Source organism: Eptesicus fuscus, chromosome 6 (genome assembly GCF_027574615.1).
Source record: "Eptesicus fuscus isolate TK198812 chromosome 6, DD_ASM_mEF_20220401, whole genome shotgun sequence".
Classification (NCBI taxonomy): Eukaryota; Metazoa; Chordata; class Mammalia; order Chiroptera; family Vespertilionidae; genus Eptesicus; species Eptesicus fuscus.
The window spans coordinates 16,523,587-16,796,045 of NC_072478.1; the positions used below are offsets into that span (position 1 = coordinate 16,523,587).

Here is a 272,459-nt window from a genome sequence, read left to right on the forward strand (position 1 = left end):
AGGTGGGGCTTGGGAAACGTCCCCGAGCTCTGAAAACCACCCACCCCTTCCCAGAGTCACTCCCTCTCCAAGACCTCCCTCTAACACGGGAACTCTCACCCTGTGCCCAGGTGTCGAACTTCCAGCCCATGTTTGAGCCAATAGGGACTCCTCCGTAAAGCTCCCAGAGCTTTTGAGGGCACCTCTACTCCCACCCCTTGGAAAGCCTAGAAACTTCGCCCTGGCAGGGTTCAGACTCTCAGGATCCTCTCTCCATCCTTAAGCCCATTTATTCTTTCACTCTCTGAGTCGAAAAACCATCTTTTGTGCAGCGAGCAAGACCCAGGGGTCCAGATGGGGCTTAGAGCCCTCCCTGCAGTCAGCGCTCAGAGAAGAGGGTGGACATGGACTGGAGACTCCAGAGGAGAAAGCAAGGGGCCCCTTGAGTAGATTGAACCTACTGTAGGTAGAACCAGACCCAACTAATCCATGTTCAACAGAGGGTCAAGTATATAATAGGTGTTCAATCGATCGTTTGTGTAAAATGCTCAGGAATTGACACTTCAAGTTGACAGATACCAGGTGCTGAAGGGCCCTGCTGACCTCTCCAGCACACAATAAGTGCTTAATCAATGTTGAATGTGTGCGTGCATGAGCAACGTGCATTCCCAGCAAGCTCTGCACACACACACACACACACTCTCCTGCCTGTGGTCGGCGGCCACTCAAGCCTTTGTTCCAGATGAACCACATGCAGGCATCAAACCCTGCTCAGCTGAGACCTACAGCTCACACACCCGCCAAACATACGGCTGCAGTCAATGGCATCCATATGCACACACACTTCATAAACACCCAGATTCAACCCACATGTCAGACAGACAGCCCAAGATCACTGGGCCCCTGGCTGTGTGCACATGCATAGCATGCTGCAGACGCACAGTGCTGTGGTCACACTAGGTACTCCAAGAGTGCGTGTCACAGGACAGCCAGTACAAAGAACCTGAGGCAGGGTGTACCTGGAGTGTTGCCTGGCAGGGGAAAGTGAAGGGGAGGGGTGCTGTAGGTCATGGAGAGCACGTGGATCACTGTGGAGGTGTTTTCCTACATAAAATGAGGAGAGGGGCTTGTCAGCAGAGGGGATGTAACCAACATAACAGTAGGGGGCAATATCTTGAATAAGGGACAATACTTAGGAGTGTTCTAGGACAAATTATAGGGCTTGTCCCTGGGTAATGGCAGAGAAGGGCTGGAAGGTGGTCCCAGCCAGGAGGTACTTTGCAGATGGTGCCAATAGGAGATGCAACAGATGGGATGTGGGGTGAGGCAGAGACCAGGGTTCTTGGCCTAGCCCGACTGCTTGTCACACCTGAGATGGGGCACAGGCAGGTAGGGAACCTGGAGAGACACCAAAGGTTACTGCACAGCCTCGTCCAATAATGATGACCTGTGATCTGGCAGACCCCACAAGCGGGGACACAGCAGACAGTATCCTGAGGCCTAGTCACCATCTGGCCCACAGCTGACATGGCTCGCTCAGAGGCAGGGACCTTGCCATCTGCTCCCCTGCTCTGGATCAGCTGTGGGACTCACGGCCCCAGGTCAGAGCTCAGAAGCCTTCTAGTAACCCTTAGGTGTTACAGAGGAGGAAACTGAGGTTTGGGGGGTAGGGGATGCCTTATTTCCTACAACCTCATGCTGGGGCCTCCTCCACCTATCTGCCCTTCACCACTGAGTGGCCTTGGAGCGAGCTATAAACGCTCCCAGTGCTTAGTTTTGCTTCTCTATAAACTAGACAGGTCATCCTGGCTGGTGTTATTCAGTGGTTAGAGCATAGGGTCCTAGGTTCAATTCCCAGTCAAGGGCATATACCTGGGTTGCAGGTTCATACCCACCCCGGTCAGTCTGGGCTTGTGCAGGAGGCAACCAAGCAATTGATGTTTCTCTCCCTCTCTCTCTCTCTCTCTCTCTCTCTCTCTATCTCTCTCCCTCCCTCCCTCCCTCCCTTCCACTCTCTCTAGAAATCAATGGAAAATATACCCTCCGGTGAGGATTAACCAAAATGCAAAAAATAATAAATAAATAAACTAGACAGGTCAACATCTGATGAATACTCACTATTATCACCCTGAGTTCTGCATCCACTTCTTATGAGCCATGAGGCTTGGACAGGTTGCTCTAGCTATTTTTTTAACTTTTTAAAAAATATATTTTTATTGATTTCAGAGAGAGGGAGAGAGAGAAACATCAATGATGAGAGAGAATGATCAATCTGCTGCCTCCTGCATGACCCTTATTGGGGATCGAGCCCGCAACACAGGTATGAAATCGAACCCTGACATCCTGGTTCATGGGTCGACATTCAACCACTTAGCTGTACCACCCAGGACAGTTTTCCCACCTTTAAAATGACCCTGAAGGGCAGAGCACAGAGACCAGGCTGAAATAAACAACATTCTGTGCTCAAAGCAGCTCAGTTAGTAGCCCTAAGTCCATGCCAGCTGATGGCACTTCCCCTCTCCCACACTCACTCTCCACCTCCCAGCACTACTTGACTTTTCTATCTAACAAAGTCTGTATTTTAGTTTTCCTTTTTTTAAATTGAGATATAATTCTCATACCATAAAATTTACCATTTTAGCCCTGGCTGGTTTTGCTCAGTGGTTAGAGCATCGGCCTGCGGACTGAAGGGTTCTGGGTTCGATTCCGGCCGGGGGCACATGCCCAGGTTGTGGGCTTGGTTCCCAGTGCAGGGCATGTGAGTGGCAGCCATTCGGGTGATTCTCTCTCATCATTGATGTTTCTATATCTCTATCCCTCTTCCTTCTTCTCTGAAATCAGTAAAGAAATATATTTTTTAAAAATTTACCATTTTAAAGTGTACAATTCAATGGCACTTATTGCATTTGTGATGTCATGCAACCATCACTTCTCTCTAGTTCTAAAACACTTCTATCATCCCCAAAGGAGATCCTGTCCCCAGTAGCTCTCACTCTCCATTTCTACTCCCCCAGTCCCTAGTAACTAGTAATCCGTTTCCTGTCCCTATGGGCTTACCAATTCTGGCTTATTTTATTCAGCATAATTATTTATGAGGTTCATTCACATTGTAGCGTGTGTCAGTGCTTCACTCCTTTTCATAACTAATATTCCATTTTGTTTATTCATTCACCCATTGATGGACACTTGGATTGGCCCCAGTCTGAGTGGGATGGCTATTGTGAATAGTGTGCTGTGAACATGTGTGCACATCTATTTGTTTAAACACACAATTTCAATTCTCTGGGGGTATGTGTCAATTTTATAGATGAGGAAACTGAGGCTGGGAGGGTGTGATTCAGCATTCAAGAATGTGAATCTGGTCTGCGGCTGGCCTCTGCCAGATACGTGTGGCCTTGGGCCTGGGGGGCTACCAGGACCCCTGGCTCAGAGGAAGAGACCCTGGAGGCCCTAAAGGCCCTCTTGCAGCACTTGGTCCATATCAGCCATTACGTTATTAATAGTGTAGCAGTGGGGGCTGCTGAGACTCCTCCCCTCACTCAAAGCCCACTCTCCCTAATAAGCGTAATAAGTCAATGGGACCTGCTTTGCCCACCTTGCACGAGGTCCTCCCAGGTTTGGCTCATCTCCAGGCAATAATCCTGACTGTCTGGCTGTGGACTGTCATCTTCCCCCAACACCCCAACTGAGGTGGGGGTCCCCAAGAGCGGCCTCTGATGCAGCCTCCCATACAGTCCACTCCCTAAGGGCCCAGAGCCCAAAGCCCTTGCTGTGTGGCTGCAGGAACCCTTCACCCTCTGCATTTGACCTTCTTCACCATCCAGGAAGGAATGCAGAACAGGCGATTCTTTTCTCAGAGCCAATTAGCGGCCCACAGTGCACATGCTGTGGACATTTGAGTATCTGGCTCAGAGCCTTTTTGGAGGAAGGGAGACTAATTCTTCCTGAGGGAAGGATTAAGTTCATTCCCATTTCAGAGGCGTGGAAACTGAGACCCAGAGAATCTAAGAGTCAAGAGTCACAATGGCCGAAACCGGTTTGGCTCAATGGATAGAGCGTCGGTCTGTGGACTGAAAGGTCCCAGGTTCGATTCCGGTCAAGGGCATGTACATTGGCTGTGAGCACATCCCCAGTAGGGGGTGTGCAGGAGGCAGCTGGTCGATGATTCTCTCTCATCGATGTTTCTAGCTCTCTATCCCTCTCCCTTCCTCTCTGTAAAAAATCAATAAAATATATATTTAAAAAAAAAAAAAGAGTCACAATCATTCATTTCTGCGCTATGTATTTACATAATGTGCCAGGTGCTGTCCAGGGCTCTGAACCAGGAAGAAGACAAATCCCTGCCCCTTGGGAAGTTGGCATTCCAGGGGAGGTCAGATGATAAGCAGGAAAAGGAAATGGATGACAGTTCCTCCAAAAGTTCCTTATGGAGCTACCCTGTGACCCAGCCATTTCACTCCGAGGTATGTGCCCAAAGACAAGTGAAAGGAGCTGCAAAGACCCTATTTCTGTTTTTTAAAATATTTTCTTATTGATTTCAGAGAGGAAGGAAGAGGGAGAGAGAAATAGAAACATCAATGATGAGACAATCATTGATTGGCTGCCTCCTGCACACCCCTTACTGGGGATGGAGCCCGCAACCCAGGCATCAAACCTGGGACCTTTCAGTCTGCAGGCCGACGCTCTACCCACTGAGCCAAACCAGCTAGGGCCAAAGACCCTATTTCCAAATAAGGTCACATTCTGAGGTTTTAGGTGGATATAAAATGAAGAGGGTAGGGACACCACTCAACCTACTACAGGTCTTTAAGGAAAATGGTTTCACCAAAGATGTGAACAGAAATGGTCATAACAGCCCTAGACTGGAAACATCCTAAGGGTCCACCAACAGGTCTGTGGATAAACAAACAGTGACATAGTCACATAATGGAATACTACGCAGCAAGGAAAAAGAACAAACCAGTGCTACATGCATCCCACAGGGGGATCTTGCTGATATTAAGTGAAAGAAGCAGGTGTAAAGAGAACACACTGTATGAATCCATTTATGTGAAGTTCACAGACAGACCACACTAACCTATAGGCCAGGGACCACTTGGTGTGGATCATCAGGGAGGGAAGGCACTAACCACAAAGGGGCATGAGGCCGTGAAGTGATGGAAATGTTCTATTTCTTGATTATGTAGCAACAGGAAAGGGGGGTTATATCTGTCAAAACTCATTGAGTGCTTAAAGTGGTTGCATTATTGAATGTAAATTTTGCTTCATTAAAGCCAGTTTATTTTTTACAAAAGCGAAAATAAAAGAGGCCAGATGGAGCCAAGGTGATAGGGGTAAGACCTGGGGCTGCCTCTGGGGGCTGACCAACTGGAGTGGGTCAAGAGGGACCCACAGGGACTTGGGGTGCTCTGTACTTGGGTCACAGGAGTGTAAACATTCATGGCTCTATACGGTAAAAATGGGTGTATATTGCTGTTTGTGAATTATACTTCTATTACAAAAAAAGACCTAGAGATTCAGAGTTAGAGGCTCAGAGTAAGTAATTTGCCCAAGGCCCCATCAGGAGGACGTCAGAGCCATCCTACCCTGGAGCTCACCACCATCTCCTGGTCTCGTGCTGCCTCCCTCCAGCAGCCAGGTGCTGGGCTGTAAGCATGTCAGGCAAGATCCCTGCCCTTATGTTCCAGAATATTCTGGAATGTATATTCTTTTTTATTCATTTTGTTTTGTTAATCCTCACCCAAGGATATTTTTTCCATTGATTTTTAGAGAGAGTGGAAGGGAGAGAGTGAGGGAGCTGGGGGTGGGGGAGAGCGAGAAACATTGATGTGAGAAAGACACATCAATTGATTGCCTCCGGTATGCGCCCTGACCAGGGCCAGGATGGAAGCAACCCAGGTATGTGCCCTTGACTTGGAATCAAACTCATGACTCTATGGTGCGTGGGCCAACATTCTAACCACCGAGCACATTCACCAGGACTGAGTCACAAACAGCAATATACACCCATTTTTACTGTATTCTAATGGGAAAGACAATCTGAGACACATAAACTGATCAATGACCAAGGCCTTTCCTGATGGTGATAACAGCCATGAAGTCAATGGGCTGAGAGCCACCAAGCGAAGAGGGACTACTTTAGCCATAGGTGAGGGACAGCTTCTTTAAGGATATGATGTCCAGCTTTAATAAAAGCAGGGAACAGAATATTCTAGGATGTTCCAGAACATTCCAAAACATTTTTTTTTGTAGAAGGGCCCAGAATGTTTCAGGTGGAAGTAATATGTAGGCCCCAAACCTGATGCCAGAAAGAGCCTAAGAGATAGAGACAAGAAACCACATTGGCTGGAGTGACATGGGCAAAGCTTGGAGCAAGGAGGGAGAGTGTCGACAAAGATGTATTGAGAGCAGCCTCCTGGAGTGTGGGACACAGCTGTGACTGAGACTGCTCGCGCATCACATCTGGCAGAGGGAACATTTATTAAACCAATCATCACACAAGCAAAGAAGCAATAATATAATTGTCAACATGATAGAGGCTTGAGTTGGGGCATAGTTACTTAGGGGGGCCAGGCTAGGCCAGGAGGGCAGGGAGGGACATTCAGGCTGAAGACGTGGCCAGGAAGAAAGCAGGGCCTTCCAGGAAGAGGGAATGGCCTGTTTGGGGACCTTGAGGAGGGAGGGTGCCAGGAGCCGTGTAGAGTCTGGTAGGACTGGGTGTGAAGTGGGTGATGGGCAGAGTCACATGATACAGGACCCCTGGAGGCCTCAGCTTCCCTGTTGGGTTGATGCCTGGCCCTGAGCAGGAACTTGTGTAGCCCCCAGGGGGGCTTAGCCTGCACCTCCCACACATACACAGGAGGTAAAGATATGAGTCCCCATGCTGGGGGAGTATTACAGGGATACCTCATTGCCTCCCTCCCTTCCTCAGCAGATTACCTCCCAGGGCCCAGAACTCAGGCCTGTCTCCAGAAAAACAGGACAGCTGGTTGCCATGACAACCCTGTGTTATGAGGACACATGAGCACTACTGCCATGATGCCAGCCACCACCCACCACCCACCATCCATCAGGTCTGCATTGGGTGCAGCAGGAAGGTGGAGGAAGGGCCAAGATGCCTGGAAGAACTGGGAGAACAGAAAAGAACCCTGAGGCTGAGAGAGCTGTGGTGAGTCAGGGCTCCTCACACGGTCACCTCTGCTGGCCCCACCCCTGAAAGGAGCCCCAGATGGAAGCAAAGGCCCTCTCTCTCCTGTAACCCCAAAAGGGGCCCAAAGCCCTTTGCGTGGCACTCGGGCCCCCTCTCCCAGTGAAGCCCTCAGAAGGGCAGGTGATGTGAGCAGGTATTACTTTTCTTGGAACACACCCACACCTCCAACACACACTCATGCACCTGGGACAACCTCCCTTCTCCCCATTTGCTATCCATCCTCAAAGCCCAAATTAGCTGCCACCTCTTCCAGGCAGCCACCACTTATCACCTTCCTCAAAGGGAGTCGTCTCCCCTTTCCACACATCCACAGCACTCATGGTTTCTACCCTCACTGCCTAACGTTATTAATTTCACATCTACGAGGCATTCACTCTTGGACCAGCCCTGGGCTGGTCACCAGAGCTTTCAGATTTAATACACTAGAGCCCTGGCCTGTGTGGTTCAGTGGTTAGAGCATCAGCTGGCACACCAAAGGGTCATGGGTTCAATTCCTGGTCAAGGGCCCATACCTGGGTTGCAGGTCCGATCCTCCATCGGGGTGCATATGGGAGGTAACCGATTGATGTCTCTCTCTCTTTCTCCTTTCCTCTCTCTAAAAATCAATAAACATATCCTCAGATGAGGTTTTAAAACTTTTTAAAAAGAAGAATGAATACACTAGACACACAGCAGCAAACAAAACACAATCTCAAGAGAGAGAAGGGAGAAAAAAGATTCAGAGATCAGTCACAACTTTTGAGTTCCAAGAAGCTCAATGCAAACTGACATAAACCAAAAATCAAGAGGCAGTGTGGGCTTCAGGCACAGCTTGAACCAGGACTTCCAGCAATGTCATGAAGACAGTCTCTCTGTCTGGAAGGCTCTGTCATTTGGTGACATATGACCCTTGGTAGCTCCAGACATATCCACCCAGCTCAGCAACCCCAGTTAACAGGGCATGTCACTCTCCCAAGAAATCCCACCAATACCAGAGGAGGCTTGGCTCATGCTGCTCAACTTCCCCTGAGCCACATAGGTTTGGTCAAAGCAAACCGGAGTTCTATTAGGAGGGAAGAAGAGGGTGACAGGTACCAGGTAGATTCCTACCAAGCCCATGATAGCATTCTCAATGGAAGGAGCAGCTGCTGTAACAAAGGCCCAGAGGCTGGACCATTGATGTTACTGCAAGAAACAATGAGGACGGAGCCCATTTTGTTGGTAGACTAAAAGGTGGGAAGGGACACAACAGGAGAGGTGCCTGGCAGGTTGGCAAGTATTAAAAGCCCTTAAGAGGGAATTAGGTGATGTCTGGGAGCAAGAGGAAGTCATGGGAGTCAGTAGGGAAGGGACATGGTCTGACCCCACATAAGGGATGGACTTGACGGGGTGAGGCTGCTTCTGGGTCTGAGATGGAAACAAGGAGAAACCCAAGCACACATACTGATCCCCTGCTCCATGCGCCATCGTCTAGGAGACCCATGGAAGATGTCTTCATGGAGCTTATAAAGTGATGTTATAGCAATGATGAAATAAGTAATTACTAATTATTTAATAATTGCTAATTGTTTAACAATTACTATGTTAAGCACAGGGAGAGTGACAGGGAACTAAACATGGGTATAACAGGGAATGCTAGCCCAGTCTGGGACGGCTGGGATGTCTTCTGCTGAGGAGCATATTTAGTTAAGAATTTGGGCAGAGCCAGGCTGCAAGGGTATTCCTGGAAGAAGGAAATGCATGTGCAAAGGCCTTGGGGTTGGAAGGAACGTAGTAGGCTGGAGCATAGTGAGTGAGAGGCAGGCAGAGTCTCTGTAGAAGTGGTTAATGTGTTTTATTTAATGTATTTATTGATTTGAGAGAGAAGAAGGAGAAGCAGAAGGAGGAGGAGGAGAAAGAAGAGGAGAAAGGAGGAGGGGGAGGAGGAGGAGGGAGAGGAGGAGGAGGAGGAGGAGAAAGAAGAGGAGAAAGGAGGAGGGGGAGGAGGAGGAGGGAGAGGAGGAGGAGAAGAAGAAGAAAAAAGAAGAGGGAGGAGGAGGAGGGGGAAGACATCCATTTGTTGTCCCACTTATTTATGCATTCATTGGTTGCTTCTTGTCTGTGCCCTGATGGGAGATCGAATATGCAACCTTGGTGTATCGGGACAACACTCTAACTGAGCTACCAGGCCAGGGCCAGAAATGGTTAAAGTTAATGGAGCCAGATTGTGTGTGTGTGGGGTGGGGGGGGGGGGTGGTCATGTTGGTACATGTTTGGGCTCCTCATGGCAGCAGTAAACCCAGAAAAGAGGTGATGTCTGGGTTTGGATTTGTATAATACTGACAGCTCCCCAGCTGCTGCATGGAGCTGGACGGTGGCTGGAGGGGAAGCAGGGAGCTCAGAGAGGAGGCGGTAGCTTGGACCTCTGGTGGTTTCCACGGTGATAGAGAAGCATGTGGGCTGGAAGCCAAGGGGACAGGTCCTGCTGATGGGATAAGGTGGAGTGAGGATAGGTCAGAATCAGGGGCCACCAGGTGTCTGGAGCCATTGGGATGAAGAGGACAGGGTGGAGATGTAGGGGAAAGGACCACTAGGGGCCCTCCCAGCTGGGCTAAGCAGTTCTGGTAGCCATTTCAATTGACAGTAGGGATGTTTGCACAACACTGTCGGTGAGTCTAATCCCACTGATTTGTATGCTTCAATACTGGTTAAAATTCTATGTGAGTTATATATTTTACCATCACAAAAAAATAGAGGAAAAACCTTAAATATATATCAACACAAACTGAAGGAAATGAACAATACAGTTCTTCAGTCACCTAGCTATACTGCAAGGGCTCTGTAACACCATGTGGCTGGTTGGGGGGGGGGGGGGTGCAGGCAGAACGTTTCTGTCATCACAGAAAGTTCTACTGGGCAGGGCTGGCCTGCTTCCACTTCTCATCTCTGTCCAGGTCTCATTTCCTGGCAACGTTCCCAGGGGCGGCCCTGAAACCACAAATCGGGCCCAGAATGACACCTGGGGGCCTAACTGCCTTTATGTTGAATCCTGATGCTCAGGGCATCAGGCAGGGTCCTAGCAGCAGCAGGAGACACTGAGAATGGAAGACCCAGGAGCGCTGTAATGAAGGGGTTCTTTGCAAAGGCGTGGGCAAGGTTGGGTACTGACACAGGTGGTGCAGTGTGCAGGACAAGCAGCAGTGGGGAGCTGTTACCACGCCCAGGCTGAAGGCTCACTTGATGGAGGTGGGTAAAGGGAGGGACATGTGGAAAGGAACACCAACTTCTCACTCCTCCTTCTTCCCAGCTCCTGTTGGTCCTAACATCCCACCACCACCATGGCTGACTCTAGCAGAAGGCAGAAAGCCCAAGTGAATCAACCTCTAGGGCACACGAGCCAAAGGGAGTTCCCAGGGCTTCCCCCATCTCAGAAAGGGCCTGATGGGCAGAGGTCACGGCCATGCTCAGGCCACTCTTCCAAGACAAACAAGCAAGCTTGGTTCAAGACATATTTTATGTACACGGTTTATTCCTCCTGACCCCCATGCTGCAACTCCAACCTTAGTCACCCACCCTCCCAGCACGGAGCTGTCCACAGTCCTCCGGAGAGGGTCTCCTCCCATGGGGCTGGATCTCCAGAGGTGAGGTGGGGAAAAGGGGGGGAGCCCTAGCACAAGACGATTGGTTCCTCTGAGGCTTCAGAAATGCACCCTCTCCAGGGGAGAGAGGAGGAAGGCGACACAGAACTTGGGTTCAATACTCATGAAGCTACACAATAGAAAACAAAAAGTAGCAGGCACCAGGGAAAGGAGGCCCAGAGAGGAACAAACGCCAGATCCCACCCTCCCCCCCCAAGTGGCAGCATGGCAATCCCAGGATCCAGTGGGGTGAGGGATGGGACCAGGGAGAGAGGATTTGGGGGTGCAGGAGCCCAAGGATGGTCCCACCCTGGCCTGGAGCCCTGGGCACAGGGCAGTGAGGATGGAGCTTCCCCTGCCCCTGGCTGTACGTGGTTCAAGGGTGGCCTACAGCTTGGTCGGGTCCAGCTTCAGCTTGTAGGGTGGAGGGCTGTCCCCATAGGCGTGCGACGGGGGAGGATACAGAGGCCAGTCTGGCTCTACCATGTAGCCCTTGTGTTGTTCCAGGGTCAGGGGCTGTGAGGGAAGAGGAGGAAGGGAAGGCTAATGAGCCCCACTCTGCAAGGCTCTTCCCACCCCTGATCTCAGGTCACTCTGACTAAGGACAGGGGGCGTTTTCCCTCCATTTAACAAGGGAGTGACATCACACAGCAAGTCAAGAGTCCTGCCTCCATGCAGAGGGGGTAGCCCCATCCTGAACTATGGAGCAACTCTCCCCTACCCCTCCTCCAGGCCCACCCACTGGCCCCACCCACCTGGAACTTGAGGTGCTGGCCAGGAGCAGTCACCAGAGTGGAACAACTGAGCCACAGCATCACCAGCACAGAGAGGAAGAGGCAACAGGCCAAGATCCAGCGAGGAAGCCCCGAGCGCCTGCGCAACGCGGCAGGTATACTCAGTGACCCTAGTGGGGTCTGGGAACCCTCCCCTCCTGCCCCAATCCCACCCTCAGGGTCCTGCCACCCACCGGGACATGCAGCTGAGGAAGTCATTGTCCTGCAGCTCATCAGACTCCACCTTGACCTTGCTGCTGGTCCTGACTCGGATCTTGGCCTTCCTTACCTTGTCCAAGGGGCCTAAAGGGTCTGAGAGACAGGTTGTTCCTCAGTGGCTGCCAGGCCTTCCCTTAGAGGCCACAGCAGCCACTGAGAGGAGAAAGGAGGTCAGGACCTGGAGGTCATGGAATCCTGGAACAGATCAGAACCGTGGGAGATGGACCATGAAACTCTGGGAGATGGACCATGAAATCCTAGGAAACAGACCAGGAAACCCTGGGAGATGTATTATGGAACCCTGATAAGCAGACCATGAAAACCCGGGAGGTGAGACAGAAATCCCAGTTCTAGAGGGTTGATTTGCCAGGAGGACTCCTTAAGGCAGTGGAGCTACCCATGGAAGGAACACTGGTCTAGGCTCAGACCTTACCTACATGTACCTCCAAGGCCTCCGGATGAGATCCTCTCCAGGTCACCTCCACTCGCTGCAGACGGGCCCCCTCATGCCCTAGGTTCTCTACCATGGGCTGGGTCTGGACCAAGAATAAGACAGCACAGAGAAGGTCTTTCCAAAGGCACCCCCTCAGTTCTGGGAAGCACCTCCCTGTGTCCCACATGTGCCCTACATTGTCCCATGCCCAGCTGGGCACCTAGTCCCACTGGGAGTAGGAAGGACAGTCTTCTGTGGGGCTATGATGTCAGGGATGTTGTACCCTGCTATGGTGAGCCCCTCAATTTGTCTTGAATCTAGACAGCTCCTGAAGAACAAGATCCAGGCCAAGCCAACTGAATCACAGGGTTTGGCTGAGAGGTGGTACATGACCCAGCCAGGGTCAATCCATGTAAAACCCTGCTTAGTTAAAACTCCAGAGAAGTTGTAATTTAGAGCCTTAAGTATCCATCCTGCTATCAGGAGTAAACTGCTTGCCTGGGAATAAAGCCACCACAAGAAGAAGCAAGTGGTAAAGTGAGACACTGAACTCCTGGATCCAGCTGTGCCTGAAGCATCAGCTGTAGACTTTGTATCTCATGAGCCAAGAATGATAGTATCCCACCTTCTTACCCTGATCTGGTGTGGCCCCTGCCAGACTCCTCACCTGGAACACCACCACCTTCCCATTGTCAGTCTGCAGGTAGTATGTCCAGGTGGAGGAGACGAAGCCCTGGGCTGAGTTGACAAGGTCATTGCAGAGGGTAGAAAACAAGTCCAGGAGCGAAAGAGCCCTGCTCGGAGCTTCCAGGACCTTTCTCTGCCGAGGAGAAGAGCAGGGAATAGAATGTGACTAAGGTAGGGCACTGACCAACGGGAAGGGAGATGGGTGAGTCCACTGTGACTGGAATTCACTAAATGGTTTGGGGCAACAGGGCTTCATAGGGGAAACACAGATCTCTGCTGCCTTTCATTGGCTGGGTGCCCTGGGGAAAATAGATTGCTCTCTCTGAGCCCTAGAATGGGAATGATTCTCTTCCCTCATGTGGTCGCTACAAGATTTTAACTAGACCCGTGGTCGGCAAACTGCGGCTCTCGAGCCACATGCAGCTCTTTGGCCCCTTGAGTGTGGCTCTTCCACAAAATACCACGGCCTGGGCGAGTCTATTTTGAAGAAGTGGCGTTAGAAGAAGTTCAAGTTTAAAAAATTTGGCTCTCAAAAGAAATTCCAATCGTTGTACTGTTGATATTTGGCTCTGTTGACTAATGAGTTTGCCGACCACTGAACTAGACAATGGCACAGCACAAGTGCCTACTATATAATAGCTGCTATTATTGAAAATTTTGCCACCATCATTATTCTTTTGGTGGCATCAAGAGAGAACTCAGAATAGAAAGGAATGATAGTGCTCTGTCTTTTATGAACAGTGAAAGGCTGGAGTGGGTGGAGGAAAATGGGGGAAGAAGGGCTTTCTGTGGAATCCCATCCCATGGGTCTGGCTATAATGAATTGTTTCCTGTGCCTTGGTTTCCTCTGATGCTGCAGTGCCTAGATTCATTCATGACTATGAGGGAGCAGTTATTAATAAGCGAGCAGTTATTATTTCTCCCCAGGGTGGCGAGGAAGGGAGGGCAGTGTGTGTGTGTGTGTGTGTGTGTGTGTGTGTGTGTGTGCGCGCGCGCTTGGAAGGTTGCTTCTCCCTGAACCTCAGTTCTGAGCCCCCCCCACCCAGATGACAGTGGGCACCTGTTCACCATGAGAAAAGTGCTTAGATCAGCACCTGGCATGCAGTGGGTGCTCGATAAAGTGAGCTCTGGTGGCACGGAAGATGACTTAGTTGAGGGAATAATTATTCGCCCTGGTGGCAGTGGCTTTAGATGCCACCTCTGCACAGCTCGGTGTGACCTTGGACTCCTTGGGCATGGCATTGTCCCTGGTACCTCCAGGCAGCACGAGGAATTTGGGACAGGCTGAGGTCAGATCTGGACCAAGATACATGCTTGATAAATGGTGGCTATTTTCTATTATTTACTTCTTGCAATGAGGTGGAGGGGGGACACAGATGACAACTGAGGCTTGAGACATGATATGCTTGATCGAGGATACCCAGTAGGCCCCGCATGGATCAGAGAGCCGGGAGACTCTGGACATGAGTGTGGATTTGGGTAGAAAGAAGGGGGTATAAGTACAGGGTGGCAGGTGGGAGGGTGCCCACCTTCTGCATGGTCTCTGGCTCAGGCTCCAGCTCAGGGTTCTGGCTCCAGCAGCCCTCGATACAGGCCTGCTGCTCCATCTCCTTCACGTAGGCCTCCACACAGGCTGCAGGAGAAGGAGGGGGTGACTGGGAGCAATCTTCCCAGGCCATCTCTCCCCACCCTGGCCCACCCAGCCAGCCCTCACCTGCTTCACACTCAGCTTGGGTGGCATTGGGTTTGGAGCTCCTGGCCACAAACCGGCAGATGGAGAAGAGGCGGCAGCCTCGCTCACAAGCACTGATGGAGACGGCCCTGTCATATTCATTCTGGGACTTGGAGGGGTCCTCCTGCTCCAGCTTCTCCTGGGAAGGGGAACACAGGGCTCAGGCCAGAGGGGGACATAGCGGGAGGTGGGCACTGGAAGCACTCAGAGGAGGAGGTGTAAGATTTGGTTTTCCGCCCTGACTGGTTTGGCTCAATGGATAGAGCGTAGGCCTGCGGACTGAGAGGCTCCAGGTTCAATTCCGGTCAAGGGCATGTACCTTGGTTGCAGGCATATCCCCAGCAGGAAGTGTGCAGGAGGCAGCTGGTCGATGTTTCTCTCTCATCGATGTTTCTGACTCTCTATCCCTCTCCCTTCCTCTCTGCAAAAAATCAATAAAATATATATTTTTTAAAAAAGATTTGGTTTTCCTTCCTCAAATCTAGGGACATTAGGATGAGGCTAAAAATATTAGTGGGGGCTCTTAGCGCTGAGGAGCACAAAAAGGAAACTGGGCTTCAGGAGGAAGATGGACAATGGAGGACACTGGTTTCGGGAAAGGTTAGAAAACGAGGGAAGATGGAGGGAAATGGGCCCTTAAAGGCTCCAGGGAGGAGAGGGGAGATTGAGGAGGATTCTCAGTCCTGAGAAAGGGGAGGGGGTGCTCAGAAAAGGCTCTGTCACCCTTCAGACCTGGGAAAATTGGGATCCAGCTTTGCGGGGGTGGGGGGGTAGGGGGGAGGAGGTACAAGTGGGGGCTGGTTGCTCTGAGTGGGTTTAGGGAGGAGTCTACGAAAGCTGCTTGGGTGGGCGAGTAGGAGGAGCCCTGTCTGGCCTGAGGGAGGTGCAGGTTGGACACCCCAGGGTCCTTGCGCAGCAGAGTGTAACCAGAGCCGCCAGGTGGCATTAGGATCCTCAGTCCTCGCTCTACCCCTCCCCCGCTTGAAGGGACTACTCCACCCCCACCCGCAACCCCGCATTCATCTGAGGGATCGGATCTCAATACCCTCTCCCATCGCAGGGACCCCCCCTCCCCAGGCCATCCCCCAAAGCAGGAACATCTCCATCCCTTCGGGGGACCCGGGTGCCTGCGCTTGCTCCCATTCAGGAGACCCAGCCCCTCCCCCAACAGAGGGACCTAACCCCGTGGGAGAGACAACCCCCATTTCTGACCGCCCAACCCTCCTAGGAGCCCATCTCGTGCCCCCAACCGAGAGACCCGCATCCCCAACCGCTCCTGCGTCGGGAGATCGCGGGTCCTCAGGCTGGCGCCGCATGCGCGTCACCTGCGAGGGCTGCAGACTAGGGTAGCGATCGTGGCATCGCAGCTGGCAGCTCTGCGTGTCCCCGAGCTGCGGGGCGAAGGGGTCGCGGGCGAGCGGCGCGGGCGTGGCGGACGGAGGCTGCAGCAACAGCAGCAGGAGTGGCAGCTGCGCCACCGGAGCCATGGTTGCGCCAGGCTCTAGGGGTGCAGGATGTCGGCTCCCGCAGGCGCGGAGGTTGCGGCGGCTGCGGGGTCCCAGTCGCTGACGTCACCCGAGTGAGGCAGCCTGGGAAGTGTGGGGCGGGGGAGGGGAGCGGAGGATGCGGAGAACGGGCGGGGCCACGGCGCTGCTGCACCTCAGGGATGCGGGCAGGTGGATCGCGGCCCCTGTCATCTGGTCTATCGCGTACCCACTGGAGAGAGGATCTCAGCCTGAGCCAGGGACCAAAGGGAAACAAATAGGGTGATGAGATAGAGGAGTCTATTTGCCAGAATATCAGGGAGGGCCTCCCGGAAGAGGCTACGTTTTGGGCTGGCCAAAACAGGCAACTGAGTCAGAAGGACTGCGAGGAACCCGAAATAGGGAGGGGCTTGTTAGGATAAGACGGAGGCGGGGCTTAAGCCTAGAGAATGGAAATGAAGCGTCGGGAGCGTTGCAAGGCTTTGGGAAGGTCCCCGGCATTATCTCCTTTGACACCCAAGTCCGGGGGGCGGTAACTTGTGAGCAGTTTGCCTCCCTTGAAAAGCCCTCTCAGCCCGCCCAGGGCTCCCCCAGCCTCATCTTCTTCTGGCCCAGCCCTGACCCACAGATCTGAGGGATCTGGCCCCTGCTCCCCCAGACTGAGGGCCTCTCGGCCCGCACTGAGTGGGATGGGGCATAGAGGTGCTGATAGGGAAGTGGGGAGTGCTGTTAAACTTTCTAATCGTCTTGGGAAAACTTGGGACAAACGGACACTTCTGGTTTCCATAAAAGCCGTTACCCCCAAGGTGAGGAATGGTAGCCCCGTGAATCTAGCGTTAGGTAACCCTAGCTTCCTCTCTGTCAGGCATGGGAATGGGGGTGCCCCTCTAAATCTGGGTCTCCTGTAAAAATGACCCCTTCTCCCCAGTGTGTCCCCCCACAGGTGCCTGCCAAGGCCTAGAGGCCTCCCGCGCCTCTTCTACGCTCCGCCCCCGCAGACGGGGCGGCAGCCCCGCGGGGTCGATGGGTCAAAGGGCGCCTCAGGTTCCGGCCCAGGAGGAAGGAACAGAGGTTGGGGGGGGGGGGGACCGGGGGGCGGATATTTGGAATGGCGCACGCTTTCTCCCCGGCCGGCCGCCCCGCTTTCATGTCCGCGGCCTCGGCCGGCCCCCACGTGGCTTAATCAGGCGCGGCTGTGCTTGGTGAACCCCGAACATCTGGATCCTGGCGCGCCCCTCCCCCTCCCCTCCCGGCTAGGCCGCGGCGACCCTGCGGCGGGGCCTTCAGCTGCGGTTTGCGAGTGTGGGGAAACCCGCGTCTAACCTACCGCGCGCCGGCCCCGCGCCTCGGGCAACGTCCCGTTTCCCTGGTGGGAAGCCTAGGCCCCAGGACCCTCCGGCAGAGCTAGGACTCAAGCCCACACATGTCAGCTCCAGAGCCGCAAGCGCTTACGCCTTCCACAATTACCGCCCTGCATTTATCGCAAACAAAACCTTTCCCAGGCATTTTCTTGTAATAAATCTGTAAGGAGGTACTAGCAGCATTTCCCAATTTGCAGACGAGGAAACTGAGGCGCAGGGTGGCCAAGGGTGCCGGTCCAGGTGACAAGAGCAGCAAAAGACGGCAAGATTGGGGGTGGACGCGCGTCGGGGATACGAGGCGTCGCCTAGAGCGAAGGAAAAAAAAGAAGTACACCCGAGTCCTGCGGAGGGGGAAACTGAGGCAGGAGGGGTTGAACCGCTGGCCCAGGTCTCCCGAGAGGAGGGAAAAGGTTTGATTGCCGTCGCCCCTCTTTCTGCTCCACGAGGCTGCTGGGGGCCGAAGCGGAAGGAGGAATTGACCTCGGCCCCCCAGGTGAGCCCACTCGCCCCTCCTGTCGTTCCCGAGGGAGCAGGTCCAGGTGAGGGGCGGGAGGGCCGGCGGGCGGCCAGGGTCGGATTTCAGGAAATCCGCCGACATTCCTTCGGGGCTTAAGAGGGAAAGTTGACTCGGCGCCGCCCCTCGGCCCCCCCCCCCACTTCCTACCCCCTGGGGCGGCCCGGTGGGGGCTGCAGGCGGGAGGGGGGGCGCGCTGCGGCCGGCCTGGGTGTGAATCAGCAGAGCCCGGCGTCCGGGAAGCAGCGGCAGCGGTCAGAGCGGGCATCGGACAAGCGCCCTTTGTCCCTTGCCGCCCTCACCACGACCCCGCTGACCCCCACCCCCAAGTTGGGTACGGGCTGGGGAGAAGGCATGGCCTCTTGGCGCCAGCGATTGCTGACAGCGGGGAGGCAGGGGAAAGGGGCACAATGTCTCCCTCCAACTGTCAGTGCCTCCTGGACCCCAGACAGCCGAAGTTCTCCAGAGTGCAAGAGGGGTGGGGAGCTCAGGCTCAGTGCACTGGCCCTGACCTGGACCTAGGCAACCCTGGGACTCCCACCTCCAATGCCTGTAACCCAGGCATCCCAGTTCCCCAGACTCAGCCTCCTGGGTGGATATGATAAAGCACCACGGTCTTATGCATACAGGTCCTGAACCTTATTCTGCTGCTCCCCACCCCCACCCCCAGTCCAGATCCAGAACCTCACTATCACACTTCCTGGGAACACTGGCCTGAACCAAAAGGCAGCTAATCTCATGCTGAGCCCTAAGCAGGGGATGGGGGTGAGGATGGTGTCTCAAGGGAGAGACAGCTCTGTGCCCTCCTCATTCCCACTGGCTCTGGGTCTCTATGGGACCCTAAAGGTGCTGTAACCATGGCCTCCTCCCAGTGGCGCCTCAGAGCCCTGGAATGATGCAGGGAGCTGGGGCTGGAGGGTCTCGCCCAACCTAATCCTTAGGTGCAGAGACTGAAAGACTAAGGAGGAACCCCTCCCCTAGCCCATGTGGGGCCCTCCCTTCATCTGCCCCCCTCAGTACATTCCCAGCCACCTTCAAGGACTTGGGTCAATATTTGCTAGAAGTTCTGTCAATGCTGGTTCCTTTTCCTGTACAAAGCGGTGGTGCAACTGGGGAAGAAGGGGTTAAGTCACAGGGACACCAAGGTTAAGGAAGGGTGCACCCAGAGGTCAACTCTTTCCTTAAAGTAAAAGGTATGGGGTCAAGATCACGCAGAGGGCAGAGGGCACACTTCAGGACAGGGTTGGACAGGATTGAGAAATCCAAAGGATCCATACCTTTCTATAGGTAAGGACCAGAGAGGGGTGGCTACTGGCTTGCGTCACACAGCACTTCAGGGGCATAGGCCTGGCTAGGACCCTAGGCAACAGGATACACTTGGACTGAGCTTTCTGGCTGCTTGGAGGGACTGAGAATTCTCTATCTTTTTATTTTGCAAATGTTCGCTGAGCTCTTCTCCTGTCCTGGACCCAACATGAGGGTCCTAATGGCTCTCAAGGTGCTCACAGTCTAAAGGAAATAAGTCACCAGAGAAAGCTGATGTTTGAAGAGCTGAGTTACAAAGACCATTTAAAAGGGGGAAAGGGATAGAGAGTGCTTGGGAAGGGTGGGAGGTCTTTCTGAGAAGACAACACTTGACCTGTGACCTGGTGGAAGAGAAGGCACTAACTGGGGGAAGATTTGGGGGAACTGCACTCCTGCAGAGGGAACAGCAAACGTACAAATACCCTGCCTGATGCGTTTGGGGAAATGGGGCTGCAGTGGCTGGAGCGTAGTGAGGGAGAGGAAGGGGAAAAGGAAGGTGGAGAAGAGGAAGGGAGGGGAGGGAAGGAATGTGGCAGGGCAGAGGAGACCTGCTTCACTTCTTTTAGAAGCTCCCTCCCTCTGCCTGCAATGCAGATGGGGACAGAAGATTATGGGGAAGGTATGGGGTCAAGGTCACCCCAGAGGAAGCCAGCGACACCCCAGAGGGAGATGGTGGGGCGTAGACCCAAATGTGGTAGGAAGAAGGGGGTCAGGATCTCAGGATGGGGATGCATTTTGGAATCAGAGCCAACAGTATTTGTTGATGGATGGGACGTGGGGGATGCACTAAGGAGAGAGTTGTCACGCACGCCTCCAGGTCTCTGGCCTGAGCACCTGGGTGGATGGGGGAGCTTTTCCCTAAGACCCAGGGATGACTTGGGGAGGAGTAGAGATTGAGGGGAAATATCAAGATTTTCCTCCAGAAGCCTGAAGTGTTCCAAAGAGGGAGTCAAACTTTGAGGGGGGGGGCACATATCCTGAACACAATTCCATACAAGAACTACCACCTCCACTTCACCCTCTGGACCACCCAGTGGCAGGTGGGGTTACGGCCCCATTTTTCAGAGGTGACAAACTGAGGCCTGGGGACCACCTCTGCTCTAAAATCACATGTCCTCAGTGCTCAGTGCTCTGCTAAACACTTAGATTGTGGGGCCCTCTGCTGCACTGCATCTTTCCACAGAAACCCTGAGGCTGCCGAGGAGTCACCCACTGTGCCAAGGGGGAAACTGAGGCAGAGGCGTGGGTGGTTCCAGTAAAAGCCCAAGCCCATCTAAAGTCCAGATTGGGGGGGGGCAGTTGCGTAGAGCCCCCAGGACTCCAACCCCCAATTCCATTATCTGACAGTCTGGGTTCTAAGTTGAAGACCCAAGTAGCAGGGGTGGATGGAGGACATCCTTGAGCAAACAAGGAGGAGGTTCCTGAGCCCCTTTCAGACACTTTACCCCCTTCACTGGTTAGGGACGTGCGTGAAGGTCCAGGCCTCAGGGAACCCAGTGAACGGAGAGTTAGAGACCTCCTCTCAGGCAAGCGGCGGGGGCGGGGCTTCGACCCAAATCGCCGCCCGGCAGGAACTCTCATTTCTGGCCTTGGGTTCAGGAACCCTTTCATCCTGGGCGTACTGGTCGGCCAGGGGCGGAGAGGAGGGGGATGAGGCGTCCGGGCTGGAAGGGGGTCCCGAAACCCAAGCTATAGCCAAAAATAATAACACAGAGGATTCCTGCGCAAAAATAGTAAGGCAGACTAGCATCGCTCCCGGCAGCCTGCGTTACCTGGAGTCAGCGGGCGGCGGCCGCCGGAGCGATTACTCACTGCGTGGCGCACCCCACCCGCGGGGCCGCTGAGCGGATTTTTCCGTGGGGGGTGTCAATGAGTCTGGGGGGCCTCCTCGCCGCTCTCCTCCTGGGCATCGTTTCTGCCAGCGGGCAGGACCCGCACAGGGCCGCGTCCCCGCTCCCGCAGGGGCCCATTTCCCCTGTCTGCCCACGCAGGAGCTCCCTCCTGAGGCCCCCAAACCCGCTGAGGAACCTCAGCCCCATCCCGCTCGAGGGGGGACTACAGAGCCAGAATGAGTGCCAGGGACTCCGTGCTTCCAGCTTTTTCTGCGTTTTCCCTCCAGCAAAGCCTGGGCCGGAGGTTGGCGTGAGGACGGAGGAGAGGCAGGATGCAGTGAGAGGGGGTCCGCTGGGCCCAGGCGGATAGAACCCGTCGCCGCCGGTGGCGTGGGGGCGAGTAGGGAGCGACTTTCAGGCCCCTGGGGAGGAAGGGGGACTGGAGGTGGAAGCGGGCGGGGCTCAGGGACCACTCAGTGGGGTGACGGGACCAAAGCTGTGGTGCAGCCTGAAACAGACGATTGCGGGGACAGGAGCGGTCAGGGCTGAGGGCCACAGGGGACATTGAAGGGGCACAAGGCTGAGAGCAGGGTGCAGAGAAGTGTGCGGGAATATGGAAACGGAGTGGGGGCGCCAGGTCCTACACTGGGGGTAGGGTGGGGAACCTAGAACTGGCTGGGTTCGAATGGAAGGTCCCAGGCTGGTAGGGGTTGGGCGGGAGGGGGGTTCTGGGCCGCGGGACAGAGAGCGCGCGGTGTGCGGCAGGGCGGAGGCCGGACGGGTGGGGCGCGCGGTGCCCGCGGGCAGGCGGGCGGCGGAGAAGCCGGTGCGGGGCCGCCACTCCCCCCCACCCCGGGCCGGGGGCGGGGCCGGGCGGGGCCAGCGGCGCATTAGCGCCTTGTCAATTCGGCTGCTCAGACTTGCTCTGGCCTCCGCGCCCGCGCCCAGAGACGTGCGGGCTGCCCAGTCCTCGCCCTCCCGTGCCCCGCGCCGCCGCTGCCCGCCGCGCGCCCCCGGCAGCGCCGGCCCCATGCCCGCCGGCCGCCTGGGCCCCGCCGCCCAATCCGCGCGGCGGCCGCCGCCGCTGCTGCCCCTACTGCTTCTCTGCGTCCTCGGGGCTCCGCGAGACGGATCAGGAGCCCGTGAGTACCCAGCGCCCTGCTCCCCCCTTCCCGCCTGGGCGGAGAGCGTGCGCCCTGGGGGGAGCCGCGGGGGGGCGGGAGGGAAGGGAGCGCAGGCGCCACCTGGACGGCCCGGGAACAAAGGAAGGCGCCCCCGGCACGGCCCTCGGGGCGCCCTCACCTGCGGGGCGCACAGCGCAGCAGTCCACTGGCCCGAGGGTCCAGCTTTCGCGCCCGAGGCCTTACCTGGGCCGCCGGGCCGAGGACGTCCGGCCCGGCCCCAGACGCCCGGCCTGGCCCCCCGGAGTTTGGGGGGCCCGCGTACTGGGACCCTCTGCATGCTGGGACTCGGCGGGCGCACGCAACAGCGTCCGCAGACTCCGAGCCGCGGAGACCGCGGGGCACGGATCCTGGGCGGGGGCGCACGCGGAAAATGCGCTGGGTGCCGGCCCCGAGCACCCCCCTCCCGCCCCCGGTGGAGGGATGAGCCCCGCGAGGAAGGCGGGGCGGGAGGGGGCGGCTCTGGCCGCCTGGCGCGCGGCCCGGGGTCCCCGGGGACGCGCCTCTCCGCGGGCCGGCGCCGCCGCCCTCCCCCAGCGGGACATTGCTCGCGGGGGTCCACGGAGTTTCAGCCACCGGGTCCGCTCAGAACCGTTCCCGGCTCGGCTTCGCCAGGCTGGTAGCCTCCAGCGAGAGAAATCTTTGTGAGCCAGTGGGGTGAGAGGGAGAGGAATCGGGAGCCAGTGAGTCCGGGCACCGCGGGCTCAGCCTTGGGTGGGCCCCCCTCTCCCTCCCCGCAAACCCACAGCCTGGCAGGCCAAGACCCCCGCCCCCGACGGGAGCTCTTGGCCTGCCGAAAGCACTCTCTGTCCTCCACAACATGCATACCCCCTCCAGGACACAGTCTCTATATCCAGACCCATTCTAGGACACACCCAGAGACACACAAAGACACACTGGCTTGTGGCCCATCACCCTCGCCCTCAGACGCACACACTGCATCCCAGATGCACATTCGCACACCATCGGGGCGCACACACATTCCATCCCTGGCACACACACTTTCATGGTCACACACTTATCCCTTAAGGAATATAACACAGGAACGCATACACAGGCACAGCTGTCCTGGACACGCATAGTCACTCCACACACCCATCCACACACACAGGTTGTCCCAGGTGGACACACACTGCTGCTAGGTCGCCCCACACTGCAAAGAGCTATCTGCAGGCTCACTGCAGTGCTCCTCCAGAGAGGGCAGGGTCTGGGCACCCTCTAGGGGAATTTGCTGAAAACCCCGCAGTCCAGATTGCCTGGGCAGGTGAGCGGCTGCCCCAGGCCCTCCCCAGGTCCCTGATACCTTGAGTGCCAGTGTTCATGGCAGGCTTTGTTTCCCAGCCTGTAGAGCAGCAGGGAAAGTGGTGGTGGTGGTGGGGTGGGGGGTGTGTGTGTGTTGTGCGTGAGTTTTTTCTTTAAGGGGAAGAAATTAAATAAAAGATTCTCACACCTTGGCAATATGTTTCTACTTACGGTGTATCTTAGCACCTGACCAGACCAGCAGGCGGGTGGGTTGTAAAGTGTCAGCAGGTACCAGTGGGATGGGAGATGGGGACCCCTGTAGGGACCCCAGGATGGAGGCCACCCTCCTGTATTGCTTGCAGAGAATCTCACACTTTTCCCTTTTAAAACACATGGTGTTCCTTTTTAATAACAGCAGTGGCTCCAGATTGGGAAGTGGGGAAGGAAAAAACTTTTAAAGGCCTCAGCTCTGCGGGAACGGCATGGAGATCGGGATGGAGGGTGGGAAGGCTGTCCAAAAGACTAGCCCAGGGATCTGCTTTGGGGAGCCTTCTAGGAGGCCCCCAAATCAGGCCAAGGGCCCCCAAACCTCATGGGCTATTCCTCGAGGAATGTGTGCACCCCGGTCCTGAGTGCCTTGGCCCATTATTTGGGGAGTGCGGAGCCAGCCTGGACCCCAGAGTTGGGAGGGGCTTTAATCCTAATAGTTCCTAGGCACTTTGGACCTCTTGATCTCATCTCATTAATCTCCCAGCAGGTAGAATATATTTTCCTCCCATTTTATGGAAGAGGAAACTGAGAACTGGAGAGGGAAAAACAATTGCCCAGGTGCTCCAGCTGGAATTGGCACCCACGTCCCAGGAGGAGAAGGCCTCCCTCTGACCTTTCCTACTGGAGCTGCGGGGGGGCGGGGGGTTGGCCTGTCCAGGCCCGCCTGGCCTTGCCCTCTCGCCCCGTCCCCCGCCCAGCCCTTGGAGGGCAGCTGCAGCTGCTGGCAGGCGGGCAACACTAGTTCAGGCCAGGCGGGTGTGGCAGAGGGGCAATGCCCCCTGGCCAGGACCCCCCAGAAAGCCCTTTCCTGACCAGGCTGTGAATATGGGCGGGGGGGGGGGGGGGGAGATGCAGGAGGGATGTAACCCATTCCCCGAGGAGTGGGTCTGGGTCTGGGCAGGCCTGGCCTGTCCCTGCCTCCCACCCTGCTGGGGGTGGGGGCAGGCAGGAAGTGGTGGGTGGGCCGGGGCAGAGATGCTGGCACGCCCGAGTTCATGCCGGAGGAATTCCGAATTAGCTAGCGGCTGGCTGCCTGGGACCTCCGGGGCGGGCGGCCCCCTGCCCCCCCCCAACCCCGCCTCCTCGTCTCTGGCCCGCTCAGCCGGCTCCTTCGCACGGATGCTGAGACCTCCGGAGAGCCCTGGGCCAAGCCTCAAACGCAACTGTGATTCTAGGCTCTAGCAAGACATGGCCTTCAAGCCAAGTTTGCCCCAGAAAATTGTCAGAGCTGGCCCCTGGAACCATGTCCACCCCACCTCTCCCATCTGGGGCAGTGAAGGCCAACACAAGGCAGCCGCTGGCTTTGAGGGGGGGAGGGGGCATCCCAGGGGGCCAGATCATCCTGTCCTTGGCTGCCATCTCAAGGAAGCTGGGCTGCTCTCCCCTCTACCCCTCTGTCCCTCTGCCCCCCTGCAATCCCTCTTACAGTTGCTTGGGGATCTTTTAAAAATGTTAATCACTCCCCTCCCCCCACTCCACTCCCTTCAGAACCCAGGAATATTCCCTGCCAGTCAGTCCCCTGCTGACCTCCCAGACCTAATTTCCTACTATTTTTGCCCCAGGACTTTTGTACTTGCTGCTCCCCTGCCTGGATACTCTCTCCCACATATTTTCCTGGCTACTTCTTTCACTTTATTCAGGTCTCAGCTCAAACGCCACCTCCCTAGACAGGCCTCCTGGGCCATTGAGCTGCACTAATGACTGGTGCTTTACTTTCTCCCTATTTCTTCTCTTAGATATTTATTTGTGTTTTCTGTTTTTCCTGCTGCTCTCTTGGATTCAAGGCCCACCAGGGCCGGAGTCTTGGGTATCTTGGTCACCATGGTGCCCCCAGCTCCTGGCACACTCACTGTAGGTGATCAATAAAGGAAGGATTGAACGAGTGAGTGAATGAGTCCCCACAACTAACTGCTCTCGGTGGCGAGAGAGAGAGGCTCCTTCCCAGAGACTCAGAGATGTGAAGTGCCTGGACCGAATTTCCACAGCGAGCTGAGGGCATTCGAACCCAGGTCAGCCTGGCTTAAAGGTCCCACAGGGCTGACCTGACCACAGTATTTTCACTCCTTTCAAACAACTGCATGTATTTGATACTTTGATGCCTACTTCCCAGGTAGAGAGACTGAGACTCCGGCAGGGGTTTCAGGGGCTTGGACTGTAAGTACCCACCCGCTTCTCTGGCTCTTGGTTTCCCTGTGGGTAAAACAATCTCCTCTTAGGTTCTGATTTCCAGAAAAGGGAGCCCTGGGCTACCCCCAATGGCCAGCAGGAGAGGCATCAATCACTTCATCCCTGAGGCCCAGCGCTCAGCACCCAGCTCACAGAACCCAGTTTGGGAAGTCATTTCCCAGAATCTAACCATCATAATGGACCTGGGGACCAGGAACTTTCTTGTTCCCATTTTTCAGATTCGGAAAAATGAGTCAAAGGACAGATTGAGTTAAGGGGCTGAGTCAAGTCCCTTTGAATGGTGGTTGGGGGTCTAGAACTTGCCCAGCCACCTTCCATTCCAACACAGAGTAGGACTTTGGAGACAGACAAATGTGAGTTTGAATAGTATGCCCTTCTTTCAGTCAGTGACTTTAGGCAGGGGGGGCTTAATCTCTCAGAGTCTTGTTTTTATTTTTTTTTTTTAATCTATAAAAGAGCAGGATTTTCATAGGGAATTCCCCCTACTATGTGGGAGACCCTCAGGCCTAAAATAAACATTTTTTAAAAGCAAAGTGTAGGGTTTTCCAGAACTATATGCAGAGCAAGAATGACTTGAATGTGAGTGGGCATTTCCGTCTGAGGTTTGTAACCACTCAGAACCTTGAGTTGGTCAGTGATGAAGTGGCTTGAATGAATTATCACTGAACCTCAGTTTCCTTATCTGTAAAAGGGGAGCAATAGGAAAGAGCTCCTTTGCAGGCTTGTCATGAATCCTGGAGGTCCTTAGCATGGTGGTCTCAGGGCAGCTCTATCCCAGGCCTGATAGGCCCTCTTCTCTGACCCCAGACACGGCTGTGATCAGTCCCCAGGACCCCACACTCCTCATCGGCTCCTCCCTGCAGGCCACGTGCTCAGTGCACGGGGACCCGCAGGGCCCTACTGCAGAGGGCCTCTACTGGACCCTAAATGGGCGCCGCCTGCCCCCCGAGCTCTCCCGCATACTCAACGCCTCCACCCTGGCCCTCGCCTTGGCCAACCTCAACGGATCCAGGCAGCAGTCGGGGGACAACCTCGTGTGCCACGCTCAAGACGGCAGCATCCTAGCGGGCTCCTGCCTCTATGTTGGCCGTAAGTGGCCCCCAGGACGCTCAGGGGTAGCTTTTGGGAGCAGCATCTCCCCCTAAAGGGGCATGGATCATGGGCCCTCTGGCCCAGGGCTGGATGGTGGGCATGCACACTTGAGAGGTATGGGCTTTTGGGTGGGAATGAAAACCTGGAGACCCTCCCCCCATGGTCCCCAAGAGAACTCACGCAAGGGGTCATGCCAACATCCACCGTCCGCCCTCCTTCCACTCTGAGGTGGGGCTGGCTGGCGACCAGCAGCTCCTCTGCCTATCCACAGCCAGTCCAGACCCTCAGCCCCTGCACCCTCTCCTCAGTGCCCCCAGAGAAACCCTTCAACATCAGTTGCTGGTCCAAGAACATGAAGGACCTGACATGCCGCTGGACACCGGGGGCCCATGGGGAGACCTTCCTCCACACGAACTACTCCCTGAAGTACAAGCTGAGGTTGGTGATGGCCCTTGGTGACATGTATCTCAGCCTGGCTGTGAGGCATTTGCCAAGCCTGGCTGCCCTCTGAGCTCAGTGTTCTGTCTGTACTCTGGGACTGCCCTAGTGAGGCCGAGGCCCCTAAGGGACCTTCATGTATCCTCACCCCTCCTGCCCCCACAGGTGGTATGGGCAGGACAACACATGTGAGGAGTACCACACGGTGGGACCCCACTCCTGCCACATCCCCAAGGACCTGGCCCTCTTTACCCCCTACGAGATCTGGGTGGAAGCCACCAACAGGCTGGGCTCGGCCCGCTCAGATGTGCTCACACTGGACATCCTGGATGTGGGTGAGGCACCTCCCAGGGGGGATCCCCCTCCCCCCCCCGCCGCCCCCCCACCCCCCCCCCACCCCCACCCCCGCCGCAAGCCCAGTCATGGCTGCATCTCTGGTCCAAACTTGCTGATTGGGACAGGGAGTACCCATCAGTCTCTAGCCCCCTGAATCAGCCAGGATAGTTCCACTCCGCTGAGAACACCTGGCCTGGCCCCCTCCTCCTCGAAGCCCAGGTGTGCCAGAGGGACCTCACTCCCCACCTGGGAGGGGCTGTCCAGGTCTGAGGCACCCCAGGAAGCCACAGTCTGGAGCTGGGGTGGGGTGGGGGGGCAGGCAGGAGGCAGGAAATGGATGATCTGCAGCAGAATTGGGCTTAATCTAATTAGGGTGTTTCTCAGCCCTGAGCAGGCCTGTGTCTTAACCCATTCGGCCCCTCACCAAGGCCTCAGGGAGAGAGCCAGCTCTCCCTGCTTCCCACAGGGCCCCCAGAAGGATCCCAGATCCATCCTGGCTTGGAGCCACCCCCACCCCAGCCTTCCCGCTTCGCTTCCTTAAGTCTTGAAGCTGCGGTGGGCATGTTCTCAGCTTCAGTTGTCCCTCTGCACCCAGCATACTGAGGACCTTTGTAAGGTGGGAAGGTGCTGGAGGTGTGTGGTGATGGTCCCCTGGCCTCCTGGGAATAATAATAATAATATCATCAGCCAGGCAGTGTCTGCTTTTACAGAACTCCCTGAAGATAGGATTATGTTTCTCCTGTCACAGATAATAATGGTGATAACAGCTAACATTAATTGAGTGCTTCTAGGCGCTGAGTGTTTCCTGAATATTGTCTAATGTAATCCACCATCCTGGGGGGGGGGAGGGGGGGGAGAACGGAAGCAGGTGCCACCTAAGCCACATGCTCTGGGATTTGAACCCAGAGGGGGGCCAGCCAGGTCCCAGGGGCACATGACTAAGCCCTGTTCCACCCCGCCTGGCAGTGACCACCGATCCCCCGCCCGATGTGCACGTGAGCCGAGTTGGGGGCCTGGAGGACCAGCTGAGCGTGCGCTGGGTTTCCCCGCCCGCCCTCAAGGACTTCCTCTTCCAAGCCAAGTACCAGATCCGCTACCGAGTGGAGGATAGTGTGGATTGGAAGGTGTCCACCCCGCCCGCCCTGGCCCTGGCCCCGCCCCCGCCCTGGCCCCCTGCCCTGGCCTCTGACCCTGCCCTTGCCGCCCAGGTGGTGGACGACGTGAGCAATCAGACTTCGTGCCGCCTGGCGGGCCTGAAGCCAGGCACGGTCTACTTCGTGCAAGTGCGTTGCAACCCCTTTGGCATCTACGGCTCCAAGAAGGCAGGGATCTGGAGCGAGTGGAGCCACCCTACGGCTGCCTCCACCCCCCGCAGTGGTGAGCACCCCAACATGGTTGGGTGGTTATGGGACCAGCCCTGAACCCGCCTGGGCTTGGGCTTCTGTTTTCTTGTTTTGTTTTTCCAGGAAAGTAGAGGTCCCAAACTGGTGGCCCCAGGGCTGAATTTGGCCCCTGGATCTATTTTCTTTCACCTGTTATTTGAAAAACAAACAAAACACACACACACACAAATACCCAAAGATTTTTTTTTTATCTACTTGCAGACATTTAAAAACAGGATGTTTTAACAACAAAAAAAAATCCTATATTCCCTAGAAAAATTGTCTAGAAAATGTAACAGGACACAGCCAGCATTGCTCCACAGCCCCTATTAGCAAAGGCTTGCCCCTTCATGCCGGGTCCTGTCTTTCAAGTTGCCTCATCCCCAACCGGCCCATTTCACCAACCTGTACCCCCTCCCCAGCCCCTAAGGGCAAGTGAGTTTGAGACCCTTGCTTCCAAGGCTGATGGGTTGCCAACTCTCCCTCTGATGGGCCTCAGCTTCCCCTTCTGACTCAGGTAGGGGGCTGGGAGTGATCAGGGTCCTGGGTCTGGCTCCTCTGGCCATCTGGGGTTCCTCTGAGCCCACGGACCTCCTTTCTCTCCTTTGTGAAATGATATGAAATCTGTTACTTGAAATGTCTGGCTTCAGCTTACCCATCTGGAAAATGGGGATGATAATGACTCCCATCTCAGACTATTGTACAGACGATTGAGATATGATAACCCATGAAAAGTGCCCTCATTGTGAGCACTACCAAAGGCCCCCTTCCCCTGTCCCCCCCCCCCCCACATGGTTTCACCCCAAGGTAGGCCTCCTTTTCTCAGATGAGGACATGTTGGCCTCAGTAAGTTTAGCCAGCCCCCAAGATCATATAGGGATCTAAACTCATTTTGCTGCAAAATCAGGCCCATGGTCACTCCTGGGATGATGGGGAAACCGAGGTCCAGAGAGGGTCTCAGAACCAGGGAGGGGCAGAGCCTAGCTCCAGCCAGCTCCCCAGCCCCCAATGTGGGGCCCTCCAGGTTCTGGGATGGGCGGGAGCTAGCATGACTGGGAGGGGCTGAGCCTTGGCCCCTGCTCGTGCCCAGCACCTGCGATTCTTGCACGGGAGCCAGCAGGCGGCTGCGTCTGCAGAGGAGGCTGGGGAGGCTGGGGGAGGCCAGCAGGGGCCTGGGCTGTGCCAGGGCCTGTCAGCGGGTCCCCTGTGTTATTTATGACGTGAGGCCGATGTCCTTATCCGCCGGCCTGTTCAGGGCTGGCGGAGTCCAGCAGCTGGACTCGCAGGCGGTCCTCCCACCTGGCCCTCCCACCCGCTCCCGGTCCCATTGGCTCATACTCCCAGGGGCTGTCTCCTTAGGATTGTCTGTCACTCTCTTCCCCTCTGTCTGTCTTTCTTGTCTTTTTGTTTCCCTGTTCCCCCACTTTCTTCACACGCCCCCCCCCCTCTGAATCTCCTTGGCTGACCCCCATGGCTTTGGTCCTCCCTGCATCTCCTGTCTCTCCTTGTCCCCATCTCTCAGTCTCTGCCTCTGTATCTCTCTCCCTTTCTCTGCCCCCTGCTCTGTCTCATCCCTCCGGCCTTGGCCTCTCACCTTCTCCCCCAGCCCCTTCCACTCACACCTGGCTCAGACCACAGGAATCGGGTTCCTGGAGGAGATGTGGAGGAGGAGCCCCTTCCTTTCCCTACCCCCCACCTCCTCAGGGGCGCAGCTGGGCTGGGCGGTGGGGAGGACGCGGTCTCGGGGAAATGGGGGGAGGTGCCCGAGGGGAACGCGGTCCACCGCGCAGGGACCCTCCCTCCACTGTCCGCGCGCGCCCTCTGTCGGGCGCGCCCTCACGCTGCCGCTTCACCCCCAACAGAGCGTCCGGGCCCGGGCGGCGGGGCGTGCGAACCGCGGGGTGGAGAGCCGAGCTCGGGGCCCGTACGGCGCGAGCTCAAGCAGTTCCTGGGCTGGCTCAAGAAGCACGCGTACTGCTCGAACCTCAGCTTCCGCCTCTACGACCAGTGGAGAGCCTGGATGCAGAAGTCGCACAAGACCCGAAACCAGGTAGGAAGGAGGGACCCGTGGGCAAGGGATGAGGGGTGGGGTGGGGAGGTGGGTGCGCAGCCCCCGACACCACCTCCTTCCTTACAAGCACAGGACGAGGGGATCCTGCCCTCGGGCAGACGCAGCTCGGCGAGAGGTAAGGGGGCCCAGGTGGGTGGGCTATAGGAAGACTTGGGCCTTCCGGGTGGCCAAGAGGCTGTGAACTCCCCCTTTCATTCTTGTTTTATTTATCAGCATTTACTTAGCATCAAATGTGCCTGGCCCTGTGGCTTTTAACCTAGTAAGCACCCAACTCCTTGAAAATGTCCAAAGTGGAACGTCATCCTCAGGAATGAACATACTGGTCCAAGTTAGCATGTTTGAGCGCCTACTGCATGCTGGGCCTTTGCCAAGGGCTTTATCTACAGAACACCCCCCTGGGATAGATATTCTTACTTTTTAAACGGGGAACCAAGGCCCAGGGAGAGGCAGTACCCTGCCCAAAGTCATCCAGCTGAAAGTGGAAGGGCCAGCCAGGACCTGAATGGCAGGGGGGTTGCGGGGGGGTAAAGGGGACTCCTAAATTGCTCTGCAGTGCTGACACCTGGTAGCATCCCCTGCTTAGTCTGGCTTTACCTCTGCCTGCAGGTCCTGCCAGATAAGCTCTAGGGGCTGGAGGCTGCCCTCCCTGCTTCGTGGAGACCCAGGACTGCAACCAGACTGGGCCACCTCTATACCCTCACCTCACGGTGCCCAGGCACCCTTGGCAGAAGCTGGAGTGGGCACTTTGAGCTTCAAGGATCACATCTCTGGCCTCCATGCGAGGCCACCCTTGGGTGCACCCAGTGGGGTGTGTGTATGTGTGAAGGTTGGCAAAGCTGCCCAGGATCCCTACCAGGGCTGAGGGTGAAGAGGAGTTATTAATTCCCTCACCAGAATCCTTCCAAAGAATCTTTTTAAATAAACGAGCTATTTAGGTTCCCTGATTGTGAAGGTGAGTTTGGGGCTACAGAGGTCTGGGATGGGGACTGTAGGGGAGCATGAGGACTTCTAATGATCCTTTGCAATTGAAATTTTCCCAGAATTTCAGATTCTCTCTCTCCAGGATTGGAACTATCTGGTTCTAAACTCCTTGGAGAATGTGATTGAAAACACCAGAGTTTCATCAGTCTTGGGGGAGGGAGTCTTTCACCCTCCATTCCTGCCCTTGTGGGCCCCCTCAACAGGTATACACACCCCAGCACTCCAAGATGCAGAGACAGTAGAGCAGTTGCAGATGAAGGTTTCTTTATTGGGGAGGTGAGGTGACCTCACGGAGGGGGAAGGTCAACAGCCCGGTGAGGTTCCACCTTATCCAGCCTAGCAGTCAGAGCTGGGCGCCACCTGACTCATTTCCCATCTCCTTCAGCGGGTCCCTGGGGAGTCACCATCACTCAGCAGATTCTGCATCAAACCTGAGGTCCTGGAGAACCTCGCTGATGGCTTCCATGGTTTTAGTTACCCTATAAAAGTGGATGGGAACTATAAATAAAACGCAGATGGGGCAAATTGGCCTCCACTGCGCAGCTCTGAGGGGGCTGTGGCAAGCCCTGGGCCCTCCTGCCCACCATCAAGCTTCTAGGTAGCATTAGGAGCCAGGAGGGCCATTTGGGTGCCTGGGAGCAGGGGTAGGCCTATAGGTCACAGTGGGCAGAGAGAAAAGGCCATCTTGGGTGGGTGTGTGCCATCAGGAGGGTGTATAATGTGACTGTGGCACATTTCGACGGGGTGTGTTTGGGGGGTGAGGGCAGGAATGTGCAGGTTTGTCCTTGGTGGGGTCTGGGTGACCGTGTCCAAGCTGTAAGTCCAGCCACATGAGTGGGATGGGTGTGTCTGAGATGTGCAGCTGTCCCAGAAATGAATAGTGAGTCTGGTATGGAAATGGGAGGGTGTGTGCACTAGGGGAATGTGCTGTGCGTCTGGGAGCCACCAGGTGGGAACTCCAGTGTGCACACCCGCAGGGTCTGACAGTGCCAGCCCTAGGGCATACTTGGTTGGGAGTGTGCACCTGGACCATGTGCAGATCTAGTATGGCCAGCCCACTGGGAAGAGGCACTCACTTCATCTTCAGCTGGTGCAACTGTAGGGTGTCTTCCTGCCCTGTGAGCTCTTGTGCCCCCATCAGTTGCAGCAGGGCCACCTGGTGCAGGGTGAGGGGAGGCAGCAGGGAGGATATCACTGCAGGCAGAGGCCACCCCTGCCCTCCCACACACACATCAGGAAAAGACAACCAGAAAAGCAGCAAAGGGGTAGGGCCAGGGCGGTGCTTTGCTCAGGAGGAGCCTGGGATTCAGTTTAGAGACCTGGGCAGGCCGCACCTTGGCATGGGGTGGGACTAGCAGTCAGCCAGGTATTGGTTGCAGGGGCACAGGAGGTGGGGCCTCATGGTCTTGGGGGTCTGCGGATGCTATAATCCCAGGGTAGAAGTAGGCCAGAAACCTATACTAGGACTGGGATGTTCAAAGCAAGTGTGGGTGATCTGGAAATCCCTGTGTAGAACGTGATATGCGTGTGGCTTTGACTGGACTTAGCCTGGGAATAGTGTATCTCGGTAGGATTGGCTATAGAGGCAGAGTACCCAGGCCTTGGAACCCTAGGGAAGGAGTCGGTCCAGAACCTAGGCTAGGGTCTATGGTTACTTGGGGAGGGGGCGGGGCAGGGAGCTGAAAAACCCACATTGCCCCATATGCAGGGAGTTGAGGACTGGACCTGAAGCATTAAGAATAGCCAGAGGGGAGGAGCGTTGTGGGGGCGGGTGCAGGTCATCCAGGACAGCATTACTCTGGGAGCAGGGACTGGGATGGATGGACATGTTCTGGAACTAAAATCCTGGAATGAAACCCTGCGGACAGGTGGAGACCAGGAGGTCGGAGAATCTCAAATGAAGCCTTAGTGGAAGATTGAGGTGGGGTGGGTCTGGGACTCCAGGAACAGGGACTGGAATCATCTGGCCTTTCGACCACGTGGCCCAGAGTGGACCCAGCAAGCCACCGAGGGAGAGATTCCGTTTAGAGCAGGGGGCAGGGCCTCACCGTAGCCAGGCGTGTCTGCTCCAGCTGCTGTAGGCTTCGCACATGGCCCGCGAGCAGCGGCTGCGCTCTAGGGCCGGCCAGCTCGGCCTCCACCGCCAGCACCTCCCTGGAGGCAGCGGCGAAGGCCTGGGTCACCTCGTGCACTGTGATCCGGTAGCTCGGGAAGTCGTATGGCGGGCCGCTGTGCAGGTACTGGTGGTGGCCTCTGCGGCAGGGTGGGTACTGAGGCTACGCCTCCAGGCTCACAGGCCCTGCACCCGCATGGGCCACCTGAAAGCCCTACCCCCCACAAAGTGTCCCTGGACCCGTGTGTGGAGGACGATGATTCCTGCAGAGGAACCCAAGACACTCTCCGCTGCGCTTGGGGAAGGGAGACACCCCCCGCTCGGTGGGGATCTGGGGAAGTGGAGATACACCCTGAGTCATCTCGCAAACCCCACCCCGCCTGGGCCCCAGCAAGCTGCACGGGGACGCAGCTCTGGCCCCGGGCACGCCTACCTCCGGAGCAGGAAGGGGACTGAACCCTGCGACCCCGGCGCTGCCACTTACTCCTCCAGGCGGCGGAAGGCCTGCGCACGCTCAGCCTGCAACTGGTGGATGCGCTGCACCAGCGCCCGGATCGGGGCATCTTTCTACGGAGCAGGGGGCATGGCTGGGCATAAAGCCGGCGCTCCCGAACCTGTACCACCCGCCCCGCACCCGTTCCTGCTCGGGCCCCGGGCTCACCCAAGGCCACGTCGGTTCCTCGAGCTCTGGGTCTCCTCTGACTGCCCCAGTTTCGGGCACCGTGGGGACCGCTGATTCAGCCTCGGCCTTGGCGGTTATCATGACTGCTCAGCCCTGGCCACGCCTGGGTGGCTGCTCTGCTGCGATAAGCGCCCTCTGTAGGCCCGGAGGCCTCTGGATCTCAGCCAGTGGCTGGCCAAACGGGAAACCCCCGGAGCAGGGAGACTGAAGACCGGGGACTTCTCAGGCCAGACACCTTACCCCCACCCCACCCTTGTTCTGCTTTCTTTCATTTGCTCTTGAATGTATAGCATAGCAAGGCTATCTCTGGATTTGTAGGCATTTCATTATGCTATGTCAACACCAATTACCTTTCATCCACATACCGACCTCACACAAAACTGGTATCTCATAGTCCCACAAGGCTGTGACAAGAGTGGGATTTCACACAACGCAGAGTACTAACCACTATACGATCACGGCCAAGAGTGGGATTTCAACACAGCTTGACATTATAAGACGACTTTTTTCGACTGTGATAAGACCTCATAATCTGAAGGGAGGAGTATTGGGGTAGGGGTGAGGCCAATAGGGCCTCATATTAAGCACTTAGGTGGCCTCCAAGCTTTCTGCTGGATTCACCAGTTTGAGCTGAGACACTTCCTTCTCCAGGGGTGGAAATGGGAAGATCATGAAGATGGTGGTGACCTGGCGCAGAGAGGGGAGGGGGTAGTTTGAGGGATGAAACTGACTGAGATATGGAGTGACTAAGATTCCAGCATTAGTTAGCACTGCAGGTCTCAGCTATTCTTAGACATTTTCCAGGCCTGGGTTGTCACATACACTAAGCCCCAATTGTCCCAAGAAAGCATGGCCTTCTCAGGGCATCTAGCCCTCACCTGATTTGCAGAAGCATCATACAAAGTTGTGAAAAACTACAAAGGCTTACCCCTCCAAAATCATTAAATGGGGCCCACGTGCTTCTAAGATTCAAAACTGAGAACAGGTGTTTTCCACTAGGTGGGGTGTTCCTAACTTTCTGGAACCCATCCACACCTGAACACGCAAGGAGTCACAAAGCAGAGTCCCTAAGAGCGATACCCACACCTGGCCACCTTTCCCACTGGACAGACCAGCCACATGGACACCAGTTACTGCTCCAGTCAACAAAAGAGAAACTTTATTGAGGCCCCAGCATCACAGGGTTCAGGTAGAAGGCTGCCCTGTGGACCCAAGGAGTTGGTGGAGGGGCCTTATTTAACCTTCTTCTTGGGGCGCAGGTTGTTGGTGTGGCCACACTTCTTCTTGCGGCAGTTGACAGCACGGGGGTGCAGGCGGGCGTAACACCTGAGGAGAGAAAGGAAGGACTGGTCAGGGCACCTGACCCCTCTCCACCAGGCCCCACCCCCAAGCATGCTTACTTGCGGCAGATCATCTTGTCGCAGTTGTACTTTTGCGCGAGCTGGCGGAGGGAGGGTTCGATGATGCCACCCCTCAGACGAAGCACCAAGTGCAGGGTGGACTCTATAGGAAATGAGGATTGGGGAGAAGCAGTGACTCACCCTGGGCCCAGCACCTGGCCCGCAGATGCAGGATAGAGCCTTTGTGTGATGGCCACACCAGCGCTCGGAGAGTCTGAGGCTAATAAATGCCAATATAGCTTTGCGCAGTGGCAGTATCTAGCCAATGAGGTTTATCCGAGGCGCGATTATTGCTAATTAAAAAAATAATGAAAAAGCCAACAATGCTGTCCAGCTGGATTCCCAACAGGTAATTTCTAAGTGGTGTGAGGCTGACCTTTTATTTTTGCTTGGCAGAACAGTTAAAGCTTGTTGCTGTCAAGAGTGACACTGATTTCCTTTATAGTAGTTACATTTAAACAAAACAAAACAAAACACGTTTTAAAAAAGAAAAGGTGGCCCTGGCCGGTCTGCTCAGTAGATAGAGCCAATCAGCTCTTGGACTGCAAGCGTGATCACCAGCCCCGGTCGAGGTTAAGTGCAGGAGGCAACTGCATCCATGTGTCTCACATCTATGTCTATGTCTCTCTCCCCTTCTTTCCACTCTAAAAATCAATGAGAACTATATCCTCGGGTGAAGATTAACAAGAGAGAAAGATAAGGTGAATAAGAACATGGGAAACTACTGCCATTTGGAAACACAGGTGTCAATCATGAGACGTTTTCCAGGGAACAGTACCTTATAAAAGCAAGTCTCCCCACCTCCTCTGATCCTCACCTTAAGGATCACACCCCTCTGCCCTGGCCACTGTGGCTCAGTTGGTTGGAGCTTCATCCCCTACACCAAAAGGCTGTAGGTTTGATTCCTGGTCAGGGCACATAATTAAGTTTCGGGTGTGTATGGCAAGGCAACGGATCGACAGCCTCCCATCCCTCTTCTTCCACTCTAAAAGTCAATGGGAAAAATACCCCAGGGTGAGGATTAACAAACAAACAGAAAACAAACCAAACAAGCATGTCTTCAGGTGAAGCTTAAAAAAACAAAACAGCCCTGGCCAGTGTTGCTCAATGGTAAGAGCATCAGCCAAGCACTGGAGGGTCTCGGGTTATATTCCCAGTCTGGGGCACATACCTGGTTTTCTGGTTCCTTCCCTGCCCCCGACTGGGGTGGGTGTGGGAGGCAACCAATCAAAGTTTCTCTCTTCCCCCTCCCTTCCCCTCTCTAAAAACCAAGGGGAAAACTATTCTCGGTGAGAATAAACAAAAAGACAAAACCAAAAAAAACCACCGACATCAACGTTCCACCTGGGCCCCAGGTTTTATGGGGCCCTGTTCAGCCAACACACACTCAATACCTTTCTGAATGTTGTAGTCTGAGAGAGTGCGACCATCCTCAAGCTGTTTGCCCGCAAAAATCAGACGCTGCTGGTCAGGCGGGATGCCTGGGGATTGAGAGAAACTCGGTTACTGAGGCTCTGGCAAGCATTATTGGCAGCTCCTAGTCCCCCTCCGCCCCCGCCTTCTCCACCATTAACCCCAATCTGTCAGAAGGGAAACCCAGATAAGAGATAAAATGCCCTCCTGAAATTATGCAGAAACAGCATTGGCAAGGCCTCAGCACCCATAGCTACCCAAACTTACCCTCCTTGTCTTGGATTTTAGCTTTGACATTCTCAATGGTGTCACTGGGCTCAACCTCAAGGGTGATAGTCTTGCCAGTCAGGGTCTTCACAAAGATCTGCATTTCTGCGTCTGTTGGGGAGGCTGGAACAAAGTAGGGAGTGCTGTCAGGCCCGAGCATCTTGTGCTGGGGGGCTGGCCTGCTTAAGCCCTGACTGCAGTGCTGTCCCTTCATGGAGCCCAACTGTAGGCCCACCCCAGTGCCTGTAACCTTCCATCCCTCCAAGTCTGCAGATGCAACGAGAAGTACCTGGCTAGGGCACCATTTTGCCTTACACATTTTCCCCAAGCATGATCTGGAGGTTCCATCAATCCATCCTCCCTCCCCCTGCCCCCTTCATTAACCCCTAACCACATCTCTACAAAGTACCCTTCCTGCAGTTTGGGTGGGAATCCCATCTTAATAGTCATTCCCCTCCGGGTCCTCTCCTCTCCAACTATAGCTCATACTCACTCTGGCTTCCTTCTCAGCTACCCCAAACTTCCTAGACCACACCTCTTGCTTTGCTCCAACCTATCTGCCAACCAGGTGCCACATACTTGTTTAAACAGGCATTTGTTTTCATTTTCAAAAAAACACACCTACAAGATGGACACTACCGGATTCTTCTTTACAAATGTAGAAAAGGAGATAGGTGGGAACCCTACTTAGGGGGTGGGGATTAAGGTTTTAATATTTTTAAAGTACATAGGAAAAGCTACATGCTTAATATCCCACCCATTAACTTGGATCTGCACAAGGCGACCAAACCCCCACCCCAAGGCCCCGTCAGATAGCTTAAGCCGGCGGCGCGGGCAAGCCATTCTCCCAAAGGCCGGTTCGCCTCCTGGGGACCAGAACGCTGGCCCAATACGCGCTACGTAGCTGACCCGCGGAGCCTGGCCCGCACGAACGGATTCGGACCGTCCCCAGCGCTGCCTCGGCCCCGTACCTCCCGCTCGACCCCGACACGACGCGGACCCGCACGGACACTACCACCAACCTGCTCCGCCGCCTCGTTGACGAGAAAGAGGACGGCGGAACCGGAAACCGTCGAATCGCCTCCGAGAGCGCCTGCGCACTGAGTACGCTACGCGCGTGCGTCACAATTCGCGCCGCGCGTCGTGCCCCGCCCCGCCGCCGAGTTGTGTGCTGGAGAACGAAGCCGGGAGTGTCGCTCACCTGCTTCCGGGTGTGCACTTCCGCCGCAGGTCACCTGAGAAGTCTGCCACACTTTACCAGGTGTTTTTACCAGGTGTTCCTACCCTGCTGTTTCAGGGTCGGCTGAAGACCCGACGATGTGGGAACTCGAGTACTTATTGGGTGGAGTAGACTTTTGTGCTAAATCGAGGCATTAAGCAGAGGGTCTGCGGGTATAGGAAGCGGGGGTGTAGCAGGAAAGGTAGGAGAAGGCCTGGGACCCTTGGGAGCCACGTAGGTACCTAACACCCGGAGCCAGTTATTCTAAAACTTCCTGGCGGCTGTGCGCTGATGGATTTGAGGGCGGCGCGCCTGGGAGCAGGGAGAACAGGTAGGATTGGTGCATCGGCTCAAGAAAATGGGGTGGGGTCCTGGCCGGTGTGGCTCACTTGGTTGAGCGATATGCTGTGCGCAGAAGGTTCACTGGTTGGATTTCGGGTCAGGGCACATGCCCAGGTTGTGGGTTCCATCCCGCGTCTAAGAAGCAACAAATCAATGTTTCTCTCTCACATGGATGTTTCTCTCCCTGTCTCTCTAAAATCAATTTAAAAATATTATTCTTAGCTCTAGCTGGCTTGGCTCAGTGGATAGAGCGTCAGCCTGTGGACTGAAGGGTCCCAGGTTCGATTCCGGCCAAGGGCACATGCCTGGGTTGCAGGCTCATCCCCAGTAGGGGGCGTGCAGGAGGCAGCCAATCAATGATTCTCTCTCCTCCCTTCCTCTCTGAAATCAATAAAAATATATTAAATTTAAAAATATTATACTTGCCGAAACCGGTTTGGCTCAGGGGATAGAGCGTCGGTCTGCGGACTGAAAGGTCCCAGGTTCGATTCCGGTCAAGGGCATGTACATTGGTTGCGGGCACATCCCCAGTAGGGGGTGTGCAGGAGGCAGCTGGTCGATGTTTCTCTCTCATCGATGTTTCTAGCTCTCTATCCCTCTCCCTTCCTCTCTGTAAAAATCAAAAAAAAAAAAAAATATTATACTTAAAAAAAAGAAAATGGGGTGAGACCTAGCGGACTCCCGGATGGCTAAAAAAGTGGCCGGCGTATGAAAGAGGTGAGGACCTAGAAGTTACTTGTGGGTTTGGCAGCGTACCTCTTCATTTCTTTGAACTCTTCCCAGCGCCCCTCTGGGTCAGGCAAAAGCAAGTGCTTCAAAGATTCAAGGACTGAGTTTCTAATGGGGAAGGGGACCATCTCAGTTCCCTGAGGAGCCTACCCTGCAAGTGAAAGCTGGAGGAGTTATTCAAGGAGGTAAACTATGTAGTGATTTTCAACCGTGTGCCACAAGAATTTTTAAAACATTTTTTCTCATATTGGCAAAAATATACTTTATGTTGTGCCACAGAATTTTAGTATTAGTTTATGTGTGCCATGAGATGAAAAAGGCTGGAAACCGCTGAGGTAAAGGAATAGTGTTGGAGCAATGGTTATAGGAACCTGGGTTGTTATGGCTGCACCCCCTCCTGTCCCACTTCCAGCACTTGTCCCCCTTCTGAGCTGATGGACACAAGGATGGAAGGAAGCCACTGCTGCGTACACCCTTCTCTTTTTAGTCTTTTTATTGATAACTTCCCAACAGCATCTGTAAACATCGGATACAAAAATATTCTGTTAAATTCTGTTTTCCAAGGTGGCTTGGCTTCATGGAGGCCCTGGGAGAGATCTGCAGGGCCCTCAGGGCTCACACCTTTGGTCAGACAAATGTGGGCTTTTATCACACTTGGGGCTGAGTGGATGGTCTTGAGCTTTCTACAGCTGTTTCAGAAACCTCGAGATACTGATTGGAGAAAGTATTTAATACTTTCCTTGGAGGAAGGGACAGGGAGACCAGAATTAGTAGGTGTGGGAGTGAACTGAGACATGCTAGTGTCTGTCCACTAGTTGGTGGTGAGACAGGGGACATCTGGCTTTTGTCTTTGGGAACCTTTAAGTGTTGTTCAGAGCAGACCTCAGGCCTGGCTCTGGAAAAGATTCCTGGTGCCCAGCCCAACAACTCCAGGTGGCTGCTCATCCCCTGGCCTGGCAGAGGGTCTGCAGGAGAAAAATAGCCTCAGTGAAGGAGAAGTGACAATGACAGATTCCCCAGAATTCCACAATGCTGGGAGGGAGCCTTATCCCCCAGGGTGCCCTGGATGACAGAATAGGGTGGCAAAGCTGACTGGTTCCAGGCAGGGTTATCTGCCACCTCAGACACCTGGAGAGGCCTGGAACCCCTTGGAGTGCCTGGGAACAGAGCTACTGGCCCGGCATCTGCTTATCATCCATCTGGCTGTGGTCATTGAAGGCAGGGGAGTTGGGCTGGATTTGGGACAGGTCCTCGAATCCAGGGCTGAGGGAGGGTGAGATGGTATCTGGGCTCGTGTCACAGGAACCTGTGCTCTGTTCGGAGGTGGCAATGGTGGTCGTGGTGCTGGGCGGGATGGGGTCTTCATCATCATCCTCCAGGAGGGATGCCTCTGGGACGTCTGGGAGAAGGTGGCCCAGGAGTTGGCTTAGTCACCACGATGAGGGATTAACTGGACCTGTGACCCCCCCACCCCCCACAGCAACACCCACCCACCCTGCCATGGGGCATGACTTCATCCATTTTACAAAAGAGGGAACTGAGGCCCAGGCAGGTGAGAGGCCTCCAAAGGGAGGTAAGGACTCAGGTTCTCTGGATCAGGCTGATATGGGTCCTGGGGTCAAGCCTGAGCCTGGCTCTGCCCTCAACTGTGTCACCTGCGTCAGGCCCCTCACCTGCCCTGGCCTTAGCTCCCTCCTCGGTAAAGTGGGGCTGATGGCAATGGCATTGCCTCTACCTCTGGTTTTCTGTGGGGTGGGAGCTGTTGGCCCATTCAGCACCTGGGGTAAACTGAGGCTCAGTGTAAGGGAACACTGTGTTTCCTCTGACAAGCAGGTGCCCCTCTGGCCCTCAGTTTTGCCATGTGAAATGGGGATACGGTCCCCACCTCACAGCTGGTGATGGGTAACAGCCTATTTGTAAGGGTATGTAGCACTCACTGGGGCAAGGATTGCTATTGTTCTTGTCCCTGCCACCTCCCCCCAGAGAGGGGACCCTGGTCCCAGCACCGGCTCCACAGGTTGCCTTGAAGGCCAGGCTAGCACCCCCACCCCTGCCCCCTGTGCCAGGACTCTTTGGACCCATTACCCACCAGCCCCTGAGGTGACCTTCCAAAAGTCAGCCCTGGGCTGAAGAAGGTGGCATCCAAGGGTTGCAAAGATGAGACATGGGGCACAGGAGCCCTGGGTGACACTTACGGCTGAAGGCCTCTGGGTACTGCCTGGCCAGCTTCCCTTTCAGCGTCCTGCAGGGCAAGAGAAGGCACATAGGCTGAACCCCTTGAGCAGATAGGCTGGGCCACATTCAGGCTAGCAACCCTTGCTGTCAGCTCTGGGTGAGTGGGTGGTGGGAACTTCCCCCTCATTGCCTGTCCCATGTGCTCCTGGACTGGAGAGAGGCCCAGGCACTCAGCCCTGCAAAACTCCCACCCTCGGTGTGGGCACCCTCGGTGAGGGTGTCTGTGTTAGGGCCAGGCTGAGGCCCAATGAGCAGGTCGGTGGAGGTGAGAAATGCTGGCTCCCCATACCCTAAAACCCAGCAATCTGATATGTTTCTTGAGAGAAAATCTGGGTAGAGCGATAGCAGGGCAGGAGGCTGGCTTTTCACTGTTTGCTCTTTGCCTGCCTTTTTTGCATCATGTGTCTGGTGCTATGTTGCATTTTTTCAAAAGATAAATAAAATTCAGAAACTTTGTGATTTTTATGCCAGAGTTCATATCTTGGATGCTAAGTGCAAGATGAAGCCTTGAAACACAGCGAGTTGGATCTCCCCGTTACTCTGTTATGTGGAGGGCCCTATTGAAGACGGGAGGACCTGAGGCTCAGAGGGGGAGGCAGAGGCCAGTGGGGCCAAGTACTTACCTGATCCTGCGGAAGATGCTGTCCAGGTCCCGCTTCATCTCCATCAGGGTCCTTGTGTGGTGCAGGAAGCGCTCGCTCATCTGCTGCAGGCGGGCGTTTGATAGGTTGTTGAAGTTCACCAACATCTCGTTGGTTTTCTCAAAGCGGTCCAGCCTGGTAGCAGAGGCCACCAATGCTTCTGGTCAGTCTCCAGGCCTCTGCCAACTGAGTTTGCTAAGCCCTTTTCCTGTTCTATGTGCCATTCCCTTGTCCTACAAAGCTCTACTTGATTGAGCCACATAGCAAACTACTATTCAGACTTCAAAACCCTATTCAAGTGTGCCTTTCTCATGTAGCTTTCACTTTCCCTCTCAGACTCCTCTGATTCCCTTAACCTCAGGTAGTCTCTCTGGCCTAACCCTGATACCATGGTGCCAGGAAGGTTTGTGTCTGGTTTTGTCTCCCCTCACGACAGTAATTCTCCAGGGCCAGGTCTGAATCTGACATAAAGAACTAGGAGAAAAAGAAAAAAAAAAAGAACTAGGAGAGCCCAGCCAGCATGGCTCAGTGGTTGAGCATTGACCTGTGGACTAGGAGGTCACAGTTCGATTCCCAGTTGGGGCACATGCCAGGTTGTGGGCTCGATCCCCACTGGGGGATATGCAGAAGGCACCCGATCAATGATTCTCTCTCATCATTGATGTTTCTGTCTCTCTCCCTTCCTGTCTGAAATCAATAATAAAATATTTTTTAAAAAAGAACTAGGAGAAAGAGGAGTATTGCTGATACCCAGACATACCCAGCAACCCTGTCACAGAGCAAGAGGATAAGAGTATCAGGTTCATGCTGTGTCAAATGGAGGGAAGAACCTTCGTCTTAAAGATACAAATTGCTCTTGCCAGTTTTGCTCAGTGATTAGAGCGTCGGCCCATGGACTGAAGGGTCTCAGGTTCAATTCCCAGTCAAGAGCGTGTACCTAAGTTGCAGGTTCGAGTCCAAGCCCCAGTTGGGGCCCGTGTGGGAGGCAACTAATCAATGTATCTCTCTCTCCCCTCTTCCCTCTCTCACTCTCTAAAAATCAATGGAAAAAATATTCTCGGGTGAGGATTAAAAAAAAAAAAAAAAGATACAAAAGTGAAATCCCAAGATTGTGTTAGCCCTTCCTCCCCAAAGATCAGGCCAGATCAGAATGGGGCTGCAGTAGCCATGGTGCCAAGCCCAGGGAGAGCAAAAGGGCGTTCATGGTCCCTCCAAGAGACCCCAGGTGCTCTGCAGACAGTCTAGGCTCTGAGACACCAGGCTCCCAACAGGAAGGCAGCCCACCAGCTACCTTATATCCCCATCCTATCCTCCCAACTTTCTACCCTAGCCTTGGGACAGGAGCTGCTGCGGTCTTTGCCAAGCCACCCACAGCTGCAAAACCATCCTAAAGCCCTGTTTCCTGTGCCACGGCCTCACCTCGGGCCATGAAAAAATTTAGTTTGGAGTCAGCCAGCAGCTTTGCTCATTTCATTTTACCACCAGTGTGGGGCCTGGGTAGGGGTGGGCAGGGCAAGAATGCTGGCCAGCAAAATGGATTCCTTCCCACACCTGGGCCCAGGGCTCTTGGCCACCACTCACATGTTCTTCTGGGCCAGGATGATGGCGTTGACATCATCCACATTCACCATGCTCAGGATGCGGCTGCAGAAGACCCTCGAGGCCGGGGCCGGGGGATCCATCTCTTCCTCCTCCACTGCCTGAAACAGGCAGGAAGAAAGTCTTCGGTCTGCATCAGGCACTGGGGAAGATGGGATAGAGAGAAGGGGCTGGGAACCCCACAGGCTGCTAAAGTGAGTCAGTCTTGCCACCTGAGCCTCAGTGTTGACATCTTGGGAATGCAGGGTTTTTGAGAACTCCAGGAGGTCATATTTATAACTTGTACCTAAGTACATCAGAATCCCATCTCTCCTCTCCACACCCACTCTCAATGTGCCCAAGGCCACTGGCACCTTCCACCTGCACTGATCTGCCTGCCTCCTCCCACCAGCCCCCTCCCCTGCCTTTGCCCATTCCCACTTTAGGGCCTTTGCACCTGCTGCCCCCTCAGATCATCACCACCTCCAGGGTCTTCTCTCCCAGAAGTCCTTGATGACTACCCCTACTCTGGTCACTCTCATCACTCCACCTTGTTTTGTTTCACTGGCTCATTTCTGTCTGAAATTATCATAGTTGACCTGTTTGCCTGTCATCCCACAGCGATATCGGCTCCAAGAGAGTCAAGGCCTGTGTCTCTTGCTTGTTTGCTGTCTTCAGAGCCCAGCCCAGAACCTGGCGCACATCAAGGGATCACCAGAACTTCATTTGGCAGAGGCAAACGAGACCTTTCAAACTGCTCTGACGCTAGAATTTTAACACCAACTTAAAGCCAAGAATTTTAGGCACTTGCAGCCAGGCTGTGGGCCCCAGCAACCCAGATGGCTCTGCGGCTCTCAGCTTCCCTGGCACACATAACCATTGCAGTGGGTGGAGGCTTTCTGGATCAGGCCAGGGCAGAAAAGGCCAGTGTTAGCACTGACCCTCCTGGTGGGGAGGCTTCAGGAAAAACCCAGAATTGTGACATAGCTTGGTTCTGGGCCCACACATTTAATGGCCAATAGAAAGGCCCATTTGCCATTGGCAAAGATTTACACAGGGATCAGAAAGGGCTTTCAGATTCCACTTACTCCACCCTCTACTGAGCACCAACTTTAAGCTAAACAAGGTACAACTTTATACATGGGAATTGTTACCCTTATTAATATGCGAGAAAACTGAAGCTCAGAGACTAAGCCACTGGGCCACTGTCACACAGACAATGAACCTGAGTCACAACTCAAATGCCCATAGTACACAGGATCTACAAAGGCATGAATCTGCACAGGTGTTCAGTGTCTACCCATGACAGCACAGCAGCTTCTTTAAGCAATTGCTTCCTAACGGACTTCTGATTTTTTTCCAGGAACAAAATGGAAATAGAGATTATTTTTTTCTTCTGTGAAATTGTCTAATTTACAAATGTTAGCAAATAAACATCATGGAGGCCAAGAGTATTTGTGCCCTGAATCTGGCTAGCAGGTTGCAGCTCCCACCTGCCTCTGGAAATGAGCTGCCACACCTGATGAAATTCTACCCCCTGCCAGTATCCGTTTGTTGAGCTCTCACCATGTGCCAGGTACAGGCATCCAGTCTCTACACTTCAAGCATGATCATGTATAAACAGGATACTTGGGCTCAAAGGTCAGAGCCTGTGTGTGTGTGGTGGGGGGAACCATAGCTAAAGTCTGGCAGTCACAGGATTTGGACCTGCAGGAAATGGTTCTGCTTCAAAGTAGGGCTCTTTCCTGTATCTGGCTTCCAGATGTGAGGGATTCAAGGCACATCCCTCCACTCCCAGCTGCCTCTCTCAGGAAGGCTTCCCTGACTAACAGTCTGGATCGCAAAAGGGTGGAAATGACCCCAAAAAGGACCTGGGCCCTGCTCCAAATATATTTATGAGGGAAACACGCAGAGAGGGAAGCTGTGTGACCTCGGGAGAGTCACCTCAATCAGTTTTTCCATCCAGAAAATGGTAATAAAAAGTCAGAATCTCACAGTGCTGATCCCTTTTAGTTACATCTTTTTAGACTACATTCTGTGACGGTTCCAACAGTGATAAAAAGTTGAACTATAGAGCAGGCTGTTTCTCCAAGGGGAGTGTAAAGAAGTCCTAGGACGGACATGGGAATTAGGGTTTTGAGGAGGCCTCCCCGGTACTTCCAAGAATATGAGTAAATTTAATTCCCAATTACCCCTACAAGACAGACACTATCATTCCTCTCCAAGAGCAACTAAAGCTCACATTGGTGGGCTCCGTCGCCCAAGGTCAAATGGCAAGGAGTCAAGGAGCCATGATTCCACCCAGGTCATTTAACAAAATAATTTGGCCACCCAAGCTTAGCAAAACCCCGGAGTGGGGCGGGACTCGCATATACCCTCACGGCCCACCCCTGCAAAGCGGGAAACAGGCCTAAGCAGGGCAATACCCGATTCTGGGTGACACTGCCCAGTCTGAACACAGGCGGCCCCAGCTCTTGCACCCCGGACCCGGATCCACTGAACATACAGGGAAACTGAGGCCTGTGTACAGAAGAGGGGCCCAGAAGTGTCCAGTGGCACGCCCCACCCCGCGACAGCCCGGGGGCCGCGCCCGACCTGGCCTGGCTCCCCAGCGGTCCCGGCGGCCCCGGCCCCACCCCGAACTCGGGCCCCGGCGTCGGTGGCAGCGGCACCTGCACATCTGGCGGCCTTGCTCGCGCTTCCGGGATGGCGCCCGCGTCGCCGTGACGTCACCACGCACCATGCGTACGAACTAGCAAGGAGGCTACAAGCCCGGAACCTACTTGGGTACGTGGAGGCGCGGCAGGAAGGGGTGGGGCTCAGACGCAGCTCCGGTTCGCGTGTGCGTCACAACGCGGAGCCAGTCCAGCAGTCCCTACCGCGCCTGCGTAGTTTCCAAAGCCGGAGCTTCTAGGCAGAGCGGAAGGGGGTGGACGAGGCTGAAAGACACCCGATTTTATAGCTGGTAAGACAGGTCTGAGAGCGGCAGGCAGTTCCCCAATGTCATACAAGGCTCGAGTGGCCTGTGGTTGACCCAGACTCAAGTGTCCTGCTTTCCAGGCTTGAAATCGGACTCATCTGGGTTCAAAAATCCCTGCTCTGCTTTTTGCTGACTTTTTTTTCTGGTGCAGGATCCCATTTAGTTACGTCTTTTTAGACTCCACTCTGTGACAGTTCCTCAGTCTTTCTTAATCTTTTATGACCTTGACACTTTTGGAGACTACTGCTTTTGTAGAATACTTACCAATATGGGTTTATCCAGTGTTTCCTCAGGATTAGACTGAAATTAAGGAGTTTAGGCAGGAATCTCATAGAAGCGATGTTGTGTCCTCAATGCATCATATTAGGAGGCACGCGATGTTGACTGATGGATGACTTGCTTTTGGCAGTGTCTTGCCAGTTTCTCAATCAAGTTACTATTTTAGCCTTTGCAATTAATAAGTATCTTATGGGGAGAGACCATGCGAAGACCATAGGTTTTTAAATATATTTTTTATTGATTTCAGAGAGGAAGGGAAAGAGAAAGATAGAAACACCAATAATGTGAGAGAATCATTGATCGGCTGCTTCCTGCACGCCCCCTGCTGGGGATCGAGCCCGCAACCCGCAACCCGGGCTTGTGCCCTTGACGGAAATCTAACCGGGACCCTTCAGTCCCTAGACTGACGCTCTATCCACTGAGCCAAACCAGCTAGGGTGACCCTAGGTTTTCTGTGTGTGTGTGTGTGTGTGTGTGTGTGTTTTGACATTAAAAAAAAAAAACATTTTTCACCCACTAGTTTTAGCGTCTATCCATGGCTCTTTCCATCAACAATTATTACTGTGATATTTGTGTAATGGTGATTGTGTGTATATGTTTTTAATTGTAATTCTATTTAAACAAGAGCTGTCCATTCTCCAATTATGTGTTTAGTCACATATTTATACCACTATGAACTAATGAATACTTTTTATTCTGTATGTTATAATTAATTTCTATATTATTTATTTTGCTGCTCCTTTAAGTTAGCTCCTATGTCCTTTTAATATATCTCCATCTTTCTCTGAGCATTTTCTGACTTTTCCCTTGCTTGTTTTGGAATATCGTTGGAATCAGCCATTTCTCCAAGGAGCCTGGTTAATTTTTTTTAATAGACTGGTATTTAAAAACCAAGCTCTGAGTACTGGGTGTGCTCACTGCTTAGAGACTCTCTCAGCTGTCAGAATTAGATTTGTATGTCTACTAATCCATGCATACACACATCTACATTTACTACTATATTTGTCCCTTTGTGTATACTAGTATACTGAAAATCATGAGCAAAATGGGGCAAATAGTAATTGCTCAATAAATGCTAACAATTCATTATCATTAGTTGAGGTCTTACGATATGTGCATGCTACATTATAATGTTTCTGGTTCTCAGTTTGTTAACTGGGAGCCTGGATGATCACAGCATCTGTTTCTGAAGGTTGTTGAAAGCTTGGGAGGTACACACATACCCTTGGGCACATAGAAGACTCTTTTTTATATATACATTTTATTGATTTTAGATAAGAAGGAAGAGGAAGAGATAGAAACATCAATGAAGAGAATCATTGATTGACTGCCTTCTGCACGCCCCCTACTGGGGACCGAGCCTGCAACCCAGGCATGTGCCCTTGGCCGAGAAGACTCTTTAAGAGCCCTGCAATTGGACATATCTGAGTCTAATTTCCAATTCTGTCATATCCTAGTTGGATGGCCTTGTGCAAGTGGCTTAACTTTATGAAATCATGCATGTAAGTTCCTTACAACAGGCTTGGCCCACTGTAAGCCCTTGGTAAACTGTATTATTACCCCCCCACACACACACACACACACTGCTGCCTCTATTCACTGAAAAGTTAATGAGGACAAAGATTCTTACATATTTAGTTTAACAAACAGTTTTAAACCCTCTAACCACCCCCTCTCGATGTGGCCCATATTCTGGGGATCCAGAGAATACTTCATCCAGTCCCTGCCTAGCCCTGGAGGGCAAAGGGAGACAGAGTCTGACACAAACATTCCCAGCCCCAGATGCCACAGTCCTGGGCTAGAGGAAGGAGAGACTCAAAGCTGGAGGAACCTGAAGAGTGGGGTGCATTTTTGGGTACAAGGGAGCAAGTATATCTGGATGGGATTTTGAGGTAGGATTAGGAGTTTTCTAGTTGCTGACATTCATTCAGGACTGAGGGAATCACAGGAGTAAAGGTAGCATAGTGGGAAAGCACACAGGACTTGATCTTTGTAAAAACTGTGGAGCTCAGTGATGCAGACAGCAGCCAGTGCTGGGAGGAGTCCAGGTTGGGGGCTGCTGGGAAAAGTGAAACCATGGCTCTGTGTGCAGGCTGCAGCAGAAGAGACCCAGGCTGGATAAATCAAGCTTTTCAATGGGTCTCTTGGGCTCTGTTAAAGGCCAGGAAACATTTATGAGGGTCCTGGAAGGGAGTGGGGCTGTACATTGACACCAAAAGGGACTTGGCCAGTCCCAAATGTTTTGTGCTCAGTGGAGTGGATACAAGAAAAATATTTTTCTCCTTTGTGTGTTTGAGGGAGAAGATGGGAAGGGAACGAAACACTCAGCCATCTCAGTGATGGGGACATTGGTGATGGGAAGGTCTAAGTCTGAGGACTAGAAGCCTTTCTCTGCCACATTTTTTCAGTTTTCTATGTAGCACTCATCACAGCTGAAATTAGATACTTATCTACATTATTGCTTGTGCAGTATCTAGCTCCCTGGCTGGAATAGAAGGTCAGTGGAGGAAGAGACCTGGCCCATTGTGCCCTTCATTAGTAACCTTGAAAAGGGTAATTACCTTCTCTGTGCCTTGGTTTGCCCATCTGTAGAATGAGGATAATAAGAGTCTTTCCAAGCTACAAGCATCCAATTCTAAAGAAGGCAAGAGAGAAAAGGAGCATAAAGAAAGTATGCCAGAGCCCTGACCGGTTCGGCTCAGTGGAAAGACCGTCGGCCTGCGGATTGAAGGGTCCCAGGTTCGATTCCAGTCAAGGGCATGTACTTTGGTTGTGGGCACATCCCCAGTGTAGGGGGTGTGCAGGAGGCAGATGATTGATATTTCTCTCATCGATGTTTCTAACTCTCTGTCTTCCTCTCTGTAAAAAATCAATAAAATATATTTTTTTAAAAAAGAAGGTATGCCAGAGAAGAAACACATTAGAAGGCAGATTAAGTCCAAATATGTCTATCACTGTTAAATTTAAAGAGATCAGCCCTAACCGATTTATTTGGCTCAGTGGATAGAGCGTTGGCCTGCAGACTGAAGGGTTCCAGGTTCGATTCTGGTCAAGGGCATGTACCTTGGTTTCGGGCACATCCCCAGTAGGGAGTGTGCAGGAGGCAGCTGATTGATGTTTCTCTCTCATCCATGTTTCTAACTCTCTATCCCTCTCCCTTCCTCTGTAAAAAATCAATAAAAATATTTTTAAAAAATTTAAAGAGATCAGATGCCCCAGTTAAAAGACAAAGGTGGGCAGAATGGATCAAAAAACAAAAACTCGCCCTAACTGGTTTGGCTCAGTGGATAGAGCGTCGGCCTGTGGACTGAAAGGTCCCAGGTTTGATTCCGGTCATGGGCATGTACCTTGCTTGCGGGCACATCCCCAGTAGGAGGTGTGTAAGAGGCAGCTGATCCATGTTTCTCTCTCATCGATGTTTCTAACTCTCTATGCCTCTCCCTTCCTCTCTGTAAAAAATCAATAAAATATATATTAAAAAAACACACAACAAAAAAACAAAAACTGGTTCTATACTGCTTTCAAGAGAGACATGTACAACATAAGGATACAAAAAGATGGAAGATAAGGGGTAGAAAAGGATGGAGCCTTTAAAACATTAACCAAGAAGGAACAGGTGTGCACTATTAATATCAGAAAAAATCCACTCTTAAGGCAAGGAGCATGGAGTTAACAAGGGCACATCACAACAATCACAAGTTCCTTTCACCAGGAAGATACGAAGATTGCAACTCTGCAGCCAATGACGTGGATTCCAAATATCAGAGTACCAGTATTTCTCTCATAAGGCTAATACGAGGATTAAATACATGTAGAATGTTTGCCTATACCTGTGATACCTGAGTGTCAGCCATTATTATTGTTATAATAGTTGGTGTTATTAGGTTATATTTGTTTATTTTAGTTATTCATGTATTAGTATTATTTACTACAGTTCCACCAGTCCCTGTGACAGAGGTGGGGCTGGAAGGATGATTCTGCTTTACAGATAAAAACACTGAGGCACAGAAATGGACAGGGCTGGGACTGGCCCTGTGTTTATTTGATAGTCTTTCCAGACAGTTTCTCACATATCCCTGCTACCCTCCCACTTCTGGCTGGCCAGCCTGCTTCCTTCCTCCCACAATTATTTTCCCCACCTTTTGTGTCATGCACAGTATAGGCCTCAGGGCTAAGATAATGAGAAACTACAGGTCCTTTCCAGACTTTGGGGGTCTTCCAGTTTAGTGGGTGAAGCAGAAGGAAGGCCAAGTGATGGCACAGACAGAAGTCAGTTATGAAGTGGAGGTTCAGCATGCTAGAACAGCCAATCCGGGCACCTGGCCTTGCTTTGGGGAAATCTGGTAGGGTTTTCTGTATGAGGTGACTTCCAAGCTCTGATCTAACATGTTAGTTACCACCCAAAGCCAGTTACCTCCTCCAGTGTCACCTACTTCCAAAGCCAGTGTCTCACTCATTTATTTGTTAACGGGGCTAGGCATCATTAAAGGAGATGGGACAAAAGAAGCAAAATTCCTCCTAGGAAGGAGCAAATATGGGTGAGGGGGTCAAAAGCAAAAGAACAAGCTGGGAAGGAAAGAAAATAGAGCGAGGCGGAGTAAGTGCCTCCCCCTTTCAAAACAAGATCCATAAAAACCCATCTAATCGAGGCAGCCACCTTCGCGCTGAGAAGTGGACACCTTTATCACTAAATGGCAGAGGGTGCAGAGAGGAGGGACTACCCCCAGCGGCTGTGCTCACTCAGTCGCTCACCTAGACATAACTCTGGTATGCACCGGGCAACCTTTTGGGGATTAACCAGACCACGCAGGGTAGCGGGGGTTGTGTGTACCCTTAGGCACGTCTTTCCCCGTCAGGGCCTCGGGTCTACATCCATAACTAGGACTTAAGGGTGTGTTTTTGCAGAACTCTTTAAAGGAAATATTATTTATCCTCCCAACAGCCCCCAAGGTGAGAGTGCATAGATTGGGGTATTTAACCCCATTTCGCAGAAGGACAGTACGAAGCTTAGACCGGAGCGGAGAATCGCGCAGGTTGCAAAGCGCTGAATCGCAAAGGGACTGGTTCAGAGCCCGGAGCCTCCGCCCCGCCCTCTCCGGTCTCACGGCGGCCTCTGCCCCTTTAAGAACGTCTCGCGGAAACAAGCAGGAAGGGGGAGGTGCCTGCGTACAAGATGGACGTGCGCATAGGCCAATGGGCGCTGTAGTGGCGGCGGTGGTGGCCAATGGGCGCTGTGTGGGCGGGGCCGGGCGTCTGAGCCTAGTTCCCGAGGCGCGGCGGCCGCGGCTGGGGGCGGGGAGGGGGGCGCAGGACCCCAAGAGGGGGTCCCGGAACCGGAGGCACGTGTCCCGGGGCGCTGGCAGGGCCGCGCCGGCCGGGAGCGCTGACCGGGCCCTAGGCCAGTCGGGGACCGGCGCGGCGGGGGCTGCAGCCGAGGGGCGGGGCGAAGGGCCGCGGGGGAGGCGAACCGGGGTGTGCGGGGGGTCGGAGTGACCGTGGGGGCGCGGCCAGGCGGGGGCAGCGGGGGTCGGGGCCCAGGAGATCCGAGGAGTGTTAGGGGGGCTTTGCTGGCAGAGACGTGCAGAGCCAGGGGCGCTTGAGGGGTTCGGGGGGGTCGAGGACTCAGCCTGGTGGCGTCAAACAAGCCTGGGGCGTTGGGGGCCTGGGTGAGGGGCTGACGGTGGGCCAGGCCCGGGCGGGGGTCGTTTGGAAGGCGTAGGGTGTTATGGGATCTGGAGCTGGGGGCGTCTGGGAACATAGGCATGTTTGCGGGGCGATAGGATGGCTGTGGGGTTAGCTGGCCCAGACTGGGAGCGGTGGTTGGGTGGGGGGGAGGGTGATTTGTGCGGGTATAGGGGATTGTGGGGGTAGGAGCTGGGAGGGTCTCAGAAAAGGGGCCCAAGCCCGGAAGGAGCAGGCAGGTGAGGGTTGGGGAGGGATAGAAGATGCGGTGGGTTAGAATGACCAGGCTGTACCACCTCCGAGCTTAGGGCTTGGGGGAGGGAGACAGTCCTTGATGGCCCAAAGAAGAGGGTGTAGAATGCGGTGAGGATCATCACTCCTTTTTAATAAAGGCCACTTTGGGAGGGTAGTCAGGAGGCCTGAGAAGAGAAACAGCTCCCAGGAAGAGTTTGGGCCGAGGTTCAGGTTCAGAGTATGGAAGGAAAAGGCTTGGGTTTCTGGGTGGTGGGAAGTTAGCAGGAGCTCCCTCTAAGAGAAGGGGCAGCTGGAGATGGGGAGCCCTGGTAAAGATTCAGTTCTCCTGCACTTGGGGTCTAAAAATAGTCTCCCCAAGACCTCAGGGATTGCTCATCTGAAAACCACCCAGCATCTTTGGGCATTTAATCAGATAAAACCCCAGGTTCAAATCCTACTCCTGCAGTTGGCTTGCTCTGTGACCTTGGGCAAATAGCTTTGCTCCTTTGAGCCTCAATTTCCTTTTCTGCAAAATGTGGGGGTATGTTTCCTACTTCCTGGGGTGTTTATAAATATTAAATATTATTTAGCTCTAATAATAGTTAACTGTGTTTGAGCCTGATGCCCATGCTTGATGCTTGGGTCCTTAAATCCTCTGGACAAGCCAGGGTTGTTGCTCTACCCACTGTGAAGATGAGGAAACTGAGGCCTGGAGCCCCTGAGTCACATAGCAAATGACTCAGTGTGGAGAATGGATGTACAGGAGGATTTGAGTGGCTGGGTGGGATTCTTATTCCCATCCATTCCCCCCACCAGGGCCAGTTCCCATCCCCCCAGCAGCATGGCATCCTGTGCTGAGCCCTCTGCCATGGGCCCTGAGCCTGCTGCCCCACCACCTGCTGGGGTTCCACCGCTTGAGGACTTCGAAGTGCTAGATGGGGTGGAAGATACAGAGGGCGAGGAGGAAGAAGAGGAGAACCTGAGTGAGCTGCGACCACTAGAGGACATGGGACAGCCCCCACTGGAGGAGACTGAACAGCCAGGGGCCCTGGCCCGAGAGTTCCTGGCTGCCATGGAGCCTGAGCCCGAGCCTGCTCCAGCCCCGGACGAGTGGCTGGACATCCTGGGTAAGGTGCAGGGGTGGCTTGGGTTGACCCACAGGGCCCAGTCAGCAGCAGTTCAGGAGTAACCTTGACCTAAACCTTCTACCCTGAGCCTCATTTCCCCACCTCTGCCATGAAGTAGGTTGGAAGTAAAATGTGGTAACCACGGTGATTGCCAGACACAGGCAGCTGCATGAGATGCTTCATGTCTATGAAGCCCTTTTATTCCTCTCTCTCTCTCTTTCACACACACACACACACACACACACACACCAGCTCAGAGAGGCTGAGTCACCTGTCCAGGGTCACACAGCCAGCACAGCACACCAGGCGCCAGCAGCTCCCAACCTCCACAGCTTCTTTTCTTGGTATTTGTCTGATAGGTACCTGTCCCCTGGAAAATGTGTCCTGAGATCACATAGGCCTGGGGAACATCCCAATTTGTTTTTCATTTCTTTGTCTGGTTCTCGATATTCATTAGCATTCTAATTGCTCAGAGAAGTCTTTCAAGAGAGGACTTGGGGAATCCACACAAATGTCCCCACCATGGACCCCATTGCAGCAACATTTCTCTGGAAGCTAGAGAAATGTATTGCTACTAGTACTGATATTTAACATGTTAAATAATGTTAGCACCACACAAATAGTAGTAAAACGTCATTGTTACTACTACCATTTATACTGACACCAAAGCAATAGTATAAAATGATACTAATATTGATTAAACAGCATTGTTACTAATGTCACCCCACTGCTGATAAAAATGTTACTACTACTAAAAATAACGCCAGGTAATATTGACTGTCCACTGGTTCTGTGCCAGGCCTGTGCAGCATTTTACTTGATCCTCACAACAGCCCTGTCATTTAATTCCTACCATTCCCATGTTTTACAGATGGGGAAACAGGGTCAGATAGGTGAGGGCGCTTGCCCAAGGTTACACAGCTTTCTTGGCTATGTTAGAGTCTGGGCAGCTTCTCTCTACTGATAGTAGGAGCTGCCTTGCTCCTCTTCACAATCAGCTGCGTGCTGAGGTCAGAATTCAGGCTTCTAGACAAGGAAACCGAGGCCTTGAGAGGGGCTGTGATTGGCCCAAAGTTCCCTCTATGAGAGGCAGTGCTTGATTGTGACCTTGTCAGCACATCCACCATTAATACCCCCAAACCTCAAGATACAGGCTTCCCCAGGATCCACTAGATCAGTGGTTCTTAGGCTGGATGCTGGGGCATGTACAAGTTGGGGAGCAGCACACAAATTTGGAACAGCATAGAATAATCCAGAATATGAATGGCTATCTCCCTATCCCTAGCTTTTAGACTAGGATTCACTCAGATTTACGGTATATTCCTGACCAGTCGTATATTATAAACCACTGGGACACTGAAGCCCAGAGGTGTGGGGTCACCTGCCTGGTAAGTGGCAGGGCAGTCTTTCGAAGCTCAGCTTAGGCCCTGGTGTGGGGCCACCCTGGGGATGGGTGGAGTTAGTGGGGGTTGGGGAGGAAGGGGCGTGGAGAGCAGGTGCCCATCTGAGCCACCCAGTGACAGGCTGCTTGTCCTCGGTCCCTGGCAGGGAATGGGCTGCTGAGGAAGAAGACGCTGGTCCCAGGCCCACCCGGCTCAAGTCGCCCGGCCAAGGGCCAGGTGGTCACAGTGCAACTGCAGACGTCACTGGAGAACGGCACACGGGTGCAGGAGGAGCCAGAGCTGGTGTTCACCCTGGGTGACTGTGACGTCATCCAGGTGGGAGTGGGATGGGGTCTGGGCAGGGTGGGGAAGGTTAGAGGTGGAATGGAGGGAGTAATGAAGGTCGAGGTATTGATGGCTAGGTGGGGGGGCTCAGGCTGCACCTGGACCCACCTGACCCTCATAACCTTTGCACACCCAGGCCCTGGATCTCAGTGTCCCACTCATGGATGTGGGGGAGACTGCTATGGTCACTGCTGATTCCAAGTACTGCTATGGCCCCCAGGGCAGGTGAGAACCTGCTGCTGCAGGGGTCCCTATTGGGGTAGGGAGGAGGTAGGTGTGTGACTCACCAAGTCATAGCTCAAGGGTGGAAAGAGTTACTTTCCTTAAGTTTTAATGAGTAGGGCCAGCTCTAGGACTTGAGTCCTTTTCTGCTCTCAAGCTTGCCCAGTGTGTCTGGGGTGCCGTCATGGTGGCTGCCAGGTCTGAGTGCTCCCCGTGCCCCATCCCCCAGCAGGAGCCCATACATCCCCCCTCATGCGGCCCTGTGCCTGGAGGTGACCCTGAAGACAGCTGTGGATGGACCTGATCTGGAGATGCTCACAGGGCAGGAACGTGTGGCACTGGCCAACCGGAAGCGGGAGTGCGGCAATGCTCACTACCAGCGGGCTGACTTTGTGCTGGCTGCCAACTCCTATGACCTCGCCATCAAGGCCATTACTTCCAGCGCCAAAGGTGACCCCCCGCCACCTCCCCTGAAAAGGTGTCTGCTAGTGCCAGGAACCTCAAGCCACAGAGGACCTGAGACTCAGAGTGTTGTAGAATATTCCAGAATATGGATAGATTCTCAACTTTCCCTAACCTCTTTAGGCTAGGGTCCACTCCAGCCATGTGGTAGATCCCAGATCAGTGGGATGTCACAGGATGCAGATATACTGGTACATGGGGGCATGGATGACTGCAGATGATGTCCCTCCACATGCCCGTGGTTAAGCCTCTGCTTCACTTAGGCTCCGTTTTATAGACTCCTTGGCACTGCCCTGAGGGTAGAGCAGTCCTGGCCTGTGTCAGAGATGGGGAGACTGAAGCCAGGGAGGCTTCAGATCCCTCAGGAGCAACTTCGCATGACTGGGACCCCTAACTAGTCTCCTCTTCCACCAGGTGCAGAGGGGTGCGCCTTGTCCCAGGTCATGCAGTGGGCAGGTGGTTGTGAGGGGCTGGTGGTGTGGTAATGGCTGCCAGGGTTGAGCACTGTCCCCCCACAGTGGACATGACCTTTGAGGAGGAGGAGCAGCTTCTGCAGCTGAAGGTGAAGTGTCTGAACAACCTGGCAGCCTCGCAGCTGAAGCTAGACCACTACCGGGCCGCACTGCGTTCCTGTAGCCTCGTGCTTGAGCACCAGCCTGACAACATCAAGGCGCTCTTCCGCAAGGGCAAGGTGGGCCATGGGTGGTGGGCCACAGGCCACAGGTGCGGGTGGCAGGCTGGCTCCCCGAACCCAGACCAGCGGGACTGGTTCTGAATCCAGGATTTGAAAAGGGCAGATAGAGAAACTAAGGCCCAGACAGGTGCAGAGGTATGACTTGAGTCACAGCAATCCATTGACTGAGGCCAGACGTGAACCCAAGCCTTAGGCTCCCACACATTTCCCTGTGGCCCAGTGGTGACTGCTCATTGCATACAATCCTCCATGGCTACCTTCTCCTTCAGAACAAAAGTTGAGTTGTTGTTTTTTTTTTAAAAATATATATTGTTATTGATTTCAGAGAGGGAGAGAGAGATAGAAACATCAATGATGAGAGAGAATCACTGATCGGCTGCCTCCTGCACACCCCCTACTGGGGGGTTGAGCCCGAAACCCAGGCATATGCCCTTGACTGGAATCGAACCTGGGACCCTTCAGTCCACAGGCCGGCGCTCTACCCACGGAGCCAAACTGGCTAGGGCAAAAAGCTGAGTTCTTATTGCAGCCCTTGGGGCTTTGAGCCATCTGATCTTCCTTCTGCTGGTACCTTCCACCTCACCTCTTGCTTCTCTCCATCCAGTTCAGCCTCATTACCCCAGTGCCTTTGCACAGGTAATTCCCTCTGCCTGAGACATTCCTACTGCAGGTACCCCCATGGCTCTTCCCTTGCCCTCTTAAAGTCTTTGATGTCACCTCTTTGGGAAGCTCTCCCTGCTCCTCCCCATCCCTCCCTCCCCACACACACCTCCCTGTCTTCTTCATGTTTCTCATGTTGCCATCAGCACATGGAGGTGTCAAACCTCTTGTCTGTCTCCTCTGCTAGGAGGCGGGGATTTCATCTGTCTCACTCACTGCTAAATCTCTAACCCTGCAAAGAGGGCGAGGCACACAGTAGGTGCTGGTGGAACATAGGAGAGAATTTGGCCTGCAGGGACTTTACTGTAATTGCTTTTGTCTCCATCTGTTCATTCTCACAGCAACTTTGGATGGGGAAGAACAGAGATTTTTTAGCACCTTTTAGCAGTAAGCTGAGAAAACTGAGGTGCAAGCAAGCACTGGGTCACCTAGCATGTTTGTGAGAGACCTGAGCAGGGCCTCCCTCCAGGTGGCATTTTTTTATTTATTATTTTTTAAAAATATATTTTATTGATTTTTTACAGAGAGGAAGAGAGAGGGATAGAGAGTTAGAAACATCGATCAGCTGCCTCTTGCACACCCCCTACTGGGGATGTGCCCGCAACCAAGGTACATGCCCTTGACCGGAATCGAACCTGGGACCCTTGAGTCCGCAGGCCGACGCTCTAGCCACTGAGCCAAACCGGTTTCGGCCAGGTGGCATTTTTTTTTAAAGCACTTGCTATGTGTAGAGTTTTGCATAGAAATGTGGAGATGATGTTCTAATTTTTCAGGGGTTTATAATCCTCTTGGTGGCCATGGATTATAAATGTAGCTCACACATTTGGATTTGCTGGTTGGAGGTGACAGAAACTCACTCAAACAGATTTGAGCAAAAGGAGGACTTGATTTATGACACATTCAAGTCCCATGTGGCTGGGTTCAGGCAGGGTTGGATCCAGGCATTAGCAATATTGTGGGAATACTGTGTCTGCTGTGGGTTTCCCTCTCAGGCAGGCTCCTCTCTTGGGAGCAACCAAGATGCTCCCTCTTGCCCCCCAAAAGCTGCAGGCTTGCATCCTTGCCACTTAACAACCAGCTTCCCAGTGGCATTAACATATTTCAGGCTGGATTTCATTGGCTGGTTTGAGTTACATGCTGGCTCTGAATCATTCACTTTGGAAATGTCCAGTCAAGGTGGTGAGGGAGGAGTAGATGAAGAGGGTGACCGGGTCTCCTGTACAGACCAAGACAGACACTCAGGAAAGGAGAAGGTTAGGGGGACAACACTGAATTCAGTGGGGTGCTCTTAGAGTCTCAGGGTTCAGGAGCGTAGCATGGGGAAAGTGGTCCCCTGGGGATAGATTTGGGACTTGTCACGGTGGTCAGGAGCCTGGCAGGGTTGGGTTTCATGAAAGAAAGCATGGCCTAGTATGGGTCCAGAGTGATGCTTCTCTCACAGGTACTGGCCCAGCAAGGGGAGTACAGCGAGGCCATACCCATCCTGAGGGCGGCCCTGAAGCTGGAACCTTCCAACAAGGTGAGAAGAACAGAGGTGCTTTGGGAACTTGCCCTATAGCTTGTCTGGGAAGTCCCTCCTGTCATCTGCCCTTAGTCCTTTTTTAAAAAAAATATTTTTTGTTGATTTTTAGAGAGAGAGGAAGGGTAGAGATAGATAGAAACATCAATGAGAGAGAAACATCACTGATGAGCTGCCTCTTGCACACCCCCTACTGGGGATCAAGCACGCAATCTGAGCATGTGCCCGGACGAAGAATCAAACCGGTGGGTGACCTCTTGGTCCACACCAGCCGGGCCATTTATCATTGTTGCTGTGGCTTTTCCTGCTGTGTTTCTACCTGGGAAGGGGCAGGTGGCTAAAGGGCCCCAGCCAGCTTGCTGAGATCCTCATGACCCCTAATAGGCTCATCCTGAACATGGGGGTCCCAGGAGCCAAGGGTGCTGCCAGCTTGGCCAGTGCCAGCGTCCCCATCTTTTCTCCCAGAACCTTGTGCTCTGCTCTGTCCACGGGCTCCCTAGAGGCATGGAGATGGCAGCCCCACTTTGCTGACGCCCAGAGAGGGGTAGATGGAGCCCCTGTGTTTCAGTGGTCCCAATCCCAGAGTGACCCAGGGCACCAGAAGGGCACAGGAGGCCACATTGGCTGCTGCTGCCACATGCTCTTAGCCCAACCACCACTCACTTTTCCTAGACAATCCACGCGGAGCTCTCGAAGCTAGTGAAAAAGCACGCGGCCCAGCGGAGCACAGAGACCGCCCTGTACCGGAAAATGCTGGGCAACCCCAGCCGGCTGCCTGCTAAGTGTCCTGGCAAGGGTGCCTGGGTGAGCTGGGGTCGGTGGCAGGGAGGCTTCTTGTGGAAGGGCAGAGTAGACTGTGTAAAGAGAGTGTCTTCATCTTGCAAACATTGATGTCCTTGTCACCTGGGCTGTGCTGGACCATATTGGGGACACAGGCCCTAGTCCCATGTGACCCGGGTCAAAGCAGAAGGTGGAACACAACATGTAGGATTTGGGGTGGGGAGTGATGGCTCTTCCAGAGGGGAAGGGGAAGTTTCCCAGAGGAGGTGAAATTTAGCTTGAGTTTTGATGCACATGTAGGAGTTTTCCGGGACGCAGGAAATGCATGCTTAGGCAGTGGAAGGCTTGTGTGGGTTGTTTTGGTACCTGAGGCCCAAGATACCAGTCTTGACTGCCCTCCAGCCACCTCCTCCCTCCCCTTTATCTACAGTCCATCCCATGGAAGTGGCTGTTTGGAGCAACTGCTGTTGCCCTTGGGGGCGTGGCTCTCTCTGTGGTCATCGCTGCCAGGAACTGACTGCCAGGTGGCCGCTACCCCTTCTGAGCACCGTGGACCCCACCCCGCACTCCCTAACTCTCCCAGGCTCCCTGTCCACTACCCTTTCTGGCCTAGCCCCCCTCCTCTGGGGCAGGGACAGTGAGGTTTGAGGGTTGCATGGCCCAGTGAGCAGGAGGGACTGAGGCCCTACAGGAGGAAATGAGGCAGGGCCCAGGCCCCATGTCCAGCCGGGAAGGAGGGGGCCCTTATTCCTCCAGACCCAATTCCTACCCTCCCACTCCCCCCTGGGTTAGGTCTCAACAGGGGCCTGCCTCAGTTTCTCCTTCCCAAGGCCTCAGGGCAGCCCTTCCCCCATCCAGTTCCTGTACAATTGCCAGCCTCTCCTGCCTAGCCTGCTGCCCTCTGTCCAGGCTCCCCCACCGCCCCAAGTGAAATAAAGCCTCCCATCCTGCATTCCGCCTGCTTTCACTGCCACTTAGGGCTGGGCCAGAGCCGTGGGAGTGGGGAGGATCGGGTCTCCTCTTGGGCCACAGCAGACCTGTGTTACCCGGGTGATGTGATGTGCCTAGAGTGCCCAGGAGTTCACACTCCTTATGCCTGTTACCCAATCCTGTCTTGTTTCTGTTAACTAAAAACAGGGACCCAGATGGGACCTAATTGGGTGCTTCTTTGAGACCAATAATGGAGGGGTCTGTAGTACAGTGAGCTGACAGCCCTATGTCTGGGCAGCAGCAGCATAGTCAATATTATCGCTAGAGATTCTACAGTGAGCTTGCTAGGTAGAGGATGTGTCAAGGGGCTACTCCAAAGAGATGTACTGGCTTTCAATTTCTTGGGTGACCTAGTTCTTAGAGACTTTTGGAGAATATACCAATGCTTGGTGATTCCTCTGTTGCCCCTAGGGTCCTGTTGGGAGGCTCTGGGGTAGTGAGTATAAAGTGGAGAAATGCTTGTTACCAAGCAGTGCAGCCCATGGTTGCAGTGTTGCTAATTCTTTTAACTTCTCCAAGCCTCAGTTTCCTCTCTAGCTGATGGGTGCAAACCACTGTATCCATCCCCAAAGGCAAGCATGGATGCCAAGCATTGAGCACAGATTCTCAGCAGTTCATGGTCAGGGGAATAAATGAATGGTAGTGCTGGCCTAGAACTAACAAGATCACTTGGGCAGGGACATACAGAAGGTCCCTGAACTTCACCTTCTTCTCTTACCTCAAAATCTTCATCCTATGACTACCATCTGTAATTAAAGGGAGAAAGAAAACTACTCCAGAGCGCTCCACAGGTCAGGAGCCCAGGAGGAGCTTTCCTGGGCAAGCTAGCACTTGTCTTCAGCCTCGTTTACCCATCTGTGCAATGAGAGCTTGATAAAATGGCACAGTGTCTATGGAATACAGTCTGGCAGTTCTTTGAAAAGTTAAACAGAGAATTGCCAAATAACCTAGCAATTTCACTCCTAGGTATGGACCCAAGAGAAGGGAAAACATCCATCCATACAAAAACTTCTACATGAATGTTCATAGCAGCTCTATTCATAGTAGTGAAAAAGTGGAAACAACCCAAATGTTATTAACAGATAATAGATAAACAAAATGGTCAATCCACACAATGGATTATTACTTGGCCATAAAGAGGAATGAAGCACTGATACAGGCTACAACATGGATGAAGGTCAAAAACAATGCTGAGAGAAGCCTGACACATATGATTCTATGGATAGGAAATACAGTAGGTCCTCGGGTTACATCGGAGATCCGTTCCTACCGCGCGTAAGTCAGAACCCACCTACATAAGCACCTACGTCACTCACATGGAGCACATACACAGCAGTAATGAAGTGAAACAGTAAAAAAAATTTAAAAGAAAGATAACAATTCCTGACCTTTACTTGTGGTAAATAAATAATAAAAAACATAAAGCACATATGTACATACGTTGAAATGACGGAACTTTTTTTTTTTATAAATAAATGGGAGATGGCAACGTAACCATGAAACGACCTACGTGGAGTCCAACATAACTTGAGGACTGCCTGTACCAGAATTAGCAAATCCATAGGTACAGAAAGTAGATTACTGGTTGCCAGGGTCTGGGGAGGGGGCAGTGGGGAGTGACTTGGTATGGAGTTTACTTTTTGGGTGATTAAAGTGTTCTGGAACTCGATAGTTGTAGTGGCTGCACAGAATTGTAAATATACTAAATGTCACTGAATTTTACACTTTAAATGGATTAATTTTGTAACATGTAAAACGTTTAAAAATGGGGAAGCTGGTCAACCATCTGTCAGGGCCCAAGGGGATGTAAGATTTTATCCCTTAAAAGATTTTATCTCTTTTTCAAGAGCAAAATCCCCTAAAAGCCCTAAGAGTAAGGGGTGGGAGGTCTAATCCTACTCCCCCACCTTACACCCTACCGTCCCAACCCAGCGTTCAACGCGCGCTGGTTTGCATGGCCACGCCCACCCACCCAACCAGCTGTTGGATCCGCCCTCCACGTGTTTTGCACCGGCCCCGCCCCCTCCACTCATTAAGACTCTCATCAGAAGCCAAACAGACCTCATAAATAATACCTCACATCAGTGGCTGGTGGGGCGGGACTTCGACGCGCCTCGTTGAGTCAAACTTACGAATAATATATTTATGAGCGGGGTCTGGACTTATGCGCGTGTCGGGGCGGAGTCTAGGAGCGGAAGTGCGCCCCTGAGGTGGGCCACCCAGGCTTCATGAATATGCAGAAGTCGGGGCGGTGGCTTATGGGCTTCTGAAGCCTGCAGGGGGCGTGGCCAACCGCGTCTCATGAATAATGCAGCACGTCGGCGGGCTGTGTGGCGTCGTCGGTAAACTTCGCTGGATCCGAAGAGGGCGTGGGCAGCGCTTCATGAATAATGCAGTACGTCAGCAGGCGGCGGGGCGTGGCGTGGCCGGCGCGCCCGCTCTGGAGCCGGGAAGGGGGGCCGGGTAGCAATGGTCGCAAGATGGCGGCACTGAAGGAGGATCGGAGCTACGGGCTGTCGTGCGGGCGGGTGAGCGACGGCAGCAAGGTGTCCGTGTTTCACGTGAAGCTCACCGACAGTGCCCTGAGAGCCTTTGAGACCTACCGCGCCAGCCAGGTGAGCGGTGTGGCCGTCGGGGACGTCGGGGTGCAGGCCGGCCTCGCGTGCCCCTCGCCCGGCGTCCGGGCCTCGGGGCGCGGGGTCTGGCGTTCGGGGTGTTGTTTGTGGATCCATTGGCCCGCAGGGTGCGAGAATCACGTTCCTCCTTGGTCCCGGGAGGCGACACTGGCGATAGGCCCAGGCCGGCGGTGGGGCCGGAACTCGCGCGCCTGATCCAGGGGGGCGTTTGTGTGGCACCTGGAGGCGTCCGGGATCCTTCCCTGTCCACCCGGAACTTATCTGTTCACCTGGCCGGGGGAGAGCTGTGGGGGTGGGGTTGAGGCTTCTCCGTCAGAGTCCTTAGTAGGATGGGTCAGAGAGGCACCTGTGGGGTCCTGTTCCGTTTGTGTGGGGGTGCCGTCTTTGAGTCTTTCCAGTGAGGCCGCTGGAGTTGGGATCACTCTTGGTTCTTGGGAAGCGGAATTTGGGCAGATATTGATAGTTTGTCTGAAACTACCCCCACTGCGCTCCCCCTCCCCCAGGTGACCCTGTTTCATTAGACCTCCTTCAGAGAGTGGAAGTGTTTTGTGGGGAAGAAGCTGCGTTTGTGGGCTGGGAGCCGGTGGTGGGCACCTGGGAGGGGGCTCTGGCCACTGCACCTGGCTGCTGACTCTGAACTTCTCAGGGGTCCATTTGGGCCCATCTGGGGAAGTTCAAAATGTTTCAGTTCTGCCACCTGGCCTGGGGCAGGGGGTGGGGAAGAGGCTGCTGTGCACCCTCTTTCAGGCCTGACTTTGGGGCCCATCTGGGACTGTGGTCAGACCTGCTTCTTCCCATTTCTGTTTGTGTCATGGCACTCTCAGTCTGTGTTAGGACAGAAGTTGCAGGTGCCCAGTGATCGGGTTCTGCGGGGAAGTGGTTTAGGAGCTCTTTTCCTCCTGCCTGGAAAGGGGGGGCTTTATAGTCAGAGGTGGCTGAGGAGGCCCCAGTCCGTGTGTGTGTGTGTGTGTGTGTGTGTGTGTGTGTTTGTGTATACCAGGAATGAGGGGGCCTTGGGCGGGTGTGGAGAGAGACTAACTAGGAAGGAATGTGGCTTTCTTCCTGCCCCGGACTTGTTCAGCACCATTAGCTAAACGGGGAATTTCTTCCCCTGTTTCTTTCCCAGGTGCCCACCCTTCCCGTGCCTTTTCCCACCTCTTTGGGCAATTTTCTTCCTGTTCTGATGTCTCAGTTTCCTCTTAATAGATGGGGGAACCATATCTTTTTTTGTAAGAACGAATTCTCATCTTGTGAGAAGGGTTCCTCAAGGTGAGGCCGAGGCACTCCTGTAGGGGAGGAGGAGGAGGAGGAGGTAGGGGCACAGTGGTTGGCTTGAGCCTCCCTTCCCTGCGGAATTCCATCCTGAGTGACTTGTCCTGCAGGAAGGCAGACTTCCTAGAGGCAGCTGTGGGAGAGCTCATGAGTCATGTAAATAAGGTGAACTTGGTACCTGGTCACTTTGGGTGAGGAGCCCCGCCTTCCCTGTCATGCTGCCCTTGCTGGATCCATTGGTCCTCCGGAAGGCCTGCCTGTGCATTCACCTCATGCTGTCACACAGCTATTTTTAATTTAGGGTGTTGCTTACATCCCCTAACTAAAGCTAGATCTTCCTCTCGTGAGGGTGAAGGTAACTGCAGACTCAGGCAGGTTCCACATGGAGCCCAGCTGTGTAAGTTAGAGTCAGTCGCTAGGAGGGACTCCCTCAAAGAGCGTCTTCAAGCCATCCTGGCCAACTTGGCTTGCTGGGCTAAAATTTGGGGGACCCAAACTTGTGTTTTTCTCAGAAGCTGTCTGGAAATTTAAGTGACTTGGCAATTTTTGTATTGAATCATACCCATTGGGCAATGTGCTAGACTGGGCTAAAATGAGAGCGACTCAGGTGCTCCTGGTGCTTTTGGGTGCTGGACATGGGGAAGGCGACTTGAAGAACTTGTTTGTGTGACCAGAACAGTGTCTTGGTTATTAACAAAACCTCAGGTGCACAGCTTCGTTAATAGTGTCTCGAGTTTCCTGTTCTCTTGTGCTGTGGTTAAATGGTTTGCCAATGGCAATTTGTGGAGAGGATTTTTGTTTTTACTTTTTAATTGTGAAGAGGCTTGTACAAATTCAGAAGTGGCAGGGGACTGACAGGAACTTCCTGTAATCCTAGCTGTTGGAGCAGCTCCCGTAGACGTCCCTAAGATTTCTCTCTCCAGCGGGATCTGAAGTCTGAGCTGCCTTTGTGCAGACCTAGTGGCCTGCCTGGAATTTGGTGGAGGGTGAAGATGTGGTAATACACACAGTCACCAGCCATCCAGACTTGGGGCTTCATGCAGTTTCTCCTTGAATATAAAAATGCAAGTGAGTCCTGAAGGAGCTACTCCCGTGGATCTCCTTTTTTGCTGTGATGGGTTACTTCTGGGAGAGAAGACCGAGGAAGTGTGGACACAGTCCCTTCTTCCAAGATAGCCTCATGTGCCTCTCAGAGACATGTCCCCTGACCATTTCCTGGAGCACATGCCTCGGCCACCTGGGCATGTTATTGTTGGATTTGGTGGGCTGTGTTGCTGGGTCACCTTTTCCTCTCCTGGGTGGAGAGGAGCATGCTGTTGTTCAAAAAAATTGAGGGCCCAGAGAGGGGCCTAAGAAGCCTGGAGATTGGAGCCTTTTTAGGTTTGAATCTCACCTCTACCTGTGTGAGGTCTTGGAGCAGTGCCTGACCCTTGCCAGTCCAGATCCTTCTCCTCACAACTCTGAGGATCCCAGCACCTGGCCCTCTCTGAGCTCCAAATCCTCCTCCTCTTGGCTGCGGGGATCCTTTGGCATATGTGTGCCCCTCAGCATATCCCTGACCCCTCGTGTACACTTGGTGCCTCTACCCAGAGCCAGTCCCTGCCTGGAGGTTAGAGCAGAGCCCTGGAGACAGAGGGCCTGGGCTCTTACATCCACCTGAATCTGACTGAGCCCTGGTCTGTGTAGGGCCTGCCTGGAATTTGGTGGAGGGTGAAGATGTGGTAATACACACAGCCACCAGCCATCCAGATTTGGGGCTTCGTGCAGTTTCTCCTTGAATATAAAAATTCAAGTGAGTCCTGAAGGAGCTACTCCCGTGGATCTCCTTTTTTGCTGTGATGGGTTACTTCTGGGAGAGAAGACTGAGGAAGTGTGGACACAGTCCACTGCTGAGGAGTTGGACATTCACAAGTGCCCAAGACAGGCCCCTAGTGCCAGGAGCTGACATTCTAGAGGCAAGAGACATAATGAACAGGGCAGCACAGAAATCAACACGAAGGACTTGTTAGTGGTCACTGTCAGGAAGGAAGTAAAATGGGGCAACATGATGGCATGGGGACAGGTGATGTGAAAGGGTGCTGATTGAGAGTGGTGCTTCTGGGAGATGCCACAGCTGAGGTCTGCTGGGTGAGGGGTCCAGGAAAGCTGGGTGCACGGGGCTGGGGAGGCCATAGGCGGAGGGGGGGGGGGGCTGGGGAGGGTGGCCCAGTAAGCTGTAGAGGGTGGCTGCAGGTCTTTGTCCTCGGGAAGGGGGAAGTACAGGAGGTCTGCAGTGAATACTCCTGGACTGTTCTGGAGCTGTGCTGGGTGCAGCTCGCTGCTGCTCAGGGAGCGGCTGCGTGGATGTCAGCCTGGCACCGGTGGCAGGAGGAGCCTTAATTTAGCTTCTGTTCCCCTCCCACAGTAAGGCCCTGGGAGGCAGGCTCGGCTCCCCTTCCTGGGGGGTGCCCCACTTGGCCCTATCAGGGGAGCTTCTTGCCAGCCTTGTCTGCTTTACAGATAGCCCACCTTTAGGACTAGGTGGCACTGCCCCTCCTGGCTGTGGGCCAGGCCCCTGTAAACCCTTCGTTTTTGACAACACTGGCAGGAGGGTAGCTTATTGTTCCCACTGTGCTTTGGGGGCAGTTGGGCTCTGAGGAGCATTGTGGTGTGCCCGAGGTCACTTAGACTGTCCTCACTGGCCCAGGCTCCCCCTCAAGTTGGAGAGATCTTGAGCCACTGGACACAGCTATGAAAGGGAGTCACATGGTGGTCTGGAGTCCTAGTTAAAATGCCAGTCTTTCAGGCTCCTGTGAGTGTTGGTAACCTGAGTGGCCCTGCAAATGCCTGAGGTTGCTGTCTGGGTCTGTATTGTGCCCGCTGCCCTAAGAAAGCCTAAAGATGAAAGTAACCTGTCCCAAGCTGTACACGTTACTTCCTCTGGCCCCCTGTCAGCCCTGTGGTGGAGTGGTGAAGAAATGGGTGGAGACTGGGAGGTGGAGTCACCGGAAGGAATCTCCCAAAGGCGGAATCAGAATACCCTCTCTGAAGGGTTGTGCTGGGCCCTGTGGGCGGGAGCCATAAGGGTTCAGTTTGCTTGTGTGTTTCAAGGTGAGCACTGTTTTGGGTGGAGTGAGTCTCTTTCAGAATGTTCATATCTCATAGATGCTGAAGAGGGGGAGCACTCCGGGTACTGGGTGAGTGCTGGTGGTTTCTGCAGGAGGCTGTAAGGCTCTGCGAGGAGCCAGCCTGCCTACCATCACAACCCTTGACTAGCCTTCCAGCTGCATGCAGATCTCCAAGGGGATTGTGTGTAAATAGCAGGCTGCTCTCTGAAACCCACCCTCTGTTGACTCATCTTCAAGGCCAGAGTTCATAACCCTTGAGGCAGTTTTGACATCACTCCAGGATTGTGACATCCCTGATGAATCCTTGAAAAACAAGGCCACTTCTCTCTGTATACGTGGCTCTGGGCTGGAGCAGACCCTGTTTTGGGAATCCGCTTCTCTGTGGCAGGAGCCGTGTCCCTTGGCCTGGCAAGGCCCAGCTGGCAATCCATGCTGTGCCTTCGGGCTTTGGCCTCCCCTGTCCTTGGTTTTTTAGGGCCTCATTCCCCACTCTCTCTGCCTTTATCACTTTCTCCTTGGTCTGAGCTGCACAGCCAGAAGATCTCATCTCCAGTGATACGTGGCTGCTCTGCGGTCACCCCAGAGCACAAAGGAACACTTTTTAAAAATATATATACTTTTTTTTTTATTGATTTCAGAGAGAAAAGGAGAGGGAGAGATAGATAGAAACATCAATGATGAGAGAGAATCATTGATCGGTTGCCTCCTGCACAATCCCCACAGTAGGGTGTGAGTCCACAACTGGACATGTGTCCTGATCTAGAATCTGGGAATTGAACCATGACCTCCTGGTTCATAGGTCGACATTCGGCCCCTGAGCCACACCAGCTGAGCACAAAGGAACGCTTTTGAGAATAACCCTCCTCCCCCCCAAACAAGTGAGTGATATGGACAATCATGTCTTGTGGTTGTTTTGTCACTTTACATTTTTTTAAAATAAATCTTTATTGTTCAGATTATTACAGTTGTTGCTCTTCCGCCCCCCCCCCCCATAGCTCCCCTCCACCCGGTTCCCACCCCCCCATGCCCTTACCCCACCACTGTCCTCATCCATAAGTGTATGATTTTTGTCCACTCTCTTCCCGCACCATCCACACCCCTTTCCCCCCCGAGGATTGTCAGTCCACTCCCTTTCTATGCCCCTGATTCTATTCTATTTACCAGTTTATTTTGTTCATCAGATTTTTTTATTCAATTGATTTTAGATTCACTTGTTGATAGATATGTATTTGTTGTTCATAATTTTTATCTTTATGTTTTTCTTCTTCTTAAAGAATACCTTTCAGCATTTCAAATAATACTGGTTTGGTGGTGATGAACTCCTTTAGCTTTTTCTTATCTGTGAAGCTCTTTATCTGACCTTCAATTCTGAATGATAGCTTTGCTGGGTAGAGTAGTCTTGGCTGTAGGTTCTTGCTATTCATCACTTTGAATATTTCTTGCCACTCCCGTCTGGCCTGCATAGTTTCTATTGAGAAATCAGCTGACAATCCTATGGGTACTCCCTTGTAGGTAACTAACTGTTTTTCTCTTGCTGCTTTTAATATTCTCTCTTTGTCTTTTGCTCTTGGCATTTTAATTATGATGTGTCTTGGTGTGGTCCTCTTTGGATTCCTTTTGTTTGGGGTTCTCTGTGCTTCCTGGACTTGTAAGTCTATTTCTTTCACCAGGTGGGGGAAGTTTTCTGTCATTATTTCTTCAAATAGGTTTTCAGTATCTTGCTCTCTCTCTTCTTCTGGCACCCCCAAAATTCGGATGTTGGTACGCTGAAGTTGTCCCAGAGGCTCCTTACACTATCTTCATATTTTTGGATTCTTTTTTCTTTTTGCTTTTCCGGTTGGGTGTTTTTTGCTTCTTTGTATTTCAAATCTTTGACTTGATTCTTGCTATCCTCTAGTCTGCTGTTGGATCTCTGTATATTATTTTTTATTTCAGTCATTGTATGCTTAATTTCTAGTTGGTCCTTTTTCATATCCTTGAGGGTCTCACTAAATTTATCGGCAGTTTCTAGAAAATTCTTGAAAAACCTTATAACTGTGGTTTTGAACTCTATGTCCTCCATCTCTTTCATTTGTGACCTGTTTCTTTGTCTCCGCATTTTGGCTGTTTCCCTGTGTTGACAGAGTGGCTTTTTGTGCTAGGTGTCCTATAGGGCCCAGTGGCTCAGCCTCCCCAGTTACCTGAGGTGGACACTCTTGGTGCACCCCTTTGTGGGCTGTGTGTACAGTCTTGTTTTAGTTAAGCCTTGATTGTTGTTGGTATCACTGGGAGGAATTGACCTCCAGGCCAATTGGCTGTGAGGATCAGCTGTGTCTACGATGGGAGAACTTCTGTGCTCGAGACACCCTTATGAGGCAAGACTTTCTTCAGTGGGGCTTTGGTGCTCACTGAGTCTGCCCCCTGAGTGTGTCCCTTATGGATCTGAGGAGTTGTAATCTGGATGGTCCCACTCTGACCACTGGGTACACTGGCTCTTGGATCTCCAAGGAGGTGCTAATTTAGCCTCTGCCTGAGGCCACCCAGCAGGAGCTACGGAGAGATCTGCAGATTCCTCTTCTTTGTTTGGGTTTTGGAGGTGCCCAGATGAGGCCCAGCTGTGAAGCAATGCAAGCTGCTGTGGGGCCTTGGGCCTTCTTTTGGATGTTCTGGATCTCTCCGACTCAGCTGCAGTTTGTTAGGTAATTTTAGATTTCAAAGGACCAGGCCATTCATATGCAAAAGCCTCTGCGCACAGGTTGGGTGGGGTGGGGTCTCAGGGTGGAGCAAACAGCAATGGCTTCCCGTCAACCCTGCCCTAAGAGGCCCCCAGGTCTCAGTGTCCCTTGGTAATCCGGTAATCGCTGCAAGCACCTCTGAGAGAAAGCCGCCCTCGAGTTCCGTCCGCTGCCAGACAGTCCAGTTTCTCCCCCGTATGAGTCTGGGTCCCCACAGTCTCACCCGGAACTGGAGTTCAGAGCAGTCGGGAGCTTGTGTCTCTCTCCTGATTGAGAAAGACAACCGAGTCCTCAGTTTCCAGCCCTTTCTGCACGCGCGAGCCTCCATACCTCTGCACTTTACTTCCGCAGCTCCTCTGAGTCTCAGTGTGCTTTCCTCTTCCCTTCTAGTTGTAGAATTTCCACTCAGCCAGCCTTCCTGAGGTTCTGGATGATGTCCGTTTTGTCTTTTAGTTGTAGTTTTGAAGTGGTTGTGCGAGGCAGCAAGTTCAGGTGTTTATCTATGCTGCCATCTTGGTTTCTCTCCTTGTCACTTTACATTTTAATAAAGAAGCTGGTGTCCACATTAACTGTCCAGAGGGGAGCTCTCCTGTCCCCACACCAAGTGGCTGCATGGAGTCTGATGCTAATTATATTCTTGGGTCTGGTCCCTCCAGGCCATGGCTGAGTCACCTGGTCAGGGGGCATGTTTGTGACTTGCCACAGCCCCTCTGGAAAGGGAGTCCCACATGTTTGTAAAGTTCACGGGTTCACCAAACCCCTGTTTAAAAGTGACACATGTAGAAAGTTGATATTTTTCTTAATAAATTGATTTGAGAGAGAGAGAGAGAGAGGAAGCGGGGAGGGAGAGGAAAGGAGAAAGACAGGGAGGGGAGTGGAGGAGAGAGAGACCAATATGTTGTTCCAGTTATTTATGTACTAGTATTCATTGTTTGATTCTAGTATGTGCCCTGACTGGGGATTGAACCTGTAACTTTGGCGTATTGGGACAACACTCTAACCAACTGAGTTACTCTGTCAGGGATTTATTTCTTGTTACTATAAAAGCAGTATAGCTTAGCGTAGAAAACTGGCAAAATAACTAAATACCCTATTCCATGGCTACTGTTGGCCCTTGGCACCTTGCTATGTCTTGTGTCCAGGCACTGTGTTACCACACTGGTGTCCTTGTATAATTTATAATGATAAAAGCATAACATGCTAATTAGACCAGACGACCTTCCAGGCGAAGCTGGGGCTGCTCGCGAAGCCCAGGTCCTGGGTGCTTTCAGTGGCCGGAGGGAAGCCCGGGTCCCAGGTGAGGGAAGGTGGTGCTGGCACCTGGGGGAAGGAAGGCCTATTGCACAAATCTTTGTGCAATGGGCCTTTAGTGTGTGTGTGTGTGTGTGTGTGTGTGTGTGTGTGTGTGTGTATGTACTAGAGGCCCGGTGCACGAAATTTGTGCACGGGGGCGGGAGGGAAGTTGTCCTTCAGCCCAGCCTGCACCCTTTCCAATCTGGGACATCCCTCTCACAATCCAGGATTGCTGGCTCCCAACAGCTTGCCTGCCTGCCTGCCTGATTGCCCCTAACCACTTATGCCTGCCAGCTTGATCACCCCCTAACCACACCCTTGCCAGCCTGATCGACGCCTAACTGCTCCCCTGCCAGCCCGATTGCCCCTAACTGCCCTCCCCTGCTGGCCTAGTCACCCCTAACTGCCCTCCTCTGCCAGCCTGGTCGCCCCTAACTGCCCTCCCCTGCCGTCCTGGTTGCCCTTAACTGCCCTCCCCTGCCGGCCTGGTCACCCCCAACTGCCCTCCCCTGCCGGCCTGGTCACCCCCAACTGCCCTCCCCTGCAGGCTTGGTCCCCCGCAACTGCCCTCCCCTGCAGGCCTGGTCCTCCCTAACTGCCCTCTCCTGCAGGGCTGGTCCCCCCAAACTGCTCGCCCCTGCTGGCCTGATTACCTACAACTGCCCACCCCTGCTGGCCATCTTGTGGTGGCCATCTTGTGTCCACATGGGGGCGGCCATCTTTGACCACATGGGGGTGGCCATCTTGTGTGTTGGAGTGATGATCAATTTGCATATTACCTCTTCATTATATAGGATGTTGTCACAGTGGTGACAACCACAGGTGAGGATACTGGGAGAAACATTAATCATGAGAGAGAATCACTGATCATCTGCTTCCTGTAGGCCCCCTACTGGGAACCAAGCCTGCAATCTGGATATGTGCTCTAACTGAAACCAAACTGTGACCCCCCTGGCTCATACGTCAACACTCAACCACTGAGCCACACTGGCCAGGCTGGTTGATTCTTTTATGTGCCCTGACCGGGGATCAAACCCAAAACCTTGTATTGGGATAATGCTCTAACCAACTGAACTACCTGGCTAGGGCTTTCCTCAGTTCCTTTAGCAGCTTTCCTGCTGAAGCCCACCCACTGTATTGGAGAGAGCTGGGCCCTCCTGTGCATCCCCCTTCTCCATCCCTCCAGCAGTCTTGGGGGCAGTGATGATGAAGTGGGCAGCGGACAGGGTTTTGAAGTGCTGGCCAAGTTTCTGGAGACATGTCCTGTCGGGTCTGGGGTGACTGCTGAGTCCACTGGGCTGGTGGCCATTGCTGAGGGAATGTGAAGAATCAAGCCTGGAGTCTAGGGTGAAGTGGCTCCTCTCTGCCGTCAGGTTATGCTCCAGCATGTGAATATTAGGGAATCACAGGGCAGCCTGGAAGAGCCAGACCCCTCCACTTAAGAATGCTCTTCCTCGGGATTTGAGGTGGGGGTTCTGTCTCCCCCATCATCCAGCCTGGGCCAGTGGGGCCTAGGCAAAGGAATCATGGGAATGACGGGCCTAAGGAGTCCTGGTCCACTTTTTCCCTCACCTGGATACATACACATGGCCCCCATGTCCTGGTTATCAGACTAACTTGGCACTTACTGGTGGGCAGGCTGGTCAGACCTCACTCTGCAGTCCCCATGCCCCTGAGAGGGAGGTCAACCGAGGGCACAGTGGTGACAACCAACAGGGGATGACATCGGAAGGAAGAAACTCAGCTTCCTGAGGGCAGGAGGTGCTTTTAGGAAACAGGTCAAACCAGGAAGTAGCCAAGATTGGTGATGTCTGCCTGAGATCTGAGAGTGGCACTGGAGGTAGGCCCAGTGGTGGGGCAGCCAGAGAACATGAAGGTAACGGGTGCCAGGGCAGGAAGTTGAGGTTAATTCTTGCAAAGAAGCCCGACTTAGTAGCAGTGGCTGCTCTGATTTGTGCAGTGTAGATGGCTCCAGCCCCTTCCTAGGTTCACTTTCGGGGGCTCGACTCCACCTCGATGTCAATCCACTGGGGGCTCCATTCTATGACTGGCAAAGATCAGGGAAGCCTTGGGAGTGCTAAGACTAATCAGTGGGATCTCTCAGAGCATTAAAAAAAAATTTATTTTTTCATTGTAATAAACTACATATAACAAAATTTGTTATCTTAATTATTTTAAAATGTATAATTCAGTGGCATTAAATACATTCACATCATCCATCTTCAGAACTTGTTCGCCTTCCCAAACTGAAACTCTGTTCTCATTAAACACTAACTCCTATCCCCCTTCCCTAGCCCCTGGCACCCACCATTCTGCTTCTCTATTCCATGAATCTGACTACTCTAGGGACCTCATGTAAGTAGAATCATACAGTATTGCCCTTTTATGACTGGCTTATTTCACTCAAAATGTTCTTAAGGTTCACCCATGTTGTAGCAGGTGTCAGAATTTCCTTCCTGCCCTAGCTGGTTTGGCTTAGTGGATAGAGCGTCGGCCTGAAAGGCTCCAGATTCAATTCCAGTCAAGGGCACATGCCGGGGTTGCAGGCTCGATCCACAGTAGGGGGTGTCCAGGAGGCAGCCAGTCAATGATTCTCTCTCATCATTGATGTTTCTGTCTCTCTCTCCCTCTCCCTTTCTCTCTGAAATCAATAAAAATATATTTTAAAAAAAGAATTGCCTTCCTTTTTGTGGTTGAATAATCCATTATATGGATGGACCACATTTTGTTTATCTACTTATTTTGTCAGTGGACACTTGGGTTGCTTTCACCTTTTGGCTGCTGTAAATAATCCTGCTGTGAAAATAGATGTACAAACATCTCTTTGAGACAGTGCTTTCAGTTCTTCTGGGTATATAGAGTGTTGTATATATTCCTGAAGTGGAATGGCTGGATCATATGATCATTCTATGTTTAACTTTTCTGAGGAACTGCCAGACTGTTTTCCATAGTAACTGCACCATTTTACATTCCCACCAGCAATGCATAAGGGTTCTAACTACTCCACATCCTTGACAACACTAGTTCTTTCCTGTTTTTATTATGGTAGTCATTCTGATTGGTGTGAACTTTTTCTTAGAGCCTTTAAAATACACTAAGGTGAATGTGACTGTTCAGGAGAGTTAAGGTCTGCAGGGCCTCTAACACCTGTTGGATCATCAGTGGGCTCAGGATTCCTCTGGTTGCAGGTGACCCCAGTTGAATGGGGGCATGGTGGCTCCCACACTCAAGGTGGACTTGGGCTGGCTTCAGATCCTGCCTGAGGGAAGATTACAAACAGGTCACCTGGGAGCAGATAACAGGAAGGGCAGGAACAGCCGACTTGCCCTGCTCTGGATGAGTGGAGCTGGCAGTGAGGTACAGGAGCCCAGCCCTAGTCAGGTCTGTGGTCTGTAAGATGGGAGTAAGTACCCCGGGTGACCTAGAGCAGCGGTCGCCAACCTTTCGGACCTCACGGACCAGCGGTTGGTGACTGCTGGCCTAGAGCACCTGTGGGGGGAGCAAGCAGTGGGGGCTGAGAGCTGGGGAAGCAGGGGTGACATGGGTTTTGCCCTGGGTGGCTCATTATCCCCAGCCATTATCACCTTCTTACCCTTCCAGTAGCAGGACTTCTGTGTCCCCCCCCCCCACACACACACAACAAGACAACAACAACAACAGTCCAGAGGGCGATGGAAAGGGCTGGGCTCCGTCCTGCAGGCACCTGAGGCTAATGCTCAAGAGCTCAGATGGGGCAGAATCTGTACTTTAGGTTTAGCTTTCTGTGTCCCCTGTGGATTACAAGGTGACTGGTGTAGAAAATGGGCTTTCTTCCAGGTGGGAATGGCCTGGAAGCCCTGCAGGTCAAGAACTGCCCTTTGGGGGTTACTGGGTAGGCAGGAGCTGTGCCATTGTCCTGGAATTTTCTCTGGCCCTATGGGCAGATGTAGCCCACTTGGCTCCCTCAGCAAGGGAGGGTGTGCCCTGCTCCTGTCCTCCTGCCCCTCCCGCTCCTGCACAGGTCTCATGCCTGTCCAGGCTGTAGTCCAAAGTATGCTGATTTAAGGGTGGTCGCCCCCTCATGCCATTCTTTCTAGTGGGGGCAGTGCTGCCAGGACCCACAGGGTTCTGGGTGGCTTCCCCTTCTACCGCTTTGAGGAGGGCAAGTGGGTTGGGAGGTTCCTTTTTCCTTTTTTTTTTTTAAATATATTTTTATTGATTTCAGAGAGGAAGGGAGAGGGAGAGATTGAAACATCAATGATGAGAGGGAATCATTGATTGGCTGCCTCCTGTACACCTCCTACTGGTGATTGAGCCCGCAACCCAGGCATGTGCCCTTGACTGGAATCGAACCCGGGACCCTTCAGTCTGCAGGCTGATGCTCTATCCACTGAGCCAAACCAGCTAGGGGCCTTTTTCCTTTTTTAAAAGTGATTTTTTTGGGAAATTCATCTTCCTGTTGTAGACCTTGTGGTTCTACCCATCTGGAGGGGTGGTTTAAGGGTTCCAGCCCAGCATTACAACAAGGAGAATGACCACTGCATCAGGACAGCCTGGCTTGCAGAGGCAAGAGCTGGTGAGCTCAGTGTGACTTCCTTCTCGATGGGGACTTCTTGCCTGTCGCCTCTGTGTCGTGTTGCTCTCCAGGTCCTGACAGAGATCCCATGCCTAGTCCCCCTCCTGGCTGCTCTCTTTCCCTATGGGATTAGTGGTAGATCTCACGGGCCTCTTTTTGTCCCCAAGGGAGCTGAGTCTGCTGTGCTCAGTGTTGCTGCCATAGTTGTGGGCCCCCAAAACCAAGGCTTTCAGCATGTTCATTGTAGTGTTAGAAGGACAGAATTGGATCAGGACTCTGATGAAATGGACTGTATGAAGCATTCTTTTTTAAGTTGTCAACCTTAGAGTCTAAAATGAATCGGTCAACCATGGCTGGAGGGGCAAATCTGGTCCACTGCCTGTGTTTGTAAAAAGAGTTCTATTGGGATATCTGTGGCTGCATTTGAGGCCCGTAGGGAGTCTTTGCAACTGACTGGCTCTCAAAGCCTGAGATACTGACTCTCTGGCCCTTTACAGAAATAGCTTGCAGTCTGCTGGTCTGGAGTGTTGGGATGAGTGTGTGACATGAGGACTCAGTGTGTTACTGGAATGGGCTGTTCTAGGAACCCCTGGCCCTCATGCAGAGGTGTGTGGCCCCAGGAGCCCTGGCAGCCAACTTGCCATCACATTGCAGGGTGGGACCGAGGCATTTCGCTGGTGGGATGCCTTGAGGATGGTGGCTGACCCAGGTCATGTGGTCGGCATAGATTCAATTGAACCTCATATCTGAGGGCACCTACTCTGAGGCTGGCTGTCTCCCTCTGATTTCATGCAGATGTGAATGCTTCCCACCCTGTTCAATCCCCTGGGTTTCCCGGAAGCATTTCTCGGCACTGCGTCAAGACTGGCACAGCTTTCAGTAGGCCTGCCTTTCTCTTTGTGACCTGCTGCTGAACTCTGGAAACAGGGCCAGCGTGTAAGTCTCTGCTGAAGCTGGGCGGGCAAACATCTGCCTCTGATTCCAGTCAAGCTGTGGCCGATGTCTCCTAGCCCCTGGCCTCAGCTCCATGGCATACTGCGGGGTCAGGGTCACCTTTCGAGGTTGGATTGTGCCCAGTAAGGATTGGTGGTTCTCACGGTGTCTTCGAACATGCACTTCATGGCATGAGGAATAATAGATGACAGTAGCTTCAGTGGGTCTCTTATAATGACAACAGTGTGCAGCCGGCGTCTCCTGCTGCCCAGGAGTGAGCTAGGAGGCTTCACTGAAAAAGCTTCTGGAGCTTTCTCAGCTTGGGATGAGTGCCATTTGTAGATAGATTCTGAATTAGATACCAGTGGCCTGGAAGACGTGGGGAAGGGCTTTTCAGGCAGGCCTCCCTGCCAAGGGGCTGTGGTTTATGGGTTCTGACTGAAGAAATAGCATGATTTTGCTCTTTTTAATCTTTTGATGTTGTCTCTCCCTTTTCAGAATCGGTGGGACTGGTGAACTGCTATAGGCTGGGCAGGCAGATGGGGCGGAGCAGGGGCGAGGGGGGGATGCGGTGTGTCTCAGGGCTGAGGTTGGGGAACTGTAGGGAGATGTCTGATGCAGGAGCAGGACTCAGGAGAGTGTGTTTCTCCCCTGGTTGCACTATTTTTGGTGTTGGATGCTTGTAGATGTCTGCTTGTTCCAGAGAAATACGGTCTGCTCACCGTGGATCTGGCAAGTGGGATGAGGACAGCCAGCACTGGGTGCCCGTGTCCAGCTTGTTTCCAATCTACTCTGGGGTTGGGACCAGGCTGTGCTGGCTCCCTTACCTGTGCGCAGGGTCCCACTGGTTGAGGGGCTTGAGAGTAGAGCCACTAACCCAGTGATCTGGGCTAGCAAGTAGAGCTGCGTTAAGAACTATTTTGAAGTGGCTTCTGGCCTAGAGTATAGGACTGATATGAGGCCCTCCCTTCTCTTAGCCCTGACATCTAGCATCTCTTTGGGAAAGCTTCCTCCTTGGCTCTGAGCAGGCGAGGTTGATGGTCCCTTTGGGTGAGCCTGCGTGAGAATGGGGCCAATGAACCGGTCTGCCAGTGCCTGGGTGTGCAGGCTCACAGGCCGGCACAGAAGTTCAGCTGATACTGTGCTAGGAAGGCATGAAGCTTTGAACCCCTTCTCCCTGGGTTGAAGGGTGCCCCAGAGCTGTGGTCTGATACACTTCATCCAGGCATCTTCACATGGCTCCTGCTGCTGCCTCTCCTCTTCCTGGTCTTGGTCTCTTGCCTGTGAACTCACTGAGGCCTGGGTGCTTTCAGGTGACAGGAATTGCCAAGTGTGATCTGCTGGGAACAGTTCAGCCTTGATGAGTGACCAATCTGAGTGGATGTGACACCTACCTCCATGCCCTCTTCTCAGGGCTCCCAGTGCTATTTCTGGGGCTCAGCATCAGGAGTAAGCACACCACTTGCTGTAGACATGGGCATCCCTCTGCTATTGTGTGGCTCCGGGGCGCTAGTGAGTTTGGAGATGCTGTGAGCAGGTCACTAGAGGGAGCAGGGTCCAGGTCTCAAGGTGGCCAAGCTGGAGCTAGTTCTGAGCCAGCCTGAAGACCTGAGAAGGCTGTCCACTGTCTTGCATTCATGTGGCACCCAGGGCTGAGGGTAGTAGGCCTTATTGATTCTAAACTCTCACTGGTGTTGATTGCATGTGGGCTGAGCAGCTGCAAAGTGAGGGTAGTGAGACTAGGGGACTGACTGAACAGTGGCGCCATCCTCTGGATCTCAGTTTTCCCCTGTGCTGTGTGAGGGTCATTGTTATGTTGTGGGCTCTGTGCCTTCCTTCTTTGTGCACCCTCAGCTGTCCAGGAATATAGTCAAGGCCTGAGGTAGGAGTTTGCTCCTCTGTTGGAGCCTTGGGCCAAGGTTCTCCTAGGTATAGGCATCACAGACCCCAGACCAGCTGGCTTTTTGAGAGCTCAAGGCTACAGGGTCTATGGGGGCCCTCAGGGCCTGTCAACTGGTGTAGGGACTTGGTGGTGTGCAGGGTTCCCAGAGTGGATGGGTTCCCACATAAGTAGCATTTCTCATGATAGCCATCAGGACATGCTAGAGGTGGGGAGTGGGGACACAGCACACACAGACACCACTGGGCCTTAGCCACGATGTTGCCTGGAGTGATGTAGCCTGGATAGCTCCATTTGTTTAAAGTTGAGCCTTGAAAACAACAATAACAAAACAACATAAAAGAAAATGATAGAAGAAAAAAATAAAGTTGGGTCTTATGTTTTTCGTTGTTTCTTATTCATCCATTGATTAACCCTGTGGGTGGTGCTGGGGCGACAGGCCTGACAGGCGGGGTCAGAAGGCTGAGTCTGAGCTCTGTAGGTTGGCCAATTCTGGAGGGATGAAGGTAGCTGCTTTGAAAATCCGTTCCAAGTCCTGAGAATTTTGCAGTCTGTAGCTGCTTCTCCTTCCGCCCCATCACAGATGAATGTGAGAAAAAAACACGTACACAGCAGTTTTATACAGGAGTCCACGAGGAATCCTGAAGTTTGCAGAAAATTTAGGGGAAATTCAGAAGAGTGAGCCTCATGTCATTGTTTTCACTCAGGATGTGCCTTCAGAGTTTGTTACCCAGAGAGTCATAAGATTGCATTTAGAAAAACAGAACAGAGTCACATCAGTCAGCCCACACAGGCAGATCCATCCAGAGAGCCTCCCACCTTCCTCAGCCCTCCACTGCCTGGCCCATCTGCACAGTGCTGGGCTCCCATCAGCCAGGGACTGAAATGCAGCGCTCTGTGCCCACTGTTTGCTGGTGCCTCCACCTGAGCAAGGGTCACAGTTGATACAGGCCTGTCCCTCTCCCTCCCCAGGTGCCTTGTCCTCAACCTGGAGTGCCCTCTGTCCCCTCCTGACTCACTCCTGTCACACCCACAACCCACAGAAAGCGCTTTGTCAGCATAGATGGCTCTGCTTGTGGTCACGGTTCCCGGAAGCCTCTCTGCACCCACAGCCACGGAGCCTGCCCTGTGTTCTTATGGCCATCACCCCAATGTGGCTATGTTTGTTCACTGGGTTCCCTGCTGTCCTGGAGACTTCATTTGTCTCTGAGTGTGTGGGTCCTTAATGGGAGGGATTGAGCCTCAGTGACAGGCCACTCTTAGGACCTTCCTGTCCCACAGAGCTCTGAGGTATTTGGTGGCCTAACACGGGGATTCTTCCACCTGTTACAAACCCCTTGTCTGGGCCAGCCAGATGGCGGTGCCACTGGGCTATGCTTATTGGCTGTGATATATGATTCCTAATTCCTGATCTTGCATCTCCCAGGCTCAAACCACCCTCATGGGATACCGGGGGACCCCATTACTCAGGTTCCGGTGACCTCTCAACTGCTAAGGGCCTTTCTTTGGAAGTCTCCTGTCCAGTGTCAGAGTCCTCACTGCCTCCCCCACCTCCTGTTCACCAAACAGTGCACTCCCCAAGGACAGAGGTTTCAGGGGAGGGCCTGGTGCGTGCCAGGCCTTAATTGTGAGTTGTGAGTTGTGAATTTGACTGGCCTTCCTTTTCTGGATCAGTGCTTTCCGATTTTGTTTTGCTTTTACACGGTACAGCCAGCCTTTGGACACCAGCCAGGTGTGTCAGACAGATCAGCAGGAAGTGCCTGGGATTGCGCTCCCTGTGCACATCCTGCCGAAGTCCATGGGTCCTGCCCGTGACTCCTGTCTATCTCGCCAGCTCCCCTGCGCAGCTGGCCCCTGGCCCAGAATGCTTGCCTAGCCCAGTGGTCGGCAGACTCATTAGTCAACAGAGCCAAATATCAACAGTACGACGATTGAAATTTCTTTTGAGAGCCAAATTTTTTAAACTTAAACTTCTTCTAACGCCACTTCTTCAAAATAGACTTCCCCAGGCCGTGGTATTTTGTGGAAGAGCCACACTCAAGGGGCCAAAGAGCCGCAATTTGCCGACCACGGGCCTAGCCCAACCACACATAGCTGAGGGAGGGCCCAGCTCTGAGGTGCTACCCATGAATCCTGCCTTATTCTCCTCCTCCCCCAACAGTGGCTGACAGTTCCTGCTCTCTCTGCCGAATCTCTGCACCTTTCCCATTTTATTTCACACTCTGGATTAAGTGCTTCTTCCTAACTTCATGGTAGTATTGGTCAAAAACCATGTCTCACTCTCATATGTGTTTTCCTGGTGGCTTCTTTTGTGTTTTAGCCAAGTGACTCTTGTGTGCTCTATCTTTTATCTGTGTGGTATTGTCACCTTTTTCTGTTGGATTGTCTGTCTTTTCATGGGGCTCACTTTAGCATGGGTTGACCCTTGGGCGCTCTCACTGCCTCCTGAGTGCTGTCTGCTGGTGGAGCGTGTGAGGTTGTTTCTTCTCCCAGGCCTGACCCACTGCGCTCCTAACCAAACAAGATCACCTCTCCCACTGGGAAGTTTTGGCCCGAGTTGGCCTCTGGAAATTGTCCTGGTGTCCCCATAAGCTCTGCTCTGGGGAATTGAATATGCAGAGTTGGCACCGAGCTGGCCATTTGTCATTTTCTTGAGCATGACTGTGGACCCAGTTGGCCAGTGGCTTTGAAGCTCTTGGGCTGTGTTGCCAGGCTGGTTTCCAAGGTCTTGGGTTTGCTTTAGTTACCTTGTGACACATTAGTGAAAACAAACGTGCTGTGCTGTGAATTGGAAAGTACTGCGTTCTATGTGGCCCCTGACAGTTCCCAAAGTCAGTTCACATATATTTTGTGTTCGAGCCCATGGCTGCAACTCTTCGAGCAGGGCAGTCAGGCCGCAGCCTCCTGTTGTGCCCAGTGTCCCTGGCCCCTGTGTTTTGTTTGTGACCCTGGTGGGAGAGCAGACACAGTGATGTTCCGGGGCCATGGTTACCCCCGTAACACCCCTTAGGCTTTAGGGTTGAGTATATAACCTTGCGGGGTTGGAGTCATTCCCATTTCACAAATGTGAAAACCGACCTGCCCAGGCATTGTGAACGTCACTAGTACAGGCCATATTGCCACTGTAGGGTGGTTTTCCTGAACCTGGTGGTCTTGCCTCCTGGCACATGTCAGGGATTTTTGTTTTTTGAAGAATGTGGGAATGCTGTATTTTCCAGTGTTCTGAAACATAGAGGCCAGAGCTGGAGGCCACCTGAGTGGCAGAGCTGGTTTATACTTTTTGTACCTTGTTTCAGAGGTAAATGAGTAGGTCACCAGCCCCAAGTGACTAAAGCCAGAGAAGTTAAGTGTCTGAGTCAGGTCACACAGCTTTTAAATGGCAGATCCTAAAGCAGAAGTGAATCTTGTGATCGCAGCTTCAGAAGTTTTGCTCTCAGTTCCTAGCAGCTGCCAGTGGCCCCAGTGCATCATTCTTGCTCTTTAACCCCTGGTTCCCATCCCTGCTGGGACCAGCTGTTTGATGTGGAAGCCAGGCAGGTGTGCCCAATCTCCTGTAAGGAGAGGAGGGGACACCAGATGCTGCCTCAGCTTTCAAGCAAGGCCTGACCTTCCCAGGTTTGGGTTGGGGTTGAGTGGCCTGGGCTGGTGTGGAGGAAGGACCCCTGGACCTAGGGGTCTTAGCGCCTGCATGGGGCAGCCACAGGCCATGATGAGAACCATACAGGTCCCCCAGAGTTAACCCGACCTCTTACTCTGGGTGGTTCTAGGTTCCTGGCCCAGAAGTCTAGAAAGGATTTGGATTGGACTGGACATTCTTGCTGCCGATCCATGCGGCTGTCCAGTGCCAGTCTGTTTTCTTTTTTGTTAATCCTCACCTGAAGATATTTTCCCCATTGATTTTAGAAAGAGTAGAAGGGAGGGAAAGAGACAGAGAGGGAGACACCCACCTCGATTGATAAGGCAGTCTGTTTTCCATTCCTGAATTTAACTCTGGTCCTCTGACTGAGCAGCTGGCCTGGAGTCCTGCCAGGTTCCACTTCCGTGATGGCTCAGATCAGAAGCTGCTCCTGAAACAAAATTTCAGGCCTGAAGTAAAATGGTTTTGATGATCTGGGTTGATGAGTAGGAGACTTGATCTTGCCTCCTGGATGTTTCATGTTTCTGAAGTGACGTGTGCTCACTGGGAAGACTTGGAGTCAGGGCTACCATGAGAGGCCTCCTCCTGTCACTAGGGCTTCCTTCCTCTGTCCCCCTACACAGACTATACCTTTTGAGTAATGTTTTAAAAAGTTGTTTCTCATGCCTGGCCGGTGTGGCTCAGTGGTTGAGTGTCGACCTATGAACCAGGAGGTCATAGTTCAATTCCTGGTCAGGGCACATGCCCTTGTTGTGGGCTCCAGTGGGGACCGTGCAGGAGGCATTCAGTCAATGTCTCTCTTTGATCATTGATATTTCTATCTCTTTTTCTCGTGCCCTTCCTGTCTCTGAAACCAATAAAAACATTTTTTTAAAAAGTTGTTTCTCACATCTGACCTAGTTTTTTCCCCTCAAGCCCAGGAAGACTGGCTGTCACCTGGATGTGGCCTCATTGTCTCAGGTTACCCCTCAGGATGTGTTGGGTCTTCGGGACAACCCCACTAGAGGGCACCTGTGTGCTGGGACCAGAGCAAAGAGCTGTGAAGAGTGGGCAGTGACCCAGCAGACCTTTCCCAGGCTGCAGGGTGAAAAGAGGCATTTCTCAGGGACGAGGTAGCCAGTGCGTCTCTTCCTCTGTCTGTGGGGCCATGGATCCATCCAGCTGTGGCCATCCTGCTTACCTTGCCCATTGGGTCAAACTGGATAGGTTAGAGATAGAAAAATATGCCTTAGCTGTAGCTGGGAAGGGTCAGGCCTTGCTTGAAAGCTGAGGCAGCATCTGGTGTCCCCTCCTCTCCTTACAGGAGATTGGGCGCACCTGCCTGGCTTAAGTGGATAGAGTGTTGGCCTGCGGACTGAAGGGTTCCAGGTTTGATTCCCCGCAAGGACACATGCCTGGGTTGTGGGCTTGATCCCCAGTAGGGGGCGTGTAGGAGGTAGGCAATCAATGATTCTCTTTCATCGTTGATGTTTCTGTCTTTCCCTCTCCCTTTCTCTCTGAAATCAATAAAAATATATATTTTTTAAAAAAAGAAAAATATGCCATATTCTTATCATTCCATCCTCTTGAGTGGCCGCTGTACTCCCATTTAATGGTCTTTGTTTTCTGGCCAAGCTGAAGTGCCACGCCTGCATTTGGGAAGCCAGGCCCTCTCTGCTCTGGCCAGCAGCCTTGGCCTGGGAGAGACAGAGGTGTCATTATGCTGCCAAAATCCAGAGTGAGCTCCACAGACCCCAGTGCAGAGAGGGTCTTTTCTAGAAGGTGCCAGACAGAGCTTCCCAGCACAGTCTGGTGGCCACTCTGGTGACAGTGGCTCCTGCTTATCACCCTGGTCTCTGAGCTGCCGCTTTCCTTTCTGATTTCTCAGATAAATCCCTGGACTTGTAGAAATTGTTTGTCCTAACTAGCAAAAGCACCCCCTTCTTTCTTGGTTACTCTCAAGTTCTGGTCTCCATGTGGAGGACTAAGGCAGCCTCAGTTCAACCCTCTCGGCTTTACAGACTCCATTTGGTCAGGAGTAGCATGGCCAGGTCACTGTGTGGTCGCCCTGTGCTCTAAGGTGCTCAGAGCCATCTTTTCATTCTGGGGATGACAGGGGCTCTTAGGAGGGTCATGGGAGCTGGGGGCATGTACTTGTCCTAGCCTCTCTTGCTATCATCTCAGCCTGTCTGATGGAGGTGTTCCCTGTCAGGGTATTGGGAGATGGGACAGGAGTGACAGCTGTTCCAGGGAGCACAGCATGTGCCTGGAATGTGCAGGGGTTGAGGGAGGCCACCGGATGCTGGGGAAGGGTGTCCAGAGTGGGAAGGGGAGGCTCAAGAGGCCAGGTGGGATTCAGGTGGGGGTTGTAGACATGCCTGGGGGAGGGGGCATTCATGTCCAAGTGTTCTCTCAGTGTTGTGATGTCTTCTGTGCCCACATCCACCATAATAATGGCATTTTAAATAACTGGAACCAAGTACTCCATAATTTGCCTGCATGGAGATCCCCTACCCCACCCCTTTGGGCACTAGGAAGCATTGGGCACATCAGTCCCAGCAGTACTTGGGGGTTGGGGTGCTGATGTTCCATAACTGAGCTAGCACTTCACGTGGCTTTTCTGATGAGTCCTCACCCCTACTTTCTGAGGCCAAGAGTAAAGATTGGTTCAGAAACAGTGGATTTATGGGGGCTAATTTTTTTATTTTATTTTTTAACTCCAGCGACTTATAAGCACTTTTCCAGTCTGGCCACTCATGGCCAAACTCCATTTGAGGTAGCTCTCAGTAAGTCGGTGAGTTCTAGACGGGGACCATGGCCCTTTCTGGGCATGGATCTCCTCTTTGATACCTAAAATTTATATAACTAGAGGCCCAATGCATGAAATTTGTGCATGGGTAGGGTCCCTAGGCTTGGCCAGTGATCAGGGCTAATCGGGGTCTTCCGGCTGCCAGCCAGGGCCTCCCTTTCCCGGCTGCCATCTGCTGTCCAGGGCCTCCCTTCGTTCTGCGCCTCCCCCTGGTGGTCAGCACATGTCATAGCGAACGATCGAACTCCGGGTCGAACTCCTGAGGGGACAATTTGCATATTAGGCGCATATATATATCTATATCTCCAAGGAAATGCACTACACAGAGAGTGAGTGAAATAGTAAAATGAAATGTGTGGCCTTGTAACAAATTTACCATTGACCAGCCGGTATGGTTCAGTGGTTGGGCATCGTCCCATGCACCAAGAGATTGCTGGTTTGATTCCTGGTCAGGGCACATGCCCAGGTTGCAGGCTCGGTCCCCAGTAGGGGAGTGTGCAGGAGGCAGCTAATCAATGATTCTCTCTCATCGTTGATGTTTCTATCTCTCTCCCTCTCCCTTCCTCTCTGAAATAAATTAAAAAAAATATTTTTAAAATTACCATATTAATGTATTAAATGATGAGATTTAGCAGCAAATCTAGTTTCTGTAATTTTGAAATAGTGTTGAGCAAAAGCTCTACTAGCCTTTTATGTGCTAAAGCATACTAGAGTTGATGCCACTCACACTGCTGTAGTTTGTTGCCTGTATTTGTAACTAAGGAAATGCTAAGTTTCAGTTGGTGGAAATAGATGTGTTTTTTTCTTCCTACCCAAATTCAAGGACAGCTCAAGTTTGAGGCGTGTCCTGTGGACTTCCTCCAATGCAGGGGGCCCTTAGGAGCTGTCCTGAGCAGGGGGCCTCTGTAAGCTGCTATGACAGATGAGGACACTTCTGAGTCTCAGTCTTGAAACAGGGTTCCTCTGAGAGGCAGGTGACGCTATGGCTGTGGCTGGAGCAGGCCAAGTGGAACCTGGAGCCTCTTGTGGTGCCAGAATTTCAGAGTGTTCAGAGAAGGGCAGGGTTGGGTCGGGAGCCAGTGTCAAGAGCCCTGGCACTATAATTAAGAACTGTAATGCATTTGAGACCATTGCAAAAGGTAGTTTCTGAGTCTGTCTGAATTAGGCTTCTCCAGAGAAACAGAAACAATTTGAGGAGGGGAGACTTATTTTAAGGAATTGACTCAAGCGATCATGGGTGTTGAGAAGTCAGAAATCTGTAGGGCAGACTGGCAGGCTGGAGATAGGCTGATGTATCTATAGTCCAAAGGTGGGCTGGAGGCAGAATTTCTTTCTCCAGGGCACCTTGATCTTTTTCTCTCAAGGCCTTTTACTGATTGGATGAAATCCACCCACGTGGAGAGTAATCTGCTTTACTCAGAGTATGTCGGTTTAAATGTTAATCTCATCTAAGAAACTCTTTCACCCAACATCTAGACTATTAGACCAAAGAACTGGGTTCCATGTTTGAGTTGACACAATTTACCACCACACTGCCGATGTTAGACATGTAAATAAGTGTAGTAGGAGAAGGTAGGACTCCTGCTTACACTGGGTGCCGAGGCCAGCAGAGAGAGGAACTGCATTTTCTGGCCACCACTGTGAAGCTGTGGACAGCAAGGCTGAGCCTGGGCTACACGTGGGGAATGGGCATCTGCTGTCAGCTGCGTGAGGAGAAGGCAGGCTGAATAGAGTAGCCCTGTCCAGGTGGTGAGTTAACAGCCCACTGTGGGCGGACAGACCCCAAGGGCTTCTGCCTGGAGTGCTTCTGGGGCTACAGTTGTCACCTCGAGGCATATAGCTGGAACACCGTCTGTTCCTCTCCCTTCTCTGAAATCAAGAAAAATATATTTAAATCAATAAATAAAATGTCAGTGTCCTAAAATGACAAAGAACAGCTGAGGAACTTCCAGATTAAAGGTAGCTGACAAGACAGGCGGTTCTGCTGTGTACCAGTCTCCACACAGGAGGGAGAGCAATGCAAGGACATTGCTAAGCCGTGTGACAATGTGGAAAGTAGACAGTGGCAGTGTCCTGTCAGTAATGAATATAGTGAAGCTGGTGGCCGCCATGTGCTTACAAATGAGAATACCTTCACTCCTTTGCTCAGCAGAGCTCCAGCTGCCTCCTGGTTTCTTGTGGGGGCGGAGGGAGAGGAGGGGTCAGCTTTTAGGCAAATACCTGAAGCTTATTTTGTCAATTTGAGCCAAGACCAGTTACTGTGTGTGTGTGTGTGTGTGTGTGTGTGTGTGTGTGTGTGTGTTAATCCGCACTGAGGATATTTTATTTATTTATTTATTTATGAGAGTGGAGGAAGGGAGGAAGGGAGAGAGACAGAGAGAGAGAGAGAGAAAGAGAAACATTGATGTGAGAGAGAGACATCTATTGGTTGCCTCCCCCATGCTCCCTGACCAGGGCCGGGGATGGAACCTGCAACCCAGGTACCTACTCTTTTTTTTTTTTCTTTAATTATTCATTTTTAATATAGTTTTATTGATTTCAGAGAGAAAAGGAGAGGGAGAGAGAGATAAAAACATCAGTGATGAGAGAGAATCACTGATTGGCTGCCTCCTGCATGGCCCCCACACTGGGGATAGAGTTTGCAATCGGGCATGTGCCCTGACCTCCTGGTTCATAGGTCGATGCTCTACCACTAAGCCACACTGGCTGGGCCCAGGTATCTACTCTTGACCGGGAATCAAACCCGGGACCCTTGAGTCCACAGGCTGATGCTCTATCCACTGAGCCGAACCGGCTAGGGCATCATTGATATTTCTATCTTTTTCTCCCTCTCCTCTCCTCTATGAAATCAATAAAAATATATATATTTTTAAAAAGAGTATCTGAAGCAATGTGACCCCATTGATGTGGAAGGAAAGGCAGTCAGGGGAAAGATACATCCCAAAGTGGCAGAGGGTCTGTGCTTCCTTAACTGAGGAGGGTCCTGGGGCCCCTTTGTACTCCCTGCACACTACCGTCCCCTGTACTCTGATCTGCTCAGTGCCTGTCTGTAGACTCACTACTTTGGGCCCCTGGGGTGGTCATCATGTGGACCTACATGAAGGACACAGGGGACTGACGGGGGCGAGGGAGAGAGGTGTCTTCTTCCCTTGTGGCCCAGGCCTTACTTATTGGCCAAATGTATGTGTGGACCTCAGGGCAGCACATACTGTAGCTCACCATGAGGGGTGGGTGTTGGGAGTCGAGGACCCCACTACCCCACCCCACAGGGGTCATCACACTGAAACCAGACTATGCCTGCAAACCTTGCACAGGGAGGTTGGCATCCAGGGAGTGCAGACATGGGAATCTGAGAGACCCTTCAGTGGGGCAGGGGTGGAGGAGGTAGGCACTGGATGGAGTCAGAACTCCCTGGAGCTTCTTTTTGAGAGAGGAGAGTGAAGTTGGTAAGAATTAGAAGATTTTAATAGAACAATTTAAAGAAAAAGTGTGGGGAGGGATAGCTATGACACCATAAAAGAAAAATTGATAAATCCCACTTCATCAGAATTAAGAACTTCTGTTTTTTTGAAGAATGCCATGTCAGAGAATGAAAGACAAACCATGAACTGGGAGAGAATCTGCAAAACTCACCTGAAATAGCTCTAGAATATATAAAGAACTCTTCAGCCTGGCCAGTGTGGCTCAGTGGTTGAGTGTCAACCTGCGTCAACCTGTGAACCAGGAGGTCATGGTTCAATTCCTGGTCAGGGCCCATGCCCGGGTTGCGGGCTCGATCTCTAGTGGGGGGTGTGCAGGAGGTGGCTGATCGATGATTCTCTCACATCATTGATGTTTCTATCTCTCTCCCTCTCCCCTTCTCTCTGAAATAGATAAAAATATATTAAAAACAACAACAACAAACATCTCTCCAAAACTCTCCAAATGTGATGATAGGAAAATGACCCAGTTTTTAAAACATGTTAGAGATTTGTGCAGTTTCATCAAAGAATATATAAGATTGGCATATTAGTCCATGTAAAGATTGTCCATGTCATTTAGTCATTAAGGAAATGCAAATTAAAGCTATAATGAGCCCTGGTCGGTAGTTCAGTGGTTAGAGCGTCAGCCTGCACATCAAAGGGTCATGGGTTTGATTCCTGGTTAAGGGCACATACCTGGGTTGCAGATTCCAATCCCAGCCCCAGTAGGGGTGCATGTGGCAAGCAACCAATCTATATGTTTCTCCCTTCCTCCTTCCCTTCCATTTCTCTAAAAATCAATGGCAAAAATATCCTCAGATGAGGATTAAAAACACAAACTACAAGGAGATATTACTTCATATCTATCAGAATGGCTCAAATAAAAAACCTGACAACACTAAATACTGACATGGATGGGGAGCAGCTGGAGCTCTCCTTCATTGCTGGTGGGAATGCAAATGGTGCAGCCACTCTGGAAGATAGTTCGGCACTTTCTCATGAAGTCACACATACATTTACCATAGGACCTAGCAGTCACAATCCTGGGTGCTCACCAAGTGAAACGAAAACTCACGTCCATACAGAAACCTGTACATGAATGTTTATGGCAGCTTTACTCATTAGTCCCCCAAACTGGAAATGACCCAGTGTCCTCAGTCGGCAAATAGATGAGCACACTGGTATAATACAGTGGTTAGTACTCAAGCAGTAATAGGAATGGACTTCAGTGATAGCAACATGGACTCATCTCAAAGGCATTATGCAAAGTGTGTGTGTGGTCACTTGGATAAGGGCCCCCCGGTAAATGTCCAGGTCTTAACCCTTGGAGCCTATGAATGTGACCTCACATGGAAAAAGGATTTTGCAGATGTGATTAAGTTAAGGACCTTTATATTGGGAGGCTAAATGTAATCCCAAGTGACCTTATAAGAGAGAGGCAGAGAGAGTTGACACAGACAAGAAGAGAAGATGTGACCACAGAGGCAGAGATTGGGGTGATTCTGCCTCAACCAAAGATACCTGGAGTCCCAAAACTTGGAAGAGGCAGGGAAGATTCTCCCCTGAGCCTCTGAAAGGAGTGCAGCCATGTAGGATTTTGGCCCACAGACTGATTTCAGATTTCTGGCCTCCTGGACTGTAAGAGACTAAATTTGTTGTTTTAAACCACCAAGTTTGTGGTAGTTTGTTACAATAGCCACAGAAAAGAAATGTAGTATGATTCCATTTACATGACCTTCTGGAGAAGGTGCGGCCATAGGGACAGGAAACAGTGGAGATGGGGGTGGGGAGGGGATGGAGTACCAGTGGGCATGCTGAATTCCAGCAGAAAGCAAGATGGCCCAGTACAGCATGCTGACTGTGTTTACTTGCTAACCCAAGAAGAAAACAAATATTGGGAGGGTGGCAGGACCACAGTTTCAGGTGGATTTGCACTTGTTTTTCTAATGCTTAAGGTTTCTTAAAAACCTTTCCCTCGGCTTCCTACGCACCTTCATGTGCTGTGCTGGCCCGTGGGTCGGTCCTGATTGACACCTGGCTTGTAGCTGCTTGGAGTCCTTTTTCTTGCTTGTATGTGTCTGTCTGTCCATAATGATGAATGTGCCGCCACGGGGAGGGACTGCCTTGGGCCCCTGTTCAGGCCCTGTTCAGGCTTCCCAGCTCAGCCCTGAGCCGGCCACATCCAGTAGACTGACCTACTGGGTACATGTCCCACACCTTCTTCTTGTCTGTGGTTCATGGAAATGGCCCCTCATGGTCGCAGACACCATCTGACTCTCCATGTCCTCAGTGTCCCACTCAGAACCTGCCAGGAAGTGTTAGGGAGGGTTCCTGAAAGGCATTTCCTAATCCTCTGTACTTTACTGGAAAGGAGGGGACAGTTGCCAGGAGGTCCGCAGCCAGGCCTTTTCTCCAGACTTCACCTCCCCCTTTCCTGGCCACACTCCACTCAGGAAGGTTAGGGCCCAGCCCTGCAGAATCACACAGGCTCTCTTTAAAGAGGAACAGATGCCTTTCCTTCTATTACTTTCCATGGACACCTTTGGGTTACGAGGGTGGCGGGGTGGGTCAGGCCAGGTATACAGCAGGGAATGCACTGCCTGGGCGGTATCGACACTGTGTCTACTGGGCATTTCAGGACTTGGGTGCTGCTTCCCATGCACAGCCTGTCGGGTGTCCCAGGGCTGCATCCAGATTGGGCCAGTCCTTGCTAGATCTGTTTTGTGCACCATGGGGTCTTTCCTGTGTGCACTTTTATTTTAAACCTTTCACATGGGTATGTTCACAGGCAGACAGAACAGAGACTAATGACATTCCCTGGCCATCACCCAGCCTTACCCTCTGTGAGCATCTCACCGAGCATTAAAAAAAAAAAATGTTTTGATTGATTTTTTTGAGAGGGAGAGGGAGAGAAACATTGATGTGAAAGAGAAACATTGGTTGGCTGCCTCTTGCACGCACCCCAACTAGGGATTGAGCCTGCAGCCTGGGCATGTGCCCTGACTGGGAATTGAACTGTCAACTTTTTGGTGCACAGGATGATTCTCAATCAGCCACACCAGCCAGGACTGAAGAGCATTTTTAAAAACAATCCCACATATCTATTCATTTCACCCATGTCCTTTTAATGACAATATTGAATATCAACAGATATGGACTGGTTTTTGTAGATACATCCTCAGTGCAGCTCCATGAGAGCTCTGAGGCTCAGCCCCTGGCACCCTGCCAGCTGTCTCCATGGGGTCTTCAACTGTGTCTGGGTCAAGCCAGGGCCATGTAGAGCCACTCGTGATGTACATGCCAAGTGTGTGGTACTCTGTAGCATTCCATCATTCTTCCCCTTGTGCCATCCACCTATTGAAGAAACCAGCAGGTTGGTCCTATGGAATTTTCCGTGTTCTGCTCTGATGATCATTCTCCCCTTGCTTTCCTCATGGCATTGATGTAGCCTGCTGACTCCTGGGGCAGGCTCATTCTTTACTGTGGGGGCCATCCTGTGCACTCTGGGTGTTGGGCAGTGTTTCTCCTCCACCCACCAGGTGCCAGAAATATCTTCCTTCCTAATCAAGTCATGACAACCAAAAGTGTCCTTTGGGGCAGAATCACCCACCATCATGAATGTAACTCTGTGCCTTACCCACTGGCTTCCTGTGAACCTGTAGCTGGACCTGGACATGGATTTCATAAGTCACTTCCTATTGCCTCACCCTCCAAGACTCTTCTCCATGGGTAGAGATAAGGGGATTTTGACCATCTTGAGTTCCTCCTCATCCTTGACCCATCTTATGGGAGAGGGTTCTTAGGCAGACATTTGTGCCTCCTCCCATGGGGGCACCCAGCTCCCTAGCCATCACCTATCCTGTACGCTCCCCATTTTCTCCCACACGCATGGCCATCTTTCCTACATGGCTTCTTCATTCAGGTGATCCCCCTCCCTCCCCCGCCCCAGACAGGGAGCTGCCAGGGGGCCAAATGCTTGCAGGGCACAAATGTCCCTGCCTCATTGCATTGAGGCCTCCTTACTACCTGCTCCACTAGGCCTCCCTGCTTATTCCCTGGCTTGGCTAATGTGCGGCACCAGCAGTGATGCTTGTTCTGAGCAACTCCCAACTTCATCCCCATTTGAGACTAGTGGGAGATGGTACATTGCCATGCGGGGACCTGACAGGTGCAGTGTGTGGGGGCTAGGCTTCCTGGGCTTGCCTGCTGCTCAGGAGACACTGCATTGGGTGGCTCAAAAGTGGGTATGTGTAACCTTTGAGCCTGCATTGGGAATGACATAACTCTCCCCCTCCCCCGAGGGTCTGAGGAGACTTGGGGCATTGTTGTGATACCTGAAGTGCAGCCTATTCAGGTACCGAGTGTGACAGGTGTGGAGGCAGCAGTGCAGTGCATAGGGGTATCCAGGGCAGTTACATTACTGGGGCCTTGATAATTTTGGTCCGAGGGCCGACCCAGAAGCTGCTGAGGCAACAGGGAAATGAGTACGGGCAATGTCCAGGCCAGTGCATCAGATCCTGTTGGTCCTAGGATGCTGCCTTCTGTCCTGCTGCATAGATAAGGTAACAGGGCAACACTCCCCCTCTCCCCCGCAACCTCATGAGCTGTCGGCCCCTGCAGGGAGCAGCCAGCCAGGTCATGATGGCCATGTTGCCATGGGAAGCCCCTGAACCTCTGTGATGGAGTGATGCTGTTCCTGCCATGAAGGAACCTCTGATTTGGGCTCTGGCTGCTCGCTCAGAAGACACTGTTGGTGCCACACCCACCTTCTGGGGGCCCACAAGTTTGGGGTAATCCTTGTGCCCCAGACACCATCACTGCCTTCCGTTTGCACCATGCCTTCTCACATTTAGTTGTGTGTGTCCAAATCTTGCACTTTGTTATTATCTGTGCCTCAGACTGTCAATGATCTTCTACAGAAATGTAACTTAGTCTTTCATATTCATAGAGGGGTTCACCATGCCCAGTGCTCTTCATTGTCTGTGAGATCCTCGTGTCCATTTGAGGTCACTCCCTCCTCTTGAAGAACTTCCAGAACCTTCTTTGTAGTGCAGATTTGCTGTAAACATACTCTCGGCTTTTGTCTCTCTGGACAAGTCTCTATTTCACTTTCTCTTTTCACTGGATATAGAATTCTAGGTTGGCAGTTTTCTGCCCTCAGCACTTTAAAGATGTACCTGTTATTGTTAATGGCTAGACAGGAAGCCTGTGGGGAGTCACCCAAGTGCATGTGTGAGAGTGGGAGTGAAATACTCTGTTGTTGAGAGGAACTTGGTCCTGCTGGAGGACAGAGACACCAGACAAGGCCATGTGGTCAGGAGCCTGGCTCTATAATGACAGCCAGGCTGCGTGGGGACATGCACTTGAGGCCAGCCCTCCCAGCATTACAGAGAAAGTGGGGGCTTTTAGGCCTCTTGCCTGACTTCTCCAATGTCAAATGTGTCCTTCTCAGTGTCCTTGGGGAATGAGTGACTTTGAAAGAAAAGTCTTTCAGAGAAGTTACTTGACAGCTATGAAGCCAGTTAAATGCTTCACTCACTGGATGGCCCACAGGGAGTGTGTGGTCGGAGGAGGGTGGACCAGCATGTGTGAGTACTAGGGCTGTCCTGGTGCAGTTCCTTCATAGGAGATACACCCTGCCTTGTTCCTCTTCCTCCTTACCCTAAATCCGGCCTCACGTAACCATGGCCTCTGGAGCTCAAAGACTTTGCTGTGTGTGTATGGCACACACAGTGCTTGAGTTAGCCCCTGCTAATCCCTGCACGGAAATCTGGGCTGAGAGATCTGAGGGCGAAAGAGCCAAGACCCAGGTGCCCTCTACCACTGTAATGTCCCAAATTTCTGCTCCGGCTTTGCGCTTGCTGTTCCTTTTGCCAGAAACTATCTTCCTTCCTGGTTTTGATGATCAGATGTTGGCATAGAGCTTATAATAATGACAGGCAGGCTACTTTGCATTACCTGTGCTGCGGTGTTCTCATGTCTTCTGTTTCCCTTCTACTACCCACATATATCACTCTTGTGTTAAACATGGCTGACAGACAGGAATCTCTCCCTGCCTGTTGCTCAAAGCCCCTGAGTCTTCAGTAAAGGTCCTCTGTGGGCCTGATCTGCTGATCTGGCACATACTGATCTGCTTTCTGTCTCTTTAGCTTTGCCTTTTCTGGAAACATATCTAAATGGACTGATAAAATGCGTGGTATCATATGTTGCTGCCTCTCACTTAGCCAGTGGTTTCTAGGTTCATCCATATTGTGCCCATCAGGAGTTTATTTCTTTTTATTTTGGGAAGGTATTCTCTTGTTTTTCTGTCTGCCATCTGATGGACATTTAGGTTGTTGCCACTTTTCAGATACTAAGAATAATTCTGCTGTGCACATCCTATATAATAAAAGCCTAATATGCTAAGTGTCTGGTCATCCGGTCAGCCACTCAACCAAAGCGTAATATGCAAATGATACGCTAAGGCCGCTCAACTGCTCGCTATGACGTGCAAGGACCATCAGGGGGCAGACAGTCGACTAGTCGACCAGTCGCTATGATGTGCATTGACCACCAGGGGCTGATGCTCTGACTGGTAGGTTAGCTTGCTGCCGGGGTCCGGCTGAATGGGACTGAGCGAGATGGGCTGGACATGCCCTGGATCCCTCCCGCGGTCCCTCCCTGGCTGGCCAACCTCCTGCATCCCTCCCCAGCCCCAATCGTGCACTGGTGGGGTCCCTTGGCCTGGCCTGTGCCCTCTCGCAATCCAGGCTGAGGGACGCTCCCCTCACCCCCCGCCGCCGAGTGCACAAATTTCGTGCACCAGACCTCTAGTTTTTGTTTAAGTTCTCATATGGACATATCTTTAATTTCTCTTGGCTAATTCCTAGGAGTGGAATTGCTGGGTCATGGAGTAACTCTGTGTTTAACATTTTAAGAAAGTGTCAGACTGTTTTCCACAGCAGCCACACAATGTACGTTTCCACCAGCCATGCACCAAGGGTTCTAGAGTATCATTTGTCTTTTCTGTTCTAGCTGTTCTGATAGGTGCACAGTTTGCATTTCACCAATGGGTAACAGCACTGAGCACCTTCTCACCTCAGTGGCCATCTTTCCATGTCTTCTTTTCATCTCTTTAACCTTATTCCAAGCAAAGGCCACTTACATGTTGTATCTCCAAGGGCCCTGCCAGGACAAGATCCCTACGGGTGCTGTGCTTCTCATTCTCTGACTGGCAGCCTAGGCAGGGGTTAGGTCATGGTTGTGGGTCGGGTCAGCTGGTCCTGAGTCTACTTTGAAAGGAGCCTGACCCTTGTCTCAACAGCACCATGGCCTCTGGATGTCCCTTTCTGACAGCCTAGCAGTGTGGGGCGATGTGTTTAGAAGATTGGGGTGGTTTCTGGGGCATCAGATCCCATGGAGTGACCCTTCAGGTCTGCTTCAGGCAGCAGAGTCCTTTAAGATTCTCAGCAAAAGAGGAGGCTCCTGGTAAACAAAGGGGTTGCATGTGTGGCCCTCATGTCCAAGCCAGCTGAGCTGTCTCCCTCACATGCCCATAGCCGTCAGCCCAGTGGCCGATGGACCCATGGGTTCCGACAGGTCAGCCACCTATTAAATAAACCCGGCCTTGCCTGTTGGTTGTTTCTCCCCATGAGGTGGAGCCATTCCACTACTCAGAGCTACTTCACCTCCCCAGGGCGTGCTACGGGCCTGACATTCTGGGTGGGGAGCTGACAGGCAGCAGCCACCCAGGGAGGTACTGGGGCGGTGAGGAAGTATCCCTTACTCTAAGTGAGGCCAGGGTGGAGGCCAGAGTGGTGGGCTCAGTGATGGAGGTTTGAAGAGCCCAGTACCCCACTGCTGTGTGGAAGAGGCAGGGTCCTTTGGGTTTAGGGGACGAGGGAGGGGGTCATGGTGACAAGCCAGGGCCACACTACTACTGCGGTGTCTACGATTCAGAAGGTGGGTGCTCTGGGCCCAAGGTTAGAAGAGGGGGTGCAGCCCTCTATCTGTATTCACATTCTTTCTAAAATTCCACCACAAGGCTGATGTCTGAATACTTGAAGCTTAAAGTATTTATTTTGAGTTTTTACTATTTATCTTTTTATGACATTTGGAAATTCTGCCACCCCTAGCACAGTGACAAACTGCTCTAAAACTGTGACATGGGAGCGAGGCCGGTTTGGGGCTTCATTCTGCCAATGGTGGGTGGCCAGAGTCACCTCATCTGCCTGCCTCCTGGCCAGTGATGCTCACCCACCCTGATTTCCATTTGGAGGTGGTGTTTGTGAGGCAGGGTGGCCTGGGCTGGTGATGGGTTTGGGAGACCAGGGAGGGGCTGCCCACTGCCTGTGTCTCCACTCTTGGCCACTCAGTTACTCTCAGCCCCAGTCCCCATGCCAGTCAGGGAACTCGTATTGATCCTTCAAAACCCTACTTCAGTGACCTTTCCTGTAGTTTTCAGATGTTGTGTTTGCTCTCACCTTTCCTGAGCACACAGTCTTTACCCTGCTCCTTAGATAACCGGATGTGAGGCTCTGGATTTATAGGTATCTTTTGTGTGTGTTTTTTTGCAGGATTCTGTTTCACTGAGACCATCAATTCGATTTCAAGGAAGCCAAGGGGTGAGTCGTTTCTGTGTTACTTATATTTGGAATTGTGGGACTGGTACAGTCTGAGGCCTGTCATGACTTGCTAGGCACAGCAGTATTTGGTCCCATCCACCTCCATTCCAGTCCCCATGCCAGGCTAAGCTCCACCTCTAGATGTGCCCAGGCTGGTCCTGGGGCCCACAAATGGTCATCTGTCTATGAGCAGAAGAAAGGTATCCTGTCTAGCACCCCCTAGGGCAGTGGTCGGCAAACTCATTAGTCAACAGAGCCAAATATCAACAGTACAACGATTGAAATTCCTTTTGAGAGCCGAAAACAGACTTCTGCGCATGGGCCACGAAGTTTCAATAGCACTGTATGTGCGCGCCCGCACATGGTATTTTGTGGAAGAGCCACACTCAAGGGGCCAAAGAGCCGCATGTGGATCGCGAGCTGCAGTTTGCCGACCACTGCCCTAGGGTCCTTCCCTTCCTTCCTATAGCAGATTCATACTTGGCTCCCAGGCCCCAATCCACATTCTGACTCAGTCTCTGAGCTAATTCAAAGCTGTGGCCCCAGAGCCCAAGCATGTCCCTCTATGGACCCAGGACCATGGGTGTTTGTCTCATTTTGGTACTGAGTTGGGGAGTTATAGAAACTCAGTACCCCCATTTTATTATGAAATGTACTTTATTCTAAATGAACGTGTTAATAGAAAAATTAGGGAATGAAAGAAAGGGCAAGTTGTTCACAATCCTTAGGATCACCCATCAGTACCTCCCACCCACCAAACACTCCTTAAAACACTAGTTCTTCTTCTAGTCTTTATTAAAAGTCTTTTGTTTTTTATCTGAAGAGTTGCCACATATGTCTAAGTCAGTTTCCACCTGAGAGATCTGTGGGTTTCACTGAGCCAGGATACTCCATAGAGCAGTGGTTCTCAACCTTTCTAATGCCACGACCCTTTAATACAGTTCCTCATGTTGTGGTGACCCCCAACCATAAAATTATTTTCGTTGCATGTGCAGATACAGAGATAGCAAGATATGCCTATGGGCAGGCAGGAGCCAGTGCCACGATGCAGCGGGCCTTCTTCCTTCTCAGGGAGACTCAGTTTCCCTCTTAAGACCTTCAGCTGATTGGGAGAGGCCCACCCAGACCATTGAGGGTCCTCTCCTTTATTTAGAGTCGGCTGTCATGGATATCTACGGAACACCTCCACACACACCCAGATTAGCTCTTATGGGGTCACTGGGGCTGCGGCCTGGCCAGGGACACACAAACTGACCAACACATTGATACCAGTGAGAAGGTTGGCAAGGCACCCAAAGACCCAGACAATCCCCACCCCCCTGTGCCTTCTTGAGGACATCTGTGCATTCATTGGCCCCATCAGAGTCTTGTGGTTACCCTTTTGCCACCTCCCTTTATTCTTCTGGAGACATTTCTCCAGGGGTGTCGGTGGGGTGCCCTGGTCCCTCAGCCCCTATGGGAAGATGAGGCCAGTGCACAGAAGGGGCCACTGTGGTCAGTGTTCACTTTCCACCACTCACAGATGCTCCGTGAGTTTCTCCTGGGCCATGCCCTTTGTCCCCTGAATTCCTGTGGAAAGCCTGAGAGCCACATTCATTCTAGATGTGGGGTCTCACCACCTTAATTTTAGAATCATGTTTTGTCCACCTTTTCTTCCTCCTTGGCTTTCTTTTTTTTTTTTAAATATATTTTATTGATTTTTTACAGAGAGGAAGGGAGAGGGATAGAGAGCTAGAAACATCGATGAGAGAGAAACATCGATCAGCTGCCCCCTGCACACCCCCCATGGGGGATGTGCCCGCAACCAAGATACATGCCCCCGACCGGAATCGAACCTGGGACCCTTCAGTTCACAGGCCGATGCTCTATCCACTGAGCCAAACCGGTTTTGGCCCTCCTTGGCTTTCTTTTGCTTAACAGAGTATCTAGAGGATTTCAGCATGGAGGTGCTGTGTTGCAGCTCCAGGCAGTCCAGGCCATGATTTTTCACCAGAAGGCTCTTCCCTGTGGGAGCCTACGTGAGGGCTGGATGGGCTGTGTGACAGGGAGGGGGTGTGTTGTTTTTCCCCCAGCTTGCTACAGAGTCAGGCACTGGGTCTGCCCCCGCGACATCTGTACCTCCTCCTCCTCCTGGGCATTGATGGGACATGTCCCCCTCCCTCCAGCCAGGTGTGAAAGGCTTGGCCTGGTGCCAGGCTGCATGTGCACAATCACCCAGACTGACAGGGAGGAGGGAGGATGCCTTGGCTCTCTCCTCCCACTTCTCCTGGTCACTCCATTGCATGCGCACAGCTGGGCCAACATGTTCCTGAGAAGTAAGGAGGGGGTTTTGCTCTGTGCACAACACCTGCAAGGTTAGAAATGGAGCAGGATGTGGGGTGTGCATGGAGGAGCAGGAGGCCAGCGGAGCTGGATGGAACAGGCTCTTTAGGGTCATGGGCTGCTTCAGTGTTCAGGGACCCACTCCCCAGAGGTCCATGAAGCTAACAGACTGAAGATTGAGACCCTATCTGTAGGCTCCTTAGCTTGGGGACCTTGGCCAATTTTCCCCTCTGTCCCTCAGCCTCTACCAGATAGGGATCTTGTTCACCTAGAGCCGTGGTCGGCAAACTGCAGCTTGCGAGCCACATGCAGCTCTTTGGCCCCTTGAGTGTGGCTCTTTCACAAAATACCACGGCCTGGGCGAGTCTATTTTGAAGAAGTGGCGTTAGAAGAAGTTTAAGTTTAAAAAATTTGGCTCTCAGCCAAAACCGGTTTAGCTCAGTGGATAGAGCGTCGGCCTGCGGACTGAAAGGTCCCAGGTTCGATTCCGGTCAAGGGCATGTACCTTGGTTGCGGGCACATCCCCAGTGGGGGGTGTGCAGGAGGCAGCTGATCGATGTTTCTCTCTCATCGATATTTCTAACTCTCTATCCCTCTCTCTTCCTCTCTGTAAAAAATCAATAAAATATATAAAAAAATAAAAAATAAATAAAAAATAAAAAATTTGGCTCTCAAAAGAAATTTCAATCGTTGTACTGCTGATATTTGGCTCTGTTGACTCATGAGTTTGCCGACCACTGGCCTAGAGCAAGCATGTCAAACTTGCAGCAGGCTGCGAGTTTGACATGCTTGACCTAGAGGGTCATGTGTAAATTAACGTGGCTTTAGGAGAACCAATGTATTCCCTGTGGCACAGGATGAGCTCACTCTTGGCTCCCAGTGCTCTTCCCCCTCAGACATGAATGTGGTTCAGTTGGCATAGGGTCACAGCATCAACCTACCTCCTGGGTGGGTGTTGGGCCCATCCCCACCACCTCCCATCTTAGGCTGGGGCTTGCTCCCAGACTGGCCCTATGGCACCCTCTGGTGGCCACGGTCACCCTGTGCACTCTGCGGCATTCACCACATTCCCTGGAGAGCTAGGCCCCACCTGAATGTGTTTGGCCTCCAGGACTGTGTCTTCTAGAGCAAAATAATCACCTGTCCATTTTTGGGGTACGTTTTCACATCTGTGTTCTCTGCGCTCTCAGGGGCACTGAGCTAGCTGACTGGTCCTCTGCTGTCAAAGGGTCACTTCTGAGTTGTTAACCCCTGACAGCTGGTAAAGCACCCCCACCTGGCCAGCCCCACTCCAAACTCTCCAGTTGAATGAAGAAGGAGAGGTAGGGTTTTGTCCTTGGCGTTTCCCTGGGCTGTGGTGGGAACATGAGCTGCAATTTCTAGAACAAGGTCTGATAGGGCTGGTCACAGACCTTTGGCCGATGTGTGTGTGGGAACCATGTCTATTAGTATGTGCTTAAGATTGAGCCATAAGGTGCTTGTTGCTGTGTTATTGGTACCAGGGATAGTTTGGAAATATCTTAAAAATATCTCTAGAATAGGGTTTATGAGCTAGAGACATCGTACACCAAAGTTAAGCAGTTGAGACCTTGGGAGCCTGGGGGAAGGGGGCAGGTGAAGGCGGAGCATTGCTCTTCTGAGCCCCATGGAGAAGGAAGAGAAGAAGGTGCTTTGAAAGGGCCCTGGGTATCTGCCAGGCCAGCAAAAGGGGCTGCTTTGCTCCTAGAAGGCATGCTTAGCCGCAGTAGTAACTCCCCAGAATGGTTCCCTGGGAATGAAAATGATGAAGATACAGACAATGGGGTGGAGAGGGCCTGGGGTGGGGGGTAGGGGCAGGCTAGAGGGGACCAATGGGGGGTAAAAAGAGGACATGTATAATACTTTCAACAATAAATAGTTATTTTTTTTAAATATAAGAAAATGATGAAGAAAACTGATGATTCCTGGTAATCCTTCTGGCAAGAGAGGACCTGGTCAGTGGTGTTTGGCTCCCATATCCACCTGTTTTCCTCTTTTTGCCTGAAGGAATATCCAGTGCTGTCCCCCACCATGTTGCTCCCACCTCCACTAGGGACTTGATTTGCCTCCGGAACTCTCACCTGCACTGCATACAGTGACCTGGGGGAGTGCAGTGGCTGACTTGGGACAGATTTCAAAGGGTGGAGGTGAAAGGCTTCTGACCAGGACCCCACTAACTGCCACAGGGGAGCCAGCACCCCCTGCAGGCCTCAGGCCTCAGAGGCACTCAGGGCATCTGGGATGGGACAAGCATGTTTATTGTTTATTTCTCGTTTTTCTGTCACACAAACACTTGTCCCCCATAACCTGGTCAGTGCTGCCATCAGACATATCTAAACCCACTACATATACTCAGACCAACTGGTAGCTCTGAGACAGTCCAGAGGGCACGTTCATGGCTGCTGCATTTCAGGCCATGTCCTGGAACACATGCCAAGCTCCCTGGCGCAGAGACAGCTGCGTTCCTGGGCCATTTGTGCCCAGCTGGATGGTTTCCTTGCTGGTTCCCAGAGATTGGTAATTATTAACCAGCAACAAACGATTAACCAGAAGATGCCATAGCAGTGGTACCACTCCCAGCACACCTCCCTCCCACCCCCCAGCTGTCCCGAGGACACTGGCCACAAGCACCCTCTGTGTGTGTCTTCCCCTGTCACTAGCCAGGACCAGGCTCTCCTGAGCATTATTTCAAGCCCTGTGTCACCCACTGTCCTGCACAGACTGGCCTCTGGGCTCAGTGCTGGGCCCTCTCCTACTCCGGGACAAATTTTGGAAGTGGGCATATGTGCCTAGGGGAAAAGGCCCACACAGGGTGGAAGGGTTACAGTGAAGTGCCCAGGGGAACACGGTAGCTGCTCCCTGCTCAAGCTCGGGTAGGGCGTCTGCAGCGTGGTGAGTGGGCCTCTGCACATGTCCTGGTCCCACCGTCAGCTCTCTGCTGGTTACAGGGAGCATCCTGAAGCTGTGATGAGTGGTTTCCTACACCCATGTCCTTGGGCAGATGTCTCCCCTGTCTTGATCCATTGTGGGCTGTGCCTGTTATGGCTGTGGCTGCATAGTTGCAGAGTTCAGTTTTGCAGCTAGAGGTGGTGTCTATCCTTCCCACCTGCCTATATGAGTGGGGTTGAGTCTGCCTCATGGCTGCATGAGCTGGGGGTGGGGTAGGTAGGGTGGAAGCTACCCAGGGCCACCAGCACCTTAGAATTCAGGCCGGATTCCTCTCCCCTCCTCTCAGGGGTGACAGTTCAATGGGGACTGACACCCTCTGCAGCCACTGCCCCCTGAGCAGATATGGGCAAGGAGGAGCCACCCACATCCAGCTCAGTTTCCCCGGAAACTGCTTTTTATTTTGCTGACTGGTGTACAGGCTTCCTGCCATGAGGTGGAGAGGAGGTCCCTAAGCAGAGCAAGGGTCAAAGCATCTTGGCTGCCCAGCGTGCCCTGCTGACTGCTGACACCATCTTGTCTTATCCCCCCCACTCCCCCCTTGTTTTTTTGTTAATCCTCACCTGAGGATATTTTTTCCATTGATACTTAGAGTGGAAGGGAGGGGGAGAGACAGAGAGAAACATCCATGTGAGACACATCCATTGATTGCCTCCCGCACATGCCTTGTCTGGGGCCGGGGATTGAGTGCAATCAAGGTACATGCCCTTGACCAACATAGAACCTGTGGCCCTGCAGTCTGTGGCCAATGCTCTAACCACTGAGAAACCCAGCTAGGGCTCATTTTACCTTTGAAGGATGTCCTTGGCCAGATCTGCCCTTTTTGGTGGGTGAGGAAACTAAACCATGGCCCAGATCTGGGTTTGGTCCCTGCCTCCAGGTGTATGTGACCCGCTCTGTACTTCTCAGACTATGATGCCATCACCCTTCCCTCTTACATGGGAAAGAGGACCCTGAACATTACTGGGTACAGGTGATGGGGACCAGCCGAGTCCTGTCACTGCCAGGAAAGCAGAGGTGTTTTGAATTAAAGTGCTAGCAGTGGACAGTGGACAGTTGGGATCCAGCAGCTGGTCTGTGCCACGATCCCCTCCGTGCTTTGGACTCTCAGTGACGCCCCCTTGTCTCCGTGCAGCACATCTCCATCCCCCAGCCGGACTACCCCTCAGAGGCTCGGATCTTCTCCTTCTACCTCTCCAACATTGGCCGTGACAGCCCCCAGGGCAGTTTCGACTGCATCCAGCAGTACTTCTCCAGGTGAGGCCAAGAGGGAAAGCCCTGCCTCTTCAGCCTCCCCCCCGACCCCCACCCTCCTGTGCAAGTGTTTGCCCACCGCTTTTGGCCCAGTGCCTCCTTCTGCCCCCATACCTCGATTGAGCCCCTCTGGCTGCTTTCATTGTGTCCAGGGTGTAGGTACTTGCATTGTGTCTCTGACCCAGGGGCCTTGGTCCCCTTGTTTCTTCTGGGTAAAGATGTGCCCTGTGGAAACCATATGTCTACATTAGTGCTGAGCCCTGTTTTCTGGTGGCGGGGCAGGAGAGGGGGTGGTGTCTCGGGCCCAAGACCATATCTCCGTCTCCCAGGTGTTCATCTTGGCTCCTGGCCCCTTGTCTTACAGCCATGGGGATATACACCTGGACTGCTTGGGTAGCATCCAGGACAAAATCACAGTGTGTGCCACCGATGACTCCTACCAGAAGGCACGGCAGAGCATGGCACAAGCCGAGGAGGAGACACGGAGTCGGGGTGCCATTGTCATCAAGCCCGGAGGCCGCTACCTGGGTGAGGATGGGGACCAGGGACTTCAACTGTGGGGGCTCCACTTGGGCGGGAGTGGATTATGCCTGACAGGCAGCTGTTGGGGGAGTAGGAGGCATTCAGAGCCTGTCCAGGCCAGGAGCAGAGGTGTGGTCCAGCCCCTGAGCAGGACCGGCCAGGTCCATGTCTGGTCAGGAAGAAGTTCCTGCCAGTCAACGGGGGGCTATGCCATCTGCTGCCTCCCAAACCCCCAGGTGGACTCAGGACCTAAAATAGAGAATTTGAGTCCTTGGCCTCTCTCTCAGGCTACAAGTCTTGGGGACCTTTACTGGCCAGAGACACAGACATGCTTCATGAACACAGGGTTGCTATATTTCCTCTGGCCACCAGCCCTTGTTCTCACATGCCCAGCTGACTCCTCACCGAGTCTGAGATGCCTAGCATGATACAGACCACCAGATGCACCCCACGGTGGCCTGCTGCTGTGTTGGGGCCAGCCAGTGACTGTCGGATTGAGACCTGGAAGGAAAAGCATTGGTCTTTGCTTGCCTGGAAGGCTCCAGCAACTCAGCATTTGTTCAGAAATAATTTTGATGAAAACATTAAAAATGGGATAAAAAGTACAGTTTATTCAGAAAGCTCATCATTCCGCTGCAGCCTTCTCACCTCCTAGACCCAGACGGAGTTGAAATGTTATCCGAAGTTATTCCCAGGAAAAAAGGAGCATTAGGCAGAAGAGGCATGAACCAGCTTACAGCAGACGAGGACCTCGATGGCTTTATGGGGTTTTTCTTTTTTAAGAAATGGTGGGAGGTTTCACATACCCACAAAGAAAGCCTAGTTTCCTTTCCTTGGCAATGGGGTTGGCTCTGAATGAAATTCCAGATGTGTGTGCAGGAGTTTGTCCTGCTGGTCAGTGTTGAGCCCCAGTAGAAATGGCTGCCCGCCGCTGGGATCAGAATCCAAAAAAAGCTTCATCTACTTGCTTTCACCTCAAGATGCAAACATAGACATTCATAGACATCTTAGTGAATTTCTGGGTCTTTCAGCCAAAAACTTGGCCAAGATTTGTCTTATGTGGACCATTTTGTATATGATGAGAATTTTTGCAACAGTTTACGTTTTAGTGGAAACACTCATCTCGCCTCTTAGGATGCTGTCCGGCTGTACTTGGTCTCTCCCCATCTCATGTCAGCCTGTCAGCTGGATCCTCTAGGGACAGAGTCAGGCCCTACCCGAAAGCCTGAAGATTCACTGACCCTACTGGAAGGCCTGCAGATTCACAAAGCACTTCTTCCTTTGTTAAACTGACAAATCAGATTAGAGTGATGAGAGCAAAAAGAAGTCATCATGGAGAAGTTTTTGGCCCAAGGATTTAGGGCATGTGCTGACCTCACTCAGCCATCCACATTCCCTTGGTGTCAGGTGTAGCATCCAGGACAGAATTAATGACTTCCTCCCTCGAGAGCAGTGTCTGCTGGCTCAATGGAGGGGCAGCCATGCTGGACCCCATTGTCTATACCAGGAGAATGTCAGAGCGGCCTGCTGCCCCCAGGGCTCTAGGCACAACCATGTCTGCCTGAAGAGCAAGCACTTGGAGCCAGAGCTGGGGAGCTGCTAACACCCTGGGTTCTCCAGAGCAGCTGCCCAAGCGGCCCTGACATCTCTGTTCCCTACTTTTCCATAAAAGAGAATGGCGAATCCCATGGGACCAGCACAGGGCTCCGAAGTGTAGTCTCAGGGGACGCCTACCTTGGCAGGTCAGGGATCCCCCTCCATTTAACATCAAAAGGACTAATAGACCAGCCCCTTCTCCCTATGGTGGTCAGCGTTTTTGGTCCCCAGGATTTAGATTGCCCAGGATGAAGTCAGTTATTGCTATAAACATGCCTGTACTTCCTGCTGCTCCCGTTTCTGAGCTTGCAAGTGCCCAGTGAGCTGTGTGTGGTCAGCAGGTGGCGCTCTCAGCCACCCTGGATCTCCAACTAGCAGGCTGGGCTGGACACGCTGGCTTGGCAGGAGTGTGATGCTGTTGGCCATTGCTTTCCACACTCAGGAACTCAACATCAGCCCCAGGCAGTGGGACACCATGGCCACTCTCTCACACCCTCCAATTCTTAACTTATCTATCACCCTGGTTCTCGTTGCAGGCAAGAAGGTTCAGTTTAGGAAACCAGCCCCAGGGGCGACGGATACTGTGCCCTCCCGGAAGCGGGCGACCCCCATCAACCTGGCAAATGCCATCAAGAAAAGTGGTGTTAGCGGGGGTGGTGGGGTATCTCAGAGGCCTTTCCGTGACCGGGTGCTCCATCTTCTGGCACTGAGGCCCTACCGGAAGGCTGAACTGTTGCTGCGGCTACAGAAGGATGGCCTGGCGCAGGCAGACAAGGACACGCTGGACAGCCTCCTCCAGCAGGTGCATGCTTACCCAGGGCTGGCTGGGGTGGGGTGGGATGGGATTCAGCCAGCCTATGAGCAGCCTCTACAGACGGTCTGGACGCACAGTGGACTGGGAGTATGGCATTTACTGTCTGGTGTCTTGAGGTCAGCTTAAAGCCAGGCCAGCAGCACCCTGTTCCTTAACATCTGTTAGCACATAGGCAGCGGGCACTGCACAGGAGATCCAAGACTTCATTTGCACAAGCTTTTTAGAATTGAGTGAAACCAGGGAATGCACACGTTAGTGAGAGCCCTCACCAGCTATGATCCCAGGCAGGAGGCTTCACCTCTGGACCTCTGGATTCCATCTGTGGCTGGGGCACGGCTGCAGCACCTCTTGTGGTGCCTAGGGCTTACCTGGTGGGAACATGGTGCTGGCAGGTGAGCCTGCTACTAAGAAACAGCCTGGACTTTGGAGCAAGTGAGGTGAGCCCAGCCACCTTCCTGAGGCCCTGCCCTGGTTCCCAGGATTCCGGGAGGTAGCTGGAGGACCTCTAGGAAGTGAGTGGTTTGCTCTGACTTCACCACATCAGCCAGGTCATGCTGATGCCGCTTCATTGTGTTGCTGTGAGGACAGTCATGCCAGCACCCGAGGTGGAGGTGTGGTCGAGCCTCTCTGGTTCCCCTCTACCAGCTCACCTGTTCTTCCTACTTTCTGCCTCCAACACTCTGGGCATTTGGCCCGTACCTCTTCTGGCAGAAAGCCCATGCCGAGATGGTAGCTGTACCTGAGGATGAATTTTCATGTTTGCCAAGTTCTTCAGCGGGCCTCTCAACTATTCATTTTCCCCTTCCTCATGCAACCCGAGGCTCTTGTGAACCATGCAGCGTGTTTGGTAGGAGAATGTGAGCACCATGCTCCAGCTGGGGTCCCTCATTACCCCTAGCCCCAGAGTCCACGGTAAAGGGTAGGGGTGGGGAAAAGAGGCCTCTAGATCTTCCCCCGTGGAAAAGTTGGAGCTTCATTTCATGCATGGTTGTAGATCTGGGTTGGGCCCAGGCCCACCCATTATCTCTGGGGCACCCATTGTCTTTGTCTAGGAAGACACTCCTGTATTACCAGGGCCTTGGGAATTGTTGACACTTCACATCACCAGTATATCGGGGGCTCCCATGTCCACTTACTTGGCACCCATGTGTGGATTTGGCCTCCTGAGGCACCAACCCCAGCTCATAGTTTGTGCTGAGAAGGACTAATCAGTGACTTTTCTCCATGGGAGTTCAGGAGTTGGCTCAGGGGCTTGCCAAAGCTCTAGGAAGCTGCAGAACCAGCAACAGCCTTACCAGGGGGCTCAGTTCCTTGGAAGGTCAAACATGTCGGTCTTGTCCTCACAAATTAAAGGGAAGCACATGGAAGGCCCTTCCCCTGGGCTGGGTGCCCCCAGAACCTTTCTCTGTAGCACGGGGAGACCAAGGTAGGGCTGAGGGGAGTTTGATGGAGCTGTCAGGTGTGAGTCAGGACTGAAGATACAGGTGGGACCCATGTCCGTCCCTGGATGTGCCTGCAGCCCTCACTGCTGTCAGGCTAGGCCCTCAGCCTCTGGTGTGGCGTTCTTAAGAATGCCCTCTCTCCCGCCCTCCCCTCTTGCCTTGCTTATGCCTGAAATGAAGAAGAAACACGAGAGACCCTCAAACCCAGAATGTGAAACTTAGCTGACAGAGCACACAGATATACACCTGAGGTTTACCCTCAGAGAGGCCCTTAGACACGGCAGGACACCACACTCCATTTTCTGGAGACGGATCTGGGGGTGCTTATATGGACCAGCCTGGAGCAACTGCTCTGTTTCTTACCCCCGGACGCTCTCGTTGCTCCAGGCCCTTCTGGAACTAGAGAGGCACCGTGATGGGCTATGGCTCCTCCACTCAGCTTGGGTTGTTGGCAGCCTCCTGGAGGTAGCCCAGCCAGCATCTACAGGCAGAGCGTCCTCCTTGTGCCTGCTCTGATTTCTCCTGAACGGCCCCATCTGCCTTGTGCTTCTGTGTTCACTGCCCAGGTAGTTCTCCCCAGTGATTGTGGGGGGCAGCAGGGCCCTGTCAACCTGGGGAAGGGGAAGGTCTTCAGGAATCCTGTGGGCTGCATCTTGCCTAGGCTGGTCAGCCTCCCACATGACCAGGTGTCTGGGGAGCAGCACTGACAAAATTGCGTTCCTCAAAGGAACCTCTCTTCCTTCTGTGGAAACATTGAAGGCATCTGTCTCCAGGGCTGGCTGGGCTTCAGAGAAACCCATAGGCTCCTCCTCATGGGTGGGAGTGTTGACAGGTTGGACATGCTTCTAGAGAGTATTTGAGCAAAATGTATCAAAAGCCATAAAAGGCATTCAGAGCCTTTGACCCATTAATCCCATTTCTGGGAAGTTGGCGAAAGAAAGAACCGTTGCCTGCATGGGAAAGCCGGCACACGGTGACGTCTGTTTATGCTACAGAGAAACTGGAAACACATCCGCATCCAACAAAGGAGAAATGTTTGAGTAAATCATAGTGTGGCCATTCGGTGGAATATTACTCAACTGTTAAAAATGCTCCTTGTGGCCCTGGCTGGGGTAGTTTGGTTGGTTGGAGCGTTGTTCCATACATCAAAAGGTTGCAGGTTCAATTCTCGGTCAGGGCACATACCTGGGTTGCAGGTTCGATCCCTGGTTGGCGTATGAACATGAGGCAGTCAATCAATGTTTCTCTCTCCCTGTCCCTCCCTCCCTTCTCTCTAAAAAATAAAATACATCCTCTGGTGAGGATTAAAATAAAAATTCTTACCAGATAGTTTCAACATCTGAGTAATCTTAGTGTTGGCACCAGATGATTGTCTTTAAAAAAAATGCTCCTTGTGGAAATCACTGTGACATGAAGTCCTCTTAGAACCCAGTAATAGGGAGAAACAGCAACACGCAGCTACACATGTATGTGTAGAAGACCAGGGCGCCCTTCAAAACTTCAAGCACCCTTAAGGCAGATGTTTAAAACCCATCTTCAAAAACCATCTTAGAGACCAACTCAGCTTTCATTAACGAATGGGAGCAGAGCTGGCTGGTGCATGGGAGGTGGGCTCAGTCTGGCCCCTAGAGGCGCCTCTTGCCCAGCACCCCCAGCCTCTGCCTACTCTGCCTCAGGAGCTGCAAATCCTAGAGGGGTGTCTTCATCCATTCAGGCTGCTATTGCAGTCCCATGGACCTGGACGGCTCAAACAACAGACAGTTACTTCTCAGAGTTCAGGAGACTGGACTTGCAAGATCAAGGTGGTGGCAAATTAGGTAGCTTTGAAGGCCCCCATGGTGATTCATCTTCACACCGTGTCTTTACATGGCAGAAGGGCAAGGGAACCTCTTATATAAGGAGACTAATCCCAATCGTGAGGGCTCCGCTGTCATGATCTAAACACCTCCCAAAGGCCTCACCTCCAAATACTACCACATACCATAATGTGAATTTTGGGGACACACACGTTCAATCCATAGCAGAGGGAGGCTGATGATGGGTTTATAAATGGTAGCCCCCCTTTCTAGAGCCAGTCTGGCCCCTAGCAGCTGTGAGAAGTGTGCATCTGGACTTAGTGCAGAGGAGCTGGGGGAGGGGTGCTGCCCTCTTTCCTTCCAGGACTGTCTGCCTGCCTCCATGCTCCCTTCCCTCCAGGCTTCCCACAAAGTGACGCTGGCTCTGTGTTGCAGGTGGCCAACATGAATACCAAGGATGGCACTTGCACACTGAAGGACTGTGTGTACAAGGATGTGCAAAAGGACTGGCCTGGCTACTCAGAGGGGGACCAGCAGCTGCTAAAGCGCATGCTTGTCAGGTAAGGCCACCTCTCCTGGGCCTCAGGTAGATCTCAGGGTGCTGGGGTGGCCTTGTCTAGTTCCAAAGGCTTCAGGGCTGAGAGCTGGGTAGAAAGGCCCGTGGGAACTCTGGCCATCTTCTCATGCCTGGACAGCCCACCTTGGCCTCCTGCTGGGGGAAAGGCCAGTCCCCGCTGTGTGGGCTCGAGAGCATACATCACTCTCCAAGGGCTTCTGCTTAGGAGGCTGTGCCTTCTTCTTAGAACCATTTAAGAATGTGAAGCAGACAAAACAAAGCTCCCCACAGGCATGACTAAGCAGGTTAAATGCACCCTCTAGGGTTAGGGACCAGAGGTCAGGAGTGGCCTTGGGATTCTGGGAGGAGTGGGTAAGCGGCCTGGTCAGCCAGTGATTGATTCCTTCTCTACTGATGCCAGGTGAACACTAATTAGTTCTTAAGTGATTTCTCAGGACCTGGAGCTCTTTATGGAGGTTTTATTTTTTTCCCCTTCTCTTTTAAGTTCAGCTCTTTAAAGCAGTAATTGCATCTGGAAAACAAAGCTGAGTTGGGGCCACTCTAGGTGAACCCCAAGTTCCTCCTGAGCCCTGCAGGGCACTCATCCCCAAGCGACCAGGCCCGAGGTCCCTGCTCTGGCTGTCCAAGGTTTCTGGGTGCTGGAGAGCTGAAAGGAGACACTCTCTGTAGAAGAGACACGCTCCCCATGTCCCCTCTCTGGCGATCTGTTGCCCCAGCTAAACATGTTAGGTTGCCACTGTCCCCTCCTGCAGGTGTTTTCATTCATCACATAATTTTTGGTAAAAAAGGTCCAGTGTTGAAATGGCTGATTATGCCTACCCCAGGTACTTTGAGGTGGCGAGGGGCACTTGAGGGGCACAGCGAGGTTTCTCCTATCCGTCCTTCTTTTAGAGCTTCTCACCAGGTGCCTAAGTTCCCAGACCTCAGGGCCTTGTCCTCACTGAATTTCCAGGAAGGGACATGGCTGAGAGTTAGTAGCCCTTGTGCATGTTTGCATACAAGTGTGTGTGCACTTGTGTGTGTATGGTCAGTAGGAAACAGCACTCAGAGGTTCCCCACCCAGCCCTGTGCACACATCCACATGGACAGCCTTGCAGGTGATCTGGAGCAGGGGGGCAACGTGGCCCCCATGGTCTGGAAACTTACCTTGTCCTTCCTGTTCTTGTGTGATTGGGAAAAGGTCTCACTAGCCTTCCTCCTGCTTCCTCTAATTCTGCCACTGGGGCATTATGCTCCTAGACTCTTCCCATCGTCTTCCCTATTATCTTTTCTCTCTTTTTTCTTTTAGGAGGTTTCTTTGGCTTCTCCCAACCTGTCCTTTTGGCCATCATTTCTAGTTCCCAAGAGTCCTCCTTATTCTCTTTTTGTAGCATCATGTTCTTTTATTTATATTTAAAACAAATATGTTTTTATTGATTTCAGAGAAAGGAAAAAAAGAGGAAGAGAGAGAGAGAAACATCGATTGGCTGCCTCTTGCACGCCCTCTAATGGGATTTGAGCCCACAACTTGGGCATGTGCCCTGACCGGGAATTGAACAGGCAACCTCCTGGTGCATGGGACAATGCTCATCCAACTGAGCCACACCAGCCGGGCGTATCATGTTCTTATCCATGGGAGTGATGCCGTTTTTAATTTACTCTTAAGGAAATTAAAAAATATATAGCTTTATTGAGATACAGTTCACTTAACACAAGCCGGTTTGGCTCAGTGGAAAGAGCGTCAGCCTGGGGACTGAAGAGTCCCCGGTTTGATCCCGGTCAAGGGCATGTACCTTGATTGCAGGCTGCTTGGGGCGTGTGCAAAGGCAACCAATTGATATGTCTCTCTTACATCTATGTTTCTCTCTCCCTTCCATTCTCTCTAAAAATCAATGGAAAATATCCTTGGGTGAGGATTAACAGCAACAAAAAAGTGTACAGCTTATTGGTATTTAGTGCATTCACAATGTTGTACAGCCATGATCTCTAATTCCAGAACATTTCTATCACCCCAAAGGAGACTCCTCATTAGTAGTCACTCCCTCATTGCCCTCCCCTAGCCCCTGGCCATTCGTTTTCTCTTTCTATGGATTCGCTTGTTCTGGACATTTCATATAAATGGGATCATATACCATGTGGCCTTTTGTGTCTGGCTTCATTCCCTTTTTTTTTTTTTTTAATATATATTTTTATTGATTTCAGAGAGGAAAGGAGAGGGAGAGAGAGAGATAGAAACATCAATGATGAGAGAATCATTGATTGGCTGCCTCCTGCATGCCCCCCACTGGGGATCGAGCCCACAACCTGGGCATGTGCCCTTGACTGGAACTGAACCCGGGACCCTTCAGTCCACAGGCCGACACTCTATCCACTGAGCCAAACCAGCCAGGGCGCTTCATTCCTTTTTGTAGCTAAATAATATTCTGTTAGACGGATGGGCCCCATTTTATTTATTCATCTTTTCAATGGATACCTGGGTTGTTCCCACCTCTTGGTGTAATTGTGCTGCCATGAACATTTGTGTCCAAGGATTTGTGTAGACATGGATTTTCAGTTCTCTTTAAACATATACCAAGGAGTGGAAGTGCTGAGCCACATGGTAATTCTATGATTAACTTTTTGAAAAATCACTATGCTCTTTCTCAGTGACTGCACCGTTTTATATTCCCACCAGCAGGTACAGAAGTTCAGTTTTCTACATCCTCACCAACACTTATTTCCTGATGTTGTTTTAGTCCAACTGTCCTAGTGGGTGTTAGGTCGTATCTCACTGTGATTTTGATTTGCGTTTCCCTGATGAAGAACAATGTTGAGCACCTTCTCATGTGCTTGTTGGCCATTTGCATATCTTCTTTGGAGAGATGTTGATACAAGTCCTTTGTCTTTCTGAAGATACTAAGACTGGTGTTTTTGTTGTTGAGTTAAAGTTTTCATCCCCTTATAGTCCTTCCTTTCAAATGAATTTTTCTGTCTATTGTGGAGCCTGACATTTGTTGCCTGGAAGCCCCACTCTCCTCAAGACTTTCCTCTGCACGGCTCTGACTCCTCTGGAGGGCTTCTCTGTTTCCTCCTCTCCCAGGGCCACACGCCTGTCCCTCCTGTCATCCAGGTGTGGCCCAAGCAGCCTCCCAGCACCTGGAGAAGGCCCAAGCGCCTCCTCTCCTGGACATGCTGTGGGCTCTGCAGCAGACCAGGCCCCAGAGCAGGGCTGCGCAGGAACAGCCTGCTGGGAGCTCCTCCTCTGAGGTCCTGAGGCTACGACCCTCGTAGCCTCAGGACCTCAGAGGAGGAGCTTGGTTTTCTTGGAGCCTATATTTCTGCGTTAGTGTTAAATATTGTTGTTTTCTTGTTCCCTTTCCTCTTCATGCCTTTTTAGTGGGGAACTTGAAAGAGAGTGGAAGAAATGCCTATCCTTGGTTTTCAATTATTAACCAGAGCTCTGGTGGCTTCCCTGAGAATGGACAGCAAGCCTGCCCCTCCTTAACCACAGGGACTGTGTTGCCTAGTGAGTGCCCGCATGTTTTGGGCACCTTTCCTGTGGCTCTCCTTGCATTTTGGGCCTCATGCAGGGGATAGCCGCAGTGGTTTGGAGTGTGGCCATTGGTCAGGGAGTCAGGCTTGCTTGTCACTGGTTGAAGCAGCACAGACGTGGTCCTTGAGCCCCTGGACCTCAGTTTTCCTGCAGGGCTGGAGGAGGGTCCTCAGCACCACACACAGCACCAGGGTCACCATCCAGCTTTGGGGTGTCTGTCTCTTTTATCCCTGGCTGCATTGTTTTGCTCAGGTCCAGGTGGACCAGTAGCCACCCCTGTCATCCACAAGGAGGTGCTGTGGCCTGTGCTGAATCCAGGAGGCCTTCCTGTCACAGACCAGGGCGACGCAGTTCTCTTCTGTATTCTCTAGAGTTTCTGCAGTGAGCGTCATTATTAGGGTAAACAGTTGAATGGCCAGCACCCCAGTATCCCAGCTTCCATGGGTAAACAGTACAGACCTGGAGTGTTTGGTCAATTTTATATGGTTCCCTGGTAACAGTGGATAAAACTAGGATGGGATGTACTCTGGCAGCTCTGCCCACCAGGCCCTGACATACCTGTTATGCTCACCCTCCTCTGGTTCAGGGCAGCAGCCCTTCCCCATATCACTCGGCAAAGGTGGAAGTGTGGTGTCAGTGCAGAGCCAGGTGGGCCGGGGTGTGCCCCGTGGGGTACTGCTGCAAGCCACCACCCACCCTGATTCTCCTTCGCAGAAAGCTGTGCCAGCCACAGAGTGCAGCTGGCCTCCCTGGAGAACCTGCTGCCGCCAGCCCTCCAAGAGAGCACGGGAGCTCAGTCTCACCCCCCCAGGTAGGAGCAGTGGGCATGGGTATGACAACATGGAGATGCTGATGCTTGTGGAGGAGGAGGAGAGTGGATCTCAGCCAGAGCCAGTGGCCTGACCCAATCCTGGTGTTTGGGGAGCCTGTTGAGCTCTTGGCTCAAGGCTGGGACATTTCTTCAACAAATGAGCAGCTAGCTGTCTGGCTTCCCCAGGCGGGAGGCCTGGGCCCAGGACCTGGGTGTGCTTTCCTTGGACGTCTTCCAGTAGCGTGGCCACGGGAGCACAAGCACTGGACTGCCCTGAGCCTCGTGTTCTGTTGCCCGTCATGAGTAAAATCCTGTGTGCTGGCTGCAGGAATGGCACCTGGTGGGGGCCTGTGAGCAGTGGCTGCTGCCATTTTAGTCAGTGGTCAGGAAGGGCGGCAGGGGCTGGGTGGGAGGCAGCGCTCACCTGGCTCTGACTGGGGTTCTTTGGCTATGCCCCTTTCATCATTGCTTGAGCTTTTTGGTAAAAATTATCCCTACCTTTGTGCTCTGACTTGGGAGTCCCACATTCGGGCCCCTCTCCTCCCCCTCCACCTCTTCCTCCTCTTCCTCCGCCTCCTCTTCCCTCTCTCCCTCATCTCCTCCTCCTCCTCTGGCCTGGAGCACCCAACACACATGGAAAAGCCAGGTCCATGCACACCCCAGCTGTGAGGCCTCATTTCACTCACTTCTACCCCCTGTCCTGGGCCTGCCATCTGCAGTCTTTCTCTCTTTAGCTGTTTCCCTGGATCAGGGCCACCTGGTCCAGTGCTGGTTCCCCTTCTATGCTCTGTCCTTGCCTCTCACATACCTCAGTCTAATCATCTGTGAAATGGGGATGAGACCTGGACCATGTCAATGGGCTGCCGTGAGATCGAAGTAGTCAGGGGTTTGGAGTGATGGGTCTCAGCCAGTGGGGCTGCCCTGTGTCCCTCAGATTTGGCTTGTCATCTGGGGAAGATGCTGTCATCTGGGGAAGATGCTGTCATCTGGGGAAGATGCTGAACACAGTGACATTTTAGTCCAGTCTCTGGAGGTGGTTGGGCCAGTACTCTGGTGACCTAGCTGCCCTTCCTTCCTCTGCATGTGTCCTTGGGGTGGGCACCAAAGGCCTGACTGGTATCTGGCGCCCCTGTGTGGCTGGAGTAGGCCTTGCAGGTGGGCACTGCTGCTTGCTTAGCTCAGGTTGCTGCCAAGTCCCAGGAATGCCAGCCACCTCAGATACAGGCTCCCCTCTAAAATGATCTCCCTTTCTTCCCAGAAACGTCCTCAGCCTCCTGATTTCATTGACCCCCTGGCCAACAAGAAACCAAGGATATCGCACTTCACCCAGAGAGCTCAGCCTGCCGCCAATGGGAAGCTGAATGTGCCCCATGGCCGGGAGGCCCTACTGCCCACCCTTGGCCCACTGGCGGGCACAGATGCCCACCTACCCCCACGGCTGGATCCTCCGAGGGCACACGACCCCCTGGCTGATGTCAGCAATGACCTGGGCCACAGTGGCCGGGACTGTGATCACGGGGAAATGGCCACCCCAGCCCCCGCGTCCTGCCTTAGCCTTCCCCTGCTGAAGGACTGTGCCCAGCCCAGCAGGCCCCACGGTGGCTCGTCTCGCGGCAAGTCCAAGAAGAAGTCTAAGAAGCACAAGGACAAGGATAGGGCAGCTGGGGACAGGCATCGAGCCAGGCCGCCAGAACTTGTGTCTGGCTCCCTTGGAGCCCCGCCAGTCAACCTGGGTAGGTGCTGAAAAGCAGACCTGGGGCAGGGGCTCTGCAGAAGGTTACTGCCAGGAGCCTGAGCACCAGCTCCACATAATGCCAAGGGTGCCACAATGCCCCGTGCACCCCATGTTGGCTCACTCTGCACATGCAGCCCCTGTACCCTGTGTTCTCACACCGGGTACACAAGACCTCTGAATGACCCAGAGGTCTTGTCCCCAGAGCCTTCTGTGATCCTTTATGTCCCAAGCCAGCACTGGGGGCTAGAGACACAGATCCGACCAAGCTGAGGCTCACAGGAGGGGCAATGCATGGGGATAGGAACAAGTTTCAGGCACAGACACTGAGAGGGGTCAGGGCAGGTCAGGGGCCTTCTGCGTTCAGGGAAAGCCATGGGGATGGCCTGGCAGGAGAAGGGCAGCACCTGGGCTGCCATGGGCCTCGTGTAGCCTGGCGATCCTGTGGAGAGAGGGTTTGGGAGGTTGTTCACAGAACAGCGGGCAGCAAGAGCCAGACGGTCACACAGCCAGCTGGCTGTTGAGAAATCTGGGGTCTCAGCAGCAGGATGAGGGAGGGGTACCAGGCCCGTCTGGGCTATGTACTGAGCAAGAAAACCTGTGGGGCCCAGGGACACTGGGGAGGCATGTGGGCAGGCCAGGCTGGCAGCAGAGCCTGGGCCACCCTGAGTTCACAGCCCCAGGCACCTGAGCTGAGCACCCTGTGTGGCTGTGAACTTGATCAGTTTGTAGCAAAACAATCACAGTGTGCCACCCGACTCCCTCCCCCCCCGCCCCCCCCCCCCCCCCATACACTACATGCAGATAGTCCCAGGCTTGCCACCTCGTGTGGCTCTGGGATCATTTCCCCAGGAAGGGTCCGAATAGGGACATTCCTGGGGTAGCAAAGCCGTTTTTTCCTTCAGGTTTTTTAAGGAGTTATTTGACTGCCCTCCAGAAATGCTCCTACAGTCCCTCCCTGTGGCGGGGGGCGGGGCAAGTCCTAGCAGACACAGGGTCAGACCTCTGGGTTCCTCTTGGCCCTGCTGTGCCACTGGGCTTCCCAACATCTGGGTAGACAGACTGGGAGAAGGTGGCCTGATTTCCTGAGTGCCCTTCTGATCCCATCTTGGCCAGGGAGACAGGTCCTCAGCAGCCTGGCCCAATAGCACGTTCTCCCAAATGGTAGAAGCAAGATCCTTGTGCCTCTGGCAGGGCCCTGGGAAGGAGGAAGAATGGGGCCAGAAAGTTGTAGCCCAGGCTGGCCCCCCACACACATGGGGCTCAGATCTGGCCTGTTGTGAGTCGGCCAGGCAGCTCATACCCAGTCCCAGGCTGAGGAAGAAAGTAAGGTTTGGAATCAGGCAAACCAGGAAGAGGAAAGGGATGGCTGAGCACCAGAAGCTGTGCCTGGCATTGATGATCATCTTGCAGGTGACTCAAATGATAACAAAAATGGGTGGGCTCAGAGCCCTCTGCACCCTGTGCTGCTCTGGGTACGGATGTGCTGTGCTTGTGCAGGCAAACATACTTCCCTTAACAGTGGCATTGTTCTCTGGCACCAGACCCCTCCCCAAACTCTGGAGAATCCAGGCCAGCACCTGAGGAAGCTTCCTGCATTGATTTAACCCACTCTTATGCATGGCACTGACCCCTAGTCTGACCCTGTTGTCCCAGCCCCACCTAATGATTACCTCTGACCCTGGTAGGTGCGACTGCCTCCGCCTGTCAGGCAGGTGGCACTGTTCACCCAGCCCTAGCCTGTGGCCCCCATTCATCCCAGAGCTACTCTCTGGCCACCTTCATCATCACCCTGTGCTAAGACCACTCCTGGGACCTGTGCCCACCCCCAAACTGAGCATCAGGTCATGGACCACTCCTGTGGCTTCAGGGTGGCTTTCTGGGCAAGCCAGCATGCTGGGTGGGTGGCTTGGGCTTAGCTTTCTCCAGGGCCTGCAGTGTGAACTCACGGACACATCCCCTTGACCCTGTCCCTGGGAGGCACAGGAGAAGCTAGTGGAGTGATGGGGGTGGGGGTAGAGGAGCAGCTGTGGGGTTTGTTGCCAGTGAAACTGAGGCTCCATGGCAGGAATCACCTCAGCTGTTACCAGGGAGGCCTAGTACTCCAGCAGGAGTCGGAGCCTCAGAGGTTTGCCGCAGGCAGGATCCCAAAGGTGTTGGAGCCTCATTGCAATACATCCCTAGAGGCCTGCCTTGTGCTGGGCATGGGTCCTGGGAACGTGGACTAAACTCTCACATGTATGTTCATCAGGCTTCGGTCCAGGGAGAGCACAGCCTCATCCTATACAATAAAAGGCTAATATGCAAATTGTCCCCTCAGCTGGGAGTTAGACCAGGCCCCCCCCCCCCCCCCCCATGGGCCTGCCCAATAGGCCCTGATTGGGGCAGGCCGGCCAGACCCCACCCATGCACAAATTCGTGCACTGGGCCTCTAGTTAAAAATAACACTCGGGTACAGGTGGGGGTGTACTGCAGGGTGGCCTAGTGCCCAGATGCCTACCATCTAAGTGTTAAACCAAGAGAGGGCCTGGCAAACTGCTCTCCTCTCACAAACTGATAAAACCTCTTCATCTCAAAAAGTCGGGGGCGTAGATAGACTAGATTGTCAGTTGACTATGGCCCAGGCAGGCCTTGGTCCCTTGTCCTCAGTCCTCACCACAGGGACAACCTAGAGTGTTCCCTTCATGACTCTGGCCCAGCCCTGTACTGGGGCTGCCCTTTGGGTCCCAAAGTCTGTCGTCTAGTAGGAAGAATGGGAGCATCATGTGGAGCTCAGACCACTGACTGTCAGCAGAGAGATGTGCAGGCAGGTTCAAGGTTTCCCCTGGGGGCCATCTGACTTGCTCCTTTATGGCTGGAGACTAAACACCCCAGGGACTTGGTTGCTCTGCACTTACACAGCTGTGGTTTGAGAACATACACGCCCACATAATGGAAGGGCAGAGGTTCTGGGTCCAGCAGGGTCCTGCAGTCTCTCACTGCCTCTCTGCCGTCCCTTCCATGTCGTTCAGGCAATGAAGCCTGAACCTTTTGCAGATCTTGTTTGCTCTTTGTAGGTTTAAATGGGACCTGCAACAGCTCAAGCGTCCCCACGTCAACTTCAGAGACACCAGACTACTTGCTGTGAGTACTTCCTTTCGGCTGGCCGCTCTGCTTCTCCCAGGAGTTTCACCCCTGCCTTCCCCCCCTCACCCTGCACTGCAGCTCAGCAGTGGCAGGACTAAGTCCAAGTCCCTGGGTGCCAGTTCCATCCCCTCGGCTTGTTCTAGGCCAGGCTCCTGCTTGGGTCAGGCTCTTCCTGGGTGTGGCTGGCTATGCAGCCACAGGTACTCCAGCCTCTCTACAGCAGCCCCTGAGCCCCGCCGTTCTCTCCCTTTTCCAGAAAATATGCCACTATCTCCTCCTCAGAGCAGCGCCAGAGCTACAAGAATGACTTCAACGCCGAGTACAGTGAGTACCGAGACCTGCACGCCCGCATTGAGCAGATCACACGGCGGTTCACGCAGCTGGACGCCCAGCTCCGGCAGCTCTCCCAGGGCTCCGAGGAGTACGAGGTAGAGCTCCCTGCCAGCACCCTACCCTGGGGAGATGGGTCTGTTTCTCACAGTCCAGCTAAGCCCACGGCCTCCAAACCTATCTGCTGCCCTTCTTGGTGAGGAGGGGCTGAGCCAGCATTTTGATCCCTCGTGGACTGGCAGGTGGCCGTCCCTTGCTGGTCACTTGGTTCAGGCCTGGGTCTGGGCTCTGCCATGGGAGCCAGAAGGCTCTCAGCCTAGTTGGCCTCCTCTGCAGTGAGGACATTGGCATCAACTCTGCAGGTGGAACGTGAGCCCCGGAGGCAGGGATGCGACTTAGCGCAACCAGGAAGGCCAAGGCAGGGAGCACTGGGTTGCGGCACCTGTGTCCTGCCTGTGGAGTGCCTGGGATCCTCTCTGCAGCCCACTGCCCACATTACGGGGCACCCTGGCCAGGAGGGGAAAGGCCAGGCCACACTGCACCACATGGCCCATCTGTGCACCGTCAGAGCCACAGTGGGAAGTGGGAGGGGATGGTCCTTCACCTGTACTTACGGCAGGCCTGGCACCTGGTCTCCCTTAGCCCCCAGGTGGGAGCCCCCTGCAGTGGAGGGTCTCGGTCTCCAGCCCTAGAACACCAGCCTCCCTTTTGAGCCACCTTTTAGAGGTGGTCACCTGACCACAGGGCCAACCCTAATTAATCGGGGGGTCAGGGTCTGTCTCCACTGGCCAGGCCTCTTTGGTTCCAGAGGAGGTGGCGCTTGATTGGAAGAGAGGTGGGGACCCTGCGGGTCTGAGACAGATGAGGCCTCAGGTTATAGCAATCCTCCTTCCTTCTTGCTCCTATGTGGACATGCCCCAGCATCTCCCTGCATCCCCAGGTTGTCAGGGGCCTCTGTGCTTAGCCTTGAACAGTGGACAGGCCAGCTGGGGTGCAAGGGAAGGAGGGTATCTGCCTGCTCTTTGCCCCCTCCCACTGTGCTGCCTTGTCCCTGAGCCTGGGCCCCTGCACCTTGCCCCCTGGTCCAGCTTCCTTCCCCCAGCCTATCCTTCCTCTGTACTTAGGTCACCTCTCCTCAGGGCCACCTGCAGGCTATTGTCCCCAGGCCTGTGGTGACGTGCAGGTCATGGGTTATCAGGGAGGCACCTCACCCCCCTCACTTGGAGCTTCCTGCAGGTGAGGTCATTGTTTTCTTTCTTTTGTTTTCCTGTAGACTACTCGTGGGCAGATTTTGCAGGAATATCGCAAAATCAAAAAGGTAAATGTCCACCCCACTGTGGGGATGGGGGTGGGGAGCAGCCTCTCTCCGTGTACCGCAGCGCCCTCCAGCTCTCCCACTGCTTGGTGAAGCAACCCCTAAAGTCAAGGAGAGGAAGCAAAGTTCCCAGCTTCAGCTGCTAATTTGGCAAGGGCGCCCAGCCTCATGGGCTCGGGGCCTTCTCCTTGGGGTCCCTGAAGATATGTGAGGTAGCTCCTTGCCCATGCCTGGCCAGGGTGATATCAGCTTTTATTCCTGAAGGCCACTAGCTGTGGGATCACCATGTGTGTGCTCTGCATGCCAGCTGGTTCCTTGCCAGCCAGGCCCTAGCTCAGCCAGGATTCTGCTGATCTTGCCTCTGACCCGCATCCTGGCCACGATCCCATTTCCCAGGGTAGGGCCTGGGGCTTGGGAGGGAAGCCAGCCGAGGGCTCTGGCCCAAGGTGGAGCAGGGGTCCCTGTCATTGCCCAGTGGGCACTGGCCTGTAAGCAGGAGCAATGGAAGCCTGAGGTGGCAGGTAGACTAACATCTTCACACAGGACAGCTTCCATTACAGCCATGCTCCACATGCCAGTGGCTGCAGGATTGGCTCACCCTGCTGCTCTTTTGCAGACCAATACCAACTACAGCCAGGAGAAGCACCGTTGTGAGTACCTGCACAGCAAGCTGGCCCACATCAAGAGGCTCATTGCTGAGTATGACCAACGGCAGCTGCAGCCTTGGCCCTAGCCCCAGCCACAGGGCAGGAGCTCGCCCTCCCTGGATTGACCCTTCTGGATGGCAAGGGAGCTGGGGCTTTGGGGGCGGGGAGAGCTAAAAAAAGGGGAAATTTTTTATTTAACAAAATAAACACGAGGAAGATACATTTATCTGAGCCAGCAACGCCGGCTTTCAGGGGAGGCCCTGCAGACCTGGCATCCACAGGGCACAGATCCAGGTGGGGTGTCCCCATCCCTGAGCCCCATACCTCCAGAACAGCCCCCATCCAGGACAAGCTCCCCAGGAAGCCCACCTCTTCGCTGACTACAGCCCAAGGGGCTTCAGCTTCCTCTCACCAGAAGACTTGGCTGGCTTGCCTGCCTTTTCTAGTTTTATACAAAGACAGCCACTTTTAGCTACTGCTCATGAGACTTGAGTCTATTTTTGTATGAAAGAGAAAGCATCTTTTTTTCTAAACCTGTGCCTCCCTTCCTTGGACGCCCAGAGTCTAGACGCTGCCCTGTGTCCTTCCTGCAGTATTACAGATGCCATTGGAAAGTTGGGCAGGGGATCAGCCTTGGTCACCTCTCCCATGCTGGGCTCTGGCTGAGTGCCTGGCCAGGCCCTCAAGGCCCAAGCAAGGGTGGGCTCTCTCTAAGGGGGTGTGCAGGGCAGGTCAACCCCCAGGTCTATTTTGAGAACTCCAGCTGGCCCCCAGAGCAGCTGCTGGAGCCCCTGCCCTGTCCACTATTTCAGGCCCTCAGCTGTTGGAGCACTAGGGTTCTCTGCTACAAGCTCATTATGCAGCTACAGTGCTGGACTTTATTCCATGTTCTCAATTTCCCCTTTGCTGCTGCTTTTTATGTTGTACTGTTGAGACCTCACTCCATTCCTCAGTCCCCTTATGGGTCCTGGGGTTGTCTTAGCAGAGCAACCACGGGGTATGCACTCAGGGAGGGGCTAGGGGTTGGTGAGGTCAGGGGGCCTCCGAGAGTGAGCACAGGCTGTATGGATACCCTAATTGCTGCTTAGTCACTGTGCCTAGTATAGTGTCCTCCAGAGCATCGGGGAGCTGTGTGTACGTGTATGTGCGCGTGTAGCCCCGGGCACCAGGGCGTGGTGGGGTCTGAGGTTTGTACATAAGATTGAGAGCCACCTTCAGTGGGGTGGCACATGGCTGTGACCCACACCCCCACAGGGAGAGCGGCAGTGCTCACACGCAGAGCTGTGTATAAGCTGTGGGGTATCTCCTGATGGTTTCCCAAAGAGCAGGTCCCTTGTGAACACCTGCACTGTGCCCACCCACCAGTCTCTTCCACGGGCCCCTGGGTGTCAGAGCACCAAGGAAGCTCATCCTTCACGTTTTACTAGCTGTTAGGTTATTTTTCATTTGGGACATAGTGGGCGAAGGGCTGAGCAGACCCTGGACCCCAAGCTGTGCAGACAGCTGTGTTTGTGGACAGGCAGTCTGGTGACAAGGGGTGTTTAAGGAGGCCCAGCCCTCTGCCCTGGGAACCTGGTCAAGGGACTCTCAATTGAATTTTCTTTTTGTTGTTGTTTTTCTTCCTTTTCAGGAATTATGAAGCTAAGAAAAGTTTTGTGCTTTGGGGGTTGATGGACAAAAGTTCTAGCTGATTAAATATGGTCTTAACTTATTGATACTGTTTTTTTCTTTTTAATATTGTACTGTGGAGGAAAACTATTTTGAGCCATGGAGTTGGTGTTTACAAGAACTTTTCACTTTTGCCAAAATGTTACAATTGAAAAGCACCCACGTCTTCAGTTTCCTAATATTTTCTTAAAGATCTAGTGTCCTTTTTGTACACTAAACAGGTGAATGCTGATTTTTCAACCTACAATAAATTTCACTGAACTGAATCTAGCAGCCCAGGCTGCATAGGTGTGTTGGTGTGTCTGTCACAGCCAGGTGGCCCTGGTCCTGTGTGGAGCTGGGCTGGGATCAGGCAATGGTGATGGGGCAGAGAAGGCATTCTAGACAGCCTGCCTGAGCCGCTGCCAGCAGGTGAGCCTGGTGAAGCCAGCAGGTGGAGCCTGGCCTGAGGCAGTGGGCCCTCCAGGTGCCAGGGCAGGAGGCTAAGATCGCCTGGTCACAGGTAAGAGAAACTGGGGAGGCAGGGCCGTGGCAGCCACAGCAGGTGTGAGTAGGTCATTGCCCTCCCTGCCAACTGCAGTATGGATGGGGTGGGCTGTGTCAAGCAGGGGGGTCCCCCAGGCTCCAGCAGCACCATGTGGGGTAAGGGGAGCACCCTTATTTGGGGAAACAACTTGTGATTGGTGAAAACAGTGGTGAGTAACTTTATTGTTAGTTCCTCCTAGGGCTGGCACTCTGGGGTATCCCCTGTGCCCCCAGTGAGGACAGGGATGCTAAGGTCCATTGGAGCCCCACAGGCCCAGGACAACAGTGGGATGCCGTCCTTGACCCATGTTCCAGGTGAGCCAAAGACAGAGATCCTGGACTCCAAGACAGAGATCCTGGACACAGTGGGGTCGGGGGGGGGGGGGGGGGGGGTGGTGGTGTTTATTTTGGGAGGGAAAAACAGATAAAGAGTAAGACCAGGATTAATGTCCAGGGGTCAGGGATGTAGGCCTCGGCCTCCCTGGTGGCTCCCTGGCCAGCGACCTTGGTCTGAGTTCTGAGGAGGCTCAGGAATCCGAGGGGTGTGGGAGGCGAGGTCAGGTGGGCCTGGCAGGGCAGAGTGTACCCTGCTCCCCACTGGCCTAGCTGCCACATTCTTCCAGGGGATAACATGGCTATCCCTGTCTCCACACCCCAAGGCCCAGGCTGACACCTGCGTCTGGTCCTGTCCTGTCACACCTGCCCACGCACCTCCCCCCTCTGCCAACCTTGCCCATAGCACCCCACATTGCCTGGCGCCACCCTGGCCATCACCTCTTTAGTGTGCTGTAACCACAGGCAGTTGGTTCCCTGGCCATCCTTCCTAAACTAAGGATACCATGAGTCCAGTCCCCCACCTCCCAAAAGTATCTTCCCCCACTCCTGGAGATCACTATGGCTGAAGGGCTTGATGCTCCCCACCCCCTCCTGCCACTTACTGGATAACATCCCTGATTGTCCTCTCACCAGCACCCGGATCCCACAGCCCCTCCTGTGCACCAGGCTCCCCTAGGCACTGGCACGCAGCAGTAATCAAGATAGCTCTGTCCTTGCCCTCAGGAGACGGTGGTCTCTGGTGTAGACAGTGGTCTGGTCTGGATGGTGGTCCCCAGTTGCTCACCACCTTGCCTCCAGGTAGCACTCACCTGGTTTTGCATACCCAGCAACCCTTGCAGTCATCTTAATAGGGAGGAATAGTCCCAGCTGTTTCCAGCTAACCTCAGCACTGCCCCTCCATGGAGCCCGCCTGGGCCTGCTCTGCCCCACCAGCCTCCTCCTGGCACCTCCCACACGCTGCCCTGAGAATGCTAGGCTTCCCCAGGGCTGCATCTTGGGGCATTTCTCCTCTCTGCACAGCCCCATGACATATCTGGCCTGGAGGTGCAAGCTCCCTCTGATCCTGATTCCAACTAGATGTCCAACAGTTAATTTCTGGGGCTGGCATCACACCCCACAGCTTAAGCTGCTCAGTCCCACAAGACTGCCCCCACCCCACTTTAGACACTAGCCACAAGTCCCCGGCCACCCATACTTCTGAACAACTGGCTATAAATTGGGGTTTCAGAAAACCCCTGTAGGTTTGGTGATTTTCTGGAATGGCTCACAGTGTTCAGAAAACCAACAGCCAAAGGGAGGAGATGCAAAGGGCAAGGTATGGAGACTAGCACAGGGCTTCCATGCCCGCTTGGTGTGCCACCTTCCCAGCACCTCGTGTTTTCACCCGTACTCCGTTGGTTAGGGGGTTTTATGGATGCTACATTACATAGGTATCATTGAGTAAATCACTGGCCACTGATCAAACTCAAGCTTTGCCTAGGAACTGGGACAAAACTCAAATACTTATACCATATTCTCTGTCCCCAGCCCTGAGGTCTGCCTTGGTTCCCCACACACCTTCCTTCCCCTCCCCAGCTGCCTTTTCATCTGCTCCTGAATGCACTCCCCCAGGTTTTTGTCTGGGCAGCTCTTCATATCTCTTGATAAGAGATGTCTTTAGATGTCTTCAGACCCCTCCCAGCAGCCACCTACCAGCCCTCCCTCCTAGTTCCCTCCAGTTGGGGATGCTCTAGTCCAGCAGTCGCCAACCTTTCGGATCTCACGATCACCAGTGGTCCGTGGACCACTGGTTGGCGACTGCTGCTCTAGTCCATTACCAACTTCTTCACACTGGGGGCCCTTTGAGAGCAAAGCCTGGGGTCAGTCTTAGAGCCCTACCCCCCCATCCCCACAAGAACAGGCCCTGACCATGTTTCCTGCGAATGTTCCCAGCTATTCACCTTTTGGGCCAACTCCAGTGGTGGAAACTTTTCAGCCAGAGGAGGCTGCTTGTTTTGGAAAGTTCCTGGGGGAGCAACCCCCGCCTGCCCACCAGGTTCCCACGCTCCCTTATCACAGGGTGCTAGCAGGATGCAGTGGTGTGCAAGCCTAGCTCCTCCCCAGCTGGCTGGCTGGGTCCTTCCCATTCCCTTTTCTCCCTTACCCACCTAACAGCCACCCTCCCCAACCTGGCCCTGCCAAGTCCTCCTGCTACAGCTGGGGAACCGTGGTGTCCCAGGACGCGCCCCACCCCTCACCCCCCACCCCTGTGAACCCTGTCAGAGGTCCAGGTGCTTGGCTATTACTGAAGAAAGGAGGAAAGAAGGGGAAGCAGCCTGGGCTGGAAGAGTGTCTGGCTTTGAGGTATAGTCCTAGCTCAGTCTTCTGCCTCAGTTTCCCCTGTAGTATCTCGGACCCAGGGACACCTACTCTCATAGGCCCAGCAACCCTGTCTTGTAACTGGGGCCTGGTGCTCACTTGCAGCCTTAATGTCCTCTTTTGTGAAATGGAGCCAAGAGGCTGGGCTCCCTAACGGGCTGTGTGTGGTGAGAAGTGAATCCATGCACCCCGTGCTGGAGCCGGGGTCTATAGCCCACGTCGATGCCCGCCAGCGCCCGACGGGGCGGACGAATGATAGCTTCCTGGGCTCTGCGCTGTAGGGCCTCGAACCCGAGTCCAAGGCCACTGCCGGCCCTCCCCCACCCCCTCTCCCCAGCGCGGGAGGAGCAGGAGGCGGGGTGAGGGCGGGGCCGGGGCTCTTTTCTTTAGAGTTCGAGCGCTCTGAGCTCACCGCCTGTCTGAACTGACTCTGCGCCGGTGAGTGGGGCTCTAGATGGGGTGCGGGTCCAGGGAATCAACTGACTGCGCTGGTGAGTGGGGCCCCTGGTGGGGTACGGGTCCAGTTAGAGCGTGGTACCCACACGCCAAGGTTGCGGGTCCCTGCCAGGGCACACACAAGAATCAATGAATGCGTAAGTGGAACAACAAGTCGATGTTTCTCTCGCTCCCTTCCTCTCTCTCTCTCTCTCTCTCATATCAATCACATAAAAATAAAAGTACGCTCGGCTTTTTCTCGTGTTCCCGCTGACTTCCTGCCGACTCCATACCCCCAGCTCGCTGCGATGGCGGCTGCAGCGCAGTTTGTGGTCGAGAGCCCCGACGTGGTCTACAGCCCCGAGGCCATCGAGGCGCAGTACGAGTACCGGACGACCAGCGTCAGCCGCGAGGATGGCGTCCTCAAGGTGGGCTAGGGACAGGGAAGCCGGGGGCTAGGGCACCCAGAGAGCCAGGAAGGGGTGGGATTGCCCAACGTCTGCGGCTCTGGGCTCACTGTACTGCCCGCCCTCAGGTACACCCCTCATCCACGCGCTTCACCTTCCGGACCGCCCGGCAGGTACCCCGGCTCGGGGTCATGCTTGTCGGCTGGGGCGGCAACAACGGCTCCACGCTCACCGCTGCCGTGCTGGCCAATCGACTGCGCCTGTCCTGGCCCACGCGCACGGGTCGTAAGGTGGGGGTCGAAAGGGGGGCTGCGGCAGCTAGGGCTCCGCTGGAGTCCAAGCAGGAGATTGGCTCTGAGAGGATGGGTCCACGGGGCGGGGCCTCCACGGGGGCGGGGCCTCCGAGGAGCGGAGCCTAAGGTGGTGACTGGCTCGGGAAAGGTACCTCCAGAGGGGGAGTAGCTTCCACCCTAGCTGGCTCACACCATGCCTACCCACTGTTCCCACCCCCAACCCTCCACCGCTGCCCCCAGGAGGCCAACTACTACGGCTCGCTGACGCAGGCAGGCACCGTTAGCCTGGGCCTAGATGCTGAAGGCAAAGAGGTGTTCGTGCCCTTCCACGCGCTGCTGCCTATGGTGTCGCCGGACGACCTCGTGTTCGATGGTGGGCGGGGCCCTGGGCCGGGGTTGGGGTGGGAGGCGGGGTCTAGCGGGGACCAGCTGTAGGACCTGGCTGAACCTGAGGGTCGCCCCAGGCTGGGACATATCTTCGCTGAATCTGGCTGAGGCTATGCGGCGCGCGCAGGTGCTCGATTGGGGGCTGCAGGAACAGCTGTGGCCGCACATGGAGACTCTGCGCCCAAGGCCCTCCGTCTACATCCCAGAGTTCATCGCAGCTAACCAGAGCGGGCGTGCGGACAACCTCATCCCTGGCACGCGCGCGCAACAGGTGCAGCACTTGCTCCCACTTCCATTTGCCCCTCTCCCTGCCACCTGTTTCCCATTCGCCCCACGTTGTCCTCCTTTTGTCCCCATGCCCCCATCCCGAGGGTCCCGGCCTCTCTTTGCACTTGGGGAGGTCAGTAGCCCAGGGCTCCACAGGGGATCTGTAGTATCTTCCCCCGCTCTCTAGTTGGAGCAGATCCGAAGGGACATCCGTGACTTCCGGTCCTCCGCGGGGCTGGACAAAGTCATTGTGCTGTGGACAGCAAACACAGAGCGCTTCTGCGAACTGGTCCCAGGCCTCAATGACACCGCCGAAAACCTGCTGCGTACCATTCAGGTGGGTGCACCCAGAGTGGAGCATGGTCAGGGCCAGCCCCAAGGATCCCTCCACTGACTGTCTTCCTGCGCCCACAGCTAGGTCTGGAGGTGTCACCCTCCACGCTCTTCGCTGTGGCCAGCATCTTGGAGGGCTGCGCCTTCCTCAACGGGTCCCCACAGAACACTCTGGTGCCCGGCGCACTCGAGCTCGCCTGGCAGCGCCGTGTGTTTGTGGGCGGAGATGACTTCAAGTCAGGCCAGACCAAGGTCAAGTCTGTGCTGGTTGACTTCCTTATCAGCTCTGGCCTCAAGGTGGGTAGGCCTGGGGGTACCTGGTTCAGGGGGTGGGGTCTAATCCTGAGCTTTGGGCTCCTGCATTGCTCTTCCATTGTGGGGTCTGCAGCATCCTCATGGTCCTTTGTTCTCTCAGCCCATGTCCATCGTGAGCTACAACCACCTGGGCAACAATGACGGGCAGAACCTGTCAGCGCCGTCGCAGTTCCGCTCCAAGGAGGTGTCCAAGAGCAGCGTGGTGGACGACATGGTGCAGAGCAACCCGGTGCTCTATGCACCCGGCGAGGAGCCTGACCACTGCGTGTGTGGGGTGCAGGCGGTGGGGAGGGGGGCGCCTGGTAGAGGAGGGCAACCCGTGTGACCCCGTTCTGCCCCCCAGGTGGTTATCAAGTATGTGCCGTACGTGGGCGACAGCAAACGCGCAATGGATGAGTACACGTCGGAGCTGATGCTGGGCGGCACCAACACGCTGGTGCTGCACAACACCTGTGAGGTGTGGACGGCGTGGGGACAGGAGTGGGACCCCCCCCACCTGCCTACACCACCCACCACCTGACCCACTGGCCCCACAGGACTCGCTCCTGGCCGCGCCGATCATGCTGGACCTGGTGCTGCTGACAGAACTGTGCCAGCGCGTGAGCTTCTGTACCGACTCGGACCTGGAACCTCAGGGCTTCCACCCGGTGCTGTCCCTGCTCGGCTTCCTCTTCAAGGCACCACTGGCTCCACCAGGCAGCCCCGTGGTCAACTCCCTCTTCCGACAGCGCAGCTGCATCGAGAACATCTTCAGGTGTGCCCCGCCCGGGGGGGGGGGGGGGGAGTGGGCCCACCCTTGGTCTTATGCTCACGCGGGGCAGGGCTGCTCACAGGGCCCTGGGGATCGGAGGCCCTGCTGAATCCCCTCCGTCCTCCAGGGCCTGCGTGGGGCTCCCGCCGCAGAACCACATGCTTCTGGAGCACAAGACTGAACGCCCCAGCCCCAAGCAAGTCGGGCCTGTGGCCACTGCCAGCCTTGTGTCTTGCAAGAAAGAATTGGCACCATCGGCCCCCAACAGCTGTACTGGTGATGCCAACAGGCACTCGCAGGTTGAGGCACCCTTGGTGCACACCACCTGAGGCAGTGGCCATGCAGCTCCCAGCAACTCCTACCCCTTTGCCCCTCTGGACCCACCCTTCCAGGCCTCCCAAAGACAATAAAGGCATTGCCACTATCAGCTACACCTGTGGGTTTTGGGGGACTTTGACCTAACCCTAACCATCCCCACCTTTTCACCTGGTAAAGACACTCACCTACCCTTCAAAACTGTTGTCCCAATCCTCAGGGACCTTCCAGAACTCCCCTGAAGGTGGGGCTGAAATCCCAGGGTGAAGGATGTGGCTACAAGCCAAAATGAAGGAATCTTGAGACCAGATACCAAAAACCAAAACAAGTTACATTTATTGATGGGTGCTCACCCCTTACTGTCCAGGGGAAGGGAGGTCCAGAGGAGTCCCCCAGGACAAAGTAGAAATGAGTGAGGGTGGGGGGTGGAGCCCATACAGAAAAGAGCATCTCTGAGGTCCTTGCGTTTTTGTTTTGTTTTTAATAAAATGAGTCCTTCATGCGGGGCCTCCAAGCCTTGACCAGGAGTCCAGCTGCCAGAGGTGTGACCTCAGACCCTCCCCCTGCAGACCACCCAAGCCCTTGGCCCTGGGCAGGGGCTCTGGGCAGAGGAGGAGGCCAGCACTGGGCAAGGGGCTGCTGCCCCATCACACGCTCATGGTCATCCCAGGCGAGTACTGCGGAGAGACGAGGGGTGGCGCGCAGAGGGGGAGGGGGGCTCAGCTCCCGCCTAGGCTGGGACCCGCCCCCCAGGGAGAAGGGAGAAATGGACTGGGTGGGGCATAGGTGGAGAGGGGTAAGGAGCAGGAATCCAAGTTAGGGAGGTGAGGCCACCCTGGGGCGTGGGTCACGGGGTGGGGGCAGGGTAGGCATGTGAGAGCAGGGCAGGACGGGAAGGGGATAGGGAAGGGACAGGATGCCGCGGCCGCCCCCCCACCTGGCCCGCCGCGGTCACGGTCTTGCTCTGGCCCCCCGGCCGCCCCGCCGGGGCCTGCCCGCCAGGCCCCTCCGGCCCGACGCCGCTGCAGGGGGGGAGTCGACGCAGTCGCTTACACTTTCGCTCGGGAATGGGTGCAGGAAAGTCCCGGTGGCCGCCATCTCGCCGTCATCCCGCGGGGTGCCGGGGGCAGTGCTCAGGCCGGCCACGGCGCCAGGGGAGCTCTGGGGGCAGCCGCAGTCAGCGCAAGACTCCAGTCCTAACCCCACCGCCGCCGCCAGGTGCCCTGCGCGGCCGCCCACACCCCGGGTAGGCCTGAGCGTGGCCCCTCACCTTCGGCAGCCCGTCCATGTCGCCCGAGCCTGTGGACGACAGACACAAGGGGACACGGCTCAGGCTGGGCCGGGGTCCACCGACCTTTCCCTGAACTCCACCTCCCCGCCCCTCCCCCACCGCGGCTACACCCAACCCCTCTGCTCAGCCCACTGGGGGTCTGGAAGGAGGGCCTGAAGGGGTATCAGTGCTGGTGGCCAGGTGTCCCCACGGTTCAGTTACTGGACCCTCACCCAGTGCAGCCCAAGTCACTGAGTCGCCCGGGAAAGCTCAGGGCGCCACCCGATGCCCCTACGAGGAACGCAGGTGGAGGAGTGGGGGGAGGGGCACTCAGTGAGAGCCTGAAGCTAGCAAGGCGGCCTGTGGGGGCGGTTCCCAGGCCGCTTACTCACCCAGAGATCCGTTCACGTGGTGAGGTTCCAGCGTGCTCATGGCTGCCATAGGGCCCTCCGGGCCCGGGCCCAGCGGGAACTGTGGCAGAGGGGTGGTGTGGGACTCTGGCCACCTGCCACCAGAGCAGCCTCCACCCCACGACTCCGCACTTACGTTAGCCCTGCCGGCGCCTGGCCCCATGGGGTTCATGATGGTGTACATGTTCTCGCTGGAGTTGGTGGAGTCTGGGGAAGATGGTGCATGAGGGCCTGGGTGAGAGGCCTCCCCCGAGCACACCCTTCCCCTCGCCACCCAGGCCCTCGTACCTCCAGGGCTGGGCATGATGGGTGTTCCAGGGGGCCCACCACCTCCTGGAGGTCCCTGCACACAGAGGCAGACGGAACATTAGAAAGGCCCCTACTGCCACCCTCTGAGTTACCCAGTGTGGGCCCCATGGCCCCATGGCCCCACTCACCGTGTAGCTGCCAGGGGAGGAGGCAGAATAGGGGATCTGGGGAGAGAGGCAGCTGTGAGCAGTCCGCCCACTGTTCCCCCACACCCTAACCCTACCCCCTGCCCCGCTCCCCGACTCACCGAGTTGCCACTGGGGCTGGCCCACGGGCCACGCACTCCGGGGCCCCTATTAGAGACGGCAGATGGAACCTCGAGCTGGACGAGCAGGACTCCTCCCCCGCCCCCCACCCCGCACCGGGGGCCCCCTAAACAGCAGATGTTGACTAAGTGCTAACCACTTGAAAACCCCAACCCATCACTCACTGGCCTTCGGGCCTCAGTTTTCCCACCCAACAGTGGAATAAAAGTACCCCAGGCTGCTGTGCTAATCCAGCCCAAGAAGCTGGGTGGTGGCCCCCATGGGCATACTCCAGGGGTCCCTAGGGCCTTACATGTTCATTGTGGGCAGGCCTGGGCCAGCGAGGGAGTTGGGTGGGGGCCGCATGCCACTTCCATAGCTCTGTGAGGGGGAAAGGGCCCTGAGTACAGGCCACAGGGGAGAGCCCCTGAAGCCCCCCGGGTCCACCCCTTACCTGGGGCCCAACGCTGGCCATGCCCCGTGGAGGAGTCACCCTCTGCATCGGGCCCATACTCGGATGCCCTGGGGTGGGAGCAAAGGGAGGTGGCTCAGACTGGGACCACTCCTCAGGGTGGACACACACCTGGGGGAGGGGAGGGGAGGGTACAGCAAGGCAGCAGGGATGGAGCATGAAAGCTGGGGTCCTGATGGTGAACACCAGCTGGTGCTTCTCTACTCACCCTGAACACGCGGGGAGGGGTCCATGGCACCAGGGAGAGAGCCAGGTAGGCCCACAGGAGGCTGCAAAAGGGGCATGGCAGCAATGAGTGTGGGTGCCCTCACCCCACCCAGCTCCTGCCACTCCCCCTCCTCCAGTCCGTCTTCCCTCTCTCACCTGACTTGGCATCCGTAGGGTGGGCCGGGGGCCCCCTGAGAACCTCGGTGACATGAAGGGCTGGAAGAAGTGGGCCAGGGGTCAGCACCTCCCCCTACCCACTCACCCGCCCCCCCAAAAGCTACCTGGTTCCTGCTGTGCCCAGGCCCAGAGCCTGACTTACCCCATCTCCAGGCCTAGCCAACTAACCGCAGTGGCTAGCTCCCGGTGTGTGTGAGCACGGAGGAGCGGGATGTGCATGGGCAAAGGGACAGGGGTGTCACGAGTCCTTACCTGAATGTGAGGCCCCATCATGGGGGTGTTGGGATTGTGGGGGGGCAGCTGGGAGCCCAGGGGGCCCTAGGAGGACAGAACCAGGTGGGTTGGGAAGAGCTAAGTCACCCGGAGCTCTACTGTTTCCTGAGGCCCTGCTAAGTCTGGGCAAGGGAGGGGAAGTGGAGAAGCCATGGAGGCAGGAGGGTGGGCCATTCACCTATCTGCAGGACTGAGGATGTCCCCTACAGGAGGGGTCACCGGAGGGACCTGTGGCTCAGAGAGCCATGCTCTGTGGGCCCGGGCACTCTAGTGTGCAGAGACCCCATCCTTCCTGCCCTGCGGCTCACACCCTGCAGCCCCTCCTTCGCTAGCCCCACCAAGGCCCGTGTGTGCGTCCCCACTGCACCCTTCCCAACCAGCTGCAGCCTGCCTGCCCCAGGGTTTCTCCCCAAGTGGGACCCACACCCATCAGCCCTGTGCCTGTCATTCTCTGACACACATGCACCCAGAGTCAGGGGGACAAGGGCCCCAGCCCTGGCTGTACCTGGAAGAAGCCAGGTGCCATGGGGCCTGCTGCCATTGCATCGTTGGGGGCTATGCCCCCCATCACAGGGCTGGGGGCAGCTGCAGCGCTCTGCAGGGTGGGGGAGACATGAGGTTTGGTCAGGCCGGTTCTGCCCCAGTGTTCCTTCAGCAAGAGCCAATCCCACAGAACAGGGCACCCAAGCCATCTGACCCTCTGTCCACGCATGGGAGGATGGCTGGGATCCTAGGAGGCCGAACAGCTGCCCCTGTTCCCACCCCAGTTTAGCACCCTCACAAGTCCACAGACTGATTTGCTGCGTGGCTCTGCCTCCTTGCTGCACCTGAAAACCTGGAGGTGGTCAGGGCCAAGCCCGGCTGAGCCCATGTAGCTCATGAAGGAGGACCGGGATCCAGCGATTCCCAACCCTGAGCCCAAGCCTGAGGAATGCGGAGGTCTGAAAACGTCAACCATCCAGGACTGGCGTGCACTCAGTGTCCAGCACAGGCCGATTCTTTCCATCTGAATGCAACCTCCACTTGGTAGGGGCACCATCCCCTACCTTCCCAGGCCCTTCCCAACACGCCTGGTGTCCTCCTGGCTGGCAAGGCAGCTGAGCTGGACCCCCAGCTCTACCCAACACACTCCAAATAAACAGACAAAAAGCCAGTCAACAGCTTCAAGATGAAACTCCCTCCCCAGGGTTCCTCCTCAGAGCAGCTGTGCAGACCACTCCTCCTGCCTCCCCCCGCCCCGCCCCCGCGAAGAACTGGACTCTCTGGGTACAGTTTCCAGGCCCCCAACCTCTCTTCAGATGGAGGAGGGGAGAAGGCCAGGTGCTAGAGGGCCATTATCTTGTGGGCCAAGGGCAGAAATGCAAGGGGCAGGCTGACCAGTCACTTCCCCTGGTCAGGCTTCTCAGCTTTTTGGGACCCAGAGAGCAGGGGGAGGGGGGATGGAAAGCTAGTCTACAGGGCAGAGGGGACACATCAAAGGATAGGGAAGGGCACTGAGTAGAGAGCACTTTTCTGGGGATCTCTCCACTCCTGTCTGTCTGCATCATCCCCCCTCCCCCAAGCCCCAGGAAGAAGGGGATGATAGTCTTGTCTTCATCACTGCTGTTCCTGAGGCTGGCACAAGCCAACACCAGGGGTTCTCAGGAATTTGTGGAACTGCAGCCATTTGGGCTCAGAAGAATTAAGCACTAACCCAGCCGCACACTTCCTGCCCCACAAGGAGTGGGGCAGAGGCTCCTGAAGACGTGCCCCTCCCTAAACGAGTCTGCAGCCTGCTCCTTCTCGAAGGTCTGCGCACTGGTCAGAACCTCCCCGGACCTACAGTGGCTAAGAGCATTCCAGGCCCAGCACAGCTCATTCCTCTGAAAGCCCAAGCAACCCTGAGGGGGGCGGGGGGGGGGAGACAAAGCTCTCAGCCCCTGGGTCCCCCTGCCTCTACCTCACTCCCGCACAAACTCACAGCCCATTAGCCTGTAGCAACTACTCTGGCAGGCACCTGCTTCAGTGGCCGTGGGGGGACACAGTCTGTGCTCTGGGTCTGTCCACCCACACTGCCCACCCATTAGGCACACCAGGCGCCAGAGCATTTCTTGGTCAGGGAGGAGAGGGCGGTGGCGGGGAAGGCTGCAAGCAGAACTCAGGACCACGAGGGGGAAGGTATGGTGTACCCCTCACCCCTGTGGCTCCCCAACTCTAGGCCCTGAAGGGTTAATACACAGCCTCCTTGGATCCCCCGCATCCATCTTTCACCCAAAAGCACCCAGCCAGCATTGCCACCACGACTAGCTAAGTGTGCTGGCGTTAACTGGAGATGCTCAAATGGCCTGGTGAGAGGGAGGAGTGTGGGTGTGTGTGGGGGGGAGGGTCAAAGGCCGCCTAGGAGGGCAGGCAAGATGTCTCCAACTAGAGTGGGAGCTGCAGGGACCCATCACCCTCTGCACCCCCACTGCTGTGCCTACACAGGTTCCCCCAGGCGCCCTGCTGCCATGGTAACTGGTGCGCACAGGGAAGCACACTCACACCCATGTGGAACCCTAGAGTCTCATCCTCCCAGGAGGCACCAGAAGTCATCAGACTCAGGTGGGGGCCAGGGCCGTGAGGGGAATGGCCCAGGGACAACGGAGAGGCACAAGGAGGGACACAGCTGCAGACACCGAGCCCCAGGTCTGGCAGAACTGGGACACAGGCACGACAAATGCAGAGGGATTTGATGGGGGCGAACAGCAGGGACCCCGGCTTCCATGCATGCACATGCAGTGTACGTGGGGCCACTTCAGGGACATGTGAACCCCTACCCCTCTTGCACTCTGGCCCTGCAGAGCCCTGGGTTGAGGTGTCATTGCAAAGAGAGCGGTGGGGGCAGCTAGACCCTGGGAGGCCTGAGGGGAAGAGGTGAGGGCACCAGCTGGGTGCATAGGGAGGAGGGGGGAGAAAGGGGGAAATAACCTGGAGCTGGATCTCCCCCAGAAGCTGGCTGAGTCACTGCCTAGCCCTTGGGCCCACAGCCTAGGGCCCCCCAAGATCTCCCTGGTCTGCCCTTGACCTCTCCGAGGGGCCTGGGGGAAGAGGATAAAGGCAGAGGGCTGCCATCGGCACCCCCTGACAAGATGCCACCCATCCCCTCAGGTCACTCCCCCCCCAGGCTCTCTACTAGTAAATAGGCCTCTGGTGCTGCCCCTCCCCCCATCAATCAAGAGGGAAACTGAGGCCAAAGCGGTGAGTTAGCAGCCCCAGTCATAGAACAAGGTCAGGAAGTGTCTTGGTGCCGTCAGCTAGACCCCGGAAACCCTGGCTAGGCTCCTACCTCAGGAGGTTCAGAAAGGCTGGGGTGGCCGGGGACAGGTGGTGGTGGAGGCAGGAGCTACAGTCTGTCTAGCCTGGACCAGGGACTCAAGTGAAGAGGACAGGGAGGGGCTGGCCTCAGGAAGGTGTGGGGCCTCCAGTGCAGTGGAATGAGCCTCCCTGTGAGTGACCTGAGCCCAGTGGAGGACACAGGAACCCAGGCTCTCAGCCCTCCTAAGCAGACCCACAGCCACACACCCCTCCCACCCCGCCCCAGGCCCCAGGCCTGCCACCTTGCCCACGCCGGGTCCCTGGGGCGGGACTCACGTAGTCCTGGAAGGCCTTGGCCTCACTTGAGTGCTCACATGCCTCTCTGCGGTCAGGTGCTGCACAGTACAAGTCCCAGAACACGCTGTGGGCGGAGGGGGATGATGGTTTTCCCACTTGCCCCCCCCCCCCCCCCCCGCTCACCCCCCTCCACTGCCTGCCCACGCCAGCCCCACACGCACCACCACCAGGAATGCAGGAAACCTGGGGGCTCCCCCAGCGTGATGTTCTTCTCCCATCGGATCTGCACAGGAGAAGGAAGGCAGGTGAGGAGCCGCTGCCCAGTCGGCTAGACCCGCCAACCCGCCTCGGGCAGGGACCACGGGCCAGGGACCAGCGGTCAGAGCAAGGTGCTGGGAGGGGACAACTGGGCACAAGGGCAGGGGAGCGGAAAGCAGATCCTCAGACGGGCAGACAGATGCCCCTATGCCAGCCGCCGAGCCTGACCCACCCCAGCCCTCGGTTCCCAGGGCCTTCAGCGAGGCCATCTGGCACCACCACGGGAGCCCTGACAGAAGCCGGGAGGAGAGGACCCTGGGGTAGCGGGGGAAGGCAGGGCCAGCTTACCTCAGACAGAAAGGTCTGTGCTGACTTCTGGGCACCAATGTGCAGCAGGTACTCATACACATACAGCGCCAACCTGCAGGCAGGGTGGAAGTGGCTCAGGCTCTCAGGAGGCCCGGGGTCTGGTCAGCCTCACACCCCGCCCTCAGGGTTCCTGGAGGGGCTCTCAGACCAGGCACCTGCCTTCAGTTGGGCAGGTGGAGACCAGGGGCAGGGGGCCCCCATTGAGTCCTCATTGCAACCACCCCCAGCCTCACATTAGTCCCCCAAATACGCCATCGCCTCCACTCCTCACAGGAGATGGCCTCCTCCCTAGTTTCTCAGCCTGGCCAACTCCTACACATCCATCAATACCCAGACTGTAGGCCCCTCCTCTAGGCAACACTGCCCACAGCCCCAACCCCCCATTTCCAGGCCGAGTTCTGGTCAGTTCAATACCCTCTTGTGGACCAAGTCCTAGCCCATCCTACTGATGCCAAGACCCCAGAGCAGCCTTGGCCCCGGGGGGTCTTCCGCCTGCAGAAAGGGCTCCTGGGTGCCTCTCCTGACTGTGCACTACAGGGGCTCTCTCCGCAGGCACCCTGAGCCATGCACGCAGCACCAGCACCTCCCTCACTCCCAGCCTTGCCTGCTGAGGAAGCAAGGGCCCCGCTTTCCTCCCTGAGGCCTTCCTCCTCCAGGTGTCCCTGGGCCCCATCCTCTTCCTGGAGATCACTGCCTGCCAACTCTCTGCACCAGCCCCCCGGGAAGTCTGGGGCACTGTGGGTGGGTGAGAGGAGATGGGGCCAGCAGTTCCACTCGGCTGCCAAACACCCACAGTGCTTGGTATGCCCCCTGCACAAACTCAGCAGCTGCCCACCCCAAGAGCATGGGCCACTTGCCAACCAGCAGCGCCCTCTGCGGGCCACACAGAAAGCCGGCAGGCCTCCCAGGTCTCTCCATCCTCTGCCTCCACCTCCTCGTCCCCTCCCATCTGTCTTCTACACCCGCTGGCAGAGGGACAAGATCCAGCCCCCTAGCTATTCCCAAACCATCCACTCCACTAACATGGCCCCTCTGGGAGCCCCAGGATCCTCCTACTGCCCAGCGAGGACTCAGGTGGGCTGGGGGAGGGGTTCTGGATCCAAGACCGTAGACTCCCCAAGGGCAGGCTGGAGGCTATGCCTCTGACTTAACTGGCCACTCATCCCTGGCTGATAGCCCTATCTGAAAATAAGCTTGTTTTGACTCATCCTCCTGCTCTCTGACCCTTCCCTGCCAGGCTCTTCATTCCTCACATCCCAGCCCCACCCACCCCCACCTTCGCACCCATCAGACGCCCCTGCCAGCTCCAGCCCTCTGTCCTGCCCCCAGTACCTGCCCCATAGGTCTGCCTTACACTGGATCCTCTTCCTTCCTTCCTCCATCCGTCCATTCTTTCTTTCATTCATTCATTCAACAAACATTTGATCCCTGCCCCCCTGGAGGCTACCTGCTTGTGAGGAGGAACAGTGTAGCAACAACACAAGAAAGCAAGTGATATGGTCAGATGGAAGGCAGTGTGTACTAAGGACGGACAAGGGGGGATGTAGCGGTTCTCTGAACCTGGCCACAGTCCGCACCACATCACCACACCCCTCTTGGCAGTGCCTCCAGCCCAGGACCCCACCGATTCCGAAGTTGCACCCTCCAGCAATCTCCAGCGTCTGCTCCTCTCCAGCCCAATCGCCTTCCCAGCCCCATGGACTCCAAGCTCACCTGTCCAACTCCCTCCTGTGACACCTCCCCTTCCAGACGCTTCCTGAGCCTTTTCAAGTGGCCTGCATCCCCAGGCCCACACCCATTGGCGAAAGAATGGATGTGGAAAGCCCAGATCTGCTCACTGTCCCCCCCTCTGGGCGAAGAGAGCAGCTGAGGGTTCCAGCAGGCCCCTGCCCACTTTGGGGTCAGTGCAGGGAGCAGTGAAGACTGGGGGAATGAGACACCAGAGACAGGTAGCAAGATGGAGTTGGGGGTTCAGGGTGGGAGGAGGGCATGGGCTAGCCACACACCCCAGGAGCAGAAGGCCTTTAAAGAAGTGGCCCTTAGTCCCACCACATCGGCCAAGGGCTCCAGGCGCCAGCCCACCAGGTCCCTCTCCGCTCCCCCTGGCCCTGGACTGTCCAGTGGTGGCATCTGACCCAGGACACAGGTCTAGGAGCCGCTCCTGTCTGCTCTCCTCCCCATCAGCCCAGGCCTCTCCTGTCCTCTCTCTAGGCCACCGGTCGCCAACCTTTTGGACCTCACGGACCACCAGTGCTCTCGGCGACCTCCCTCCTGCTTTGACACCTTCACACAACTACACACAGGGTGCTCCAGCCTGGCCCTCCTGAACCTGGGTCCACTATCCACCTGGCATCTAAAGGCACAACCTTGCCCTAGCCGATTTGGCTCAGTGGCTAGAGCACTGGCCTGTGGACTGAAGGATCCCAGGTTCGATTCCGGGTCAGGGCACATGCCTGAGTTGTGGGCTTGATTCCCAGTGTGGGGCGTGCAGGAGGCAGCCAATCAATGATTCCCTCTCATCATTGATGTTTCTCTCTCTCTCCCTTCCTCTCTGAAATCAATAAAAATATATATTTAAAAAAAATAATAATAAAGGCCCAACCTCAACTGGCCCCCACCACAGTTTCCCCCCACCCCTGCCTCCCACCTCCACCTGTGTGGTCCAACCTGGGTGGTTCGGCCTTGACTCACAGAGGTGTGGTGCATACTGTCCCGAGATCGAGATGGCTGCACTTATTACATTTGGGTAAAATCTTAAGGAGAAAGCTCTCTCCTGCCATCTCTAACACACGCCTGGTCCAGGCCACTGTCTCTCTTACCTGAATTTTGACAGGACCCCTCCAATGGCTACTCTCTCCCAGGCCCTAGAGCAGGCGTCCTCAAACTACGGCCCGCGGGCCACGTGCGCGTGTTTTTGCCGTTTTGTTTTTTTACTTCAAAATAAGATATGTGCAGTGTGCATAGGAATTTGTTCATAGTTTTTTTTTTAAACTATAGTCCGGCCCTCCAACGGTCTGAGGGACAGTGAACTGGCCCCTGTTTAAAAAGTTTGAGGACCCCTGCTCTAGAGTCTACACACACCGCACCGCCCCCTCCAGCATTCCTCACTAGACCCTCCGGTGCCCCAAACACACACACTGGCCACCCTCTCTCTATGCCCGGGCCTTTGCACAGGCTACTCCCCTGCCTGGGGCACTTCCACCTGGAGACCTGCATGGCTCCAATGCCACCTGTCAGAGGCTGCCCTGTTACACCTAACCTCCGCCCTGCCCAATTCCTCCCTGTCATCTTATTTCTCTGCACTTGACACATTTTTTAAAAATATATTTTATTGATTTATTTTTTATTTTTTACAGAGAGGAAGGGAGAGGGATAGAGAGTTAGAAACATCGATGAGAGAGAAACATCGATCAGCTGCCTCCTGCACACCCCCTACTGGGGATGTGCCTGCAACCAAGGTACATACATGCCTTTGACCGGAATCGAACCTAGGACCCTTCAGTCCACAGGCCGACGCTCTATCCACTGAGCCAAACCGGTCAGGGGCTCTTGACACATTTTTTGCTGATTGCCTGAAGCCCCCACTGAAATGTAGCTGGGAGGGCAGGGACTTGGTCTCTTTCCCTCCCTGCTAAGCTCACAAGAGGTGGACTAACTGAGATGGTCGGTGAGCACTGTTTTGATGTTAAGCGTATGGGGTTTTACCCCAAGAGCAGAGAGCAGCCAAGGAAGGTTCTCGGTTTTGCTCAATTCTCTTAGTGTTGGCACTTGAAGTTTTACCAGGATAAAGTCTCAGGAAGGAATTCTGAGCTGTTTTCTTGTTTTTGGTGAAAAGTTCTGAAGCCGGGACATTTGGCCAGGTTGTTTCAGGACCTCTAGGGAGGACTTCCGCCCTCTGACCATCCAGGTTCTGAGCTCGGTTACCAGGAAGGGCAGGGCTCTAGAGCCAAATCCCGGCTAAACAAATGACCTGTAGAAAAAAAGAGCCCACTGGTATGGCTCAATGATTGAGCAAGGAGGTCACGATTTGATTCCAGGTCAGGGCACCTGCCCGGGTGCAGGCTGGATCCCCAGGAGGCAGCCCATCGATGATTCTCTCTCATCATCTCTCTCTCTCTCTCTCTCTCTCTCTCTCTCTCTCTCTCTCTCTCTCTCTCCCTTTTCCTTCCTCTCTCTGAAATCAATAATAAAAAACATATTGAAAGGATAAAAGAGCCCACCCAATGGAACCCACCCAGGGAGCAGAGGGTGTCTCCATAGAGGCCCTCCCTAGAGAAGGAACAGTGACACGGAGGATAGGGGGTGCCTGGCCCTGGAGTGCTCACAGGCAGAAGCGCACATGGGCTGTGCAGGGAAGTGGTGACAGAGTGATTTGTTAAAGCCTTGTGAACTAAAATGCAGCACTACCACCATCATTACCAGGAATTACCATAATTATCAGGAATTAGGGTAACAAGTGCTCCCTGCTCAGTGCCCTCCTCCCCCACTTGAAGCCCATGGATGCACACGCTGCTGGGGGCAGTGAGAGACCAGCTACTCACAGCCTTGTGTCACCCCCTCTCCCCCCGCATCTAATCGACCAGCCAGTTCTCACTGATGCCCCCAAAGGGACTCTCCAGCCCACACATTCCCTCCCTCCTCTCTGCCACCCTCAAGGCCAGGCCCTCAGCTATCTCTTGCCCCCTCATCAGCCTCTGGGGGCCTCTGCTGCCTACAGCTTCTCTCCCACCCAGTGGCCAGTGACAACCCTCCCCCTTACAAATCCCATCCCCACCTCCCGCTCCTCCCAGTCTCTTCCCAGAAGCCTCCTCTTCTCAAGCCCTTTCGCAGAGGCTTCCCTGTGTCCACTGCCTCTGCTCAGCCTCCAGGACTCAGCTCAGGAGTTTCTTCCTCAAGAATCTCTTACCTGTGCCCTCACCAACAAGGATGCCCACACATGGTTACACCTGGAAGCCGGGACAGACACACGGGCGACTCTCTCACACGCTGGGCTACAAACTCTCCGTGGCTATGTGCCACCTCAAAACCAATCCCAGGAGGAAAACACAAGATGCTCAGTAACACCAACCACGGTTGTCGTTCATGGACCCATTCTAAAACCACCTGGCAGGGCAAACGGGCTCGAGGAGACACACACACACGGCAGACCTTTAGACGTCTCCCCCAGTTCACAAAGACGGAGCCTCTGGGGCAGAAGCGGAGCAATGCAAAGGGGACAGAGGGGCCTCCAACTTACCCCTGTCACCTTCATCCCGAAGTTAGAAAGACCCAAGCCCTGGCCTGTGTGGCTCTGTCTGAGCGTTGTCACTGGTTCGATTTCCGCTCAGAGCACATACCCAGGTTGCAGGCTTGATCCCCAGTGGGGGTGTGCAGGAGGCAGCCAATGGATGTTTCTCTCTTTCCCTCTCCCTTCCTCTCTCTCTAAAGTAAAAAAATAATAATAATTAAAAAGCAATAATAAAAAGACCCAAAGCCAACTACAAATGCAAATACTAGTTCATTCCAGGTGGCAGCCATCCATGGGCCTCACCACAGGCTTGAAGTGTGTACTATTTACAGAACAGGCTGTGCCTTCATACAAGTAGCCCACGAGGACCCCAGCCTCCCTCCCACCCTCCAGGCCACCCCATCACTGTACTTTTAGACTTTGCTGTGCATCCCTGAGGGCAGGGACCCACAGTCAGCGAACCCATCAGGCAGAGTCTGTTTCCGAGGCCGTCTGACCCAGCTCCCACGTTGAGATAGGGATCAGAAGGAAGGAGAGGAAAGCGTAGTCCAGGAGAGCCAGGGACCTGAGCAGCAACTCCTTCACTCCATTTCACAGAGGAGGAAACCGAGGCTGAGACAGGAAGTGGCTTAGTTGGTGGCTTCCTATGCAGGGTCCTCTACCCAGTCCTTGTGATAACCCTGCAAGGCCAGCAGGCCGCATTCCAAAAGCAGCCCGTCTACCTCTCCAGTGCTCGCCCTGAGCTTGGCAGGTCACTTCCTCTCCAGGCCCTGGCGTCCCCTCTGGTGAAACAGGGGATGGAACCATGTGGTGTGTCCCAAACTTTCTGTCACAGCAGGACCCCATCTCCAAACCAACATTCCTCCAGGACCCTCTACCAGAAACAGATGAGCACAGGATGGCTCTGGCCAAAAAGGGGGCTGGAGAAGAGGGGACATGGCATCCCTAGCCTCCACAGGAGATGTTTCCGCAGATTCCCCCATCTCTGAGACCCTCTGTTGGGCAGGCTAAGGAGGGGATGATGGGGGAAGGGACCAGGATTGAGATAACCCCCTCCGTCTCCAGCCCTGGCCAAGCGTCAAGGCCAGGTTCAAAGAATCAAATCTCTGCTGGGATTGAAACCCAACTCCCAACCCTACTACCTTCAGCTCAAATCTCTGATTCTCTCCCTTCTTTGCTCCCCACGGCCACACATAAGCTGCCATCATCAGCTCTTACCCAGATCATTGTGCCCACCTCCCCCAGATCCCCGGGCCTCTACTCCTGACCCCCTATAAAGCCACCCTCCACACGGGAGCTGGAGTGCACTTTCACACACACAGGCACCTCTGGCCTACAGAGCCCTCAGACTGCTCTTCCCCCACCCAGGGCACCCGCCCAGCTCTTTGCCAGGCCTCATCCCAGGGCCTTTGCACTTGCTGTGCCCTCAGCCGCCTACTCTTCCTCCAGATCTCTGCACAGGACCTCATACATGACTATCACCCACTTTCCTCCTTTGCTTTCTTCATGGAGTATCTTGAGATCATCCCTCTACTTGGCCTCCCATTTATAGGCCCAGGTAACTTGACACCTGCCTCTCTGCTAGGATGTGGGATTCTTCAGGGCTGGGCCTGCCTTCCCAACTACCACACTCTACCCACACCCCAAAACCAGGGTAAGAAGATGACCAGGGACACACCAGGACCCCCAGGGATGGGGTGGCCATGCCAGACATGCCCTGCTCCCAACCTGGGCAGGAGCCAGATGCCAGTTTCAAATAGTCTTTGTGCTTAAAGGTGCTTGAAAACGGAACCCAACCTCAAAACTGTGCCGATGGGCAAGGAAGGCCTGAAAGGGCAGTTATCTGCCTCGCATCTTCTGGTTAGAAGAGTCTCTTCTCCAAAAGGACCCCAAAGTTGGGCAGAGAAGGGACTTGTCCTGGTGGAGGGGAGGGGCGGTCCCATTGTTAGCTCAGGCAGAAGAGCAGGACAAGAGAGGGGTGCAGCAAGCCCACACCCAGGGCTCCTCTGCCCAGACATACAAGCCCTCACTCCTGGCCTGGCCCTCAAGGAGCGGCATCATGGGACCTCTCCAGAATGACCCAGCCTCCTCTCTGTTCTGGCGGCCTGTTTCCCATCAAGGCCACTCTAGGTGGCTGCATTTCTTAGGATCCTGCGACGAGGCCATTGGCTATCGGCCACGGGAAGCCTTCCCTCCTGCAGGCACCTTTCCCTGGCACTTGAACAAAACTGCCAGCCACGGGGTGCCCTTGCTGTGGGAAGGTCGCAGCTCCAAGCACCTTTCAAGTTCTCCCCCAAACTGAGAGATGGCGCTGATAATACTTTTGCATTTCTCTGGAAAGGAAACGGAGCCTCGGCGAGGGGAGCACCCAAAGCCACAGAGATGGTAAGCGGCAATGCCAGCTTCAGGCTGCTGCCATGCCCCAGGCGGAGGTCCCGGTTTTGAGGGCCCCCAGCCCCAACCCGCAGGGTCTGGGAGTTAGGTACTGTCCTCCTACCAGCCCAAGAGCACCTAGGATCCAGGATCCAACGCCACACCCAAATAAGAGGAGGGCCTTCTGGGCTCCAACACCCGGGGGCTCCGCTGCAGGGCTGAGCCGTGTGGCCTCTCAGGGGTCCCCCTCAGCTGCCAGAGGGCAGGTGGCCTCTCTCAAACTCTCCAAGACGCGCGAGGGTCCAGAGAGGCCAGCCAACCGGTCCTGGAAACTCCCCTGGAGAATGCGGGAAGCAGCAGGGATCACGATCCCGCGCGCACGCGCGTCCGCAGCCTCCCTCACTCAAGGTTCTGCCGTCGGGGAGTTCTCGCGACCCTCAAGTCCCGCTCGGATCTCGCAAGCCCCTCAAAAATCACGCCCTCGGGTCTCGCGCGTCCCCGCCAATCTCCCAGCCCTTCAAGCCGCTAGGGTGTCTCGCGCCCCTCGAGTGTAGCGCGGCGCCCCCAGCCCCGTAAACTCACACCCCTTCAACTCTCAGGACCTCTCGGGCCCCGCACGCCCTCTCAAACCTTACCACTTTATGCGCCCCCGACGCCCCCTGAGTCTCGCGTGCCCCCTCAAATCTTGCGCCCCTCGGGTCTCGCGCTCCCTCGCAAGTCTCGCGGCCCCTTAAACGCACTTGGGTCCCTCACGTCCGGCAGCCCGCGCCCACGTGCCCCTCGCAGCGCGCGCCGGCGTTGGGGCCCACGGAATCCGCGGGGCCGCCGAGCTCCGCCCCCGGTCCCCGACTCACTTCTCCCGGGCCTGACTGTCGGAGGGCACGGCCGAGCTCTTGCCCCCTTTGGCGTACATAATGCTCCGAGCCGCCGCCGCCGCCGGGGCCCACACCTGTCAGGCGGCGCGGCTGGCCGCGCTCGTCGTCGCCATAGCTACCCCGCGCCCCGCGCCTCACCGCCCCGCGCCCTGCGCAGGCACCGCGGGCATCATCCGCGCGGGGGAGCTCCACACGGCGGCGGCGGCGGCGGCGGCGGCGGCGGCGGCAGCAGCAGCAGCAGCACCAGCTTCAGCCGCGGGTTTATTTTCTTCCTCTCTTCCCACAGCGCGGGCTGTTCCGGGAAGCGCGCGCCCCCTCCTCCCGCCGCGCGCGCCCCCGCCCGCCGCCTCCCTGCCGCCCGCGGGCGCCGCTCTTAAAGGGGCGATGGCGGGCGCGCGGGTGGGTCCCGCTGCAGGAACCGCGGGCCGGCGCGCACGCGCAGGGCTCGTGTGTGTGTGTGTGTGTGTGTGTGTGTGTGTGTGTGTGTGTGTGTGTGTACGCGCGCAAGGCGAGTGTGTGTGTGTGTGTGTACACGCGCAAGGCGAGTGTGTGTGTGTGTGTGTGTGTGTGTGTGGTGGCCCGATAACATCTCGGGACACACAGTGGGACACAGCTGATTAAGGTTATGCACACACACGCCTCAGATAGGACCAGCCACCCAATTTACACACCCGGGAACACAGCCACAGTTGCAGATACAATCTCAGACCCAGGACACATGCAAATCCCAACAGACACCGGAACAACTACTGCTTTGGGCAGTCACACCGAGTGCATCATCCCGCAGGGCTCCCCACACTCAGCTCACCCAGGAACATGCTGTTACACACAGAGGTGTTACACAACAGCGAGACACATCCCACTGCTCACATGGGCACAGCCACGCCACAGCTGCTAACAGCTGGGGAAAGAGCCGTGGCAGCCATTCGCAGTCATCCGGGAGCGCTCCGCCGCAGCTTCCTGAGGGCTTTGTGCTTGGACCTGCGGGTTCACCAAGCCTGTGGACACCACAGCCGCACACACCACACAACACGAAGACATACCACATAGACTAGACGCTCCTGGGCACACAGGCCAAACTGTAGGGGCCATCGTGCACTGCTTCACAGTCACACTGTTAACAGTAGGTGCTGGGTGGCTGTGGACTGGGTCACCTCGCTGGCTAGGCCTCTTAGTGTTGCCAACTGTAGTAAATGAGGCTCGAACCACCTTTAATTGTCCCTCTGCAGGAATCAAGGGTGCAGACAGTGGGTGCCCCGTTCCCTCTCCTGGGCCCTTCTGTCCCCCGGGGGCATGCAGAGGAGATAGGGGCAGACACTGAGACCAGGACACCCTAGGGCAGGAGTGCCTGGGCCCAGTGGAGGCCTGGGTGCCAGGGTACCTGTGGGCTGTGTTAGCAGATGTGTGGGGGGCAGGGTGGGGAGGGGGCTGGGGGGGAGGGGCGAAGTGGTCCACTTGTGTGACTCCAGGTCTGGATGTTTCTATGACTATTTGCCATGGGGGTGTGTGTTGTTGTTGTTTTGCTATGCAACAACCGCGAATGTGTGTGTGCATGTTCCTGTGTGAGCGCACGTGTGCATCGTTGCGCCTGGGGAGTTGGCAGGCATCCAGTGAACGGGCCGGGCCGGGCCTCTGCGGCCGTGTTGTGTGTCTGCGGCGGTGGTGTGGGGCCGAGTGACGCAGCGTCAGTGGGTGGATTGGGTGGATTGGGACCTGTGTTGTGTGCTTGTGCACGCAAGTTTCCTGTGTCGTATATTTGTCTTGATGGGGACGCCCCCTCCCGCTGCCTGTGGAACCCCCATTATGCCTCCCTCTTTGAGGCCGCCCCCCCAGTACAGGATTCCCCTGCCACCACTCAGGCCTGCAGGCGGGCGGGAAGTGGGGAGCCGCTGGGGTTCCAGACAGGCGAAGAGGAAGGGAGGGGCCAGGCCGGCCCCAGTCCCGCCTCCATCCCGAGGGGCCCCGGTCAGGGGGACGGGGGGGGGGGGGGGGGGACGCCGGCCCTACCCATTTCCTGTCCAGCTGGCCGTCCCCTCCCCCAGCTTCCTCTCCCGTGGGCCTCCCGGGCCCTGCCGGCCCGGAGGAGGGGCCCCAGCTACGGGCTAATGGGGGTGCGGCCAACATTCTTCGGTCTTGCCTGGAGATGGGGACTCTCCAGCGCCCGGCGGGGGACAGGACAACCTCTTCCTAATGCCCACGCCCACCGCCCATCTCCAGCGCCTGCTCCCAACGAGCGCACAGAAAGGGTGTCGCCCACCCGAGTCACACCGCGTGTTGTGACAGCTGAGACTCCCAGGCCCCGCAAACGCTGCTCCCGACACCCCCAGGCGCCCCTCCTCCTGTTCATCTCCCAGTGCTCCGTGGCTCCCCGGGATTCTGTGTGCCCTGGGCGGGTCCCTCGTCCTTTCCGACCCTTGGTTCCCTGAGTCGGCACAACGTTTATTGAGCGCCTGCTGTGTCCCCGGCTCTGGGGACTCAGTGGGAACACGTTGTTACTGCTCGGGGAGCAGAGGGTGGGAAGGGGAAGGAGGAGGAGGAGAAGCTGAGAGTCGGTGGGACCATTTCACGGAGGGCCCCAGGCTGGGCAGGGGGCGGGGGTCTCCGGCGGAGGGGGACAGGACGACGGCGGGGTCAGCCCGGCTCTGGAGGAGGGAGAGAGGCGGAGGCGCCCGCTGCCCTGCGAGCTGCGAGGGGGAGGCGGGCGGGCGGGAGCGACGAAGCGCGGTTCTCATGGCAACGGGACGGCTCTCCAAACACAACCTCGGCGCCGGCGGAAAAGTCCTAGAACAGCGGGCGTCGGGCCCCCACGCGGCGTCTGGGAGGCTGAGCTGCGCGCACATCCAACCAGGGCGCACGCACTGCAAGAGCAGAAGCTACAGAGAGAGCCCCCCACCCACCCATGCGAGGGTGGGCACGGGAAAAACGTTTTTTATTAAGGGTAGAAGTGGATTTGAAAGATCTGGAAGCAGAATGTTCACACTGCAGTCACAGCAAGTGCAAATGGCCTGAGGTGGGCACGGAGTTCGGGCCTTGGAGGCAGGCGAGGCGGGCTGTGTGCTTAGCTGGAGCAGGGGAGAGAGGAGGGGAATGAGGGCAGAGGAGCCCACGGGTTGGGGTTTGTTCTAAAAGAAACAGGAAGCTGTGGAGCACCTACGGGCCAGGTTTTAAGAAGCCACTTGAGGCTGAGCGGTACGGGAAGGTTCGAAGGAAGCAGGGAGGTTGCCCCGGGAAGAGGCCTAGAGGAGCAGGGTCGTAAGCAAGGAGGTGAAGGGTCAAGACTGGATCCCAGGGGGTGGGTGGGAGGGGCAATGGGGGAATAAGGACACAATGATAATACCTTAACCAACAAAGGGGAAACAAACAAGACTGGATCCCAGACCTGCGACCCCTTCGCAGTCTAGGGCCCACCCCTGGGTGGCTGAGTGCGAGGACTGCAGCCCTGAGCTGGGTCTCTGTCTTTAGGGACCACCATGACCCACGGTGGGGGGGCCGGGGGTCGGGGGGGGGGGTGGGTGGGTCGGGGCAATGCCTGGGGAGGGGGCGAAGCAGGTTCTGCTTGTGAGGTATGGGGGGTGCCTGGAGGAGGGGCCTTCCCTCCCCTCATTCACTTCCTTCCAGCCCTTCCATTCTCAGACCCTTCCAGGGCCCACCTCCGAGGCTTTGCACTGGCTGCTCCTGCCCCTGGAACTCTCCCTGGCTCCAGGCCTGGCCTCGTCTGGCTCCTCCTTTGGCCTTTGGTCCCAGCAGTTCCTCCTTCTCTCCCCTCTTCCCCCTCTCCTGCCCCCTTCCCCCTCCTCCCCTTCCCTGGCCATATCCTCCATATCACCGGTTCTACACTAGCCTGTATGGGACTTGTCTCTGTTGATAAAATAATGCGTCCAGTAGTCTGTTTGCAGCTCTGCCTCTCTCTCTGGATGGGCCCTCCCTGCGGGTGTCTGGCTGTGAATATGCTGCAAAAGTAGTAGGGAAGGCTGATTTGGGGTTTTCCTGATAATGGTTTTTTCTCTCCACAGGAGATGGGAGCAGCCCCCTTCTCATTGAAGTGGGAGGCTCTGGAAGGGGCCAGGATCCGGGCTGGCGGCCCTCCTCAGCCCTGCGATGGAGGGGCCCCAGCTGGGAGCAGGGTCTGCACCAGGAGGCATTTCCTCTCAGAGCTGTAATTATGGGTAATTTTCTAACTGCAACACGAAAATTAAAACCCAAACAGCAGGAAGGAAGAAGCCACAGCAGCTGGTGAATATGGGTGGTGGGTGAGGGTGCTGAGGCTTTGGGTAGGGGTTCCAGCCTCGACAGAGTGGGAGGAGGGCCCCCAGCCCAGGGGTGCTGGTGGAGGCGAGGAGGGGCACAGGCGAAGGGATGTCCAGACAGCATAGACTTCTTGGGAAACCAGCAACTGCTTGGAGTCTCAGGTTACTGAAATGGGGATTACACCCCAAGACTGGTCACCGAGAGGCAGAAGTCCCCAGTGGAGGATCTGGGCCTGGGTTTGAACCCTGGCTGTGCCCTGTTCTGCCGTGTGGACTTGAGCAGGAGCTGACTGAACCTCAGCCCAGCCAGTCCACTGCCCTGCTTCCAGCACCTTCTGTGATTCCCACTGCCCACAAATTTAGGTACCAGCCCCCTGCCTTGCACTTGAACTCTAGAGTCAACCCAATCATTAGGAACCTGTGCACCCAGCACCTCATGAGAGAGGCAGCGTTTCTCTTCCCCATGTTACAGATGGGGAAACTGAGGCTCGGAGAGGCACCCAGGGTGTCATGTAGGCAACCCAGAGGCAGCACTCCACCCACTGAAGTGCCCCCAGCTCCCTGCCTAGGTCTGGGACACTCACTCTGGGATATTGGAGGCATTTTTGTGAGAACCTCAGGCCTGGGGGTGGGGGAAGGAAGGGAGAAATGGCGGTGGGGGAGTCTGTAGCAGCTGCTGACAAAGTTCTGCAGATAAAATAGGCTCAGAGCAGGGAAGCAACTTGCCCCAAGATGCATAGCAGAGAGTGGAGGTACCAGGTCCCACTTTGGGGTGTGGTGGCAGTGCCCCCCCTCACCTTCTCTCTCCAGAGCCCAGGCCTCTCTTGTGGAGGGAAACATTTCCATGGCACCCTAAGGTTGCATTCTCACTCTGTGTGGTACACGGGGACACATTTTTTCTGCCCCTTCTAAGAGTGGGGAGTAGATGCTCGCTAAGCACCAGAAACTAGGCATTTTTTGTGTGTGATCCTGTTGCATGCACCCAGCTCATTCCCACCCCAGGGCCTTTGCACAGGCTGTTTTCCCTGCCTGGGACACCCTTCCCCTCCCCCTGGCTGGCTTCTCCTCGTTCAGGCCTCAGTTCCGGAGATGTCTCCTCAGAGAGACCCTTCGATGTCCTGGGTCACATTGCCCTGTTGGATTTTCCTGAAATTTTTTGTTTTTGCACGTTGATTGCTCATGTCCCCAGTAATTCATGAGTTTCATGAGCAGAGAATTTTTTTTTTTTTAGCCTTGTCGAAACAAGGCCACCAAAAATTTTGGTTGCCTCCCCCCAAAAAAAATTGGGAGAGAGAGAGATTGAGCAGAGAATTTTAATGTTTTGTTTCATGCTGTGTCCCTAGCCCTGAGAACAAGGCTTGGCACACAGTAGGTAGGCACTCAATAAATACCCATTGCTGAACTAAAAATTACAAATGCCTCCTCTGTGCTGAGGTCTGAGGCCTCCAGTGTCCTCAGAGATCTCAGCCTAAGGGCCACACAGATTGTCACAACCCGCTTGTGGCCTTGTGGCTGAGGTGGGGTGGGGGTGGGGTCAGAAGGGGGAGGAACCAATTTTCCACCTCTGCCAAGGCCACCGCGCCTGCAATCCCTAGCTTGACCACACGAGGGCAGCAGAGACTCGCAGGTCCAATTCCTGAGGGTCCCTGGCGCCCCTTCGGAGCAGCTCTTGAGATCCCGAGTTTCAGGCTTGGAATCCAGTAGGTTTCTCTGATTTGACCTATGCCTCCAAGTGGGCTTCCAACTAACGTTTACATATTTAGGAGTTGAATAATTTCATAGCAGAAAAACATTTTAAAAATCACCCAGTTCTCCCCCCTCCAAAAAAACCCCCTTATTCTCATTTTGAGCTCTTTCCTCCAATCTTTTTGTTGTGTTTTTCCTTTTTTGTCCTATATTTTTTCTCAAGAGACCTTCCTTGACTAACCCTCAAAACTGTCAACAGCCCCGTCTAGTTGTCAGAATACCCCACAGTCAGGTGTGTTTTTTTTTTCTCAACAGCGCTATTTTCTTTATTTTTTTTTTTAAAATTGATTTCAGAGAGGAAGGGAGAGGGAGAGAGATAGGAGCATCCATGATGAGAGAGAATCATTGATCAGCTGCCTCCTGCACGCCCTGCACTGGGGATCTAGCCTGCAACCGCAACCTGAGCATATGCCCTGACCAGGAATCGAATCGTGACCTCCTGGTTCATAGGTCTACACTCAACCACTGAGCTGCCCTGGCCGGTGCAATAGCACTTTTCCAACCTCCTTTGAATTTGCCAGTTTATAGTTTCATCATCTCCCTCCCTGGAATGTCAGCTCCCCAAGGGCAGGAGTCTTGCTGCATGCATCCAATAGGCGCTCAGTTAACATTTGTGAAACGAACAAAACTTGCCATAAATAAAATGAATAAAACCTAGCAAAGAAGGCTAAATGCCCTTATTAGTCCCCACCCCCAGGCAGTCGCTACCATTGTACATCCACAAGTGCCATGTGTGTTATGCAATGGCTCTGCACACCTTCCAGGTAGACACAGACAAATGCAGCTTGTTTCTTTCTTTTTTTTTTTTTAATTTCTTTATTGATTAAGGTGTCACATATTTGTCCTCATCCCCCCATTCCCATCCCACACCCCTCCCCATGGATGCCCCAACCCCCTGTTGAACTTAACCATTGGTTAGGCCCATATGCATGCACACAAGTCCTTTGGTTGATCTCTCCTCTCTCCCCCCTCCCCCCACCCTCCCCTATCCTCCCTCTGAGGCCCGATAGTCTGATCGATGCCTCCTTGTTTCTGGTTCTGTTCTTGTTCATCAGTCTATGTTGTTCATCATTTCCCCTAGATGAGTGAGATCATGTGTCACTAGAGATATAAGAACTGAATGTGAGACGAGCAATAATAGTTATGCTGACAGGCAAATGAATCAGTCTGTAGTGAGTTTCTTTCTGGACCAACAGTTCTTTTGAGACCCAATTTCAATGTCCACCAGTTCCTTATGTGTACATGTCAGCACTGACCCCTCAGCTCTGGATGGTGGACAAATGGTGGTAACGGAGGTCCGACTCCCTCTGGATTGGTCTCGGCCGGACCCAGGGGCACGGCTTCACCCGGACTCAGGGGCACGTGGCCTCACCCAGACCCAGGGGGCGCGTGGCCTCACCCGGATCCAGGGGCACACGGCCTCACCCGGACCCAGGATCCAGCTTCACCCAGACCCAGGGGCGCGTGGCCTCACCCGGGCCTGGGACCCAGCCTCACCCGGATCCAGGGACACATGGCCTCACCCGGATGCGGGGGCGCGTGGCCTCTCCCAGACCCAGGGGCGCGTGAGAGAGGCCTCACCCGGACCCGGGACCCAGGCAGCTTGTTTCTGAGTTTCTAATGGTCAACACACGGATTCAGGCTGCCCCTCAGCAACTCTAGGGCCCTGGGCAAGCTACTCAAACACACCGTGCCTCAGTTTCCCCCGCTGTAAAATGGGGGGCAATGATAGTTCCAATTTCAAGGGACTAGTGTGAAGATTACACAACTTAATACCAATTAAGTAGCCAGTGCCTGGATGCTGCTGCTTATAATTAAGTATAATAATTATATATTACTAGTGGCCTGGTGCACGAAATTCGTGCATGGGGGAGGAGGGGTGTCCCTCAGCCCAGCCTGCACCCTCTCCAATCTGGGACCCCTCGGGGGATGTCTGGCTCCTAACTACTTACCTGCATGCCTGCCTGATCGCCCCTAACCGCCTCTGCCTGCCTGCCTGATTGCCTCTAACCGCCTCTGCCTGCCGGCCTGATCGCCCCCTAACTGCTCTCCCCTGCCAGCCTGATCTCACCCCTAACTGCTTGCTCCCCCGCCGGCCTGATGGCCCCTAACTGCCTCTGCCTTGGGCCCCGCCACCATAGCTTTGTCTGGAAGGAGGTCGGACGTCCAGAAGATGTCCAGTCGACCTGGTCTAATTAGCACATTGCCCTTTTATTAGTATAGATAATAAACCCTTATAAATATTTGATTATATATTTCCATGTTAATACTTATATATTTATACATAGTAAACAAAATGTTTTAAAAATCTAACTGCTGTATAGCATTCCTTTTTTAAATCATGATATAAATGATGATGGTTAATTTTTTAATTCCCTTACCCCCCCTCCCTCCCCTTTGACAACCGTCAAGTTGTTCTCTATATCTATAGTTCCGTTTCTGGTTGTTTTTTTTTGTTAATCCTCACCTGAGGACATTTTTTCCACTTTTTTTTTAGAGAGAATGGAAGGGAGGGGAGAGACAGAGAGAAAAACATCTATATGAGAGAGACACACATTGATTGGTTGCCTCTTACACGCACCCTGACCAAGCCCGGGGATCGAGCCTGCAACTGAGGTACGGTGTCCTTGATCGGAATCAAACCCGTGACCCTTCAGTCCAAGGCTGATGCTATAACCACTGAGCAAAACCGGCTAGGGCTGTTTCTGTTCTGTTTATTAATTTATTTTGTGTTTTTTTTAGATTCCACATATAAGCCCTGGCTAGGTAGCTCAGTTGGTTAGAGCACCATCTGATATGCCAAGGTTGCGGGTTTAATCCCTGATCAGGGTACCAAAAGAAAAAAAATTGTACATATTAAGGCGTACAACTTGATGTTTGATACACAGTGTGAGATAATCCTTACACTCAACGTAATGCCCATATCCACCTCTGGATTCCACGTGTACGTGAGATCGTGCGGTATTCCTTTGTAGCACCTCACCTGTCTTCATTCGGGATCCCCAAGGAGCAGGCCCTATGACCAGAACTCAGGAGCATCATTATTTGGGAGGTCACTCCAGGAAGCCCAGGTCGCAGTGAGGAGAGACGGCGTCCTGCAGAAGATGTCGGGGAGTGGGCTCCCCGGAGGCTGGGTTTCCAGGGCGCCCCCAGGGAAGACGGAGATGCTCTACTGAAAGGACTGGGAGCTTGGGCGTTTGTAATCAACTTCCTTCCGTCTGTTTCAGGGCTGCTCCCAGGAGAGCCCAGTGGGCCAGCAGCTCGGCCTCCCGTGGCCCGAGCAGGGAAACGCCATCTGGCAGGTGGCCTGCACTTTTCGACCACAGTCACCTCAATGCCTCATTTTGTTTGCCCACACTCCCCCTCCCAAAGGTATTCAGTGGCTTCTCAAAATTTACTGTAACCAACAAGGCCGTGTGACCTCAAGTAAGGTCTTTCCTCATCGTTGGAAATCAAGGTTTACCTCCTGAATTGGATGTGTGTGTTCATGGACTGTCATTGTAGCCCCTGGGACACTCGGCTGGTGTATTGGTCACTGTGTCCCCAGCTCCAGGCTGGTGCTCACATCCATGTCTGCCTCCCAGCCTTTCACAGCTGCCCTACCCAGTGGTCAGGACTGTCCTCATTTTAAGAGAAGAAAGCCAGCTGAGGCACAGGGAGGTTAAGGTACTGGCCCAAGATCACACAGCAATCAAGTGGTCAAGTATACTTCAGCCATGTCTGCTGAACGAATGCATAGAGGTCTGGGGTCACCCACGTTGCAGGTAAACCTGTAGGCTCCACTGCCCTGGTCCAGCCCTTGGCCTCACACCCGGCTTCTATCCTGACGTGCTGGCTCCAGAGCCACGAGAAGGCCTGAAGATCCCCCGCCCCCTAATTAGCCTCTGCTGCTGCTGTGTCAGGCTGCCCCCTCCCCTCCCCTCCCCTGGGGGGGACTGGATTCCAAGAGAGGGGTGGGGTTTCAAAGGAGAGGATGGAGACGGCAGGAAGCCAGGAAGGAGGCTGGGCCAGGAAGTCTAGGGGCTCCTAGGGGCAGGGCCCAGTCCAAGGCCTCACCCAGCGAGGGTGGGTGAGGGCATCAGAGAGTGTTGGGCTAATGTAGCTGAACTGAGGGCACTCCCTGTGTGTCTCTCTCTGAGTGTGTCTGGGGTCTCTGAGGGTCTCTGGAGCTCTCTGTGCTGATGGGATGGGCCGGCCCTTCCTGGAACTCAGGCCCAGGATCTGCTCAGTGTGTGCCAGGTGGGCAGGAAGGGGAGTATGAAGATGTGCCCTCCAGAAGCTTCCAGCTCCCCTCAGCCAGGGTGGGGGCCAGCGGAGCCAGAGTTTCCTCCCTTCCACAGTCCTGGGCACGGCCCGCTGGGACGACAGCAGGAGACCTAGACCCCAGGCCTATTAAACGTATGACATGCTCCAGACCCCAGGACCCCCCAAATGCAAGGAATTTCCAGACACCCAAGCCGCAGGACCTAAGCCTCCCGAACTCCAGGACACCCAGATGTCAGACCCCAAACCCCTAGTTCCCCCAGACCTACTATCCCAGGCCCCAGGCCTGCCTGCCCCCTCCCCCACAGCCCGGGTGTCTGGTGCTTCCTCTTTTGCTCATTTCCTCTTATTCTAAGAGGCCTCCGCGTTGGACACTACCAACTCCTTCCAGGATGTGGGGTATGGGAGATGGCTCGCCTGTACCTGGGCCCGGGGGGACCCCCTGTCCCTCTTGTCCTGAAAACCTGAGTGTCTTGTGTGTACTTGCTGGCTAATTTTAATGTTTTGATTGAATGTGCAAACTGTGATTCACATTCCTATGAAATGATAGGATCCTAAAATAAAAAATATTAAAATGTACCTGGTGAGGTTCTCCCTCCCATCTGCCTGCCATTGAGAGCTAACTATGGGTATTTGTTTTTCATGTTTCATCCAAAGTTTCTGTAGGCAAATGAAATCTAGAAAATTATTATTATTATTATTATTATTATTATTATTATTATTTGCTTTTTTCAGTTAACATTTTCTCTTGGAGACATCTGCTTTCACCCAAGCAGCTTCCACCCCGGGGCCTTTGCATAAGCTGTTCCATACATTGGGCGCCCTTCCCCCATCTCCTTACTCAATGAGCTCCTTTATCCTCCTCAATAAGGATTCCCTTGCTCATCCCATTAAAAAGGTGCCACCCTATCCCTGGCTGGGTAGCTCAGTTGATTAGAGTATCTTCCCAGTACACCAAGGTTGTGGGTTCGATCCCCAGTTAAGGCACCATACAAGAATCAACCGGTGAATGCATAAATAAGTGCAACAGCCAATCAATGTTTCTGCTGGGCCAGCGTGGCTTGGTGGTTGAATGTCCGCCCATGAACCAGGAAGTCACGGTTCAATTCCCGATCAGGGCCCATGCCCTGGTTGCAGGCTCAATCCCCAGTAGGGGGCGTGCAGGAGGCAGCCTATTGATGTTTCTATCTCTCTGTCCCTCTGCCTTCCTCTCTCTAAAATCAATTTAAAATATATATATATATATTTTAAATCCGTGCTTCTCTCTCCTTTCCTCTCTCCCTTCAGAGAGGAAGGGCAAGGGAGAGAGAAATAGAAACATCAATGATGAGAGAGAATCACTGATCGGCTGCCTCCTGCATGCCCCACACTGGGGATCGAGCCCACAATCCGGGCATGTGCCCTGACCAGGAATCAAACCAGTGATCTCCTGGTTCACAGGTCGACACTCAACCACTGAGCCCTGCCAGCCGGGCCATTTTAACCATTTTAAAGTGAACAATTCAGTGGCATTTTAGTGCATTCATGTTGTACAACCATCACCTCTGTCTAGTTTCAGAACATTTCCATCACCCAAAAGGAGACCTTGTCCCCATTCGTAGCCATTTCCCATTACCCGAGACTCTGGCAACCGCTAATGTGCTTTCTGTCTCTATGGATTTACCTCTGCCTGTTCTGGGCACTTCCCAGATCACACAGCACGTGGCCTTTTGTGTCTGGCTGCTTTTACTTGGCATGTCTTCCAGGTTCACCCACATTGTAGATGTCAATGCTTCACTCCTTTTTGTGGCTGAGTAATATTCCACGGTGTGGAGGGACCACGTGTGTTCATCCTTCATCAGTTTACACCCCTGTCATTTTGCAAACGTAGATATTTTGGGGGAGTCCCAGGGTGGGGTTGCTGGGTGAGTGGGCACATGTGTTCATGATTCTGGTGGCCTGTGCCAGGGTGCCTTTCTGGGGGCAGCGCTGTGGCTATTCCCCCAGCAGTGTGCGGGATTGCCTGTTTCTCCACATCCCAGCCAGCACTGGTGTATCACACTTTTGAATGCTCGCCAATCTAATAGGTGAAAACAAATGGTCTCAGAGCTGCAATTTACATTTTCTTATTTGGAGTAACTTGGGGTGTGTTGAAGAACCATTTGCAACCCTTTCTGAAAAGTCTCCGAATTCTTCTGAGTACGGAAATGGGAAGAGCAGAGTCTGAGGAGAGGGGGAAGTGGAAGGAGTGGACTGCAGCCTCCCGGAATCTGGAAGGCTCTTAGCACTTACCCCATTTTACAGATGTGGAAACTGAGGCACAGAGCCGTTAAGGTTGCACAGTGAGTCAGGGGCTAGAATGGAAGTGAACTCAATCTGCCTGATATGCCAGGACCCCACTGAAGCTAAGACCTTCTCCCAGCCCAGCCCTGTCCACTCCCTCCTCAGTCTCACTTTTGTCACTATCCTTCAGGTCTGACTCAGGCTATCCTCTCCCTTGGGGATACTGGTCTCCTCCCTGGTTTCCCTCCCCAGTTCCTAGACTCACTCCAGTTGTAAGTCTTGACACAATGCCCCTCCCCAGCTCACACATCTGCTCTGGCTCCCCATGGCCCTGGGAATAAAGCCCCACTCCTCAGCCTGCTTCGAGGCCTGTGCCTCTGCTCCTCTGCGCGCGCGCGCGCGCACACACACACACACACACACACACACACACACACACTATCAGTTTCTCCTCTTAGCATGTCCACTCCAGCCAGCCACTCCACTGCTCACCAACAGTCCCAGGGCCCATGCTTTGAGCCCAGGGCCAAGGTCTTTGCTCCTGCTGTGCCTTCTGCCTAGAATCTGCATATGGGTTTGCTTCTGCCTGTCATTCTCCAAGCCCCAGACTCATTGTCCCCTCCCCCAGGGAACCTCCTCACCAACCCCTTAGCATGGAGGCCTCTCTGTACATGAGCAAGAGTGCTGAGTCTGTGGGGGAGAGGAGGAGCTTGGAGAGTCAAAGGCAGGTTTTAGGGATCCTCAGCAAACTTCTATTCACGTGTCGAAGCTCCAATTTTAATGTCTCCTCCCCCAAGAAGCCTTCCAGGACCGTGTCCTGACTCCATGGGACTAGGGTGCCTGCGTTCAGCTCTGTCCTCTCTCAGGACTGGGTGCTCCTCCGGAACCCGGACAGGGCTGAGGCCTCTGGGGGCCCTGGATGATGTCTGTGGCATGAATAAATGAATGCAAGGGTTGGGAGTCAACTGAGCTGAGACCAGGAAGTGAGTTGACAAGGTAGTAGTCAGCGGGGATATTAGCGGGGGTTGCCTGGGTTCCAGCGAGAGGGAAGCGGGCCGCCCTTCCCCCTCCCGTGAGAATCCTGGGCCTGGAGGCCTCGCAGAAGGGCGGGTCTTCTCTGTGTCTTCTTCGTTCTTGCCCTCTGCACTCCACCCGGACTCCAGTTCCTCTTCCCCTGCAGAGTCGGAGGAGCGCTAGGGAAGCGACCGCAGGGGATCTGAGCGGGCGCCGCCGGCTTCTGTGCGCCCGGGTCCAGGTGATCCACCACGAAGGTCCTCGGCGCCGGAGCTCTCCAGCACCGCCCAGGTAAGGGCGTGGTAATGGGACCGCAAAGATAGGACGGAGGCTAGAACTGGGGTCTGTGCAGGGGCACCCCCCCATCCACCCACCCCAGCCCCGGACTCCCAGCCGCGGTACTTCGGAGGCCGGCCCTCTGCTGGGCAACAGCTCATTTGCATATACTTCCGTCTTGGCCAATGAAGCCGCCCGAAATGTCGGGGGATTAGGCCAAGCCCAGGGAACCCAAATGGTAGAAGGGGCAGCGCCCGGGCCTGGCACCGGGGTTATGCACCCATTCCGCGGAGGGGGAAGACTGAGGCTGGAGGCCAGAGCCCAACAATAAGGGGGCTACAAGTGAGGGGCTGCCTCTGACCCAAAGCGTCCTGAGCTGTCCCGAGCTATTAAAGGCAAACAAACCCAACTCGCAATAAACCCAGGTGTGGAGGGTGAGTGAGAGCGACCACAGGCGAAGGTCAGGGCTTGGATTCTGGTGTCTCTGCCTAGGTTGCTTGAATGGGGCGCGCCCTGCCGTGGGCGCTGTGGTTGCTGCCGCTCCTGCAGGATCCATGCAGCCTGGGATTGTCCTGCAACGTGTCCTCGTGGGACGTGGACTGGAATACGGAGTTCACGGCCACATGTTTGAACTTTAGCGGCCAAGGCCTGATCATTCCCTGGAACAGGTCTCTGCAGGCCAGCAGCGTGCTCCTCCTCGACCTGTCTGGGAACGGCCTCCGGGAGCTCCCGTGGTCCTTTTTCGCCCGCCTGGAAAGGCTGCAGATCCTGAATGTGACCAACAACCCTCTGGACCGCGTGGACGCGGAGCTGGCAGAGCGCTGTGCCCTTGACTTGAAGGCTGACTGCCGCTGCGCCCTCGCCTCCTGGCACCGGGTCCGGCAGGACAACTGCTCTGACCAGCTGCCCCTGCAGTGCCTGGACGCGGGCACCTTCACCTGGCACAACCTCTCCGCCTTCCTGGACGTCAGCTGCTCCTCTGGCCTGAGCGGGGCGGCCATTGGGGCACTGGCGGCCAGTGGAAGCCTGCTCCTTGGGCTCACCATAGCTGGCTCATTGCTGCTCTGGAGATTCCGGTCACGCTGGTCACCCAGGAGCCAGAGCCAGGACAAAACATGGGCTGCTCCCGGTGGTCCCAGGCCCAGCTCAGGCTGGCAGCCGAAATACAGTAGCCGGAGCCTCAGCCTTAATCAACCAGAAGCCACCCTACCCAGACCCCCCACACCTGACTATGAGAATGTGTTCATAGGCCAGCCACCTGCCAAGCACCAGTCGGCCAAACACGGGTGAGTGACCCACACACATTTGCCTGTAAGACTCTGGAGCCAGAGGGCCAGGGTTCAAATCCCAGCTCTGCCTCTTGCAGGCCGTGTGATCTCTAGCAATTAGCTTTTCCCCCTCCGGGTCTCAGTTCCTCATCTCTAAAATGGGGATAACAGCAACCCTACCTTATGGAGTTTGGGTAAGAATAAGTGAGCCCCTGTGGATAGGACAAACTCCCTTCATGACCTACAAACCCAGTTTCTGGCCGCCAAGGACAGGGAGAGAGGAGGCAAGGGCTCTAGGCAGAGTGGGGGCTCTGTGGTACCGGTCCGTAGCCTGGGTGCAGATTTCTTGTGACCCAGCGCTGTCTCTGAAGCACTAGTTCCATCTCTGTGTAATGGGGACCGGCCCTCCCTCCATCTCCCTTGAACACATGAGAGATGCTAAGAAAGACATCTGTCCATCTCCCCTATACAAAGCCCCAACGTCTCTAGATCAGGCTGGGGTTAGGTAGGTTCAGCTTTTCCAGGCTGGATGAGAAGTGGATGGGATTTCAGGGGGAGGCACCGGCAGAAACAAATGCCAGTGGGTGGGAGAGAACAGAGAAACTGCTGTCCATGGGTTTGGAGACAGCAAAACATTAGAGCTGAGGCTGAAGGGGTTGGGAGGATACAAGCAAGAAGGGAACAGGGTCCTGGCTGAGTTTGGATGGTGAGATCCAGATTGGGGGCGGAAGCAATGGGAGTCTATTGATGAGAAATGAGAGAATATGCAAAGCAGATGAAAACACAGCTTAAAAGCAGAAGTGGTCTGCGGTGGGGATGTGAGGGAACTAGACTTGCTAAAGCAGCTTAGCTCTGCCTGATGCTCCCCGCTGCTTCCCTGTCCCTACGGGCTCAGGGCCAGTCTCTTCCAAAAACATTTAGGATTGAATGCGTCATTCCCACTCTGCATTTTACAGATGCAGAAAGATAGGCTCTGGGAGGAAGGGACATGACTTTCCCAAGGTCACACTGTGAGTCAGAAGCAGAGGAAGGAAACAAACTCTGACTCCCAGTCCTGTCCATGCCTGTACAACCATATATGTGTTTGGAGTAATTCATACTAAAGTGTGAATGAGTGATAGACACCACTTACCCAAAGTGGCCTTTGTTACAAGAGGACCCAGGGTGGGATTAAGATGTTCTGGAGGAAGGAAAATTCTTCTCTGGGGGTCTTGCCTACCACAGCTAAACATTCCTAAGGAGCAATCTCCTCCCCAACTAATGTATGGGCGCAGAAAGTGAGTCTCCGAGACTTATTTTTATTTTGTGGCCACAAAGTCTGCTGCTTCAGGGACCATGGAAACATTGCCCATCTATAAGGGCAGACACCGGCTCCAGCCACTTATGTTTATGGGGCTGATGTGACCAGAGCTACCAATTTTTTCGAGAAGAAACTGAAGGCTAGATTTTAATGTAAAAAACAGACAACACCTCAACTTTAAGGAAGAAAAAAAAAAACGCTACAATGGCCCAACGTCCTCAGACCTCAGCATTATGTGCTGAATCCACAGAACCTTCCCTGACTCACTGCCTCTGACTTCCTTTTCTCAGAGAAAGTTGCTAGGCTGGGAGAACATGGCCCTGGCTTCAGTTTCTTCATATGTAAATGAGGAGTGGACAGGGTCACTGAACTTCCTTTGCCTCTCAAAGCTGATGTGCCTCCCCCCAGAGTCCTCCTTCCTACCCATCTGTCTGCCCCCACAGGACTCACCCTTCAGAGGACAGTGACTTCTACATGAACTACGAGGACCTCCGCCGGGCCTCCCAGCCCGTCTACGGCAACCTGCAGTTCCCGGGCCAGGCTCCAGCACTCGAAGATGAGTACGTGATGACAGGGCACTGAGCCTGCCCCATTCCAGGTGATCGGGCCATTCTGGATCTCCCCTGGCCTCAGTCTCCCAGCCTGAGGAATGGGGATAGGGAAGGACTGTCCTTGCAGCCCTCTCCCCAGCTCCTGCTCTGCTCTTCAGCCCCCTCGGCTGCTAGAAAGGGAAGAGGAGACTCCAACACAGACACGGGGTTCACGGTGTCAACTCCATTGTCACCTTCCTCTCGGTGTGCACATGGTGCTCAATAAACACTGTGGGGCTGGTGAGGCTGCTGGCTCAGAGGGAGAAGGTTCCTGTCAGTGACTTCCTGAGCTCTCGAGACTGGGTCTCTGGAGACTCCTGAATTTCTCCCCAGCCCCTCCCCTCTGTCCCTCTCAGGTCCCCTCCCAGGTCCCTGGCATCCAGGCTCAGTACCCAGGGCAGCCCACGCCAGCCCCAGAGGGATTTATGTAACTCATGAATCAGGACTGTGTCCTTCCCCTGCTCACACACCCTCTGTGGCTCCCCATTGTCTCTGGGTCCGCAGGCTGGTATTTGAGGACTGTACGGCCCAGCCTTGTCCACCTCACTGCCTGTCCCTCCCCTCTGCCCTTCTGGTCTGGGCCTCGCCCAGCTCCCTTCTGAAGCTTTCATTTTCCTAAGCCATTTACCTATGCCACTCCTTTTGCCCAGAATGCCACCCCTTCCTCTTTTTCTTACTCGTAAACACCCTAATAGTTGCAGAACTATGTCTGGGGCGTCAGGAGGCATGAGTTCATGTCCTAACTCTGCCATTAATTCCACGCATCTCCATCTGTAAAATGCAGTGTTAGAATTGGTCTCTCTCAGTCTGTGTTTATTTAAAATGTGTGCTTGTTTTTTTTTTAATTGATTTCAGAGAGGAAGAGGGAGAGAAAGATAGAAACATCAATGATGAGAGAGGATCATTGATCGACTGACTCCTGCACAGGGTGGAGCCTGAAACCCAGGCATGTGCCCTGACCAGGAATCGAACCATGACCCCCTAGTTCATAGGTCAATGCCCAACCACGGAGCCACACTAGCTGGGCTCTAAGTCTGTTTAGCTCTAATACACTGATATCTTAACTCATCCAGAAACAGGAGTACTGAGAGATGAGGAGAGAGAGAGGGAAACTGAGACCCAGAGAAATGAGACAGGGATGTCCCAGGCTGCCCGTGAAGGGTTACCAGCACCATCCAATTGCCTGTCAGCTCCAAGAACGGCCCCCTGCCCATTCACTGAACCTTCCACTCACCCCTATCTTAGGTCCCCTGTGGGAACTGAGGCCAGGGAGGGCCAGGCTCTTCCCAAGGTCCCCAGATCAGGCATCACAGGAGTCAGGTCTGACAGATTCATTTTTATTTCCACAGTTTAAATAAATGTACACCCTGCTGGATCAGCGCTCCCCAGCTCTCTGGTCCTCAGGCCAGTAACCCCAATAAATTAATAATAAATATCAACTTATAAAAACGTTGTTTTTGGCGGCAGGCCGCAGACAGCAATGGTTGTCATTGCCTATTTCGGGTCCCACTAGCCCATTCCATTCGACAGGCAAGGACTGAGGTCACCTCCACTGAGCACGGGCCGTGGATGAAGGTCTAGGTCCGCTCAGACGCAGTGGCAGTCGTTGGCCACGAGGTCGTCGAAGGGCGTGAGGGACACGCGGCCCTCGCTGTCCCGGTGCAGCAGCACCACTGGCTCGTAGCTGGCGGGCACGCAGCACGGCGCGGGAACGCCCTCGGGCTTCAGGCGGTGCAGACGCGCCAGCATCTGCGCATGCCTGTTAGCCGACCGGAACTGGCTCGGGCACGCGCCGCTGCACATGCGCACATCCAGCTCGCGGGGCGCCAGGACCCAGTCGGCCCAGCCCAAGTCATCCAGCGATGCGCGCAGGCTCCGCAGGCGGCAGCAGCGGCCCTCCCCGAGCGGGCAGCCGTCCTGAGCGCGCGCATGCGTGCTGCGGCGTTCCCTGGCGGCGCGTGGCCGCCAGTGCAGCTCCAGCCGGAGCCCCGCAGAAGTCGAGGCCGCCAGCAACCGATCAGATGGCGGCAGCCAGTTCAGACGCAGGGCGGGCTCCCGGGAGACACCGAAGCCGATCTGACGCTGCAGCGGCCGCGTCACATCCCACGAGCCGGACTCCGTCGGGGACAGCCTGAGCAGGGCCCGATGCAGGCGGGAGGCTGCGGGGAGCCCCTTAGTCAGGTTGGCCCTGGGGATGCCCAGGTGCAGGTGGCCGCCTGGTCCAAGTTTCACTGTGGGAGAGAGAGAGAGGGCCAGTTACCCACGGGACTACTATGTGCCGGGCGTGAGAGTGCCCATTTCCTCCCACAGGCCAGGTTGGATCCCACCTCAGGGCCAATGCATAAACCCCTCCTCCACCAGCCACACTCTTTCCCAGAATCCCTCCAACCTACCTAAAATAGGCACCACCCTATTTTATTTGGTAGGGTTTTGTCTGCCTGGTCACCACCGTGCTTGGCACACAGTAGGTGCTTAGTCAAATGCTGGTTCTGCCTCCTGCTGGCAGTCAAAAACATTTTCATTGAAGGCCTACTAAGTGCCTGGGGCTAGGGTTTCAGCAACCAGACACTGTTTTCAACTCCTTGGGTCTCAGTTTCCCACCTGAGAAATGAAGGGCACCAGGCTCCCCAGGATTCGCAGACCCCCAGGCTGGGACAGGTGTTGGGGCTACTACAGAGGCTGGCATTTGAGTTGCTGCATGAGCACCACCGGTTTGTTAGACTAAAAGGGCGAGAGGTTGACCGGGAGTCTCACAGCACCAGTGGGATTAGGGCGGGATAAAATCAATTCTGGTTTGACGCCCTCTCCCCAACCCCTCCCAGTTCTAGCGCAGGCCAGATCTTCTTTTGCCCTCTCCACCTCCCGGAGTCTCCTTGGAGGGCGCGGGAATACTCCCCTCCTTCTTTCAGGGCACCTGTCACGTGCGACTTTAGCAGTGCCTTGTAGCGAGATCGCATCAGATTCAGAACCAGTCCGAGTGGATTCTTCCCCTCTTTGTGCACTAAGCCCCTCCTGCTCCCCTTCCCATCCCCCCGCCCTGCCCCTGCATCCATCCTGTTGGATCCCACCCACCCTCAGCCCCAGCTACATTCAAGGACCGGGACCACGCACCCGGCCAGACCTCATCTCAGGGCTCTCCCGGCGAGGTGAGCCTTCAGGAGAGTCGCTGGCTTCTCTCCGCCTCAGTTTCCCCATCTGCTCTCCGAGGAGATGTAATTCTCCTCTCCCACGTTGGCTAAGCCTCTCCTGTCCCAACGAAAACGGGGACACTAGCTCCCCAGTCAGCCCGGAGGAGGGACGTATTTGTCCGGCTCACAGATGGGGAAACTGAGGCTCAGCATAATGCTGTATAACTCAGAACCACTGGTTAGATGATAGAAGCCGCTTGGGTGTGTAGGGGGTTGTATTTGAGATTTCACTCACGCTTTGGGGTGAGTATCTGGACGTGAGAGGCAGGGATGAGGTCAGGGTTCGAGTCTTCCCAGGTCTGGTTTGCTCGAAGCCTGGTCAGCAAATCTTCGTAGCGTTTCCTCAACTCCTGGAATCTGGAGCTATTCGGACTGGAGTGCGCGTGTGAGGGTCCCGGGAAGACCCGGAGGTGCTCCTGGGCAAGAGACAGGGCGCCTCCGCAGGGCAGCCAGGAGAGCGTCAGCAGCACCAGCAGCATCATCACAGGGCAGCGCGGAGTGGTGGGGCCCTGCCCGGGCAGAGCTGTGCTCCTTGTGCTCTGAGCTGTGACTGACCGGACGCTGCTGCCAGACCTTTATATTCCCCGGACTTTGTCCGCCCCCGCCTGCCTGGTCCAGCCGGCACAGTAAACACTCCGGGGACCACAGCTGGGCAGGGTCTGTGGCTGCTTTTCTGGGGGAGAAGCTTGAGGCTGGTGCTCCTGGGGACGCTGGGGCCCAGGGGTGCCTCTGAGACGTCTGTGAAATGGGGGCATCATCCCAGGCTGGTGGGCTGATGGGAAGAATGATTTTCTCAAAAAAAACCCCACAGCGTTATTATGTGCTAAACTCCACAGCAAGAGCTTAAGAAGTGGCCTTCTTTCCTGATGGTGTTTCCTGTCTTCCCTCTCTGGTTAGAACCAAAGGCTGGAGATACTGAAACACAAAGCAGCCCTGGCTGGTTCGGCTCAGTGGATAGAGCACCGGCCTGCGGACTGAAGACTCCGGGTTCGATTCCAGTCAAGGGCACATGCCTGGGTTGCGGGCTTGATCCCCAATAGGGGGCGTGCAGGAGGCAGCCGATCAATGACTCTCATAATTGATGTTTCTATCTCTCCCTCTCCCTTCCTCTCTGAAATAAAAAATATATATATTTAAAAAGAAAGAAAGAAAGAAAAAGCAGAGGAGAAAGGGCCAGAAAGAGCCAAAAAGTGTTTCCTGGGCAAGTCATTTCTCTCCATCACACCTCTGTTCATTTGGGAAGTAAGGACTGAGTCTTTCAATGGAGAGAAGGGTACATGATGTATAAAGGACACGGCAGGCATTAGTAGGTGCTTCATATACTGGGTATTTTTGCAGTTATTCATCCTCATCTAGGAAACTCCTACTCATTCTTCAAAACCCTACTCAAAAAGCCCCTCCTCCATTCATTCCTCCAACCCAAGCCTGACCCCCAGCACTGGCAGTGTTGACTCTGTCTGCCCCAGACTTGGGGGTTCCTGGAAGATTTGGGCAGGGATAAAGCCACTCGGCACCAGTTCCTTGGCTACAGAGAGTAGGTGACAGGGAATTGGAGTGCTGCACTTTAGGTCAGGGAGGGCTGGTGTTCGGTCCAGCCACCAGATGGTGAAGGGGCAGAAGGTGCCCCAGGAACACCCTTCCTCCTGGGTCACCCAGAGCTTTCTCCACTGCTCAAGACTCCTGGCCCCAGGCACTGGCCCCTGTGCTATGGAGAGGGTGGGCAGCAGCGTGAGACAGATGGTGGGAATGTGTAACGTGTGATAGGAGTGTGCAGGCAAGAAGTACAAGGGTCAATGGGGGCCACACAGCCATGTTCCTACTGGGAAAACGGAGTTCAGCCCTCTCTCCCAGCACATATCCACCAGCTGTGCTAGGCCAGCCGAGCCTAGCCTCCCTTCCGCACCCCCCTCGTACCCCCCTCGCACCCCCCTGAGTCAGCCTTAGCTCTGTGCAGTGGAATAGTGGAATTATACCAGGCGATAGGAAAGTCCTGAGGTCCCTGTGACCTCCCAGGTAATCAGCAGGTGCTTAGTAAACACATGTGCTCATCCTAACATCCTGACAGCAGCCGGTCAGGAGGCTGGGCGTCTTGCCCCACCAGCTTGGCACAAGGTAAGTACTCAATAAAGGATGTAGGGATGACTAGGCAAGGAGCTAGGGCTCCCTCCCCCGACACACACCAGCAGAGGCCAAGCCCCAGCGTTACTCCAGAGTGCTGAGTCACCCTCACATGGCAGAGCAAGGTCAGCAGGGGGCAGAGAGAGCCAAGCGCAGGGGTGCTGTCCAAGGTGGCAGCCTGCAGATGAATAACGGTGAGACCACAGCCTTCACTGGACTCCAGGCGGCAGGCACCATTCATTTCCATGAGTGGATAAGGGAACCAAACCCCGGGGCACAAGAAGGTACATAGGTTTTAGGGGGTGACTCCACAATGGGGACCTCACACATGTCTGGCCTTCGACTGGACCGTGTGTTTCCCTGGTATGTCTAGGCCTGGGATGGGACTCTGAAGTTCCCCCCGTCTATTTATGGTTTTCCCCAAATATAAAAGCCTCCAAGACTTTGCCCTGATCCAGACCCATCAGCTGAGACAGCTGTCAGCTCCAGAGGAGCCATTCTGTGTTCACATTCCCGCCCCTCCTCTCCCGGACACTTGGCACAAGGGGCTTCAGCCAGCAGAGCCTCAGTTTCCCCATTTGTAAAAGGTGGTTGCCCTAGCTGTTTTGGCTCAGTGGATAGAGTGAGGGCCTGCGGACTAAAGGGTCCCGGGTTCGATTCCAGGTCAAGGGCACATCCCTGGGTTGCGGGCTCGGTCCCCAGTAGGGGGTGTGCAGGAGGCAGGCAATAAATGATTCTCTCTCGTCGTTGATGTTTCTATCTCTCTCCTTCTCCTTTCCTCTCTTGAAATCAATAAAAATATTAAAGAAAAAAATGGTGGTAACAGAACTCGTGTCAGGGCTGTGGGGAGGACACACGGGGAGTGGGGGTTTGCACATGCTGGGGGTCCACACTATCATAATCCAAATTCCAGTGCCACCCCCTTGACTGAGAGGGTCTGCGCTTGGCTCTCTCTGCCCCAGGCTGGGGTTTCTGGAAGGCTGGGGAAAGGAGGAAGCCCCAGGCCCTTGCTGGGCCCAGAGAGGAGGTGGCAAGGAATTGGGGTGCTAAGGTTTAGGGCAGAAAGGGCTGGTGTCAGGACTAGCCACCAGAAGGTGATGGGGCATGGGGTGCTCCAGGAACCCTTCCCCCTGAGTCACCCAGACCTTCCTCCACTGCTCAGGACTCCTGGCCCCTGGCACTGGTCCCTGTGCCGCGGAGAAGATGGCAGATGGTAGAGGTGTGTAAAGTGTGACAGGTGTGTGCAGGCAAGAGGCAGGGCATCAATGGAGGCCACAGAGCAAGGCTCCCACTGGAAGAACAGGATCCAGCCCCTCCCCCAGCACAAAACCACGGGCTGCCTCGGCTCCGTGCAGTGGGTTCTCACCGGGTAATGGGAGGGTCCTGCGCCAGCCCCACTTCCCACCTTCATTAGGCCCTGGCTTCTCATCAGGGGCTCCCCCTACCATCCTGGCTGCAGCTGGTCAACCCAGCCTCTTCTTTCCTCTCAGGCCCATTCCCTCTCTAGTGGCCCTGATCGGTTTGGCTCAGTGGATAGAGCGTCGGCCTGCGGACTCAAAGGTCCCAGGTTGGATTCGGGTCAAGGGCATGTACCTTGGTTGCGAACTCATCCCCAGCGGATGAGCTCGCAATTTCTCTCTGGAATCTGATTTGCCTGTCCTGGACATTTTACATTAAAATACTCTGCACCCAATTTCCAGCGTTGGGAGGGGAGGTCCCCCACACCAGCTGGGTATCCCCTAACTCAACCCAGTTCTGACACTATCTGCCTGGAGACAGCGTCAGATCCCATAGGTTCAGGGCTTTCGGTCCCACGTGACTGTCCCCACCCCAGCCCCCGCTCCGGATGCCGACTGAACTGCCAGTCCAGGTTGTCACCTGTGCTTCCGGCCTGCTTCTTAGATTCCATGAGTTTGCTAGAGCAGAGATCAGAGAACTTCAGAAACTCATTTACTCACCAGATTACTAATTTATTACAAAGGGTATTAACAGGTAAGAATCAACAGCCAGGCCCTAACCGGTTTGGCTCAGTGGATAGAGCGTCGGCCTGCGGACTCAAGGGTCCCAGGTTTGATTCCGGTCAAGGGCATGTACCTTGGTTTCAGGCACATCCCCAGTTAGGGGGTGTGCAGGAGGCAGCTGATCGGTGTTTCCCTCTCATCGATGTTTCTAACTTTCTATCCCTCTCCCTTTCTCTCTGTAAAAAAATCAATAAAATATATATTTTTTTAAAAAAAAAGAAAAGAATCAACAGCCAGACGAAAAGATGGACAGGACAAGGTGTGGGGAAGGGCCATGGAGCTTCCGTGTCCTCTCCGAGTGCACCCCCCTCCCAGCACCTCCACATGTTCACCAACCCGGAAGCTCTTGGACCCCCATCATTCGGGGTTTTATGGAGGCTTCATGATGTAGGCATGGTTGATTAAGTCATTGGCCATTGGTGATTGATTCAACCTCCAGTACCTGTCCTCTCCCCTCCCCAGAGGTCAGGGGTGGACCTGAAACTTCTCACCGTGCTGCTGGCTCCCCTGGCCACCAGCCCCATCCTCAGTTGTGTTGTGTTTATATTAACACGTTGCGGGCGGATCACGAGCATTCTCGTGTTTTCGTATTGCACGGTGTTTTACATAAATGTTAAAGGCACGCCTTAGAATTAAATACCCATTGCATTTTGAAGTTATCACATGTTCTTACAAGCTAATATCTTTTTGAAGTATGATACTTTGTAAAACGTTTTTTATACTTGTTCAATAGAAACTTATCTGGCCACTGGGTAAAGCTAGCAATAAAACCACTGGTGTGCAATGTGTTAACATAGCAAAAGACACCTTTCTCACTCTCTTCACAGGAAACCACAGGGAGTTTAGGAGCTCAGTACCAGAAATGGGGTGGAAGACCAAATATATATTTCATATTGTGAGTCACACTATTTTTGCCAGTGAAAATGGTTTCTTGTGGTGTGGTGAGAAAGGAATTTCAAAGTGCACATGCATGGGAGTAGTTTAAGTGTAGCATCAAGACTTATTGGGGTGAAGGGGAATAAGATGCCCTCCAGGATGTAGAGGGCAGGCAGGCTCTATAGCAACTGCCCAGAGATTCCTGATAATCCTTCATATATTTTCTTTTAAAAAAATATATATTTTATTGATTTTTTACAGAGAGGAAGGGAGAGGGATAGAAAGTTAGAAACATCGATGAGAGAGAAACATCCATCAGCTGCCTCCTGCACGCCCCCCACTGGGGATGTGCCCGCAACCAAGGTACATGCCCTTGACCGGAATCGAACCTGGGACCTTTCAGTCCGCAGGCTGATGCTCTATCCACGGAGCCACACCGGTCAGGGCAATCCTTCATATATTTTCTTTCTTCTTCTTTTTTTTAATCCTCACCCCAGGACATTTTCATAGATTTTTAGGGAGAGAGAGAGAGAGAGAGAGAGAGAGAGAGAGAGAGAGAGAGAGAGAGAGCGCGCTGGGGATTGAACCCGCAAACTAGGTATGTTCTCTGACTGGGAATCGAACCCGCAACCTTCTGGTGCCCGGGACTATGTTCCTACCAACTGAGCCACCTGGCCAGGGCCTCCATCTATTTCCTTGGTTCGAGGGAATGAGCAGGCCATCTTTCAAACCATCCAACCTTCTTCCTAATTCTTCATGGGCTTGTGCTGGGCCCTCCCCGGGACCAATCCCTTCCTGGACCTTCCAAAGTTCTTCGCCCTCATCCAAACCCATCCTTTTCCTAGATTTTCCCAGGCTAGACTCCACCCCTTTATGTCCCCACTTTAGCTCCCACTGCCCTGGCCCCCAAGTTCTGCTACCTCATCATCTGGTGTCTACTGTGCGTGCGCTACCTCCCCTGTGCCATCTAGGTTTCTACTGTGCATGCGCCTAGCGAAGGAGTCTCCCTGCGGCTTTATCCCTGCCCCTGGGTGATCCTGGCTCATGACGGGGAGCGTCTTCCTGCCTGGTTGGGGTTAGATCCCCTCATCTGGAGGGTGTGGCTGTCCCCTGGGGAACCTGTGAATACTGTGGCTTCCTGGTGAATGAGGCTTAATGTCCAATTCAGCTCCCTAGTACATTAGGTTTAGTGTCTGATTCCATTTGCTCCCTTCCTTTATTAATACTAAGTAGCCACATATGCTAACAATATCACACATATAACTGGTGTGGCTCAGTTGGTTGAGCATTGTCTCATGCACGGAGAGGTCACAGGTTCAATTCCTGGTCAGGGCACATGCCTGGGTTGTGGGCTCGGTCCCTGCTGAAGGGCAGGCAGGAGGCAGCCAATCCATATTTCTCTCTCTCTCTCTCTCTCCCTCCTTCTCTGTCTAAGCATCAGTAAAAACAGATTTAAAAAAAAATAATTGGAATCACATACTATGTGGCCCTTTGTGTCTGCTTCTGTCACTCAGCCTGTTTTAAAGGTTCATCCACATTGTAGCATGTGTCCGGGCTTTGTTCCTTTTTATATGCAGCTCATTTGTTTATCCGTTCACCCACTGATGGTCATTTGGGTGGTTTCCAAGGTTTGGCATGTGTGGGTAGGGCTACTATTAACATTCACATACTATATCTGAGGACCCGTTTTCATTTTCTGTGAGGATACACACAGAAGTGGTATTGCTGGGTCATAATATCATTCTATGTTTTACTTATTTTATTTTGGTTAGTTCTCACTTGAGGATTTTTTTTCCATTGATTTTTTTAGAGTGAGTGGAAGGGAGGGAGGGATGGAGAGAGAGAGAGGAGAGAGAGAGATATCCATGTGAGAGAGGCACATTGATTGGTTGCCTCCCTCATGTGCCTGGGCTCTCTCCCATCATGCTCAGTGCCCCTGGATACCAGCCATGCCCACTTCTGTTATCATGGATGAATTTGCCTGTTTCCTAAAATGATGTAACGGAACCAACGGTGCCTTCTTTTCTGTCTGGTATCTTTCACTCAGCATCACCTCCATGAGTGTTCTTTGTAACCTGCTGGGGGATCTGTCCTTTTCCTTGCTGTATAGTATTCCACTGTGAAACTGCTGACTCATGAGTGGGTATCTATCACTTAACCCTCAGGACCAGTAATTACTGTCAATGTAAGAAATGTCCAAACCTGTAGAGAATTTTATTAATTTATTTGAGCCAAAGTGATGACAGTTGCCAGGAGATAAAACTCTCAAATGATTGAGAAAATGCTCAGGAGAAGGTACTTTTGCAGTTGATTTTGAACATTCCAGTCAAAGGAGGAGACGTGAGGGGGTTACATGAAATCCAATGGTGGTAGATTAGGGAAATCTCTGAGATTGGAGGAAATGGAGAAACAAATACTTCTTTTACATTGGAGGGTGCAGGACAGTTAACAATTAACATTTACAGCACACGGCCCTAACCGGTTTGGCTCAGTGGATAGAGCGTCGGCCTGCGGACTGAAAGGTCCCAGGTTCGATTCCGGTCAAGGGCATGTACCTTGGTTGCGGGCACATCCCCAGTGGGAGGTGTGCAGGAGGCAGCTGATCGATGTTTCTCTCTCATCGATGTTTCTAACTCTCTATCCCTCTCTCATCCTCTCTGTAAAAAATCAATAAGATATATTTTTAAAAACACACACACACATTTACAGCACATAGAGATAGTATGCGGGGAACAAGACAGCACTGCGGGGTTCTGTGGTCTCCTGCTCTGGTGAGAGATTGTACTCTGAGGGGATCTCGCTGACCTTCCAAAGGTGTGTCATCAGAGATGCAAAAAGACAGTGGACAGGCTCAGGGAAGGTGAAGACGGACCTTTGTCGAGGAAGACACTGGCCTGGGACATGACTTCCTGCCATGACTCACTCTGAGTTAAAAACTTGTCCTTTCAGACCATCCTGTGTGGTTAGTTTTGGTCTCTGGGTTCGTAAGGCCTCCCCTGCGCTTGTCAGGTTTCGTATGTGGCCCCCTTTCCATCCGAATGAGATCATTTTATTCCTGGAACTTCTCAAGGGGACACAGCACCAGGCAGGGCCTGGGAAGTCCCTGGGGACAGGAAAGGGGGATATTGGCTCCACTTCACCAAATTCTGCTTTGCTGGCAGCCAGGCCCCTCTGGCTCCCCTTTGAAACATCTTTAGCTGATGACTTCATTGCCAGTCCTGTGGCCAAGCTGGGAGGAGTGTGTGTGTGTGTGTGTGTGTGTGTGTGTGTGTGTGTGTGTGTGTGGCAGGGGGGGGGGGCAGGCTGCAGGCAGCCAGCCAGCAATGAGCTCAGCGGGCCAGGACTCTGCATTCTTACTGGAGGCCAACCCAGGGTGGAGGTAAACAGAGCCAGAGGCCAGGGGTCAGGCCATTCCCTCCACCTGGCTCAGCCCCAAACCTCCCAGAATTTTCCCTCACCACTTGGCTATATCACCCTCATTAAATGCACACAACACACAAAAAACCACTTTTAATGTTTGTTTCTCATGACTTGAGACAAACACATTCATGGCAGGGGATCTGGAAGAGTCCAAAAAGCAAGTTATTTTAAAATCTACAAATCTGAGGGACAAGAACTGCTGTTCTATTGCCGTTAAAAACAAAAGTTCAGCCCTGGCCAGGTAGCTGATTGGTTCAAGTGTTGTCTCGATACATCACGGTTTGGGTTCAATCCCGTCAGGGCACATATACTAGTAAGAAACAATTAATGAACACATAAATAAGTGGAACAACAGATCTCTCTCTCTCTCTCTCTCTCTAAAAATAATTTTTAAAAAATCCCATCCAGTAAACAGAAAAATGCTCCAAGAAACTACAAAATGGGCGGCTTTTCCAGGCAGAAATGGGGAGAGACAAGAAAGGTAAAAGAGTGGATGATTTTCAGGCAAGGTCACCTTCCCCAAGGGGAAGGCAGGGGGTCTCCTCAGGCAGAAAACCTCCCTAGTGCGGACCAGGAAATTCCCGGCTGATTGGTTTAAAATTCCACTCCTGGGAGAGCCTGAAACTATAATTAGGTTCGGTAAGAAGTCTTGGTGGGACTTAAAATGAACGACTCCATGTTGAGACTATTGTTTCTTTCTAACATTTCCAAACAGTTTCTCAGCATTACCCCTTACAGGGCAGCACGGAATCGATGAGGCTTGATTAGAGCTACGGCCTCAATATTTTAGAATAATCACGATTATTGTGGGCGATTGGGCAATGCGGTCCCAGCTTCAGCTGGAGGTGGGTTCAGGTACGCCAGGGCGAGTCTGGAAAGGCGGCCCCTGCTGGCAAGCTCCCGTTTCTCTCTTCAGTCCCAGCTTTGATGTCCACGTTCCCATAAGCCTTCCCTGCTCGCTCCCAGCTTCTTTCAGGCGGAGGGCCTTCCTGTGGCCCCGTCCTGACCACACAGGCTGGCGTGTCTGTGTCTGGCTCTGTGTTCTTCTCAAGAACCAAGCCCCAGTGTCACCACAGACACACCTGCAGGTTCCGTTCCAGACTGCTGCAATAAAGCAAGTCACACAAATCTTTTCACTTCCCAGTGCACATAAAATTTATGTTTACACTATACTGTAGAGTATTAAGAGTGCAATAGAATTATGTCTTTTAAAAAAGTACATGCTTTATTGCTAAGACGTACTATCATCTGAGCCTTCAGCAAGTTGTATATTTTTTTTCCGCTGGAGAAGGGTCTTGCCTTCATTCCGTAAAAAAAAATGCAGTATCTGTGAAATGCAATAAAATGAGATACGCCTGTATTTTCGTTTCATTTGGCTGCTGTAACAATTTTCCAAAAACTGGATGGCTTTAAAATGACAGGAATGTGTTCTCTCACAGTTCTGGAGGCCAGGAGTTTGCAATCCAGCGTCTGCTGCAGAGCCATGCTCCCCCTGAAGGCTCCAGGGAGGGTCCTTCTGCCTCTACCAGCTCTTGTGGCTCCAGGCATTCTTGGCTTGTGGCTGCATCACGCCAATCTCTACCTTTGTTTTCGCATGGCTTCTCCTCTTCCCTGTTTATCTCTCCTCTTCTCTCTCTAAGGATACCTATCACTAGATTTAGGGCCCACTGTAAATCCAAGAATGATTTCATTCAATATCTTTTTTTTTCCCCCTCTCCCGAGGATATTTTTTCCATTGATTTTTTTTTTTTAGAGAGTGGAAGGAAGGAGGGGGAGAGGGAGGGAGAGAGAAACATCAATGTGAGAGAGACACATCAACTTGTTGCCTCCTGCACACACCTCAGCCAGGGCCGGAGATTGAATTTGCAACCCAGGTACATGCCCTTGACTGGGAATTGAACCCACACCCTTTGGTGGACGGCCTGATGCTCCAACCACTGATCCACACAGGCCAGGGCTCATTCAAGATCTTTAACTTAATTCTACCTGCAAAGACTCTTTTCCAAAAATAATGTCACGTTTACTTGGACTGAGGGTTAGGACATTAGATCCTTGCAGGAAGGTGTGGTCCGGACAAAGGCCATGAAACTCACAGAGACATCATTAGCAGTGTGTGGTGTGGTAGTGGTGGGGGGCACACCTACTCCTGCAGCAGAGTGTGGGGAAGGAATACATACTAGGGGGAAATTTTTGAGCCCCTACTGTGTGTCAGGTGCTTAAGACGCAAGCCTTACAAAACCCAATGAGATGAACACATTATCTCCATTTCAGGTTCTGTTCCCATTAGCAGTCACTGCCCATCCCCCCTCCCAGACCCTGGACAGCATTCATCTGCTTCCTGTCTTTATGAATTTACCTGTTCTGGACATTTCATCATGTAAATGAAATCACACAATATTTGTATTTTCGTTTGGCTATTGTGAATAGTCCTGCTATAAACATGTGTGTACAGTTTTTGTTTGAAAAGCTGTTTAGGTTCTCTTGGAGATATATATATATATATATATATATATATATATATATATATTCCAAGGAGTGTTGAGAAATGTGTTGAGAAATCACCTCAATGAGATTAACAGTCAATTTCTCACCAGAAACCTTGGAAGCCAAAAGGCAGTGGAATGACATATTTAAAGTACTGAAAGAAAAAAACTGTTGACCAAGAATTCTATATCCAGCCATACTTTTTTTAAAATATGAGAAAGAAATCCAGACATCCTCAGATAAATTAAAGCTGAGAGAGTTTGTTACCATTATATCTGCCTTGCAAGAAATGCTAAAGGAGTCCTGCAGGTTGAAATGAAATGACACTAGATGGTAACTCAAAGCTGTGTACATACTGTGTACATAAACATCTATGCACCAAACAACAGAGCCCCAAAATATAGGAAGCAAACATTGAAGGGAGTTGAAGGGAGAAATAAATAGTTCTACAGTAAGAGTCAGAGACTTCAATACTGTACTTTTAATAATGGATAGAACATCTAAACAGAATATTAAGGACATAGAGGATTGAACTACACTATAAACCAGCTAGACCAAATAGACATTTATAGAACATTCCATGTGGCAACAGCAGAATACACATTGCTATCAAGTATTCATGGAACATCCTCTAGTATAGACCATATGTTACAGAAGAAAAAACACTCAATAAGTTTTAAAAGATTTAAATTATATGAAAAATCCTCTCCCGCTACAATAAAATAAAATTTAGCAAACCTTAAGATAGGACAATCAAAATTATCAAGTCTGAAAACCAGAAAGAAAAACAAATGACAAAAAGTTAACTGAGTCCAAAGGGGGCCTATGGGGCACCATCCAGATTATGGGAATTCCAGAGGAGGAGAGAGAGACAGAGAAAGGGGCAGAAAGAGTATAAAATAAAGCTAGAAATTAATAGCAAAAGGAAAACTGGAATGTTCACAAATATGTGGACATTAAACAACACACTCAAACGTTGAGTAAAAGAAGAAATCACAAAGGAAATCTACACTAATAAGAGAGAAATATGCAAATTGACTGTGCCTCCACAATGCCCACCAGCCAATTAGAGTGAGTATGCAAATTAACCCAACAAAGATGGCGGGTTGATTTGCATATACAGGTGCGGAGCAAAGACTGAAGGCTCTGGCCCGAGCGAAGACTGAAGACTGAAGATGACTGAAGACTGAAGAGGCTTGGCTTCTCTGCTGCCGCCAGAGCGAAGACCTGGGTCACGGGTGCCAGAGGAAAACCGGTGCTGGCAGCCAGGGGAAGGAAAACCTATTGCACGAATCTTCATGCAATGGGCCTCTAGTTATAAAATATTTAGAGATGAATGAAAACTAAAACACACTAAAAGTTATGGACACAGCAAAGGCAATGCTCATAGAGAAGTTGGTAGCTATAACTTGCTACATTGAAAAAGATCTCAGCCCAGCCAGCATGGCTCAGTGGTTGAGCATCAATCTATGAATCAGGAGGACACGGTTCGATTCCTGGTCAGGGCATATGCCCAGGTTGCCGTCTTGATCCCCAGTGTGGGGAGTGCAGGAGGCAGCTGATCAATGATTCTCTCTCATCATTGATGTTTCTCTCTCTCTCCCTCCCTCTCCCTTCCTCTCTGAAATCAATAAAAATATTTTTAAAAATAGATCTCAGATCAATAACCTGAGGAAAAGAAGAGTGAACTAAAATCAAAGCTAGTAGAAGGAAGGAAATAATAAAGATTAGAGAAAAGATAAAAAAAGTATAGAATAAAGAAAACAGAATCATTAGAATCAAATTCCAGCATCCACCTGGCACCTCCAATTGTGATCTTTAAGGTCTTTGCAGATATAATTCTTTTTTTAAAAGCATTTAATGACCCATGTTCTCTTTTTTAAAGTGTTATTTTATTTTTTAAAATATATTTTTATTGATCTCAGAGAGGAAGGGAAAGGAAGAGATAGAAACATCAATGATGAGAAAGAATCATTGATCGGCTTCCTCCTGCACGCCCCCTACTGGGGATCGAGCCCACAATCTGGGCACGTATGTGCCCTTGATCTGAATCGAACCTCGGACCCTTCATAGTGGATAGGCCAACGCTCTATCCACTATGCCAAGCCAGATCGGGCCAGATATAATTCTTTGTGTGAAGATGAGGTCACATTGGAGTAGGATAGGCTCTAAATCCAATAAACGGTGTCCTTAAAAGAAGGCCACCTAAAGACAGAGGCAGAGATTGGAGTGATTTGGCCATAAACCAAGGGTTATTGGAAGCCACCAGAAGTCAGGACAGAGGCCAGCAACCGATTCCCCTCACAGCCTCCAGCCCTGCTGAACTTCTGGCCTGCAGGACCGTTTTCTTTGTTACTGCTGTCTTTGTTTTGTTTTTTTGGGGGAGAGAGAGAGAGAGACAGAGACAGAGAGAGACAGAGACAGAGAGAGAAATTTGTTTTCCCACTTATTGATGCATTCATTGGTTGATTTTTGTATGTGCCCGACCCGGATCAAATCCGTAACCTTGGCATATCAGATGGCACTCTAACCAACTGAGCTTCCCTATCAGGGCCAGGACTGTGTTTTGTTTTTTAATGTTTTCATTGTGTGTTTTTTTTAGAGAGAGAAGGGAAAAGGAGAGAGAGGGAATCGAGCCTGCACCTGGGCATGTGCCTTGATTGGGAATCGAACTGGCGACTTTTTGGTGGACAGGATGACACTCAACCAACTGCGCCACACTGGCTAGGGCCAGGACCGTGTTTTAAAGATATCCAATTTGTGGTCATTGTTATGGCAGTTGAGGAAATAATGCCATCTGTTCATTTTTCTGTCTGGTTCCTTTCCTTCCTTCTAGTGTGTCTGAGAGCCTGAACATGCTCTGAAAGCTATTCCTTGGTCAGTTAAATGCATCACAGATACCTTCTGTCAGTGTTGTGACGGAGTCTAATTGTTCCAAAAACATCCAGTTGTAGACAGGCCGGCATGAGCGGAGCAAGGACGATGGGCCAGGGAAGGAAGGTCCTGAGGGTGGAAAGCCCTGGGTGCCCAGCAAGGGGCAAAAGTGGGAAAAGAAGGACCTCTCTCCCAGGAGAACCTCCCTCCCCTCGCATATGGCTGGTCATGCGGTTTAGACACCCCGACTTTTCCTCCCTGAAGATAACATCTAAGCTTCAGTCGTATTTTAGCTCCCGGCCCAGAAAAACAGCAAAACCCGAAGAGCAATGCTGTGCCTGCCTCAGGACCACATCCCCCCTCCCAGCCCCTGGTGCTGACCAATAAGAGGAGACCACAACCCTAAAAGGACACCTGGAAAGCTGATGACTATTGAGACCCTCCCCTGAGACCTCCCCTAGGATTCCTGCCTGCAAGAGAGAGAGAGAAATACCCTCAATGCAATACCCCATCGCACACTGTCCCCCAGGGGAGCATGCCTGACCCATTCCCTTTCCCCCTTCTTCTCTCTAAAGGACCCCACAAGACTTGCAACTGAGGGAGCAGTGGGCAGCAGCAGCTCGTCCTGGGCTCATCCCCTGAACCTGTCTCCAAGGCCCCCTTGTCTCTGACTTCCCAGTGAGCCAACGCAGCCCCGCTTGGGCTCTCCTGTTGCTTCTCTAGGCTGAGCCCTTCCTTGTCTCCCTGTCCTGAGTGTGTTTTTGCTGCACTTTGTCTCTTGACTGAAGTCTCTCCTTCAAGAAGACAAGAACCGACGCCTCCTTATCTCACCACTCACACAATTATTCCTCTTTTTCTTGTTAAGGGTGTGTTTTCACTTGCCTGGAAGTTAAAGCTGGCATTTGGCTCTCCTCTGTGATGCTCCCGATGGGCCATGACCTCCCTGTGTTCTGGGTTTGGGACTCTGCCAGCCCCTCCCCCCTTCAGCCCTCTTTGCGGGGAGGAGTGGGGACAGCTGAGTGTGAGTCAGCAAGGCCCAGATTGCTGGGGGTGGAAGTGGTCAGTTCGGCTCCTGAGACCAGCTGTGTGGGTTCCTGGTGTGTGTGTGTGTTGGGGGCAGAGGGGGGGGGGGGTGTTACACCAGAAAGTTTGGGCCAGGCAGGAAGTAGGTCAGCTGAGGAGGCAGACTTTGGGACCTCACATGCTCGCTGCCCGGAAAGAGTCCGCTGGGGTGTCCCCAGCCCCCACCCTCTCCACTCCACATCCTGTTCCAGTGCCTGTTTTGTTTTGCTTTTTAATCTTTATTTATTGATTTTTTGAGAAAGAGAGAGAGAGAGAAATCGTTGATTTGTTGTTCCACTTATTGGTGCATCCGTTGGTGGATTCTTGTATGTGCCCTGATCTGCATTGAACGCTCCACCTTGGTGCAGCTGGACCACACTTCAGCCAGCTGAGCTCCCCGGCCAGGGCACTAGCACCTGCTTTGCACGCGTGCTCCTGCAATGGCCTCACGGACCACAGTGTGCATTGATGAAGCACTAGCTGTGTGCCAGGCCCTGGCTGACCATGGACACTCAGTCCTGCCAGGGAGGCGCAGTGGTCAGCTTCACGTCACAGAGGGAAACTGAGGCCCAGAGGGGGACAGCCCTGTGCACGATCACACGCCATAGAGTCCTAGTCACCGAACGTCCCCAAGCCTTGTTAGGTTGGAACCCTCTCTGCCCCTCGGTGTCATCGCTGTCTCTCTCTTTCCCTTACTCGCTCTGCATTTGGTTTTCAGCCTCTCACATCGCTGTTTTGGTTTTCCCAGCCCGCCCACCCCGCCCCCATCAGTGCCACCCTCGGAAGAGAGGCAGCCTGAGCCCCCTCCATCCTTCCGGGGTCTGTCCTGGCAAGTCTGAGGCGCTCCCTGTAGAAACTGCTGCACGCCTGGGTCAGCTTCCCACAACTGCAAGTGCTGAAAGGAGCGGGGAGGCAAGTCGAAGAGGGTGCAGGGGAGTCCTCTTCTGGGATTTCTGGTGCCGTATTTTGCTCCCCGCCCCTTCCCTCTACCCAGGCCTGTTACACTCAAGGCATCCCGAGATGATCTCAGCATCTTGCCCCAAAGCTTGGGTTTTGAGGGGGTTCTCCAGGTGTAAATGGGGGAGGAGGCAGAGGAGGCAGCCTGGGGTCAGCAGAGACCCAGGAGCAGTTCAAACACCCAGCGGAAGCCCATGGCTTTCTCCTGTGGGACAAAAGGAATCACCGGGCTGTGAGAGGTGGGGGTGGGGGGCAGGCAGGTTCCCGGAACAGGCTGGACTGCAAGGGTGAGACTGGTGACCCAGGCCTTCCCTTGGATAAGACTGGGCATGTCCTCCTAGAGCTGCGGGAAACTGTTGAATGGGCCAAGCACGGCGTCTCCAAGCCTCCCCCTCCCATGAGCTCTGCATCCCCCATGGCACTGGGACCTCCGCACTGCACTCCCTGGCATGGCCCCAGCCCGGCTTCCAATGCACAGCAGGCACTTCCTGAGTGGCAGGTGCAGCCACGAGGAGATGGGGTTCCAGAGGCGGGAGAGACGGATGGGGACTGTGGCTGGAGGAGGAGCCTCGCCTTCTAGGGCCTTCTTCCTCTCCCGGGAGGCTCAGGCATCTCTCTGCGCCCCTCGCTGGCCCAAGGACGGAACATCCAGCACTCGTCCCTCCCCTCTCTCCTCCTGTAGTTTAGTGCCCCACACTGTGCCCTGCACTGTGCTGGATGCAGAGGACACAGGGGACCCCAGACAGACCCAATCGCCCTCCCCAGCTCCCACAGAACCAGTCAGTTAATACCCAGAATGTGTGACTTGGAGGGGGGGGGGCATCCAGGCAATGGTGGGAGTCCGAGGAGGTACCTGGACAGACAGGAGGGCTTCCTGGAGGAGGAGGTAATTATAACTGTATTTATTTATTTATTCATTTATTTATTTTTAAAATATATTTTATTGATTTTTTTTTTTTTTTTACAGAGAGGAAGGGAGAGGGACAGAGAGTTAGAAACATCGATGAGAGAGAAACATTGATCAGCTACCTCCTGCACACCCCCTATTGAGGATGTGCCCGCAACCAAGGTACATGCCCTTGGCCAGAATCAAACCTGGGACCCTCCAGTCCACAGGCCGACGCTCTATCCACTGAGCCAAACCAGTCAGGGCATAATGGTATTTATTAAGCAACTACTATACCCCAGGCACCCAGTTAAGGATGATAAAAGCAGAATCTCATTGAATTCTACAAAAGCTCCATGAGTATGGAGAAACTGAGGCTCAAGGAAGCAAAACGAGCCCTCCCCTCACTTCTCATGGCCCTTAGAATAACACGCAAACCTCTCCCCAGGCCTTGAGGTCCTGTGCCACTGGCCCTGTTACCTCCCCGCAATCCTACGCACACCGTGCGCTAGGATCACCGGCTCCCGGCCACACACAGCCTTGTCTCTCGGCCTGCAACACAGGGGGTTGTCAGGGCTTTTCATGGGCAGAACAGCCAAGGGGAGTCAGGGGACGTTTTCAGAAATTGGGGAACGATCCCCCATTTGAAAAGGACACCCAGGCCCTGGTTGGTGTGGCTTACTTGGTTGGAGCATTGTCCCAAAAGGTTGTGGGTTCGATTCCCAGTCAGGGCACATACCTAAGTTGCGGGTCCAGACTCTGGTCGGGGTGCATAATACAGGAGGCAACCAATCAATGTTTCTCTCTCACTCTTTCTCTCTCTAAAAATGAAAAAGGACGTACAGAGTATCACTGCCCCTCCCACTGGCCACCGGAGCAACGAGAGGGCACTCCTGGGGCTGCAGCCCACACCCCAGGGCCAAGGAAAGAGCAGCCTTAGGAACAAAGTCACTGGCCATGGACCCCGCCCTCGTGGAGTGCAAAAGTCCTGGGTGCCCAGGACTGTGAGGCGTTGCCTCCTCCCCTGGGACCCACATTTCCTGAGACAAGACGTTGTCCTTATGGCTGAATCCCCGCTGGCTTCAAAGCGTTATTCTTTGAAGGCCGCCGACTCTGGCGCATCCTCTGCTGCTGAGGACAGACATGGGGAAACGACCGAGTCGTGTTTTCAGTCTTCAAGCTGCTCAGCTTCCGAGAAGCCAGCCTGAGGCCACAGTCCGGCCCCCCTCTCCCTGGCCATGACCCGTGGGGCAGGGGGCGCCACCTGGCAGAGCCTCCGTGTCTCCATCTGCAAAAGGAGGCCACGGCACCCCACACACAGGGTGTGTGCGTGAGAATCCCACCCATGCTGCCGTCAGCACACTCGTGATTCAAATCCCACTCGCAGTGTAACCAGGAGCAAGCTACTCCGCCTCTCTGTTCGTCAGAACATAGGCACACGCAGCACAGAAATCCTCTCGTTGTTCACTCAGCACCCTTGGAGCAATCGCCACAAATTGAGCCCCAGGTCACACACCAAGGACAGAAAGTCTGGTGATTTGGGGCCCCTCTGCCCACTGATGCCCCCACGCTGAAGGTGACCCCAGTGGATGCCAACTTCTCACAAAGACACGCAAGAAATCACATCTCAACTGATTTATTTGCTTTTGGGGTGTCAAGTTTGGGGTCTCCCAGGGCCCAGCCCCCAGTAAAGTCTGGTAGACACTTCCTTGGCATGGAGTCCCAGGCGTGGGGGTTTCAGACAAGGCACTGACAGGAACTCGGGGGGGGGGTCAGGGAGAAGCCACCCTGGGGTGCAGGGGTCCTCTGTTGGAGACCGAAGACGCGGTCACCTTGGGCAGGAAAGTCTTTTCCTGGAGAGACTGAGGACAAGACAGAAACCTGAGATGTTGAGGGGGGGCCTAGAAGCCGGGTACCCCCGGGCAGGTGGAGAGCCAACGCTCCCCAGGACCCAGGTGGCGCCTCCCGTGGTTCTGGGGGCTCCACAGGCCTTGGGAGCGGAGAGCCTGTCCCAGACCGGCTTCTGCTGGGATTTCCTGGAGGTGAAGCATATAGGACAGGAGAGCTGCTCACCCAGGCGCCCCCCTGCGCATGGGCACTCGGGAGCCAGGCCAACTCCCAGAGAGTGGGACCCTGCCCCCTCTCCGCACCCCGTTCCTATGGGAGAGGCAGGCACTTCTGTGGGTGTCTGGGCAGCTGAAGGAAAGGCTTGGGTGAGGAGAGGGAGGAGGAGAAACGGATGTGCTGAGTGGGGAGCCCCTCGAGGTCTGGGAGCCCCAGAAACTCAGCTGGTGACAACTGCCCCTGCACCAGGGGGCAGGGCCTCTTGGCACGCATGTTCACCATCCACCGAGGTATTGACCTTCAAGACGTACCACTGGCATACGGCCCGCACCCCAAACAGCCACCCTGCCATGGGTCCAAGCGGGACCCTGGCCTTTAACCTCTCTAGTCTTCAAGGGGTAGAGAGGTCAAAGGTCATGCTTTCTCACCCAGTGGCAGCCCCAAGCCCTTACAAGGCACTTGTGCCTGGAGAAGGGAAATTCCATCTGGGATATGAAAAAAAAGCCCTTTTTGGCTCCTCCAAGTCCATGGATGCCATGGGATTCATAGCCAGGAGGATTGAGGGGGGCAACCTGGCACTAAGGGCCTGCCTCTCCCCTCCGGCCACCATCGGTGAGTGCCCCACGTGGCTGCAGGCTCGGTCTTCCGGTGGAGGCTGGGGACACGGTGAAGAATGGAGCTTTGTCCCACCATCCTTGAAGGAGAATTCTGGCTCAGACACTTCAAGGGGTGGAGAGGTCAAAGGTCAACAGTCTAGACAGTGGCAGCAAAAAAAGAGGCTGGTGTGGGGGGCAGATTGCCCCTAGCATCTCCCCTCCCCAACCTGGGTACTCCCAAGGGTGCAGGAATGCCGGTGCACCGCCCCCCCCCCCCCCATCCCCCAGCTGGCCTAGCTTCCCAGCAGAAGCTTCTAAGATAACAATAAGGTATCTTGAATCTACTTTTCCAGCTGTCCCCTGAGCAGGCCCATCCTGTCTGGAAGTTTCCATGCCAACAAGCAGCAGGGCAGCTGAAAATTATTTTCCTTGCTGAAACGATTGCAATCTGATACTCTCTCTCCAAAGACTTGGCGCTGATCAGGAAGCCATGACTTTGCCCCCTGCCTGGCCCTGTCTCTCTCAGTGGCCAGGGGTCCTTGGCTGTTCCTTGACCGAACCAGTGGCACCCCGCCCAGAAGACCAACTCAAATCCCTCCTTCTTTTTCCTTCCTTTCCTTCCTTCCTTCCTTCCTTCCTTCCTTCCTTCCTTCCTTCCTTCCTTCCTTCCTTCCTTCCCACCATCTTCTTTCTTTTTTAAGCTCCTCACGCACACACCACTGACCTTCTTTTTGGAGGGGAAGTGGGAGCCAAAGAAGCTGAGAGAAGAATCAAGGTCTGAGGTGCAGAGGCTCTGGCATATTAAACCAGACACCCAAATCACTGTCCCTCCCCCGATCCCCCACCGCAGCACCCCGCCCTCCCCAGGGGCTCACCAGGGAGAGGCCCCCTTCAGCTTTCATATAAGACCCCCCAGCATCACTTCTCACCTGTCCCCCATCAGCCTTCACATCACATCCCTCGGTTCAACTTTCCACCATTAGCAAGGTCACACCCACCTCTTCTGGTCTCATTCTCCTCCACACCTGACAAGCTGCACCCATTCCACAGACCCACCCTTTTGTCCCATTCTGTACCCCCAATCTGAGACTCTGGAAATGACCAGGGAGGGGAACTGAACCTGGCCCTCTCTTCTTACACAAAAACATTTCGGTCTGAGACCCAACAAATGCAGACAGACATATCATGGAGTGAATGGATGAGTTGACCCAAAAGAAAAATTTTTTTAAATTCAAAACAGGGAAGAAAAAAAAAAAGCTGTCAGGGAGTGAGTGAAATAATAGCTGTCTGATTAAATAAAAATGAGCTAAATGTGCTGCATCATGGACCAGGACAGGATTCCGGTCCAACTCGAGGAAATTGAAAACTAATGCGGGAACATAAAAATGACACACACACACTTGACAATGATCAGACAGTAAGTTACGTCTCTCAGTTGCTAAGTCACTGGGTGCTTTAAGCAGGGAGGTGGAATGAGGACAGAAGAAAGATGAAAATGCGGACTTTGGGGAGCGTCTGGGTTCCAGCGGGTACCCAGCTAAGACTGGACCTGGCTCACCTCCAGTCCTCACCTCCCTCCCCATCTTGCCAAGATTCATTTTCTCCTCAGAGCCCCCAAAATCAGACCTTTGGGGAGCAGAGCTAGATGGAACGTGATGTTATGAATAGAACCTCTGCCCCCCCAGCCTTGAGCCCCCCACATTCATAAGAGCCACAATTTCTGCTCACAGAAGCCAGGTGAGGGAGTAGATGCAATTATATCCCACACACCCAGATTTCTCAGGAGACCCCAAACTCAGACTGGGAACATTTCTGGCAGAGGGAGGGCTGGCATGGAAAGGGAAGCAGAGGCCCAATCATTTCTACCGGCTGGCCACAGTCCACGCCCACTGCCCAGCACCCTCCCCCAGTCTCCCACCTGTGCCCACTTCCCTCCTCCAGAGAAAGCCCAGGAGTCAGAAAATGCCTTTAACTCAGAAACACATGAACCTGGCTCCCAGTCCACATAGCAGCTCAGCAGAGGCAGGACCCACCCCGGGCACTGGAACAGGAGGGAAAGAAGAAAAATGTTTAAGAAAACAGAATAAAAATATCAACTAGTTTTAAAAAACCCACAAAACTGGCCCTGGCCGGGTAGGTCAGTTGGTTAGAGTGTCATCCTGATACGCCAAGGCTGTGGGTTCGATCCCTGGTCAAGGCACACACCAGAATAAACCAATAACTGCATATATAAGACGAAGAACAAATTGATGTCTCTCTCTCTCTCTCTCTCTCTCTCTCAAATCCATTTAAAAAAATAAATAATTAATTAAAAATAGCCCTGGCCAGGTAGCTTGGTTGGTTGGGGCATCACCCTGAAACACCACGGCTGTGGGTTCAATCGACAGTCAGGACACATACAAGAATCAATCAATGGCCCTAACCGGCTTGGCTCAGTGGATAGAGCCTTGGCTTTTGGACTGAAGGGTCCCAGGTTCGATTCCGGTCACGGGCATGTACCTTGGTTGCGGGCACATCACCAGTAGGGCGTGTGCAGGAGGCAGCTGATCGATGTTTCTCTGTCATCGATGTTTCTAACTCTCTATCCCTCTCCCTTCCTCTCTGTAAAAAAAAAAAAAAATCAATAAAAAAAAAGAATCAATCAAGGAGTGCATAAATAAGTGGAACAACAAATCGATGTTTCCCTCTTTCTCTCTCTCTCTCCCTTCTTCTCTCTCTAAAAATCAGTAAGTAAAAAATTAAAAACAAAAAAACAAACAAAAACCTGCATGTGGGGATATCGATGGGATCCGATACAGCATCAGATTCTAGTTTGCTTCACACTTAGGGAAATGATAAAACCACATGTTCTCCAAAAAAAGAGAATTCTTCCAAAACATGTATTTTTCTCGATTGGCTTCATGGTTGCTGCTGCCGCCCTGTCCTGACGGTGCCAAGGCACAGCTGAAGTTAGTTGCCTCCTGGGAAATGTCACGCTCGTCCCTGGCTGTAAGTCCAAAGTCACCAGGGAGGGAGATAAAAATGTACCCCTGAATCTGGGGGCGACTCCAAAACCCATCTCCACAAAAGCCCGCTGGTCAATGCGCCAGCACACCTGGAGCTTGGCAAACTCCACCCCCAGGCCTGGCTTTGGGCGCCCCCTAAAGGAACAGGAAGCTGGTCCCTAGCACCAAAGCTGCAAAAATCCAGGCCAGATGTGCGGTGGGTTTTCAGCTGCTACAAATTTTTACATATTAAAAAAAAAAAAAAAATCATGTGCATGTCAAGATGGCAAAGTCGGCCTTTCCACTGGTGGGCCCCGCTCCAGAGCTCACAGCGTGGGTGTTGAAAGGATCAGCACACCCTTCAATCTCCTGGGGCAGCAGACCCTCCTCGCCCACCCCCCCCCTCAGTCCCCAAACCCAAGCAAGGTCAATGTCAGTCCCCAAACAAAGATGCAGGTCCAGCGTTCGGGACAGCCTGTGTTTTAACCAAAGGGAATATAAATTACTCTGTGCCCAAACTAGCACTATTGTGTCCAAAAAGAGAGTAAGGCCTTGGCCGGGGAGCTCATTTGGTTAGAGCGCCGTCCGGATATGTCAAGGTTGCGGGTGCAATCCCCCGTCAGGGCACGTACAAACAGCAACCAATGAGTGCATAAATAAGTGGAACAACAAATCAGTGTTTCTCTCTCCCCCTTCTCTCTCTCTCTCAACAATTAATTTAAAAAAGAGAGAGAGAGAGAGAATAGAATTTTGAAAATAACAATGTCACGGCATAGCCCAAGGCTGTCCAGGCTGTTGGGACATGGATCAGGGCAGACTCCTGGAGAGGCTTTTACAGGGAAAACCAGTCATGGGATGGAGGGGACTCCGAAATCCCTTCACCAGAGCCCGAAGAAGCAGGTGTGCAGGTGCCCCCGTCGTGGGATCGCAGCGTGGAGATAAACCCAATCAGGATTCTCTTCGGAAATCCGCACCCAAGGGTCTCCAGACATCGTGGCCACCTCCCCAGATGCAAAGGGAAACAGAGAAAAAATCTGCAGCAGCCTCCTTCACACCCATCAGCACTTTTGCAGATCCAAAGGGAGAGGAGGTATGGACGTAGGAATATCTGATCCGAATCAGATCACCGGCTGGAAGTTTGCCTCCTCCTGGGTCCCTGGTAGGACGGGGCCTGGGGAGGCCTGCGTGGCTCTCAGTGTTCGTGGCGACAGTGGGTGTTGCCCTCGGACTGCTCCAGGACACCCAGCATCTCCTCGATGATGGCCCGCAGCGCCCGGCCCAGCTGGTCTGCGTTGTACGGCTTGCCCAGTGGAGGCACGTGGACGAAGGCTGAGCGGCCGTGACTCTGGTACAGAGAGGTGTAGTAGGTGAAGTCACAGAGGTACCTAGGCCGCGGGACATAGGGGGCAGGAGGGAGATCAAAACACAGTCAGACTAACAGACAACCTCCCTCCAGACCTCCTGTCAGACACCCAATCCCACCGGAGAGCCACAGGAGGGAAGGAACACTGCTTCCCCCTCCCCAGGTTGGCAAAATGGAAAGCAACAACCGCCTGTGAACTCCGGGGGCTGGTCTGTGTGCGGGGCGTAGGCAGTGTGACGCGCTGCTAGCGGGGAATGCACACGGCCCCCGGGGAAGGCGCTCGGGCCGGCTCGCATAATGACGAAGGCACGGTCTCTACAAACAGATCCAGTTTTTAGAACCTACCTTCGGGAGCCAGCTGCACGAGGGCACAGAAAGATAAACGAGGTGTCCGCTGCAGTGTGTGTATAACAACAGCACAACAGGAAGCAACCTGCTAGGGTCCGAATGTGTGTGTGTGTGTGTGTGTGTGTGTGTCCCCACGCCCCCGACACACAATTCATATGTTGAAGCCCTCATTCCCAATGTGATGGTATTAAGAGGTGGGGTCTTGCCCTAACTGGTTTGGCTCAGTGGATAGAGCGTCGGCCTGTGGACTGAAGGGTCCCAGGTTCGATTCCGGTCAAGGGCATGTACCTTGGTTGCGGGCACATCCCCAGTGGGAGGTGTGCAGGAGGCAGCTGATGGATGTTTCTCTCTCATCGATGTTTCTAACTCTCTATCCCTCTCCCTTCCTCTCTGTAAAAATCAATAAATAATATTTTTAAAAAAAAAGAGGTGGGGTCTTTGAGAAGTGAGAGCCCTTACCGATGGGGTTGGTGACCTTATAAAAGAGACCTCAGAGAGCTCTCTTGCTCCTCCCACCGTGTGAGGACATACAAGAAGCCAGCCATCTGGAGGAGGGCCTTCCTCAGAACATGACCGTGCCGGCACCTTGACCTTGAACTTCCCAGCCTCCAGAACTGTGAGCAATACATTTCTGTTGTTGACAAGCGCCCCCAGTCTGTGGCATTTGGTTATTGCGACTCAAACAGACTAAGACACAGCCTAAAGGTCCACTGACAGAAGAGGGGCTTAATACACTTTGGTTTGTCCACACGGCGGAAAACTATGCAACCATTTACAAGGCACATGGTAGATCCAGAGGAAGACAGAACTCGCGAAGACCCAGTCGTGTGTCCATAAGTGAAACCGAGGAAGGTAATGCTCAGGAAAATCCATGCCACGTCACCCCATCCACATAAAAGCAAAGCAAAACAGGACAAAATCCTACAGCAGCACGCCAAGTGCTCTATACATGTATGGGAACATGGAGGTGATGGGAGGGTTCGTAATTTAAGTCTCTCGTTTAACAGAGGGATCACTAGGGGGAAGGAAAGAGGGCAAGAGAATGTTTCTCAATGGGAACATATGAGAACCTAGTCTAGAATTATCGGTGCAATTTAAAACTAGTTTTAAGAAGAGATGGATAATACATTCAGTCACTCTTACATCCATCAGTCAACTAAGTTTGTCACCGGCTGCCTTAGGGCTGGAGAAGTGTAAGAAGTGTTGAGAAATCAAGGTACCAGGTGCCGAGAGGGAGTGGAACAGAGGACACAACTTGGTCTGGGAGGTAGAGGAGGCCTCGCGAAGGAGGCAACATGTTGGAGCTGAGACCTGAAAGAGGCCTTATCGGAGGGAGGCAAGTTTGGGCAGAGGCTACAGCGAGTGCAAAGGCCCTGCGGCTAGAGTGAGCCTGGTGTGTTTGAGGGACAGGAAGAGGCTGGTTGGTGGGTCTGGAATGCAATGGGTAAGGAGAGAGTGGAGGCAGATGAGGGTGGGGGAGTGGGTAGGGGCCAGACCACATAGCACCTGGGGATGGTGGGGAGAGACTGGGATTTTATTCCAGGTGCAGTGGGAGCTTTGGGGAGGATTCAGCAAGGAGGAGACATCATCTGACCTAAATTTATAAAAGACCTGTAATAGTCTCCCTTCCAAATTCATGTTCACCTGGAACCTCAGAATGAGACCTTATTTGGATAAGGGGGGTTAGCAGATGTAATTAGGTAAGAGGAGGTCATACTGGACTAGGGTGGGTCCTAAATCCAATGACTGGTGTCCTCATAAGAAGGCCATGTGGCTTAGGCCAGTGGTCGGCAAACCGCGGCTCGCGAGCCACATGTGGCTCTTTGGCCCACAAAATACTACGTGCGGGCGCGCACATACAGTGCGATTGAAACTTCGTGGCCTATGCGCAGAAGTCGGTTTTCGGCCTGGGCGAGTCTATTTTGAAGAAGTGGCGTTAGAACACTCAAGGGGCCAAAGAGCCGCATGTGGCTTACGAGCCGTGGTTTGCTGACCACTGCCCTAGCCGGTTTGGCTCAGTGGATAAAGCGTTGGCCTATGGACTGAAGGATCCCAGATTCCATTCCAGTCAAGGGCACATACCTCCTCCCTGGCCCAGGCCCTGGTCGGGGCTCGTGCAGGAGGCAACCAATCAATGTGTTTCTTTCACATCGATTATTATAGAAGACAGAGGCAGAGATTGGGGTGACACATCTACAAGCCAAGGAACGCAAAGGGTCGCTGGCAGCCGCCACAGGTCAGGAGAGAGGCAGGGAACAGACGCTCCTTCAGAGCTTCGAGAAGGAATGGACCTGCTGACCCGTTGATTGCGGACGTCCAGCCTCCAGGACTGGGAGAGAACACATTTGTGTGTGTGGTTTTGTTAGAGCCGCCGCAGGAAAACCAGGATAGAAATAGTCGGCTTGGAGGAGGACTGGCAGGAGGAACAGCAGGGAGTTGGCTGGAGCGGCATCCAGATGGGAGCCGGCAGGGACCTGGGTGGGGAGGAGGGGGCAGATCCGTACGTAACGAGTTCCAGAAGCAGAATCAGCGCGACCTGCTAAGTGTATACCCTTCGTTCCGTGGTTTATGAATGGTGAGCCTGCAGCCCTCGGAGGCCAAAGTCAACACACTCGGCTTGCTCAACACCAGCCTGGGCCAGTGGAGGAGGGGAACGCCCGCTCACACCCACTCCACGGGGCCCTACCTGCCGGCATCTTGCGAGATGGTCACCGACACGTCCAGGCCCAGCGTCGTGAGCCTCTTGCACACGGCGTCCATGTCGATGATGGAGTCGATGCTTTCGGGCCCATCCTCCACGCAGCACTGGGAGCCGGGGCAAAAGCGGCAATTGTCCAGCCCTTTGTAGCCCTTGTTGTGGCCGCACTTCTCCAGCGTGACTGTGGTTGCCATGCCCGACACGCCCACGTGCACCACGAGCTGCAGACACACAGGCAGGGCTTAACAGGATCTGCCCCTGGGACTAGGTCAAGGAGAGGGTGGCATCCTTGCTAGGCTCCACCCGGGGTTACACCGTTCCTGCCCTCTTGCTGCTGGAGTAGACCCCATAGTCACTACTGCAGAAAGGTATGCCAAGGGAAACATGCAAGGATGTTTCTGTAGCCTTTAATCCAATCAAATACTGGAAAACACGTAATTAGCTATTTGTGTGGGCTGGTTAAATAAATTATGAACCTACTATGTCGCTGTTAAAATGCCCAAAGCAGTTCTATAAGGAATGATCTCCAAGACACATTGCCAAATGCAAAAGACAAAAGTGTAACTTTTAGGAATGTAGCCTAAAAATAACCAAAGATGTGATCGTCTTTCCATGCTCACTTCCGGGTTATTTATAAAAATGAGAAAAAACATGGAAACAAGTAGCATACCCAATTATAAGAGAATGGTTATAAAAATTACCCAGTGATCAAAATAATGTTTAGGGAGGATTTTTAATGACCTAGGTGATGAAATGCTCATGACAAAGCATTTACGAAAAGCAGGATAGCAAAACTGAATACAGTTTAACTTCAACCATCAATTACTGGTGTGTATGCTTATACACAGAAGGGGCACTTAAGAAAATGTGTGAACACTTAAAATATAGGCAGCTACTGAGCACTTGACATGTGGCTGGTGCAAACTGAGATGTACAGTCAAGTGTAAAAACTATCAGATTTTGGGGATTGGGCACCAAAAAATGTAAAACGTCTCGATGATTTTTTAAAATGTTGATTGCATGTGATCATAGCAGGAACAAAGCTCCATAAGTCATCCGGGGGTGGGGTGCCCACCTCGGGTCCCAATACGGAAGCACCTGCCTTTGCCCCACTCACCTGTGGGCTGTGCTTCTCCCACAGGGCGGGGATGAGCCTCTGGACTGTCTTGTACTCGACGGGAATCTCATACACGTGCAGGTCCACGCTGTCGCCCAGGCCCAGCTTCTCCAGCTCCTGAAAGCGAGGGAGTGGGAGAGTCGGAGCATTAGGGAGCCCAGCAATAACGTGTTCCGTGGGGATAAACTGGCCGACCCTCAGAAAACAGGCGGGTGTCCTGACTCTGGGCAGAGGGGGTAGGCAAGTGTGCTGGTCTACCCCAAAGCTCTTCCCTCACCCCCTTCCCCACCCGCTCGCCTCGAACTCTATCTGCACGTCCATGCGCGGCAGGGGTGTGAGGCTGCAGCCTCTGGAGCTAGGCTCTTGGGTTTGAACCCTGCCTATGTGACCTTGGGCATGTTACTTAACCTCTCTGAGCCTCAGTTTTCTCATCTGTAAAATGGGGATTTAAAGAAAGTACTTAACCTCACAATGTGCTTATAAGAATTGAATGAACAAATTCACACTAAGAGTTCCAAGCAAAGCTCAAATAACATTGCCACTGTTACTACTGTTTTTGTTGTTACTACACTTTCCCTGGTTACACCTGATAAGAACTGTGTATAGACGTGGTGGGTGGTATATAGCAGGAGCTCAGCATGCATATGCAGAGGCTTCCCAACTCCTTAGGGAGCCTCTAACCATCTTGGGCACGAGGTGGTTTAAGAACATCATGAATTGCCCTGGCCTGTTTGGCTCAGTGGATAGAGCATTGGCCTGCGGACTCAAGGGTCACAGGTTCGATTCCAGTCAAGGGCATGTACCTTGGTTGCAGGCACATCCCCAGTGTGGGGTGTGCAGAGGCAGCTGATTGATGTTTCTCTCTCATCGATGTTTCTGACTCTCTATCCCTCTCCCTTCCTCTCTGTAAAAAATCAATAAAATATATTAAAAAAATAAAAAAGAACTTCATGAATTGTATATATACAAAAATGGGCTAGGGGTTACTGCATACACACTTTTCTGGGGAAACACTGATGCTTTCCACCAAGGGTCTGCCTGTTAGCTCCTTGTGGGCAGAGCCTATCACCTGGCTGGCCCCAGGCACAGTGCGTGGGAGGCCCAGAACCAGATTTGCTGGAGGAACAGGGTTAGGGGGTGAGGATGGGGGGCGGGGGCAGAGATATTTGGGGATGAAGATTTCAGTTCAATATGAAAATCTGGGCATTCTTCATAGTAGAATTAATACTCCAAATAATGATTATCAGTCGAGCTATTTCACATTATTCTCAGATCTCATGCAGTGCTTTGAAAATGCTATTGCTGGCGGACGTTCTCGGGGCTGTGGGCGGGTCCCAGGAGCAGCATTTGTGTGACTGGCCTCCGTGAATCTGCCACAGGTGAGTTCTTGCATCTCCTCCAGCGGCTTCAGGATTTCCTTATCTGGTCGCCCGACCTTGCTATCCCTGCTGCCCAATGCCACACCCAATCACTGCAGTTTACTCTGGAGAGCATCTGACGCCTGGAAAAGCAGGTCTCTCCTCACTGATAGGTAATTCCAAACTGCTCCCCAAAGAGGGTGCAGCAGGTCACCTGGAACAAGGACACCTGGAGGGTGGGTGGGGCATGATGGGGGGGTGTGGGCGGCCAGGCGGGGGTGGGGGTGGGTGGGAGGGGTGTCGCAAATGCCAACACCAGGAACTAGAACCCCTTCCCTCTCATCAAGCCCAGTGACTTGTGGGACCAGGAAGGACCCCCAGAGATATCCCACAGCTGGACAGATGAGGGCAGAGTACAACCCTCCACCCCGAACACTGGCGCTCGGTGAGCTGCAGACCGTGGCTGGGACGGTTGGTTGTGGGGGTGTGGGGGTTATGCTCTGTGTGATATTGATTTTATTTTTATTTTTTAAAAATGTCTTCACTAATATGTGTTTATTAATTTGAGAGAGAGGAGCGGTAGAAACATCAATGATGAGAGAAAAATCATCGATCGGCTGCCTCCTGCACGCCCCACACTGGGGATTGAGCCCGTACCCCGGGCATGTGCCTTGACCAGAAATCGAACCTTGACCTCCTGATTCATAGGTCAGTGCTCAACCAATGACCCTCACGGGCGGGGCTGAAATTGATTTTAAAACATTAAAATACACTAAAGAGGAACTTTGTAAAGTATTTCATTTCCCCACCATCATTTGTCGTCATCATTCGCATTTGCATTCTTCCAGCTCCCCTTCCACCTAAACCTCCACTCTCTGGACTGTGCGGTGGGACCAGGGAAGACATTCTTTGAGGATCTGAGATTCAGAGACAGGGCAGGCACATGCGGCCGGCGTGCAACCAGGCCTCCTGCCTGACCAGATTGCTTTTCGCCCCGTCAAACCCCCGAGAAGCGCGGGAGGTGTCAGCTCTGAGCACCATTCCAGCTCCCCAATTTCATAAACGTTCACCCAGGTTCCACACACTGAAGTGATTATTATGGCCACACAAACATGGACAGACCACCATTTGCTTGAGGTTTGCTGGTTACACCTGAATTTTGTTTGTCAACTCGATTTGGAGACCAGGTCCCACTGTGTTCTGCCCCACAGTGTCCCCGCCTCCTGACCCCCAAGGCAGAATCTAAAATCGTATCACACCACCCTGGCCAGTGTGGCTTAGCTGGCTGGGCGCCATCCCGTGCACAGAAAAGTCGCCAGTTCGATTCCCCGTCAGGGCACATGCCCAGGTTGCGGGCTTGATCCCCAGTAGGGGGTGTGCAGGAGGCAGCCGATCAATGATTCTCATCATTGATGCTTCTATCTCATCTCTCCCCCTCTCCCTTCCTCTCTGAAATCAATAATTAAAAGAAATCGTTAATCCCTAGCCAGTTTGGCTCAGTGGATAGAGTGTCAGCCTGCGGACTGAAGGGTCCCGGGTTCGATTCCAGCCAAGGGTACATGCCTGGGTTGCGGGCTCAGTCCCCAGTGTGGGGCATGCAGGAGGCAGCCGATCAATGATTCTCTCTCATCATTGATGTTTCTAGCTCCCTCTCTGAAATAAAAATATACATATAAAAAACGTCAATGGAAAAAATATCTTTTAAAAAGCCGTTGAGGTAAATTTTACATTATGTATATTTTACCACAATAAAAAATGACTTAGAAGTCAAGAAAAATATTAAATTACATTTATCTTCTTATTTACTTCTCTATAGAGAAAAAGCAAACATAATATAATACTAAGAATTGGGAAATTTGGGCATGAAAAAGACTTCTTTGTATTATTCTTATAACTTGTCAAAAATTTAGATGAATGGGGATAAAGATGGTTGCTTCCTCTCCGCACAAGCTGGGAGGAGTCTCCAGCAAAGGCTTTATCTGGTTTAGGGTAAATCATCTCGTCCATCCTTACACCCCACCAACCATGACCCCACCTGTTCTCACCCTCCTGTCCTCACTGCTTGGAATTTTCCTGCCTTACCCCACGTCTTCTTCCTGTGCCCGGGCAACCTTTTCTGGCAACAGAAAACAGGTTTAAAGTCCAGAAATTGACCTGGCTGGTGTGGCTCAGTTGGTTGAGTGTCATCCCATGCACCAAAAGGTCTCGGGTTCGATTCCAGGTCAGGGCACATGCCCAGGTTGCAGGCTTGATCCCCAGTAGGGGGCATGCAGGAGGAAGCCAATCTTTGTTTCTCTCTCTCCCTCTCCCTTCCTCTCTCTCTCTAAAAAAAAAAAGAAAAAGTACAGAAATTAAAAGAATCCATTTCTCAGGCTGAGTGAGGACTTATCTGTTCAGAGTCTCAGTCAGTAAGTTGTCCCAAGAGCAGAGATCAAGGATGCTACTACAGTAGGTCCTCGGGTTACATTGGAGATCGGTTCCGTCGGAACCCACCTACATAAGCACCTACGTCACTCACATGGAGCACACACACAGCAGTAATGAAGTGAAACAGTAAAAAAAGATTTTAAAGAAAGATAACAATTCCTTGTGGTAAATACAGTAAATAATAAAAAAAAAACATAAAGCACATGCCCTAACTGGTTTGGCTCAGTGGCTAGAGCGGTTTGGCTCAGTGGATAGAGCGTCGGCCTGCAGACTCAAGGGTCCCAGGTTCGATTCCGGTCAAGGGCATGTACCTTGGTTGCGGGCACATCCCCAGTAGGGGGTGTGCAGGAGGCAGCTGATCGATGTTTCTCTCTCATCGATGTTTCTAACTCTCTATCCCTCTCTCTCCTCTCTGTAAAAAATCAATAAAATATATTTAAAAAAACATAAAGCACATATGTACATACGTCGAAATGACAGAACTTTTTTTTATATAAATAAATGGGAGATGGCGACATAACTACGAAACGACCTACGTCGAGTCTGACGTAACCGAGGGCTGCCTGTAATTTGATTAGTGACCAATCCAAGCAATCCTCTCTGGGGAACAGAAACCCTCCCTGTGGCCACCATGACATAGGATGTGCCAAGGCCGGACGCCCGGCTCTGGCGGCAGATCCTCCCCACAAACCCTCTCTGCCCTCTTCTCCAGCATAAGCGCGATGCCCCTTGCCCACATCACCTTAGCGGTAGGAAATGAGCTGGGAGCCACAGAACGAGTCACCATCTTGATCTAACCTTTGTTCCTCGTGTTCTCTGGGTGCCAAGCTAGCCCCTTCCCAACTGGGGGAAAAATCTAAACGATGAAAACCACCCAAGTGTGGGGTCACCCCTCAGTCCCCAGAAATCAAAGAAGATGCACACACGTCGTGTCCAGCAGCCCCATAGCAAGCCATCCGCCTCTTGGCAAAGACCCTGATGGGAGCAAACCCTGACGTCTCCGAATGCCACGTCAGTGGGAGGAGGGGGTGAATCGGGAAAAGAGCCAGTTGCCCCCCTGCACCAAACCAGGCTGAGCAAAAGCAACTGGCACACTTGGGTACAGAGGCTGTGCCACACGTTCAAGACCAAGCAAAACTCTACGGTGACCGAGCTCAGGATGGCAGCTGTCCCTGGGGCTGGACAGGGTATGGGCGGGGGGGGGTGGGGGGTGGGAGGGGAGACAGGAGAGAACATTCTAGGTGGACAGCATTGGAGCTTTGGAGACGTGGGCATAAATACTTTTCTCCGAAGTGAGGGGGATACTGCAGATCAGTACATGTCGGTCTATGCAAATTATTCTCCAATTTTAAAAAGGGTAATGGAGGTCAAAGAGCAGCTATCAAGTTCCTCTGAAGTTATGAGAAGTGGGTGACCAGCAATCTCGCTCAATTCTTTGCTTCTAAACACTTTCTGTCCCAACAGGGCCAACTGGTTCTCCTGGGGGGCTGGCAGCACACCCCAAGTCCCACAACAATTTGCAGCGAGCGCCGAGCATATCCGTGAAAGGAAGGGAACGGCCGGGGCGTCCCAGACGGTGCATTGTCCATACCCTGTCTACCTGACGAGACTCCACCGCTCGGACGCGTCTGACCGATTCCCTTGACCCCACAACAAAGACCCTCTTTGTTCCCTGCTTAATAGCCTTAGCAGGTCTGTCTAGACTCCGCTGTGGCAGTCATTGTCCTGTGAAGTCACCAGGACTGTGACCCGGCTCCTCCCTGCCTGCTCAGGCAGGGAATGCTCCAGACGGCCCCAAGCCAAGGGGTCCTGGCCCTTGACACCTACACCTGCCTGGGCCTCCTAGGAAGAGAGACACGCAGCTGGTGCCCCAGGCCACCGGGGAGAGACAGGACACGTGAAAAACAACCTCTCCTGCAGGAGGTGCTGAGGAGCCCCATCCTGGGGAAAGACCAAAGTGTGGGGTCACCCCTCAGTCCCCAGAACTCCCACCTCCTGAAGTGGCTGGTGAGGGTCACCTAAGGCTGAAGAAGGAAGGTCCCATGAAAGAAGGGGAGCAAAAGACAGAGAGAAATGGAGTAGGAAAGGAAGAGAGACTCACAGAGAGGCCGAGAGAAATAGAAAAACAAAGAGAAACAGAGATGGAGAGAGATGTAAAGAGAAGGGGAGAGAGACACAGATTGAGACAGAGAACGAGAGAGGCCCACAGAGAGGCCAAGAGAAACTGAAAGAGACAGAGGGGGGGAGAGAGAGAGATACGGGTATAAAGAGAGAAAGATGGAGAGAGAAGAGGAGAGACAGACAGGGAGAGAAGTTAGCTGGTCCCCGAGAGAGGAGGAGAGGTGCCTTCTCCAGATGGCAACCTGGGCTTCTGAAAAAATCAGTTGGGACAGAAAGTGACGCTGCCCACGCTGTGTAACCAAACCCCCATCTTCAGCCTCAGGTGACAGACAACTGTTCCTGCAACTTGAGTCTGGACCACACTCGAGGCCTATTTCTCGAGGTATCGATTTGACCTATCAACAGCTGCACTCTTTCCGAAGGCCAATCTGCTTTATCCAGGGCAACTACGAGTACCCATGCGAGCTCCGAGCTCCGGGCAACCCCTGGGTGGAGCGTGCAGACAAGCGGGGACAAGCACAGCAAGCGGCGTCCTAGCACAGGCAAGACTCACGTGGTGGCAACAAAGTCAGCAGAGAGGTCTGCATCTTGGGGAGGCCGGTAGCTGAGAGGGGCAGAAGGGGCTGGAATGTTCTAAACCCTGATCCGGACGCAGGTGACGTGAGGTGCACGTGCTAATATTCCACGGAGTTATACGAAGTGTGGGTACTCAGAGGTTATCTGTACCACTCCAGTTTTGTTTTTTAAAAAAACAACAGAGAAACGATCGGATCTGGGCAGGTTGGTGTGTTTTGAGCTGGGGAATGGTGGAAAATCTCTTCTTGTTTCATAAGCTTGAGGTTTAAGAAAACGGAAAGTCTTCCAGAGGCCAGGTCTGGAGAGATGAGCGACAGAAACAGAAGGTGTATTTCCCCTCAGGCCACAGCCTGAAAAGCAGCCATCCTCCCCCCGCCCCCCGCCCCCATCCAAGTCCCAAAGCTGGGAGGGGGGATTTCCAAAGATTGTTTAATTGATTTTTCTCCTATTTAGATGCAGATCATCATGTCTGGGGCCCAGGAATCCAGACACACGGCTTTGTGTCCACTCAGCCCCGTGAAGGCTCCGGTCTGAAACTCGCACAAAGCCAGACACACAAGTCTTCAGAAACACGCTGTTTCCTTTTTGTCTGGGGCTCCAGGGAGCGGGTGCTCTGAGCAAGGGCTCGGACATGCTCCCATCTGCAGGGTCCCGGGGACCCCGTCCCTGGGTGATAATTTTTTTAAAAGGTGCTAAGATTTTTGAGGTCTGGAGTAAGGGTGATAAAAAAAAGGTGGGGGCGCTCCAATGAGGGGTTGACCCATCAAAGTTTCAACTTGAATTTTTCTCCAAATTCAGGGCTCTGGCGTGGAAAGCACGCAATGCTTTAAATCAAGCAGCGAATGGGCTAGGATTAACTGGAGTTTGGCTCCGGTCTCTGCAGATCTGATTTATATAAGGAGAAAACGTTTCTCTCTTTCTCTCTGCCCATTGTTCCCTGGTCTGTCCCTCCAAATGCCCCATCTGACAAAGAAACTGGAAGGCTCACTGGTGGACACCCTGCTCAGGAAAGACGCCCCCCACCCCCAATATACACAGCTTTCTCTTCCCTCGGCTGCAAGGAGGTACCACCCCCCAAGATGAACACATCCCCTCATATCCCTGCCTGGTCCCCCCAAAACATGGCTGGGGCATGGGGCGCTTCTGAGGCAGTGCCATTCCAGTTTTTTGTCTGTGTGGCTTCAGATAATTCTCTCCGGGCCTCAGTGTCCTCATCTGTCAAGTGAGTGCAGGAATAACTGCTCCTAGCCATGCAGGAGTTGTTAGGAAAATCCGGAGTGCTGGGCTGCAGAGCAGCGCTCAACACACGTACGCTACAGCGGTTGCTATCTGCGAAGACGTGTGCATCAGACTGAAATATTTCATAGGACGCGTCACGGGAGATGCTCTCATTGTAGATTCCTCCTTTCTTTGGTGCCAAATATTGCCAGGGGCAGCCCAGCCCCAAGAAGGATGCCTACCCTTCATGTCTGAGTTACCTGGACTGCAATCCAGCTGGCGTTCACGGTGTGCTCCCCAAAAGGACCAAACCCTAAAAAAAACAAAACAGTAAAAGCAGCATGTCACCGCAGAGTGGCCCTTCTGAGCCTGCCAGGGTCAGGCTGTGGCCTCCACCCAGAACAGAGCAGGGAGCTGCAGGAGCAGCTGCCACCTGGGGCAATGTCGGGGGTGTGAGGGGGGGGAGGCCCTGTCCTGAGTTCTGGGGCACACCCAGTGGTGCTTCACAGCCGCCCCCACACACGTGTCTGCTCTTAATGGAACCTGTGTGTTCTTTTCTGTCCTTACTTTCATGTGACTCTCGTGCCCGGCAAAGGGCCAGTGGCCTCCTTTTGCTCCAGAAAAGTCTGGTCTTACTCTCTTCTCAACGTCCTCCCCTGTCCTTGACCCAACGTACAGTTATTTTCTCACGGTCTTCCTGCGAGGCCTCTCCCCCTTTCTGGAAATGCAGGGGGCTGTAGGCACTCTGTGAGTTACCACTGAATGAAGAGTGGCCCTGGCCCTGGCCGGCGTGGCTCAGTTGGTTGGTGTCACCCCGCGTGCCCCAAGGTTACAGGTTCAATTCCCTATCCGGGCACTTAGCCAGGTTGCAATCGATATTTCGCTCTGAAATTGATGTTTTCCTCTCTCCCTCTCCCTCTCTAACAATCAATAAGAAATCTTAAAAAAAGGAAGAAAGAAAAAGAATGGCCCTTAAGGGATGCATGTGGGTGTCTCCCAGGCCAGGCTGCCCAGACACCACCCCACCACCCTCCTCCCCACTTGCTCTTACTCCAGCCCCATGTGCAAACCAAGACGGGGAAATGTGCTCAGAGCTCTGTGTGCACTGTGGCATTCAGCTTCACTGCATCCCTTTTCAAGAAAGGGTATTCTTGGGCCCATTTTACAGGAGCCAGACTGAGGCCCAGAAAGGGGAAGCCAGCTGCCCAAGTCACCCCGGGAAGAGACGGGAGAGCCGAAGAGCTGGGATTCAAACACAGACCCGTGAATCCCTGGCCTCCCTCTTCTCACGACCCTGTCACCTGCCTAAAGAAACAAGCATCTCCAAGGGAGGCTGCCCGGGAAGCCTGGGTCATCCAGGTGGGCCCAGGGTCCCAAATAGTGTCACGGCCTTGGAACAGCTGGACCGCACCCCCAAGCTGAGTCAGGACCTCTCCGCTCCCTCCCTCCTCTGGCATGAACTGAGAAGTCCTAGCTCAGCCACTCACAGACAGGGTGACCTCTGTGACCCTCAGGTTCCCCCTCTGCAAAACAGAGGCAGGTGAGATGTCATGAGCTCAGGTAAGGACAATGCCCAGTCTGATGGCTGCCTGCACAGCTGGCCACAGAGCAACAAATAAGCGGCCAGAGGACGCTGCTGGGGGCGGGACCCTCTCCCCAGTCACACACACCTGTGAGTCAGGTGCGGGGCTTCTCCCCTCTTCCCAGGAACCCCGGGGCTAGTCCCCCCCTCCCAAGCCACCTGTGTGGACCTCAGCTGGACTTCCCACGGGGACCTCCAGAAGGCGAGTCAAAATGACTCCCCAGTCGCACGCCCAGCGGAAGTTGACACCCACGTGGTCCTGAGGCGAGTAACCTCCTGGAGGAACAGTTATTTTAGGGGAGCTGGTGACAGCGGGGGGCCAGGCTCACCCACAAACAGCCCGGGTAGAAAAGATTTTGACCAAGACGGTGCTTGGGACAACCGGGAGAGTGGCTGGGCACCCGAAGTCCCTGAGCTCCACCCAGCCTGCCTCAGGGGGTGGGGGGGAGTCGTCCCATTAGCGCAGGACTCGGGGAGCAGTGGCTAGCAGAAGGGTCATCTGTCACCGGGGCGCTTCCTGCCCACAAATCGGCCTTTGTCCCTTGGGGCGGGGGTGGGGACAGGCCCGACCTCGGGAGGTGCAGGGAGGAGTCCAGTCCAGCTCACCCGCGGGGCAGACGGAACAGCAGGTGCCCGCAGGGTCACTGTGTCCACCCGGGGAAGGACGGACGCCAGAGGAGACTGCTCAGCGCGGGGCACTCCACTGGACCCCCACGCCCTTGCCTGCCCGGACCCTGATACTGGAGCCACAGGGGCGCCCCCTTCTCCACTTTCTACGTTGCACGGACCGAGCTGAGCTCCCGCGGGCGATGACATCTTCCAAACGTGGCATGACTTCCAGCACCTGCCCGGCCCGGGCAACGCGTCCCACCCCCGGCCCCGGCCGCCCCGGCCCCGGCCGCCGCCATCAGCGCGTACCCGTCACCACCACCGCCTTCCGGGGCTGCTCCATGGCGTTCGGGCTGCGCCTCCGACCCGCTGGAGTCCGGACTGGCGCGCCCTACGCCGCCGGAGCCCGGCCCCCGGCCCCGCCCCGGCCCCGCCCACGCCCCTGGTCTCGCCCCGCCCGCGCCGCCCGGCGGGCGCCCCCACGCCCCCACCCCCAGCTCGGCCCGAAATGCCTGCAGGCACCGCTCCAAGACCGGCATTCAACCCAGGAGCGCCCGGCTCCCCACCCCGCAGAGCCTCAGTTTTCCCACTTGTAACGGGGACAGTTTGTACCGTAGGATGTGGCCGCTTGAAATCACTGAATCAGGCGCTAGGGACAAGCTGGTCTCTTATTCCACAAGTGTTCATTGAGTGCCTGCCTGAATTACCTGGGGTTCTCTCACTTCCCTATAAGCAAGATTCCTTTCGTCCTGTTTTGCAGAAGGGGAACCTGAGGCACAGTTCGGAAGGCCACTCGGCTAGAGCCTCCTGGAATCACAGAAGTGACATTCAGGCCAGGGGGCTAAGCTAAGCAATAGTTGGGTGGTGCTGGAAGGTTCTCTGCAGGCTTCTATGTTGCTAAGGAGGCTGATGTGGCCCAGAGACCTCAGCCTCTCCTCCCTCTTATCTCCCCACACTCACCCCAGGGGCTCTACATTTGCTGTTTCCTCTGCCTGGAACACGCCCAGCAGTTACCACAAACCTAGCCTCTTCCTCTCCTTCGGGGCTCAGCTGGAATGTCACCTCTTCCTAGAAGCCCTCTCTGGCTGTCACCTCCTCCTAGGGGCCCTTCTAACGGGCTGAACTCACCACCACCCAGGGGGTCCATCTCATTTCCTTATTTCACTAAAAGAAATCATTCCTTGATAGGTGCAGCTTTCCTGGTTTATTTCCCATTTCCTATAACAGAAGGGTTAGAACTTACATGCTAAGAGTGTGTCTCTATTACATCTGTGTCCCTGCACTCAGCACAAGCCTAGCACACAGTTGATCTCCCACCAACCTTCATCAGAGGTCACAATTCCTCCAAAAACAGCCAGAAAAATAAAGCTGTGTTTCTGGCCACATCCTCAGAAACAGGGCTGCACATTAGACATGGGTCACTGATGTCTCATTCCAAGCAGCTTGGCTCTGCTGAGCCAGGGTGCTGCTGAAGTACCAGCTGCCTCTGGCCCAGGCCTCAGACTACCCAGGGCAGAGGTCTGTGGACGACCCAGAGCCCTGTTTGCAAGCTCAGACTGGAGGTCACATTCTCCGTGACTATTTGGGTCTCTGGCAGCTTCAGGTAGAATTCAGAAAAATCAGAGCAGGTCTGGTCTGACCGGAAGAGTGAGACCCAAACCAAGTGGGAGAAGAGAACAGAATGAAAATCTCACCCAGAATCCAGTTTTATAGTTTAAACATGTAGTAAGTGTCTGGTAGAAAGCGCACATGTTGCTAGAAGCCCAGGATGTGAAGAGAGGGAAGTCACAGAGGGTTTCATTTTCCCCAACAAAGGGAGGAAACTGAAACACCCAGCCTCAGCCCTGATGGGGGAAACTGAGTCCCATGCTGCTGCCAAGAGTGATTGGGGGTAAAGGCTTGGGTTCACTGGTACCTGAACCATCCATGGATCCTATTCAAGTGGATAACTGGAATTCTCTTTTTAAATCTCCCAAAATCCTTAAAGGGACTAGTCTTACGCCATTTTGCAAGTGAGAAAACTGAGGCCCACGACAGCTAAGCCACTTGTCCCAGGTCACATATGGGAGGGGTTTGGGATTTGGATTAAGAGCATATGGGCATATCCTTAGGGGAGGGCAAGCGTGCGCGCGCGCGCGCGCACGCGCGCACACACACACACACACACACACACACATTCCTGGCTGGAGCTGCCAAGATGTGCACTCAAGGATGGGCTTTGCAAAGATGTAATCACTAATGCAATGCCCATGCAGGTTAAATGAAGGCTCAGAGAGGAGGATGGAGAACTAGAAACTAGATTTACATTGGAAAGCCAAGCGCAATAAAATGGTACGGCTTCGGTGAAAAAATGTTTTTTTGTTTGTTTTTTAAATATATATTTTATTGATTTTTTTACAGAGAGGAAGGGAGATGGATAGAGAGTTAGAAACATCCATCAGCTGCCTCCTGCACACCTCCTACTGGGGATGTGCCTGCAACCAAGGTACATGCCCTTGACGGGAATTGAACCCGGGACCCTTCAGTCCGCAGGCCGACGCTCTATCCACTGAGCCAAACCAGACAGGGCTCAGTGAAAAAATGTTGGACAGCCCTGGCCAGTGCGGCTCAGTTGGGTGAGTGTCCTTCCGTGTACCAAAGGGTCACTGCTTCCATTTCCAGTCAGGGCACATACCTAGGTTTCTGGTTCAGTCCCTTACCAGGGCATGCACCAGAGGCAACCGATGGATGTTTCTCTCTCACATCGACGTTTTCCTCTCTCTCTCCCTTTCCCTACCTCTCCTTCTAAAATCAATGTTTTAAAAAAGTTTGGCAGTTCCTCAAGAAGTTACACATAGTTACCACAGGGCCTAGCAATTCAGTGCCTAGGGATAAACCCCAAACAATGGAAAGTATTAGGTGTTGAAATAGTTGTAATGAATGTTCACAACAACACTATTCACAATAGCCAAACCATCAAAATAAAATGTCCATCAAGGGATGAATGGATAAACAAAATGTGGTTTGCCATGGAATATTACTCAGCCATAAACATGAACGAAGTTCTGATATATGCATGGATGAACCTTGAAAACACCGTGCCAAGTTAAGGAAGCCAGTCACAAAAGGCCACATAGTGTATGATTCCATCTACATGCAATGTCCTCAACAGCAAATCCATAGAGACAGGAAGCAGATTAGTGGATGCCAGGGGTAGGGGAAGGGGTACGGGGAGTGACTACTAATGGGGACAGGGTTTCCTTTTGAGTTGATGAAATGTTCTGGAACTAGCTAGAGGTGATGGTTTGCAGCATGGTGATTATATTTAATGCTACTGAACTGTACACTTTAAAATGGTTTAAGTGGTGTTTTATATTATGTATACTTTATCATAATTTTTAAAAAGCCAATGTGGAAGCATTTATGAATGAGAAACAAATGCAAGAGAAAGACAGATACACACAAATATAATTGCAAAGGCAGCAAAAATCTCAGCAAGGAAGAATAAGAAATTGATAACACTGGGTCCTTTGGGGAGGGAACCAGAATGTGGGAAGGGAGGTGAAAATGGGGGTGGAGGGGAGATACCGCCAAGATTTCTTGCACCATGTACACATATCAATTACCCAGAAATAAAGACAATACACACTTTCTTTTTTAAAACAAACAAACAAAAAACCCCACACAAAACACCACTAGAGTTTTAAAAATTGTGGTAAAATACCCATAACATAAAATGTACAAAGTAAGTATACAGTTCAGTGGTATTAAATATATTTACATTGTTGTGCAACCAATCTATAAAAAATTTTTTCTCTCATAACGGTTAAACTATAAAACTATTTTTCTATAAAACTTTTTTTTCTCTCATGACGGTAAAACTCTGTCCCCATTAAACACTAACTCCCTAGCCCTCAGCCCCTGGCACCCACACTTCTACATTCTGTGTCTATGAATCTGAATATTGTAGGTATCTACACTAATAAAAGAGTAAGATGCAAATTGACCGTACTTTCACAATGCCCACCAGCCAATCAGGAGTGAGTATGCAAATTAACCCAACAAAGACGGCGGGTTAATTTGCATTCGCAGGGACCAAGTGGCTGGGGGTGGGGCGGGACACAGGCGTTCCACACTGCCCCAGCCACTCTGGGCTTCTGGGCAGCGTGGGAAGGCGGAAAGGTGGCTCTGGGCCAGAGCGAAAAGGTGGCTCCAGCTGGAGCGAAGGTGGTGCTGGCAGCCAGGGGAAGGAAGGCCCATTCTTGCACGAATCTTTGTGCATCAGGCCTTTAGTCTCATATAAGTATCCTATATAATTTGTCCTTTTGTGACTGATTTCACTTAGCATAATGTCCTCAAGGTTCATCCATATTGTAGCAGGTGTCAGAATCTCCTCCCTTTTTAAGGCTGCATAATATTCCATCATATGGATGGACTACATTTGCTTCTCCATCTATTCATCAGTGGACACTTAGGTAGATTCCATGTTTTAGCTATTGTGAATAATGCTGCTATGAACATGGTTGTGTAAGTATCTCTCATAGACCCTGTTTTCAATTCTTTTAGTCACTCAACTTATATGACTTTTTTTTTTCAAAACAGTGTAAGACTGATCACAAAGATGAACAAAAAGTAGTGCAGTTTCCATAAACCCTCTTCTCAGCTTCCCCCAGTGAAATAGTTTATCTTACTAAACCATTGTCAAAACCAGGAAATTGATACAATGTAATGGACTCGGGTAACACAACTTATTCCCCAGAGTTGTAAAAAAAAATTTCATTTGGCCCTAACTGGTTTGGCTCAGTGGATAGAGCATCGGCCTGCAGACTGAAAGGTCCCAGGTTCGATTCTGGTCAAGGGCACGTACCTTGGTTGTGGGCACATCCCCTTTAGGGGGTGTGCAGGAGGCAGCTGATCGATGTTTCTCTCTCATCGATGTTTCTAACTCTCTGTCCCTCTCCCTTCCTCTCTGTAAAAAAAAAATCAATAAAATGCATATTTAAAAAATTTTTTTTCATTTGTAAAGAACTGTTTCTTTTCAAATTTTAATGAGTTTTCTTAGGGAGAAAATGGAGGGCAGCAAGTATGGTGGTTAGAGCTGGCTTCGGTTCAAATTCTGCCTGACTCCCTATGTGGCCTGTACCCTCAGATGAATTATTTTCCCATTTCAAGCCTCAGTTTCCTCAACTGTAAAATGGGGATTAAAGATTACTGTAGGCTTTTTATCCTATATAATAAAACCCTAATATGCAAATCGACCGAACAGCAGAAGGACCAGCGAACAACCAGTCACTATGACATGCACTGACCACCAGGGGCAGACGTTCAACGCAGGAGCTGCCCCCTGGTGGTCAGTGCGCTCCCCCTGTGTGTATTGTATTTACGTATTTCTGTGTGCTCAGCCAGAAGCTGGGCTCACAGCTGGCGAGCACAGCGACGGTGCGGGAGCCTCTCTTGCCTCTGCTGTAGGCGGGCAGTAAGGAGCAAGGGGTCCTGGACTGTGAGAGGGTGCAGGCCGGACTGAGGGATCCCCCCCCCCCCCAGTGCACGAACGAATTTCATGCACCGGGCCTCTAGTATTGTAATAAGTTCAGATCTACAGAAAACTTGCAAAGATAGTACAGAGACTCCCCTATACCCCTCACCCAACTTCCTGGAATGTGAATATCTTACATTATCAGGTGCATTTGTATAACTAAGCACTCAACACTGGTACATTGTTATTAACCAACCTCCTGAGGTTATCCAGATGTCACCAGGTTTTCCACTCGTGTCCTCTCCCTGTGCTAGGACCCTGTAGAGGAAACCCTGTTGCATTTTCTGGTCACATCTCCCCAGCCTCCTCTGGTCTGGGATGGCTCTTGGGTCTTTCCTTGTTGTTCATGACCTTGGCAGTCTGGGGAGAACTGGCCATGCATCCTGCGGGATGACCTCTATCCTGCCTGTCGGTCTGATGTTCCTGTCATGATTAGAATGGGGTTATGGGTGTTTGGAGAAGACCACAGAGGTGAGATGCCTTCCTCATCCCATTATATCACATGACTTATCACAGAGATGTAATTTGGATAATTTGGTTCAGCTGATGAATGTCCTGGGGCTGCCGTAACAGATGACCACAAAGTCGGTGGCTTGAAACAACAAATGTATCCTCTCAGTCTGGGAGGCCGGAAGTCCAAAATCAGTGTCAGCAGGGCCACATTCCCTCTGGAGATGCTAAGGGAGGGATCCTTCATTGTCTCTTCTAGATTTGGGGGGGTTCCTAGCATTCCTTGGCTAGTGGCTGCATCACCCCAATCTCTCCCTCTGTCTTCTCTGTGTCTCACATCTCCCTCTGCTTTTCTCTTAGAAGGATACCAGTCACTGGGTTTTGACTACATCCTAAATCCCAAATGATTTCATCTCAGGATCCTTAACTTAATTATAACTAAAAAGACTTTTTCCAAATAAGGTCACATTCACAGGTTCAGGGAGTTAGGACTTGGACATATCTTTAGGGGGGTCACCATTTAACTCACTACATGTGATATCTGCCAGTGTCTCTACTATTCAATTCTCTATCAACTTACTATTTTCCCATTTCTCTATTCTTTTTTTTTTTTTTAGAAGCGATACACTAAGTCCAGAATAGAAAATATTCTGTCTAGTGGATGAAGCAGAACTTACTCAACCAGTCCACTGTTATCAGACCTTTGCGTTTTTTCTGCTATTTTAGGGTTGGCACCATTGCTGCAAGGTCTGGCAGAATGGTTCCCTACATTTGCAAGACCTCCTCAGTGTAAATTGTCAGAAATGGATTACTGAGTTGAAGGGTGTGACACTTTTATGGATTCTGAGACATAATGCCATTTTTTCCCACTTAAAATATATGTCCACTGGTTTCACCACAACCTCGCTGGCACTGGGTTTTACAGTGTCCCCCCCCCCCTTTTTTTTTTTTTAGTGGAGGGTAGGATATTTTTGTTAATTTGATAGGTACATTGGTCCTCTTTAAGTTTTTGCTGTCAGAAATACAATTTCCACTGGAATGAAAAAAATAGGAGTATTGGTTCAAGAGCTAAGAAAGGACAGGGATTCATGAAGCATCAGGTACAGCCAGATCCAGAATTAAACAGGGCCAAGACTCTGACGTGGAGAGATGGCCACGTCCGTACCTGAATCACATCACTCTAACTGCAATTCCAGCACCAGCCTAGGGAAGCCCTCTAGTTGGCTGAGCCAGGGACATGTGTCCACGATGAGAGGGGAGAAGGAACTATGCTGACTCCCTCAAACAGTGGCCCATGCAACTTCTCATGGTTTTGCTCCAAGTCAGAGTCCAGAAGCACAATGAAATTTGCCACACACCAGGTAATGATGAAAATCTATGCAAGGTACTAAAGTTCAAAGTATAAGACAGGGAATGATGAGATTTTGGGGCCAGTCATTGAAGAGTCCATGAAGCAGCTATGCCTGAGTGCAGGTTCTGACCATTGCCAGGGACAGAATCCAAACTCCAAGGGTTGAAGCAATAATGAACTTCTTGGGCTCACGTAAATGGAAAGTCAGACCTAATGGCTTTAGGCATAGCTGGATTCAGGGGCTCAAACCATGCCACCCTGTCCACCAAGCAGCTCTTATGTATGTTGCATTCTTGTGTATGCTGGAACCTCATAGCACTGGGTTTTCACTATCGCACTTGTAAATCTCACTATTTCAGTAAATAGGAATATCTCACTATTTCACTTTTAACAACCTCCATGGAAAACACTCTTTTCCCTCCTAACCCTCAGTGTCTCTCTCAAGGGAGATTCTATATTTTTTTTTTAATGTGTTTATTGATTTTTAGAGAGGAAGGAGAGAAGAGAGAGAGAGAGAGCGCGCGCCAGCAACCCAGGCATGTGCCCTGACCAGGAATGGAACTGTGACCTCCTGGTTCATAGGTTGACCTCACCCACTGAGCCAAGCCAGCTGGACTCAAAGGAGATTCTAATTGGCCTTGCTTGGTCATGTGCTTCTCTTTTATTTATTTTTTTAAAATATTTTATTTATTTTTTCACAGAGAGAAAGGGAGAGGGATAGAGAGCTAGAAACATCGATGAGAGAGATCCATCATGAGAGAGATACATCGACCAGCTGCCTCCTGCACACCCCCCACCGGGATGTGCCCGCAACCATGCCCTTGACCGGAATCGAACCTGGGATCCTTCAGTCCGCAGACCGACTCTATCCACTGAGCCAAACCGGTTTTGGCTGCTTCTCTTTTAATTAATCACTATGCCCAGGGGGTTGGAGAACTCCGGCCACCCTATGTTGAAAGGACCTATGAAACCTGCAGTGACCTCAGTCTACCACACGGGGTCACCCAAGTAGAGTTTTCAAGGGGGAATAGGAGTTTGCCAATTGGGCAAAAGAAGAAAGCCTCCCTCCCCCAGCTGTTGTAGCTGGGTGGATGAGCGCTGACCTATGAACCAGGAAGTCAGGGTTCCATCCCAGTCAGGGCACATGCGGCTGAATCCCCAGTAGGGGGCATGCAGGAGGTAGAGGATGGATGATTTTCTCTCATCATTGACATTTCTCTCTCTCCTTTTCCCTCCCTCTCTGAGATCAATAAAAATATATTAAAAAGAAGACAGCCTCTGGATAGGAAAGTCAGAAAGGAGTAATCCAGCACAAGATTTTCTTCTACTTCCACCACCATATTAATGCTGGGACACTTTATGCACCCCAGTTTCTGTTGTTTACATCAAGCAGCCTTTACCCTAACAAACCAAGTTTGGCAGTTCACCCTGATCCCTCTAAAACAGCGAGGGCATCACTCTTGGCTGCCTGTCAATGTCCTGCACACATCCCAGACTTCGCCAGCTCCCCTGGGGGAAGCCCTGAACTGATGATAGATGGGACTTGGAGAATAAATGCCTCAGCTGCCCTGACCCTGGATGGGACCACAATGAGCCATGAGCTCTTATGCTGTTGTCCCCCGCTGGACTGACCTCCGGTTGCTTTCTGTGTCATCTTCTTATTGGTGCCCCCTGCAGGATGCTTCCCTTCCTGTACCAGGTCTCCACCCCCAGTGGGGGCATCCTGGAGTCACCCCCTGAATACACTATGTGACCTTGAGTACTCATCTCAGGACCCCCAAACTAAAGCATGAAGGACAACTGTTGGTAACAAGTGTCTGGCACTTTATATGGGGTCAGTCATTGGCCAATCCACTAGCATAATGACAGATATGTTCTAAGCCCCGGTACCTGTAAGTATGACCTTATTTGAAACGAGTGACCCAGTGCACGAATTCGTGTACATTGAAAGGAAATTAATCAGAAGAAAGATTCGTGCAGTAATTACGTTACTGCAAAAAATTACATGTCAAAATAGTATACATAGTATTATAAAATTAAAATACAAAATATTTTAATATCCCTATTCACCCTTTCTCTATAATAGAAATGTCAGAGATGAAAGAAAATTAGTAAAATGTATATGAAAATAATAAATTGATTAATAAACAGTAACAACATGATATAAAAACAACATGGACAAAAACAATGATTGATAAGTTGGTTAATAAACAACAATATGATATAACAACAACAAAGTGCCAATAGTTGGTCTTCAGATACATTCTGGCATCGCATGTGATTGGCACGAGCGAGAGCTTTATATGTATCGTGCATGTGCAGTCAACGTTTATTTTTAAATTGCCAGTGCGCGTCCTATGTACCGGTGGGTCAGACGATCGGACTTACGTATCGTTGGTCACTTAGCCTTTTATATATATAGATAAGGTCTTTGCAGATGTAATTAAGGATCTTGAGGTGACATTATCCTGGATTTAGAGTGATTCCATTAAGAAAAAGGAGTGTCCGTGTAACAGAAAGGAGAGAAAGATTTAGACACAGGCACACAGAGCGAAGAAAGCCGTGTGAAGAAAACAATATTGGAGTGATGTGTCCACAAGCCAAGGAACTACAAAGCTTGCCAACTAGCAGAAGCTGGGAGAGCAGCACGGGGTGAATTGTCTCTCTGGGCTTTTGTGGGAAGCAAACCTGCTGACACCTGATTTCAGACTTCTATTGTGTAATTGGTTACAGCAGCCCCAGGAAAGAATACATTTACCTACTCATTTTGTTTACCGCCTGTCTCCCCAACCATCTCCTAAGCCCGAGGAGAGCCAGTTTTGTCAGGTTTGTTCACTTGTGTTTCCAAGAGTAAGCAAGTAGTAGGTGCTCAATAAATATTTGTGGCATGCCCATGCATTCATTGTGCTTCGTATGTGCCGGATGTTGTCCAAAGTGCTTCCGTATGGCTTAACTCGTTTCATTCTCACTGAAACCTTCTATGGAGCAGACACTATCTTTACACTGGTTTTATAGGGTGGATAACTAAGTCTCAGAGGGGCAATTTACCAAAACATGTGCCTTGATGAGGAACAACTACAATAGTATCAGAAGCCAACTACAATAGTATCAGAAGAGTAGGAGCCTCCCCCCCGCAAAAAAAAAAAGAAGAAGAGTTAGGAGCCCGAAAGCACTTCCTAATAACCATGGAGCCTCGTTTCTCCAATTGCAAGGTGTAAGGAATAACCAGTTTTGCCCACAGTGGGGAGCCCAGATCAGCGAGGGCTTCACATGAGCATGCGCTCTTACCCACAAGGCCTCCAGTGCCGGCGCACGTGGTCCGCCCCGTTTTGCAGCACTCACCGCGGCACTTTACGGCTCTTTCCCTTATTCCTTCGGCGCGAACACGGCACCGCCCGCCCCTCGTGCCGAACAGGCCCCGCCCTATTCCACACGGATTGGTTGCCTTACCTTTGAGCCCCGTGCGGACTGGCTCTCGTCGCTGCCATTCCATTCAGTCTAGTGGCGCGCGGCGGGGCCGCTACCGGCGGGCGCGTGAACGGAGGCGGCCGCGGCGGAAGTGACCGGCGGGCCAGGTCCCTGCCGCCACCATGGTGAGGGCAGGGTGATGGCGTGTTCTCGCCAGGAGACGGGGGCGCGGCCTCCAAGGCCCCTCGGGGCTAGCGCTGGGGCAGGGGCGACGCGGAGTGAGTGTGTAATGGGGCCTGCCCTCGGCCCGAGGAGGAGAAACTGAGGCCAGAGAGGGCAGGAGGCTCTCCTAGGGTACCCAGCGCGTCGGTCTCCGAAAACTTAGGGTTGAACGAACGTGTAACCATAGTATAGTGACCTAGTCGCCATCCTCCCACTTTGTAGATGGGGAAACTGAGGCTGGAGAGGAAGGGGACCCGCTGAAGGGCCCGGTGAATGCAGCAGTGAGTTTGGCAGGGAAGTGTCCCCGAGTGCGTCCGACCCACGCTACCTCATATTGGGCAGCTGGAATGTGAGGAAGTAGGGGGCCCGTCTGAGTTCTCAAATCAAACCAGTTTCGGGGATTTCGGGGTTTGCAAGGCCCTTCGAATGCTGCAGCACAACTTCCTGTGCCTCTCGTTTTCAGGCTGAGAAACAGATCCAGAAAAGGGTTTTTCTTCTCCCTGCATCACAAAGCAGGGGAGAGAGGGTATTCTGAGCCAGGAGTGGACTAACTGCGTTTCCCTTGTATTTATTCACAGAAGAAAAAACTGAGACCCTGACAGGGAAACGGAGGCCCCCCACAGAGGAATTCAGAGTTGGGCTTCCTGGGCGAGTGCTTGGCCTACGAGCGCCTGAGTCACTCAGACCATTGCTGCATGTTTCTCAGGGTTAGTGAAGGTTCCCACAAATGTTGCTGACTAGTACAGGAGAGAAGGGATCAGGTTCCTCCCTGCTGGAAGGCAGAGTCAGCCTGAGGAAACGAGCAGAATGATCCCTCTTTTAAGCTTCATGGAGGCAAATCTTTGTATTTATCCCTGACATATTCTCAGAGTCTAGAACCGTGCCTGTGCAAAGTGCAGACTCATTGCTTCAACTGGAAGTGCCCAGGAGTAGACAAGGCATGACACCTCCCCAGTTCCCTGTGGTCCTGGCGGCTGGAAGCCGAGGGCTGGGTGTGTATGTGGGGATGGTCCACGCCGGCTTTTTGAATTGGGAACCTCAGGAGCCCATTGGGTCTCGTCCAGGATTGGCCCAGACCTGACAACCAGACTCCAAACGTTGTGAGAAAGCCCAGAGAAAGGAATCCTCTTTTCCTATAGCTTTTCTGACTTGCCCAACTCCAGTCTCCCCCGGAACTGAGTGTTTGGCCCCCTCCCATTTCTTTTGACACCTTCACGCATCTTCCTCTTTTCCATTGAGTTTTAAGTTCTCCCGTATCCTCCCCTTCTTTTTTTCCCTCCGTCTCCAGCAGTTTGGGGATGAGGATGGAGATGGCAAGACAGGGCCACTGCTCCTGGTCGCAGCAGTGGAGGGCTGTCTGGATGCCACCTCTCCCTTGAGCTTCTCCCTTATTTGTGGGGCGGGGCGGGTGGAATGCATGTACCTTCCTGGGCAGTATGTGTATTTCCCTTGTATTTATTCAGCAAATATTTTCTTAGTCCACCTGGTGGACTGCTTGGCATTGGACAAAGACCACACCTTCTGAGTTTTCCAGTCTAGCAAAAGGCGTGGTGTTTCAAGTCTAGCCAGGGAGACAAGTAAACAAGATAATTAGAGACTGGCTAAGTGCTATAATGGAAACAGCAGAGGGTGGCCCAGGTGGAAACCTCGTTTCCTAAATGGGGTTATTATGAGGTCCTGGCAGAGGGAGGTGGTGTTTGAGCGGCAACCAGCCTGGGGGAAGGCACCCCAGGCAGAGGGAATCGCAGGAACAAAGGTTGAGCAATAGGAACCTGCATGGTGTGAGGAGCAGAATGTGCTTATTTGCTGGAGCCTTGTCAGGTCTGGCCCTCCTGGGGAGTGAGTGAGAGGGAAGTCAGGGGAGGGCTGGGAGCAGGTGCTGGTCCCTTATGTGTTTCAGACATCCTCAGCTCCTTTGTGGATAGGGCACAGCCAGTGACATCTGTGGAGGATGTGGGTCCTCCAGAACTGTGCTGCCAGTAGCTGGGACAAGGTGGTGACCTGCGAGAGGCCATCGTCAGCGTAGGGGATGTATGTGTCATAAAAGACATCTGTGGATCCCTTGCTGACGGGCATCGGCCTACTTTCACTGGCTTATGACCTTGCTCTGTTTCCCTGGGCAACTCCTTCCTCTGACCCTCCCTCTACTTCTTGGCAACTGAGTCCATTTTTCATTCTCACATTCCAGGACTAGCCTGACCCTGTCCCCTTTCCAGTGTTCTGGGAGCAGAACCCAGGTGTCTCATCGCCTTGGTTCAGATTCCCACTTGCCCAGGAAAGCCCACAGCTTCTCCATAGTAAAAGGTAGTCTGGGCGCGTGGCCCCAAGTGCCATTCTGATCCTCCTGGGAGTTTCTCCTTCACGGCCTGGTGCCGTGTCACACAGATGCACCCAAAGGAGAGGGCAGGAGCTGTGGGTTGGCCACGTTGGTCTCCAACCTGCCCATCCTCCCTAGAGCAGCTGCCTCTCCTCCACGTGGCTCGTTCTTATCTTGCCAGTCCAGGAAGCCAGTGCAGGAAGTGGGCTTGGGCCTGGCTTCCTGTTGTCGCTGGACCTCCCCTGGTGACTCTTCTGGGGAAGGCCTGTGGGATATTGGATTGGCCCCCAACCCAAGCCCTTCCATGGAGAGCCACACTGTGGGGGTTGAGGGCCATTTCCAGCCTCCACAGGAGATAGTTTCCATTCTACCACCTGGAGAAACAGCTGCCCCATATGGAATGAGTAGTGTGAGGCCAGGGCAGGATGAAGCAAAACCTCTTGCTCCCTGAGGCAGTTTCCTGTCTGCAGGGTCCTTAGTCCAGAACCTTCATCTAGCCATACTGATTGGGCTGCCACTGGACCTGGACCCAAGCACTACCACCTTAGTCACTTTCTGGAGAGCCAGAGGTGGCTCCAGTGTATGGGTCCTGATTTGTGTTCCCAAAATGAGAAGAGCTGAATTTTTCCCAGTTGCACCGTGTTGGTTATTAAAAAGAAATTCAGTAATGATGGGAAAATCTTAAATTCAGTAATATCTTAAAAGCCTACCTTATCTGGGTGAGCTTCAAAAGATTCCACCCTTTGTCTGCCATCTCTTGCAATAACCACAAACTTTTTCTTGAATGTTTCTTCCTCTTACCTGTGAATTCCTGTCTTTGAAAACCCAGTTCAGATGTGGCCTCTTCAGATCAAGGTGGACTCCCCATTGTGCTTGGCTGAGTCACTCTTGGTCCAATTGGGGCTGCCCTCTGGCTTCAGACAGACAGAGTCAAACCAAGCTCTCTCTTACTAGCTCTAGGGCTGGGCAGCATTCTCTGAGCCTCAGCACCCCCATCTGTAAAGAGGGTGTGACAATAGCCATATGCAGTGCTGGGAATGAGACCTGGAGTTGGGTGTATCCATGTGGATGCATCTTAAATATCAGTTGAGCAAAACAGCAGCAGAGGGACCTGTATACTGTGATGCTGCTGATAAGCATGGTGGGTGTGAGGAAAATGTACAGTGTGAGTTATAAAAAAAATACCAAAGAAACAGCACTGGGCCTAGGTGTTGGCTGCCTCTGGGAGGAGAGAGGGCCTTGAGAGGGAGGCAGGTGTGTGTCCTGGGGTTGTGCAGAATGAGGAGAATGCCTCTCCCTTAGCGGGTCAGGCATATGTGCTCCTGTACTCCTGGTGCTATTGTGGGACCCTGCCCAGAGGCCTGGGGCTCCCAGGAGCTGATGAAACAGACAAATCTTGTACTTTTGCTTGCATTTCAGCTCCCATTGTCACTGCTGAAGACGGCTCAGAATCACCCCATGGTATGTACCATCTGGGACAGCGAGTTTCAGTGGGGACCAGCCTTAGCACAGGGATGGGGACACTGGGCAAAGGGTGAGGTGCCTCTAGCCAAACCTGCTTCCCCGCCTGTCCACAAAACAGCAGCTGTTCTCTTACTTCCCACACGGGTCAGGACCAGTGTCATTGTTGCTGCTTACAAAAGGAATAGTGCTTATTAAAAATGTCAAACGCAGGAGAGACTTATAGTGGAAGCCCCCTCCATTCATTTTCCCAGCAGGTTAACTAATTCTGCGATACATGTGTGTGCTTTTTATTCAATGTAATTCAGATACCTCAAAACTCAGCCCCTTAAAATGAATAATGCAGTGGCCTTTAGTAAATTCACAGTGTTGCACAACCATCACCTCTCTCTGGATCCAGAACATTTCCATCATCCAAAAGGAGACCCCATGCTCATTAGCAGTTCCTCCCACGCTTCTTGCCCAATCCCTGAGAACCACAAATCCGCTTTCTGTCTCTATGGATTTGCCTCTTCTGGACACTTCATATAAATGGGGTCGTATAACATGTGGCCTATGTGTTTGGCTTCTTGCACTCAGCATGTTTTCAGGGTTCATCCATATTGTGGTATTTTATGGCTGAAGAATATTCCATTGTGTAGATGGACCACAATGTGTTTATCCATTCATCAGTTGATGTACATTTTATTTTTTCTATCTTTTGGCTATTTGTGGAATATTCGGCTATTATGAATGTTCATGTACGCCTTTTCACAGGGATGTATGCCTTCACAAATATCTGAGTTGGTTCTTTTTTGTTGTTGTTAATCCTCACCTGAGGATATTTTTTTCCATTGGTTGTTTTTTAGAGAGTTTGCAAGGGAAGGAGGGAGAGAGAAACAACAATGTGAGAGAGACACACAGATTGGTTGCCTCCCTCGTGCGCCCTGACTAGAGGCTAGGGATCAAACCTGCAACCCAGGTATGACTGGGAATAGAACCCTTGAACCTTAGATACTCAGGCTGAGGCTCTAACCACTGAGCAACACGGGCCAGGGCTGAGTATTCGTTTGTTTGTTTTTAAATCACAGCCTTTGTTGTTTTTACTGGGTTTTGGGTCCTTTTTCCTCACCAAAAACAAAAGGTTTCCTTGTAGAAATGCCCAGCAAAGTGTACAGAGAAAGCGGAATATGTCCCTGAAAGATGGGCCTCTCTGGGGGCCTAGGCACTGTGTGCAGTGGCCCCTGGGTACTGAAAGGAGCTGAGGACATACCTGAATGAGATTAGGGCTACTCTTACTGGCAGGGCTGCACCTCCTTTGGGACCCCTGGCTGACTTGGGACCCGTTTCTCTCCAGTTAGTGGAGCTTAAAAACGGGGAGACGTACAATGGACACCTGGTAAGCTGTGACAACTGGATGAACATCAACCTGCGCGAGGTGATCTGCACATCTAGGGTGAGTACCCGTGAGCTGGAGTCTGTGCCTGACACCTGGGGGCCATTGGGTGGGGCGGGCGGGCATGGGGAGTAGGGGCAGTGTGACCAGGAGTGCTCGCTGGGACTGGAGGCTTACAGAGCTTCAGCATTCTGGCTTCCAAATTAAGTGAAGGCCCTTTCCTGCACCTTTTGGGAGGAGTAGGGGGGCTTCCTCAGCCTATCACAGGTCATCCTACCCAGGGTGGGGCCTGAGGGAGGAGCAGGGCCTCCCAGGGTCCTGGACTCTGCACCTGTGAGGACTTTGCACCTGTGGGATGTTTCCTGATCAGGTACTGATCTGCTATCCCTCTCCTCCTGCCCCTGCTTCCACCCCTGACAAAGACAGACTCGGGCCTGAGGGGGTGCTTCTGGCTACAAGTCTGTGGGCAGGCAGACCCTACCCTCCTGTCAGCCTTGGCTGCTGCTGTTCCAGGCTGCAGGCCATGGTGGTGTGGCCAGAGGGTATCTGGCGGCAAGGACAGAGCCTCGCTCACCTCCCCAGGCCTGAAGCCAGGAACTGCAGGGCCAGAACCTGAGCTCCCAGGGCTGGGGAAGTATCCCTGGGGTCACAGGCTGGGGAGACCCCAGAGCCATGAGGACAAGGATGGCGGTGGAGGCAGGCGCTCTCCCACTGACGTGCATGGGCTCTATCCTGCCTGGATTCCAGTCTTAGTCCCCAGGCCCGCAGTAGCCCCCCAGGTTACAAAGGAAGAAGCTGCTGGGGGCCTTAGCCAGGTTGGAGCTGTCTTGAGCCTGAGGGTAGCGTGCCCCTAGGGTTTGCCATGCCAGAGTACAGCACAGCAAGCGAGCCCCCCTACCCCTGGTTCATCCTTCTGCATGGTTCACACCCCAACGGGCAGACGAGTGGGCATGACCCCTTCCCTCACCTACACAGCTCCATGACCTGTCTCTTGTAATGATACACTGTGGAGCTTCCACATCAGCTAGAAGCTCTCCCCTGGTTTTCTTGCCACATGCCAGGCAGCAGGTGTGTGGGCAGCTCCATTATGGCTTCAGCAGACAGTGCTGCAATGCATGGCCTGGCTTGCATGTCTTTCTGCACATGCCCAGTAGGTCTGTGTCCACTTGTAGAACAACCCACGGGGGTTGCGGAAAGTTTGGTCCAGCCTCCAGAGTCAACTACGCCTAGAAACATGGCTCCTCTGGGCAGTTCCCTCTGTGACAGGTGGTTGGGAGGAGAGGCTGGGATGAGGTTTGAAATCCCTTCGGCAGTGGGTGGCAGAGTCCGGGGAACCCGGGTTGGCGGGCGCTAAACTACTGCCATGGAAAGCAGAGTGAGGTTCCTGCAGGGAGCATTCTGAGCCTGGCCTGGCCTTGGCTGAGGGAGAGCCAATCAAGGAGCAGCCAGCCCCAGCCCTGGCCTCCAGCTTCCATGGAATCCTTCTGTTTCTATCTGGCTGTACTTTGCATCCCCATAGACTTGGCCCCTTGCCCACTCTTTCTGGGAAAGGAATGTGCACGGCCTCGTGGGGTTCCTGTGTGGGATGGGAGCTCATGTATGTTCCTGGGAAGAGTTAGCCCTCGAATATTCTGTCTGACCCTCCGAGTGCTTGTGCTGGGCCAGACCAGACTGCTGGTGAGTGTCAAGTGAGAGGACTGGGGATTTCAGGGAGCCTGGAAGGCAAGCCCTGTCAAGGACCAGAGTTAGCTGGACAAGGAAAGGTGGGAACGGTGTGTGCAAAGTCCTAGAGGCAGGAAATCCCTCCTTGTGTGTTCCAGAAAGTTTCATCTGGAAGGTGTGTTGAGTACCCAGAGAGGGCAGCCAGGGTGGGGCTGGATCTTGGGCGCTCAGGAGCCATACTGTGTTTGGACCTGGTCCTTGGCCAAGGGGACCCTGACTGGGTTCTAAGCAGGGAGAGGTCTTGGTCTGATTTCTAAGGGTGTGGGGGGAGGAAAAGGCTACCCAGGCTTCTGGCTCTCGGCAATAGGGGTGGGGCTGGGAAACTAATAGGAGGCCCTAGGCTCCTGCCCAAGGGCAGCAGGAGGGGACTTCAGGGGAAGGCCTTGAGCTGATTCCAGGATATGGGGTTGGGGGAAGGGAAGTCTGCATCCTAGGAACCACAGGGTTTTTACTTTGCAAGCCCCCTTGTCTCTCCAGCCTCAATGAGCTCCCCTGAAAATTGGCATCTTGGGGAGCTAACGCTGGCCAACACCAAACCTGCCTCCCCATTTCCTTCCTGGACTTCTTCACCTGTCACATAGGGTCTCTTCTGCTGGCCTGTGTCCCACACCAAGCTCAGCCTCTGCCTGGAGATAGTTGGATGAATAAATGAGTCAGCTGTAGGTCCAGCCCAGCAGATTGATCTGGTGCCCACACAGACCTGGGCTTTAAGCCCTGGTCTCCATGCCTACCTGTGTCTGGGCATGGCATGGCACCTCTCTAGGAAAGGTTCCAGAAGGTGGGTTCTAGAAGGCTGGGGACAGGTGCAGACAGGAGGTGGGTTGTGGCAGCACCTGGTGCATAGGGCAGCCCCCCACCCTGAGCTTTGGGCTGCAGGTAACAAACCCCATTCCACATTGGAGGACAGGTTGATACCATCTTCCATGTAGCTCTGCTGCTCTTCCTCATGTGCCATGGGTGCTTGAGGGTCTGTTGAGACCCCTTTGGAGGGGTCTCGTGTCATATCTGGGACTGTGAACTTGGTAGCCTACAGCGGCGATACCAGAGATACAGGTGGCACCCAGCTGTCTGCACCCACTCTGAAGGGACCTGCATGGATCTGAGATCCCCACCCCCTCTTGTGCAGGATGGGGACAAGTTCTGGCGGATGCCCGAGTGCTACATCCGCGGCAGCACCATCAAGTACCTGCGCATCCCCGATGAGATCATTGACATGGTCAAAGAAGAGGTGGTGGCCAAGGGTCGTGGCCGTGGTGGCCTGCAGCAGCAGAAGCAGCAGAAAGGCCGTGGCATGGGGGGTGCTGGACGAGGTAGGTCCTATACACACGCGCGCGCACACACACACACACACACACACACACACACAGCGAGTGGCTGCAGCACGTGGCATCTATTTCAGCCCAGTGTTGACATTCTTGGCTGGTGCTCTCACAGTGCAGCAGGCCTGGCTCTGAGCCTCTCCCCTCAACTCCACCCCCACCCCTACCCCACCCCCTACCCCCGCAGCAGAGCCAGGGGAGCTGTGACTCACAGGGCTCTTCTGTGGAGTGGCTTTTGCTGACTGCCATCTGTCCCAGGCCCCAACCCGGGGTCCTAGCTGAGTCCTTGGTGCCCAGCGGATTGATCTGGTGCCATGCAGACCTGGGCTTTAAACCCATCTCTGGGCATGGCATGGCACCTCCCCAAGTCTCAGTTTCCCCTCTGTAGAGAGGATCTGGCAGTGCCCGCCTCATCAGGCTGCGAGCAAGGACCCCAACTCAGGGCCTGGCACAGGACCCTTCCCTGCCCTGACTCCTTGATGCCAAGGTCACACCTTTTTTATAGACTCCCCTCACTGCCTCGACATGACAACCCTGGCATACAATTTAAATTTGTTGTGCAGTCAGCTGGGGCCTGAGCCTAGAGGCCATCTCTAAGCCCCACCTTCCTGGTTGGGTTCCTGTTCTTGGAGTGGCCTGGCCTTTTCTCTTCCTTATGTGTGGACCTTCTGAATGCCAGGCCTGGAGCCAGCTCTCAGCCAGACTCGGGTGACAGAGTGAACCACAGGAAGAGGGCAGGAGGGCACTCCAGGTGGAGGGTTGACAGAAACGGGGGGTTAGTGGGCCCTGGGTTCTCAGGGCCTGTCTGATACCTGAGGCCAGGCTCTTTGCACTGGGGGGTACCAATGGTGACTAAGCTGCAAGGAGGGCAGGGGGAGTGGCCTGCGCAGGCCACTCTGAAGAGAAGCCACCTTGGCAAAGCTGGTCTTGACCATGAGAGGTGAGATGGGGCAACCCATGCCAGCATTAGTCTCTGGACCTACAGGATGGTGTTAATGTGAAGGAGGTCCTGGGTCCCCAGTGTATACCTCAGCCTCAGAGTTGGGGGGGTCTCTGCTCCACCCCTGGCCAGAGTCCTGCCCCTGTCCTGGCTCCTGCTCCCCTCTCCCGTGACCACTCACCCCAGCCCCGGTCCCTCTCTTCCAGGAAGCCTGACCCAAGCCCCAATGTGACTTGTGGTCCTCTGTCCTTCTTCATACCCTTTGCAACCTGGGGGATCTGGTCTCTTCGGTCACACTGAGAACATTCTCGAGCACCACCCATACCCAGCTCTGGTCAGACACTCCATCCCAGATTTTCAGCCTGCTTTTCCCCACTTTACATAGGGGAGCCACGAGACTCAGGGGGTTAGAATGCCCTGGAGCCTGGCTCCCATGCAGCCCCCACTTCTGTCCTGCAGGTGTGTTTGGCGGCCGTGGCAGAGGCGGGATCCCAGGCACTGGCAGAGGTCAGCCAGAAAAGAAGCCCGGCAGGCAGGCGGGTAAACAGTGAGCTGGCCCTGCGACCCCCAGAGACTTAAGCCCTTCCCCAGCAGGCTGTATATCTGCGCCAGTCCATGAGTCTGTTCAGAACAGAAAAAAAGAGGCAGGTGTTGGGGGACCCCACCTGTGCATTTTGTGGTCCTTTTTATGTTGTCTTTTTTTTTAATTTTTAAATTGATTTTTGATAGAGGAAGGGAGAGAGAGAGAGAAACATCGATGTGAGAAAAACATCGATCTACTGCCTCCGGCATGTACCCTGACTGGGACTCGCAACCTGGATATGTGCTCTGACTGGGAATTGAAATTGCAACCTTTTGGTGTACAGGACAGTGCTCCAACCAACCAAGCCACGCTGGCCAGGGCATTAAGTCCTTTTTTTTTTTTTTTTAAGCCAGCATTTCTACAGTTGGAAATATTATTTGGTTTTGACTTTGTGAAGTCACAGCCAACTTGATTTCTGGAAGGTTCTGTGTGTTAATGCATCTGTAGAGCCTTCCTCCTTGTGCTAACGGGGGCATTTTCCAAATGGGTTTGTTTTGTATCTCTTGTTGGACCCCTGTGTGGAAAACAGATGGGAAGTTTTCATTTTAAGGTCTTTACACTGAGGTTGACAGTCCAGGGAGTTTTCCTGTGACAGACCTGAAACTGTCTTTTCAAAACAAATCCGCACAGACATGTGCCTCAGATGCTGTTGTGGGGCCTTGGTTGGGCCCTGTTCCTTTGCCTTTCTCCCTCTTTTGTGTTACAAAAATAAAAACAAAACAACTACAAGCCACAAATCCGAAGTTTCTTTTGAACCACTGGGCACATAATGAGAAGTTTCCTTTCTAGGCCTGCAGCACATCTCGCCGAGGGTAAGCATTTTCAACAGGACTTCTACCATGTCCTTCTACATTTTCTTATGAAAGGCAAGAGTTTCACACAATGTGGATGGTGGTGCCTTGGAGAAGAGGGAAGAGGCTTAAGAAAATCCAAACATTACTTCAGTCAGTTGCCTTCTCTGTTTGGGTGAACTCTGGTGTGAATGGTTCTTGCAAAACAGCGGAGTGTTGGTGGCAAGGCTGGGCCTTGTGGGTGCCTACTGGCTCCCACCCCCACCTCATAGCATCATCTCTCTCTGCAGAAGGCCTCTGGGTTCCTGGTCTGAGGGGTTGGGAACAGGCTCCTGTCACAGGTGTTCTGTCTGGTGGAGCTTTGATGAAACGCGGGCTCTGGGATCGAGTAGCCCATGGGCTGTGATGGGAAGTCTTTTGGAGGCCTGCTCCTGGCAGTTTAACTGTGATTTGGACTAAGAGCGTCCAGAGGCCCCCAGCACCTTGTATCCTTCTGAAGTTCAGGGCTATGAGCCTGTTTCTGGTCACCACATTGTCCTTAGCCCCAGCCCATGCCAAGTCTACGTAATTTTGGTGTGCCCACCCGGCCCTCACCTTTCCAAAGGGCAGCTTGGCTAGCTGTCCTGTCATCTTACCCCAGACATAAGCCACTGCCCTAGCCCTGCACTTAGGTGTCTGGGCTTCCTGAATGCCCTGTCTTGAGCTGGCCGTTAGGACAGCTGTTTGTCTTCTTCCTTATTGGTTCCAAGAAAACTCAAACCCTCAGTAAGAAGAGAAACCAAAAGTAAGGGGCCTCAATCTTTCTGTCTTGGTCTGCCAGCAGTGCCTGCGCCCTCTCAGCAGACAATGCAGGATCCTCAACTGTGGCGGTGACCTCCTCCCCCTGGAGTTTGCTCCTGGTGGCCATCAGGGAGCCTCACTTGCTCAGGTGTGATTTAGCCTGGGGCCAAGAGCCCATTTCCGGGACATACCAGTAGATACAGCTGTTTGGGAGGTGTCTGTTGCTTTTCTGTATCACCCTTGCCTGCACACACCTCCAAGTCATTCCTCCTTGAAGCCTGCACTGAACCTACCACCACCACCACCTCCAGGAGGTGTGATGGCAGCTGTCCTTCCCACCCTCCAGTTGGACCTTGGTGCCAGGCACCTCCTGGCATTGGCAGTAAGTGTCTCCAGTGGCTCAGCATGTGCTCCAGGGTCCTCTGCCATCCCCCTGTGGACAAAGGGCTGGCTGCTTAGCCAGGGGAGGGGGGTTCAGGAGAAGGCCTGCTGTCCACTCAATGGGAGAGGCCACCTGTCACAGCAGGAGCAGAGGGCTGGCTTAGGACAGAGGCCACAACCCATCCAGGTGCTTTTGGAGGAGAAGAAAGCAAAGGTGGGAAGTAGAGGTGGTCAGAGAAGGCAAGAAGGTGATGTGTGAGAAGGGCTTGAGGGAGGCCAGGGAGCCGGCTCTCTTGGGGAAGTTCAGATGGAGGAACAGCCCATGCAAAGGCTCTGTGCAGACTGGTGATGGGAGCAAAGTGAGGGGGCAGGAAGTGGGTTGGGGGCAGGCCCTGACTGAGATGGGAAGCAATAGAGGGCTCTGGAACACAGGGCCAGGGTGAAGCCAGACCAGGAAGAGGTAGTTCTGGGGACTCGGAACTTCTTTATTGGTTTTAAGAAACCAGTAAAGCCCCTCATGGAGGCCATGAGGTGGAACAAGGAGCAAGGCTGCCATGAGGACCCAGGCAAATGAGCTGCCCCTTCCACAGTAAGTCCAGGACCCTGAGGGACCTTTCCACAGAGTGGAGGGGGAGGCCTCAATGAGGGGACACAGTCAAACCAGCTCTGGAAGGACAAGGAGAGTAGAGAACAGGTTGTAGGAACAGCAAGTGCAAGCTCCCTGAGATTCTATGGCCTGCTCCCATACATAGGCACAGAGAGGATGGGTTCCTGACCCTAGTCACATAGCTCCTCCCTGTTTCATCCTTGAACTTAGAGGATCCATTTACCTTCTCTCAGTTCTGTTGTGTCAAGCACAGTCAGGAGTCTCGAGTCAGTTGGGGCAGGGAGCAGGCAAGATAGCCTCCTGCTTAAAAATTCACTCCCCTTACTGTGGTTTCAGCTGAGGGACAGGGTTCAAGGCCCATAAGGGGCCCTGCAGGTTTAACCCCGCCATGCCTTGCTGGTTACGGGTCTGAGTCTACCTCACGGGGTTGTTGGGAGGGTTACAGGAGGGAATGCTTCGTATACAACAAACGCTCTATTCATGCTTGAAGCTCCGTGGTGCTTCAGTGAGCACCTGTGGAGTGCCTGAGCCTCCCCCAGGACCCTCTTCATCTCTGTAAATCTCCAGGTCAGGAAGCTTGGCCCATTGTCTGGGGGGGGGGGTGGGGGTGGGAGCAGTGATGCCATCTGGTGGGCAGTGGCCAGGCCACTGTCTTCTATGCCCCAGAGGCTGGCACCAGATGCCTGGCCTGGGCTGGTGAGCAGTCACCTTGCAGGCCCTTCGGGTCTAGGCCCAGTCACCCAGAGGTGACTCATCCTTGCCCCGCCTCCACTGGAACCAGGCACTGAAATAGTCACCCAGCTCACTCTCGGGAGTGGCCGTGGAAATATTTCAGGGCTACATTCAGTACCTAAAAATACTCTGCGGGTCCTCATGAGCCTTCCCCTCCCTCATTCCCTTCTCTGTTCCTTTGAAAACCATTCCTGTGAGCACCCCAGGTCCTGTCCCTCCATGTTGTGACCCTCCAGCACATTGAATGTCCCTGGTGACCAGGGTTGGAGGTTTTCTCTAAATGCATGTGGACTGTGGCGCAGTGGCCTCCCTCCATTGTCACCATGGAGACCAGGATGCAGTTTTCCCAGAACATTCTGGAAAAACAACCTTTTCTGAAACCCCTAGAAGTCTATTCTTGGAGGGGGATGCCTGGGTGCAGCAACACTATCCAGGGATATCTTACTGTTTTCCTTAAAAACGAGAAAATTGGTTTTTAAAAAATATATTTTTATTGATTTCAGGGAGGAAGGGAGAGGGAGAGAGATAGAAACATCAATCATGAGAGAGAATCATTGATTGGCTGCCTTCTGCATGCCCCCTACTGGGGATTGAGCCCACAACCCAAGCATGTGCCCCTGACCAGAAATGAACCGAACCCGGGCCCCTTGGGTCCGCAGGCTGACGCTCTACCCACTGAGCCAAACCAGCCAGGGCGAGAAAATTATTCTTGCTGTTTGTGTCCACAAGTCTGCAGAAAGCAGGCTCCCCAAAAGAGCCCTCAGCTGGACTGAACCCCATAGCCTCCCCTACTTGCTGTGAGACCCCACATAGATTGTAGGTCCTTCTTTCTCCCTCTCCCCTGGGAGGCAGACTGTCCTCTTCAAGGCACCCAGACGTCTTTGACGTCATCCCAGCCATTCAGCCTCCTGTCACGCTCTGTCCTGACAGAGAAGATGGGAGAGGGAGGGAGAGAAATAAGTGGTTACCTCCTGCACGCCCCCACCAGGATCAAGCTGGCAACCTCGGGATGTGCTCTGACCAGGAATCAAACTGGCAACTTTCGGTGCACAGGACGACACCCAACCAGCTGAGCCACATCGGCAAGGGCCAGATTTCCTGTTTTTACCCAATGTCCTTTTTATTATTTCTAAGTGAGTAACATTCACTAACATAAAATTAACCCTTTTAAAATAAAGTTTGGTGGCATTTGGTGCCCTTCACAGTATTGTGCAACCACCTCTATCTAGTTCCAGAACATTTTCATCCCAAAAAGAAACCATATCTATTCCCACCTCCACCAGCCCCTAAAACACGAATCTCTTCCTGTACCTATGGATTTGGTTGTTCTGGACATTTCACATAAATGAAATCATACAACATGTGGCCTTTTGTGTCTGGTTTCTCTCAGCATCATTTTCGAGGTTCATCCACATTGTAGTGTGTCACTCCTTGTGGCTGAATAATATTCTGTGTGGATGGACCTTTAGCAGCTCATGGAACTTGGACTGTTTCTAAGTGCTTACTGAATGTTTACTCTCTGCTAGGCACAGTTGTAAGCGCTTAATCTGCACCTTCTCCATGCGGTCACACTGTGACCACCTTGCCCGTTTGCCCATTTCCCAGTGAGGGAAAAATTGGCAGACCGGCCTCCAGAGGAACCACAGACCATACTCTGGAGATGGGGGTAGAAACAGATAATAAGGAAGCCAAGAATCAAACAAGATAAATGCCAGGTGAAGACCCTCATGGTCTTCCAGGCAGACCTGTATGTGCAAAGGCCCTGAGGTGGGAGTGGGCTGATGTGCTGGAGGAAAAGCATAGGCTAGTGTGCCTGGAGAACAAATGACCGGGAGAGAGGAAGGTGGAATGGACAGCCGCTACAGGTTCTGGGATGTGTGGGGAAGGGTTTGGACTGTACTCTGAGAGAGAGAGACAGGAAGAGAGGCTGAGAGATGGGAACAGGAAGGAGAGACTGGCTCAGATCTCACACCTTTCAGCAGGTGCTGGATGGGTTGATGCAGGAACTGATCTAGCAACCCCAGGGTCTTACCATCCTCGTCTCAGAAGCCACTCCCAGAGTGGACCCTGCAGAGTAGGGGCCTGGCAGGGTGCTGTGAACACAGGGACAGGCCAGTTGGGTACCAGATGCTGCTACCTGCCTCTGCCTGAGTCAGCATCGCCATGGCAACGTGGATCCTACCAGATCCTCCTTCAGGCACATCCCCCATCATTGCAGCCACTTTCACGTCATTGCCGGGGCAGGGGCACAGTTATTTTTACCCAGGCTGCTGACAGCACTCAAGGACCAAGATGCCCATTCCCCCCTGCCTCTCAGCCCTTTTGCCTCCTAAGCAAACAGCTCCCTGCAGAATTTCCAGGCTCTGCCTGGAAGGGGGCAGGGACTGTCTAAAGCAGTGGGGTACTGCAGGCGAGGAAACATCCTGTGGAAGGGCTGGCAGTGGGCAGAGCTAGGGGGTGACAGGGAAGCAGTAAGCCAGAGTGTGGGGAGGCCAGGGTGGCACTCAGAGGGGAGAAGATGGCCCCTGAGCCTCCCAGGCATGGGCACTGCTGGGGAAAATGAGGTGGGGAGAGTAGGTGAGGACTCCAACTACCCTTCACCCCATCTGCTGATGATCTGGGTGCTCCTGTGACCCTCCCACCCTTACTTCCCCCATCTCCCCTCTTCTTACCCCACCTCAGGCCTCCTCCTGGATTCTCCTCCAACATACTGTGCATTCCTACCTCAGGGTCTTTGCATGTGCTACTCCGGGCTTTCAGGTACACCTTCACAGCACCCCCTTTGAAGGTGGATCCTCTGCACTCCCTCCACTCTCCCTCGCTGCAATTTCTTCCTAACTCTTAGCACTACTTGACATTACATGTTACCTATTTTTCCAGCCATCCCCCCTGCCCCTAAGAATGTGGGCCTTAGTTTACCCAGCTTGTGAATGGCAGTAGCCAGTGTGCAGAGTGAAGGGGGAACCAGGCAATGAAAGGCCAGTGTCTGGGTCCTCTCCATCTGATCCGAACTGCAAGGACAGAGTGGGACCTTGGAATGACCTACAGCTCCCTGGGCAGGTGGACCCTCAGTTCAAGCCCACAGTGGGAACAGAAAGGCAGCGGGCAAGCCAGTCCAGGGTGTCTGCCATGGAGCCTCCAGGACAAGTTGGGGTGGCCTATGAGCCCCCCTCCCCCCATACACACACCATCGCCACATACTGATCATCCTGATCATCCGTGCCTGTCACCACCAGCTCCAATTGTGCTGCCCTGGGAGACAGTCACGCCATCTTCATTGAAGACTGGTTCGTTTCAGTCCCAGCCAAGAAGGATGGATCCCAGTGAAAAACATGATGAACATGTTCTTCCTGTCTCCAGCCTTTCCCAGCTGTCTCTCCTTCCTCCTTTCACTCTAGGTCGCTGGCCCTCTCCTCTGGCTCCACTAAACTTCTCTCCCCTCTCTCTCCTGCTCTCCCCCTTCCTCCATATCTGCCTTTCGCTCTTTACATCAGCTACTCTCTCCCCTTTCTTTCCCAATATGTCTATGCTCCCGGTCCCCCAACCCTCATTAATCCAGCCTTGGAACCGGCCCCTTGGCCTTGGTCTACCTATTCATCAAATAGGCTTTCCTGCACCTTCAGTCCCGGGCGGAGGAGGGTTCAGTATCGGACACTCGTGCCCTCCCCAGACCCGGGCAGGCTTCCAGGAACCAGCGGGGAAGGGGTTAACCGCGTGGCGTCCCCTTCCCCCCAGCCCTGCTTTTAATTAGCGGCCCAGCAAAGCAGCCAAGCTTGGCGAGAGGGGGGGAGAGGAGGAGGAAAATGGAGGGGAGGGACAGGAGGGGGCGGAGGAAGTAAGGGAGGTGGGTAAGGGAGGAGGGGAGCCGACGCTAGCCAGGAATTCGGATCCCGCAGCGCAGGGTCCCCCACCCAAGATGTCTGGGCTCCCAGTTCTGACCTTTCCACACCCCGCCCCTTCCACCCCACCCCGAACTTCCAAAGGCTGAGCCGTGGCGAAGGTCTGCATATAGTTCGGTTGAGGAAACTGAGGCCCACGCAGATGTGGCAACTAACCGGGACACAGCTCGGGCCGCTCGGCGCCTGTTTGGGCGGTTTTGGCTGCGCGCTGGACAAGACAATGGAACCAGCTGCTTCCAGCCGCGCGACCTCGGGGGCCGCCTCGATGCGGGCTCGGGCGAGCCAGGGGACGGCGGAGGGGACCGTGGGCGAGCTGGGGGAGGGGCTGCGGCCCGGAGGTTCGGCTCCAGTCCCAGGTGTGCAACAGCCCGCCGCCCGTGCCTCAGTTTCCCTCTGTGGGCGTAGCGTCGGGAACCTGGAGGGCGGACCCTCCCCACCAACACACCCACAGCCTCCCGCGCGGCCCCGGCGTCGGCGTTCGCGCAGCCCCGCCTCCCCTGACGTCTGCACTGACGCCCCCGCCCCCCTTCGCCTCCCCGTTCAGCAACTGCGGAGTTAACTCTTCCGCCGCCCCGGCCGCGCCACCCCCACGCTGGGCCTGGGCGGGGGGACTGAGGGGGGCAGTCCCGGGCAAAGTCAGGCCCCGCGGGAGGTGCCGTCCAGCCGCCAAGCCTTTGCCTGCGCCGAGCTTCCCGCCTGGAATGCGTCTCCCACCCCATCCGAGTCCTGTTTACTGCAAGCTCCCTCCCGGGGCCCGGCCCAGAACCTTCCAGGCTGGGCGGGTCCGGGTCCAGCTGGGTCTCTCCGCCCCGCGGGAGCTCCTTGAGCCCCGGGCGGGGTCCTCTTACCAAGCAATTCTGTTTCAAGGTTGAGTTTCTGCCCCCCATTTTCCAGATGAGAACCGGGGAACCCCGGAGAATTTAGGGAGGTCACGAGGCCCTAGGGCCTAGCCGATCACCCAGCTCCTGCGGCTCCCTGACTCCCACCCCTGTGAAGGGGCCCCCATTCTCCCCGCGGGGGAGGGGGCCCTCAGGCTCCGCCCTGCCCCAGGGGAAGTGAGAATGAGGGGCCCTCCTCCCTCCTCACCACTTCCTCCCCCGGAGGCAGTGGCGGGGGCCCGGGAGCGGGGGGCGGGGGGGGAATAGGAATGGGGGTGGGGCGCGGGGGAGTCTTGTAGAGCGGCCTCAGGCTTGGAGGGTTTGTCCGCCCCACGCCCGAGTGGGGCCGAGCTAGTGTTTTAAGGGTCTCACTTGCCGGGGGTGGGGGCGGGGCCACCTTCCTTCCCGGGAGCCCCTACGTGATGGACCCGGACTCTGCCTGCTCCCTTCCTCACGCTACCTCTTTCCTGCCCCTTCCACGGTGCTGCCTGCCGCGCCCCTTTTCAACCTACTCCCTTACTGGGGCCCGGGGCCTCTACCATGAGGCCCCCTGCTACTCTGTACAGGCCAGGCTCGGGATTCCGGCCTCCCCTTCTCCTGGAGAGATGGGCCTGTTTTCCAGTCTGCCTTCCCAAGATTGGAGCCAAGCTTTGCTCAGAGCCTCGGTGTGTCCATCCGAAAAATGGGGGCAGGTGTCCCTCCTTGAGGGGCTGCTGTGCGGTTTTAAGGAGAAGTGTCGAGAGTGGGTTTGCAATCTTGGCAGCATTGATGCAGCCGCTAGTTAATTGCCTCATCCATTCATTACTTCACTAACTCACCCATTACTCCATCCACTCATTCACTTAATTGTTCAAATTTATTGATTCACACAACCCCTCCCCAACCCCCAGATAGCCAGGGAAGGACATCAGGGGGCCGCAGCTCCTGGGAGAAGGACGTCGGGGTTCATCAGGGGCCCACTGGAGCGTGGGTGGGGACAGCCCCAAGGTTCTGAGGAGGAAGTGGGAGCGTCTACCTAACTGCACCGACCTGAAGCCTCCCTTCAGCAGCCCTGTGGGGTCGCTGCCTGCCACCACTACCTCCATCTGCCCCTGAAATGGGTCAGTACCCCACAGGGCCTTGGGAGGGTGCTGGCTGGTGCAGGCAAACCTCAAAAATAGTAGGTGCTCTTGTTGCTGAGCTGAGGCTGCACACATTGACGGAGCATCCACTGTGTGCTGGGGCCCCTGGGACAGAAACCACCAGTGGCTCCCTGTGGTCCCTCCTGAAGTTTTCTTTGGCTTCGTTTGGGGCTTCCCTGCCTTGACTGCTCTCTGGACATTTGGACATTCCTGATCTAGGCCTGGCCCAGAGTGTCCCTGAGCTGGTGGGGGATGCCTGTGTTTTGTTCTCGTTTAATCGTTTTTTTTTGGATTTCCTTCTATTTATGGCAAGAGAAACTGGTTTTCCATTCTTGGTGACACGAAGGTTCCCCTTTTGAAATATACTCACTGAAGTAAAAACAGAAAAGGGGGTCAAACTAAAGGAAAAATAGTGACGGTGCTTATGTGCTTCTTATGTTGTTTTCTGTCTCCTATAAGAATAACAGCTCAGTGGTGATGAGGAAGGCCAAAAACCCATACCCAACATACAGGGCCGGGCACACAGTAGGTGCTCAATGAGGGTGGTGGAATGGATTGATGCTGGGTCTTGAGATTAGCCCAAAGGAAAACAAGAAACAAGTCAACTTCTGAAGCTGGTGTAATGAAAATGAATTCACCAACTCCCAAAACCCTCTGGTTCCCCCAACATCCACCTGTGAAAGGGCCTCATCTGGGCCTGGGTATACAGCAAGAACACATTAAATGTACACCGGGTGAGCCTGTCCTGGGGGGTGGAAGCGGCTGGTGTGAGGTGTTTTCTCTTTGCAGGAGCCCTTGCACCATACATCAGTCAATCAACAAACACTGACTGGGCTGAAGGACTCTCCCAGGCCTGCAGGAGGCTGAGGATACACCACAGCCTCAGGGAGCCTCCGGTCAGCAGGGCCACCAGTCATACAGCCGGTTCTGCCAGATATCAATCTGGCCCCGTCCTTGCTGCAGAGGGTTGAGGTGGGAATTGCAAAATGGCCTTGTGAAAGACAGAGATATAGTGCCAGCCCAGAGGGCAGGGCCTGGGTCCCCTCCTGCGGCCGGAGAAACACCTGCCCTGGACTGGGGAGGTGGCTGCCCATCAGGCTCCAGGCTAGGACCGGAGGGGAGGGAGGGGCTGCGGTCTTCGCCAGTAACCCGATCCTCAGGAATGCGGCGGGGCCAGACGCGCCCCCTACCCCGAGCCGGTGCCTCTCTCTGGTCGCCCCCGGGGTCCTACCACCCGGGTCTCCGCCATCCCCGCCCTCTCCAGCCCGTGGAGCCTAAGCTCCCGGGACTGCCCCTGCCAGCCCCACCCGGACCTGCGGGGTCCTGAGCGCCGGGGACCATCCCCGGCTAGCCTCACCCCGGGAACGACCCTCCACCTCACCCCTTTCAGCTTCCTGCTTAACTCCTTTCTTTCCGTTTTATTCAATGGATTTTAGATTTCTGGGTCTTCAAATAAAGACCAAACATTAAACCGAGTTTCAGGTAGAGGCCAGAGCCGGGGCGATGGGGGTGGGTGGGCTCAGATTAAGACCCTGTAGGGAATGGGGGGGAGAGTGGGGAGGACCAGCTGAGTTCTGGTCAGGTTTGGACCCCCTCTGGACACTGCTCTAGGAAGTGGGATAATGTCCCCAGACTCTTGAAGCTGCTGAGAGAATAAAGATGAAATACAGTCCAGAACAAATATCACCCACCCCAATTTTAATATATATATTTTATTGATTTTTCACAGAGAGGGAGGGAGAGGGATAGAGAGTTAGAAACATCAATGAGAGAGAAACATCCATTAGCTGCCTCATGCACGCCCCCCACTGGGGATGTGCCCGTAACCAAGGTACATGCCCTTGACCGGAATCGAACCTGGGACCCCTCAGTCCGCAGATCACAGATCGCAGATCGCCGCTCTATCCACTGAGCCAAACGGGTTAGGGCCCCACCCCAGTTTTGGTGGAGACTCTGCCACCTCACTTTCCTTCTCTCCCTCTGTCTCTCTGGCGCCCCCAATCCAGCTCCACCTTTCTCTGCCCTCCATCAATGTGGCCAACTGGTTTCTGCCCCAGGGCCTTTGCACTTGCTGTTCCCACTCTGACACTCTGCCCTTGATTATCTCCTGACTTGCTCCTCTTCATTCGGCATCACCTCCTGTGCTTCCTCTCCCAGATTACTCAACTCTAAAAACATCCTCCTTTACCTTCCATGGAAGAAGCACCATTTATTCTCCAGAAGCTGTTTGTCACCTTCTTCCTTCGGATCTCGTGCTGGGCAGGTGGGGTTGTTTGTGTCATTCATGTGTGTCCCATCACTGGGCTCACAGTAAGTGCTCAATCAATGTACATGGAATGAATGAAGGAAGGAATGGTAGTTATACCTAGTTCACTGGAAGGGGCTGGTTGCTGGACTCAGGGCCTCCTTGATCTGCCCAAGAAGTCCCCAGTCTCAGGGACAGATCTGGACACAGCCCCTCTTCCCAGCCCTGTGGGGGCAGGGCTGGGGTGTCCCAGAGAGCTCCCTGGCTGCAAGGAAGGAAATGGTAGGGGAGGGCATTAGGTCAGAAGGAATAGTAAATGCACTGCAGAGAAGTCTGGGGGGGTGGGGGGTCAGGCCTTAGAAAGTGGGGCTGGCAAAGTCTGCCGCTGCACTTAGAAGTCAAGGCCCTCCCCTCCCCTGTTTGGGGTATGTAGAGCCAGACACAAATGGTGGACAGAGTTCAGACATATGGAAGGGGTCTAGGGAAGTCCCCAGGGGCATGGCATGGTTAAAGAAGGCTTCTTGGAGGAATACTGGAAGTGGGTTTTGAAGGATATGTAGGAGTTTGCCTGGAGGCTAAGGAAGGGCACTCCAGGCTAAGGAAACTCCAGACCAAAAAACAGCCGTTAAATTTAGCTGCATAATAATAAAGTAAAACAATGATAGAGAACATTTGTTGAGCCTACACTCTTTCTGCAAATCCAGTAAAAATCCCAATACACCATGAGATAGGTAGGATTATTTGCTCCATTTTCATGAAGAGGAAACTGGGACTCAAAGAGGCAACCTGCCTTGGCCTCCCTATGCCTCCATTTCTCAAGGCCTGTCTGCTGGTCAGTCTTTCAGCTCAGGCTGGCTCTGCCCACAGTTCAGACATTCATCTACCTTTAAGGTAAAAAAAAAAAAAAAGTTGGGGACCCACGGTCGGGGTGGAGCCTCCCTAGGCCACCCAATCACTCTCCTGCCTTGGAGAGAAGCATGGCCCCCTCTCTTCCAATCTTGCCCCCGAGAGGGGTCCCAGGACAGGGCTGGCTACAGGTTTGGCCTGTACTCCCTTCCAACAGGGGTCCCTTCACGCCCAGGCTGGGACCCAAGAGGACAGGTCAAGAGGGCACAGAAACTTACGTGCCTGGGAACAGACACGCATATACACAAGGTACCCTGCTCCACACATGAACACACACACACAAGCACCGGTAGACAAGTGTGTACACAGACACACCCCCACATGCCTGGCCCTCTGCCTGCCAGGCCAGTCCAGGCCTCTTGCTCATAATCACAGTCTCACTCTTAGCCTTTTTGCTCCAAAGCCGTTAAGGGCAGGGCCAGGTGAAAAAGGGAGTTGCGGGGGCATTTTTTTTTTTTTGGGGGGGGGGTGCTCCTGCCCACAGGCCAGTCACACAAACCAAGGCCAGAGACTGCCACAGCAAATCCAACCAGGCAGTGTTCTCCTTTAACATTCTGCATCCACTGTATGCTAGGTAGGCCCTGTACAGGGAGCTGGGGAACCACCAGGCCCAGGATAGACAAGGTTCTTATCTTCTTGAGCCTTATGACCCATTCCACCTGGATAATTCCAAGGTAATGAGAACAAGGTGAGTAGGAAGGGCATCTCTGAGGACATACTTTTGCACTGGGCCAAGGAATCACCAGAGGGCATAGCAGGTACAAAGGTCCTGGGGCAGTAATGATCTGGGAAGCCAAGGTTCAGAGAGGGTAAGGGTGAAAGGTCAGAGGAGGAAGAAGGGTGTGGATTCCGAGCCTCCACCACCTGGCTGAGAAGTGGGTTCCCTCCTGAGTGGAGTGGGAGCCAAGGAGGGGTTGTATGCAAGGGCTGTCTGTCAGACTCAGATATCCCAAGGATCCTGGGGAGTGCTGGGGGAGTTGTTCCCTCCTTCCTCCCTTCTCCCTCATATCCCATCCCCAGCCAGCCTTTAGGGCGGCTCATTAAGCCCTAACAGTCATGATAATGGTAATAAGCAGGTAATAATTACCAGCTGGGATAACAGCCCAAGCAGGGATAAGGGAGAAACGGGGGGAGGGGTGGGGAGGAGTATTAAAGGAAAAACTGTAGGGCACCCTAACCGGAGGACCCACAGCAGGCCTTGGCAGACAAAGAGTTAAAATGTATGCGTCTGCCCCGGGGCTTGGGCGCCAGGGTTCTACGGGCTGGTCACTCGCTGAGCTTGATTCGCATGTCAGGAATTTGGACCCCGTGCGTTAGATGGCTCCCAGTGAAAAATATTAAGATCAAAGCGCGTCCAGCAATTTTTGGCAGCCCTCCTTTCCCCTCCTCTGTCTTTTGAGGCACACACACCACCGGACATCGGAGTGAGGGTGGGTGAAGGCAGACTTGGCTCACATCTCCGGCGAGTCACCGCTCCCCCATCCCTTCAGGCTCCAGAGCGCACAAAGCCTGGCCGAGATGCGTTAGGGAACCACCGTCTACGCAGTGGAACGGGAGGCGCCAGGGAGTTATTTATCCCTCTGGGACCCCATATCCCCCACCCCCGTACCCCGGGACCAGCACCGCCCCCGCCGAACTGGCCCCACGCGCAGACGCGAGGCGGGGCTTTGGAGCAGGCGGGCGCCTGGTGGCCGAGCCTATCACGCCACCCCGGACGTGCCTGGGCGGGAGGCGGCGCTGGGGGCCTTCGTTGTACACAGAGATCCCGGGGCGGGGTGACCCGGCCCAGACTCGCGGCCCACCCCCATGATGTCAACCCACAAGGCAGCGCGCTGTTGTGCCGTTTACCGCGCGTCACCGGGGCAACGGCAGCCGGGGGAGCGTCGACGGCTTGGCCCCGCCCCTCTATGTAAATGAGAGACGTCATCCGCGCCCAATGGCGAGCGGGGGCAATGAGCTCATCGCGCTGAGCCGAGGCTATAAGAAGGCGCGCGGGTTGCGCGGCGCAGGAGCCGCCGCCAACGGAGGGCCGGGCGCAGCGGCCGCAGCCTGGGCGGGCTCAGGGCCAAGCGGACGGGGGGGGGCCCCGAGCCTCTCGGGAGGCCGCGGCCACTCCCCTCCCCCCCGGACCGGCGCGGCGGGGAGGCGGAGGATGGAAACACCCTTCTACGGCGATGAGGCGCTAAGCGGCCTGGGCGGCGGCGTCAGTGGCAGTGGCGGCGGTGGCAGCTTCGCGTCCTCGGGTCGCCTGTTCCCCGGGGCGCCCCCGACGGCAGTGGCCAGCAGCATGATGAAGAAGGATGCGCTGACAATAAACCTGAGCGAGCAGGTGGCAGCGGCGCTCAAGCCCGCGGCCGCGCCGCCCCCGGCCCCCCTGCGCACCGACGGCGCCCCTGGTGCGGCGCCCCCCGACGGCCTGCTCGCCTCGCCGGACCTGGGGCTGCTCAAGCTCGCCTCGCCAGAACTCGAACGCCTCATCATCCAGTCCAACGGGCTGGTCACCACCACGCCGACGAGCACGCAATTCCTCTATCCCAAGGTGGCGGCCAGCGAGGAGCAGGAATTCGCCGAGGGCTTCGTCAAGGCCCTGGAGGACTTACATAAGCAGAACCAGCTGGGTGCGGGCGCAGCCTCCGCTGCGGCAGCGGCCGGGGGACCCTCGGGCACGGCCCCGAGCGCCGCGCCTCCTGGCGAGCTGGCCACGGCGGCGGCCACGCCCGAGGCGCCGGTCTATGCGAACCTGAGCAGCTACGCGGGTAGTACCGGGAGCGCGGGGGGCGCTGCGACGGTCGCCTTCGCCGCTGAACCCGTGCCCTTCCCGCCGCCGCCCCCGGGCGCGCTGGGACCGCCGCGCCTCGCCGCGCTTAAGGATGAGCCTCAGACCGTGCCCGACGTGCCGAGCTTCGGCGAGAGCCCGCCGCTGTCGCCCATCGACATGGACACTCAAGAGCGCATCAAAGCGGAGCGCAAGCGGCTACGCAACCGCATCGCTGCCTCCAAGTGTCGAAAGCGCAAGCTGGAACGCATCTCGCGCCTCGAGGAGAAAGTGAAGACGCTCAAGAGCCAGAACACGGAGCTGGCGTCCACCGCGAGCCTGCTGCGTGAGCAGGTGGCGCAACTCAAGCAGAAGGTCCTCAGCCACGTCAACAGCGGCTGCCAGCTGCTGCCCCAGCACCAGGTGTCCGCGTACTGAGCCCGCGCGCGGGGCGCATGCGCGGCCCCCCTCCCCGAGAGGCGGGTTCGCGTGGGAGGGGGGGCGTGGGTGCCCCGGACTTGGAGAGGGCGTGGCCCCGGGGACGCCCCCGGATGGTGCCAGGACGTGGAGAGGGCGCCTCACAGTCGACAAGCTGGAACCCCTGCTGCCGGGGGGCCAGCGCATGACCCCCCCCGCCCCTCCCTCACGCTGCCTCTACCCTCTGCGCGTGGCCACCCCGAGTTGCACAAACCCGCGCGCCCGGCTGCCCCTTTGTACGCACCGCCGCTGAAGAGGGTTCCGAGGGGGCGCAGCCTGAAGCCCTGCGTTGCCTTTTCTTTTACTTTTTTGCATTTGGAAGAGAGAACAGTGTTCGATTCTGCCCTATTTATGTTTCTACTCGGGAACAAACGTTGGTTGTGTGCGTGTGTGTTTTTTTGTGTTGGTTTTTTTTTTTTTTTTAAAGAAATAGGAAGAAGAAAACTACTCCTCCCTTTCCTTGCTTTCTGCCCCCGCCCCCTCCGTTCTTCCGACAGACACCCTTCCACCTTTCCTCCCCACCCTTTCTGCTTTTTTTTTCCTTTTCAGTTTTGTTTTGCTACGAGTCTACATTCCTGTTTGTAATATTTGGTTCGCCCGGTTTTCTGTTTTCAGTAAAGTCTCCTTATGCCAGCTCGGCTCTCCGCCTCCTCCTTCCCCCGCCGGGGCCTGACGGGCTGTGCGAGGCCTGGCCCGCTCCCCTCCCCCCGCGCCTCCTTCCCTCCTCTCCTTCCCAGCTCAAAGGAGGGGAACTGGCGCCGGGGAGGGGCCCGCACCTCTGGCGCGGGGCGAGCGCCATCTAGGCGCGCCTGGGCGCCGGGCCGACTACTGTCCGAGCTGGGTGGGGGAATCGCTGGAGACCAACCAGTGATTGGAACTAGCAAGCTTTCGGGTTGGGAAGGGGACAGCCCCAGCCTGAGGTAGGAAGAAAGAGGCAGAAACTTGGACTTTCTGGGCCTGTGTTTCCCTGTTTGTGAAATGGGCAGAACAATCGTATACCTCCATAAAATTGTGAAAATTAAGTTTGTTTACAGAGCATTGTTTGGCTTACAGTCTGCTCAATTTGTTTATTATTGATTAGGGGCTGGAGAAACTGAGTCTTGGGGCCAGAAGGAAAGTAGCCCAGGGATCTGAGCCAGGTGGTCTTTATCTAGAACTGGAGGTGGGGGTACTTTCTGTGGGACCTCCCTTTTATGGCTCTAACTGGAAGTCCAGGATTTTCCAAATACTTCCTGAAAGCACCTCCCCCAACATTATATTCTCCCATTTTGAGGAAACTTAAGTTTTAGAGTGGTTGAGTGACTGGTTTTTGAGATCACACTGCCTTTTTGTTGTTAATCCTCACCTGAGGATACTTTTCCCATTTATTTTTTTTAAGAGAGAGAGTGGAAGGGAGGGAGGGAAGGGGAGAGAAAGAGACATTGATTGCTTGTCTCCTCCACGGGACCTGACCTGGACCTGGGATCAAACCTGCAACCAGGTATGTTCTCTTGACCAGGAATGGAACCTGAGACCCTTAGGTGAGCAGGCCGACACTAACCACTGAGCACACAGGCCAGGACCCAGCCTTTTAAGAAGACTGTACAGGGACATTTGGACCTGGGTTTCTCACCTCCAGAGCCCTGACTGCCAGGCTGCACTCTGCCCTGGCCTCATCTAGGCTTTGCTATTGTGTGGGCCAAAGACCTGGGCTTGGGCGTCTGCCTTGGGGCCACTGGGGGATGTGAGCATTGGTGGCCCAGGACACAGGCCAAGCTGGGCTGGTAGTGTGTTGGACACTGACTCGACCCAGCCCTGCTCAGAAGGTGACTGAATTATGCGTGATTTACAGGTACAAAGAAGGAGTGGCATATGCCCACAGTCTCAGCCGTCGAAGAGGGGTACCTCACCATCTACACGTTCCCTCTAGCCCCTGGTCACCCTGTCTGCCTACTTGAGGCTTCAAGAGCTGCTTTGGGGTTTGGTTTTTACCATGTGACTTCACCTGGCACCACCTTCTGGCAGACGTTTCAGGAGGGGCGCCAGAGTGAGAAGAGGGGTGATGCTGAGATGGTGTGTTGACACAAAGTAGGCCAAGAGCCATGTTTTGAGGGTGCCCGTTTGCCATCTTGTGACCTCAGCCAAGTCTCCCCACTTTGGCCTTTACCTGAGGAGCTGTGATGTGGGTGTGTTCACATCCAGGTAACATCTCCCAGGGCAGAAGTTGGAATAGTTTGGGGGATGAACAACAGGAACACAGCTGATACGCAAGTGTGCCCCAGTCTGTAGAGCAGGAGGTCTAGGGAGGTTGCAAGATTTGCCTGAACTGTTTACTCACACTTCTGATGACAATTGTATGTTTTTTTCCCTACACTAACCAATTCTCCAACTCTGCAGGCACCAACCGGGTTCCCTCCAGTTTAGTTCTGACAGTTTACCTGGAGTTGGCATGGACCTCACAGTGAAGGGCTCAGTCCCACAAAACTGCCCCCTCTACAGACACCAGCACAAGTCTCAGGATGCCGCCTATACTTCTGACCCATCAGCTATAAATTGGGGGCTTCCCCCACTACTTCCTCAGATTTGATCATTTGCTAGGACAGCTCACAGGACCCAGGAAAGCATTTTACTTACTGGTTTAGTGATTATAAAGGATACAACTCAGGAACAGCCAGATGGAAGAGATGCACAGGGCACTAAGCCTCTGTGCCCTCTCTGGGCTGCCACCCCCCAGCACTTCCATGTGCTCACCAACCAGAAAGCTCTCTTGAATCCCAGAGGTTCCATTGTATAAGCACAACTGATTTCATCTTTGGCCTTTGGTGATTAATTCAGTCTCCAGCCTCCCTCCCCTCCCAGAAGGTTTGAAAGGTGGGGCTGAAAGTTCCAACCCACTAATTAAGTCTAGATCCTTCTGGAGACCAATCTGCAGCTGGACTCTTGCTCTGGCGACTCCCCCGGGAGGCCCAGCAGAGGCCCCTGGGCCTGGCTGTTGTGGCTTTGGCGGGACCCTGCTGAGCTGAGGCCAAGGTGTGTCAGCCTCAGCCTTGCCAGCAGTGATTCATTCACACCAGGCCTCGGCCGGCCTCGCCCCAGGAGGTGCCTGGGGATGGCAGCTTCGCTTCCTTCGCCAAGACTGTGGCTAAGAGTCAATGCCCATTTCCACCAGCCCGTGTGTGGATCCCAAGGGGCTTTGGGCCCAGCCCCACCCTAAGGAGCCTTTGTCCTCAGAGCCAGACACAGACACCAGCTTGCTTTCTAAGAAGAAAGCCTCGCCAGTGTGGCTCAGTGGTTGAGTGTCAACCTATGAACCAGGAGGTCATGGTTCAATTCTCCGTCAGGGCACATGCCCAGGTTGCAGTTGTGGGCTCAATCCCCAGTTGGGGGCATGCAGGAGGCAGCCGGTCAATGATTCATCATTGATGTTTATCTCTCTCCCTCTCCCTTCTCTCTGAAATCAATAAAAATATATTAAAAAGAAGAAGAAAGTCAGAATTTTCTTTGTTTTAAACCCTCATGGCTCCTAGGTGCCTTCTTAATAAAACTCAAACTGCCCTACCCCTTTCCTAGTTCCCAATTGTGACCCCTCCCTGCCCTCTTCTCTTTCCCTTACCTCCATATCAGCTTCCTCTCTGTTCCCTCATTATGCCCAGCTTGCTCCCACCTCAGGGCCTTTGCCTAGACCAGTGATGGGCAACCTTTTGAGCTTGGTGTGTCAAACTTCGCCAAAAAACTGAGCATAACTCGGGTAGTGTGTCACTTTGAGGAAAAAACATTATTTCGCAAATGTTTCATCCTCAGGAGCAGCAAATGTTTCATCCTCGGCATGCGGCCGCCTCAGCGGCCGCGTGTCATCAGAAATGGCTACGCGTGTCAGTGCTGACACGCGTGTCATAGGTTCGCCATCACTGGCCTATACTGTGCCCTCCACCTGAAACACCCTTCCCCCAGTTTGTGCAAGACCAACTCCTCCCCTGTGGGTCAGCCCATCCCACCCCCTCTTTGATCCCTTCCTGGGTTTCGCAGCCCCACATTATTTCGGTTTTGTCCCCAGACTCAGGTCAGATCTCAGCCCAAACTGGGTGCTCAGCAAATGCCCAAGGGACAGGCTATTTCAGACGCATGGAGGTGGGTCACTTCTGTGTTCAGAGCCCGAACTTCTGCTCAGGATGGGCTGGTGTCAACCAACATGGCTCTCGGCTCTGACCCAGGTCCAGCCCACCTACTCCTGAGTCTGCCTTCTGGAGCCCCCTCCTCCCAGGAGCTGGCGTTGATTGGCCGGAACATGGCTGTGAGTCACAAAGCCACCCTGGCCCCAAGGCCCCAAGGTTGGCCATTCAGGCTGTCGGGTTCAGCTTCAGGGGCAGGTGAGTGGAGCTTTTAGAGGACTTAGTGGGGGGACGTGGGGACCTGGTCATTCTTCCCTGGTCCCCAGTGTCCTCAGAGTCCCCTTGGGCCTTCCAGGCCTCTCGGAGGAGGGGTCAGCTCCCCTACCCCTCAGAGCAGAGCACTAAAGTCCCCCAAAGACCTGATGGTGGGTTTTCTGCCTGGGGGCCCAGCCTGGAGAGTCTGTCACATCTTGGGAGCCTAGGAAAGTGGGCTGAGCTTGTGTGACACAGGCAAACTGAGGCTCAGAAGAGTTTACTCGGAATTGCCAAGGCAGTCACTCAGCTTGTATGTTTGGGGGGCCCTATTCTTCCTTTATATCCCCTGTACTCCCATTTCTCTTACCCTGTTGTCTGGTTGAATTCACCCAAAAAGGTTGGACCATGTATTTGCTAAAACTCCAGGATGGTCCCTAGGATGGACCAATTCAGACCTTAAAGCTGCCAAATCCAAGTTTTGAAGGTTGGACTCCATCCATTCATCCATCCATTTATCCATTCATCTATCCATCTATCCATCCTGTCCATCTATTCATGCATCCACCCATCTATAAACATCTCGTAAGCACTTACTTTGTGGGCTGTTCTAGGCTCTGGGGATCCACAAGTAAACAAAAGAGACAGATATCCCCACCTATGGGTAGCTCAGTCTTAATGGGGGAGGCAAACCAGAAACAACATAAAAAAGTAAGACACACAGTATGTTGGCTTCTCCAGACAGCAGGTTCAGTGAAATGGGGACAATGACTGGGCCCACCTCAGGGGAGCTGGCCTCAGGCCCATTTGCTCTTTTTAAAAAAAATATTTTATTGATTTTTTTACAGAGAGGAAGGGAGAGGGATAGAGAGTTAGAAACATCGATGAGAGAGAAACATCGATCAGCTGCCTCCTGCACACCCCCTACTGGAGTTGTGCCCGCAACCAAGGTACATGTCCTTGACCGGAATCGAACCTGGGACCCTTTAGTCCGCAGGTCGATGCTCTATCCACTGAGCCAAACCGGTTAGGGCGCATTTGCTCTTATGACTCAGTTCACATTGACCCTTGTTCTCTCATTTTTTAAAAAAAATGTTTTTATTGATTTCAGAGAGAGGAGGTGAGAGGGAGAGAGAGATAGACACATCAATGACGAGAGAGAATCATCGATTGGCTGCCTCCTGCATGCCCCCTCCTGGGGATGGAGCTGCAACCCAGGCATGTGCCCTGACCAGGGAATTGAACATGACCTCCTGGTACCTGGGTCAAAGCTCAGCCACTGAACCACACCAGCCGGGCATCCCTTGTTCTCAATGGGCCTGGCCGTCTTGGGGCTGGGGTGAAGGTTGGGCAGGGTGCTGGACATTCAGGCTATCACACAGGTGAAGCCAGAACGTTCATCATGAAAGGAGGGGTTGGATGAGTCTTTGAAAATTAATTGATTCTGGTCAACACTCTTCAAGTGTCTAGTCCAGTGGTCAGCAAACTCATTAGTCAACAGAGCCAAATATCAACAGTACAACGATTGAAATTTCTTTTGAGAGCCAAATTTCTTAAACTTAACTTCTTCTAACGCCACTTCTTCAAAATAGACTCACCCAGGCCGTGGTATTTTGTGGAAGAGCCACACTCAAGGGGCCAAAGAGCCGCATGTGGCTCGCGAGCCGCAGTTTGCCGACCACGGGTCTAGTCCATTATCATCTGAGTTGATGAAACAGCTGAATTTAAGTCTACCATGTTACTTTAAATGATCCTCTCAGTGTGTACTCTGTGATAAAGAAGTTCCTTTGTCTCCTTCCAAGTGAGTACAATGTTAATCTTTATCAGTAGAAGACAGTGTTGAGACATTGTAGGAAGAAGAGACTCACCTGCAAGAAGTATCAGTGGTGGAGGTGTGGAGACTCCCAAGTGGAACTTGCCTCAGGGGTACAGATCATCAGTGGGTACGATCATCATCCCTCTGTGATTTTTCAGTCTTAACCTGGTGGAAATCTTTCTCCAGTCTTCTTGACCTCCAAACCAGAGCCCTCGTGTTGGCCCATGCACCACGGGCCTCCTGCCCCACCCAGCACCCGGACTTCCCATGTGTGCTTACATCACCAGTTGCTGATCCCCTGCTCCTCCACCTTTTCCATGCCCAGCAACTCCAGGCCAGCTCCGGCATGGCCAAGCCCGCAAACATCTCTGCTCTTTGGTAGGCCAAACCACATACGCTCCGAGGAGGTCCAAACCTGTTCCAGATTTGCCTTTCCTTGGAAACAACACTCCCTAAGCCCTAGGAAACCACCTTGAGTTTCATTTATCTTATGGTTAGTCTTCTATTATTATTGACAACTAGAGGCCCGGTGCACGAAATTCGTGCTCGGAGGGGGGTTGTCCCTCAGCTCAGCCTGTACCCTCTTCAATCTGGGATCCCTCTCACAATCCAGGTCTGCTGGCTCCCAACTGCTTGCCTACCTGCCTTCCTGATTGCCCCTAACCGCTTCTGCCTGACAGCCTGATCACCCCCTAACCACTCTGCTGCCAGCCTGTTTGCCCCCAACTTCCCTCCTCTGCCAGCCTGGTCACCCCTAACTGCCCTCTCCTGCAGGGTTGATCACCTCCAACTGCCCTCCCTGGTCCCTCTCAACTGCCCTCCCTTGCAGGCTTGGTCCTTCTCAACTGCCCTCCCTTGCAGGCCAGGTGTCTCCCAACTGCCCTCTCCTGCTGGCCATCTTGTGGTGGCCATCTTGTGTCCACATGGGGGCAGGATCTTTGACCACATGGGGGCAGCTATATTGTGTATTGCAGTGATGATCAATCTGCATATTACTCTTTTATTAGATAGGATAGAGGCCTGTTACAGGGGTGGGGGCCAGCTGGTTTGCCCTGAAGGGCGTCCCGGATCAGGTGGGGGTTCCCTTGGGGTGTGGGGTGGCCTGAGCGAGGGACCTGTGGTGGTTTGTAGGCGGGCCACGCCCCCTGGCAATGCAAGCGGAGGCCCTGGTATCTGGAATTTATTTTCCTTCTACAATTGAAACTTTGTAGCCTGGAGCAGAGCCAAGCCTAGGGCTCCCTCCGAGGCCGGTAGCCATTTGTGTTGGGGTTATAATTGAAACTTTGTTGCCTTAAGCGGGTGGGCCCGGCCAGGGTGTGCAGAAAGCTTTGCTTCCCCTGTTGCCGGCGGCAACCCTGGCCTGCTCTCTCAAGCTCCATTCTGCCACCATTTGTTTGAATTTGTTTACCTTCTATAATTGAAACTTTGTAGCTTGAGTGGAGGCTTAGGCCTGGCCAGGGCAGGTGAAAAGCTTGGCTTCCTCTGTTACCTAGGAAACCTTGCTCTCTGTGGCTGTAGCCATCTTGGTTTGGGTTAATTTGCATGCTCGCTCTGATTGGATGGTGGGCGTGGCTTGTGGGTGTGTCGGAGGTATGGTCAATTTGCATATTTGTCTATTATTAGATAGGATTCTTTATATTCAACTTCCCTACTTGAAACTAGTGTGTAGTTTCTGTCTCCTAATTGGGCCCAGACTGCTACCGGGTGGCTCTCCTGTCTTCTGGATTCCATACTTTCTGATGAAAACTTGGCTGATTCATGAAGTTGCTTGTGTTACGTATTATTTTTCTCTGGCTGCTTTCAAAGTTGATCTTTGTTTTTCAGGACATTGGATTGAGCTCAGGTGTGTATTTCTTTGTATTTATCTTTCTTAGGATTTTCTGAGCTTCTTAAATCTGTAAAAAAAACTTTTTCAAAAAATTTGGGGCATTATTTCTTCACATATTTTTTAATGCCCTTTTCTCTTTTCTGCGACCCAATTACATGTACGTTAGACGTTTTTTTGTTTGTTTGTTTGTTTGTTTTTTAATATATTTTATTGATTTTCCACAGAGAGGAGGAGAGAGGGACAGAGAGCTAGAAACATTGATGAGAGAGAAACACCGATCAGCTGCCTCTTGCACACCCCCTACTGGGGATGCGCCCGCAACCAAGGTACATGCCCCCGACCGGAATCGAACCTGGGACCCTTGAGTCCACAGGCCGACGCTCTATCCACTGAGCCAAACCGGTCTCGGCAAGACGTTTTGATGTTGTCCACAGATCCCGAAGTCTTGCTTTATGGCCCAGTTTCCTCCTCTGTGTCCTTCAGATCGGATAATTTCTATCTATTTATATTCAAGATCACTGACTCTTCTGTCATCAGTTCTCTGCTTGTTAGCCCATCCAGAGAATTTTGAAATTTCAGGTATATTTTCAATTTTAGAATTTCCACCCGTTTTTTTCCTAATGTGTCTTTTTTTTTTTCTTTTTTAAAATGATTTTTAAATCTTTTTTTTTTATTATTGATTTCAGAGAGGAAGAGAGAGAGAGAGAGAAACGTCAATGGTGAGAATCATTGATCGGCTGCCTCCTGCATGCCCCCTACTGGGGATTAAGCCCGAAACCCGGGCATGTGCCCTGACTGGGAATCGAACAATGGCCTCCTGGTTCATAAGCCGATGCTCAACCACTGAGCCACACCAGCTGGGCTAACTTGGACTCTTTATCACATGCATTGCAAACATTTCCCCCAGTCTTTTTGTCTTTGACCATGTTTATGGCATCATTTGCCATACATTTTCTTCTCTTTATGAAGTCTTTTTTAGATTTTTTATCTTTTTCAGAATTTTTGAGTTTCCTATTTAGTTTTATAAGAGCTCCCTAATTCACATGTTATACACACATTCTAATAAATGTTCTCATAATTTTTAAATCCATCTGGAAATTTTTGGACTATGGTGTGAGAAGGGTCCAAGATGGATTGGACCAGATGGATTGCCTCGTACCATTTGTTTAGTACCTTATACCATGACTTTTACCTCCTGAATTAAAATACAATGTACCATTGTTACATTGGGGCCAATTTTGGTTTCATCCTTCGGTCTCAATGATTTGTCTAGTTCTGGGTAGGTATCATGCTATGATTATGATGGCTTTTGAGTACATTTATATATCCATTAAGTCAGGGTCCTCTTTACTAGTCTTCCTGTTCATGATCTTGGCTACACTCTTTTATTCTTTTATTTGAACACTGAAATCCTTCCTTCCATTTTAAAAGAACTCCCTATTGGGATTCTAATGGGACATGAATTGCTCTCTGTGAATTGTGACATTGGGTAATACTAAGTATATGAATTCTTTCTTCCTAACCTTGTGGTACATCTTTCAGATGACTTTCGTCTCCTTTCTTGGCCTTCATATAACTCCTTTGACTTCTGTGTAAAATTTGTTTCTGCGACTTGTATAATTTTTGACATTACTATGAATGGTGTTTCCCCCCTTCCCATTTTAATTGACAGCTTATTTTGCATCAAATGCAGAAAAGCTGCTGGTTTTGTGTGCAGCCATGTGCCTTAGGAAAGACAGAAGATAAAAATATATAGATACAGCCCTGGCTGGTGTGGCTCGGTTGGTTGGAGCATTGTCCAGTGCACCGAAAAGTCGTAGGCTCAACTCCTGGTTAGGGTGGGGATCAGAGTGCGTACCGGAGGCAACGGATCCGTGTTTCTCTCCCACATAATGTTTTTCTCTCTCTCTTTTACTCTCTCTCCCCCTTCTGCTCTCTAAAAATCAATAAACATATCCTCAGGTAAGTATTAAAAATGTATATAAATATAACCCTGGCTGGTGTGGCTTAGTGGTTAGAGTATGGGCCTGTGCACTGAGGGTCAAGGGTTCAATTCCCAGTCAAGGGCATGTAACTGCATTGCAGGTTCAATCCCCGTGCAGGAGCAACCAATCGATGTGTCTTTCTTACATCAATGTTTCTCTCTTTCTCACTCCCTCTCCTTCCTCCTTTCCACTTTCTCTAGAAAACAATAAAAAAATATCCTCGGGTGAGGATTAACAGCAAATAAATATATATATTTTTACACACACACACACACACACATACACACAGGCTGTCCAAAAAAACGTATGCACACTTTAACAGCTGATAGTTCAATTTTGAAAATGAAATGTATTTTAATAAGCACTGCCTTTATAATTATTCAAAGTGTGTGTGTATACATTTTAAAGGTATACACAGATTTATATAAATTACATTTCAAAATTATAAATATTAATGCATTAATGATAATACATATTTAAATGCAGAATATATAAATATATATTTATAGATATATGTTTGCTTGGCTTTTTAATCCTCATTCATGATTTTCAGAGAGAGGGGAAGGGAGAGAGCGAGAGAGAGAAACATCTATCAGTTGCCTCCCGCACATGTCCCAGCCAGGACCAGGCACCAGTGCTGGGGATCAAACCTAAAACCTTAACATGTACCCTTTTTAAAATATATATTTTTTTATTTATTTCAGAGAGGAAGAGAGAGGGAAAGAGAGATAGGAACTTTAATGATAAGAGAGAATCATTGATCAGCTGCCTCCTGCACATCCCCCAGTGGGGACAGAGCCCACAACCTGGGCATGTGCCCTGACTGGAAATTGAACCATGACCTCCAGGTTCATAGGTCAATGCTCAAACACGGAGTCACACCAGCTGGGCTAATTTTTAAAATTAGAATGTCTTGGGTCTTTTAGGTAGACAATTCAGGCACCTGCTAGCTCTCCTTTGAAAATACTTACAGTGTAAATGCACCAGAGCTTTTTATCCACTCATTTACTAATGGGCACTTAGGCTATTTCCAGATTATAGCTATCTACACTAATAAAAGAGTAACATGCTAATTGACTGTGCCTTCGTGACGCCCACCAGCCAATCAGGAGTGACTATGCAAATTAACCCAACAAAATGGTGGGTTAATTAGCATATGCAGGTGCCGAGCAGCCGGGGATTGGGCAGGACATGCGATGACACAGGCGTTTCACACCGCCCCAGCCACTCTGGGCCTCTGGGCAGTGTGGGAAGGTGGAAAGGCAGCTTCGGGCTGGAGCAGAAAGGCGGCTCCGGTCAGAGCAAAGGCAGTGCCGGCAGACAGGGGAAGGAAGGCCCATTCTTGCATGAATCTTCGTGCATCGGGCATCTAGTCTATATATATAAAAGGCTAAGCGACCATCCGACCAGTAGCTATGATGCACACTGACCACCAAGGGGCAGAGGCTTAATGCGGGAGCTGCTGAACTGCAGTAACTTGGCAGCGGTGGTTCTCGGGTGACAGACCCTGGAACCAGAGAGGAGGGAGCCCAATTCTGAGGTGTGTCACCTAAGAACCACCCTTTCTCAATCTGGGACCCTCGGGATGTCAGAGAACTGGTTTTGGCCGATCCCTACAGGCCAGGCCGAGGGACCTCACCTGCTGGAGGGACCCAGGGCACTCTGCAGACACCTTTCAAGCCCTGTGCTGCCGGCTGGGGAGGGACAGCAGGAGGTTGGCTCCAGGACCTGTCTAGCCATTCTCCCCCAGTCCCACCCCACTGGCCACCTTCTAATTAATTTCCTTTTAATGTGCACGAATCCGTGCACCAGGGCACTCGTTGTAAATAACGGTGAAGGCCTGGGATGGGGCCGGAGCTGGATGGAAACGGGCAAATGGGGGACATCTATAATACTGTCAACAACAAACAAACAATTAATAAAAATATTTACACTGATTATTCAAGTCCTTGTCATTTTGCTTTTAAAAATGATACCTGCAGTGGGGGTGGACAACTGTGCATCTTTTTTAAAAAATATTTTGATTGATTTCAAAGAGAAAGGGAGAGAGAGAGATAGAAACATCAATGATGAGAGAGAATCACACCCCACACTGGGATTAAGCCCACCACCCGGGCATGTGCCCTGACTGGGAATCGAACTGTGACCACTGAGCCAAGCCCACTGGGCCATCTGTGCATCTTGTTCCTTTAGTGGAAATGACTTTAGGATTTCACCATTTAAAGTGGCATTTGCTGTGGTTTTGTGGTTAGCCTTGCCATCTAATCTAATAATAGACAAATATGCAAATTGACCGCACCTTCGCTACACCAAGCCATGCCCACCAGCCAAGCCACACCCACCATCCAATCAGGATGAGTATGCAAATTATCCCAAACAAAGATGGCGTCTAATTTGCATATTAAGACAGCGTTGAAAGAAGCCAAGAGCTGCAGAAGGGAGTGAAGCTTCGAAGAAGCAAGCAAGTCGGGGCGGGGGAGGAGAAGGGAGGAGCGAAGTCAGGGCCGGGGGCGAAGGGAAAAGCAGGCGGGCTGGCGGAGAAGGCGGGGCGGGCGACAAGGGATGAGCGGAGGCGGGGTAGAGTGCAGCAGGAAATCCTATTGCAGGATTTTTCCTGCAAGGGAACGCTAGTCTTTAATACTATCCTATCTATTTTTATAAGTTGTTATTAGAAACAGCCATTGCAGCCCTAGCTGGTTTGGCTCAGTGGATAGGACGTTGGCCCGCGAACGGAAGGGTCCCGGTTCTATTCTGGTTAAGGGCATGTACCATGGCTGCAGATTCCCTGGCCCTGGTCAGGGTGCGTGCAGGAGGCAACGAATCAATTTGTCTCTCACATCAATGTTTCTCTCTGTCTTTTCCTCTCCCTTCCACTCTCCCTAAAAATCAATAAAAAAATATCCTCAGGAGAGGATTACACCCCCCCCCCAAAAAAAAGAAATAGCCATTGCATTTGGTAAAATACCTTTTAAAAATATATACATTTTTTATTGATTTCAGAGAGGAAAGGAGAGAGAAAGAGAGATAGAAACATCAATGATGAGAAAGAATCATTGATTGGCTGCCTCAATCAATGAATCATTGATTCATTGATCAAAGAATCATTGATTGGCTGCATGTCCCCTACTGGGGGCGGGGGGAGGGGATCGAGCCCGCAACCCAGGCATGTGCTCTTGGCTGGAATCAAACCTGGGACCCTTTAGTCTGCAGGCCAATGTTCTATCCACTGAGCCAAACCGGCTAGGGCGATAAAACACCTTTTTGACATTTTTTGAAAAATCATAGGCTGCCTTTTTAATTTCTAGATATAATGGATTACCTTGGTGATTTATACATATTGAGCCATTCGTACATCCTAAGTCCTGCTTGCCTATAGTATTCTTTTGATAACTGATCATGTTTTTTTAGAATATTTGTATTTTACCCATGAGTTTTCATTTTCACAATCCACACAAACCCACATGACTATCTCTAAGGCTTATTTTTGTCCCCTCCCAGCCAGCCATGTTTTGAGAGAGAGAGAGAGAGAGGACACCAACTGGTCCCACTTACGCATTCATTGGTTGCTGCTTGTATGTGCCTGACCAAGGGATGACACCTGCAACCTTGCTGTATCAGGGATGACACTAACCAACTGAGCAACTTGGCCAGGGCCTATACTGACTTCTAATTGAAGAGCTTAACTTCTGTTCCCTTTTATTTTCTATAGTTGGAATAACCAATTTTTTTTCTTTCACTCAAAATAATATATGTGAGATACACCGGTATCGCTGAGCTCATTTTTTTCTAGCTGTGTTGAATGTGGTACATTGATTTACAAATAAGTCAATAATTATATTGGTATTTATTTATATTGATACTAGAGGCCCGGTGCATGAAATTCGTGCACAGGTATGGTCCCTAGGCCTCACTGGTGATCAGGGCCGATTGAGGCCTTCTGGCTGCCAGCCGGGGCCTTCCTTCATTCTGTGCTGCCCCCTGGTGGTCAGCACGCGTCATAGCAAGTGATTGAACTCCCAGTCTCCCGGTCGAACTCCCAAAGGGACACTTTGTACATTAGCCTTTTATATCTATAGATATTGATTAATATGAAATTTATTTATTTATTTTTCTGTTGATGGGTATAAACAGTTAGACCTCTTGAGTATATTCAGCAGTGTGGATTATGTTGCCTTCAAGATACTGACAGTTTCCCCCAGTGGTCCATATTAAAAAAATACATATTTTTTTTTATTGATTACAGACAGGAAGTAAGAGAGAGAGAGATAGAAACATCAATGCGAGACAATCATTGATTGGCTGCCTCCTGCACACACCACACTGGGGGTTGAGCCCGCAACCTGGGCATGTGCCCTGACCAGGAATCGAACCATGACCTCCTGATTCATAGGTTGACGTTCAACCACTGAGCCATGCCGGCCGGGCCATATTTTTTATTTTAGCCATTCTTGTGGATCTGGTCACTATTTCTGGTGACTGGATAGCGTACCACTCTACAAGTGTTCTGTTGATGAATTTAAGCAACATCTTGTTGATAAAGCATTTGGATTGTTTTCAGTTTTCTAAATAATACAGCGGTGAACATTCTGGAACACCCTTCTTCATGCATTTGTAACTGACACCCTAGCAATCACCTTTTTGGTTATTTCCAGTTGTTTTGTTTTTACATACAAAATAACACCAGAATACGCTTTCTTGTGCATTCATCTTTGTGGACTTAAAAGTTTTGGGTTTCCTTGAAATTTTAATTTTTAATTTTTGCTTTTAACATCTCTTATGTTGGTCTTGAGCACAGAGCCAGCCCAGGGCAGTGTTGTTGCATGTTGCATGGGATGAAGGGTGAAGGCTGATTACTCTTGCAAGCTGGCTTCTGAGATTGCACCTTCTCTTCCTGCTCTTCCTCCAACTCTGTGATCCTCTAAGGTATGAAGATGGCTGGGCGAGGGTCTGACTGGTCCAACCAGAAGCGGGGGCGGGGGGAAGGATTTCAGCCAGACAGGCTCCAGGTTATGCATCAGGATTGCTTGACAGCATCCCAACCCTTTCTGCACCAAGGTACTTCTGAAAAACACAGTCATTTCCTCATTCTTCCTTCTACCCATCCTTCCATCTGCCATTAATCTATCCATCATCTGTCAGTCATGCACCATCCATTCACAGATCCATTAATCAGTCCACCAATACCTTCAACTCTCTCCATTTGCACACTCATTTACCTACAAGATTTTACCTATCCATCCACAAATCCATACCTCTATCTTTCCATCCATTCCTCAATCCCTCTACCCACCCATCTATTCCTCCATCCATCCAAATATCTATCCATCTATCTACCCATCCATCCACCCAGTCACCCATTTACGCACTCACCTGTCCATCCATCCATCTATTCATCCATCCATCTATTCATCCATCCATCCATCCATCCATCCATCCATCCATATACTCATCCTTCTACCTAGCCATATACCCCTACATCCATGTGTCCATTTCTTAAAAAAAAATTTTTTTCAAATTGATTTCAAAGAAGAAGGCAGAGGGAGAGAAGGATAGAAACATCAATGATGAGTGAGAATCATTGATTGGCTGCCTCCTGCACACCCCCTACTGGGGATCAAGCTCACAACCCGGGCCTGTGCCCTTGACCGGAATCAAACCCAGGACTCTTCAGTCCGTAGGCTGATGCTCTATTCACTGAGCCAAAACGGCTAGGGTGTCCATTTCTTTTTGTATTGATCTGTTCATAAATTCATCAACTTCATTTACGCATCCATTCTTTCATCCAACCTTTCAACTATCCCTCCAACTGATCTACCATTCATTCACCCACAGATTTATTTACCTATTCAGTATTAAGTCCTGCATTCATCTATCCATTCGACTTTCAATCCACTCACCCACTCATTTATTTGTCAAGATAGTCACTCACCCAGCACCTACCCATTCACATCCTGAAACCAGACTCTATGACTGCGATGGGGACACAGATGTGACTCAGACCTGTTTCTTGCCCTCTAGGAATTGATAGTCAAATGGGAGAGGGAAATAACAATACACACACAGGAAATTCTCAAAATAATGTGATCAGTGCTGTACTCACAGTATGTTCCAGCTACAGATGGCCAGGAGGGCAGGATAGAGAGGGCTGCAATGGGCAGGAGGAAGATTACAAGGTACCAGGAACAGGATCTAGGTCCTGGGGCAAGTGCTTGCTCCAGCCAGGACCCCTCTTGTCTGCACAACTCCACTCTCTGACTACCTCCCTGCCACTCCACAGGCAGAGTTGATCCACCTAGGAACCAAGACAATGCCACAAGCAGCACAGTTACAGTCTTCACCTAGTGGGCAGCGCTCCTACCATCCCCAGCCCACCCCCAATTACCAAGACAAAGCAGGGACACCTGCATCCAGGGAGACCCTCCTGCAACAGCCTGACAAGGACAAGATGGGGCCTCGCCACACTCCACGCCTCCGGGCTGTGGTCGAAAGCAAGATCTTCAGGAACATCCTGGTGGATGAGATGGATATGATGCAGTCTCGTGCAGCCACCCTCATCCAAGCCAACTGGAGGGGCTACCAACTCCGGAAGAAGCTGACCTCCCACGTATTGGCGGCTAAAGGCGTCCAGACGGCCTGGCGGCGCTTCAATACCATACGCCGCCTCCGGTACGGCAAGGCAACGGAGAAGAAAACACATGTGGATGAGGAGAACATCCCTTACCACGCCCCGCAGCTGGTGCGGTTCCAGCATTCAGAAGAAGACAGGTATCTTCTGGCCCCACCTGTCATGGTGAATAAGGAGACCCAGTTCCCTTCTGATGACAGCTTGGCTGCCCGTGCCCTCCAGCTGGCCCTGCGGCAGCCCCCAGGTGTCCCACGGCCCGGCCTGCAGGCTCCTTGTGCCACTGGAGGCCCTGGCGTCACTTTCCTGCCACACCAGACTGTTTCCATCAGACTTCCGTGTCCAGTGAGTCTGAATGCAAAGTACCACCCGTGTCTGCTAACAAGAACCATCAGAAGTACCAGCTTTATCCACTTAGAAGGGGACAGGACAAAGACCAAGCAAGTGACTGCCAGAGCCAGCAAGGCAGGAGCCCTGGGGCCACCCTGTGAAAGGATTGCCCAGACACTTCACGGCCCCCTCAAGACCCAGCCCCAGGCCCAGGTGGAAACCGAGGTCCTCAGAGCCCCACCCCAGACAGGCCAAGCCTCTGCGATGACCAAGACTCCACTCCAGTCGTGCTTAGCCTCCAGGATGAACAAATCCGTAGCCCAGCCAGGCCCAACGCCCACGGTAATAGTAGCCAAGACCCCACCTCAGCTGGACTCAGCAGTCCCCGTGGCCAAGACCACACTCCAGTCATGCCTGGCAGCAATCTTGAACAAGATCCCAACCCAGCCATGCCCAATGCCCACAATGATAATGAAGACCCCGCCCCAGTCGTGCCTGGCAGCCCCGATGACGAAGACCCCAGCTCAGATGCGACCAACAGCCTTGATGACCAGCACTGCACCCCAGACCCAACCGGCTGCCATGACCTCAATTATCAAGCCCCTGGCACAGACCTGCCCGGTGCCTGTGATGGCCAAGACCCTGCCCCAGATCTGCCCAACAGCCACGATGGCCAAGTCCCTACTGCAGACATGTCCAGTGGCTACAACAGCCAAGACCCCATCTCAGACGCTCCCAGGAGCCTCAATGACCAAGACCCCTACCCAGACACGTCTGGCAGCCATGATCACCAAGACACCAGCCCAGTTACGCTCCGTGGCCACCGTCATCAGGAACCTCTGCCTGCCTCCTCCTGCAGATGGAAATCCGAACGCTTCGCCTCCAGCAGCTGTGGCGGATGGGATTCCCAATCCCTCATCCCATACAAACCTGAACAGCCCAAAGGCCAAGGCGGTGGTGACCGGGAGGCAGACGGCAGGCACGGTCCAAGTCTCATCCCGTTCACACTTGACTGAGGCAAAGGTGAAATACTGCCCCCCACCACACCTGGGGGCTGGCGCTCCCAAGGCTCCAGCTATGCCTTTTCCAGAAGCCGAGAAAATCAAGGCCTTCTCCCAGAAACAGGTGAAAATGGCAACCATGTCTAACACCAGTGTGGCCAAGGACAGGAGCAAGGTCTCATCGCGGGAACAGCTGAAAAGAGATGTCATGAAGGTCCGGTCCCAGGTGTGTGCACCTGTAGAGATGGCTGTGGTTCGGCCACAAGCACAGCGGGGCGTGTGCCCAGCCAAGCCCCTGCTCCGAGCACATAAGGCCACCTGTTCAACCACAGCCTCGCCCCAGAGACTTATGCTTGCAAAGCAGATGAGAGCCCTGCCCCAGGCAAATATCGCCAGGTGTCTGTCCAAGCCCCCATCCCAGGTACATCCACCTGCCAAGCTAACCACGGCCCCGTCCCTGGCCCATCCGGGCACGTGTCTGACCAAGACGCAGTTCCAGGCACATCTGCCTACGAGGCTGACCAAGGCGCAGTCCCAAGCCCAGCTGGTCACAGAAACAGCCAAGTGCCTCTGTGCTGCCCACCAGGCCGCTGAGCTCAGTAGCAAGACTCGGTCCCAGCCACTCCTGGCTGGGTTCAAGGCCTCCACCCAGCCCTATCAACACGTCGGCTCTCTTGGCACTTTGTCCCGAGCAAAGCCAGAGGACAGATTAACTCAGCTCCCAGCCCATAGCTGTGCCCAGGGCAAAGCCACCAAGGGCCCATGCCAGGGGCCCTCCAAGACCCAGAGCATGCTGGTGCCTCTTCTGGCGTCCACTGGACCTTCCACATGCAACGTCGAGTCCTGGGGTGACAGCCAGGCCACCCTGGCCCAGCCATCGACCACAAGCCTACCCGCGCCCTGCCAGGAGGAGCTGGGGGCCTCCCAGTTTGCCTCACTGTGTGCTGAGCTGGCCACTGTGCTGGGCTCCCAGGAGGACATCCGTGCTCTGCTGGCGAAAGCTCTCCCCCAGGGGGAGGTGAGGGCGGCACTGAACCAGGCCCTGTCCAAAGAGGTCCTAGGCACCACGATAGCCAAGGGCCTGCCCCAGGGCATGCTGGGCACAGCACTGGTGAAGGCTCTGTCCTGGGGCGAGCTGGGCACTGCCCTGTCCTGTGCCCTTTCCCAGGGTGAGCTGCGGTCAGAACTCACGAAGGCCATACAGGGCACACTGGTGGAGGTGCTCAGCAAGGTCCTGACAGAGCAAGACCGGGCTGCCCTGAGCCAGGCCGTGTGTCAGGGTGAGCTGGGCACCGTCCTGAGCCAGTCCTTGTCTCAGGCGGCCCTCCGGACTGAACTCGTCCTCCCTAAGGCCACCTCGAAAACATTGGGAAGTGGGATGATGGTGACACCGGTCCCAGTGGAGGTGGACTCCAGGGAGAGCCGGTCAACTGCATGGGGGCCCACCATGGGCCGTGTGAGACCACAGCCCAGCAAGGTCAGGGGTCCCCAGGGTGGGGCCTGGGAGGGCTTTGTCACGGGCGGGCCAGCCGGGCTGTTGGAGGAGATGGGGGATGGGCCATGGTCAGGAGGTCACCCTGCTTGTCTGGGCGCCTCCTTGGTCACTAGGTTGATCACCACCATTCTCCAGTTTCCCCTGACCGCCGTTTTGGACCCCACTCTGTCATGGGATAAGGGAGACGCCTCTGTACACCCAGGGGTGGGCAAATCGGCATCAGCTCTCCACTCAGGGTGAGTGCTGCAGGCCCCAGGCAAGCTTGCCAGCACTGTGGGTGGTGGGAAAACCATCCACTCCCACCAGTTTGTCACCACCTATGGGGGGTCTGCTTATTGGTGTCAGCCCTCCGGGGCCCCCTGAGGTGTATCAGCCATCAGCGGCCAAAAGTCTGCAAGAATCACTCATGGTCCCTGTGGAGACCATGCTGAGGACTCAGTCCCCAAGTCATACACAGGTCTTTGTGGGCCTGAGTGAGATGACCAGCAAGGTGGCCTCAGGTCTCCCGAGGGCCACCACAGTGAGCAAAGTCCCCCTAACTCAACCACAGACCCCCAAGGCACCCAAACACAACAGAGCATCCTGCTGCCTGGCTCCATGGCTCCTGGTCATCTCTGGGCATTCAAAAGTCAGGAGACTCTAATCTGTTGGAAGCCTCCCCAGAAAGCCAGTTAATGCCCACCCTTCCCCATACATCCATTCGAGAAGAATTGAACACGGGGTATCATTTCTGGCACGTGCTGCCCATGGCAGCTGGTAATGAGCCATATACTCAGTGAACTGTTTGCCACAGGGTTCAGACAATGACCTTGACCTGGCCAGAAGCTCCTCCAAGGGCTCTACAGGCTGTGGCCTAAGTTCGAGCAGGTCCCAGAGCTGCTTGTGCCGCTGTAGCCCACTCAGCCTTTCTACCCTGCCTGTGGCCAGCCTGACTGTTGTCGACTTGGCGGAGGAGGAGTCCTGGGAGGCCAGCTCAGATAGAGGACTTTCTCTCTGGGGAGGTCCCAGAGGCCTGGGGACCTGGAAGAGATGGAGAGAGTGGGTCATGGGTACATGGCCCCAAACCTCCACCACTCGCCCTTCCCGGCCTCAGAGCTGATCCCCATTCTGTACCACAGCTCAGTGTCCAGTCATATGACCTTGAGCGTCCCCTGGAGCTCAGGTGGTCAGGACAAGAGGGATATGTCCTCAAGCCAAAACTCTCTGGGTCCAAAAGATAGCTTGTGCCAGAAACCCTACAGGACAGGACTGTCTGTAGGTCATGTGGTCCCTCCTAGCAGCAGCCATCTTTGATGAGTAAATTGATCCCAAGCCCATCCCAGCCATCAGTAAACAGTAAGGTGGCTCCAAACCCAGGCCAGCTTTCCATGACCAGTAAGCTCCCCACAGCCTATCTGAGCCTTCTGTGGCCAGCCATCTAAGGTCTGTGGATAAGCCCCAGCCTATCACAGCCATCTATGACCAGTGGGGTGGCCCCTCGCCTAACCCATGCAAGTATGGGCAATATAGTGTGGCCCCCAGCCTAGGCCAGCCATCTGCGACGAGTAGTAAGGGCTGTGCAATCACTCAGCCAATTTGGGCCCCCAAGGTGAGTTCAGATCTACTGTCAAGAGTGAATGCAGTGGCCCCTTGTCTGTCATCCTTTCGGGCTGAAGTCACCTGGAATACACCACATCTGTCTGGGCTAGTGGCACCGGCTGGGGGGCTGAGCCAGCCATCTCTGGCCACTGGGGTGAACCCATGTCAATATCTTCTGATGGGTCATGGGATGACCTCACAGGTCCAGGCCCCTGAACTCAGTGAGGTGTCCCCTGGGTTTCATCAGCCACTCGGTCTTGGTGGGAGGCACCAAACAGAACATTCTGCTGTCGCTGTCTCAGCCCCAAACCTCTCCCAGGCAGCTGTGACCAGTGGAGGGGACTCTTGTCTGGGCCAGGGAGCCAGGCTGGCTCAGGGCATTCTATTCAGGGGCTTGTCTACAAGCATGTCTCAGGTACCGTGGCGGCTGGCATGCTCCCGAATGTGTCTTGGGGGACCCTGGCTCCTGGCAAGTTCCTGAATATGGCTCAGGGACCTGTGCCTCCCGGTGTGACAGGGAGTATGTGCCGGGGAAGTGTGGCAACTGCCGAGGGCCCAAGGCAACCTCACTCCGGCCGTGGCATGGCTCCCGTGGCATCCTGGGCCTCAGTGGCAGGTATCCCTTTGGCTCATGAACAAGCCTCAAGGGTGGGGCCTGGCTGCTCTCAGGCTTCTGTGCCCAACAGACTGGGCCTGAGTCCAGATTTTTCCTGGCCAGTGTGGGCTCCAGCATACCTCAGGTCAATGTTGATCGCTGTGGACCACCAGTATCTTATGTCCACAGTCACCACATCCAGTTACCAACAATCAAATGCTTTCAGCCAGGAGCCTGTGATGGGCACGGCCAGTCTTCCGGTGCCAGGTTCTGTAGCCAATAAGATGAGCACAGCTGTGGCCCCAGGTACTGTGGTGCGTGGCAAGGCCTCCAGCTTTCCCACAGGGTCTGAGATCCACCGTGTGGCCCCAGCCTTCCACTAGGTTACGTGGTCAATTGTGTGGCCCAGGCCTTTCACCCGTGATCTGTGATCAGCGGCCTGGGCCAGGACCTTCCTCCAGATCCCATGGCCAGTGCCGTGGTCCACAGCTTTTCTCCAGATTCTGTCATCAGTGGGGTGGCCCAGAGCTTTCCTCCAGTTTCTGTGGCCAGTGACATGGCCAGGACCCTACCTCCCGGTTCTGTGGTGAGTGGGGTGCCCCCAGACTGATTACAGCACCTGGTGCAGGTGGGAAAAGGCAAGGTCTCTTTGTAAGACCCTGTACTAGTAACCTCTCCAAGGCTGTCCTAGGTTCAGGGGTGCGTGGGGGTGGGCCTTAGTGTGTCTTCTGGTTCTGTGGCCTCTAGTGTGGTCGCAGAACTTACGACTGGGGGACTGAGTCAGAGCCTGGTCTAAGATCCATGGCTAGTGTAGCTGGTCCACCCTCCACAGTCAGAAGCGTGACTCAACCTTCCCCAGGGGTCCAGACTCATTGGACTCACCGCCCATCCTTACCATGGAGGCCCCTGAAGACCGGTCTGCATCCCCCTTCCAGTCTCAAGCCCCTCCCCAGGCCTGAAAATCCCATGGCAGAGCCGGAGGAGTGCACCAGTGCCCAAGGTTCTGCAAAGAGCCTCACTGTTGAGCCACGTTCGTGGGACAATAGCCTTTGAGACCAGAGATGGGCAGGCCCTGATGAAACCAGAGACCTGGACGAGGCTCTCTCCCAGGAGTCCTGTTCCAGTAGGGAGTCCATGGTCCTTGAGGCAACCCCATGGATGTCTGAGAGTCCCCTGTCACCTGATGTGGACGACGACCATGCGTTCCTGGCAGAGGACAAGACTCCAAAGGCCAAAGGCCGCCGGAGGAGGGGGCAGCTCCCAGCTGAGCCGGGTCTGTGATGAGTGGCGTCGCCCCTGCCCTTCCCCAGCCTCCAGGTTTTGCACACCAGGGCCAGCAGTGTCACCCGAACTCTGCAGCAGAGGTCAGCCACCAGTGGGAGGGCCCCTAGTTCCCACTTTGTGACTTCCCATGGGGTCCCCAGTGAGTGTGCAGATGGACACAGGGCCCCCTGAGCTCACAGGTGTCAGTGGCTCACATTGTCCCCCAGAGCTTCTCGGCTGCTCACATGCCCGGGAGTCATTCCCATGGGATGGTGGCTTCTACAGTAACATCGGGGTCGCCCGCGCTGGCCCATGACAGGACTGTGGCATCTAGTTTGCACCTGAGATCTGCGTCTGGGATGGGGGGGGATCCCAAACCCTTCCCGGAGGTCAGGGGCCACCCGTGTGACTTCACGTGTGCTGCCGTAGAGTCTAAGGCCAGTGGGGTGGCGTCCAGTGGGTTCCAGTGCATTTTGGAAGCCAGTGTCTGGGAACCTGGCTCAGAGCAGCCACCGTGACCTCCTTGGCTAGAGAACCCTACACGTCCTTGCACATCAGCTCTGCCTCCGGAATGCTAGACGGCTCTGTGGCCAAGGCTGAGCCCTCCCAGTGGGCGGCAGAGCACGCCTCCGGGTCCGCTCAGGAAGGCCCCAAAGGTTCCGTGGGTGCGCTGCAGGCCATAACGCCAAAGACCCCTACGGCCGTCTGGCGCACCACATGGCCATCCCTGGGCTGCATGGCGGGGTTTGGAGGGGGCTTCTGGGTTATGAACCTTCACCAAGTGGCGGCCCTTTTTAACCGGGAGTCGCTCCGGGGACCTCGGGATCTGCATGGCACCGGGGCTCCTGTGTGCAGTCACAGGGCACCTCTGACTTCCGCTTTACCCCAGGGCTCCGTGGACGCCGGCGTGGCTGGTGGCCAAACGTGGAACTCCGCCATCCCCAGTGTTGCCGTGGGGCCCATGAAGGGGGACAAGGCCCCCTGTGGCGCATGGAAACCAGCCAGGTGCGATGTGCCGCGGGATGCCATGGGCGTGGAGGCACTGGTGGACCCCCGACGGTTTGGGGAGCTGGTGACGTCCGTTCAGACCGTGGAGAGGATAATACTGCAAGCCGTGGTCGTCATCCAGGCGTGCGCGCGCGGCTACCTGGTGCGCCGGACCGTCAAGGTGTGGCACCAGTGGGCGGTCATCATCCAGGCCGCCTGGCGTGGCTACTGCGTGCGGCGGAACCTGGCCCAGCTCCTCAAAGCGGCCACCACCATCCAGGCCTCGTGGCGAGGCTACAGCACCCGGCGGAACCGCGCCCGGCTAGCGCTGCTCCCCCGCACGTGGACTGAGGTGAGCGCCAGGACCACGCCCACCTCTGACCACCGCTGCTTCCAGTCCTGCCAGCCGCTCACCTGCACCCTCTGCCAGTCGCTGAGTCCCAGGCTGGGGAGCCCGCCCAGCGCCGTCATGCTCATGGGTGCCAGCCCCCGCACGTGCCACAGGTGCGGCTACACCCTGCCCACGAGGGTGGTGCAGGGCATGGGCCGGGGCGCCACGGACCAGGCGGGCATGCTGTGGGGCGATGACACCCAGCTGAGCCCCCAGAGCCCCAGGCAGTCCCAGGGCCTGAATAAGGCAGCCACACTCATCCAGTCCATCTGGAGGGGCTTCGTTGTACGCCGCCGGCTGATGCAGGAGCAGGTAGCCGCCAAGATGCTTCAAGCCAACTGGCGTGGCCACTTCACCCGGTCCTCCCTCACAACGGATGCGCTTTTGAGGCCAGCGGCGAGGGACAGCCCACAGGACACGCAGTGGCCAGGAGTCTAGGACCCTGACTGCCCGATGGGGGACCTCGGGGGCGCTGCCATGTGGCTCTCTGGGTCTAATGAATAAAGTTCTCCACAGCCTGGGTCCTGGTCTACCTGTGCTCATAGGGGGCATCTCGGGCATGGGGGTGGGGGGAGTAAGGGGAATCTGGAACACTCTGGACTGGGGGGACCCTAAAACTTTCAACCACATCATTGGCACCCGGGATCTGTGTCTGGGAGAGGGACCCAAGCCTTCTCGGAGGTCAGGGGCCTCCATATGGCCATAGGACCTGTCCATGACTAGGGGGCGGTGTCCAGTCGGTTCCAGATGGAAGGTGTCCCTGACACACTCCAGAAGCCAGTGTCTGGGCCCTAGTCCCTCGGCCCTGGAAACCCCATGGGTGGTGCCTTATTCGGGAAATGCTAGGGGTTTCCAGCCAGGTACTGATCTGGTGGGATGCTGGGCTCATCCGAGAGCGGCTCCAGTCTGGGTGAGAGAGAGCTGAACACAGGTGTCCCTAGCCTGTGGGGTCAGGGACAGGGCAGGGAGTAGGGAAGGGACTACAAGCAGCCAGAGGGGGCAGCCTGCTTGGAGGAGTGGCAAAGGGGTGGTGGCATGGGTTCAGGCAGCTATGGAAGGGCCACAGAATGGGTGGGGGCTGCTGCGGGGAGGGGAACCGTAAGGAGCAGGGGGGTCCTGCAGGGATGCGCAGAATTTGAGGGCTTCTCGGTCATGGTTCAGGCGGGATTTTTAGGCGAGGTGGGGGTCCAGGTGGAAGGGGGGCAGGTATGGCAGCCCTGGGAAACGGTAGCACCCATAGACCCTGTGTCCTGAGGCCCCTCCTCCACCTCTCCCCTGGGCAGGTGTAAAAACCAGCCACCTGGCCACGTACCTGGCCACACATCACACCTGTGCAGAGCCCGCCCTTCCCCCGCCCCAGGCAGGACTGGCAGGCTCCCAGCTGCTGCCGCCCTTCTGCTGCCGGCTCTGCTGATGCTGACACCCCTACAGGTGAGAGCAGGTAAGGAAGAAGATGGGCCTCTAGAAGCTGGGGGGGGGGGGGGGGGCCATACTGCCCAGCATACACCTGGTGTCTGGGCCCTTTCCTCGGGCCAGGCTGTTCTGCCAGACGCCCGCCCCCAGAAGGACTGCTCCCCCCAGAAGCAAGGTGGGGGGTCATGAGAACAGCGGCAGCACCCCCACCCTCCACCGCCCCCACTTTAGCCCTGAGGATGCCACTTCTGCAACTCCAGCCTGACCGGAGCCAGTGAGAAGCTGGGGCTGCCTCATGTCCAGTTTGAGGTTCCATTTTATTTATTTATTTGTTTGTTTGTTTTTAAATATATTTTTTATTGATTTTTTACAGAGAGGAAGGGAGAGGGATAGAGAGCTAGAAACATCGATCAGCCGCCTCCTGCACACCTCCTACTGGGGAATGTGCCCGCAACCAAGGTACATGCCCTTGACCGGAATCGAACCTGGGACCCTTGAGTCTGCAGGCCGACGCTCCATCCACCAAGCCAAACCAGTCAGGGCTGAGGTTCCATTTTAAAGCTGTTCCTATTCTCCAGCCCCCGAGGGAAGGAGGACCCAAGGCCATGGGAAGGGGACACGGGCTCATTTCCTGGTCACTAAGCATCCATGGCTCCCAGGAGACGCTCCTGGTGCCCGATTATCTGACTGTCCCCAGGGTGCAGAACTGAACTTCTTAGTAAGATTTATTTCATAGGTGACATACACTATGTGAACGAAAGGAGCCACATGCTAACCTGACAAGCTCAGGGGAGGCCTGCGTGGCAGTCTTGCAAACTCAGAGACCTGAAATAACCACAAAGGATGGTTTGAAAATTAAATATTTAACTACAAACAGGTTATAGTGGGTAGTCATGTCCTAGTCCAATATCTTCCCTGACAAAGATCAACTTAGATCTTCTTTACTGAGCCCATTTGCCTTTTTGCCTCTAAGATAACATATCTGTGAGATGTCTGTGAGATGTCTGGGTAACTTGTAACTTCCTTCTTTTGCTGGAGCCCCTGGGGCACAACCAAATGTGGTGGGCGCCAGGACAGATACTTCAAATTCCTTCATTATCATGTTAATTGTTCCTGTACCCACCTAAGTATGTGTCCATCATTTTACTTTTTATCCAATCCCAGGGGTTTCCCACCGTTTGACTTTATCCCACCTCCTTCATCCATCACCAATGAATTTCATGTAGCCCACCTATGTCCCTCCCTTGATGGCAATGTATAAATACAGATGTAACCCACCATTTCTTCGGAGCATTATCTCAATTCATTGAGGTTCTGCTTCCCGGCATATGTCGACAGTTTGGCTCAAATAAACTCACTAAAATTCTTTACAGGTTTCAATGGTTTTTTTCGTTAACAACTATTACATTAGTTTCAGGGCTGCAACAGTGATTCCACAGGAGTTGGACTCTTGCATTGCCTCCCCTCCCACAAAACCGTCACTCTCTGACCTGTGCACCTGCCCCAAACCTGTAATATCAGAGTGGAGGCCACCACGCATGTGACACTTTTTGCAGGCAAGGGCTTCACTCAGAAAGCACCTTATTTATCCCTATTTTATAGCTCAGGAAACTGAGGCGTATGCTAGTCTCCCAGCCTGTGCCAGAGCTGGCTGAGAACCAGTTGACTTGGCCCATGCCGGCCTCCTGGCCTAGGACTCATGGCACAGCACATAGAAATAGCCCTGAGCCCTGGCTGGGTAGCTCAGTTGGTTAGAGTGTAGTCCCCATATGCCAAGGTTGTGTGTTTGATCCCCGGTCAGGGCACATACAAGAATCAACCAGTGAATGTATAAATGAGTTGAACAACAAATCTCTCTCTCTCTCTCTCTCTCTCTCATCAATAAAAAAAAAACAAAAACAAACAAACAAACTTCATAAAAATAAAAAGAAACCCACTTTACCTCTGGTCAGCTCTTCAGTAGCTCATGAGCTCCTGCCTACACCGTGCCAGGCTCCTGCCTACACCGTGCCAGGCACTCAGCAGAGCTTGTGTTCTCCATTACCTCCTCTTTCAAGAATCACTAGTTTTCCTCAGTTCACTTTAAATTTTTTTAAAAATATGTTTTTATTGACTTCAGGGAGAGGAAGGAAGAGGGAGAGAGAGAGATAGAAACATCAATGATGAGCGAAAATCATCCATCGGCTGCCTCCTGCATGCCCCCTACTGGGGATTGAGCCAGAAACCCCAGGCATGTGCCCTGACAAGAAATGGAGCTGTGGCCCTAGCCGGCTTGGCTCAGTGGATAGAGCGTCAGCCTGCCGACTCAAGGGTCCCAGGTTCGATTCCGGCCAGGGGCACATGCCTGGGTTACGGGTTCCATCCCCAGTGGGCTCAATCCCCACTGGGGAGCGTGCAGGAGGCAGCAATCAATGATTCTCTCTCATCATTGATGTTTATCTCTCTCCCTCTCCCTTCCTCTCTGAAATCAATAAAGAAATATATTAAAAAAAAAGAAAAAAAGAAATGGAACTGTGACCTCCTGGTTCATGGGTCAACACTCAACCACTGAGCCACACTGGCTGGGCTTCCTCAGTGCACTTTAAAAGTTCAGCTCCCCCGGCCGAAACCGGTTTGGCTCAGTGGATAGAGCGTCGGCCTGCGGACTCAAGGGTCCCAGGTTCGATTCCGGTCAAGGGCATGTACCTTGGTTGCGGGCACATCCCCAGTGTGGGGTGTGCAAGAGGCAGCTGATCGATGTTTCTAACTCTCTATCCCCCTCCTCTCTTCCTCTCTGTAAAAAAATCAATAAAATATATTAAATAAATAAATAAATAAAAGTTCAGCTCCCCAGAGTCCTGGCTTGGCTTCAAGTCCACTGTGGCCCCTGAGTCATCCTCATTTCAGCAAAACGTCTCATCATCTGGATTCTTCCTCAAACGATGAAGGCTGTGGAAGGCTGGCCTTTTAGTCCTTGACTCCTTGGAGGTCCTTGCGGGGCCCTCTTCCCACCTTCCTAGTTACCTTAGGCCAGTGGTCGGCAAACTGCGGCTCGCAAGTCACATGCGGCTCTTTGGCCCCTTGAGTTTTTAGCAAAGGCCAGCTCAGGAGTACCCTAATTAAGTTAATCACAGTGTACCTACCTATATAGTTTAAGTTTAAAAAATTTGGCTCTCAAAAGAAATTTCAATCGTTGTACTGTTGATATTTGGCTCTGTTGACTAATGAGTTTGCCGACCACTGCCTTAGGCCTCAGTTTCCCATCTGTAAAATGGGGATAAAGTCAGGCCAGGGCACAATGCCTCTCCTTGGCTCAGCTGCCATCCCCACAGGGCCTGGGAGACTGGACAGAGAAAATTCAGTCTGCGTGTGGACCCAGACCCCTCTTGAGCCTAGTGCTGGATGTTATTTCCACATTTCTGCCATCTGGGAGGTAAGAGAGGAAGCACAAAGATCCACTCGGGGCAGCGTGGACAGGGTCGATGAATGAACTTGCAAGCAGCTGAGGTGCCCAGCAGCCTGGAACAGGGAAGGAAGTAATTGTAGGAGGTGGCCCATGAAATATTTACCCACCCTCAGCCTGGCCCCAGGGCTCCGTGCCTGGGAGGGTCAGGAGCCAGGGAGCAGCTGGAACAAGGTTGGGGGTGGAGTTTTTCAGAGCTTTGATCCCCTGACTATTCCCACAGCCCAGGCCTCTACGCCCTCCCCATTAGAACTCTGATGCTGACCAGTATCCCAATATCGAGCATTGACCTATGAATCAGGGACCATGGTTCAATTCCCGGTCAGGGCACATGCCCAGGTTGTGAGCTCGATCCCCAGTGTGGGGCATGCAGGAGGCAGCTGATCAACGATTCTCTCTCATCATTATTGTTTCTCTCTCTCTCTCTCTCTCTCTCTCTCTCTCTCTCTCTCTCTCTCTCCCCCCTTCCTCTCTGAAATCAATACAAATATATTTAAATAAAACAACAAAAAACTCTGAGTTTGGCCATGAGGACCTTCCAGGTACCTGCAGAAGATTAGGGCTGATCCTCTCTGGGGGCTCTGAGGGGGTCTGTGCACCCACATGCGCAGACCTGTGTGACACCCAGAGGTGCTGCCGGCCAGAGCTGTCCATTCACAGACAAAATATCCTTTGAGTCCCAGAAGGTCTGAAAGGGTCACCCAGAGTGCTGCCTGGTTTGCAGCCATTTCTTGTACTCAGAGAGCTCCTGGGCCCCCAAAGCAAGAGAGGGGGCTGGGAGCGTGCGACCTGGACTGGAACCTGCACTGTGGGTTCAGACACAGAGCTCCGTACAAGGGCACCTCATGTCCCACCGGGCACT

At 53.5% G+C, this 272,459-nt stretch overlaps 15 protein-coding genes, 1 long non-coding RNA gene and 1 other non-coding gene across 45 annotated transcripts; 10 read left to right on the top strand and 7 right to left on the bottom strand.

The window, feature by feature from the left end:
* Positions 1-11,024: 11,024 nt before the first annotated feature.
* On the bottom strand, positions 11,025-16,116 carry TMEM59L (transmembrane protein 59 like). Its single transcript, XM_008156384.3, has 8 exons — positions 15,955-16,116; positions 14,612-14,768; positions 14,427-14,530; positions 12,878-13,030; positions 12,211-12,313; positions 11,753-11,870; positions 11,541-11,658; positions 11,025-11,301 (listed from the first exon to the last, which is right to left on the bottom strand). The coding sequence occupies exons 1-8, from the start codon at positions 16,114-16,116 to the stop codon at positions 11,173-11,175; spliced, it is 1,044 nt and encodes a 347-aa protein (XP_008154606.1). The 3' UTR covers positions 11,025-11,172.
* Positions 16,117-22,079: 5,963 nt separating this feature from the next.
* Positions 22,080-32,263, top strand: CRLF1 (cytokine receptor like factor 1). Of its 3 annotated transcripts, none has more exons than XM_054717257.1 (9): positions 22,080-22,267; positions 26,813-27,094; positions 27,406-27,535; positions 27,701-27,870; positions 28,838-28,995; positions 29,080-29,248; positions 31,116-31,303; positions 31,392-31,439; positions 31,931-32,263. In XM_054717257.1, the coding sequence occupies exons 1-9, from the start codon at positions 22,156-22,158 to the stop codon at positions 31,949-31,951; spliced, it is 1,278 nt and encodes a 425-aa protein (XP_054573232.1). In that variant the 5' UTR covers positions 22,080-22,155; the 3' UTR covers positions 31,952-32,263. The 3 variants fall into 3 exon arrangements, with proteins under 3 accessions (XP_054573232.1, XP_008154607.3, XP_054573233.1); XM_008156385.3 differs by having other exon boundaries at positions 31,397-31,439; XM_054717258.1 differs by lacking the exon at positions 31,392-31,439.
* Positions 32,264-32,558: 295 nt separating this feature from the next.
* On the bottom strand, positions 32,559-35,218 carry REX1BD (required for excision 1-B domain containing). Its single transcript, XM_008156386.3, has 5 exons — positions 35,080-35,218; positions 34,903-34,985; positions 34,354-34,558; positions 33,382-33,461; positions 32,559-32,784 (listed from the first exon to the last, which is right to left on the bottom strand). Exons 1-5 carry the CDS (start codon positions 35,179-35,181, stop codon positions 32,712-32,714), a joined length of 543 nt encoding a protein of 180 aa, XP_008154608.1. The 5' UTR covers positions 35,182-35,218; the 3' UTR covers positions 32,559-32,711.
* Positions 35,219-36,237: 1,019 nt separating this feature from the next.
* On the bottom strand, positions 36,238-39,279 carry UBA52 (ubiquitin A-52 residue ribosomal protein fusion product 1). 3 transcript variants are annotated; one of them, XM_028132477.2, is made up of 5 exons: positions 39,203-39,279; positions 38,181-38,303; positions 37,895-37,981; positions 36,501-36,603; positions 36,238-36,426 (listed from the first exon to the last, which is right to left on the bottom strand). In XM_028132477.2, the coding sequence occupies exons 2-5, from the start codon at positions 38,281-38,283 to the stop codon at positions 36,333-36,335; spliced, it is 387 nt and encodes a 128-aa protein (XP_027988278.1). In that variant the 5' UTR covers positions 38,284-38,303; positions 39,203-39,279; the 3' UTR covers positions 36,238-36,332. The 3 variants fall into 3 exon arrangements, with proteins under 3 accessions (XP_027988278.1, XP_054573237.1, XP_054573238.1); XM_054717262.1 differs by lacking the exon at positions 39,203-39,279 and adding an exon at positions 39,152-39,176; XM_054717263.1 differs by lacking the exon at positions 39,203-39,279 and adding an exon at positions 38,802-38,865.
* On the top strand, positions 36,738-36,879 carry LOC114228031 (U4 spliceosomal RNA). The gene has a single exon (XR_003614115.1). It is a non-coding gene; the product is annotated as a U4 spliceosomal RNA (small nuclear RNA).
* A 1,666-nt stretch (positions 39,280-40,945) lies between the features above and the next one.
* Positions 40,946-47,657, bottom strand: KXD1 (KxDL motif containing 1). 6 transcript variants are annotated; one of them, XM_028132472.2, is made up of 5 exons: positions 47,597-47,657; positions 44,928-45,087; positions 43,329-43,481; positions 42,666-42,712; positions 40,946-41,869 (listed from the first exon to the last, which is right to left on the bottom strand). In XM_028132472.2, exons 2-5 carry the CDS (start codon positions 45,026-45,028, stop codon positions 41,640-41,642), a joined length of 531 nt encoding a protein of 176 aa, XP_027988273.1. In that variant the 5' UTR covers positions 45,029-45,087; positions 47,597-47,657; the 3' UTR covers positions 40,946-41,639. The 6 variants fall into 6 exon arrangements, with proteins under 6 accessions (XP_027988273.1, XP_008154610.1, XP_027988275.1 ...); XM_008156388.3 differs by having other exon boundaries at positions 44,928-45,046; positions 47,597-47,652; XM_028132474.2 differs by lacking the exon at positions 47,597-47,657 and adding an exon at positions 47,520-47,590 and having other exon boundaries at positions 44,928-45,046.
* Positions 47,658-47,848: 191 nt separating this feature from the next.
* FKBP8 (FKBP prolyl isomerase 8) lies at positions 47,849-62,242 on the top strand. 5 transcript variants are annotated; one of them, XM_054717269.1, is made up of 9 exons: positions 47,849-47,889; positions 54,916-55,226; positions 56,775-56,944; positions 57,090-57,178; positions 57,405-57,625; positions 58,156-58,328; positions 60,433-60,510; positions 61,183-61,314; positions 61,721-62,242. In XM_054717269.1, the coding sequence occupies exons 2-9, from the start codon at positions 54,941-54,943 to the stop codon at positions 61,805-61,807; spliced, it is 1,236 nt and encodes a 411-aa protein (XP_054573244.1). In that variant the 5' UTR covers positions 47,849-47,889; positions 54,916-54,940; the 3' UTR covers positions 61,808-62,242. The 5 variants fall into 5 exon arrangements, with proteins under 5 accessions (XP_054573244.1, XP_008154611.1, XP_027988262.1 ...); XM_008156389.3 differs by lacking the exon at positions 47,849-47,889 and adding an exon at positions 53,437-53,522; XM_028132461.2 differs by lacking the exon at positions 47,849-47,889 and adding an exon at positions 53,439-53,581.
* A 2,469-nt stretch (positions 62,243-64,711) lies between these two features.
* On the top strand, positions 64,712-125,872 carry ELL (elongation factor for RNA polymerase II). 6 transcript variants are annotated; one of them, XR_008556295.1, is made up of 13 exons: positions 64,713-64,895; positions 99,132-99,179; positions 105,601-105,722; positions 106,084-106,247; positions 108,374-108,639; positions 112,325-112,449; positions 116,692-116,788; positions 118,047-118,521; positions 121,577-121,643; positions 121,903-122,074; positions 123,250-123,294; positions 123,908-124,075; positions 125,569-125,650. XR_008556295.1 is itself a non-coding variant. In XM_054717264.1 (13 exons), the coding sequence occupies exons 1-13, from the start codon at positions 64,761-64,763 to the stop codon at positions 125,627-125,629; spliced, it is 1,860 nt and encodes a 619-aa protein (XP_054573239.1). In that variant the 5' UTR covers positions 64,713-64,760; the 3' UTR covers positions 125,630-125,872. The 6 variants fall into 6 exon arrangements, 5 of the variants coding, with proteins under 5 accessions (XP_054573242.1, XP_054573239.1, XP_054573241.1 ...); XM_054717264.1 differs by having other exon boundaries at positions 123,908-123,990; positions 125,569-125,872; XM_054717266.1 differs by having other exon boundaries at positions 123,908-123,941.
* Positions 125,873-129,204: 3,332 nt separating this feature from the next.
* On the top strand, positions 129,205-132,446 carry ISYNA1 (inositol-3-phosphate synthase 1). 3 transcript variants are annotated; one of them, XM_028132457.2, is made up of 11 exons: positions 129,205-129,263; positions 129,560-129,688; positions 129,796-129,957; positions 130,201-130,333; positions 130,425-130,618; positions 130,802-130,951; positions 131,029-131,244; positions 131,363-131,527; positions 131,606-131,719; positions 131,799-132,016; positions 132,141-132,446. In XM_028132457.2, the coding sequence occupies exons 2-11, from the start codon at positions 129,569-129,571 to the stop codon at positions 132,340-132,342; spliced, it is 1,674 nt and encodes a 557-aa protein (XP_027988258.2). In that variant the 5' UTR covers positions 129,205-129,263; positions 129,560-129,568; the 3' UTR covers positions 132,343-132,446. The 3 variants fall into 3 exon arrangements, with proteins under 3 accessions (XP_027988258.2, XP_008154613.2, XP_027988256.2); XM_008156391.3 differs by lacking the exon at positions 129,205-129,263 and adding an exon at positions 129,357-129,418; XM_028132455.2 differs by lacking the exon at positions 129,205-129,263 and having other exon boundaries at positions 129,478-129,688.
* A 192-nt stretch (positions 132,447-132,638) lies between these two features.
* Positions 132,639-148,777, bottom strand: SSBP4 (single stranded DNA binding protein 4). Of its 7 annotated transcripts, XM_008156392.3 has the most exons (18): positions 148,343-148,768; positions 139,868-139,940; positions 139,483-139,544; positions 139,301-139,385; positions 136,197-136,286; positions 135,671-135,736; positions 135,398-135,457; positions 135,243-135,303; positions 135,017-135,084; positions 134,876-134,943; positions 134,565-134,610; positions 134,446-134,481; positions 134,297-134,351; positions 134,145-134,215; positions 133,991-134,069; positions 133,599-133,627; positions 133,382-133,489; positions 132,639-133,005 (listed from the first exon to the last, which is right to left on the bottom strand). In XM_008156392.3, the coding sequence occupies exons 1-18, from the start codon at positions 148,399-148,401 to the stop codon at positions 132,976-132,978; spliced, it is 1,146 nt and encodes a 381-aa protein (XP_008154614.1). In that variant the 5' UTR covers positions 148,402-148,768; the 3' UTR covers positions 132,639-132,975. The 7 variants fall into 7 exon arrangements, with proteins under 7 accessions (XP_008154614.1, XP_008154616.1, XP_008154618.1 ...); XM_008156394.2 differs by lacking the exon at positions 135,671-135,736 and having other exon boundaries at positions 148,343-148,767; XM_028132465.2 differs by lacking the exon at positions 132,639-133,005 and having other exon boundaries at positions 133,013-133,489; positions 148,343-148,774.
* A 2,440-nt stretch (positions 148,778-151,217) lies between these two features.
* Positions 151,218-157,758, top strand: LOC114228021 (uncharacterized). The gene is made up of 3 exons (XR_008556221.1): positions 151,218-151,373; positions 152,377-152,529; positions 157,332-157,758. It is a non-coding gene; the product is annotated as an uncharacterized LOC114228021 (long non-coding RNA).
* A 4,271-nt stretch (positions 157,759-162,029) lies between these two features.
* On the top strand, positions 162,030-166,768 carry LRRC25 (leucine rich repeat containing 25). Its single transcript, XM_008156399.3, has 3 exons — positions 162,030-162,186; positions 162,664-163,457; positions 165,183-166,768. Exons 2-3 carry the CDS (start codon positions 162,673-162,675, stop codon positions 165,319-165,321), a joined length of 924 nt encoding a protein of 307 aa, XP_008154621.2. The 5' UTR covers positions 162,030-162,186; positions 162,664-162,672; the 3' UTR covers positions 165,322-166,768.
* A 94-nt stretch (positions 166,769-166,862) lies between these two features.
* GDF15 (growth differentiation factor 15) lies at positions 166,863-169,032 on the bottom strand. Its single transcript, XM_008156400.3, has 2 exons — positions 168,753-169,032; positions 166,863-167,560 (listed from the first exon to the last, which is right to left on the bottom strand). Exons 1-2 carry the CDS (start codon positions 168,997-168,999, stop codon positions 166,917-166,919), a joined length of 891 nt encoding a protein of 296 aa, XP_008154622.2. The 5' UTR covers positions 169,000-169,032; the 3' UTR covers positions 166,863-166,916.
* Positions 169,033-190,588: 21,556 nt separating this feature from the next.
* Positions 190,589-206,634, bottom strand: PGPEP1 (pyroglutamyl-peptidase I). The gene is made up of 5 exons (XM_008156401.3): positions 206,586-206,634; positions 204,346-204,398; positions 196,386-196,502; positions 195,257-195,489; positions 190,589-192,244 (listed from the first exon to the last, which is right to left on the bottom strand). Exons 1-5 carry the CDS (start codon positions 206,617-206,619, stop codon positions 192,052-192,054), a joined length of 630 nt encoding a protein of 209 aa, XP_008154623.1. The 5' UTR covers positions 206,620-206,634; the 3' UTR covers positions 190,589-192,051.
* Positions 206,635-217,054: 10,420 nt separating this feature from the next.
* Positions 217,055-227,676, top strand: LSM4 (LSM4 homolog, U6 small nuclear RNA and mRNA degradation associated). Of its 2 annotated transcripts, none has more exons than XM_028132482.2 (5): positions 217,055-217,185; positions 220,959-221,000; positions 222,337-222,435; positions 225,224-225,407; positions 226,816-227,676. In XM_028132482.2, exons 1-5 carry the CDS (start codon positions 217,183-217,185, stop codon positions 226,905-226,907), a joined length of 420 nt encoding a protein of 139 aa, XP_027988283.1. In that variant the 5' UTR covers positions 217,055-217,182; the 3' UTR covers positions 226,908-227,676. The 2 variants fall into 2 exon arrangements, with proteins under 2 accessions (XP_027988283.1, XP_054572788.1); XM_054716813.1 differs by lacking the exon at positions 217,055-217,185 and adding an exon at positions 217,212-217,278.
* A 13,588-nt stretch (positions 227,677-241,264) lies between these two features.
* On the top strand, positions 241,265-243,144 carry JUND (JunD proto-oncogene, AP-1 transcription factor subunit). The gene has a single exon (XM_008156403.3). It carries the CDS (start codon positions 241,432-241,434, stop codon positions 242,470-242,472), a length of 1,041 nt encoding a protein of 346 aa, XP_008154625.1. The 5' UTR covers positions 241,265-241,431; the 3' UTR covers positions 242,473-243,144.
* A 14,131-nt stretch (positions 243,145-257,275) lies between these two features.
* Positions 257,276-267,264, top strand: IQCN (IQ motif containing N). 2 transcript variants are annotated; one of them, XM_008156430.3, is made up of 3 exons: positions 257,276-257,403; positions 258,758-261,910; positions 266,254-267,264. In XM_008156430.3, exons 2-3 carry the CDS (start codon positions 258,788-258,790, stop codon positions 267,178-267,180), a joined length of 4,050 nt encoding a protein of 1,349 aa, XP_008154652.3. In that variant the 5' UTR covers positions 257,276-257,403; positions 258,758-258,787; the 3' UTR covers positions 267,181-267,264. The 2 variants fall into 2 exon arrangements, with proteins under 2 accessions (XP_008154652.3, XP_054573248.1); XM_054717273.1 differs by having other exon boundaries at positions 258,762-261,910.
* The last annotated feature ends 5,195 nt before the right edge of the window (positions 267,265-272,459 follow it).

Coding starts and splice junctions, on each gene's coding strand:
- FKBP8 (XM_054717268.1), top strand. CDS start 54,200: ATGGCCCAAAGAAGAGGGTGTAGAATGCG. Junction 54,229..54,915: donor AGAAGAGGGTGTAGAATGCG/GTGAGGATCATC, acceptor TCCCCCCACCAG/GGCCAGTTCCCATCCCCCCA. Junction 56,945..57,089: donor GTGACTGTGACGTCATCCAG/GTGGGAGTGGGA, acceptor TTGCACACCCAG/GCCCTGGATCTCAGTGTCCC.
- JUND (XM_008156403.3), top strand. CDS start 241,432: ATGGAAACACCCTTCTACGGCGATGAGGCGCTAAGCGGCCTGGGCGGC.
- ISYNA1 (XM_028132457.2), top strand. CDS start 129,569: ATGGCGGCTGCAGCGCAGTTTGTGGTCGAGAGCCCCGACGTGGTCTAC. Junction 129,689..129,795: donor GCGAGGATGGCGTCCTCAAG/GTGGGCTAGGGA, acceptor GCCCGCCCTCAG/GTACACCCCTCATCCACGCG. Junction 129,958..130,200: donor CCACGCGCACGGGTCGTAAG/GTGGGGGTCGAA, acceptor CGCTGCCCCCAG/GAGGCCAACTACTACGGCTC.
- ELL (XM_054717264.1), top strand. CDS start 64,761: ATGGCGGCACTGAAGGAGGATCGGAGCTACGGGCTGTCGTGCGGGCGG. Junction 112,450..116,691: donor CTAAAGCGCATGCTTGTCAG/GTAAGGCCACCT, acceptor TCTCCTTCGCAG/AAAGCTGTGCCAGCCACAGA. Junction 121,644..121,902: donor GAGACACCAGACTACTTGCT/GTGAGTACTTCC, acceptor TCCCTTTTCCAG/AAAATATGCCACTATCTCCT.
- TMEM59L (XM_008156384.3), bottom strand. CDS start 16,116: ATGGCTCCGGTGGCGCAGCTGCCACTCCTGCTGCTGTTGCTGCAGCCT. Junction 13,031..14,426: donor AGCCAGAGACCATGCAGAAG/GTGGGCACCCTC, acceptor TCTCCTCGGCAG/AGAAAGGTCCTGGAAGCTCC. Junction 11,871..12,210: donor GGCCTTGGAGGTACATGTAG/GTAAGGTCTGAG, acceptor CCTGTCTCTCAG/ACCCTTTAGGCCCCTTGGAC.
- REX1BD (XM_008156386.3), bottom strand. CDS start 35,181: ATGATAACCGCCAAGGCCGAGGCTGAATCAGCGGTCCCCACGGTGCCC. Junction 34,986..35,079: donor AGGAACCGACGTGGCCTTGG/GTGAGCCCGGGG, acceptor CCTGCTCCGTAG/AAAGATGCCCCGATCCGGGC. Junction 33,462..34,353: donor AGCAGACACGCCTGGCTACG/GTGAGGCCCTGC, acceptor ACCCTGCACCAG/GTGGCCCTGCTGCAACTGAT.
- PGPEP1 (XM_008156401.3), bottom strand. CDS start 206,619: ATGGAGCAGCCCCGGAAGGCGGTGGTGGTGACGG. Junction 204,399..206,585: donor GAAGGCGGTGGTGGTGACGG/GTACGCGCTGAT, acceptor TGTTTTTTTTAG/GGTTTGGTCCTTTTGGGGAG. Junction 196,503..204,345: donor CCAGCTGGATTGCAGTCCAG/GTAACTCAGACA, acceptor CCTCGCTTTCAG/GAGCTGGAGAAGCTGGGCCT.
- UBA52 (XM_028132477.2), bottom strand. CDS start 38,283: ATGCAGATCTTTGTGAAGACCCTGACTGGCAAGACTATCACCCTTGAG. Junction 37,982..38,180: donor TAAAATCCAAGACAAGGAGG/GTAAGTTTGGGT, acceptor CTCAATCCCCAG/GCATCCCGCCTGACCAGCAG. Junction 36,427..36,500: donor GACAAGATGATCTGCCGCAA/GTAAGCATGCTT, acceptor TTCTCTCCTCAG/GTGTTACGCCCGCCTGCACC.
- CRLF1 (XM_054717257.1), top strand. CDS start 22,156: ATGCCCGCCGGCCGCCTGGGCCCCGCCGCCCAATCCGCGCGGCGGCCG. Junction 27,536..27,700: donor TCCCTGAAGTACAAGCTGAG/GTTGGTGATGGC, acceptor CTGCCCCCACAG/GTGGTATGGGCAGGACAACA. Junction 31,440..31,930: donor CAGACGCAGCTCGGCGAGAG/GTAAGGGGGCCC, acceptor CTCTGCCTGCAG/GTCCTGCCAGATAAGCTCTA.
- GDF15 (XM_008156400.3), bottom strand. CDS start 168,999: ATGATGCTGCTGGTGCTGCTGACGCTCTCCTGGCTGCCCTGCGGAGGC. Junction 167,561..168,752: donor CCAGATACTCACCCCAAAGC/GTGAGTGAAATC, acceptor TCTCTCCCACAG/TGAAACTTGGACCAGGCGGC.
- SSBP4 (XM_028132465.2), bottom strand. CDS start 148,401: ATGTACGCCAAAGGGGGCAAGAGCTCGGCCGTGCCCTCCGACAGTCAG. Junction 139,386..139,482: donor TTCCTGCATTCCTGGTGGTG/GTGCGTGTGGGG, acceptor CTCCGCCCACAG/CGTGTTCTGGGACTTGTACT. Junction 133,628..133,990: donor CCACGTGAACGGATCTCTGG/GTGAGTAAGCGG, acceptor TGTCGTCCACAG/GCTCGGGCGACATGGACGGG.
- KXD1 (XM_028132472.2), bottom strand. CDS start 45,028: ATGGATCCCCCGGCCCCGGCCTCGAGGGTCTTCTGCAGCCGCATCCTG. Junction 43,482..44,927: donor ATCCTGGCCCAGAAGAACAT/GTGAGTGGTGGC, acceptor CTCTGCTACCAG/GCTGGACCGCTTTGAGAAAA. Junction 41,870..42,665: donor GTACCCAGAGGCCTTCAGCC/GTAAGTGTCACC, acceptor ACCTTCTCCCAG/ACGTCCCAGAGGCATCCCTC.
- LRRC25 (XM_008156399.3), top strand. CDS start 162,673: ATGGGGCGCGCCCTGCCGTGGGCGCTGTGGTTGCTGCCGCTCCTGCAG. Junction 163,458..165,182: donor CACCAGTCGGCCAAACACGG/GTGAGTGACCCA, acceptor CTGCCCCCACAG/GACTCACCCTTCAGAGGACA.
- IQCN (XM_008156430.3), top strand. CDS start 258,788: ATGCCACAAGCAGCACAGTTACAGTCTTCACCTAGTGGGCAGCGCTCC. Junction 261,911..266,253: donor TGAGACCACAGCCCAGCAAG/GTCAGGGGTCCC, acceptor GCTTTACCCCAG/GGCTCCGTGGACGCCGGCGT.
- LSM4 (XM_028132482.2), top strand. Junction 222,436..225,223: donor AGGTGATCTGCACATCTAGG/GTGAGTACCCGT, acceptor CCTCTTGTGCAG/GATGGGGACAAGTTCTGGCG. Junction 225,408..226,815: donor CATGGGGGGTGCTGGACGAG/GTAGGTCCTATA, acceptor TCTGTCCTGCAG/GTGTGTTTGGCGGCCGTGGC.